A 285,134-nucleotide genomic window follows, 5' to 3' on the forward strand; every position below is an offset into this window, starting at 1 on the left:
TTGGGCTGCCCTGAGGCCCTCCCTCCACAGTGGCTCCCCTGGCCTTTAACCTCTAGGTGGGGAGGGCCATTCCCACTAGCTGGGGGTGGATCCTCCTTGCCAATAACCTTCAAGACCAGAAGGAGCTGCTTCTTAACAACCATCATGGGACACAGACTGTCTAGGTTCAAACCCAGCCTCCCCTCTAGCTGTGTGTCCTTGGGCAAGCTGCCTGACAACTCTGAGCCTCGGTTTCCTCCCCGAGGAGTAAGTGAACTCATTCAAGTAAAAAGTCAGGCATGAGGCAGGTACTACTACTATACCTTTACTAGCTAAGATTTGTGGATAGGGAAAGGAAGGGAGCTGGGGAGGAGGTGGGGGGGCGGTGCTCAGGGAGGACAGGAGCTCAGCCAGGGGGAAAGGGGTTCAGAGAGAAGGAGGAGCTGGCGGCCTTTTCAGGAGACCAGGGCTCCAGGGAGAGATAGGGGTGAGGGTCAGGGAAGTGGAACTCAGCCCTGCAGACTGCAGTTCACGGAGGGTGGCAGGCTCCTCAGGCCCTAGGGGATGCAAACCCCCTCCCATTCTTTTTTCCGGCAGGCTCCAGCCCCTGGCAGAGTCCTGCAGCCCTGCCTTTGCTCAATGACAGAATGACTGGGAGGCGATCAGACAGGCAGCTTCTGTGTCTCTTTAATATCCTCCAGGCCCATCCAACCACCCCACCCACCCACTCCCACTCCCACCGCCTTTAATGGGAGGGGGGGGGGGCGGGGGCACCCTCCCCCGGCCCAAGGACTAAGGCACCAGGTAGCTGCAGCAGGCCGGCCCAGACAGAGCCACACACACAGATGGAGGACACGCTGACTGCGGACACAGACAAGCAAGGCGGGAAGAGGGGCAGGGGCGGGGATCAGGCCGCCGCGGGGCTCCCACAGGCTCTGGGCCTGTCCTGAAGGCCGTGGAAGGCGCAGACAATCCCCGAAGGGGACCGGTCGAGAGGCCGAGGGGCGCCACGACGGGGCAGGATCCTCACTTGCTGCCTTTGCGGGACAGACACCGCGGGAGGCAAGAGAAAGTCTGTTTGACGCGCGCCAGCAGCGGCAGCGGCCGGTGGGCTTCCCGGGGCGACCGCGGCACCAGGCGCTGCAAGGTCCCCTCGGAGGCCGAGGAGTTGGGCGCGGGGGAAGAGGCCGCGCTCGCAGAACCCTGCCGGCAGCGCTTGCACAGCGGCAGCAGCGCGCGCACCTCCTCCTCGTCGCGGAAAGGGCTCTCCCCGAAGCGCTCCTCCAGCTGCCGGCGAAGCTGGGGTGGGGTGGAGTCGGGGTCGGTGCCGGGCCGCCGGCTCGGTCCCCTCCCCAATCCTCAGAGCTCCCGCTCTTCTTCGAGCTTCCCACACCTCGCTAAGCCCCTCCCCGTCCTGACCATCCTCTTAGCTTCCCCTCTGGGTCTCCATCCCAACTGAGCCGCCCTCCCTCTGAATCCCTCCCCTCTCCCTGAATCCCCTTCCCCTTTGACACTCCATCTTCCAGACCTACTAAAGTGACCCCCCCACCTGCACAGTGGGGACCACATTAACCCCTCCCCACACTGCCCAACAACTCTACTCATGCAGGCCCTCTTCCTTGCCTGCCTCTTTCCTAATGCAGCCTTGCAGACAAGTCTCTGGCCATCAGCCTGCCTTCCTGCACTGACTGCTTCTCTCTCTCATCTCTTGTTTGCGGGTGGGGGAGGGCGCAGCTCAGACCCCGACATCTCCATGTGCCATCTGCCCACTGGGCATAAGAGAAGGAACTGCTTTGGCCTCATCAAGGACCCAGGGGTGGAATAAGGACTGGACATTCCTCCCCAGAGGAGCCAAATGTTCAAATGCCTTCAGGTTCCAGGTAGGCAGAGCAGGCAATGCTGGAACCTAGCCAAATTGAAGGGTCCATAATCAGGCCCATGGATATTCAAATACTAAGTTAAAAAGGAAAAGAAAACACCTGGCTGTCCAACCTAGGGGCTAGGTTAGCTCAAGAGCCACGAGTTCAAGACCCCAGAAAAATCTTCTGCCAGGTCTGAAGCACAGGCTAAATTCTTTCCAATCAGTGCTCAGCTCAAGTTAGAAGAGTTTCCCACCCCTGCCCCTGCCCCTACCTTCCGGGAACTGCCCCAGCCAAACTCTTCAAGCTGCTGCCTAAAGCCTGGGTTGGGGTTGGCGATGGGCCGCGTGGCCTTGATGGCTTCAAGCACGTCCCGCCAGCTCAGTCCTGTCACAGTCATCACATATGCCGTCACGATGGTGGTGCTTCGGGAGATGCCTGCAAAGCTGGGACATCCCACCCCAAGGCTTCAGGTAAGGCCCAGTCTCCTCCGTGTCCCCCAGGCACCCCATCCCCACTTCAGCTCTCCCACCCTTGCCTCCTGAGCTCCAACCACAAGGAACTGGCCAGGACCTGTCTTCCCACATCCAGGCCTTTGTCTATGCTGTTCCCTCTGCCTGGCATTCACCCACATCAAAGGCCTGAGTGAAACATCACTTCACTCAATCATTCAGTACACGTTTCCTGATCATCTGTGATTTTTCAGGTACTGGGGATATAGTGGCGAATAAAACAGACATGGTCCCTGCCATCCTGGGGCTTACAATATGGTTGGGGGAGACAGACACTAACAAGGGAAACAATTTCAGGTGGCGATAACTGCTTTGAAGATGAGTCCAGTGGCTAGGAGATTGTATAAGAAGAGGTATTAATCTAGTGGAAGGGATGCAGAGGATTAGGGAAGGGGTTCGCAAGGAAGTGACATCAAGCTGAATCCTGAAAGACGGGTAAGGATTGTCGAGAATGTTCTGGGCAGTGTACAAAGACCATGTGGGTGGGATCCTGTTGGACTTGAAGAATGGGGAGATGGCCAGTGCAGCTGGAGCAAGGAAAGAAGGGAGAGAGGGGGAGAGACAGGCTGGAGGAGCTGTCCCTATGGCTGGGGCTCAGGCAGAGCTACCCTGAGCCAGGCGTAGTGAGAAGTTATGGAATGAATGAAATCAACAGGGTCAGGGGCCCCTGGGAAAACTCAGGGGTCCCATCTCCCAGCCTGGGGCTCCTCACTGCCCTGTACTACTGCCTCAAAGGCTAGAGGGGAGGAGAAGGAGCCGGAACTACTGGAGGATGCTGGGCTACCTGCCTGACCTCACCTATTCCTCCCAATAGCTTGCCAGGTCAACATTCTTTTTTCCCATTTTACGGATGAGAAAATTGAGTCTCAGGGAGAAATAGCTATCTGGCCACGGCCATACAGCTAGTAAGAGACAGAGCCTTGATCTGAGTCCTCCATCAGCCTGTCAGACGAATGGTGGACTGTCAGGCATTGTGACAGGCTGGAGAAGATCCATCGCAGGCTCTGCATTCCCCACAGGATGAGGGCATGTTCAGGATGGAGGACGGCCACTCACTTCCCCTCCCCCCACTCCCCTCTTAACTCACCAGTGCACAAGGCAGTTTCCCCCATTGAGGCGGCAACAGTGGATGAAGTTGATACATTCTTTGAAGTGCTTTTTGCTAGAGAAGAAAGCAATAAGGTACAGAGCACTGGGGGGGGGACAGGTCTCCTAGGAGTTGTCCCCCTCCCCATTTCTGGGATGGCAAGAGACAAAGAGCCCTGGATCCTCAGGTCAGCCAGCACGTGCAGTGACTAGGGGCCGATACTGTAGTACTGGTGGAGGTGTGTGTGAAGCAATAATGGTGGCGTTTCAGGAGGTGAGAGAGGCCAATCAATGATGGCAAATCCCACCACAGAGGCAGGAGCACCTCTCGAATGGGTCCTGTGGATCCTATTTTCATGGAGGGTTTATCTTGACCTTTCAAGGAAATGGGTGCGAGGAGTCCCACCCCTCTGGGGTCTGCAAACAGAGCACCTGGGGACAATAATGGTCAACAACAGGGTTGGGAGCAAGAGTCCCAAGGGGCAGGAGTGTCTGTCTGGGTCCCTCCCAGGCTGGGGTGTACTACTGCTAATAACATAAACAAAAATCCTGCTTTCTGAGCCCTCATTACACGCCAGGCCCTGTCCTAGATCCTCAACCTGTGCTATCTGATCTTTGACAGCCTCCTTGGTGCTGATGGCCCCAACCCCTCACACACCCATTTTCTCTCTCAGAGAGGGGAAGTGATTTGTCCAAGGTCAAACAGCAAGTAAATGGCAGAGCCTGGCCTGAACCCAGATGCCTTAACTCCAAGGCCAGGAACAGGCTAAGCCTGACCCTTTCAAATCCACTGGGGCGTCTGAGCCTGAGGGACAGGGTGTTTTCTCCATTTCATAGCCAAAGAGACTGAGCTCTGGGAGGTTAAGTCTTGGCCAGGGGCATGGGCAAGGGTGTGGCTGAGACAGAGTCCAGGTGGTCTGGGAGAACACCTGTGCTGGGGTCTCCAGGACAGCTTCGTGGCCTGAGTCCTCTCTGTCCTCCCTCAGACCACCTCCCACCCTCCCTCCTCCCACCACATGAAGCAGCTGTCTGTCCATCTGTCAGCCCGTCCAGAGGAACTTACATGGGTACCTCAGGGGCGTCGGCCACTGAGATGCGAAGGTAGGTTATGTCCTGCAAGTACAAAACACACATGGGCAGCCTGCACCCCAACCCCAGCCTGGGCCTCCCAAGTACCTCGAGACCCTAGGCTGGTTCCTGCCCCTCTCTGGGCCACTGTTATCGTCTCTGTCCAAAGAGGGTAGACACCTTCTCTGAGGACCTCCCAGGTCTGACCATCTGTGGTTCCAGAACCTCCTGAGAAGATGGTATCCTAACCCCATAGCTGACTTGGGCACAAAGACTTGCCAAAAAGGGTTCAGGGACCTTTTATTTAATAGCTGGGAAAGGGCCACTTAACTTGACTCCCCTCCATAAAAGGATTACAAAATTACACAGTAAGAAGGGCAAAGCAGATTTTATTCTCTTGAAAAGAAACAAGAACTATGAAGATTAGTTTTAGTTCATGAATTGTGGTTATAAAACTCTGTGCTAATTATTAAAATAATCAAGGAATGAATTGTCAGGAATTTCTCCAACAAACTTGCTACCACATCCTTCACTCCATGCCTAACCTTCACACAAGATCTTAAAGATGAGTCCTGCCCACATTCCAAGAATCACTTTTCTCAGGGACCTCTCTTAGTCCTTTGATATTCAAATGGCTCTTTTCAAGGGCCTGCCCCACCTCCAGCCAGTGACTAAGGGACCCCCTGGCCAGGTCCTCATCTGTTAGTGGCTTTGTGTGAGATTCCAGCCCTTCTCTATAACTCACTCTCCCCAAGGTCACATGAGCCTGCATCTTTTGCAAGGTTCGCAATTTCGCTTTGCAACACATTTGGCCTTGGATTTGCAGGGCATTATCAAACCCTGACTGGTAAATTCACTGATGGATGGGGAGGGAGAAGAGGGCAGGGCTGCCGGAGCAGGGACTCATTTTGCCAGTAGTCATTTCATTAGTAAATATAGTCATGCCTAGACAACCTTCCCCAGGCACTCTAGTGACTACATACTCCAAATACTCCGAAACAAGCCTGCCCTATAAAGCAAAATCAGACTCCATTGACCCGGAAATTTCTTTTAGTGTCTCTGTGACACTGAGAACCACAGATTATTGGAGGTAGCTCTTAGAGACTATCAAATCTGACACAAGGGGAAACTAAGGTCCAGAGAGGGCGAGGACCCTGCCCAAGGTCACACAGCAAAGCTGTGACAGAACCCAGTCTGGATCTCAGATCTCCAGAGTCCCTTCCCACCCACAATTCTCTCCGTTCGATGGGTGAGCCAGACTCTAACAGATAAAGAGGAAGGGGCTCTGTGTATTGGTTGAGAATATTATTAACTTTGTTATTATGTCAGCTATAATTTGTTGAGCGCCTATTTTGTGGCTCTCAACAACCCAGTGAGGTAGGTACTGTTATAAAATTCCCCTTTTACGGATCAGGCAACTGAGGTCTAGAGAAGTGAAGTCCTATGCCCAAGGTTACAGACAGAATGTGGTGAAGATGTGAACTCAGAGCTCCTGACTCCAGCACATGTGGTCTGGATTTCCTACTTCCCTACTCTAGGTCATAACACCCTCACCCCGTCTTTTCCAGGATTCGATAATACCAGCTCCAACCCTCCCAGTGGGGGCCGTGCTGTACAGTGTATAAAGCATCTTTACCATCTCACAGTCCCCTGGGGGCAGATAGGGCTGAGGGATCAGAGGCCCAGACAGGTGAAATCATAGCCCCAGGTCATAAGAGAGACACAGAGCCCAGAAGCATCTATGTGGAGTCATCTATTCAGTTGGACAACGGGAAGCCCCTGTGGGAGACTTTTTAAGGTTTAGTGTGAGGCCTCTGGAGTCAGATGGCCTGTGTTCAAATTCCAGCTCCTTAGCTTCCTGGATGTGTGACCTTAGGCAGGTTACTTTACCTCTCTGGTCCTCAGTTGCCAAAGAGGGAGCAAATAGGGATGCTAATGTAAAACAAGCCAGTTTTTAACCAAATGAGTTAGCACGGGTCAGGAAGGCCTAAGTGCCAGTATAGGATCTGGCACATTGTAGGTACTTGATAAATGGGTGCTGTCGGGGTCTGAAACCCCCCTTCCCACCTATGTGCAGCTCTGGGATGGGGGTAAGGCGTACCTGCAGCAGAGGCTGGGGTGACTCGTGGATGGAGATGATGTGTGTGATCTTATTCCGGCCTAGCTGATCCGTGTCTTTGGCATCTGAAAGAAACAAGGATGTTTGAGCCAATCTGGCAGGTGTGACCTATATATTCCGATGGCCAAGTGAGGCGGGAGCTCACTGCCCCACTCTCCTCCTCAGCCCGCCCTCTCCACCTTGGCCCACCCTCTGCCGGCTCCCTGCTCCTTCGCCACCTCTTGCTCCCAGCATGACAGGTCCTGCCACAACCGTAAGCTTCAGTCTCTCCACTGGGGCACCCACAGGTAAGAGCCCAGCACCTCCCCAGCCTTGCCCCTGCTGTTCTTTCCATTGCAAACACCCTTCTGTGGCATATCCTTCACCAGGCAATTCTACTTCTAGGAATCTTGACTACAGAAGGGTTAACTCACACGGAAAGCTGTGTGTAGAAGATGACTGTCAACACATCAGAAACAGTTAAAAATGGGAACTGGGCTTCCCTGGTGGTGCAGTGGTTAAGAATCCACCTGCTAATGCAGGGGACATGGGTTCGAGCCCTCGTCCGGGAAGATCCCACATGCCATGGAGCAACTAAGCCTATGTGCCACAACTACTGAGGCTGCGCTCTAGAGCCTGCGAACCACAATTACTGAGCTCGTGTGCTACAACTACTGAAGCCCACGCGCCTAGAGCCCGTGCTCCACAACAAGAGAAGCCACGGCCATGAGAAGCCTGTGCACCGCAATGAAGAGTGGCTCCCGCTCGCTGCAACTAGAGAAAAGCCTGCGCGCAGCAACGAAGACCCAATGCAGCCAAAAAAAAAAAAAAAAAAAAAGGGAAAAACCCACAAGGGGACTGGATAAATAATGGTATATTCATACTTGAATACTGTGCAGCCACTAACAAGATCTCTGTGTGCTGATGTGCAAGGAAGCCCACAATATATTATTAAATGGGAAACACAGGTTACAGAACAGCATGCAGAATAGGCCTCCATTTTTGTTTTAAATATTATATCTATATGTACAAAGATACATGAAAACAACCCAGGGATATACCTCCCACAGCTATCAGTAGCCATCTCTAGGGGCTGGATTTCCAGTGCATGCAGACCTTTTATAATCGAAGTAAATAACACTTGATCTCCACATGCCCACTTCCTCATTCACCACATTTACTGAGTGTTTACTATGTGCAGACTTCGCTGGGCATGGCATTGTGGGGTCAAGTTCATGGCTCCTGTCCTCATGGGCCTACACACTTAAAGGGGATTCAGACCTTACTTACCAAATATTCAGAAGTCGGTGTGGTGTGAGCTGCTGAGGGAGCTCCCGGGGAGGAAGGGACCAGGGTTTAGGAAAGTGGGGCCCCTAAGCGCAGAGTGGGACAGGAGTGGTTGGGGAAAGCTCTGCCCCAGGGCAGATGCCCCTCCCTCCCTAAAGCTTTCTCTGACTCCACAGATGGAAGTGACTTTTCCTGCCTTGGGTCTCCCAAGCTCCGGACCAGCCTGTCTCTTAGCCCAGGCCTGGGTCAGGCAGAGTGCTGTGGCCTTGGGACAGAGCGGGCAGTGCTCACCAGTGAAGTTTCTGACGTAGAGTCCAGTCTCTAGAGACCTCTCCTCTGAGGAGGAGGTTATGCCAGGAAGCGTTCCCAGCTTCCCAGCTAGAAGCAACACCTCCAAACAAACCTCAGCCCAGAACCTCAGGGCTGGCAAAATCCTTAGAGGCGGGGGTGGGCCTTGTGCTGTGGGAGAGGCTGAGGCTCAGAGCAGGTGCAGCCTTGCCCAGTGTCCAGTGTTCTGAGCCCTCTGTACTGGGGACACTCCTCCACCCACGTCCCCCTTAGTCTTCATGAGTTCTTTCCGCCTCCCAGCCTGGCATCGCTTCCCTGCCCCCGGCCCCATTCCTGAGCGTGTCCAGGGTGCGTGGGCCAGAGCATGAATGGTGGACACAGGCCTAGGACGGGGAGTGTGCCGTGGCCTTGGGACAGAGTGGGCAGTGCTCACCAATGAAGTTTCCGAGGTAGAGTCCAGGAAGTACCTACAGGAGAGACAGGCCGGGGTCAGCTGGTTAGGGGTGTGTGCAGCCCCTCTCAGTCCCATGAAGGGTGTCTGGCCCTCAGGACTCAGGGAGCAATCACCCCCGTCTTGTGGGCCTGGGTGCTCTATGAGTGAGGTCTGGGGAGGGCAGCAGGGGGGCATCAAGGGAGGCCAGCTTGGGTAGGGGGAGAGGAAAGAGGAGGGAGGGGCACAAAGACCTAGGGAAAGAGGGTGGGAGGAGCAAAGGGGAGGGGGGCAAAGGGAGAGGTGGACTTGCTAAGGTGGGTGGTGGGGGATCCTGAGAAGGAGGAGGTGGGAAGGCAGAGACAGAAGGGGGTCGTGCAGAGGCCTTGGGGTGGGGGATGGGGAAGGATAGAGAAACAGCGTTAGAGAGAGTCCAGGGAGACAGAGACACATGGAGACAGAGAAAGGGACTCAGGAAGAGATAGAGCCTGGGGGTGACAGAGAGCCACAGAAAGACACAGCAAGAAATACAGAGTCACAGAAACAGGCAGAGACAGAGACACAGAGAGGCAGAGTCAGAGAGAGATACCGCCCCAGAGAGACAGAGACGTAAGATCTCAGAGTCCCAGGGAGACAGAGAAATAGACACACAGACCGCCAGAGCCAGAAGGTCAGAGGCGGGCGCCCGGCAGGCGCTGGGGGCGGCCAGGTGCGGGCTGCGCCATCCCGGCCCCCTACCTTGGTCATGCCATTCCCCATGATCCCGGGGGCGGGGATCCGGGCGCACCCCCAGCTCGCCACCCGCTGAGCGCAAGGGTCACAGCTGCCCTGACTGCCCGGGCCCGGCGCCTGCAGCCTGGCGGGGATCGGGGGCCCTGGCGTCCGCAGCCTGGCGGGGATCGGGGGGCCTGGCGTCCGCAGCTCGGCCCAGCCCTGCCCAGCTGCCGCCGCCGCCGCTGCCGCCGCCGCCGCCCGCCGACCCCCGGCCAGGGAGGGAAATGCTGGAGCCGCCGCTGCCGCCGCCGCCGCCGCCGCCACCGCCGCTGCAGGCTCCTCCTACCCCCTTGGTCATGTGGGCCGCCCCCCCAACCCGTGGGTCGCGGCGGGGGGTTGGACAAAGCCCCAGTGTGCCGGGCCCGGGGCCCGCGGGACAACGGCAGCTTGTTGGGGCCGCGTGGGGCCTCCACCTCCGGAGGTGGGGGCGGGGCGCTCCCCCCACCCTGGCACCGTCAGGCGCGGGAGGGGCGGGGGCGGAGAGAGCCCCCAGCCGCGGGCTCAGAGACTCGGATCCCAGTTCCAGCTCTGCCCGGCGCTCCCTGCGGACCCTGGGGCGAAACGCCTAGCTCCTTCGGCCTCGGTTTTCTAGCAGAAACGTGATGGGGGCTGGACTTTGATCTTCAGATTCTGTTTGAGACGCGAAAAGTGGGTAATTCCTTCCGTTTGTACATCTCCCTGCCCCGCCCCCCATGCAGGCATCTTACCAGCCAACCATCCTCCTCCCCCACTCTTGCAGCCAGTCTGTCCTCCCAACCTCCACTCCATCCATTCACTGTTCCGTCTGTCTGTTCATTCATCCAGCCATCCTCCCATCTCTTCCTCCCATATACTTTGGCCTCTGAGGATAGTGCCATCTGGGTCAGCTCTGCTGGGACCAGGCATAACTCTGCTTAGGGGCCCCAATAAATCAGAGGTACATGTGAGGAGAGGGAGATGAGTGAGGGTTACGGTTACCTGGGTCCCTTGGAGTTAAGGAGACTACGACAGGATGCAGTTAGAGACAAGAGTCTCAGAAGGTGAGTCTGGAGACCAAGGTTCCAGGCCCTATTCATTCACCTCTGACCTGCTCAGTGACCCTGGGCAAATCCCCTTGGGCTCCCAGCTACCCAAACTGTATGTCTCAGTGTGCTGCTACTAGGACCAAAGCTGGAGAATGTGAAATAACTGAGAGCACACACCTCTTGTGGGACTGAAATAGAAGCAGCTGAACCAGCTTTACTCCTCTAGCCGTCACCTGCCCCCCTCCATCTGTAGTGGTGACTGTGGGAGGAATGTGGGTACAGAGAAGGACAGGGTCAGAGGAACCTGTTTGAAATGCAGTGGCTGCAGGAAAATAAAACTGTTTCTTCGGTATTTCTTTCTTCCTCAAATTCACAGTGTACATGGGGCTGCCTGTCTCAGCTCTGTGTCCAAGGTTCTCATAAAAACCAAATTATTCAACAAATACTTACTGAGTACCCACTATATGGTAGGCATTAGGGGTGTCCCTAACAGATAAGGTGGCAGTGGTTCCTACCTTTGTTGGCTAACGGTCTAGACCAGCATTGCCCAATAGGAATACAATGTGAGCCACATGGGTAATCATAAATTCTCTAGTAGCCACATTAAAAAAGTAGAAAGAAGCAGGTTGTTACTAATGGTTTTATTTGAGCCAGTATAGCCAAAATATTATCATTTCAATGTGCAGTCAATATTTAAACATTATTAATGACATATTTTACATTCTTTTAATTGTATTAAGTCTTTAAAATCCAGTGTGTATTTTACACTTAGAGCACATCTCAATTCAGATTAACCACATGTCAAATGCTTAATCGCCATATGTGGCTGGTAGCTCCATACTGGACATCAGGGCTAGGAGGGAAGGCAAACAAAATAAGCAAACAGACAAAGCACTTACAAACAGTCACAATTTTCTATGGAGGAAACAAACTGGGGGACAGGAAGAACTTCTGTAAATAGGTGACATTTGGATAAGACCTGACGTGTAAGAAGGACACAGCTGTTTAAAGAGTGGAGAGATTTCCAGCAGAAGGAACAGCACAAGCAAAGGCCCTGTGGTGGGAAAGGTTGGTCTTTGGGAAGAGCCAGTAGGACTGGAGGGGAGGAGGCCAAGGGGAGGTGGTAAGATTGAGGCTAAAGATGAGAAGAGGCCAAGCATGAAGGACCATGTATGGCCATGATTGGGGGTTTAGAGTTTCCTTCTCAGTATGATGGAAAGCCAGTAGGAAAATTTAAACAGAATGGCCATGTCATCTGATTTACATGGATCACATTGGCCCCTAACTGGAGTATAGATTAGAGAGGCAAAGGAGGGAGGCTTTGAGGAGAGATGGTGAGAGATGGCAAGAGATGAGGTGCCCTGGGACAAAGAGGGAGTGGAGAGGCTGGAAAGAAGGGGAGAGATGCAGCATGTATTAATATTTTGGCAGCATAACCGACTTGTAGATAGATTATATGTGGGGAAAAGGAAGGAATTCTAGGATGACTCCCAGTTTTCCTGCCTTGAAAATCGCTATCTGTGCCTCAGAAGTAAAAGCAGGGTTATTAATCCGTTCAACAAATAATTATTGGGGCCCAGGTTATACATGAATTATTGCACCAAAGATGTACTGTCTGACTTGAGTTTTCCAGAAGGCCCCACCCTATGGATGGCATAAAGAAATGCCGAAAAGGCGGCCTGAAGACCAGCTCCTCATCATGACCCTGGCCTTAGCAGCTCCGTGAACCTGGGCAGGTGACCGAATGCCCCGGGTCTGTTTCCTCATCCATCTGGGGACAATTACCACATAGCCCTTTGTACCTCTACTGATTGTTGGGGGAATAATCAAAGCACAGGTAGGAAAGAACTCTTATCAGGTTAAAAACCCTGGAAAAAAATGTAGTTATTAGATTTAACACATTTAATATCTATATACTGTTCAGCCTTTGAAAGTGTTAGTTGTTACAAAGCCCAATTTGCCTTAAATGAGTCACGGGAAGTGACAGTTTTTTAAAACCAGTAATATGAAGATGCTAAAATGCAGTTCTCACCTTGTGTTTCCTTGCTTAAAACCATTCAGTGGTTCACCATGGTAGGCAAATTAATGGTCTCCCCAAAGATGTCCATTCTCTAATTCCTGGAAATTGGGAACGTGTTATTTTACATGGCAAGAGGAAATTAAGGCCGCAGATGGAATTGAAGTTGCTAATCAGCTGACCGTGAGTTGGGGAGATTATCCTGGATTGTTTGGGAAGGTCCAGTGTAATCACAAGAATCCTTATAAGTGAAAGAGGAAGGCAGGAGTATAAGAGTCAGAGGGGATGTGATGACAGCAGCAGAGGTCACAGTGCTTTGATTTCTGGCTTCGAAGATGGAAGGAGGCCATGAGCCAAGGAAGGCAAAACAAAGAAACAGACTATCTCCTAGAGCTTCCAGAAGGAACTCAGCCCTGCCAACACTTTCATTTTAGCTTAGTGAGACCTGATTCAGACTCCTGACATCAGGAACTATATGCTAATACATTTGTACTGTTTTAAGTCATTCAGTTTACGGTAATTACAGCAGCAATAGGAACCTAATACACTCACCAGTGCCCTTGGGGAAAAGTCCAACCTGCTAAGTACGGCACCCAAAGCCTTCTGGGATTGGGCTTCTGCCACTGTGACTCTGAGCAAATTTCTTAACTTCTATGGGCCTCAGTTTTACCATCTGTAAAATGGGAGAGAAAAACCCTCTAGGTCTGTAGTGAGATTAAATGCAAGGACATATTTAAAGTACCTACTAGAGAGACTGCACACAGCTCATCATCATCATCATCATCATCATTATTGTTGTTGTCATTATTATTATCATGGAGCAATTGACAGGGAGTTAGGAGGCCTGGGTTCTACTCCCCTCACTAGGACTCTGTTTCTGCATCTGTAAAAAAGGAAACAAACAAAAACATACAGGTTTGGCCGTCTCATCTTTTCTCTCTTCACTCTTTCCTGGTCACTGATCTGAATTCACTTCCTCAAACATGCTTCACTCTGTCTTCCAATTTTGTACATGCTGTTCCCTCTGCCTGGAATGCCCTTCCCATCCCCTTTACCAGATGAACTCCCATTTCCTCCTGGAAGTCTCTGCTGACCCCAATTAGAGTTGGTTAGACATCACTGTTATGCATTCCCAAAGCATCCTAAACTTCCTCTATCATAGTACTAATTTTCTTTTATTACTATGGCTTGTTTTTCATTTAGAAAAAAGAGGAAAACAAATCCAGATAAGAATATTTTGACCTATTTGCTTCAACTGGGTTGTTTAAGAAAAACCATTTCAAATAAACTTGACATAGTTGAAGTTTCCTCTCCTCTCTCCTCCTCCTTAAGTCTCTCCCCACAGGCAACGCTATCATGAATTGGGTGTGCATCTTTCCAGTCTGTGTTTTTAAACTTGTAATACCCATATGCCCATAAGTATATAGAATATACTTTTGTATGTGTGTTTATAATTAACACAAATGTAACCTTTAAAAATATTTATCATTCTACAACTCTCTTTTATTGATCAAACTATAGGTTTGGGGGATACTTCCATGTTGATATAGAGCTGGATCATTCATTTTAGTCACTGTATAGTATTTTGTTATTAGGGTATATCCCCTTTTATTCATCCATCACCCTACTAATGGACATTTAAATCATTTCTAATATTTTCCACTAATATAAAGAATGCTTTATATTATATGCAAAGAACATCCTTATACATATGAACTATGCACAAGTGTTCGAATTTCTTTAGGGAAGGTTGTCACCTTGCACATTAGCTGCAAAACAAAAGGTATTCCATGGGCTGTGCAGCTGTATTCAGAGAGCCTATGGGCTATATATCCAGTAGTTGAATCGATGAGTTGTAAGGTATGTGCCTTTTCAACTTTATGAGATATTGCCAAATTGCCTTCCAAAGTGTGAATGTAATCATATAAAGATTCCTGTTTCCCAACATGCTCACAGACACTTGGCATGCATATGTGTTTTAATTTTTGTCTAGTTGATATATTTAAAATCATCTCATAATTATTTTGATTTATGTATCTCAATTGCCTATTGGCAATTCAGATTTTTTCCGCTGAAAGTTCCCTATTTATATATTTTGTTCACTTTTCTTTTGCAGGTTGTGGGGGAGAGTCTTTCTTAATGGTTTTCAGGAGTTCTTTGAATACTTGCCCTTTGTTATATAGGTTGCAGATTTTTACTCCTAGTCTATAGCTTGTCTTTTAATCCAATTTACAATGTCTTCTGTTACATGGCAGTTTAAATTTTGAGAGAGTCACAGATCAATTTTTCCCTTATGAGTTGTGCTTTATTAAGAAACCCTTCTTCACCATGAAGTCATAAAATTATATATATATGTATGTATGTATATACAGTTGACCCTTGAACAACATGATTTTGAACTAAGCAGGTCCATATACATGCAGATTTTTGTCAATAAATATGTACTACAGTACTATACAATCAGAGGTTGGTTGAATCCAAGGATGCAGAACTGTCTATAGGGAAGGCCAGCTGTAAAGCTATAGGTGGTTTTTCAACTGCTTGGGGTTGGCACCCCTAACTTCCGCATTGTTCAAGGGTCAGCTGTAGTCTGAAATATTTGTTTGCCATATTTATTCTTTAATCCACTTGAATTAGGTATCTATTTTTTACTCCTATGGAATGCCAGTTTCTCAGTGCCATTTACTGAGTTCTCCATCCTTTCCCTTCTGATTTATGATGCCACCTCTATGGTACATCAAGTTCACACACACACACACACACCTATGTCTGTTTCTAGGATCTCCATTGTATTCCATTAATATTTGCCTCTCCCTGCACCATAATGTGACTTGATAGGCAGAGAAATATCTCCCTTCCCCAACAAATACACTTTGTTGTTTTGGTTTGATAAGGGCTCTCAAAAATCCTGATTGGATTTGGGAAAATACATGTCTTTATGATATTGAGTCTTCCCATCCACGTACATGGTATATCCCTCCACTTATTCAGGCCTTCTTTAATGTCCTTCAATAATGTTTTGTAATTTTCTCTATGAGAATATTAATTCTACAATCCTTGTTGGTTTTGTTCACTGCTGTATCCTCAGAGTCAAGAATGGGGCAAGACATAGGGTAGATGCTTAATAAAAATTTGTTGTTTAATGAATGTCTTGCATATATTTTGTTAGATACATTCCTACATAACTTATGTTTTGTTGGTATAAAACAACAACAACAACAAAATTTTTTAAATAGTTTCTAGTCAGCTATATAGATATAGGTATATAGATTCCAGGGCAGTGGGGAAGTGAGGCAGGGAAGGACAGGGAGCCAATACAGGGTGCAATGACGAATAAATTGCCACTTGAGGTTATATGCAGGGGAGAGACAAGATCAGATTTGTGTTTTAAAGAGCTCTTTGCCTGCAGTGCAGAGAATGAATTGGAATGGATAGGGCAAAGTGGGCACTAGTAGACAGGAGGCTATTGCAGGCGTTGAGGCAAGTCCTGGCATAGTTGGTGCCTAAGAATTAGGGTGACTGGGAGAGATCAGAAGTGACCGATTAGCCAGGTGGCCAACTGACCAGGTAACTCAGTGAGGGACCGAGTAAGGAAACTTAGAACCATCGCATTGACCAAAAACTGACAACTTTTCAGACGCAGCGCTATTAGGTCAACCGAAGTGCAGCCGGAGGAGCCGCTAGGCAGTGAGTGCCCGCGGCTGGCAGCCGGTCTCTGGCCCGGTGTGCCCCAAGGGTCGCGGAGGCGTGGGGCTGGGAGAGAAAGTAGAGGGGAGTAGAAGGGTCCGGGCCGCAATGGCAAGCAAGGGCTTCAATCAGCTCGAGACTGCGAGCTGCGCCGAACGGCGTGTCCTTGCCTCATCCAATCAGAGCGGCAGATCCTTCCCTCCGTCGCCTTGGCAACGGGACGCAAAAGCTCGAGCGGGACGCGGTGACGGTTTGGGTCGGGCCCTGGGGAATCGTATCATGATGTCGCGACAGAAGGTAGGGGTGCCCCTCGATCCAGATGTTCCATCGTCCCAGAGAGGGAGGGAAATCGCGGAGGGATTCAGAAGTTGTGGGGTCCTCGTGGAGGGATTCCGGTTAGAATGGGAAGAAAATGATGAGTTCAGAGAAAAAACTACAAGTCCCGGCATGCCGCGCAACGCCGGAGTTCCTGCGCGAGTCCAAGAAACCCAGTTTGCTGGCGGAAAATTTATGAAACTCTAGGATTCTAAACTGTACTCAGCGATTTCTGTGACCCCGGCGAAACTCAGAACTTCGGATTTGCTGACCTGGAAAAGCTCTTAGAGATCTATTCACCCCGCGCCCTCTTGAGACTCGCTCATCCATTTATAATCCATCCATCCCTCCATCCATCCACCCCCAAAACGCTAATGTGTTTTTTTCCCAGGCGACCCCAGTGCTGGCCAATGGGAGCACAGAGGTGAATCCGACAAGCCCCTGCCCTCTAGGAGTGCATAGGCCAACTCCCCCATTTCAGAAGTGGGAAAGATTAGACCCAGACAGAGGAATCAATTACTCTAGAATCCAGCTCTCCCACCCCAACCCGCTTCTTATCCCGTGTTGCACCTCTGATGAATGGTACCTAAAGAAATAAATTTCTTTATTTCCCTCCCAGAGCATTAAAATGAGTGATTACATTGGGCCCACCTGTATACTCCAGGATAATCTCTTTGTTTTAAAGTCAGTTGATTCCAAACCTTAATTCCATCTACAACCTTAATTTCCCTTTGCCATGTAATGTAACATGTTCACAGGTTCTAGGGATTAGGACATAGACACATTTTTTAAAAAAATTTTTTTAATTTAATTAATTAATTTATTTATTCTTGGCTGCGCTGGATCTTCGTTGCTGCGGGCGGGTTTTTGCAAGCGGGGGCTACTCTTCTTTGCAGTGTGCGGGCTTCTCATTGCTGTGGCTTCTCTTGTTGCGGAGCATGGGCTCTAGGCGTGTCGGCTTCTGTAGTAGTGGCGCACGGGCTTAGCTGCTCCCCGGCATGTGGGATCTTCCCGGACCAGGGCTCGAACCCGTGTCCCCTGCATTGGCAGGCGGATTCTTAACCACTGCGCCACCAGGGAAGCCCGAGGACATGGACACATTTTGAGGGAGCATTATTTTGTTTACCACAATATACTATTATCAAATAATTGGAAAATTAAAATTTAAAAATTTACAATAGCATCACAAAATCAAACACCTATGAATATATCTAATAAAAAACGTTCAAGACTTCTATACTGAAAACTAGAAGACATTGTGGAAAGAAATTGAAGACTTAAATTAATAGAGATAGACCATATTCATGGAATGATGAACTCAATAGTTTATGGTGTCACTTCTTCCCAAAATGATCTGTACATTCAATACAATCCCAATAAAAAACCCAACATACTTTTTTTGATAGAATAGCAAACTGACATTTTTTAAAAAATTAATTAATTAATTTTTGGCTGCGTTGGCTCTTCATTGCTGCACGGGGGCTTTCTCTAGTTTGTGGCGAGCAGGGGCTACTCTTCATTGTGGTGTGCGGGCTTCTCATTGTGGTGGCTTCTTTTGTTGCAGAGCATGGGCTCTAGGCGCACGGGCTTCAGTAGTTGTGGCACTTGGGTTCAGTTGCTCTGCAGCATGTGGGATCTTCCCGGACCAGGGCTTGAACCCATGTCCCCTGCATTGGCAGGCGGATTCTTAACCACTGTGCCACCAGGAAAGTCTGATCCTAACATTTATGCTGAAGTCCAAAGAACCTCAAATTGCGAAGACAATCTTGAAAAAAAAAGTTTGACTTACGCTACCTGATTTCAAAGATTTACTAGAAAGCTATGTAATTAAGACTGTGGTAGTGACATAAGGGTAGACAAATAAGTCAATAGAACAAAATAAACTCTAGAGATAGACCTACATATACATAGTCAGTTGAATTTTGACAGAAGAGGCAAGGCAATTCAGTGAGGAAAGGGAAGGTTTTTCAAGCAAAGACTCTGGAGCAACTGAATAAACATACATAAACATATGAGAATAGAAAAGATATTATGAAAAAAGATTAGGACACTTGACTAGTTCTGGAGGAATTAGAGGGGCTCTATCCCCTTCCACTGGCTTTTTGAGGGGTAGGATTGTGTGGTAGGCAGAATTCTAAGGTGGCCCCCAAGATTCCCATCCTCAGTGTACACATCTTGTATAATGCCCTCCCTTGAGTGTCCATAGAACCTGTGAATTTGATGGGATAGTTATTACCATGATTACAATACATTATATAAGACTCCGCCATAGCTGAGTTGGAGTGGAGGGAGGGTTGGAAATCAGAAGGACATGCTCCTGTTGGCCTGGAAGAAAAACAACATCTATGTTGTGAACTGCCTATGGGGGCCACTTCAAAAGGAACTGCAAGTGGCCTCTAGGAGCTGAGAGCAGTCCCAGCCAATGACTAGCAAGTAAACAGGGACCTCAGTCCTACAACCCCAAGTAACAATTCTGCCAAAAATCTGGATGATCTTGGAAGAGAACCCCAAGGGCCAGAGGAGAAACACAACTCCAGCCATCACCTTGATTGTAGCCTTGCAAGACCTGAGCATAGGATCCAGCTAAGATGTGCCCAGATTCCTGGTCCAAGGAAACTGTGAGATATAGGTTTGCACTGTTTTAAGCCACTAAGTTTGTGGTAATTTGTTATGCAGCAGTAGAAAACTAATACAGATGGCACATCTGTCCAAGGTGCAAAGGTCATCCTGCATAGGACCAATTTCTAGTTCTTTTTTCATATCTGCCTTAGGGATCAGTCTTATCAGGACTGAGGACGAAACTGTTTTGGATATAGTTGGAGGAGAATAATACCTACCACCCTTTGAGGATTTGGAAGGTCCATTTTGGGTAGAAGGAATTAACATGGCTCTGAGTCTTTGATCCAGCTCCTCCTGGATCATGGGTCTAATCAAACATTCAAGGTTAGAGTAGGTCCACATCCTTCTCTCAGAGCCTGCTGAGTTCAGCCCTCAAACTGGGGGTCATGGTTGGACTTTTAGAGCATTGAAAACCGGGCGTTCACTATACTGGTCATGCCTGTGGAGTAAGCCTACAGTGAGGTGGACCCTTGGATTCTTGGGGGTTCATTCCAAGGACCAAGTTACTAGGCACATGTTGACTAATAAGACCTTGGCCAGGCTGAACCTTCATGTCATAGCATCTGGGCAGTGTTGAGTCTGATAGTTTGAGCATTTTAATATCTACAGTAAGTTGATTTGGGAAGCAGGGTAGATATGTATAAAATTACATCACTTTCCTTTTCTCATTGCAGAATCAAAATTACAAGGGCCATGGATTGCCAAAGGGAAAAGAGCGGTGAGTGGTCCTACCCAATCCAGTAAACCCAGAACTAACTGCCTGCTTGCTTGCTGCCTTCCTTCCTTCCCTTTGTCCATCCCTCCCTCCCCACTTCTTTTTTTTTTTAATTTTTTAAAAAAATTTATTTATTTATTTATTTATTTATTTTTGGCTGTGTTGGGTCTTCGTTTCTGTGCGAGGGCTTTCTCTAGTCGCGGCGAGTGGGGGCCACTCTTCATCGCGGTGCGCGGGCCTCTCACTGCTGAGGCCTCTCTTGTTGCGGAGCACAGGCTCCAGACGCGCAGGCTCAGTAGTTGTGGCTCACGGGCCCAGTTGCTCTGCGGCACGTGGGATCCTCCCAGACCAGGGCTCGAACCTGTGTCCCCTGCATTGGCAGGCAGATTCTCAACCACTGTGCCACCAGGGAAGCCCCCTCCCCACTTCTTTACTTCAATAATGATAATGATAATAAATAATAAGTGAGCACTTACCATGTGCCAGGCCCTGGGCTTGTTATTTTACTTGTATATCTCATTGAATCCTTACCACAATTCTTTGAAATAGGTACTACTCTTATGTCCACTTTACAGATGGGGAAACTGAAGCTCAGGGAGGCTAAGTTACTTGCTCAAGACTATAGCATCTGTTAGTGGCAGAGCTTGTTGGACTCCATGGCCCATGTTGTATCTAACTGTGTTTCCTTGCCTGCTTCAACAACCATGTGAAGTTGACTTGACAATGCAAATGTCAACTGCACTCTGAACTTCTGCATCGCTCTGCATCAATAACCGGGTTATAGAACTCAGTACCTCTTTGGATTTCTTAAAAAGAATCCACTTGCACAAAGCAGGAGTGAGCAATGCAGACTTTACTGAAGATTTTTGTGGGAATTAGAGGAGGTAGTTTACATTGCACACACCATGGCAAATATTTTAGAATTTTCTATTCCCTATTTCATTATATATTTCTGTTCTTTCTAATGCCCTTCCTGGCTACACCACCACTGGGGCGGGCATGCATGGCCTCTGACCTTTCTCTCATGCAGCACCCATCTTCTTTGCCTTCTTTATCTCTGTACTGACTCCTTTCCACCAGTTTCAAACCTTTCACTCTTGCATGCACAGTGTTCCACTGTGTTCCAGATCCTGGCCCTAAACTTACACACCCACTCCCACCTCAACAAAACAAAGAGCACTTCAGTTAACAGGACCCATCCATCTGTTTTATCAGGGCAGATATTGATTAGAAATGCATTTAGCTACAAGTAACAGGAAACCCAACTAATAGTACCTTTAAAAAATTGTATTTCTTTTCCTCATGTAACAAAGAGTCTGGAGGGCTGGTGCAGTGGTTCAACAATGTCAGAGCTAGTGTCTCTGTGATTGTCTTCACATTTTCCTGATGGACACCAAGTGGCTGCTACAGCTTCAGCCTTCATGTCATGATCAAGATGGGAAGAAGGGGGGAGGGCAGACTCAAGCCATTTCTCTCTTTCTCAAATCAAAAGAATAAACACTTCCCAGGAACCTACCCTCCTTAGCAGTTTTATGCTTTTATATTATTGACCCAAATTGTGTCACATGGACACCCCTAGCTGCCCGAGTGGGCAGCTATAAAAGTTACATAAGTGGCATATACTGTTATATTCTGCACCCTGCTTTTGTCTCACAAAATTATACTTTCAGTATTTATCCATGTTGGTGCATGTAGCTCTGGATACATTTTAACTACTGTATGAGTGCCATTATATATCACAAGTTATTTATCTATCTGCCTTCTGAAAGGCACTTAGGTTGTGTCTTATATTGGTTTCCTCCAGAAGCAGACCCTGAGATAAGGATGTGAGAGCAGATCATTTATCTGGAAGGTGATTCCAGTAAGCATCGGCAGGGAAGTGGGGAAGTGAGACAGCTAAGGGAAAGAAACCAATAAAAAGTGCATTATTGACAGGTTATTGCTGTGGGCAAGTGGGGCTCCATCCCACCGGGGATTCCTATGAGACAGTGTAGAACACACCGTATACTTACCCCAACTGAGTGATGAAAGAGCTGGAGGATTTATCCATAAACTTCAGTCATCATTGGTTTTATGCTGTTGGGGGGAGGGCAGTTAACTCCCTGGTACTTCAGATCTACTCCAAGCACTGGCTGAGCAGACCAAGGGCTAGAAGAAGACTTCAGGTAAAGAACTGCAGGTGCTGGCAGAGGAAAGCCCTGTGATTTGCATGCACAGGAATGGCAAATGCCCAAGGGATAAGGATGGACCACCAACAGTGTGTGCTGCAGATTACTTCCATAAAAATATTAACAGTTACAGATGAACATCCTTGTATGTATATTGCCGAGTACATATGTAGGGTATCTACCTAGGGTGTAGATCTAGGATAGAATTGCTGGGTGTGGAGTATATGCACATTCAACTTACTAAATACTGCCATGTGGTTCTTCAAAGTGCCTCCTACTGGCAGAGGAGGAGTTTCCATTTTAGCACATTGTTGCTAAAACTTGGACTTTTAGATTTTTGCTAGTCTAATGTGTATGAAATAGTAATTGATGGTTTTAATATGCCAAATTTCTCTCCAAAAGTTTATCCAATTTACACTCCCATCAGCATCATTATCATTTCTCCACATTCTCTCAAACACTTGGTATTTGCCTGATTTTAAATATTTTCTCCAATCTGATGGATTTGAACTTGTATTTCTTTATTGTTTTGGATTAGCTTTAAATATTTCACTACTTTAGAGCAGTAGTTTTCAAAATTTGACCTCAGGATCCCTTTACAACTGAAAAATCATTGTGGACTCTAATAACTTTTGTTTATGTGGCTTATACTTATCAATATTTACCACATTAGAAATTTTAAATGATAAATTAAAAAAATACTTATTTATTAATTCATTTAAAAAGCAATCACATACTCATTACATGGAAGCATAAATAACATATTTTTATGAACTATAACTATTTTCTCTCTCCCCCAAATTTACTGAGATGAGTGGTGGTGGTTTTACATTTTTTGTGACGCTCTTCAATGTCTGGCTGAATAGAAGACATTCAGCTTCTCAAATTTTCTGTATTCAATCTGTTGTGATACGTTGTTTGCCTGAAGAGTAGGAAGAAAATCTAGCCTCACAAAGATATGTTATTGAAAGGGGAGGACTTTGTGTACCCCTGAGAGTTGGGGACCTTGAGGAGTACTTGGACCACACATCAAGAACCACTGCTCTGGGACTTCCCTGGTGGTGCAGTGGTTAAAAATCTGCCTGCCAATGCAGGGGACACGGTTTCCATCCCTGGTCCGAGAAGATCCCACATGCTGCGGAGCAACTAAGCCCGAGTGCCACAACTACTGAGCCTGCGCTCTAGACGCCGTGAGCCACAACTACTGAGCCCACGTGCCACAACTACTGAAGCCCATGCCTAGAGCCGGTGCTCCACAACAAGAGAAGCCTGTGCATGCCAATGAAGAGTAGCCCCGGCTTGCCACAACTAGAGAAAGCAACGAAGACCCAACGCAGCCAAAAAATAAATAAATAAACTCATTTAAAAAAAAAAGAAGAACCACTGCTCTAGGGAATTACAATATGCATCCGTAACTTATCACTATCTACCTTGACTCAATATTATACCACTTCGTGTACAATGTAAGAACCCTAGAACAGCATGCTCTGTTTATGCTCCCCTCCCATCTTTTGTGCTGCTATTTTTGTCATATATTTTATTTGTAAATATGTATAAACCCTACAATACGTTCTTTATTTTTTTTACAATGTAGTTATTTATTTATTTATTTATTTATTTATTTATTTATTTATTTATGGCTGTGTTGGGTCTTCGTTTCTGTGTGAGGGCTTTCTCCAGTTGCGGCAAGTGGGGGCCACTCTTCATAGCAGTGCGCGGGCCTCTCACTATCGCGGCCTCTCTTGTTGCGGAGCACAGGCTCCAGACGCGCAGGCTCAGTATTTGTGGCTCACGGACCTAGTTGCTCCGCGGCATGTGGGATCTTCCCAGACCAGGGCTCAAACCTGTGTCCCCTGCATTGGCAGGCAGATTCTCAACCACTGCGCCACCAGGGAAGCCCAGTTTTTTGGTTTTTTTTTACTTTTTGGCCACACCAGGTGGCACATGGGATCTTAGTTCCCTGACCAGTGATCGAACCCTCACCCCCTGCAGTGGAAGCGTGGAGTCTTAACCACTGGATCGCCAGGGAAGTCCCAGCCCTACAATACATTCTCATTATATTCACTTTACATGGTTAACTGTTTGTTTTTTTTTAATTAAGATATGGAAGAAAGTATTTCAAATTTACTCCACTCTTTACCCCTTCTTATAGGTCTGAATCTCCATCTGGTATAAGTTTCCTTCTACTTGAAGAACTTTCTTTTAAAATTCTTAAGAGATGATGTTCCTTTGTCTTTAGGCTTGCATTGTCTCTGATGAGAAGTCAGCTGTCCTTTACACTGTCTCCCCACCACTGCCCCGGCAGTTACACACACACATACATGCACACACCTGTATGTGTCTTTTTCCCTTGTCTGTTTTTAACACTTCTCTGGTTTTCAGCAATTTGACTATAGTTTGTTTGCCTTTGTGTGTGTGTGTGTGTGTGTGTGTGTGTGTGTTTTGTATTTATTCTGCTTGGAGTTAATTGAGCTTCTTGGATCTGTGACTTGATAATTTAGTCAAATTTGGAAATTTTTCAGCCATTATTTTTGCAAAAAATATTTTCTGTCCTATTTGCTCCCATCTCCTTCTGGGGTTCCAATTACATGTATGTTAGGTTGCTTGTTATTATCCCATAAGGCAATGAGATTCTGTTCTTCTAAATTTTTTCTTTCTCTAATTCAGATTGAATAATTTCTATTGACCTGTCTTCAAATTTATTATCTTAAAATTTTTTTCCAGCTTTATTGAGACATAATTGGCATAAAACATTGTGTGATTTAAGGTGAACAATGTGACGATCTGATACACATATATATACTGTAAAATGTTTACCACAGTAAGGTTAGTTAACATATCCTTCACCTCACATAACTACCATTTTGTTGTTGTTGTTGCGGTGAGAACACTTAAGATCTGCTCTGAACAACTTTCAAGTCTATCATACAGTATAGTCACCCTGCTGTACATTAGATCCTCAAAACTCATTCCTCTTATAACTGGAAATTTGTACCCTCTGACTAACATTACTATCCTTTTTTCTACAGTGTCCAATCCCCTGTTGAGCTCATCGTATGAATTTTTAATTTCAGATACTATAATTTTCAGTTCTTTATTTTTCCATCTTGGTTCTTTTTTAGACTTTCAATGTCTTTTCTGCAATAACTCATTATACTGATTAAATGTAATTAAATATATTTAATATATATTTAATATAATTAAATATATTTACTCATTATATCCACCTTTTCATATAAATTCTTTAACACATTTATAATATCTGTTTAAAGTCTTTAATAATTCCAATAATTGGGTCATTTATGAGTTTATCTCAGTTGGTTGTTTTTCCTCTTGATCATGCATTACATTTTTCTGCTTTATTATTGCATGTCTTATATTTTTTATATCCCATTCTGGTCATTGTGTATAAAAAACAGTGAAGACCAAAAAATTACACACACCCACACCCACACCCACATATGTGTGTGTGTGTGTGTGTGTGTGTGTGTGTGTGTATACAGGCATACATCATTTTATTGTGTTTTGCTTTATTGCAGTTTACAGATATTATGTTTTTTCCAAATTGAAGGTTTGTGGCAACCCTGCATCAACCAAGTCTATTGGTGCCATTTTTCCAACAGGATTTGCTCCCTTCGTGTCTGTGTCATGCTTTGGTAATTCGCACAATATTTCAAACTGTTTCATGATTATTATATTTGTTATGATGATCTGTGATCAGCAATCTTTGATGTTACTACTACAACTCACTGAAGGCTCAGATGATGGTTACCTTTTTTTAGCAATGAAGTATTTTTTAATTAAGATATGTACATTTTTAAAAAGACACAATGCTACTGCACACTTAATAGACTACAGTATAGTGTAAACATAACTTTTATATGCACTGGGAACATGGGTTGGACCAAAGCTTTATTTACACTGAGTTCACCCAAGCCTAGCCTCCTGTACTGCCATTTTGAGTTTGTTAGTATTTGACCTGGGAGGAGATTGGACTGCAGTTCAGTTTTTTGGTTTGTTTGTTTGATTTTTGTTGTTGTTGTTGTTGTTGTTGTTTTTTAAGATAAGTGTTTTATTTATTTATTTATTTTTATAGATTTATTTATTTATTTTTGGCTGTGTTGGGTCTTCGTTTCTGTGCGAGGGCTTTCTCTAGTTGCGGCGAGCGGGGGCCACTCTTCATCGCGGTGCGCGGGCCTCTTACTGTCGCGGCCTCTCTTGTTGCGGAGCACAGGTTCCAGACGCGCAGGCTCAGTAGTTGTGGCTCACGGGCTTAGTTGCTCCGTGGCATGTGGGATCTTCCCAGACCAGGGCTCGAACCCGTGTCCCCTGCATTGGCAGGCAGATTCTTAACCACTGCGCCACCAGGGAAGCCCTGTTGTTCATTTTTGAATTCAACTCTGGCAGGGCTGCCGGAATGCAAACACCATGTAAACATGGAGTTTGGGTTTTCTCTCAGCTGTACTGTTTTCTCTACTGTTCCTTTCTTAAGCAAATTTGCCAGAATCTGGTTTTGTTTGGTTTGGTTTTGGAATGGGCCCTTCCAGATTTTGATTTGTTTTGCCATCCTACATATTGTATAAGCTCAGCTGATTTCTCCTGGTGCCCCAAACTCTTTCTTCCACGGCCGGCTTGTTCCTCCACTTGCCCACCCCAGGCCAGGCAGCCAGCCCAGATCTGGAAACGGCTGCATCTCTCTGCTCCCCACCATGAAGGCCTTGTTTCTCTCTGGAATCAGTTCATCAAGTTTTCTTTTGTCTGTTGCTCTCCACTAGCCCCATGGACAAGTATATTTATTTTGTACATTTTTTTCTCATTGTTACTATAGGATTGAAAGTCTTTTACATTCTTTTACATCATAACCAAAAGCGGAAGTCCTCTCCTTGGTATTTTAATTTGCATTTCTTAATTATTGGTAAGGTTGAGTATCTTTTAACATGATTGTTGGTCATTTAAATTTCCTGTACTATTAATTGCCTGTTCATAGCTTCTAGACATTTTTCTATTGAGTTTGTCTTTTTCTTAATGATTTGTAGTAGTTCTTTATGTACTTGGTCCAAATCGCTTATGGATTATAAGCACCGCAAATATTTTTTCTTAATCTATATGTAGTCCTTTAACTTTATTTGTGGTATATTTTGTTATAGAGTTCTGTTATAAATACAGAAAGTTGAGTATATCATAATTTTACAGCTCAATGAATTTTCATAAACTTAATATACCCACATCAGGAAACAGAACATCACCCGCGTGCCCTCTTCTAATCATTCCTCGATAAAGGTAGCCATTATCCAGACATCTAAAGATGTGTTGGGAATTCCCTGGCAGTCCAGTTAGGACTCTGCACTTTCACTGCCAAGGGCCTGGTTCAATCCCTGGTCAGGGAAATAAGATCCTGCAAGTTGTGCAGCCAAAAAAAAAAAAAACTGTTAATTTTAAAAATTGAATATTTTAATTGTGGATTCATATGCAGTTGTAAGAAATAATACAGAGAGATCTTATGTGCCCTTTACCCAGTTCCCCCCAGTGGTAACAGAGTAAAACTATAGCATAGCATCCAACTAGGATATTGACATTGATACAGTCAAGATATGGAATATTTCCATCACCACAAGGATCCCTCATAGTGCCTTTTATAACCACACCCACTTCCCCTCCCTCCCCCTCTTCCTCCCCATCCCAACGTACCCTATCTTTAATCCCCAGCAACTGTTGTTCTATTCTCTTTTCAATAATTTTGTCCTTTCAAAGAGTTTTTATAATGGAATCACACATTATATAATAACATTTTGGGACTGGCCTTTTTCACTCAGCAACTTCGTTAGAGCTATATTCAGGTTGTTGAGTGTATAAACAGTTCATTCCTTTTTATTGCTGACTAGTATTCCAGGGAATGGATATACCACCATGTGTTTAACCATTTACCTATTGAAGGACATCTGGGTTTTCTTCCAGTCTGGGGCTATTATGAATAAAGCTGTTATGAACATTCAAGTACAGGTTTGTGTGTTAGTTTTCATTTCACTGGGGTAAATGCCCAGGAGTACAATTGCTGGGTTATATGGTAGTTGCATGCTTAGTTTTTTAAGAAACTGCCAAATTATTTTCCAAGGTGGATGTACCATTTTATATTCCCATCAGCAATGTATGAGTGATTCAGTTTCTCTGTGTCCTTTCCAGCAGTTGGTGTTGTCAGAGTTTTTTATTTTAGCCATTCTGATACTTGTGTATTGCTATATCATTGTGGTTTTAATTTGTACTTCCCTAATGATAAACGATGTTGAACATCTTTCTGTGTGCTCATTTGTCATCTGTATATCCTCTTTGGTGAAATATCTGTTCATGTCCTTTGCCCATTTTCTAATTGGATTTTCTTTTTAATGTTGAGTTTTGAGAATTCTTTATGTATTCTAGATAGTAGTCCTTTGTCAAATATGTGGTTGCAAATATCTTCTCCTAGGCTGTACCTTGCCTTTTCATTGACTTAACAGAGTCTTTTAAAGAGCAGAAATTGTTAATTTTGAAGGTGTCCAATTTATCAGTTTTCCCTTTTATGGACCATGCTCGTAGTGTCAAATCTAAAAGTTCTTTGCCTAGCTCTTAGATCCCAAATATTTTCCTCTATGTTTTATAATTTTACATTTTACACTTAAGTTTGTGATCCATTTTGAGTTAAAATATAAAGTACTTTATACTTTATATAAAGTATGAGGTTTAAGCCTAGGTTCATTTTTTGCATGTGCATATCCAATTCTCCAGCACCATTTATTGAAAAGGCTATTCTTCCTCCATTGAATTGCTTTTGTTCATTTGTCAAAATTCAGTTGGGCAGGGACTTCTCTGGTGGTCCAGCAGTTAAGACTCCACGCTCCCAATGCAGGGGGCCCAGGTTTGATCCCTGGTCAGGGAACTAGATCCCGCATGCTGCAACCAAGGGCCCGCACACAGCCAAATAAATAATTTTTAAAAATTCAGTTGGGCATATTTGTGCGGGTCCATCTCTTGGCTGTTTGTTCTGTTCTCTTGGTCTTTGTATCTCTTTCTCTGTGAATACCACACAGTCTTGATTATTGTAGCTACATAATGTTTTGAAATTGGTTAGACTGATTTATCCCACTTTATTCTTCTTTTCAAAATTGTTTTAGATATTCTAGTTCTAATACTTTTGCCTTTCCACATACATTTTAGAATTATCTATATCTACAAAAAAATCTTACTGGGATTTTGATCCCAGGAATCGCATTAGATCTGCACACCAACCTGGGAAGAATTGACATCTCTACTCTGCTGAGTTTTCCAATCCATGAACACGGTAGGGTTCTCAATTTATCTAGATCTTCTCTGAATTTTTGCATCAGCATTTTGTAGTTTTTAGTACATAAGTCCTGCACATGTTTTGTTAGATTTGCACCTAAATATTCCTCTTTTTAAAAGTAATAGTTGTAAATTGTATTTTTAATTTCAGAGTTCATGTGTTCATTGATAGTATACAGAAATATAACTGATTTGTATGTTCATCTTATATCCTGTGATCTCACTGTACTCACCTATTAGTTCATGAATTGTTTTTTAGATTCCGTGAGAATTTTTACACAGTCATCTGTAAGAAGGGACAGTTTTCTTTCTTCCTTTCTGATCTATGTGCCTTTTATTGCCTTATTGCCCTGGTTAGAACTTCTAGTGCTATGTTGAATAAGAGTTGTAAGAGTGGACATCCTTGCTTTCTTCCAGTGTTCTTCACATATTCTTCAAATGTGTTCTTAATTACTCATTGAAACATTTTTATGATGGCTGCTTTAAAATATTTGTCAGATAATTCTAACACATCTGCCATTTTGGAATTGGTATCTACTGATTTTTCTTAATCACATTGAGATTTTCCTGATTCTTGGTATGACAAGTGATTTTCAGTTGAAACCTGAATATTTGGGGTATTATGCCATAGAACTCTGGATCTTGTTTAAACCTCTTTTAGGTGACATTTTCTGACACCACTCTGGCCAGGGAAGGGGCATAGTACCACCTCATTTTTACCATATAGGGTAGAAGTCCAGGTTCCCCACTTGGCCTCCATTGACACTTGAGGATAGAAGGGGTTCCTTCTTACTGCTGGCTGGAATGGGAGTTCTGGTTCCACTAGGCCTCTGCTGATACCACCCTGGCTGGGAGGGTTAGGAGTTCCTTGCTACTGCTCCCTACCTGACCCACATGAACACCACAGGAAGTGCAGCCTCATTACCACTGGGTGGTATTGAAAGTCCTGACTCTCCACTAGGCCTCCGTTGACATCAGCCCAAGGGAGAGGGGTGCCTCCTTATTGCCAGGTGGGGGTGGAAGCCCAGGCACATGATCTCCACTGACACAGCAGGGGTGGGCACCTCACTACCACCTGCTAGGGATGAAAGTCCCGGCTACGTCTTTGACCTTCTCTGACACCAGCCTAGCCAAGGGTCTTGGGGGATATTGGGTGCCTTGTTACAACCTGGTGGGAAGTCTAGATTCCCCACTCAGCCTTTGCTAGCATCAGTGAGGGTGGGCCACAGATTTGTTTCTGCCGGGGTTGGCCAGAGTAGAGAAGTTATTGTCTTAAGTCTTCCTTTCCTGGTTTTGTCAGCTGGAGAGAGCAGGCTTTTGTTGGAGGTTTTTTTTTGTCTGTGCCCATTGGTGTTTCAGACTTGCTAGCTTCTTCGTCTCCACATCTGGGATCTATGAGGCAAAAAGATAACCCAGGGAATTCACCACATGCTGTTCCATGGGTCCTGAGGTCCTTAGCCGATCTGCCTTCTTCTGTCCACCTTTCAGGGTCTTCTTATACTTGTTTTATATCTAATGTCCTGGGGTTTTAGTCATCCTGGTAGGAGGAAGAGGGAAAATATATCCATTCCATCTTCTCAGATGAGTGACAGAAAGGGGGATTTGCAAAAACATATCATTTAGTATAAGGATTAGCCATGGCATATGTAAAGCAACCAGACCATAAAAGGCACTGAAGAAAATGATTGCTATTATTTTTCAATGATTCAAAGATTCTATCATTCTCAATTTGATATTTTATTTCATGCTATGATGCTAAATTCTAAAATTCAGTAATTCTATGTTTTGGCATTTCCATGTATGGAAGTTGACCTTTCTTCCTTTCCCTTTTTTCCTATCCCTGGACTGTCCTAGGGAAATAGTTGATTCTGAGCAAGTGTTCCATTGCCATGTCTTGCAGAGAGCAGAGAGCATCAATCCGGTTCAAGACCACTCTTATGAATACTCTCATGGATGTCCTTCACCACAGGCCAGGATGGGTGGAAGTAAAGGAGTAAGAAACCCTCAACCCCAGCCTTGTCTCTCCTTCCCTTTGTCTCACAGGTCCTTGTCTCCCTTCGTTTTTGTCCCAGTTCCCTTGGGTGGCCACTGGGACTTGTCCCAGTTTGGCTGTGACAGGGGCCAACATTTATTTAGCATTCACAATGTGTTAGGTGCATTACTGATGCCATCTCTGTCTTATTTAAGCCTTATAACCACCCAGAAAGATGTGATTATGTTCAGAAATATTAAGCCAATTGTTTAAGGTCACACAGCACGTAAGTGTCAGAGTGGGATTCAAACCCAGTTCAGTTTGACTATTCCACAGCCAGTGTTCTATAGCTCTCTATGCAACCATCACAGACCCGTGGGGTGAATCCTCCAGTGATGGCAGGTCCTGGCCACTTACTAGTTCTGTGACCTTGAACAAGTTTTTTGACCCCTAAGCCTACGTTTCTTCTTCTATGCTGGGCCCTGGGGATACTGAGATGAAAAAGCAAACAATCCCTGGCACGTAGTAGGTGTTAATATTAGTGAAGGTTAAGGTTTGGATGCATGTAACAGAGACAAAAAATAAAAGAGGCTTTGACAGACTAGAAGTTTATTTACCCCTCCCATTGAAGTCCAGATGTAGGAGGTTCAGAGATAATATGGAAATGTGGGACCCATCTGCTTCCGTCTTTCCAGTCTGCTATCCTTTGAGTGAGGCCCTCGTCCTCATGGTCTGAGGTGGAGTTCCTGAACATTCCAAGCAGCAGGAGGTAGGAAGGAGACAAGAAAAGGCATGTCCTACCCTTGAAGGACACAACCCAGAAGTCCCTCACATTTCACTGGCCAGAACTTAGCCATGTGGACACACCTAGCTGCAAGGGAATCTGAAAAATGTAGACTACATTTTCCAGGTAAATGTTGGAAATTCTATGACTGTAGAAAAAGGAGAGAATAGATATGAGGGGTGAGGGCAACCAGCTACCCTGCCAGGGTCCTCAATAAATATTTGTTGCATAACAACAACTAAGCCTCCTAGACACTCTTCCGCACTTTACACACATGACCTCTTTGAATCATCCCAGCAAACCTTCCGGTAGGTGCTATTATCATCCCCATTTTCCTGATGAGAAAACTGGACAAAAAGAGGAAAAATATACCATGTTGGAAAATGAAAAATATATTCATCTTGTCAGGGCTTGAGCTAGGGTTTGCACCTAGTCTGGCTGTCTGCAGAGTCCCAGGCCCATCCTCCCTGTTCTAGCAGCCTCTCAGTAATTGAAGGAACAAATGAGTGAAAAGGTGAATCCATGGTTCCTACTGCCTGGTGCTGGAGTCTAGCAGAGGAGACAGACCCTTACTAAATCATCCCACAAAAAAATTAGGAATTGGCTGACGGTGGCAAGCTTGGTATGGGTAATCCAAGATGGCAGAGTCCTCTCTCTGGCACTTTGGGGAGTATTACAGTGATGGTGCTGATGGTGATGGTGGTGATGATGGCAGCTACTGTGGATTTTCCTTCTTGGTTCTCTCATGTATCACACTAATATCAGAATGAGTTTTCCGGGCTTCCCTGGTGGCGCAGTGGTTGAGAATCTGCCTGCCAATGCAGGGGACACGGGTTTGAGCCCTGGTCTGGGAAGATCCCACATGCCGCAGAGCAACTAGGCCCGTGAGCCACAACTACTGAGCCTGCATGTCTGGAGCCTGTGCTCTGCAACAAGAGAGGCCACGATAGTGAGAGGCCCATGCACTGTGATGAAGAGTGGCCCCCGCTTGCCACAACTAGAGAAAGCCCTCGCACAGAAACGAAGACCCAACACCGCCAAAAATAAATAAATAAATTAATTAAATTAATTAATTAATTAAAAAAAAAAAAAAAGAATGAGTTTTCCTTCCCTGGATCCAGAAGAACTGGATGTAGTGGAGGATGAGGCGGGGGAGGTGACCGGCAGGTGTATGGGAAAAGGCACTGTCCTGACCTGCCATGTGACCTGAGGCTGCCCCCAGTTTCTCCTCAGCCTTGCTCCATGGTCAAGTGGAAGAAGGTCTGAGGGTTTGTCTGGTGCTGATGGTGTGGGAGTCCATGAAGCAGGTTGTTTCCTGGCTGATCCCAAATTGCCTCGAGAGTCCTCAAGTCAGGAAAGGCTAGAGGCCAGGGCCTTTACACCAGACATAGCTCTGTGAATGTGAGGCCTTGTCCTTAGGACCTAAGCTGGGGTCTGGTATTTCCAGACAGAACGAGGTCCCAATTCAGACCATCAGCCTGTTAGGTCAGAGTTTGGAACAGATGTGGCCAGAGCTGTCCCCTCCCTTGCTTCCCACAAAGAAAGCTGTTCTTGATGCCTGGAACTGCAGCAACCATCTTGTGACCTTGAGGTGATGAGCATGAAGACAACATGTTAAGGATGGCAGAATGAGAACGTAGAAAGAACCTGGATTTATTGTTGGCCTTGTTGAGCAGTTTAATGTCTTCCTGGGTGGTTTAAGAGCAACTTGACTGGGCTTCCTTGGTGGTGCAGTGGTTAAGAATCCGCCTGGCAATGCAGGGGACACGGGTTCGAGCCCTAGTCCGGGAAGATCCCACATGCCACGGAGCAACTAAGCCCGTGCACCACAACTACTGAGCCTGTGCTCTAGAGCCCGCGAGCCACAACTACTGGGCCCATGTGCCACAACGACTGAAGCCTGCGTGCCTAGAGCCCATGTTCCACAACAAGAGAAGCCACCGCAATAAGAAGCCCGTGCACCGCAACGGAAAGTAACCCCCACTCGTCGCAACTAGAGAAAGCTCGCGCCCAGCAACGAAGACCCAACACAGCCAAAAATAAATAAATAAAATAAATAAATTTATAAAAAAAAAAAAAAGAGCAACATGACTGTGATAATCATGAAGATGGTGTACAAAATGAACAAACTTGTGGAATTAAAAAAGAATCCAAAATCCACATCATGGTCTACAAGGCCCTGTTTGTTGGGCCCTACTCCAGTTTCAGTGTCATCCCTTACGTTTCTCTCTCCACCCTGGCTTTTTTTTCATATCCTTGAATGAGCCCTTTCCAACCTCAGGGCCTCAGTTCCTGCCCTTCCCTCTCCCGGAACCCTCTCCCCACTGCCCTTGATCTGGCTGTCCCTCCTTACCATTCAGATCTAAGCTGAAAGGTCAGCTCCACAGGGTAGCCTCCACATAAACAGGTCCCTCAGCTGCCCTGCCTCATGGCCTCCATCTGGGTTATTCCAACTGGGTTATAACATTTCACAATTCCTCATTAGAGAGTTGTGTATTTGTTTCCTTGTTTATTTTTTATCTTCCCCACAGGACTGTATGTACCACCTGGCCAGGTGTTTTTGTTCCCCCTATATCCTTGCATCCAACATTGTCTCTGACACCAAGACAGCCTCAACACCTATGTGTTGTATGAATGAATGAATAATTCATTATTCATTCATTCATCCATTATTCATTCAACTAAAACAAAAGGTGGGTTAAAAAAAAAAAGCAAGTTGTGAAAGGAAATAGACAAGAGCAGCTCTAACCACGGAGCTTGGAATCTGGAGCCCGATGGCCTGAGTTTCAGTCCTGCTCTGCCACTTACTAGCTTCTGAACTTAGGTGAGTTCCTTAACCTCTCTCTGCCTCACTTCACTCATCTTTAAAATGGGCATAATAAAAGAACCTAACACTTAACAGTTACTATGAGGATTAGTGAGTTAATATTTGTAAAGTACTTAGAACAGTGTCTGGCACATGGGAAGCGGAAGTAAGTATTAGCCATTAGAAAGTTTTAAGAACATGCCAAACAATGCCATGTGCCACATATGGATACACACATATATACACAGTAAAACTATAAAGACACTCATAGAAATGATTCCAAATTCAGGCTAATGGCTTCCTTTTGGACAGGAGAGTAGGAGATAGAATCAGTCAGGAATATACACGGGGCTTCAGTTATATCTGTAATTTTTTACTAAAAAATTGGACGTAATCATGGTGGTACATTTCATTTCCTGTCAAGTCTTTTTCAAGCACCTCCTCTGTGTACTCCAGCTCTGGTATCTGGATTTGGTAGATCAGTCTGGTTTCCTGTCCCCCTCTCTGGCATGGTGGTGAAGAACAGGGTCAGAATTTGGAGTCAGGCAGGCTTGGGTGTGAATCCTGAGGCTGCCGTGTCCTCGCTGAGCAAGGCTATCCCTGTCTTAGGGATCCAGGCATGATTGTAGTCACTTTTGGGGCTGCTCTGAGGGTTCAGTGAGAGGAGAGCTTTCTGAACTGGGAAGAGCTTATAAATGTTGCCTGTTTCCACTGCTTGGTAATATGGGCTCAGGGGTGGCTACTTGGATGCTTCCAGAGCCCAGGCAGGTAACATGACCAGGTAAGGTTGGCCCGTTGTCATGGGCCATAGGGCATGGTGGAGACTGTGATCTGGAGAGGGTGTGCCCTGTCTAAGGCGGTGGGTGCCGGGGGGCATCTGGGCTCAATGTGGCCAGATCTGCTGATTGTTCGAAGGAAGCCAGTAGCCTGGATTTTTGCAGGGACGTTTCTGTAGTTTTCACTCTGGCCTCACAAAGTACATGGTGGGCAGTGGCAGCCCGAGGCCACCTCCTTGAGGCTTACCTGATGGACACACCGCTGCTTACCCCTCAGCTGCACCTCCCTGGGCCCCAGATCCCCAGCAGTGCTGAGGTCCTCAGGTCCTGACTTTTGTCCCACCCCTACCCCCAGTGAAGGGGAGTGGGATTTCTACTGGTGTGATGTCAGCTGGCTCCGGGAGAATTTCGACCACACCTACATGGATGAGCACGTGCGGATCAGTCACTTCCGAAACCACTACGAGGTGAGCTGGGTGGGCCCAGGGGACTGGGTGTGGCAATGAGCAGGAGCTGGCTTTGGGGGTACAAGGACCAGAATGGAAAAGCACAAGGGAATTTGGGGTACATGCCAGGTGAGAGATATGTGCCCTAGATTCATGATGAGCTAAATAGTGTAAGGGAATAGGGATCTCAGACCTGAGGAACAGGCCACCTTGGGGAGGGGACTGAGGTCATGGGCTGTCTGGCTTCAGGTGCAAAGGCTGAAAAAGCAGGATGCTTGGGGGATTATGTGATTTCAGGGTGAGGCAAGTTGAGCTGTTTGGAGTCTGGAGATGGGAGGGAGGACTAGGAGGGACCATACCACAAAGATGGGACTAGAGGGGCCAGTGGTGGGAGATTTAAGAAGGTTAGTGCAGCTAAGCAGTTAGAAAAAGAACTTTGGCATCAGACAGGCCCAGGTCAAACCCTGGCTGTGCTGCTTGTTAGCTGGATAGCTCTGGGCAACTGACAGCCTTTCTGAGCCTCAGTTTCCTCACCTGTAAAGTGGGGATAATTATAGAATAGCAGGCTCTCAGTCAAAGTTACTCTTATTGTTACTCTTTTTTTTTAATCTTTTTTTTTTAAAGATTTATTTTTACTTATTTATTTTGGCTGGGCCGGGTCTTAGTTGAGGCACGTGGGATCTTCGTTGTGGCATGTGGGATCTTTTAGTTGCAGCATGCGGGCTTCTTAGTTGCGGCATGCAGCATCTAGTTCCCTGACCAGGGACTGAACCCAGGCACCCTGCATTGGGAGTGCAGAGTCCTACCCACTGGACCACCAGGGGAGTCCCTCTTATTGTTACTTTTACCGTACAGAGAATGGGGGCTGTGGGGGGCAGTTGGTGCGGTGGTTGGAGCAGGGCAGTTGGTGGGATGGTTGGTGCAGGGCAGTGGGCATGAGCGCCAATGGCCTGCCTGTCCATTGTGCTGCTCAGCTGACCCGCAAGAACTACATGGTGAAGAACCTGAAGCGCTTCCGGAAACAGCTGGAGCGCGAGGCGGGAAAGCTGGAGGCAGCCAAGTGCGACTTCTTCCCCAAAACCTTTGAGATGCCCTGCGAGTACCATCTGTTTGTGGAGGAGTTTCGCAAAAACCCAGGAATCACCTGGATCATGAAGCCTGTGAGTGCCCAGTGCTGGGGACTGGGGAGAGGGGTGTCCCAGGCACCAGAGCAGGGATCCTCCATTGACACAGGAGTCTGCCAATGGAGAAGGACAGGACTCTGCCTGGGAATTCAGCCTTAGATGCACCATCTGCCTTTCCCTAAAGCAGGGGTCCCCAACTCCCGGTCCGGGACCTGTTAGGAAGCAGGCACACAGCAGGAGATGAGTGGCGGGCGAGGGAGCGAAGCTTCATCTGCGAATCCGCATCACTCTCCATCGCTCCCCATCGCTCCCCATCGCTCCCCATCACTCCCCATCACTCGCATTACTGCCTGAACCACACCACCCTCACCCCTGTCCATGGGAAAAATTGTCTTCCACAAAACCGGTTCCTGGGGCCAGAAAGGTTGGGAACCACTGCCCTAAAGGACTGACTACATCTCCTCCTCTCTGCAGTGTGTGGACCCAGCACCTATGACTGCTGGTACACAGTAGATGCTCAATAAATGTTCACTAGATAAACAAGTGATCCTCAGGACACCAAGGCAGGGAATCCAGAGTCTCTCTTCCTGATATGAATGAAAACAATGGCCAGGCTGTGAGAAGTGCTTTACTTGCATTGCCCCACTTCTTGTAATGGTCCTTGGGAGGAGGTATTACCAGCCCCATTTTAAAGACGAGGAGCCTGAGACCTATTTATTCAAGCATCCCACAAATGCTTATTGAGCACTTGCCATGTGCCAGGCACAGAACTGGATGGTAGGGATACAGCTCTCAGCAAGTCAGACATGGGTCTCTGCCCTCCTTGGGGGCAGACGATATGCAGAGGACACATGTGTGATCACAGCTGTGCTAAGTGTTAATAAGGAGAATGATGCCAGCAGAGGAAACAGCAGGGGGATTTCCCCCAGCCCTTTGGCTTCTCTGAAGAAGTGAGAGACTGGGCTCTGAGGCCAAACCCCTTGGTTCAAATACTAGCTGTACTACCTACTGTGTGACCTCAGGCAGATTACTTAACTTCTCTGTGTCCCGGTTTCCCCACCTGCAAAGTGAGAATAACTATAGCACCTATCACATAATGTTGTGTGACTAAATGAGTTAACACAGGTACAGCACATATTAGGTCCTCAATGAATGATAGTTGTTGTTGTTATAAGAATTAGTATTGAAAAACAAACAAACAAAAGAAAACAAATAAATTTTTAAAAAAGAATTAGTATTGAGCTCCAACCTGAAGGATGCAGAGGAGTCAGCCTGGAGAAGGGCAGAGGTAGGGAAGAGCATTCCAGGAAGAGGGAACTGCATGCCCAAAGGCCTTGCATCTGGAGGAAGCCCTAGATCAAGAAACTGAATGGTGGGCAAGGGAGCCAGAGCACGTGCCGGCCCCTCAGCCCTTCCTCGTGCCAGGACTGGCTCTCACCACAATGCCACCACAGCCTTGAATGGCATCATCAAAGCCCCCCTAGTATTTTCTGGGATTGGAAATGTGCTTGGCCCCAGGAAGCGAGTTGGGGGTAAGGTAGGAGGGGGCAGCCCTCCTTGTCGAGCTGGAGATGGGCTAGTGTTGGCTGATGCAGATTTAGCCAATAGCACAGGTGAGTGGAGGGGGAAACTGGCAAAAAACACCAAATGCTCCCAAAGCGGACAGAGCCAGGATTTACCAAGGCCTCCTGAAGTCTCGCTGGAAGGCTCGGCCCCCTTCCCAGGAAGGCGGGAAGGCCAGTGAGGAGGGCGCAGAAGGGTGTTAGGCAGATGAACACTGCAACCCACCGGGCGGATCCCAGTTCCCACCATTATCTCCTCAGACAAATGGTAATTTGTGCTAATTGGGAACAAGCAATTGCATATTAAGTTGATTCCTTTCCCAGCCCCCGCCTTTGTTAGCAGCAGAGACAGCTGTAATTAAGAGGAGGAATCTTGGCTCCGTGTGTGTGTGTGTGTGTGTGTGTGTGTGTGTGTGTCCTCTCTCCTGAATCGCTGCGGCGCCCTGTCTGGCGTGTGGGGCGTGGAGAGTGGGTGCTTCTAGTTAGAAGCCTGGTTCTGATTCTGATCTGCCACTTATGAGCTGTGTGATCCTGAGCAGGTTACTAAACCCCTCTCAGTCCATTTCCTCGTCTGTAAAACGGCCTTAATGGGTATACCTGCCTTACAGGGTTGTGAGAGGGTTCAGTGAAGTTACACGGGTTGTATACATGAATTATACAAGATGTATAAAGAGCTTGGCACTTAGGTGCCCAATAATTAACCATTTTTGTTGTTATCTCCGAGAGTCCAGACAATACTGCCTCTTCCCCCTGCCCCTGGGGAGCACTGGGTCAGTGCGTCCCAAATTTTAACGTGCTCACGAATCATCAGGGATCTGGTTAAAATGCAGAGCCCCTTTCAGCAGGTCTGGGCGGGGCCTGAGAGTCTGCATTGCTAACCACCTCCCGGTGATGCCACTGGGGCTGGTCCACAGACGACACTTTGAGTAGTGAGACTATAGAGGAGCAGTTCTCAAACTTGAGAATTTTCTGGAAAGCTTATTAAAGCACGCACCCCCAGAGTGTTGGATTCAGTAGGCCTGGTGCGGGGCCTGAGAATATACATTTCTAACAAATTCCCAGGTGCAGCAGTCAGGGCTTTCCATGGAAATGGAACCATTAGTGTGTGTATAAGGAATTGGCTGTGTGATATTGCGGGGGCTGGTAAGTCTGAAATCTGTGAGGGCAGAAAACTCGGGCAGGATTTCTCTGTTACAGTCTTGAGGCAGAATTGCTTTCTTTTTTCAGAACCCTCAAGTTTTGCTCTTAAGCCCTCACCTGATTGGATGAAGCTCACCCACATCATCCAGACTGATATCTTTTACTTAAAGTCTACTGATTGTAGATGTTAATCACATCTATAAAATACCTTAACAGCAACATCTAGACGAGCATTTGACCAAACAACTGGGCACCATTGCCCAGCCAGGTTGACACACGCAATTAACCATCATACCAGGTTATGAGAATGCTACTGGTCTGGGTACCACACTCTGAGAACCACTGGGCTAGATCATTAGCTGTGGGATCCTGTTGCTTGGATTCCTTTGGTGTGGGGAAACGTTAAAAAAGAAAAAATGTTCACATAGTTCCCATAGCTGCAGTGGCGGGCCAGCTGGGGCAGCCACCGGCCTGCCTTTTCCCTCAGATGTCTCCTCTGCCCTGTTCCCCAGGGCCTGCGAGCCTTCCTCTTCCTCTTCAGTGACGGCAGAGCAGTCCTGGAAACAGGGGTTTGAGGTGAACTCAGAAGGGAGCAGGCAGCATCACCCCCTTCACGCCACCCCCTCAGTCTAGTGTAGAGCCCATCTCAATCCAAACTTTCCTTTTCCATCTAAGTGTTCTCCCCTCCCACCAGCCCAGGCCCTCTGGATTGGCAGGGAAACGGACAGGACCCAGATTGTAGGGACCACACTTGCTCCTCTAGCCTCCCTTGTGCGGCTAGGAGGCAGGTGCCGGGCTCTCAGGACCCGGTCTGTCAGTCTCTCTGTGTGTCCGCAGAACTGGTCTAACACTTCACTCGGGGCTGTGAGCATCCTGGGCAACCACTGCGCTGTTCTGGGCTTTGGGGGGCCTCTGTCCAAACTGCAGGATGGTAAGAGCCGAGTTTTAACATTCTCTTACACGGGTTTACCCCAACCAGAGCTTCTCACACTTTTTCACTGAAATCTCCTAAGAGTTGGGATGTTTTGGATGCAGATAACAGAAAACCCAATTCACAGTAGCTTAAACAAGAAGGCAGGGGTTCTGTACTGTTCCCTTTGGCATCTGGTGTAATGTGTGGACCCCATCACAGGATAGTGTTTTTAAAAGCGTAACATAAAGTATGTTTGATTATAAAAGAAAGCAACTATATTGAAAAACAGTTACAAGCTGTGTTTGTCTGGGTCCTCTGAGAAACAGATGCCAAGACAAGATTTAACAGGCCAGAGTTTGGCCTGTGAGACAAGGGGGAGGGAGCCTGGGGCGGCTGAGGGAGCTGTCACCCCACCAAGGCCAACCCCAGTGGGGGAGAGAGGGAAGGAAGGGTGGGCAAAGTCTCCTAACTGCCCTGCGGCCTGACGGAAGTTCAACAAGGCCTACGGAGGCCTCAAGCCCAAGTCGCTGTCATGAGTCCCCTGTCTCCCAGGAGTGGGCCAGCCTTCGGGTCCTTGCATCCCCATCAATGGCCTGGCAAGCAGGGCTGGATTTCTGCTGCAGCAGCTGGCGCTCTGTCAGCTACTCTCCTGCAGTCAGAGGCCTGCGGGTACTTCTCACGGGCCCATCACAAATATTAACACATTCTTTATGCTGTAGGAATATATGTTCTTTTCATTAACAATTAAAGAGAGTCTAACAGCAGGCCCAACCGTTACCGTAATTTCAAGGTCATAATGAGTATAACCAGTATTTGAAGATAGATATTGACAACAGTTGTAACGTGATATGAAAATAACTGGGTTTTTTTTTTTGAGAGCAAAGTCACAGGCCTGGCTAATACTACTAGGATTTCTTGCCTGCTTTCATAATGGAAGGAAATGTGAAAATCTGGTCAGGGGTTAATGAAAATAAAGATGAAAATTTTTTTCTCATTCAAGCTTACAGACCCCAGGGAATTTCCTTTAATGATGAAAGGTCGACTCCAGGGATGGTTCAGTGGGCAGTTCAACACTGTCACCAATTCCCAGCTCAGTGGGCTGACTGCTCCTCTCAGTCACAACAAGGCTGCTGCAGCTCTAACTCACCTCCTCACATCTCCACCTGCCACAGGAATAAGGGAATACCCTGGTCTTGTGGCCCTTTTGAGGAAGGCACAAATTCCCAGAAGTCCCTGCAACAGACTTCCCCTGGCATCCTGCTGGCTCATGCCTGAACCGATCATATGGCAGGGACATGGGACCACTGTAAGGGCTCAGACGTCCCCAGAGGAGATCCAAATAGGGTTCTGTTGGCAGGGAAAAAAGAGAATCGTTGCTGGGGAGACCACCAGCCGCATCTGCAACACCCACTGAATGCCCCGTGATGAATGGGCCCCAGGGGCAAGGCAGGGGGAGGCAGGCAGTGAAGGGCTATGAGTGGCCACAGGTGGTACAAAATCAAAGTACGGTTCATTTTAATAATCCACTAATATTGTTTTCCAATCAATAACATATCTTTTAATAAAAATATTTTCCTCCCGAATCATCAAGTAAGATTGATGCTCCCAGATGTAGCACCGTGTTTATCACATGATTCTGTTTACTCCCTCACACTTTGCAGGAGCTGAATGAGCCCCAGGCTTGTGAAAGACAGATTTACCCAGGCTGGATTTGTCACCTACTGGCTGGGTAAATTTGAGCAGAGTGCTTGGCCTCTCTCTTCCTTGGTTTCCTTGGCTGCAAAATGGGGATAATATTAATGCCTACATACAAGTGTTTTAAAAAGCTTTAATGAGGATCGGAAGTTGGGTTTCGGCTGCGGTGGCGAAGGCAGCTACCAGTGTAACCCAGGGCTGAGAATTTTCTACAGTGACTATGACTTGTATAATAATAATAAAAACAGTTTTCAAGTACTGTACAGACACATAAGGTCACAAGCCCTCTTAAAGAGTAGTCACATGGCTAGCTGTAATCTGTACGTCAAGATTGAGCTCAAAGTTGCTTAAGAGTACCTCCCATCAGGAAACTTGCACAAGCCTCTTAGATAGCCTCATCCATCAAAGGGCAGACAGCAGAAGCAAGAAGAACTACAATCCTGCAGCCTGTGGAACAAAAACCACATTTACAGAAAGATAGACAAGATGAAAAGGCAGAGGGCTAAGTACCAGATGAAGGAACAAGGTAAAACCCCAGAAAAACAACTCAATGAAGTGGAGATAGGCAACCTTCCAGAAAAAGAATTCAGAATAATGATAGTGAAGATGATCCAGGACCTCAGAAAAAGAATAGAGGCAAAGATCAAGAAGATGCAAGAAATGTTTAACAAAGCTCTAGAAGAATTAAAGAACAAACAAACAGAGATGAACAATACAATAACTGAAATGAAAAATACACTAGAAAGAATCAATAGCAGAATAACTGAGGCAGAAGAACAGATAAGTGACCCAGAAGACAGAATGGTGGAATTCACTGCTGTGGAACAGAATAAAGAAAAAAGAATGAAAAGAAATGAAGACAGCCTAAGAGACCTCTGGGACAACATTAAACGCAACAACATTCACATCATAGGGGTCCCAGAAGGAGAAGAGAGAGAGAAAGGACCAGAGAAAATATTTGAAGAGATTATAGTCGAAAACTTCCCTAACATGGAAAAGGAAATAGCCACCCAAGTTCAGGAAGCGCAGAGAGTCCCATACAGGATAAACCCAAGGAGAAGCATGCCAAGACACATAGTAATCAAACTGGCAAAAATTAAAGACAAAGAAAAATTATTGAAAGCAGCGAGGGAAAAATGACAAATAACATACAAGGGAACCCCCATAAGGTTAACAGCTGATTTCTCAGCAGAAACTCTATAAGCTAGAAGGGAGTGGCATGATATACTTAAAGTAATGAAAGGGAAGAACCTACAACCAAGATTACTCTACCTGGCAAGGATCTCATTCAGATTTGATGGAGAAATCAAAAGCTTTAAGAGAAGCAAAAGCTAAGAGAATTCAGCACCACCAAACCAGCTCTACAACAAATGCTAAAGGAACTTCTCTAAGTGGGAAACACAAGAGAAGAAAAGGACCTACAAAAAGAAAAACCCAATTAAGAAACAATTAAGAAAATGGTGATAGGAACATACATATTGATAATTACCTTAAACGTGAATGGATTAAATGCTCCAACCAAAAGACACAGGCTTGCTGAATGGATACAAAAACAACACTCACATATATGCTGTCTCCAAGAGACCCACTTCAGACCTAGGGACACGTACAGACTGAAAGTGAGGGAATGGAAAAAGATATTCCATTCAAATGGAAATCAAAAGAAAGCTGGAGTAGCAGTACTCATATCAGATAAAATAGATTTTAAAATAAAGAATGTTACAAGAGACAAGGAAGGACACTACATAACGATCAAGGGATCAATCCAAGAAGAAGATATAAAAATTATAAATATATATGCACCCAACATAGGAGCACCTCAACACATAAGGCAACTGCTAACAGCTCTAAAAGAGGAAATCGACAGTAACACAAAAATAGTGGGGGACTTTAACACCTCACTTACACCAATGGACAGATCATCCAAACAGAAAATTAATAAGGAAACACAAGCTTTAAATGACACAATAGACCAGATAGATTTAATTGATATTTATAGGACATTCCATCCAAAAACAGCAGATTACACTTTCTTCTCAAGTGTGCACAGAACATTCTCCAGGATAGATCACATCTTGGGTCACAAATCAAGCCTCAGTAAATATAAGAAAATTGAAATCATATCAAGCATCTTTTCTGACCACAACGCTATGAGATTAGAAATCAATTACAGGGAAAAAGACGTAAAAAACACAAATACATGGAGGCCAAACAATACGTTACTAAATAACCAAGAGATCACTGAAGAAATCAAAGAGGAAATCAAAAAGTACCTAGAGACAAATGACAATGAAAACACGACAATCCAAAACCTATGGGATGCAGCAAAAGCAGTTCTAAGAGGGAAGTTTATAGCTCTACAAGCCTACCTAAAGAAACAAGAAAAATCTCAAATAAACAATCTAACCTTACACCTAAAGGAACTAGAGAAAGAAGAACAAACAAAACCCAAAGTTAGCAGAAGGAAAGAAATCATACAGATCAGAGCAGAAATAAATGAAATAGAAACAAAGAAAACAATAGCAAAGGTCAATAAAACTAAAAGCTGGTTCTTTGAGAAAATAAACAAAATTGATAAACCATTAGCCAGACTCATCAAGAAAAAGAGAGAGAGGACTCAAATCAATAAAATTAGAAATGAAAAAGGAGAAGTTACAACAGACACCACAGAAATACAAAGCATCCTAAGAGACTACTACAAGCAACTCTATGCCAATAAAATGGACAACCTGGAAGAAATGGACAAATTCTTAGAAAGGTATAACCTTCCAAGACTGAACCAGGAAGAAACAGAGAATATGAACAGACCGATCACAAGTAATGAAATTGAAACTGTGATTAAAAATCTTCCAACAAACAAAAGTCCAGGACCAGGTGGCTTCACAGGTGAATTCTATCAAACATTTAGAGAAGAGCTAACACCCATCCTTCTCAAACTCTTCCAAAAAATTGCAGAGGAAGGAACACTCCCAAACTCATTTTATGAGGCCACCATCACCCTGATACCAAAACCAGACAAAGATACTACAAAAAAAGAAAATTACAGACCAATATCACTGATGAATATAGATGCAAAAATCCTCAACAAAATACTAGCAAACAGAATCTAATAACACATTAAAAGGATCATACACCATGATCAAGTGGGATTTATCCCAGGGATGCAAGGATTCTTCAATATACACAAATCAATCAATGTGAAACATCATATTAACAAACTGAAGAAGAAAAACCATATGATCATATGAATAGATGCAGAAAAAGCTTTTGACAAAATTCAACACCCATTTATGATAAAAACTCTCCAGAAAGTGGGCATAGAGGGAAACTACCTCAACATAATAAAGGCCATATACGACAAACCCACAGCAAACATCATTCTCAATGGTGAAAAACTGAAAGCATTTCCTCTAAGATCAGGAACAAGACAAGGATGTCCACTCTCACCACTATTATTCAACATAGTTTTGGAAGTCTTAGCCATGGCAATCAGAGAAGAAAAAGAAATAAAAGGAATACAAATAGGAAAAGAAGAAGTAAAACTGTCACTGTTTGCAGATGATACTATACATAGAGAATCCTAAAGATGCCACCAGAAAACTACTACAGATAATCAATGAATTTGGTAAAGTTGCAGGATACAAAATTAATGCACAGAAATCTCTTGCATTCCTATACACTAATGATGAAAAATCTGAAAGAGAAATTAAGGAAATACTCCCATTTACCATTGCAACAAAAAGAATAAAATACCTAGGAATAAACCTACCTAGGGAGACAAAAAAACTATATGCAGAAAACTATAAGACACTGATGAAAGAAATTAAAGATGATACCAACAGATGGAGAGATATACCATGTTCTTGGATTGGAAGAATCAACCTTGTGAAAATGACTATACTACCCAAAGCAATCTACAGATTCAATGCAATCCCTAACAAATTACCAATGGCATTTTTTACGGAGCTAGAACAAATCATCTTAAAATTTGTATGGAGACACAAAAGACTCCCAGTAGCCAACGCAGTCTTGAGGGAAAAAAACAGAGGTGGAGGAATCAGACTCCCTGACTTCAGACTACACTACAAAGCTACGTAATCAAGACAATATGGTACTGGCACCAAAACAGAAATATAGATCAATGGAACAGGATAGAAAGCCCAGAGATAAACCCATGCACCTATGGTCAACTAACCTATGACAAAGGCAAAGATATACAATGGAGAAAAGACAGTCTCTTCAATAAGTGGTGCTAGGAAAACTGGACAGCTACATGTAAAAGAATGAAATTAGAACACTCCCTAACACCGTACACAAAAATAAACTCATGGGGCTTCCCTGGTGGCGCAGTGGTTGAGAATCTGCCTGCTAATGCAGGGGACACGGGTTCGAGCCCTGGTCTGGGAAGATCCCACATGCCACGGAGCAGCTGGGCCCGTGAGCCACAATTGCTGAGCCTGCGCGTCTGGAGCCTGTGCCCCGCGACGGGAGGGGCCGCGATAGAGAAAGGCCCGCGCACCGCGATGAAGGGCGGTCCCCGCACCGCGATGAAGAGTGGCCCCCGCTTGCCGCAACTGGAGAAAGCCCTCGCACGAACCGAAGACCCAACACAGCCAAAAATAAATAAATAAATAAATAAATAAATAAGAAAATCAAAAAAAAAAAAAAAAATAAACTCATAATGGATTAAGGACCTAAATGTAAGACCGGACACTATAAAACTCTTAGAGGAAAACATATGAAGAACACTCTTTGACATAAATCACAGCAAGATCTTTTTTGATCCACCTCCTAGAGTAATGGAAATAAAAACAGAAATAAACAAATGGGACCTAATGAAACTTAAAAGCTTTTGCAAAGCAAAGGAAACTACAAACAAGATGAAAAGACAACCCTCAGAATGGGAGAAAATATTTGCAAACGAATCAATGGACAAAGGATTAATCTCCAAAATATATAAACAGCTCATGCACCTCAATATTAAAAAAACAAACAACCCAATCCAAAAATGGGCAGAAGACCTAAATAGACATTTCTCCAAAGAAGACATACAGATGGCCAAGAAATACATGAAAAGCTGCTCAACATCACTAATTATTAGAGAAATGCAAATCAAAACTACAATGATGTATCACCTCACACCAGTTAGAATGGGCATCATCAGAAAATCTACAAACAACAAATGCTGGAGAAGGTGTGGAGAAAAGGGAACCCTCTTGCACTGCTGGTGGGAATGTAAACTGATACAGCCACTATGGAGAACAGTAGGGAGGGTCCTTAAAAAACTAAAAATAGAACTACCATATGACCCAGCAATCCCACTACTGGGCATATACCCAGAGAAAACCATAATTCAAAAAGACACAGGCACCCCAATGTTCATTGCAGCACTATTTACAATAGCCAGGTCATGGAAGCAACCTAAATGCCCATTGACAGACGTATGGATAAAGAAGTTGTGGTACATATATACAATGGAATATTGCTCAGCCATAAGAAGGAATGAAACTGGGTCATTTGTAGAGACGTGGATGAATCTAGAGACTATCATACAGAGTGAAGTAAGTCAGAAAGAGAAAAACAAATATCGTATATTAATGCATATATGTGGAACCTAGAAAAATAGTACAGATGAACCAGTTTGCAGGGCAGAAATTGAGACACAGAAGTAGAGAACAAACGTATGGACACCAAGGGGGGAAAGCAGTGTGGGGTGGGGGTGGTGGTGTGATGAATTGGGAGATTGGGATTGACATGTATACACTGATATGTATAAGATTTATGACTAATAAGAACCTGCTGTATAAAAAAATAAATAAAATAAAATTCAAAAATTCAAAAAAAAAAACCAAAGTTGCCTAACTTGTTACACTTTATATCCAACCTCAGTGTCTACCTTTGCGAAATTTTGGCACTAATGGTACATGGAACCTAACTGAGATGCTGTGATTTAAATAAGAGAGGATTTTTAATTCAAATTAAGTACATATAGGATTCCAGCTTTAGTGGGCGTTATTGTCTCCCCAGTATCCATTCCACTACGGCTCCCCCATTCTATAGGGTAGATTCTAATTGGACTGAGTTTTTCCAGGTGATCCCATCTGTATCGCCCATGTTTTCCTGTCTCCTGAGTAAAATTCTCTCACTTCCCTTTTATGAATTTTGTCAAGTGGCCCCTTAGTTATCTATAAATGCGTAATTCTAATTACACATAATTCCAGTGTTTCCATTTGGTGTTTGGAGGCTATCTTTAAGGAGTCTGAGATTTTCTGTCCCTTTTCCTGTTGACAAAGGGAGAAAAGCAAAACAATTTCTACATTAGTATCATATGCAGTAGTTTTCTTGTAGTTATCCCTCCACATAATTATAGCCAACACTCAACTGTCCCTTAAGAAAAGCCATGATATGACTTTCTAAACAGAATTTAGAAACGAATTAATTACAATACAAAAGACTTCTTTACCAAAAATACATTCAAGGGCTCCTTTTAAAAAGCAAACTTCTGATGCACATAATTAAAGAATCATAGACCTTGATGGGTCTTTTATGATCATCTTTACAAATAAATTGAGATGAAGTTTTTTTTTTTTTTAAAGATTGATTGATGGCTATGTTGGGTCTTCGTTTCTGTGCTAGGGCTTTCTCTAGTTGTGGCAAGCGGGGGCCACTCTTCATGGCGGTGCGCGGGTCTCTCACTATCGTGGCCTCTCCTGTTGCGGAGCACAGGCTCCAGATGTCAGGCAGACTCTCAACCACTGTGCCACCAGGGAAGCCCCTGAGATGAAGTATTCTTTTCAAGGGAATGATCACTTTGTTATTTTCACCCAGTGTTTTCACCCAATGGGATCTATTGTAGCCATGATAAAGAACGAGGGCATTCTATACGAGCTGAAATGGAGAGGTGCTCAGAATAGAATGTGAAGTTGAAAAAGGTGCAAGCTGATCAATCTTAGCGTCTCTAGATGTGGAGCAACCAGACAATTGTGATGGAATAGCACCAGCTGTGTAGTCTTGCCAAAAAGTGGAACTTGAATCTAACCAAACCTCTAGAGCTAAGTTTCATTTATAGGAAATACAAAGAAAAGAGGAATACTTTAAATGATGCCACAAGGAAACAGACAAACCCAGAACATGGAACAGTGCACAGGACAATTGGTGTGTACAACTAGTCAATGGCAGGGGGAAAGGAGGGAAGACTGTCCTCAATTAAAAGAGACTTAGGTGTCATAACAACCAAATGCAATGTAGGGAGCTGTTTAGGTCTGGACTTAAACCTATTATAAAAGGACATTTTTGAGATAATCAGGGGAATTTGATTATGGACTGAAGAATCAGGCGCTAAAACATCATTATTAATTATGTCTTGTATGATAATGGTATTATGGTTATATAGCAGAGTGTCAATTTTTTGAAAACAAGATGCACACTGAAGTCTGTAAGGGTGAAATAACATGACATCTGGGATTTGTTTTAAAATGAAAGTTTGATAATTTTGAATTTGTGTATTGGGAGTATGTACTATTCTCTGCTTTTGATATGTCAGAAAATTTTAATATAAAATAGTAAATAGAAAATGCAAGGTGGGCTTCCCTGGTGGCGCAGTGGTTGAGAATCCACCTGCCAATGCAGGGGACACGGATTCGAGCCCTGGTCTGGGAAGATCCCACATGCCGCGGAGTAACTAGGCCCGTGAGCCACAACTACTGAGCCTGCGTGTCTGGAGCCTGTGCTCCGCAACAAGAGAGGCCGCGATAGTGAGAGGCCCGCGCACCGCGATGAAGAGTGGCCCCCGCTCACCGCAACTGGAGAAAGCCCTCGCACAGAAATGAAGACCCAACACAGCCATAAATAAATAAATAAATAAATAAATATTTAAAATAAAATAAAATAAAAATAATTATAAAAAAAAGAAAATGCAAGGTGAAAAAAAAAAGCTTTAATGAGGAAATGTGTGTAAAATCCTTGTGTCTGGTTCATAGTTGAGAAGTATTAGCTGCTAATATTACCATTGTTTAGGAACTATTCCCCTAAAGTTCTGTTTCTGTTGCTGCGTCCCAAAACTCCGTGGCTTGAAACAACAATCATCTCTTATTTAACTCATGAGCCTCCAGCTTGGGCAGCACTTGACAGGGAAGGCCCATGGCTACTCCAGCGTCTACCTGGGCGGCGGATTTACTGAGGGCTGGAGGATTTGCTGCCAAGCTGGCTCACTCGCTCCGCTAGCAAGTTGGTGCTGGCTGCTGGCTGGGAGTTCAGCCAGGGTTGGGGGCTGGAAGACTCAGTTGCCCCCACTGTGGGCTTCTCCACGTGACCTGAGCTTCCTCACAGCATGGTGGCTGGGTTCCAAGGGTAACCATCTCCAAAGAGAAAGCTGTGTGGAAGCTGTGTTGCCTTTTATGACCCAGCACTGGAATTCCCACAGCATCACTTCTGCTGTACACAATTAGTTGAGACAGTCCTGAAGGCTCACGCAGATTCAAGGGGAACGGACATTGACTTTCCTCTTGTTGGAAGGTGGTGGGTGGCAAGGTTGTGGAAGACATATTGGACTGGGAATATCGTTGTGATTGCTTTTGGAAACGACAGTCTGGCGGGGCTAGATATTAGGTGATTTCCAGTCTCAACAACCCTGATCTATCACCACGCAGGAAGTTTATTTTCCACTCTTTAGGATTATTCCCTTAGGAGGACATCTCCTGGAACAGGCATGTCAGTGACTAACAAGGCTTTAAACAATAAAGGCTTTTCATTATCTTATATAACAAGAAAGCCGGAGGTAGGCAGTTCCAGGTTTAGGGATGTACTCAATGGTGCCATTAAAAGCCCAGGCTTCTTCTCTTTGTCCACTCTGCCTCCTCAGTGTGTTGGGTTTCTGTCATCAAACTTGTCACCTTATGGATGTGAGATGGCTGTTGTAGTTGCAGGTATCACCTCCTCAGATGTAGCATTCAAACAAGGGGCAGGCACTTTCTCTCTCTCTCTCCCCCACCCCCAGTCTCTCCCCAACCCTAATTTTTTAATTAATTTATTTATTTATTTATTTATTTATTTTTGGCTGTGTTGGGTCGTCGTTTCTGTGCGAGGGCTTTCTCTAGTTGCGGCGAGCTGGGGCCACTCTTCATCGCGGTGCGCGGGCCTCTCACTGTCACGACCTCTCCCGTTGCAGAGCACAGGCTCCAGATGCGCAGGCTCAGTAGTTGTGGCTCATGGGCCCAGTTGCTCCGCGGCATGTGGGATCTTCCCAGACCAGGGCTCGAACCCGTGTCCCCTGCATTGGCAGGCAGATTCTCAACCACTGCGCCACCAGGGAAGCCTCCTAATATTTTTAACAAGGATGAAATTCTTTCCTCAAAGCCCCAAGCAGATATCTCCTTAGGTCTCTTTGGCCAAAATGGGTCCCATGGTTTCCATTAGCTGCAAGGGAGGCTGGGAAAACAAGTATCTGGTCTTTCTAGCCTCTATCCTGAGAGGCGGGCTTTGTCAGCCAGGAAGAAGAGGAAGTGGAGTGACTTTAGGGAAGTCAATCAACAGGGGTGGGGGTGGCGGTTCCTAGATCAAAAGGTATGAACTTCTAAAAAAAAATTTTTAATTGAAGTTTAATAAAACAGAAAGTGCCCAAATTTTAAGGATATAGCTTGATGAATTTTCACAAGGTGAACACTAGTATCCATATTATACACAGAGCATTGCCAGCCCCTCAGCAGCTCCCCTAGACCCCTTTCCACTCACCACCCCCAGTCACCGACAGCATAGGTTCCTTTTGTCTGTTTTTGGATTTTATATAATTGGAATCATGCAATACAGCTACATTGTGTCTGGTTTCTCTCCTTCAACATTATGTCCATGCAATTCATCCATACTGATGTGGGTAACTGTAAATTGTTAAGCATTGTTGTATACTATTCCATTGAGAGAATATTTATTCATTTGAGAGTTTCAAGGTTGCAGTTATTATGAATTGTGCTGCTTGGACATTCCCGTGCATGTCCATGGATGCCCACGTGCACACGTTTCTGTCACGGAGTTACCTAGGAGAGGAATCGCTGGGTCACAGAGGTGACTGCCTTCAGTTTTAGTGGATGCTGCCCAGCAGTTTCCCAACAATGCAGTGTGTGAGCATTCCAGTTTCTCCACATCCTCACCAACACTTGGTAGTGTCTGCCTTTACTTTTAGCCATTCCTGGGGAGTGTGTAGTGCTATCATATTGGGGTTTTCATTTGCGTTTCCCTGAAGACTATGGGTTAGTGCCTTTTCATTGCTTACTCTGGGTCATCTCTTGCGAAGTGCCCGGTCAAGTCTTTGCACAGCTGTGAACTGTTGGAAGCTCTGGATGCACACTGAGTAATTGTTTTCCAAAAGAGCTGTGCACGTGTGGCTGTCCCTGCACCACTGCCAGTGCTCCAGTCTTTTGGGCACCCCATCTTCTGGGCACACACAACCCTGAGCCAGGGTGCACAGCATGGCAGGCAGAACAGGGCTGGGTTTTTAGCTCCCACTGCCCCCACCGCTGGGAGCCCTTCTTGCAACAACCCGCAGCCATGCCTGATGGCCCTGCCCGCCTCACATTGTACCAAGAGCCTCGCTTTGACCAGCTGGGCCATGCTCAGAGGAGATGAGAACGAAATGAGAGTTTGCTCAGGCTGGGTGCATTTATGCTGGAGAAAAAATGACTCCGGGGCACTTGCTCAGTGGCTGCAAATAACCAAAGGGCTGTTCTGGGGCCCAGGAACCAGATTTGCTGCAGGAGGCCTAGAGGCCAGAATCAGGCAGGCGAATTTTAACTCAACACAGGTTAGGCTGTGAAAGTTCCATGAGGTCTGGGCTACTGCTATAGCATAAAGCCAAGCACACAGTAGGCACCTAATATGTACCTTCTGGATGAAATGACTGCTTAATAGAGCTATCCTGCCACGGAATGGGCTGTCAGGGGGTGGGGGAAGGTAGTGAGCTTCCTGGCACTGTGAATGTGCAAGGTCAGGCAGGTGACCGTTGTGGAGAGATGTCACAGAGGGAACAATGCCTTTGGTGCCTGCTGCCCTGCATGGTATGAAAGATTCTCCAACCCCTAGACTCTGTGAAGCTTTGAATTATCCATGCTGGGATTCAGTAAAGGCAGGCTGATTGCAGTATTAGCTGAAGCAAAATCTAATTAGGAAGGCAAATTGATTTCCAAAAAAAGAAGTGGATGATGTGTTCCCAGGACTGTTAGAAATGGCTTTTTAATTGTCTGCTCCTTTGTATTATTCATGCAATTGTGTGCCTTTGTGAGCTCAGTCGGTCTCTCACTTTCCTTCCCACTTCCCTCTCTCCCTCCCACCATGCTTAGCACCTTCTCTGTCCCAACCCCTTCAAGGCTGGGCTGGATCATTCCTCAGGGACAGCTGGGGGGCCCTCGGGGGGAGATGGAAACAGAAAAATGCTGGGGAGGGGCCCCAGGCCCCCCAGGCCCCCAGGTCCAGGGGCCAACAGGGAACCACACAGAGCTGAGAGTCAACCTTTCTGCCCTCACCCCCACCCCAGGTAGCCCGGTCGCAGGGGAAGGGCATCTTCCTCTTCCGGAGGCTGAAGGACATCATGGACTGGAAGAAGGTGAGCTTGCCCCTCCCCCTTCCTCCCCAAACCCTCCTTTGCCCTTGCATGGATGAGAGGGGCCCCTCCTCCTTGCCCTCAAAGCTTGGAGGGCTGGCAAAGAAGCTCTGCCCACAGGCCTGACTATGGGTGCAGGGTCTCTGGAGCCAAATTGCCTGGGTTCAAATCCTGACCTTGCCACTTAATAGCTGTGTGACCTTGGGCAAGTCATTTCACCTCTCTGTGCCCCAGTGAATCAAGGAGTTAATATGTCTAAGAGAACGGTGCATTCTTTTCCTGGGCCTCCTGCTCACATGGCTGCGGAGAGTTTGGCTAACTCTTCCTCCAGGTCCTGGACTGAGCCTGAGGCAGGTCCCTCCCTCCCCCAACCCCGTCCTTGTCACAGCAGAAATCCTGGTCCCAATCCTGCCTCAGCAGCTGTGTGGTCCTGGGGAAATTGCTGAACCCCTTAGAGATGATAATGTGCAGGGTGGGTGTGAGGAGCAGGATGACAGAACTCCTACACAACCGGCACCTACCGCGTCAGCAGGCTCACAGCAGGTGCTCAGTAAATGAATTTTTCCTCCTCACCGTGTGTCCTGATTCCTCCCATGAAACTGTTAGGGCACCGCTGGGAAGAAGCTCACCAGCTTGGAGGCTCAGCCGGCTCAGAGCGCTGTCAACCCCTCTGGCAGCCACATGAGTATAGGTGGGGGTAGCCCTGGGTCCCAGAAAGAGAAGACCTGGCTGCCTCGATACTGAAGCAGCTTGGGGGTAGTGGTGATGGTAGGTGTAGAAAATTCTGGCCCTTGGGCCCAGAAGCCCTGAGTTCCAGCGCTCACTGCCACTGGCTGTTGTGTGACCTTACCAGGTATGTGACATTTGCCTTTGGGCCTCGGTTTTCTCACAAGGTTACTGTGAAGGGGACAGTGGGTGGGAAAGGGCTTTGCAGATGGTGAGGTGAAAGGAGCATGCTATCCTCCTGAGCTGGGCTGGCCTGCAAAGAATTAGCAGGTAGAGAAGGGAGAGGAATGTCCTTGGAGGCCTGGGTGGTGCTCCAGGCAGCACTGACCAATGGAACTTCCTACAGTGGTGGGAATGGTGCACACCTGTGCTCTCCGATGCCCTGACCGCTAGCGACATGTTGATATACTGAACACTGGAAATGAGGCTAGTGAGACTGAAGGACTGGATTTTTAATTTATTTCCTCTTTTATTGCGGTAAAATATACATAACATTTACCAGTTTAACTCTATTTGTGTACAATTCAATGGCATTAAGTACATTCATAGTTTTGTGCAACAATCACCACCATCCATTTCTAGAACATTTTCATCTTCTCCAGCTGAAACTTGTAGCCATTAAACACTCCAATCCCCTCCTGTCCCCCTGCCCCCGGCCCCTGGCAACCACCCTTCTACTTTCTGTCTCTATGAATTCCACTACTCTAGATACCTTGTATAAGTGGAATCATACAATATTTGTCCTTTTATGTCTGGCTTATTTCACTTAGCATGAAGCCTTTAAGGTTCATCCATATTGTAGCATGTAATATCATTTCCTTTTAATCAATTTAAATATAAATATACATAGCCACATGTGGCCAGTAGCTGCCCTATTGGGAAGCACAGATCTAGAGGTTAAATACCCAGGCTCTGGGCCCAGCCTGTGTGGGTCCACTTCCCAGCTGTACCACCAGTTGGCTGTGTTACCATGGGCAAGTCACTCCCCCTCTCTGTGCTTCAGTTTCTCATCTGTAAAATGGGAATAACATTAGTACCTTCCCGACAGGGTTGATTTAAGGATCAGATCATATACCCCCAAGTAGAGTGCCTATCACAATGCCTCGTGTACAGGAAATGCTAAAAAAATGTTAATAACAATTATTATTACAACTAGGACACAAGAAGTTCTGATGACCAGAAAGATGATATTCCCGTGGAGAGCTATGTAGCTCAGCGTTACATTGAAAATCCCTACCTGATAGGAGGTAAGATGGCTGTCTCTGCTTCTGCCCTTCCATGGAACGGTCGGTCAGTCAGTCAACAAGCCTTGATTAGCAGCCCAACATGGGCTCAGCCTGACACCAGGCATGATGGGATGCAAAGACAGAATCCCATCCTGCATGCTCCCACCTCCCAGCCGTTGCCCCTAAGGTTCCCCCTGCCTGGCATGCCCTTCCCTCTCCCTTCCTGGTTCACTAAAATCCTCTTCATTCTTCAAGCACCAGCTCCTTCACGCGTTTATCCAACAAATATTTACAAAGTGCCTAGTCAGTGCCAACCATTGTCCAGGGTGCTGGCCGCCCACCCTGCTCTCTTGGAGCTTACACTCCGATGAGCAGACAGCAATAAACCAGGAACAAAGAAGTGAGATAGTTCCACACAGCGGTGAGTGTTATGAAGTAAATCAAGTGCAGAGTGAGGGAGGGCCTCTCTGCAGAAGTGACGGGAGCTGAAACCTGAATGACAACTAGGGGTCCCCTGTGGGTAGATCTGGAGGGAGGGGGAGCTGTAAGGGCCAAGGGCCTGAGGCGGAACCAGGCTAGCGCATGAAACCTTCTCGGATTTCCCCAGGCCGTCTCCACCTCTGCTTTTCCCACACGGGGGCCGAGAAGTACAGACACGTCAGGCAGTATGTGAGGAGGGGCGTCTTGGGAGGGTCTGGTCTGAGAGGAGCCAGTGCTCCAAAGGGGTCAGCATCACTTGCCTCCTCTCACTTCCTCAGGCAATGTCCTTCCCCAGGGGGCAGTCTGTGGTGTCTCCTCCACCCCTCCCTTTCCCAGTGACCCCATCCTCTCCTGTGGCTTTAACCACCACCCAGATCCAGTGACTCCCAGCTTTCTGACTCCAGCCGAGACCTTGCCCTGCACCCCAGGCCCTGATGTCCCACAGCCTGTATCATCCCCTCGCAGGCATCTCTCAGCAACTCGAATCCAACAGGACTAAAATCCAGCCCTTGTCCTCCCCCCACCATCTGGCTCACCCACCAGCCTCCCCCCAGGGACACAGCCCTCGCACCCCAAGCCAGAAGGCGGAGACCGCTCTGGGAGCATCCCTCTCTTCCCTCCCACATCGGTTCTTCATCAAGCTCACATGCAGCTTTTGAACCTGGCTGGCCACCTGCAGTTCCTGCAGGTGGCCAGCCCCTGCAGAACCTGCAGTTCCGGCCACTGTCCTCTCCCTCCAGGACAACATGCCAGCCTCCGCACTGATGCCCACTGCTCTGGCCCCCTTCGCTCCACTCCAAACACAGTTGCCAGAGGGATCGGACACCCTTCAGTAGCTTCCCATGGTTGGTAGAACAAAATCCCAAAACTGCACATGACCTGGCCTCTGCTGACCTCACTGACATCTCCTTTCACTCTGCCCTTGGACCAAGCTCTGTGTCGCCTCTGGGCCTCTGCTCAGGCAACTCCTCCTGCTCGAAGGCCCCACCCCATCTGGGCTAGGCAGGCACCCGGTACCTCCTGTGGTTCATTGGGATTCACATCTGCTTGTCAACTGTTGTATCCCCCAAACCTAGCATGGTACACAATCAATATTTGTTACACTGATTAATTCTTTCCTTGCCTGGCAGGCCGCAAGTTTGACCTGCGTGTCTACGTGCTGGTGATGTCGGTGAGTGACCAGTACAGGTATCTTCCTCCAGTGGTGGGGAAGGGGCAGTTGGACTGGGGGACAGGGGCAGAAGCCATTCTGGGGGCACCCGTGTGAGCTGTCTGGTTTAACCTGCCTGGGAGAGCCCAGGGGGTGGGTAAACAGATCCAAGGTTTGCCATCTCAGAGACCCCAGCATCTGGATTGTCCCTCTGCCTTCCTTCTTTATTCATTCAGTCATCCATGGTAACCACAGCTAGCATTTATTGAGCACCAGGCCCAGTATTTAGCAGGTTTTATCTCATTCAGTCCTCCTAATAACCAGGGAGGTAGGATCTTTTATTAGCCTCATTTTACAGATGAGGAAACAGATCAGAGGGGCTGAGTGACTTGCTTGAAGTCACACAGCTGGTGAGTGGCAGAGCTGGGATTTGGATCCAGGCATCTTACTCTCTTAACAAAGGAGGTGCTATACTCCCTCCACCCATGCATTCGACGAACACCTAAACCTTCATGGTGCAATATTCTATGCTGGGAACAGGATATAAGGGTGTCCAAGACAGGCTCGGCCCCTGTCCTCCTGGAGCTTATAGTCTGGTGGGGAATAGGGACACACCGTGAGCTGGTGGGTGTCACATGTGGTGGTGGAGCAGAGAAGACACCCATTAATTTTGTTCCCTTCTGCATCTCCCTACCCCTACTTCTACCTCCAGGCAAGGAGGGGGATCGAGTCAAAGGAGGCTGATGTTTGAGCAAATTCATGAAGGATGATGTGGGAAAGAAGGCAGGGCATGCCAGGCGGAGGAAACAGCAGGTGCAAAAGCTAGGAGTTGTGAAAGTGCTGGTATTGATTCCCCTTCCCTTTTCTCTCTCTCCATTTCCACCTCCCCCACAGTACATGCCGCTGCGAGCCTGGCTGTACCGGGATGGCTTCGCCCGATTCTCCAACACCCGCTTCACACTGAACAGCATTGATGACCAGTGTATCCTGGCATCCCACCCCCCACCCCTAAGCGTTCCCCACATACCCTGCTCTGCCTGGTCCTGAGATAACTCATTCATTCCACAGATGTTTGCTGAGTGCCAGGCTCTGGTCTGGGCACAGGAGATACAGCAGTGAACAAGACAGCCCTGGTCACTTCCCTCCCGGAGCTTACAATCTTGTGGAGATGGGGGAATCCTCCAGTGATCTGAGGAGAGCAGCCCTGCTCTGCTCAGAGCAACTCACCCCAAGCTTCTCTGCTTGATGATCATTTCACATTGATTCATGTTCATAGGATAGGAGCGTTTGAGTCCCTTTGGAGAATGTTTGCGTCCTTTTACGTGCCTAGTCATGGGCTCACTCATTCACTTGAATACAATGTCCTTTTCACCCATCAAATAGACAGATATGAAAAATTTGATAACACGCTATATTGACGAGGCTAGGGGAGTACATACATTGCTGGTGGAATGTGAACTGGTACAACCGCTTAGGAGGCAATCTGGCAAATTATCAGAAGACAAATGCACGGACCCTCTGACCCAGCAATTCCCTTCTGGAGTTTATCCTGCAGGTACACTCACAATATAGTAAAAGAGGGGGTTAAATGTTATTCACTGCACAGCCTTGTTGTGAGATTTAAAAAAGAAAATAACTAAATGAACGACTCATTTATACAGTGGAGAACTATACAGCTGTTAAAAAGGAACAGGGGAAGGTGCTTTATGTACTGATGTGAAATAATCTCCAAGATGTATTGTTAACTGGAAAAAAAACAAGTATAGAACTTTGTGGAAAGTATGCTCCCATTCATGTTAAAAAGTATATCTCTGTATATGTTTTTATCTGTGCATAGATATCTCTGGAAGGATGTAGAAGAAACTGGAAACAGAATTTGCCTTTGGGAGGAGAAATGGGTAGGTGGGGACTGGGGTGGGAAGGAGATACTCCTTATATACATTTTTATACCTTTTGACTTTTGAACTATGTGAATGTATTATCTGGTTCAAATATAAACATCAAAGATTGTTTTTAAGATTTTTAGACATGAGCATCAGAGGAAAAGGGGTAGACGATCAGAAATATTTAGGAGATAAATCAGCAGGACTAGATTACCTGCATATGGGAGAGGTGGAAATGGCAAGTGATGTTGCCAAGCTTCTGGCTTGGGCAATCCAGCTGATGCTTTTAGTCAATTCACATCACCGTGCCTTAATTTCATCATTCAATTAAGTGTCTGTCCAAGGTAATACATTCCCTACATGATAGAAGGGCTTAGGTCCTCCTGAGAATTTTCTACAATTTGTTTCTTTCTATTTAGCCAACTTCAGCATTTCCAGTATGTTTGTTCTATTTTGTGATTCTAACAAGCCTTTATCATATGCAACTCATCAAATTTATTTTAGTTTCATTTTTTGCCACCTCATTTCTTATTAAAGTTAAATGATACATGTAAAGCACTTAGACAATGCCTAACCCAGAGTGACTACTCAGTACAGGTTAGTGGTCTTCCGGCCCCCATTTAAAAGTGTTTGCTTATCTCCAGGCATCATGGGGCCTTATTAAACTGAGGCCTCTCCCAGGGCCTTATTAAACTGAGGCCTCTCCCAGGGCTAGTTTCTGTTTAATGAGGCTTTGCTGTTTTCACAGTGAGTGAATACACGTAATTTTCCATCCCTTCTTTTAATTGTTCTTAATTTTTAAATACCGAAATATTTAAATTCTATGAAAACTGCAGGAAAAGCTGTAACAGAAATCTATGCATCTACCATCCAGATTTAGCAGATATTAGTATTTTGCCATATTTGCTTTAGATACACAGCAACTTTTAAAATAATAAAGCAACTTTGGATCACAAAATAATAATATATAATATTATTAACCTGACTTTAAATAAATATATATAATATATATAGTTTACACACAATTATTCAAATACATATATGCATATACACACATCCAAAATATAAAAATATTCACCTCAACACCGTAGTAGTAAACAAGCAGAAACAGCTTAACCCACCCTAGAGGGATGGTGAAATGAATGATAAAGCATTTCCAGGATCCTGTGTAGCTGTTGAATACAATGAGGTGATTGAAATGTCATGGAAAAGTACCTACAGGAATCCCCTAGCGGTCCAGTGGTTAGGATTCTGCGCTTTCACTGCTGAGGGCCCGGGTCCCATCCCTGCTTGGGAACACTAAGATCCCACAGGTTGCAAAGTGCTGCCAAGAAAAACAAACAAAAAAACCCCGGTATCTACGATAGACCATGAGGTGGAAACAACATGTGCGGTGTAGAACTGGGATGTGTTTACAATTCCATTTTTGCTTTTAGGGAAGTACGTTTCTGTTTAGAAGAAAGTATGAAAGGATAGTCATGAATCTATTAACTTTGAAAAATTCAGAGGATTAGAATCAGGTCAGGAAACATCTACTTTCAACTTTACACATTTCTCTATATTATGAACTGTTCTTTATAACCGCTATGAATTACTTTAATAGTAAAGATAATAAAACATTTAAAGGATATAGCCTTCATAATAAAAGTATAGCTCTTTAAAGACAAATCAGAAAATACAGAAATGTACAAAAAGGGGGGAGGGAGGAAAAGAAACCTTTTCTAGTCACACTTTCTAGAAATAACTACTTACCTTTTTTTTTTTTTAATAGACTTTTACTTTTTTTTTAAGTGTTTATTTATTTATTTATGGCTGTGTTGGGTCTTTGTTTCTGTGCGAGGGCTTTCTCTAGTTGTGGCAAGCAGGGACCACTCTTCATCGCGTTGCGCGGGCCTCTCACTATCGCGGCCTCTCTTGTTGCGGAGCACAGGCTCCAGACGTGCAGGCTCAGTAATTGTGGCTCACGGGCCCAGCTGCTCCGCGGCACGTGGGATCTTCCCAGACCAGGGCTCGAACCCGTGTCCCCTGCATTGGCAGGCAGACTCTCAACCACTGCGCCACCAGGGAAGCCCCTACTTACCTTTTTGATGTCTTTCCTCCCAGGTTTTTTGTTGTTGTTTGGCCTTTTATATATGAGTGATCCCACTGTATAAGTATAACCTTTTTTTCACTGAACATTATTTAAGTATTTTCCTTATAGACATTTTTTATTAGTTACAAAGTATTCCACTGAATAGATTTACTGGGTTACTAATCCTACTTTCAGGCATTTGGGAAGTAGTCAATTTCTTCCTATTATGACAAACAATGCTGCAAAGAAACATATTTTTTTCATAAATCTTTTACTATATTAAAATTTTTTCCTTTGTATGATGCCACAGAGGTATAAATACTGGGTCAAGGGCATCGGCCAGATTGTTTTCCAGAAGATTTCCTCATATTTTTACCCTCCCACTGACAGGACCCATTTCATCCCAGCTCCCCTGTACTGGGGACGATCAATTAAAAAACACATTTCCAGGGCTTCCCTGGGACGCAGTGGTTAAGAATCTGCCTGCCAGTGCAGTTGACACGGGTTCAAGCCCTGGTCCTGGAAGATCCCACATGCTGCAGAGCAACTAAGCCCGTGCGCTGCAACTACTGAAGCCCGCGTGCCTAGAGCCTGTGCTCCACAACAAGAGAAGCCACCACAATAAGCCCGCGCACCGCAATGAAGAGTAGCCCCCACTCGCCGCAACTAGAGAAAGCCCGCATGCAGCAACGAAGACGTCACACAGCCAAAAATAAATAAAATAAATAAATTTATTAAAAAAAAACACATTTCCAAAACAATTGGCATATCTAGGTGAAGCATATATGGGAATTCATTGTACTATTTATTCTTGCAAGTATTCTGTGGGTTTTAAATTTTTTCCCAATAAAAAGGGTAAAAAAAATGTAACTGACTTGATGGGGAAGCAAATTTTTTGCCTTAGAATTTGCATCTCTTCCAATTTTCATTTTCCCCCCATTTACATCCCTTTAAAATTGTGTATCTTTTATTACTAGAAACTTTGGGCACTTTCCCAGATGGTCTTTTACCAGTTATATTTTCTCTTTTATGTTTTCATATCCTTTATCTATTTATCTATTAGGGTCATACAATTTTATTGTTAACAATTTATGCGTGATTTTCACGTGACAAAACATTAGCCTGTCATAATTGTTACAAATCTTTTCTCTAGTCATGTCTTCCTTTCATTTTTGCCTTGACATCTGATTAATTTCCTTTTCACATAGTTGACTATATCCACTGATTTCCTCTGTGATTTCTATTGTCATTTCTAAGATAAGAAAATCATTTTCCCCCTGAAGATTTCACAGCTAATCAGTTCCACTTCTCTATGAATTGGACCGTTTGTTTGCTTACTCTTTGACCCTTAGCTTGTTGGTCCATTGGAACCTGGTTTCAGGTCCATCTGTGGAGAGGGGAGGCTCTGAGGTCAGCTGACCAGTCACCCACTCTCCTCTTTTAGCCTCTGCTTCTCCCTGGAGACTAGGGAAGTCCCTGACTTCTCCTCCCCGCAGGCAGGAGCAGTGTGAGGAGAATGTGAGTGCTTCCTCCATCACAAGGAAGCGATTTCCCCTCTTAAAGCCAGTAACTCACTGCCTGAACACCCTCTTTTTCCTTTTTTTTTTTTTTTAATGTTACAAAGTCACAGCACTCCCTGCCATATCTTTTCTTTTTTTAATTAATTAATTAATTTATTTATTTTTAGCTGTGTTGGGTCTTCGTTTCTGTGCGAGGGCTTCCTCTAGTTGCGGTGAGCGGGGGCCACTCTTCATTGCAGTGCGCGGGCCTCTCACTATCGCGGCCTCTCTTGTTGCGGAGCACAGGCTCCAGACGCGCAGGCTCAGTAGTTGTGGCTCACTGGCCCAGTTGCTCCGCGGCATGTGGGTTCTTCCCAGACCAGGGCTCGAACCCGTGTCCCCTGCATTGGCAGGCAGACTCTCAACCACTGCGCCACCAGGGAAGCCCTCCATTTTTAAAATAACAATTGTATTGTGATACATTCACATACTACGCAGTTCACCCAGTTAAATCATACAACTCAATGGTTCTTTTTTTTTTTTTAATAAATTTATTTATTTATTTATTTATGGTTGTGTCGGGTCTTCGTTGCTGCACACAGGGTTTCTCTAGTTGTGGCGAGTGGGGTCGTTGCGGTGTGCAGACTTCTCATTTTGGTGGCTTCTCTTGTTTCAGAGCATGGGCTCTAGGCACGTGGGCTTCAGTAGTTGTGGCACATGGGCATACTTGCCCTGCGACATGTGGGATCCTCTGGACCAGGGCTCAAACCCGCGTCCCCTGCATTGGCAGGCAGATTCTTAACCACTGCGCCACCAGGGAAGTCCCAACTCAATGGTTCTTATCTTCTTCACACAACCATCACCACATTCAGTTTTAGAACATTTTCACCATCCCCCAAAAGAAACTCCATATTCATTAGCTGTCATTTCCCATTTCCCTCCAACCCCACTTCCCAGCCCTATGCAACCACTTTTTACTCTATATGTTTGCTTATTCCGGACATTTCATATAGATGGATTCATATAATATGTGGTCTTTTGTATCTCCTTTTATTAAGCATAATGTTTTCAAAGTTCATCAATGTCATAACCTGTATCAGTACTTCATTCCTTTTTATTGCTAAGCAATGTTCCATTGTATAGATATAGCACATTTTATTTATCCATTCATTGGTTGATGGACATTTGGGTTGTTTCTACTTTTGAGCTATTATTAATAATGCTGCTATGGACATCTACGTACAAGTTTTTGTGTGGACATATGTTTTTATTTCTCTTGGGTATATACTAGGAGTGCAGTTGCTGGTCACATGGTAATTTTATATTTAACCTTTTGAAGAACCACTAAACTATTTTCCAAAGCACTGCACCATCTTACATTCCCACCAGCATGGTAGGAGAGTTCCAGTTGCTCCACATCCTTGCCAACATTTGTTATTATCTGTCCTTTTTTATTATAGCCACCCTAGTGGATGTGAAGTAGTTTTGATTTGCATTTCCTTGATGACTAATGATGTTAAGCATCTTTTTGTGTGCTTCTTGGCCATTTGTAAATCTTTGGAGAAATTTCTACTCAAAGTCTTTGCCCATTTTCTCATTGGGTTGTCTTTTTTATTGTTGAGCTGTAAGTTTCTAAATGTATTTTTAATACTGCTCACTTATCAGATACATGATTTACAAATATTTTCTTCCATTCTGTGGGTTGTCCGTTTTATTTTTTAATATATATTGTTCCATTGTTTGTTTTCTCTTTTTTTAATATTTATTTATTTATTTATTTTTGGCTGCGTCAGGTCTTAGTTGCAGGCACATGGAATCTTTTTGTTGCAGCGCAGGCTCTTCGTTGCAGTGCGCAGGCTTCTCTCTAGTTGTGGTGTGCAGGCTTAGTTGCCCAACCAGGGATCGAACCTGCATCCCCTGCATTGGAAGGCAGATTCTTAACCACTGGACCTCCAGGGAAGTCCCTGGTTGTCCTTTTTTTAAGGACTATTTTTTAGAGCAGTTTTAGGTTCATAGCAAAATTGAGAGGAGGGTACAGAGATTTCCCATATACCCCCTGCCCCACACGTGCATAACCTCCCCCATTATCAACACCACTCACCAGAGTGGTACATTTGCTACAACTGATGAACCTATGTTGACACATCATAATCACCCAAAGTCCATAGTTTACATTAAGGTTGTACATTCTATGGGTTTGGACAAATGTATAATGATATGTATCCATCATATTGTATCACACAGAGTAATTTCACTGCCCTAAAAATCCTCTGTGCACTGCCTTTTCATTTTCTTCATAATGTCCTTTGAAACACAAAAGTTTCTAATTTTGATGAAGTCCAATTTATCTACTTTTTCTATTGCCACCTGTGCCTTTTTTTTTTAATCTCAATGTAATTTTTTTTTACATCTTTATTGGAGTATAATTGCTTTACAATGCTGTGTTAGTTTCTGCTGTACAACAAAGTGAATCAGCTATATGTATACATATATCCCCATATCCCCTCCCTCTGGAGCCTCCCTCCCACCCTCCCTACCCCACCCCTCTAGCTTGTCACAAAGCTTTGAGCTGATCTCCCTGTGCTATGCAGCAGCTTCCCACTAGCCATCCATTTTGCACTTAGTAGTGTATATTTGTCAATGTTACTGTCTCACTTCATCCCAGCTTCCCCTTCTCCCCCTGTGTCCTCAAGTCCATTCTCTACATCTGCATCTTTATTCCTGCACTGCCACTAGGTTCATCAGTACCGTTTTTTTAGATTCCATATATGTGCGTTAGCATACGGTATTTTTTTTTCTCTTTCTGACTTACTTCACTCTGTATGACAGACTCTAGGTCCATCCACCTCATTACAAATAACTCAGTTTCGTTCCTTTTTATGGCTGAGTAATATTCCCTTGTATATATATGCCACATCTTCTTTAACCATTCATCTGTCAATGGACACTTAGGTTGCTTCCATGTCCCAGCTATTGTATAAATAGTGCTGCAATGAATATTGTGGTACATGTGCCTTTTTGACTTATGGTTTTCTCAGGGTATATGCCCACTAGTAGGATTGCTGGGTCATATAGTAGTTCTATTTTTAGTTTTTTAAGGAACCTGCATACTGTTCTCCATAGTGGCTGTATCAGTTTACATTCCCATCAACAGTGCCAGAGGGTTCCCTTTTCTCCACACCCTCTCCAGCATTTATTGTTTGTAGATTTTTTGATGATGGCCTTTCTGACCGGTGTGAGGTGATACCTCATCATGGTTTTGATTTGCATTTCTCTAATGATTAGTGATGTTGAGCATGTTTTCATGTGTTTGTTGACCATCTGTATATCTTCTTTGGAGAAATGTCTATTTAGGTCTTCTGCCCATTTTTGATTGGGTTGTTTGTTTTTTTGATATTGAGCTGCTTGTATATTTTGAAGATTAATCCTTTGTCAGTTGCTTCGTTTGCAAATATTTTCTCCCATTCTGAGGGTTGTCTTTTTGTCTTGTTTATGGTTTCCTTTGCTGTGCAAAAGCTTTTAAGTGTCATTAGGTCCCATTTGTTTATTTTTGTTTTTATTTCCATTACTCTAGGAGGTGGGTTAAAAAGGATTTTGCTGTGATTTATGTCGTAGAGTGTTCTGCCTATGTTTTCCTCTAAGAGTTTTATAGTGTCTGGCCTTACATTTAGGTCTTAAATCCATTTTGAGTTTATTTTTTTGTATGGTGCTAGGAAGTGTTCTAATTTCATTCTTTTACATGTAGCTGTCCAGTTTTCCCAGCACCACTTACTGAAGAGGCTGTCTTTTCTCCATTGTATATTCTTGTCTCCTTTGTCAAAGATAAGGTGACCGTAGGTGCATGGGTTTATCTCTGGGCTTTCTATCCTGTTCCATTGATCTATATTTCTGTTTTTGTGCCAGTACCATACTGTCTTGATTACTGTAGCTTTGTAGTATAGTCTGAAGTCAGGGAGTCTGATTCCTCCAGCTCTGTTTTTCTTTCTCAAGATTGCTTTGGCTATTCATGGTCTTTTGTGTTTCCATACAAATTGTAAAATTTCTTGTTCTAGTTCTGTGAAAAATGCCATTGGTAATTTGATAGGGATTGCATTGAATCTGTAGATTGCTTTGGGTCGTGTAGTCATTTTCACAATGTTGATTCTCCCAATCCAAGAACATGGTATATCTCTCTATCTGTTTGTATTGTCTTTCATTTCTTTCATCAGTGTCTTATAGTTTTCTGCATTCAGGTCTTTTGCCTCCTTAGGTAGGTTTATTCCTAGGTATTTTATTCTTTTTGTTGCAATGATAAATGGGAGTATTTCCTTAATTTCTCTTTCTGATTTTTCGTTTTTAGTGTATAGGAATGCAAGAGATTTCTGTGCATTAATTTTGTATCCTGCTACTTTACCAAATTCATTGATTATCTGTAGTAGTTTTCTGGCGGCATCTTTAGGATTTTCTATGTATAGTATCATGTCATCTGCAAACAGTGAGTTTTACTTCTTCTTTTCCAATTTGGATTCCTTTTATCTCTTTTTCTTCTCTGATTGCTGTGGCTAAAACTTCCAAAATGATGTTGAATAATAGTGGTGAGAGTGGACAACCTTGTCTTGTTCCTGATCTTAGAGGAAATGCTTTCAGTTTTTCACCATTGAGAATGATGGCTGTGGGTTTGTCATATATGGCTTTTATTATGTTGAGGTAGGTTCCCTGTATGCCCACTTACTGGAGAATTTTTTAATCATAAATCAGTGTTGAATTTTGTCAAAAGCTTTTTCTGCATGTATTTCACCTGTGTTTTTGTTGTCACAGCTAAGAAGCTCTGCCTAACCCAAGGTTGCAATGACTTATTCCTAAATGTTATTCTAAGAGCTTTATAGTTTTTGCTCTTATATTTAGGTCTGTGGTCCATTTGGAGTTAATTTTTGTCTATGGTATGAGGAAGGGGTCTAACTTTATTCTTTCACATGTGGATATTCAGGCATCCCGACCCCATTTGTTGGAAAGACTTTGCTTCCCCCCACTTAATTGCCTTGGCACCCTTTTCGAAAATCAATTGACCAAAAATGTAAGGGCTCTCTTCCTTTTAGTGGTTTGTTATGTGCTTATTCTTTTGAAATTAAGGCAGAAAATCTCTCAGACAAATGTGGGGAAAAAAAATCTTTGAAAAGCCCTAAAGAAGACATTCTAGGGAAAATGGTGCTACAGAGAATAACCACCTTCTCTGGAGAGGCTGAAGCCCTGTCCAATATGCCACAGACATGGAGAAACATACATGTTAGGGGAATTAGACTTGGGTCAGTGACCTAGAGCCTCTACCTCCACATCTGTGAAATGTCCCAATGTTACCAACCAGGGTTCTTGCCCTCCTCAATCAATAGAAATTGATCAGAGGCCAGAGAAGAAATTCAGCCAAGACTTTATTGGGGCCCGTGCTGCAGCAGTGGGGAGCAAGAACAAGTAACAAGTTCCCTTACTGGCTTGCTCACCAAGGTGGGGGGAGCTGGTTCCTTATATGGGATGAAGGTAGGGGTGTGTCCCGGGGTCAGGCCAGAAGGGTTGCTTAGGTGGTTTGCCCACCCCTTTGGTGGTGGTGGTGTGTAGGGGGCATGTGCAATACCCTGCTTTTGCTCCCGACCCTCTGCTTTTGCTCCTGGCTCTTCAGAAGTGGCAGTTGGGCTTTTTGGTCTCTTTGTATCTTGTTGTCCATAACTTGCGCCAATTGCGCATGCATGCAGTTACTTTTAGTCCCTTGTAGTTTCTTTGTATCCAGGTGCAAGCACTGCAGCAAAAGGTCTCAGCCTGTCTCACCAACAAGTCCAAGTGAAAGTTATGTCTTGTCACTACACAAGGTTTTGGGGATCCATCCTACTTAGCTATGTAGAGGAGGATGTTGAGAAGGGGGTATTCTGAGTGGCTGCCAACCTCTCTGAGCCTCGAAGTTCTCTTCTGTGAGATGGGAATGATTTGGGGAATACATGAGCTGAAGTGCGTGGACATGCTCTGTAAGCTGCAAAGTGCTGCCGATGTTACTGGTGGTGACGATGGTAATGATACCGAAAGGCAGACTCTCAGGGCTGGGACTTCAAAGGAGGCCAACTTGACTCCATCCCAGTGCTGGGTCACTTCTCTGATATTCCTACAAAGTGGCCACCCAGCCTGAACCCCTTTAGTGACAGAGAGCTCGGAATGTCCTGAGATGGCTGTTCTGTGCTTGGTCTTTCTACATGTTAGAAGGTGTTCTCTCCTCTTGAGTGGAACAATCCTAATCTAATATCAGCCACGCCAGGCACTGTAAGAGGTGCTTCTACACAGCATCTTATGTGATTTTTCAGATAACCCTGTGAGGTCAATATACTACTACGCGCCCCCATTTAATAGGTGGGGAAACAGGCTCAGAGAGGTTCAGTGACTTGCTCAGGGGCCCACAGCCAGTAAAGATAGATGCAGGCATAATTTGAACCCGAGTCCATCTGACTGCAAAGCACGTGACCTCTGGGCTGTTTGGTAGCCTTCCCCCATCAATTCCCAAGCAAGGGTCTCAGTTTGGTCCCTGGGGGCTACATGGCACAGGGCTCAGCACCTTCTTGTCCGCACTGGCCCTTGACCACTAATCTCTGCCAGATGTTCACCTCACCAATGTCGCCGTGCAAAAGACGTCTCCCGACTACCACCCAAAGAAGGTGAGGAACCTGGGCTTCTGCCCTCCAGGTATGGCCTCTGGGACTGGGCTGGGGTGAGGAGGAAGGATGCCAAGGAGCCCAAGAGAGTTCTCCAGCGAGGTCAGGTCACCCTTCCCGTTTGCAGGGCCCAGGGCAAGAGTACAAATGGAGGCCCACACATCATGTGTCTAAATATTTAAGAGTTACAAATCAAATGAACACACCCTTTAACAAAATGTGTTGTATCCTCCTACCTTGACAGATATACTCCTATCATCTATCTATCTACCTATCATCTATCATCTATCTATCTAATAACCTGCAAGGCCAGGTTCATATTTAGAACACTCAGACTTCTCAGAGTTAAAAGCCAGAACAGAAGAACACAGGAAGAGCTGGTCCCCAGCTCCCCATCACCCCAAGGGGGCTTCCTGCAAACACACACACACCCAAAACAGCAAGCTGTTGGTGACTCCCTGGGCCTTGGGGTGCACACATGGTCAGGGCAGTCTGTCTGCATGAGGGCAGGCCCAGGGAGGAAGCTGGCGCAGGGCATTTGGTCAGGGACTTCTGGGGTGGTGGATAGCAGGCTGTGCTCTAGAAAGAGAGGCACAGGCTCTTGGGCGTGTAGCATCTTCGCCCCTCAAGGAGGGACACACTTGGGGTTCTCCTAATCACAGGATTCAGGGCTGGGCCCCTCTCGTCCAAGTCTAGGGGCTGTGCTGATGGTAAATGATGGTCTGGACGGGCCAGGTCCGGGTTGACTGAGGTTCCCTCTCCCAACCCGGCGGCGGGGTCCCAGGGCTGCAAGTGGATGCTGCAGCGCTTCCGGCAGTATCTGGCGTCCAAGCACGGGCCCGAGGCAGTGGAGACGCTCTTCAGTGACATGGACAACATCTTCATCAGAAGCCTGCAGAGCGTGCAGAAGGTGATCATCAGCGACAAGCACTGCTTCGAGCTGTATGGCTATGACATCCTCATAGACCAGGACCTCAAGCCGTAAGTGGATGGGCTCGCGGCCCGGAGAGCCTGGAGGGATGTTTTACACACTCTGCAACCAGACTGCCCGGGTTTGAGCTCAGCTCTGCCACTTCCTAGTGGGGCACACTTTCTTTTTCTGTGCCTCAGCTTGCCTGTCTATAAAATGGTCACTGTGGGACTTCCCTGGCAGTCGAGCGGTTAAGACTCTGCGCTTCCACTGCAGGGGGCACGGGTTCGATCTCTGGTCGGGGAGCTAAGATCCTGCATGCCGTGTGGTGTGGCCAAAAAAAATAAAAAAATAAAATTAAAATGGTCACTGTGCCTATAAGATTGTTATGAGGAAGAAGTCAGGTGCTGAGCCCCATGCCTGGCACTGAGGCCTTTCCTGAGCATCTGCTGAGTCAGCGATCCTCCCCTCCTATCAGGCAAGAAGCTTCCCCTCTGTTAGTCCTGGTGCTTTGAGGATGCAAAGTGCCATGAAGGGAATACTGTTACCATGTCGATCCCTGCCAAGAATTTTGTGCCCTCCCAGTGCCCACGAGGAGGTTGAGCTGATGAGAAGAACAAACCTGAACTATCAGGGAACACAGTGATGGCCCTCATGTGATACAACAGGGCACAGGAGCCCAGTGGGGTTGTTGAGGCAGCTTGAGGTCATGCAGTAAGTCAAGGGCCGAGCCAGGCCCAGGGTCCATGTTCCTGGACCCAACCCCCTGCCCACGGTCACTGTATAGCTGTTGAGGGGCTTTCTGAGCCAGGAGTAGGAGCCCTAGAGCAAGACCTAAGTCGGGCCCAAGTTCAAGAGAAACAGGAGCCGGGCACCAGCGGGTCTCTCTCCCTTGCCCCCGGGGATGCAAGATGTGCTATGGGCATTAAAGTGGACACCGAAAGGGGAAACAAGCTTGGCAGGAGGCAGAAGATAGTGGAAAGGGGGCCCTAGTCTCTCACTGACCTGCTGGGTGAGCCCTCCCCTCTCTGTGCCCCAGATTCCTGTCTCTAAAATGACAGTGTTGCACAAAACAAGCGGTTGCGGGCTGGCGGCCCTTGGGCTGCTTTTGGCTTGCAGACACTTTGAGTTTGGCCTTCAGAATGTTTTTTCATTTGGTTGATTTTCATTGACAGTCTCCAATAACTGGAAGATGTTTACACAAAACTTTGGATTTTTTGGCTTTTCTGGAAGAGTCAGAGGATCTTGCAATTCTGCGTTCGTATTCTCACAGGGCGACGCTCTCCTAGAGCCTCCATAGCCACCCCTTTAGATGTGGAATGCTCTTTCCGGCTCACCACAGTCCCTACCCCTCCCTGCTACTCCCCACCCCCTGACATGTCAGGCTGGTTACCATTTATGGGCAAAGTTTCACTAGGAAAGGAGTTTTTCTTGTACTCACAGCTCTTTTGAAAGAAGGAAAAGCGATAATAAGCATGAAGGCAGCAAAATCATTCTTACCCCCACAAACTTGCTTCATATAAGTCACCACCTGGACCCTGTGGGGATTGCCCAAGTTTGTGACAGTTGTTTTCATGTTTTATGCTTCCCTGGTGGCGCAGTGGTTAAGAATCCGCCTGCCAATGCAGGGGACACGGGTTCGAGCCCTGGTCCGGGAAGATCCCACATGCCGCGGAGCAGCTAAGCCCATGCGCCACAACTACTGAGCCTGCGCTCTAGAGCCCACGGGCCACAACTACCGAGCCTGCGTGCCACAACTACTGAAGCCTGTGCGCCTAGAGCCCATGCTCTGCAACAAGAGAAGCCACCACAATGAGAAGCCCGCGCACCGCAACAAAGAGTAGCTCCCGCTCGCTGCAACTAGAGAAAGCCTGCACGCAGCAACGAAGACCCAACGCAGCCAAAAATAAATTAATTAATTAATTAAATAAATTTAAAAAAAAAGTTTTAGCCCCTGAAACCTTTCTTCAAATGGAAATGTGGAGAGAGCAACCCTGGTTGAATTGAGGATGAGACCCAGGCACCCCATCTAGCCTCTCAGTGAGATTCCAGGGGCCTCAGGGACCAGGTAAACTTAAGATTCTCTACTCCCCTCCCTCCCCAGGTGGCTCCTGGAGGTCAATGCATCCCCATCACTGACAGCCAGCAGCCAGGAGGACTATGAGCTCAAGACCAGCCTCCTGGAAGACACCCTGCACGTCGTGGACATGGAGGCCAGGTGAGGGAGAGCAACCTTGCTCACGCATCCTGTACCTGACAATCAGGGTTCCCACCGAGGAGGATAGAGAACTCAGAACCTTGGGACTTGAGAGGCCCACAGAGATGGCTGTGTCACCCCCGCCCCACCATTCTACAGATGGAGAAACTGCAGTGTCCACACACAGTCAGATCCTGGCCCATGGACTCAGCCCTGTCCCAGCAGAGCAGGCCAACTACAGCTTTCTGAGATTTGGTCCAGCAAGATTTCCTCAATATTTCCTGACTGTGGGACCCTGAACCACTCACTTCACCGCTCTGAGCCTCAGTTTTCTCATCTGTAAAATGGGAGATTTCATATCTATCTACCTCTCAGGTTAGATTAATTTACCAAGATAATTTATTATAACGTGTCTAACTCACAGAAAGTGCTCAGTAAGAGGCTATTTATTGATATAACGATGTGTATATAATAGAAAGATCCAGAGTTTGACTTCAGGAATGGCTCAGGCAGTGTTGGCTGGTTTGTCTGTTCTCACTCCCTCTGTCTCATCTCTTTCATCCGTATTAGCTTTTCCCCAATTATTCCAGCAAAAGTTTGAGGGCTGACTTTCATTGCCCATTGGTGGGGATTGAGTTGCATGCCGATCCCGGAACCAATCACTGTGACTCTGATTGACCTGGCCTAGGTGTTGTGCCCACCTCCCAGGGGGTGGGGTTAACCCCACCTGAGCCATGAGAGTGAGAGAGGGAGGCATGGTTTTCAAAAGAAAAACCCACAGGCTAAAAAAAGGTGAAATGTATGCTGAGCAGGCAGAACCTCAGGTGTCCACTATATCCCCCATCACTTATTCATTCAACAAACATTTGAGCCCCTACTATGTGCTAGGCCTTGTGCCAAACACTGGGGACACAATAAAGGACACGACAGGCCTAGTCCCTGCCTTCATGGAGTCTGTGGTCTGGGAAAAACAGCAGACTTTAAACCAGAAATCACGAATAGGTGCATGTTACTGGGGGCAAGTGTGGAAGCCTGGGGACAAATGGGGGATGACCCCTCTGAGGCCTGTGTGGGTGCCTGGGAAACGGCCAGTGAATGGATGGACAAAAGAAGGTACTCTGACAGGGTGGGCACCAGTCGGGTGCAGGGAACGGTCAGGGACCTGGCTTGAGTCTTAGGGCCCTACCAGGTGCACCTTCATTAACCCTTTTTGTCTCCTGCCTGTCCAGACTCACGGGAAGGGAGAAGCGAGTGGGAGGCTTCGACCTCATGTGGAACGATGGCCCTGTCAGCAGAGAAGATGGGGCTCATGACCTGTCAGGGATGGGGAACTTTGTGACCAACACGCACCTTGGTATGTGGGGCCAGGTGGGGAGTGGGCACCAGGGGTGAGTCATGGGAGGTGCCAAGTAGTCTAAGAGACAGCTTGCCACAGTGGTTAGACTGTTTTAATTTGATCTACAATTTACAGCTGTGTGACCTTGGGCAAGGGACTTAACCTCTCTGTTCCTCATCTGTAAAACAGAGATTAAATAGTTTCTGTCTTAATATATGCCTAGAATACTGTGGGGCACGTAGTGAGAGATATTATTAATCTGCCACGAGGTGGATTTCAAAAGGCTTAAGTGGCACCCAAACAAAAAGCACGATATGTTGTTAAGAGAAATTAAGGACTTCAGGGCTTGACTTTAAATTTGGTTTTTCAAAAGTGAAAAATTTCCCTGACTATAAAAATTATTCACACTCATTGTAGAATATTTGAAAATTAAAGAAGAAAATGAAAAAAAAAAACATCCAAACGTAACCATCTTTAACAATCTGGTGTATTTCCATCCAGTTTTTCAAAAATGCATATATTCATACTTTTTCTTTTACAAAATTGGCATTGGGCTGGGGCTTTGAGTCTAACTTTCCCACGTAGCGTTTTTCATCTCATTCAATAATAAGAGCCTCTCTTTTGGAAACGTTCTATGGCCAGGTCCAGACTAACTATTTTACATACGTTATCTCATTTAATTTTTAGGCAGCTTTTATTATTTTACAGATGAGGAAATGGCCTCCAGATGTTACATCATTTGCTGATGGTCTTGGTTATAAGTGGTGAGCGGGGACTTGAACCCCAGTCTGTCTGACTCCAAAACACGAATGCTTGGCTGCTAGTTCTTGTCCCGTAGCACAATTAAAACCAAAATTACCATAGGCTGTAAAACATCCCCAAATTTATGAAATCAATTTCATATAATAGAGCATTTGGCATGATTCCAGTTTTTCACTTTTATAAATAACCTTGTGAGAACATCCTCTCACATAAAGCTCAGCTGAAACTCTGGCTGTTTCATTAGGACAGATTGCTAGGAATAGAATTACTGGGTCAAAAGGATGGACTTATTACAGTCAAATTGCTTTCTTGGAAATATTACACAAATTTGCCAGTTCTGAATTTAAAACAACAACAAAAAACCTTTGCCAACTTCATAGGTAAAAATATTGACTTGTTTTCTGTGCATTCCATTGATTATGGGTGGGGTTTCAGATTTAAAATTTGCATTTCTTCTTTTGTAAGCTGTCCATACTCTATTTTTCAATGGGCTTACATTTTTCTAAATTTGCAAAGGCCTTGGATATTAATATATTGAGGATATTATCCCTCTGTCAAACTTACTGTAAACATTTTCCTGAGTTTGTCATTTTGCTTTTTAAATTTTGTTTGTGGCATTTTTTTTTTCTCTTTTTTGATGAAAAGAAATTTTAAGCATCTTTTAGAGTTTGGTATGATTTAGGATTGGGTTTGGCTGCAAACACTAACAAGCCAACTAATAGTTATACAGATAGGAACCGATTTATCTTGAGCCACAGGAAGTCATGGGGTAGGCTGTACACAACAGCTGCACAAGGACCCAGCTCTTTCCTCTTTCTGCTTTGCCACTCTCAGCATGTTGCCTTGATGCTCATGCTTGTTGCCTCATGGCTACAAAACGGCTGCTCCAACTCCAGACACCGTGTCCTTGTCTCAGGCAGGAAGAGACAGGAAGGCCCAAGGGCCAAAGCCTTTCTTTCAAGCTTTGACTCTTTATTCCAAAAGGGAAGCCCTCCCAGCAACCTCTGCTGACTTCTCACCCACTAGAACTGGGTCACATGGCACCTCAGCCGCAAGGAAGCCTGGGAAGTCAAGTAGTTTGCCTGAGGAAAGCAAAGGAGAGAAGGTTTGTGAATGGTTTTCCCACAGCAGACCCCTAGTGCCTGCCCATGGTGTTGTTAGAGGATGACTATACAATGCTTTCAAGTTGTGCAGACAATCACCTGGGAATCTTGTTAAAATGCAGTTACAATTCAGTAGGTCTGGAACAGCGGGCTAAGAGTCTGCATACCTAACAAGCTACTGTTGTGTAACAAACCCTCCTAAAACCTCGCAGCTTAAAACAACTATCTTATTTGCTTATGATTCTTCAGGTGTCGCCCAGGGTCTCTCACAGGGCTGCAGGCACCTAGCAGATTTGCTGAGATGTGATGGTCTAGGATAGCCTCATTCACATGTGTGGTGGTTGAGACTGACTGTCAACAGCCTCTCTTTCCAGGTGGCCACTCATCCTCCAGCAGCCCTGCCCCAGGTTCTTCACATGGTAGTCTCAGGGTTCCAAAAGGGCGAGAGAAGACGTAGTGAAGTCTTTTGAGGCCTAGGCTCAGAAATCCCACAATGTCATTCTGCCACAATCCATTAGCCAAAGCCAGTCCAGCCCAGTTTCAGGGGACAATGAGATAGACTCCACTTCTTGATGGGAGGAGCGGCACAGGCACTTTGCAGAGAGGTGCATATAGGACTGGGATGATCATTGCAGCCGCCTTTGCTAACAATCCACCTCAAATATCAATGCTGCTGGTTCCTGGACCCTGTTTGAGTAGCAAAGATTCAGAACAGTGGTTCTCCACCTTGGCTGAACATCGGAATCATGCGGGAGAATTAAAAAATACTGATGCCTGTTGGAGATAAATACCTTTGGACGTCAGTATTTTTCAAAGCTCCCAGATAAGTCTAAAGCACAGCTTAGGTTGAGAGCCAGTGCTTCAGAAGTCTCCATTTGAGTGTCTGGGTGGGTGGTTTTGAATACAGGAGGAGCTGGCTGGGGGTGGAAGAGTACTGATGAAATGAGTTAGGGATGTGTTGAGATCTGGTGAAAAGATAAACAGGTAACTCAGAGATGAGTCTAGAACTCCAAGAAGAGATTTGCACTGGACACAAAGGTTTGAGAATTATGAATGAGCCAATTATAGTTAAAGCTAAGGTTCCATGGAATTCACTTTGGAAAACCCTGGGGATGCATTTAGTGGACTCTCGGCTCAGTGAAGCCTTGATGGCTGGTGAGTGCCTAGGAGGCAGGGATGGGGCTCTGGAGTGCTGAGAAGATGGCAGACACGTCCAGGTCAGTAGTTATGCCCATGAGGATTGTCAGTCAGCCACCATTCGTGAGTGCCATCAGTGTGCCCGGCACAAGATCAAATGACCACGGAGTTGCCTCAAGGATCAGCTCTGAGCGCAAAAGGAAGGGAACACTGTGAACGTGCTCAGAGAGGGGAGGTCATGTCAGCCTCTCAGCATGGACTGCCTGGGACATTTTCATGAGTAGGGGCCACTTGCGGGGAAGAGCCATCTCTTAGATGAAAGTGCCTGACACATGGGGTTGGGTAAGGGAAGAAAGCTAACATTTAACCAATTAGGTACCAGGCACTGTGCCAGCTTTAAGTGCATTTTCAGAGCAAAGCCAGAAGGTAAGGCCATGTGGGGTAGTGGTTAAGAGCTGGGCCTCTGGAGCTTGATAGCCTGGGTTCAGCCCTCAGTCCTGCTTATTGTGTGATTTGGAGTAAACTACTTAACCTCTCCGAGCCTCCGTTTTCTCTTGTACACGTTATTCCCGTGAAAGCTCAACAAGTCAGTCCACATTCTGGACCTGAAGCAGTCCCTGGTCTGAGGTAAGCCCTCAGTGAATATTACCTTCTTTTGATGATCCTTACATTCACCCCATAAAGCAGGTATCCTGGTTTACAGATGAGAAAACAGATGCTCAAAGAGGTAAATGACCTGCCTAAGGACCATGACAGTCAGGAGGGGAGCCAGGATGCAAACCGTAGGCCATCCGTGGTTGCAGGGCTCCTGCTGTCCCCTCTTCCCGCAGGTAGTGGGAGCACAGGCCCCTCCACTCCCCCTAAATCCCCCTCTACTTGGGACAGCCCATCCCAGGCAACACTTCACTTCCCTTCCAGGCTGCGTCAATGATCGGAAAAAACAGCTGAGGCAGCTGTTCCGCTCCCTTCAAGGCCAGAAGAAAACTCCCAACTAATCCCCAGCGCAGAGGAGAGCGACCCGGGCAGGTGCCACACCAGTCCTCTCCCTGCTCCCAGTTTCCAGCACAGCAGCACCTCAGAGCACTCACCCCCCCTCCCTCCCCCTCCCTCCGGCCTGGCAGCTGCTTTGCTAGCCTGGCACCCCCACCCCACCCTGGGCATCTCTGCACCAGGAGAGAGCCAATGCCCAGGACTGGATAGACTTTAACCTTGACGGATCGGCTGGCTTGGCGGTCAGGCCCGAAGAGGACAAATGCAGCAAGTTCTGCTCCGCCAGAGATCACATCTAATAAAGGATCACAGTCCTCATTCGGGCTCCAGGCTTGGCTCAGGGGATGCTGTCAGCTGCAACCAAATCTTCCTGGCTTTGACCCTTTCATGTCTCTCAGTGGATCAGTGTTGAAAAGATCCTCCAGGAGCAAGGGTTCAGGGTTTATGGAACTTAAGCTGTGTTTGCAAAGCAAGCAGTTACTAGACTGTATTTACTGGGGGTCTGGGGAAGGACTGAGCCTTATATACATCTTGCCCTCCTTACAATACCCTGACTGCATGTCAGGGAACCCATGGACAAGGTAAGGATCAGGAAGGCAGATCCTACTTAGAGACAGTCTCTGCAAAGGTGCACTTATCGAAGTCAGATGGGTGACCTAGATGCCTCTCTGAGCCTTCCTGTTTGAGGTTGGGAGCTGAGCTTTTTAGACCAGAAAGCCTTGGGCTGGCAGGCAGAGATGGCTTGCCGAGTTGGGCACAAGTAAGAATGTCTGCATTTTCCACATTCCTACGCCTCCTCTAGGTTGAAGAGAAGTTGCAACAAGAGTGGGCTGGTGGCTAATTGCTCCAGGGCAACCTACCAAGGGACCCTAGTCAGCTCCCTCTATCAACCACTCTCCCCCCTTCAGGATAGTTCTTTTGGCTTCAAGAATCTGACTGTGGAGGGAAAGAAAGGGAAGGGGAGGGGTGAGGAGGGGAGGGGAGGGCTTTTGAAAGGAAAATACTGGGAACATCTAAGTGAATCAGCCAGCCTTGGGAAGGCCTGAAGCCAGGCCATTCTGGGCCTCCTGCCTCCAGAGTGTGGGGACTTCCCTCATCCCTGTGACTGGGGCAAGCCCAGACAACCCTAGGCATGGATTCCACGTCTTTCCAGGAGAAAGAATCTGATTGACTTTTCTTTGGCCTAGCATCCACCCTCAGCCAGACAGGCAGTGGCACTGTTCAGACAGACCAACCGTGAGCCAGGCAGTCATACCAGACAGTACGAACCAAAGTCATACAGACAGTATCAACCAAAGGGAACATGTCCTTCCCTTGCACCCTGTGCCCTACCATGCAGTTTCTATTCCAAAGGAACCACATAATTGTTTGCACACAAATTATGAGCTTATTAGACACCTGTCCTTGCTTCTCACTTTAATGTATCTTGGAGCTTGTTTCAAATCAGTGCTCAGAGCTTCTTCATTCTTGATTACAGCTGTATAGTATTCCACTATTTGGAGTTATCAATTTCTTTAATCTACTGTGGACATTTAGTTTCCAATTCCACCTCCCTACTTCTTAGGGCCATTATGGGGAAAACCCAGCAATTTCTACTAAGAAAACTCGAGAGGATGCAAAATCATAGGTCTGGGCCAAATTTGACTTATGTAAAGTGTTTTGTTGGCCAACACCCAAGTTGTAAAAAATTTTCTGAATTAGCAGTATTTAAAAAACAGAGGATTCAACCTAAAAATCTAAATTTCTAGATTATCTTGAAGAAAACACAGGATCTGGCCATGCCAGCTTGATTCCCCATTATAACTTGGTTGGAACCAAATGGAGTGCACTCTCCATCCTGCCATCTTCTGTTGTTACTGCCTATCTAATCCTGACATCATTTCAAGGAGGAACCACTGCCCCTTCATAGATGGTATCCTAAAGGAGTGGCATGCCCTCAATTAAGGACTGAATGAGGTGAAGACCAGAAGCTGCTATTCATTCATGTAGGTAACATTTATTGAGCCCTCGAGGCACACGAAAGACATCCCTCACGGCACGTCACATCAGGATCGCAGACCCTGAAGGCAGCCGGGAACTCCGAGCAGCACTGGCCCCGGTCCTGCTTTCAGAGCCGGTGGAGGCGCATCCTGCACCAGGGCAGCACCGTAAGACGCAGCCCCTCACCCACCTCTGGTGCAGGACTCTGCGCGGCCTTCCTGACTACAGAGCAGCTGCAGCAGGTTGATACGCAGCACCTACTCTGGGCTCCGTCCTGGGGGCAAGCAGGAAGATGGGCCCAAATGGAGGCAGTGCAGGGGGACTGTGTGTCTGCCTGTGGCAGACCACGAAGCACCAAGATTCTGTCCTTCATTCAGGACAGGAGCGTCCTCTGAGCCTCCTGCTTTATTCCAATTCCGTTACACACACTGCTTGAAAATGTGTCTCTCTCTTTCTGAGAGGAATGCTGGAATGAAGCTCCCACTCTTCCCCCTGCCCGGGGCCCATTTCAATAGCAGGCCATTGTTGAGAAGTGCCTGTTGCAGTCATTCTCACACCCCCACAAGCGCTGCCCCCTCTCACCTCCTGGTGGCTGCCAGGGCCTGTCAATGGGCCTTGTGTCCACCCAGCCCCAGTGGTCAGGCCCGGCAGATACTGGCAGGCTGAGGGTTCCCTCCTGCCGTCACACAATAGCCAAGTGCTACAGACAAAGAAGCTTCGTACAAGGGCTATGGCCAGATTCCTCACAACTGTCCCCTTGCAGAGTAGATCCTGTCCTTGCAGGTGTCAAGGCTGGAGAGTTCTAGGTCCTCCACGATCCCAGGGGGGATGCTGGTCTTAGGTCCCCCACTTTGGTTCTTAAATTTCATCCTTTCAAGATGACCTTGAGAGCTTTAAGCTCATCCTCGTTGAGGGGGTTCAGGTTAAAACCCTTCAGCTCTGGTTTGCCTAGGGAGAGAAGACAATTCATTAGCGAGTCGGGGCTCCTGCTGTCCAACCGACTGGCCCTGGAGTCAGGCCTGGGAAAGGGGCTTACACTGCATTCATGCTGCCAAACACTTGGCCTTGAGGTCTGACAGAAATGGACCTCAAATTCTGCAATGCACTGAACAATGCGCATCGACACCTGCTCCTGAGTCACCAGGAACCTGCAGAGTCATGACTGCTGTCTAGAAACCTCCAGATTTGCACCAGACTGTGACCAATCTGGAGTGGTTTGGTTTACCTAGAAATTCAGCTCTAACCTGGACCACCTGACTGAGGCCTTCTGACCCTTAGCCAGAGCTATCCCAGTCCCGACACCATGCCCTGGCATAAATGTGAGATATCCCAGGCCATTCCTGGTGCCTGAAAAGAACTTGTGACAGGAATAAGATCCCACAAACTTCCCGTCCATTCCATCTCTGAGCGGCTCGAGACAACCCTGCCCACTGCCCACAGCTTCAGTGCCACTCACCAGCTGCCCGGGTCACTGCCCACCTGGAGGGGCTTCCCACCCCTGCCTTCAAAGTCCGTGTTGATGGTTGTCTCCCCTCCTGGTTTCCAGCCCCACCCCCCACCCCCAGGCCAATACCTTGGGCCTCAAAGAGGTGATTGACCTTCACTTTAAGTTGTTTCCGGAGCCTCTCTATTTCTTTATCCAGATGTTCCTGATCTGAAAAAATGAGATGGGCAAACAAGATGAGGTTATACTATAGACAGATCTAAGGATGCCAGCCTCTCCCCAGCCCCCTTAAGAGCAAGGGGTCTTAGCATGTGGGAAGGAAAAGGGGACTTCGGAGACCAGCTGAGGAAGAAACTAAAGGCTAGAGAAGGGACATGACCCGCCCCGACCCCTGAGTGAGCCGAAAACAGGGCTGAGCACACCAGTCCCCCGACTCACAGTTCACCGAACTGTTTTCATTATGCAAGTACCCTGGCCAGTGGATGGGGAAGGCAACGCCAGGATTTTAGGTCACCCTCCCACAGTGAAATTATGGAAAATTCAAATGTAAGGACAAAAAGAAGAACCTAGACCCAGCCTACCCTAAGATGGATGGAAAACAGGTGGCTGAGGAATTTCACAAACCCACATTCATCAAGGTGAGGGGTTTTCACAAAGGCAGGATTGTGGTGACTGATACGCGAACAGTCAACGTTCGGCCTAATGCTCACGCTTAGCCTAATTCAGGGCTGTGAAGAGAAGGCTGTCTTACAAGACGGACTGCACCCAAAGGCAGATGCACGGTAAGTAGTGCAACTGCCTGCTGCCACCCAACCAACTCCACCAGCTCTGTTTTCATCCACTCGTGAGTGACATTCCTATCTTCCTCACAGGCTTTCACTCTTTCTGATGGGTAAAAGCCCTAACCAGCCGAGCCTTCTGGCCTAGGCAGTGGTTCCGGTTCTCACTGTAAATGAGGAACCACAGTCTCACACAAGCTTGTTTAGCCTGTGTCCATCCCTGAGAACCAGAGGTGATGATGTCACAGACCTTCTCTATGTCGGTGACAAGACCACACCTGTGGGCTAAGAGAGCTGAGGATCCTGAAACCAGGCAGGCGATGCCCCTGGAAGCTTAGTCTGAGCGGCCTCCAGCCTCCACCCAAGTGAAATGACGACTCTTAATTTTATAACCATGATATTAGTGTATGTTTTTCAACAAGACAGCTGCAAGCTTCTCCTCCAAGCTGACCTAGTTTCCTTTGCTAGAATTTCGGTTTCAACAGGGATAGAGATACCCTGTTTTCAGGGACAGAGGCAACCTTGTTGGTCCTCCTGGCCCACGTGTTTTCAGGGGTATGGAAGAGAAAACATGCATAACTTGCCCTTTTCCCAGCCAAGGACCCATTTGTAGCCTGACCTTTTGCCTTTATGATGCTCCTCCAAAGAGCCTCCAGGAACATAGTTGTGAGATTTGAGTAACATATGTTGTGCATACAGGCTGTGGCAGACCCTAGAGGTTCACTCTTCCCAAACGTCCATTTTCAACCCACCTGCTGTTGCAGGGGGTGTGAAAAATAAGAGCTCCTCTGCCAGGCTCCCTGGCAGCTATGTGTGGGCATGTGCCTTAAATCTAGCAAATGAGGTATCAGCAGAAGTCCCTGAGGCGGACGGTCTTATTTTCAAAATAGAAGGCAAGGCCATATATGGAGAAAACCCTCTGCCTTTTCTCCAGCCTGGCACTCAAACATGAGGCCTTCAACGATGACAAAATAACCATGAGAATATGTTAAGGTGACACTGCTGAACAGCTGTGCCAGTCCTGTACTGCCCATCTCTGGACAACTTTTACATGAGAAAAACAGAACTCTATTTCCTTAACCCTCAATTTGCTGGATTTCTGTTATTTGCAGTCCAACTCATTCCTCACTGATAAACAAGCACTGCGCTAGGCACGCGTCCTGTTTTATCTCAACTTCACAACAACTGTGCTACGTAGAAGTGTCCCCCTTTTAGAGATGAGGAAATAACTCAGTGGCAGAGCAGGGATTAACATGCACACAGCCGCCTCTCATCAAGCTGCTGCCCAAAGAAAGCCTGACTCTCGGTTCTGGGTTAAGACCAAGGCTGGGGGGTGCGAGGGCACCTGTTCCTGACCCCTGCCCAGGAGGCTTTACCTTTCTCAATCATTTCCTTCGTCTCACGGTGAGGCATCCTGATAAACATGTTCCCAAAGCAAACCATCACGTCTTCTGAAATGGCAAACAGTCATTCCTTCAACAAATATTTTTATGCCAGGCATTGTTTTAGATGCTGAGAACACAGCAGAACAGGACAAAGTTCCTGCCCTCACAGCTTATGTTATAGTGGAGGAGAGGGAATAAACAAAAAAGTAAAGATAATAAACAAAGATATGATTTGTCAGACCCTGAAGAATATCGTAGAGAAAACTAAAGCAGGGTAAGAGAGATGGAGAATGCCAAAGTAGGGGAGGAGTTTGTCATTTATACCAGGCAGTCTGGTATGGCCTCACTGATTATGTGCCATTTGGGCAGAGACCCCAAGAAAGTGAGGGTGTAAGCCCTGCAGACACCTGGGGAAAGAGCAAGCCAGGCAGAGGAACCAAGAACAGCAAAGATCAGTAATGTGCCGGGGCGTTAGGAACAGCAAGGACACCAGCGAGGGTGGAGCCGATGAGTAAGGGGGAGAGCAGAGGAGATGATGTGGGAGAGTTCAAGGAAGTCTGGATTCCATGGGGTCTTGCAGGACTCCAGGTTTTACTCTGGTGAGATGAGAAGAAACTGGAAGGTTTTAGGCTTCCCAGTGCACTTTAAACCCTTGGCCCCCAAGGCCCTTCATTATGGCCTGGCCTCTGCCCACCTCTTCAGCCTCATCACACACCCCTCCCCTGCTCCTTACTCTGTCACAACCACTTGGCCTCATCTAAAGAGCCACTATCCCCTTCTCCAAAACCTACCCCATGTCCAATTCCTTCTTCAGCTTTCTCACAATTTTCAAATTGTGAATTTTCAATTCACAATTTTCAAGTGCTGGGGGTTTTTATACCCCCCAGCATTTTCCCAGTGCCATCACTAATAAGCTGGCAGCTAACAACCTGTTACTGAGGAAGTATCATAGAGAAAACTAAAGCAGAGTAGCTGCTGAAACCCTGAGCCACAGTCTATGTCAGACCTGCAATACCGTCTCCCCCATCTCCACGGGCTGTGCTACATGCCTGTGGCCTCCTGCCCAGTCTCTATCAGGGACAAGTCAAAGGCCTTAGAAGGAAAACGGAACAGGCCTCCTGGGCTGCAGTGAGGAGGTCTAGGCTTACCAGAGAGGCTGAGATCCTTCTGCAGGGCCCTCAGGCCCTCCCGGTTCCGATTCCTTTTGGTATCCAGGTCCACAATCTGAAAAACACAGGGGAAGGAAGGAACTCAGCTACTTCTTACCCCAGCCTGTACTCCCAACAGACCAGGGCTATTAAAACCTAACAGAGACAAGGCATCATTCCTAGGTTAATTCCAATGTCCTGCCTAAAATGGACTGATGTGTGAAGGTATTTCTTCCCCCACTCAGCTTCCAGCTCCTTAAAAACAATGCTTTGTCCAGGTGTCTTCCCCCCAGAGTAGGTGCTGGGGAAATGTTTAATGACTAAATAGGTAATTTTTTTTTTTATTATCCACTGAAGCACCAGTTCTCAAGCTTTAGGGCATTTCAGAATCACTAGGAGAGTGCAAACCACTCCCTGGACAAGCTCCTCCAGTTGATTCTGACCTAGTATCATGAAAAACCCAACAATATTAGATCAGAACAGCAGAGGTGTTGGCACTGAGATGGTGGTAACAGCCCAACAGCTACAAAGGGAGTAAGCAGGCAGTACAGCATACTGCCTGACAGCACTGGCTCTGAAGACGAATACCCAGGTTTGAATCCTGCTGTCCACTATGAGCTATGTGATTTCACCTCTCTGAAAAACGGAGACAGGAATAGGACCCACTACATAGGTTACTGTTTTTAAAAATTTTTTGTTATTTATTTATTTGGAGTATAATTGCTTTATAATGCTGTGTTAGTTTCTGCTGTACGATGAAGTGAATCAGCTATTATGTATACATATATCCCCTCCCTCTTGGACCTCCCTCCCCAGTCCCTGATCCCACCCATCTAGGTCATCACAGAGCACCGAGCTGACCTCCCTGTGCTATACAGCAGGTTCCCACTAGCTATTTATTTTACACATGGTAGTGTATTTATGTCAAACCTAATCTCCCAATTCATCCCACCCTCCCCTTCACCCCCGTGTCCACACATCCATTCTCTACATCTGTGTCTCTATTCCTGCCCTGCAAATAGGTTCATCTGTACCATTTTTCTAGATTCCCCATATATGTGTTAATATACGGTATTTGTTTTTCTCTTTCTGACTTACTTCACCCAGTATGACAGACTCTAGGTCCATCCACATCTCTACAAATGACCCAATTTCATTCCTTTTTATGGCTGAGTAATATTCTATTGTATACATGGATATATATATGGATATATCTCACATCTTCTTTATCCAGTCATCTGTCGATAGACATATTTAGGTTGTTTCCATGTCCTGGCTATTGTAAATAGTGCTGCAATGAACACTGGGGTACATGTGACTTTCTGAATTATGGTTTTCTCAGGGTATATGCCCAGTAGCAGGACTGCTGGGTCATATGGTAGTTCTATTCTTAGTTTTTTTAAGGAACCTCCATACTGTTCTCCACAGTGGCTGTATCAGTTTACATTCCCACCAACAGTGCAAGAGGGTTCCCTTTTCTCCACACCCTCTCCAGCATTTATTTTTTGTGGATTTTTTGATGACTGCCATTCCAACTGGTGTGAGGTGATACCTCATTGTAGTTTTGATTTGCATTTCCCTAATAATTAGCGATGTTGAGCATCTTTTCCCACCTTGAACTCCCTTAAAACCCTTGGCATTTCCATTAGAACCAGACCCAAACTCCCTGTGCAGGTCTACATGGCCCTCCATGGCCAGGGCCCCACGCTCCTACCAAGTCCCCACTCCTGTGCAATCACTAGACCACTCAGGGCTCTTTCCTGTTCCTCTTCTCCACTCAGGGCCTGGACTGGGGCGGTGCAGCCCAGGTCGGTGAGGTGGCCCAAGAACTGCATTTTGAAAAAGGGGTTCAGGTCAACCAAACGCCCAAAGGGGTAATGGGTCGGATCCAGAAGGCAGGGCAAGAGGCAGAGAAAAGTTGGCGAGAGAGGAAAGGCCTGGCACAGACAACGTTCACTTAATATATGCTAAATAAAAGAGTGAAGCAAGGTGCCGTGCCACGCATTTAGCCCACGTGATCTCACAACCGCCCGGTCTGTCGTCACAGCCCTTGGCCCACAAGCCTAGGTCAACTCACGGCGAGCCCGAGCTGGAGTCAGTTCCGGACCACGCGCGTTACCCTAAGGCGCTCGCCGTCAGGCCAAACCCGGGCCCCAGCCCCGCGGACGGGCCTCCTACCTGCCGTTTGTCCGCCAGCACCTCCTCGGCGAGCTCCTCCACCTCCACGAGGTACCGAAGCACCCGCTCCGCCTCGGGCGACAGCATGGTGTTCACCTGCTCCGACTCGGCTCGGCCGCAATCCGTATGCCCCTCCGCTCTACCTCCGCTCCAGCTCGGTCCGCGCACGCGCCGATCTGACAGGGCTTCCGGCGCGCCTGCGCAATTGAAAGAAGAACGGTGGCGCGCAGGCTCCAATGCACGCGCGGCGGCCGGACGCGAGAGGCGGGGCCTAGCTTTGGGGGCGGGGCTGAAGCGCCCCCTGCAGGCCCAAACCTTTCAACCTCTTCCTTTCATACAGTTCTTGAGCCCCTCCTGTGTGCCAGGCAGTTTTAGGGGCTGAGGGTGCAGCAGTGAACAAAACAAAGTCCCTGCCCTCGTGCAACTTCATCTAGCGGGAAACATCGACAATTAATGACAAAACAAATAATTATATACTATGGCAGGCAGTGATAGTGCTTTGGAGAAATCAAATCATTCTTCCCCTCCCTGCCTGAGGAACACCAAGGAGGCCCATGTGGCAGTGTGACTTATATTAACCTCTGACACCTTCAGGTTCCAGTTTATAAAATGAGAGTGAATAAAAATCCCCCTCATTGTCTTTCCTCAGAGTTGGAAGGAGGCAGGAATCTTTTTAAATTCAGTTTGACCCCCACGTTCGTTGAGCCCCTGTGTTAGGCCCAATGTCCGGAATAGATGACCTAGACCCAAGGAAGGGGCTGGAAAACTATGGGCAGTGAGCGATGAAGTGCCAGCTCAGAAGAAAGTTGTGTAAGTGCTGGAAAGTGAATTGGTGTGGGCTGTAGGATCTGGGAAGACCTCCAAGACGAGGCAGGCAGGTGGAAACTGGCGGCCCTTCAGAACCAGAGGGTTCCCTAGAGATCTTCAAGCCCAATACCTCATTGTACAGCTGCAAAAACCAAGGCTGAGAGAGTGGCGAGGACTTTAAAAAGTCAAGAGCAGACCCAGTACTAGAGCTCTGACCTCTTGTTTCCCTGAGTCCAGCTTTTATTTCTCTCCTTTTGGCCACTGTAACCAAGCCCTTTCACACCCCTTGCCTTACTTGAATTTCACAGCAACCTTTGTGTGGATGGGTTATTACACACTTCACAGTTGCAGACTGAGGCCAGGAAAAGGGCAATGCCCTGTCACACAGCAAGCCAGACCGCAGCTGTCTCTGGACCCTGAAAAAAGGCCCTCCCCTAAATCGTGGCCCCAGAAGTCGCAGTAGCAGGCCGTCTTTGCCTGGCCATTGGCTTCCTTCGACTGCCAGAGGGAGAGCTAGTTTTCCCTGCAGCCACCTGTCATGGGGAAAGAAGGAGATTCATTAAGGATTCCTCATTGAGGGTGAATTTGTCGCCAAACCCAGGATGTTTTGTGTAAACACCTTCTGGTTCAGAAACGCAGACGCAGGCCCTGTGAAGGAAGGGGGAACATTTGCCAAAGGAGAAACAGGCCTCACCAGGCATCTGTGGGGCCTGGACCCCAGGACTGGGTCTCCTCCATCTTGGGGCTCAAAGAGGGCTGGACCAGGCTGACCCCTGACCCCTGATCCCTGACAGATGGGCCCGGGTGGGGAAGGGTTGAGGAAGTCTCCCAAATTGGCAGCTTCTTGGCTGTGACTGGCCCTCAGAGGGCACCCCTGGCCACTTGCAATGTTGGGGAGGGAGGTCATATCTAAGACTTTGGGACAGTCAGACCTGGAAAGGCTCCTGTTTCAGAATCACTTATGTTTCAGAACCATCTATTTCACAAATATTTATTGACTGCCCTGGCCCTGTTATAGGGATTTCACCGTGAGCAAAACCAGACATGGTCCTTGCCCTCAGAAACTTTCAGTCTGGTGGGAGAGACAGACAATAAACACGTGAACAAGCAACTATATCATATGTCAGGTGGTGGGTGATAAGTGCTATGGAGCACATTGCAGGGCAAGGTGGAGAGGGAATGAACCAGGGGCGATTTGAGATAAGGTGGTCAGGGAGGGCTTCTCTGAAGAGGTGGCATTTGTGCAGAGATGTGGAGGAGGTGAGCGGATGAGCCACGTGGGCATCTGGGGGATGAGCATTCCAGGCCAAGGGAACAGCAAATACAAAGGCCCTGAGATGAGCCTTCGTTTGGCAAGTTGGAAGGACAGCAAAGCCAGTGTAGGTGGAACAGAATGTGGGGGGAAGGTGGGGGGCAGGCAGAGTAGGAAGTGATGTCAGAAAGGGGAAGGAGGCATGGAGCCTGTGGGCCTATAGATGGGGCTATAGGTGCCCCGCCCACATGACCAGTCCCTCCCTGTGGGTGGCCTGCAAGTACTGCAGCACAGGCCTGTGGCTTCCTGTTTCTCCCTGCTCACAGATGCAGGTTGAGTGGGGAATGCAGGTGAGTTAACATCCACAGGAGTGGCCCTCAGCAAAGAAGAGGAAGGAGCTAGTGGCTGCCTGCCCCAGCTTCTTTGCCTCTCTGTGGGAGACCCACAAGGAGGCTGTTAAAATCATCCAGGCAGGAGAGGATAGTTGCTGGACAGAGGGTAGCAATGGAGACAGTGAACACTGGTGGGATTCTCCGGGCCTTTGCACACACTCTTCCATCAGCCTGGATTCGTTTTCTCCCAAACTTTGTACCTGTATAACTACTACATGTCCCCCACTTATCAGCTTGGTGTCACCTCCTCCCAAAGGTCAAGAGTCCTCTCGGGGCCCCCACAGCTTCCTGGGTTACCACCACCTCTGCACTTACCACACCATCTTTTTCTCTAATCATCTCCCTCTCCAGTTGAGAGTTTCTCAGGGCAGGGACCTTGTCTGTCATGTTTGCTGCTGTGTCTCCAGGACCTAGGATGGTGCCTGGCATACAGTCGGTGCTCAGCCACGGGCTCAACATGAAGCAGAACTTTCTAAAACCCAAAGTATCCAAAAGTGAACAGATCTAACCCAAGGGTAACTAGCTCCCCATCCCATAAGGTGTATAAGGCTGGACTGCCACGTTATCGGGACATTGCAGAGCATGAAACCCTCTGCAACTCAGGTGGAGGTGGACCCTAGGTCTTTCCTAACCAGAAAATTCTACCTAGTCACACTGGGGTATGCCCCATCTTTAGCCACCCACCGCCCCAGGCCAAAAGGGCTGTAACTACTGGGGTTTTGGTGTTTGGGGACTGGAGGCAATAAGAACGATGCTGCACCCCTTCCCCTTGGACCTCCTTTGACTGTTTCTGTGCACCACCCCCCCCCCCCACCCCCGCCTTGGGTAAGTGTTCAGTGACCAGCACCCACTTCTCTCCTTCGGGATGACTGCTTTCAGGCTGCTGGAGCCTTCTGGGGGGACCCACCCTTCCTCCAAGCTGTAGCTCATCATTTCAGGGTTATGAAAGCCCACCGTCTTTGCGTGGGATGCTGGCAGGGGTGTGGGTGGATAACTCTGAGGTATAACTTATGCTCCAGAGTTCCCACATGGAGTCAGGCTGAAGCAGCCACCCACACGACATCCGCAAGCGCTACTTGGATTCCTCTCCTTCCCTGTCCTGCCTCCCCCACTCCCTTATGGTCAGAACCCTCCAACGCTCCCATCTCACTCAGTAAAAGCCAAACTCCTCACCGAGGCCCACAAGGCCCTACATGACCTGCCCTACCTCTCTGAGCATCTCCCACCTCTCTCCCCAGCACCTTGCTGCTCCTCAAACCAGCCAGGTGCAGTTCCACCTCAGGGCCTTTGCACTGGCTGCTCGCTCCACCTGTACTTTCCCTTGGTGTCCTCTTGTCTCCCTCCCTCAGCTCCTAAAAGTCTTTGCTTAAATTTCACCTTCTCAGTGAGGCCGACCCTGACCATTCTATTTAAAAATAAAACCCCCACCCCCCCCCCCAGTACTCCTGATCAACTTCCTCTGCTCTACTTTTTTTTTTATAGCTTTTGTCACTTTCCAGCATGCTATTTAATCTATTTAACCTAATAAATCTAATATTTATTGTTAATCTCCCTCCGTTAGAAAGGAAGTTCCATGAGGGCAGGAATCTTTGTCTCATTTGTTTCTGATGTATCTTCAATACCTAGAACAGTACCTGGCCCACAGTAGGTGCTCAATAAACATTTTTGAATGAATGAATGAGGAAAGGAGCTAGAATTCTAACCAAGGCAGATCTCTCTGAGGCCAGGCTCTTAACCCCTATGCTGGAGGTGGAGGTGGGAGTGGCAGGTCATGCCAGGCCTTGTTGTTAAGGTAAGGGGATTGGATTTTGTTCCCAGATCAATACGAAGCTACTGGAGGGTCTTGAGCAAGCATGGGACGTGATTGGGTTTTACCTTGTGAAACCTCTCTGGCTGTGGGGATAGGATGGGCTAAAAAGGGCAAGTATGGTGCGGTCCTGTCTGTGTGTGTGTGTGTGTGTGTGTGTGTTGGGGGTGGGAGGGTGATGATGGGGGATTGGAGAGGTGACAGGGCTGTGACTGCACTGGGGTTGGGAGTAGCAGGAAGCTGGCTCAATATCCCAATTTTCCAGGCAGCCTGGGTGGCTGGCCCACGGGCTCTGGCCTGCGAGTGGTCCAGGCCAGGCCTCCCAGCTGTTGACAACGTGCCCTTGTCCCACAGATGGGCTGTTTGCTCTCCTGGGTGGTCCCCAGCTCCTCCCTCTGCTTCCTTTGTGCCTTGTGGGCTTGGCAGGTGGAGGGGAGCCTTCCACTCCCTCTCCTCCCCTGACCCAGAGAATAATCGCTTATATTCATGTGATTCTCCTCGTGCCCTCACTTCATCCTCCCACGTCCCCAGAGAAGGAAGAAATCTGATTCCCATTGGGCAGATGAGGACACTGAGGCCCAAAAAGGGCATGGGATCCTCCCAAGGTCATGCAGCCAGATGGGGATGCCAGGTGGGGACTTGTGTCCTAACTCCCTGCACCTCGATTTCATCAGGCAACAGATGGTCCCAAGGCTTGACTTGAAAAATCTTAAAAGTGACCTCAAAGATAATACAAGCCCAGAACATTCCCGGCCTCCCTGAGCTGGTCTTTACTACTACCTTTAATACTAAATCCATTCATGTAAAATTCCATGAATAGATTCTTCTTATTGAAAATGAAAACATTACAGAGAAGACTAACGTTCCGTCTTGACACCCCTCCCCCATCTCAGTTCTCTCCACAGGCCCAGTTTGGGTGTGTGATGCTGTTCATTTAAAGATGTAGTTAGGAACCCAGAGAACATATGTAAGACTATTATGTGCGTGGCAGGGTAGGAAGGTGGGATGGAAGGCATTGCACGCAAATGATCACTCTGCAGCCTGTTTGCTCTTGGACATCTTTGATGGGTATATTTAGATCTCTCTCCTATTCCCTGACTGCTGCAGAGTATTTTACAGTCTATAAGCACCAGAGTTCATTTGTTTATCTAGTTTCCTAAATTAAGTTTTACATTTATTTTTCATGCACTAAAGTACAGGCGGTTGAATTAATCCCACCTCAGCTCTTAGCACGTGATCATGAGTTAGTCTTCAAAGACCCTCTCTTGTTTATATTATTTTCTCCTTTTCCCCCCACCCTCACTCAATGCTGAGCTCACTGAAACCCTCTCTAGTGTGTTTGATATATGCCCTTAAATGTTTGTGATTTCTTGAAAAATGCATAGTAGTTGTGTTATGTGTTTATGTATTTTAAAAATTCTTATGAAGGGATAACATACACAGGAGTGCACAAATCTTAAGTATACTATAGTTTATGAACGTTCAAAAACTGAACACACCCACGTACCCAGCACTCAGATCAAGCAACAGAATGTCAGCAGCTCCCCTCCCCAGAAGATCCCCTCCAAGCCCTCCCATCCCCCACCCCAAGGTAACCACCGCTCTGACTTCTAACACCGTACATCGGTTTTGCTTGTTTTTGAACTTTATGCAAATGGAATCACACAGAGTGTGCTCTTTTATGTCTGATTTCTTTCGCTCAACATCTTGCTCACGGATTTATCTCTATCGTTGGGTGTGGCTGTAGATCACTTAACTCTCGATGCTGAAGCGTACTCCATCAGAGGACTACACAGCAGTTAAGCCATTCTGCTGCTGGTGGAGCTGTGGTGGTTTCCAGCTTGGGGCTGTTACAAAGAGCGCGGATATGAACAGTCGTGTGTATGTCTTTGGGTACACACACATAGGTATCATTTCTGTGGCGTGAATACCTAGGAGTGGGATTGCTGAGTATGATTAGTTTTAGTAGATAGTAGATACGGATAATCCACATAATATTATTGTGCTGCAAATTGTGTTAATTTCCCACTTTTTTTTCTCATCTCGATGTTCCTCGGATCTATCCTCTGTGTACCTCTAGTTCCTTGCTCCTGGAAGCTCCAGAGAACCCGTAACTGCTTCCACCACGTTTCATACGTCCTCCTCCTTGGTTGTGGGTGCTTGAGCTCCCTTCTTCTCTGCATGGACACACACACAGTGCCACAACGAACACCCTAGTGTGCTGTTGCCTTGCTGAAGGGCATGCACACGCTTTTTTTCCCTGAACAACGCCTCATTGACCTCCAGAGTGGCTGTACACATCCACGCCCCTACCAGTGATGCACAGCCTCTCGAACATTAGGTATTATCCACCTTTCTGCGGCTTGCCGGTGTGGCGGTTGTGAGTAATCATGTTTACTGACCCATTTTTTGGGGATGGACACTTGTTTTCCATCTTTGGGGATTATAAGAAGAGCTGCAATGATCCTTCAGGGACACATCTCCTGATACTTGTCTGTGAGCTCTTCTCCACCTCCTCTTCCTCTACTCTCCTTGAACCCTGGTTCCCAAACACTCCCTGACTTGCCCACCTCTCTGCCTTTGCTTGGGCTGTGCCCTCTGCCTGGAGTACCCTTTGCTTTCCTTCTCCACTTGTTGAGGCTTCCTCTTCTCTTAAGGCCCCTCCTCCTAGAAGACCCCATCCCATTCCCGACCTGATCCCCCAGGAGGGTGGCTCTCCCTCAGGTCTTCCAGAAGGACTGTCATCCTCCTTTCCTTCTGGCATCGATCACGTTCTTGTTTTGGACTAAACCTATTTTTGCCATGGTTTTGGCTTTCTCACTGACATGGGAGCCCACTGAGGCTAGGGGCTCTGTGGGCTTCCCCTCGAGTACCCAGGACCCTCAGATGATGTCCCCGGAGAGGTCTGCTGAATGAATGAGTGAGACCGTGACATAATCATGCCTTGGAGGGAATTAAGAGTCCAATCTCTCTCTCTCTTCTTCTTTACCAACCAAAACATTGCGGAAGTTGCTCTTTCCACTGGAAACAGAGTGGAACATGGAGTCCAGACTTCCACGGTCTTGGGTGGGGATGCGTGGCTCAACCTTTCTGTAAAATGGGTGTTGGCACTCACTTATTCACTCAAGGCCATGGTTATTGAGTGCCCACACTGTGCCAGGCTCTGCAGATTCAATGGTAAACAGGACAGGCCTAGTCCTGAGCCTCACGGGCTTTTGGTCACAGGGATAAGATTGACATTCATGCAGGCACCATTCCTATTGTGATAAGGCTCAAATGTGAAAAGCTCAGAGTCCAATGAGATTGTATAGAGGGGTGTCCCAGTATAAATCAGGGAATAGAGGTAGAGGAAGCTTTCTTAAGAAAGTGACATTTGACCTGAGACCTACGGATGAGTAGAAATAAACTAAGCAAATGGAGAGGATATGGGTGGGTGTGGGGTAAAGAAATTGTTTCAGGCAGGGGAAACAGCAAGTGCAAAGGCACTGTGGCAGGAGGGAACCTGGAGGAGGCAGTGTGGCTGGATCCCAAGGAGAAGGGGAGAAAGAGGTAGGGGATGAGCTGAATGGACAGGCAGGAGCTAGGTCATAATGCAGGGCCTAGTGGGCAAAGTGAAGTTGGAAAGTGGACTCATTCACTTACTAAATAATTATTGGACACCTTCCATTAGCCAGGGCTGTGCTATAGCACCAAAAAAGACAGACAAGGTCCTTGTTCCCACAGAGCTCGCAGTCTGGGGGCAGATGATAGCATCACGCAGAGGAGGAATGCGAACCTTCATAGAGGCCCTACTATGTGCCAAGAACTATGCTGAGGACTTCCCATGCGCTATCTCATTTGATCCTTACCACCACTCTATGAAGTAGGGTACTCATTTTATTGACGAGGAAACAGGCTTAGCAAGGTTGAACAATTTATTCATCTATTATACAAGGAGTCTTGAGGACTTATTGCAGTCCATTTAAAAAGGCCTATTGGGGCTTCCCTGGTGGCGCAGTGGTTGAGAATCCTGCCTGCCAATGCAGGGGACACGGGTTCGAGCCCTGGTCTGGGAAGATCCCACATGCCGCAGAGCAACTGGGCCCGTGAGCCACAATTAGTGAGCCTGCGCATCTGGAGCTTGTGCTCCGCAACAAGAGAGGCCGCGATAGTGAGAGGCCCGCGCACCGCGATGAAGAGTGGCCCCCGCTTGCCACAACTAGAGAAAGCCCTCGCACAGAAATGAAGACCCAACACAGCCATAAATAAATAAATAAATAAATAAATAAATAAATAAAAACACACATTTAAAAAATAACAAAATAAAAAAATAAAAAGGCCTATTATGAGCACTTTTACTCAATGCTGATATGTGTGGGATAAATTGGTATAGTCCCTATAGGGGGCATCTATCAAAATTATAAACACACGTACCATTGAATCAGCAAGTCCATTTATTATACAGGTATCCAAAATGGTGTGTCCACAAAGTCATTCACTGAAGTATTGCTACAGGCTGGTGACAACCTAATTGCCCGCCACCTAGGGGATTGGTGAAGTAGATTATGGTTCGTCGATGCAATGGAACACTGGGATGCCACAAAAAAGAACAGGAGTGCTCTCTATGCACTGATATAAACCAACCTCCAAAAATGCTGTTATGCAAGAAAAAGCAACACAGAACTGTGTATAATTAAGCTATGATTTGTTTCAGAATGGTGAAGGACAGTATAAAGGTAAGCAGTGGGGGGCAGGGGAGAAATAAAGAAGGAAAGGAAGGAAGGGAGGCAGGGAGGCAGGGAGGGAGGAAGGGAGGAAGAAAGGGGAAACTTGTGTACCTAAGGGAAGGAGGAACTTGGAGAACAAGATAGGAAAGACATATGTGTTGCCTTTGTACCTTTGAATTTTGAATCATGTGAATGTATTAACTATTCAATAAATAAGCACAATTACGTTAGTTTAAAGGACTTTCAGATTCCATGGAGGAGAAAGTGACGTTGGAATAGAGAAGACATCCCAGGATTGTTGAATTGAAGGTGTCTTTGTGATTCCCTTGTTTTACAAATGAGGAAACTGAGGCCCAGAGAGGCGACGTGACTTGCTTAAGGTCACCTAAGCAGGTAATGGCAGAATCAGGACTGGCTGTCACCTGAATTGTAGACTGTGCCCTTTCACGTCACAGCTGGTTCAGGATCACTAAGCATCTATGTGCCAAAATCTGCTAAGTGCTGAGGACACAGTGGTGAACAATGTAGGCAAGACTGCTGCCTCCACAAATACATATTATAACATCATGTAGTGATAAATGCTGTGGATGAAAAATAAGGCAGGTGAGGGGACAGAGCGTAGGGGGGAAATGATGAGAAAAACCCCTCTGAAGAGGCAACATTTTAGAGAAGAGAGAGATGGAGGCTTGTGAACACCTGGGGGAGCAGAAGGAACAAAAGCTGGGTGAGAGGGAGAAGGTTGGCATGTTAAAGGAATAGTAAAGAGTGTGGCTGGAACAGAATGCGCGAGGGAAAGACGCAAGGATGAGAGGTTGGAGAGGAGAGCAGGAGAGAGCTTGTAGGCAGGGCTGAGGAGTCAGGCTCAAAGTGAGTAGGAAGTAGTCAGAAGGTTCTGAGCAGAATGGGATCTGATCAGATTTCTCTTTTAAAAAAGTCCCTCTGGCTAAAGGTGGAGATTGAACAATAGGAGGGGGAAGAAAGGCTGCAGGGCGCCCAGTGAAGAGGCTGGTGCAGTCCAGTTGTCCAGAAGAGTAACGACAAAGCTATGGTCTGACAGGGTGAGAGAGTGGCATGGACATATATACACTACCAAATGTAAAATAGATAGCTAGTGGGAAGCAGCCGCATAGCACAGGGAGATCAGCTCGGTGCTTTGTGACCACCTAGAGGGGTGGGATAGGGAGGGCAGGAGGGAGGGAGATGCAAGAGGGAAGAGATATGGGAACATATGTATATGTATAACTGATTCACTTTGTTATAAAGCAGAAACGAACACACCATTGTAAAGCAATTATACTCCAATAAAGATGTTTAAAAAAAAAAAAAAAGCTATGGTCTGGGGCGGGGTGTTGGGGAGCAGAGGTCAGTCTTCCCAGCTGCACAACAAGGGGGTTGGATGAGATGGTCCCTTAGGGCCTTTCCAGCTCTGGCATTTTGTAATTTGGTTGGATTACCTCAGCACACACCAACTAGGTGCAGCCAAGCCCCTGTTTTTCTTTTCTCACAATCTCTTGGATGCCAAGTCTGGACAGAGCCCAGTGATCTGAGGCTCAGAGTGGAGACTCCTGCCCACCCCCACTTCTGTCCCCACTTCCCAGGGACAGATGGGTGGGCAGCAGGAGACAGCTGTGGCTTGATGCCTGCAGGGCCCCGGGGGAAGGATTTATCTGAGCGTTCACAACCTCTCTCTGCCTTGCAGGTCTTGAGTTAAAAGCCCCAAATATCACAGCCCCAAGGGGCAAGGGTTGGAGGGTGCCAGGAAGGGGGCAGGACAAGACACTTTTCTGCTTCTGTCTGCAGCTGCTCACAGTGGGGCAGAGACCTGGGGTGCTGAGAACTCCAGCCTGGAAGCAGAAGGCCGTTAGAGCCGAGGCTGAAAACTGGTGGCCCTCAGGCCACATCTGACCCACTGACCTATTTATTTGGCCTGAAAAGTGTTTGAGAGAAAATGGAGCCAAGGTTTAACAATCAAGAGATTTTACAATAAAATCTGGATTTCTGGCTTCTCTTGAGTAATTGGAAAATCTGACCATACTGACTGCCTATTCCCATATGACAACACTCAGCAGTAGCTGAGTAGCACCTGTCCCCGTTATTATTTCAATTTATTAATAGGTAAATACATTCACATGATTCAAAAAATTATAAACAGGCATATAATAAAGTCTCCCTCCCAACCTGTTTCCTTTCTGCCCAGTGCTCTCCAGTAATCTCATTTCCTTATGTAGACTTCCAAAGTTTCTTTATGCATATGCAAACAAAAACAAATATAGATTATTAGTCCCACTTTTCACCTGTTCTGTCCCTTGCTTTTCCATATGGCTGCCTCTCTGTATTAGGAGACAGAGGGCTTCATCACCTCCTTTACTGCCACATGCCATTCCGTTGTCAGGAAGTCCATGATTTATTTAGCCAGTCCCCTACTGATGGGCATGTGGGTCGTTCCCAATTTTTCTTGTTATAAACAATGCTGTGTCAATTATCTTGTGCACAGTTTGCACAGGACTAAAGGAATAGTATTAGAAACTGGTCCAAGCAGAGGGTGTGGTAGGCACGGATTAAGGTCTTGGCTAATTGAGGAAATGTGATGAAGGCTGTTCCCAAGAGTGAATCCCAACAAAGCCCAGAGGCCATGTCCTTGGGCACTAAGGAAAAGCTCCCAGATTTGCTTCTGCCACTTGCTAGATATACTTCTCTCTGGACCTCAGTGTCCCTGTTTGTAAAATGAAAGAAGATCTCAGGGAACTAGATGAGATCTCAAAGGACCTAGCCACTTCTGACCAGCTGTGGTCCACCTTCTGCCTCCACAACAGCCAGACCCAGCCTCATCTTAGCCCTTCAATGAGCCTGGCTCAGTCCCACTGCAGAGGCTTTGCCCAAGTTATTCTGCCCCCGGCCCCAGTGGAACACCACCCCTGTACTTCCTCATTGGTCTTAGTCTGAATCCCTGATCTCTGATCTCAAGCCACTCAGAACACACTGGTCCAAACTTGCTCAGGGCAGAGTCCCCTCTACAGCACCACCGACAAGTGGGTCCCTCCCACCTGACCCACTCAGGCACCCCATCAGTTCCTTCCTCAGTGTCACTCCGCCAGTTGCCTGAACTAGAGTTCTCGAATGCCAACTCTGCTACTTCCTAACTAATGGTCTCGGGTAAATGACAGCACCTCCCTGAGTCCCAGTTTCCTCACCCCCCCAAAAAAAGGCTAGTTTGAGGATAACATGTGGTAATATCAGTAAATTTCTTAGCACAGCTCCTGACACACAGAAGGGCTTCATAGTTACACAAGTCGCTGCCCTTTTCCGAATAAGTGACTTTGTTTATAAAATGAGGAGAATAGCAGAACCTATTTCATAGGGCTGATCACTTATTCTTTCATTCGTTCATTCATCCATTCATTCATTCAGTGATTTTTACAGAATATCTATTGAGTGCCAGGCACAGCACTGGGCACTCGGCGATTTGTCAGTGAAGAAAATGGATGAATTGTCCCAACTCTCATGGAACTCCCAGACAATTCCAAACAGGCAAACATAAAAAGATAAATTGCCAGTGTATTGATGTTAAGAAGGAAAAGACTGAAGTGTCATGGAAGCTCCTAATAGGGGAGGGTCACGGAGATTTCTCTGAGGGATAGGGAGCAGGGCACAGCTGGGTAGGAGATCCAAGAGGGCTTCCTGAGGGAGGCATCACCTCAGCTAATGATTAGCATTAATTTTCGCCACAGCCCTAGGAGGAAGACACTGGTTATCCCCAAGCCTGCCATTTTACTTTCTTTTCTGAAGCTAAGAGAAATTGAGTGACTTGCTCAAGGTCATAGAGCCAAGAATGAGTGAGTAGGTTTTGAACCCAGGTTTCCTGGCTCTAGAGTCTCATACATAAAAGTCTGTCTTCTACTGCCTGTTTGAACAGGCTGATCCTGGGATGTGGAGAGGCATGGGAGGTAGAGGGGCTGCATCCATTGGGTGGGGCCCGAAGGTGAGAACCTAACTCTGTCAGGCCCTATCTGTACACATGCAGAACTGGCCCAGGGCCATAAGGGGATCTGGGGTCAGATCTTCCCCCTGCTCAGGGCTCCATGCACTACATGAGTCTCCCTGCCTAGGGCTGTAGAGGAGAAAGAAAGGAAGAGACACTTCTCCTGCTTAATCACATTGGGATTCAGACTCCCCTCCAGCCCAACCCACAAAAACTCCCACCAGTCTACACATGCCTGTGGATAAAGACTGTCAGCTTTGTATCTGGCTTGGAAAACTCCCTTAATCCCTAACTCTTCTTCCTCCATTTTCAGCCTTGGACAACAGCTGGCACTCCAACTCCTGAGCATTGCTGGGACCAAAACAGTCCCTGGACATGAAAGGGATGTTGGGCTGAAGGACTGCAAATGGCTGATCCTTCCTGACCCAGGGCAGCTGTCTCCCTTCATCTTCCTTTCCTTGCCACTCCGAAGCAGGGTGGTCCTCAAACCTCCCTTCCTCCCCTCTTCTCTCCTCCCTTTCTCACCTAATTCCCATCCTCCCTTTGGAAGGTAGAAAAGCTTATTCTGGAACCAGATGATGGGTTTGAATTTGACGCTAGCACTTACTGTGTGATTCCAAACAAATAAATAAACTTCTCTGTGACTCAGTTTCTTCATCTGTAAAATGGGAGGGAAACATAAACTACCTCACAAATTGTAAGGATAAAGAGTTAGTAAATATATAGTGCTTAGAATGATTCTGAGCAAAGAGAAACTGCTACATGTGTGCTTGTATCATAAATGCCCTGGTACATCCAATCTGAGCAAAGCAGGGTGAAGTGGGGTGGTGAACTAGGGATATCCAGGACATATGAGGGAACTTACCCCTCTCATCGATTACTGTTATCACTCTCTCTCTCTCTGGTCTCTCCATCCCCACACTGCTTCCCTGTAAGCACTTCTCTCCTCTGGCTGCAGGTCTTTTTTCCAAATCCTGATTTGATCACATTACTTCCCTGTTCAAATTCTGCAGTGGTTCCCCATTGCTTCTGGCTCTTTAGGATCGCATCCCTTGGAACTCTCCAGCCCCAAATTTCCTAGCTTTCCACCTCCTTGGATCTGTGATCCAGACTTCCTTGAAAACATGCCCTCCGGTCTCAGGCCTCCAGGCCTTTGCACTTGCTCTTTCCTCCACTTGGTGTTTCCTCTCATCCTTTTCCCTCTGATGTTGCCCCCTTCCCAGCCTCTGTTCGACTAGGGCTGTGGCCAGATGAAGGCAGTCCCTGAGGGAGGGAAAGGGGAGAGTGGGAAGAGACAGCAACTCTCAGAGCTGCACTTTACTCAGCTTAAATAAGAAAAAGACAATAAGAAAAGAGACCTCTCAAAATCAAAGAAAGGGATGGAACAATACGTGAACACTTTGGAAACTAGGAAGTGGGGTGTTAGCATGGGGGGGTGCCTGCCTAAGAAGCCCCTTACTTTCAAGTCCCTGGTCCCCTACTCTCCTCAGACCCAGACCACTGAAGGTAAACAGAGGAGATAAATGGAAGAGGAGAGGATGGAGAGAGGGATGGTGAAGAAAAGAGGAAAGAAGGAAGTGGAGTGAGGTGGGGGGCTTAGAGGCAGAAAGCATGTGGCTGGAGCCCCACGCCTCTGAGGAAGGAAGGGGAGGGTGACCTGGGATGCTCTCCCCTCCCCTCCCCCTCTCCATTCCCTGGAGGGCTGCCCCCATCCGGCCACAGCCCAGGCGGGGTGGGGGAAGGGCGGGGGCGGGGGCGGCGCCGAGGGGAATGAATAATTGAAGTGTAGGGGAGGAGAAAGAAGAAGAGGAAGAAGAGGAGGAGGCGGGAGCCGCCCGCACAGGGTCCTTCCCACTCCGCACCCCACCCCCCTCCGCCGCCCGGAAGTCGCTCCCCGCCTCCTGCTCCGCCAACATGGCCGCGAAGTCGGATGGAGCGGTGGCCGCGGCCGGCCCGGGGCCGGAGGGGGCGGCCGGAGGAGCTCGGGGCGGTGCGGGTGGGCGCGGGGAGGCGGCGGCGGCAGCCGGGGACCCCGGGGTAACCGGGGCGGGAGGCCCGGGGCCGCGCTACGAGCTGCGGGACTGCTGCTGGGTGCTGTGCGCGCTGCTCGTGTTCTTCTCCGACGGCGCCACGGACCTGTGGCTGGCGGCCTCCTACTACCTGCAGGGTCAGCGCACCTACTTCGGCCTCACGTTGCTGTTTGTGATCCTGCCCTCGCTTGTCGTACAACTGCTCAGCTTCCGCTGGTTCGTCTACGACTACACGGAGACCGCCGGGGCCCCGGGACCCGCAGTCAGCACCAAGGGCAGCGGCGCCGGCGGGCCGGTCATCAGCACCAAGGACAGCGCCGTCGCCTTCCGTACCAAAGAAGGCAGCCCTGATCTGGGCCCCCGACCTGAGCCCTCCTCGGCCAGCGCCTACCGCCGCCGCTGCCGCCGCTGCCGCCGCCTCTGCGTCTGGCTACTGCAGACCCTCGTCCACGTCCTGCAGCTCGGCCAGGTCTGGAGGTAGGAGAAGCTCAGGTGGAGAGAACTGAGTTGGAGGAGGGGGAGGTGGTAAGGGGCTGCCTGCCGCCCCAGCCTTTCTCTGACCCTCCACGCCCGCTCCTGTCCTGACCTCCGCCCCGCCCCACCCTATTGCAGCTCTGATTCCTCCTCTGCCAGCTCCTCCCTGACCTCTGCCCTCTAACTCTGACCAACCTCAGTACCATCCTCTATGATCGGGCTATTGAGGGAAGAGGGAATGGGGCAAGAAGAAAGAGAAAGAGATCCTCAGGGGTGTGTGAATGAGGAGGGCCCAGGGCCGATGGAGATGAATGTGAAGGTTGGAACAGGGCCCCAGGGCTCCATCCAGCCCTTTCCCACTCCCCTCTTCCTGAGTGCTGAGCCTGAGCCTGGGCTTAGGAAAGATCTCAGAAGTCCCTCTCTGCTCTCAAAGATTCTTAGTTCGGAACTGCAGTCCATTCCCAACCTCCCAGGAGAAACAGAATTCGAGGCAGCTAAATGAATATCCCACCCAAACTTTTTGGACTTTTGGGAAAGGTTGTGGTGGACCCAGCTGAGAAGATGTCTAGCTCCTTCTGCCTCCTAGGACTTCCCCAGTGTCTCTGCAGCACCCACCGCCCCCCGCCCCCCCGAAAACAGAGCCATGGGGATATGGGATCTTGAATCTGAGATTAGATAGCCACTATCTGTCCTTTCATCTCAGGACAGTAAGACAAAACCGAAGCTTTGTACAAGCAGCCCAATTCTAGGCTTCTTCCTCTGCCAGGACTGAGGGTGGCTGCTGAGCTGAGCTGAGTTAACTGGAGACAGGGGGAATTCTGGACCTAGGGTTCCCCTTGAGTCTGTATTGCTCTAGTAGCTTAGGCTCTACTGTGCACTGACAGAATGAACTTGTCTGCTATTTGATCTTACACAAACCCCTCCTCCCTCCAAGCCTCAGTTTCCTCACCTGTGAAGAGAGTGCGATTCCCTACTCTTCTCATCTCATTGATCTACATTACATTTTCTTACCTATTGGGATGGTCAGGTGAGAGAAGGTCTTGGTAAAGGCCCTGCAGACTGTAACATATTTTAGGAATGCAATAGATTATCATGATTATCACACCTGTGGGGAAAACATGGAAAAAGTCAAAGTCACTGTGGAGTAAAGGGTGATTATTGCTGTTGTTATATTTATTCTGCTACTTGTTAACTTATTGTGCTTAACTCAGAAGATGCAGTTCTGAGCTGAGGGTTGGAAAGAGGACTCCCAGGGTTTGTCCCAGCTGCTCACTTGCTGTGTCACCCTTGTTGTGTTGCCAAATCTCTCTCTGACTTGGTTTCCCCATCTATGCCTTGCCTAGATGATGTATATATTCCATTTAGCTTGCCCTGGGGGGAAAGGTGGGAGGAGCTCTATCCACACTAGGTGGTGTTATTATTATTAGCTTGACACAAAAAATATTCATGTCTACATCCAGGAACTAATCTGCATTTATCATTCTGTGCCCGAGTGGACAGATGGTGAAAGATATTTTTAGATTCTGAAATGGTAACTTCCTATTCTTGGTAACCAAAGCTTCATCCCCCTTTCCCTTCAGCCTAAAATGGGCCAGCTGCCCCTTGACTCACTGGCTACCTCATAACCCCTTTCTCCCATTTTCAGAATCTACTTACAAGAAATGCATACTTCTTTCTTGAACATAAACTGAATTTCCCTCAAACAGAGCAAAAAATGACCATGGGGTGGAGGTGGGGGTCTCAGGGGAGTGGCTGCAGATGGCTGAGGGTCCATTGAACTCCATCGTTTCTTAGATAAAAGGGCTAGCAATTTCTACTCTACCCTATTCGTAAAATGAGGGGCTTGGGATGAGATGATTTTGCAGGGATGACAAATTAATGGCTCTTAGGTTGAACCTGGCCTACAGAAGTGTTTTGTCTGGCTTGCATAGTATTTCAAAAATCCAAAATCCTAGCTTCTCTTGAAAAAAAAATGCATCTAGCAATATCAGGCCTGGAACAATTTAGACAGGGTATATGTGCTTCAGTTTGTCCGGTTCCATTCTCTTTGATCACATCTGGACTCTTTCACTTAGGCATTAGGGGCATGAGAGCCCTAATTTACAGTTCTGTAACAATTGTTTCATTAAGCATTCACTTTGTGCCAGACTACTGATTGCCTTTTTACCTGCTTCATCTCCTGTATCCCTCCTAATAATCCTGCAATGTGGTTGTATTATCATTCCTGCTTAACAGATGAGGGAATGGAGGCTCAGAAAAGGGACATCCTTGCCCAAGGTCACATGGCTAGGGAGTAAAAGCCCTGGGACTCAAGACTCTCTGCCTTCAAAGCCCAAGTTCAATTTATCTCCCCTGCAATTCTGCCACTAAAGTGTCCTCCAAGCTCAAAGAATTATGAGTCTGAGATACCAAGATTCCAGGATGATAGAAAGTCAGGGCTTCTGCTGGACTGAGATAAGAGTGGGAAAGGAGGGGGAGGGAGTTGAACTATGTGGATAAGGATGGGGAGACCGTGTATATTGTCAGGAAAGTGCTGGATTGGGGGTAGGGTGGGATCAGGAGACTTCATCCAGGTTTGTAACTAGCTGGCTAGGTGACTTTGGGCAAGACTTTTCCCACCTCTGGGCCTCACTTTCCCTGTATGTAAAATGAGAATAATAGATTTGATGACCTTAAGAGCTTTCGCTTTTCTGGAATTCTGACTCTGGGTCTATATCAGAGCTAAACCTCTGGGCCCCTGTCCCAAAAGCTTTGGATTCAAAAATGGCTGAGAGTCTGGCTAAATGGAGAGAAATCCAGACAAGAAGCCACCAGAGTTGGTATTCCTAGAAACTAAGCAATGTGGTAAGCAAACATGAGGTTCCCACAAAGAACAGGTTCACTGTTCAGCGGGACTTGGTGCAGATGTTCTGAGGGGTGGAACCCAGGGTAATGAGGAAGGAGATGTGTGTGTGAGACCTGCATGATCAAAGCTGAGGGACTGGCCATTCATTCACCTGCTGATCCCACGCCCCCAGATCTGAATAAATTAATTTGAATCATAAAGATATCTTTCAACCCCTTATGCTTGCACAATGCTGAATCAAAAGCTTGAATACTTTGAGGAGCTAGTAACACAGACTGTGTCAGTACATGGGTGTCAGACAAGGGGACAGTATGGGGCAAGCAGTGTCCTAGAGAAGCTGAAGCTTCCACCCAGCTCCAGCTGATGGTGCCACAAGAAATCATGGACCAGGTGTTGTCAAGTCTTGATTTCTCACGAGAAATGGGAAATTGGGATTTTTTTTTTGTGAATTCTGCCAGTATTCAACTACTAATTAAGGTTCTTAAAAATAGTGTCAACCACAGGAAACATATGTGGGCCTATCCTCTTTGTAACCTCTGGCCAGCTCCTTACAATTGATTGAGGCCCTTTCTTCTTCTGTTCCCAAACAACCCTGCAAGACGCATGTTATTATTTTAATCACAAAATGGGGCTCTGAGGAGGGAGAGCAAGGGAAGGAATTCACAGACATTATGCACCCTCCATGTCTCAGCAGGCCCCATGTGAGGTGCTCTAGGCATGTGATCTTGTTCTGCCCCAAAACCTTCCCTCTGGTGACAGTTGATATACCCATTTATCAGACAAGAAAGTGAGGCTTGGAAAAGTCAATGAACTTGCCGAAGGTCACCCACTGAGCAAGTGGGGGAGAGGTGAGGTGTCAACCCACCTTTGTCTAATTCCCAAGCCCAGGCTCTATCCCTGACACCACCACACTGGCTGCATTAGAGGATCCCAGAGCAATGGCCCAGTACAGAGACAGATTGATCCCTGAGAGAACACACAGATCCTCTGGTCAGACATGAAGCTGGCTGGGGGCTGGACACCAACCTGCGTTTTCATGCCCTTCTGCCCAGCTCCCACCCCCAACGCTCTGAGCTGTTAAGCCACTCAGCACGTTAAGCCAATTAAAGTCCTAACCCTGTCCCCTTTGACCCTGTGGGCAGGAGAGCAGTAAGCCATGAATCCTGCTTTCCCTAATCTTAAAGTCACTGGGCCCCAGCTTTGCCCAGATAAGCGTGGTTTGTTAAGCCAATTAGTGGAAGACAATCTGGCATGGGATTCCTCCCAGGCTGTCAGGATCTGGGGACCCCAAAGTGGGAGGGAGGGGAAGGAAAGAGGCAAACTGGACTTTGAAGGCCCTCCCTCTACCACACTCTCTATGTCTAGGCCCCAGCACTGCTCCCTCTGCCTCCTCACAAGCCCTGCACTCCAGAGAAGTTCAGAAATGAATTAGTGACCTACCTGGTATGAAAGTCAGGCTCTGGGGCTCCTCTCTGGGAAGCTCTATTCTTTGCGTGATGGTTAAGAGCATGAACTCTGGATTCAAATGTCCTCAGTTCTAATCCTGACCATACCACTTTATATGTGCGATACTGACAGGTCACATAATCTCTCTGTGCCTGGGTCTCATCCTTTATAAACTAGAGACCACATGGTATCACCTCTTGGGTTGTTTTGAGGTTTCAAGAGATAATATACCAAGGGTTTAGCAAAGGGCTGGCTACCAAGGGTTTAGCAAAGGGCTGGCCATCGTTAAGTACTCAGAACCCCTGGCAATGGTTAGGACCATCAGCCCGGGCTTTGTTCCCTGTAGAAAGAGGTTTGTTCACTGAGCGGGTGGCCTGTGAGTGGGCAGGAGGGCAAGAGGGCCTTGAAGGACCCTGAAGCCATAGGGACACGGCAGCTGTGCATTTAATCTGTAGTCATTCATTCCACAAATATACGGAGCACCTGCTGTCTACCAGGCACTGCGCTAAGTGCTGGAAATACAGTGGTGAACAAGACAAAGTCCCGGCCCGCTTGGAGCTCAAGAGTCTAGTGGGGGAAACCAATAAACAAACAAAATAAAATATAATATATATTACCTAATATAAAATATAAATATAATATATAATATAAATATAATACATAATATAAAATATAATGGGTCAGATAGTGGTAAGAACTATGGAAAAAGTGAAACGGAGGAGGGTGTGGCCCTTCAAGATAAGGTGGTCAGGGCAGCCTCTGTGAGGGGTGGGCACGTGGGCAGAGGGCTGAACAGGGTGAGGGCAAGCTGTGTGGATGTCTTGGGAAGGGTGTTCCAGGCACAGGGAAGGAGCAGAGCAAGGAGAAGGCCCTGTGGCAGAGCAGAGAGCTGGGGGGAGATTGTAGGAGACGATGGTGGACAGAGTGGCTGGGGGTGGATGACGCAGGGCCCCACAGGCCGGGGGGCAGGATTGGGACTTTCACTCTGCATGAAGTGGGGAGCCCAAGAGGATTTGAGCAGAGTAGGAACAGGGTCTAGACTTATGCTTTACAATGCGCACTCTGGCTGCTGGATGGAAAATGGACTGGAGGGAAGCCAGGGTAAGCCTGGAGACCCACAAAGAGACCCACCCTCTATGATCCAGGTGAGAGAAGATGGGGGCTGGACCAGGGCAGTAGCAGAGGGGGCGGGGGTCTGTTTCAGGCATAGCAGGCAGGATATCTTTCCTTCTTTGGTCAGTTTCCTCAGTGGGGCAAGACAGTTAATGGTTAAGAACTCATACTCTGGAATCAGCCTTATCCTGTGCCTGCCACTTTCTGTGATTTGGGGCAAATGGCATAACTTGTCTGTGCCTTAATTTTCTCATCTGCAAATTGGACATTCTTACTGATAGTATGTGTCACATGTGGCTTGGAGGAGTAGTAAATTAAAGAATGTATGTGCAGTGTTTAACACAGTGCCTGGAACACAGGAAGTGCTCAATTCTCAGGAGCCATTACTAGTTGTACAGTAATAATACAAGTATATAAGTAATACAAAAAACAGGTCAGGAGTTGGATTCCATAGTGGTTTTCAAACTGTGTTTCACCTCTTACCATCATTTCAACCTGAGTATCTCAAGTTTCTCTTTCTTGATATGATGGTCACGTGTCTAAGATTTTGTTTCGACAGTCCTACAGCTGAAACATGTTTACAACCCCCTGAACTCGGTGACTATCCACAAGGTCCCTCCCTGCTCTGACCTTGCAGGGTTGTTCCAGTCTAGCCTCACCACCCACCTCCTGGGAGACCCCTCTCTAGGTCTCTCTCCACCCGGCCGCCCTCCTCTCCCTGCCCAGCTGGCAGCAACAGGCCATTAGAGCAGCTCCTAACAGACACAGCGGCGGCAGTTGGGCCCAGCGTCCCCTGTTTGATCTATAAAGACCACACAGGAGAAGCCCTGGGGGAGGAGGGAGGGCTGCCAGGAAATGGCTTTGAACCCCCGGCAGCTGGGACGAAGGTCCCCAGGGAGAGGAAGGAAGATGAGTTGGGATCTTCTCTGGCCTCTCCATTCACCACTCTGCCTTTGTTAGGGCCTCGGAATTCCTCCTCTGGGAAATCCTATCAGCCTCCGGTCTCCCCCCAACCCACTCCTCCCCATCCTGTCTCCACCTGCGGCCAGAATGGTAGTTCTAAAGCTCAGAGCTGACCCTGCCACTCTGTAGCCAGAGGGCCAGCCCTGGCTCCCCTCTGCCCCTTGAGCGAGTCTTAATGCTATAGCCTGGTGTCAAGCCCCGCACCTCCCACCCTTTCATCTCCTCACTGCTCTTCCCTCCCCCCCAAATAAGTCACATGCTCTTTTTCTTCATGCGTCTAAGCAGCTGCCTGCAGTCCTTCCTTCAGCAACACCCCGCCCCATCCTCCTCCCAGTGAAACTCTGTACATCCCACAAGACCAAGCTCAAATGCCACCCCTTCTGAGACGCTTGCCCTGAACAAACTCAACATGTGCCACCCTCTGCCCCTCAGACCCCACCTCCCATTTCCTCAATCAGGCTAATTGTTGTCATTTTTCATCTAAAATGAAAACTGCTTGGTTGTTTTGTCTGTTTAAAAAGGAGCTGTATGCTCTTGTTGAAACCTCAGGCAGTGCAGGAAAGGTGCAAAGAAGACTCCCCTCCACTTATTATCTCTGGGGGCGCAGAGGTGGGGTTAAGGGAGATTTTCCCTTACTAATTAGATATTTCTTGTATCACTTGATGATTTTACTCTGATTTTTAATTAACCAAGAAATACATTTTACCTGCATACATTTTAAAAACATGTATACCTGCTTTTAAAGAGTCAGATACTACTGAAAATTATAGTCACCATTTATAGAGACATAGATTAGGTCATTCCTCTTCAGTCCTGTCAGGTAAGGAGTGTAATAATGAATAATAAGGACTGTGGAGCCCAAACTCTGACTCTGCCACTTAGGAGCTATGTGACCTTGGGCAAGTCACTTAACCTCTCTGGGCCTCAGTTTCCTCATCTGTGAAATGGGATAACACCCCTATACAAATGGCCATTATGAAGGCTTATTGAATTAATATATGGAACATGCTTTACACAGTATTCAACACATCATAAGTCCTCAAGTAGTGTTAGCTAGCATTATTGGCCCATGTTTCAGATGTGGAAATTGACACACAGAGAGGTAACAGCCTCCTAATACATAAGTAGCAAAGCCAGTGTTTGAAGCCATGCGGTCAGGCTCCCAAGCCCACATGTATAACTACCAAGAGATACTACCTTTTGCTAGTTAAGTGTATTCTTACAAAACAAACAATCATGTATTGCTTTGGGAAGAGGGAAAAAGTCAGAAAAGTATTTTTTTAATTTTATTTTAATATAAAGTACCCACTGTTGACATTCTGGGTTCTTCCTCTCCGACTTTCCCCCCATGCACAATTACTCATTCCTCCTCAGCCCCACAGTCCTGATCAGATTCTGTTGTGATCCTTGCCCACCTGGCTGGTTTTCCTACCAGATTAAAAGCTCCTGGGGAGTTGAGGCCTTGTTCGTTCTTCTTTCTGTCCCCCACCATGACTGGCTCCGAGCTGACACTCTGTTGCTATTGGTGGCCTTGTATCCAGCGAGCTTTGGTGAGGTCCATAGTAGGGTCTTAGAACACGAATTCTGTTGAAGCAGGGTTTGCATCTGTGGCTGATGTGGGGGGCGCTAAGGCAGTGTGGGAGCCCCTTGCTGTGTGGACACAGTGCTGAGGTCTGCTTAGGCCTTCATCCGCAGCCTTCCAAACCGTCAATGAACAAATGCAGGCTAAGGGCAATACGTATGTATTTGTACAAGATGTGGTAGAAGCAACCCCGGGGCTGAGTTCCCAGGAGGATGCACGTGTGTCTGACAGGAGATGAAGTTCCTCGTATGCAGTAAGTGCTCAATAAACGTTCACGTGAACTGAATAGAATCTTTAAAATCAGAATCTTTTTCCCCCCACTGTTAGTAACGTAACTTTATTTAAATGTTTTATTTTATATTGGAGTATAGTTGATTAACAATGTTGTGTTAGTTTCAGGTGTACAGCAAAGTGATTCAGTTATACATATACATGTATCTATTCTTTTTCAAATTCTTTTCCCATTTAGGTTATTACAGAATATTGAGCAGAGTTCCCGGTGCTATACAGTAGGTCCTTGTTGGTTATCTATTTTAAATCTAGCAGTGTGTACCTGTCAAACCCAAACTCCCAATCTATCCCTGCTCCCACCCTTCCCCCCTGGTAACCTTAAGTCGGTTCTCTAAGTCTGTGAGTCTGTTTCTGAAATCAGAATCTTGAGCAAGACATTTCTCTGCCTGGGATTCGGTTATCCCATCTGTAAAGTCCAGCTGGGGGCTTGGGAATCCTGGATGAGTTTTCCTAGGACTTGGACAAGACAGCAGAGTAGCTGAGAGCTTGGGGCACTGGTACAGCCCATGGCGCCATGGCTTCCTCACTGTGTGAACTTGGGCAAGTTGCTCCACCAGCTGGAGCTCCAGTCGCATTGTGAAATGGGGTGATAGTATTCACTCCTTAAGGTTCTTGTAAAGATGTCTTGAGATAATGTAAATGAATAGGGTCTTCACATAGTATATGCTCAGAAAATATTTACTACCAATTATTATTGGCCCAAGTAGTAGCCCATCCTACTTGCTTCATAACAAGATAGGGGGTGGGAGAAGGGCATCAAGGGTCCTAACGCTCACTACCCCTCACCCACAGATCCCCCCTTCAAGGAAGGAGACTTATTCTGTGACTCCAGAGACAGTGTGAGGATAGGTGACAACCCAAGGTTAAAGGGAGGCAGAAGCTGTTTGATAAGAAGAAAGATCTCCCTGGGTTGCCCCAAGGGTGTGAACTCCACATCACCAGACATGCATGCAGACAAACATGACTGACTTTGGCAGGGAAGCTGTAGCAGGGCCTCCTGCCTTCAGTTTGGAGGATAAGCCAGTCATCTCTAAAGCCCCTCACAGTTTTAAGAGCCTGTGGATCTAACTTGGGTGCTTTGTGATGCTTATCTGCTGGACCACAGGTTGCAAATCAGTGGCCCAAGGGCAAATCCAGCCTGAGGATGTGTTTGTCCCACACAGTATTTTTTTTCCCCTACTATTTAATGAAACTTTTTATTATGGAAAATTTTTAAATATATAAAAGCAGAGGAAACAGGATAATGATTCCTCTGTGTACCACCATCCTGCTCCAAGAATGATCATCTGCTGGCCAACCTTGTTTTATTTAGGCCAGCACCATCCGAAAGAACTTTCTGCAGTGATGGAAATGCTATATATGTATGTAGGAAATGCACTGTCCAATACAGTAGCTACTAGCCACACATGACTATTGAGCATTTGAAACGTATAACTGAGGAACTGAATTTTAAATTTTGTTTAATTTTAACTAATTTAAATTTAAAGAACCATACCATATGTGGCTAGTGTAGGACACGTAGGTGTTGGAGAGTATAGGTCTGGACCCCACCCCATTTCTTGCCCTTCCATGTTATTTTGAAGCAAGTCTCAGATGTCATATCATTGCATCCATAAATATTTCAGTACATCTCTAAAAAGATAGACTTTTAAAAAATATAACTGAAGTATGTAATACTGTTATCAAACCTAAAAAAGGAATAATAATTTCTTTTAAATTCATATGGTATCTTTAAAATTAGTTGCCAACATTTCCAAATTGAAGTTTTTGGGTTTTATTGTTTTGTTTTGTTTTGTTTTTTGCATAAATATCCTAATTTCCAGCTCTTCTTGAAAAATTGAAATTCCAGCCATACTGGGCTCACATTCTCCCATGGCAGCAATCAGCTGGAGCTGAGGGACAGCTACCTTTCTAGACACCTCTCTTTCATTCCCCAGAGCCCCTCATAATATCAGCTCGGCCCCTCTACCATCTAGGATCTCATAGATCAGAGACAAATAGAAGTGGTGCTTTCTCCCTGCCTTGATCTTCAAGTACCTTCAGATGCCACCAGGAGACCAGGATCTAACTCCTTCTCCCTCACAGGCTCATGCCATCCCAATGTCACACAGGGATATCAGGAAAAGAGGAAAGCAGGGATCAAAGAGCCTTGGGCTAGAGTATGGAGTCCTGGCTTTGAGTCTCTGCTCTGCACCCATTTCACAGATGCGGAAAGTGAAGCCCAGAGAGGGAAGGAGATCTGGCTGCACTCATACAGTGAAGAACATAAGAGGCAGGAACCTGGTCCCAAATGCTTTGCTGGAGAGGAGCTGCCTGCTTCCCTGTTGGGCAAAGAGAGGAGCACTGTCTGGGAGCTGACTGCAGTGGGCGGGTTGGGAGAGGGTCTCAGCTTTACAGGCAGAGCCTAAAATTAGTGGCAGGGAGATGTTTGGCCTTAGCCCAGCAAAAAAAAAAGTGCTGTGACTCTGTAGGGGGCTGCTGAGGAGGAAGGAGACAGCCCAGCTCCCAGCACCATATGAAATGGGAGCCAAACGTGTAAAATCACATCCTTTACTGACATTTATGACTCATTAGGCTGCCAATTCCAGGAAGGTCCCATTTTGCATCCTTGCAGGAGTGCTCAGCATTGAGGAGTGGACAGATGGGGAGGGGGCCTCAAGGCCATTCCCCCCAGGAGCTTCCTTGGCCACATTTCAGGTGAGGAAGCGGTATAATTGGAGGCCCAGTGTTTTGCAGGGAACTCACAGACTGCATCTAGGTCCTCAGCTTGATCCATGCCTGTGGTGAAATGAAGGAGTCCACCATTCCTAATCTGAGATGCAATTCCGATGCTTCAGGCTACTGACCTTGGGCAAGTCACTTCTCCAAATGCCTGCTAAATGTCTCTGGGGTCCATCCCTTCTGTCTGGGCCATCCTCACCTCTCACCTGGTAACTGGTCTCCCAACCTCCACCCTTGCCTCCCTCCAATCTGTTCCTTACAGCCAGGGTACTCCCTCTAAAATGCAGAAGTGCTATCCAACACAATCTTCACTCTTCAGATAAAGACCAAATGCTTCACCATGGTCCCCCTCATCCCTTGCTTTCTCACCTCCTTTTCTGGAGCTATAGCCATTCTGACCACTTACTGTTTCCACCTAACTCAGGACCTGTGCCCATGTTGTTCCTCTGCCAGAAACTCCCTTCCCTCCCTTCACCTGGTTAACTCCTGTGCCTGCTTCAGATCATGCCTCAGTAGCCACCTCCTTCAGAAAGCCTTCCCTGACTGCCACGCCCTTCCCAAGCTGGGGCGCTTCCCCCATAGCATTGCCTTCCTCAGCGCTGGAGCACAGAAACCAGTTGGAACATGTCTGCAACCCACAGAATGTCTGTCGTTTCAAGTCTACAGGACGATTTCATCGATGTCCAGGTTCCCCGCTAGACAGTGCCAGATGGACTGGGTCTGTCTTGCTCACCATCGTGTCCACCAGCATTTAAGCACAGCTCCTGGCACACAGTAGGTACTCAAAAATGCTGGGTGAATAAACGTCAAGTGAACCTCCTCTTTTCTGAGACTCAGTTTCCTCATCTGGAAAATGGGGGTCATGCCCACGAAACCTCACAGGGCTGCAGTGAGGATTTTAGCAAAGTACCCACAGAAGGTCTTTGATGAGTGGCAGTTATTTTCTGGAGGAAGGCGAAGACCCCAAATAAGGCCCTGCCCTGTGAACTTGTCCAGAAGGGACTTCTCTGACCCTCTGTCTCCTGAGGATGGTTTCAATGAGCACCAGGGAAAGTCAGGCGAGGAGTAGGTCTCAGCCTCGCCAGAAACTAAACTGGAAACTACAAGACCTCCTCTCCCTGCTGGAGCCTCTGAGTCTGTCAGCTTCTTAAAACCTCGTATTGGTTGAATACCCTGCACTGGGCTGGGCATTTTATACAAATCACCACTTTCTGATTTTATAGCTACCCCATAAGGTGGGCATTGAGCTGAAGGGTTCAGAGAGGGAAGCAACTTGCCTAAAACTATACAGACAGTAAATGATGGCATCAGGATCTGAACGTGGGTCTCCCTGACTCTCAAGGCTGATTCTTTCCCTCTGTACTTGACAGCCTTCACTTGGGGGCTTATAAAATACATTCACACTCCATTCATTCACTCATTCAAGAAACAAATAGATATTGAACATTAACTATGTGCCAGGCACTAGGGGCATAGCAGAGAAGAGGACAAACATGGTCCCCACACTCATGGAGAGACAGACAAGAAATATGCAAGCAAGTAAATTAGATCATCTCTGGTTGTGATATGTGTTATTAAGAAAATAGGGTAACTTGACAGAAAGTGGCAAGAGGGGTGGGTAGAATTGCTTTGGAAGGCAGGGGGGGATCTGGGAAGGCCTCTCTGAGGAGGTGACACTGACCTGAGATGGAAAGAATAAGAATTTGCCAGGTGTTGGTAAAGCCCTTTCCAGGCAGAGGCCCTGAGGCTGGAAAGAGCTTGGGGTGTTCAGGAAGAAGCAAGACCAGTGTAGCTGGAGATGTGGGAGAGGGGGAAGGCGGAGGGAGATGAAGTCCTAGAGGTAGACAGAGGCTGGATCGCACCGGGCCCCACAGGTCATGGTGAGGATTTTATTCTAAGGACAGTAGAGAGTGACATAACCTGACCTAGGATTTTACAGGACCCCTCAGGCTGCTGTGTGAAGAATACGGTCTACAAGGGCAAGGATGGAGGGAAGGAGATCAAGGTAGATGGAGGCTGCCGCTGCTTGGGGTTGGGTGGCTTGGACCAGAGTGATGACAGCGGGGTGGAGAGAAGTACTTGGGCTCAGGACACAGCTGCTGGGCCTTAATGTTATCAGAATTGGATGGGTGGGGAGATGCTCCTGATGAAAACTCCTTGGGGTAGGCAAGAATCAGGTTCCTTGGACCTATTTTGTAGGAGAACTAAAGCCCACAGAGGGATTGGACTTTCCCAGAAAGTCCAGTGAAGGCCTTGAGCCTGGGTTTCCTGACGCTCCAACTACTATTGTCACCCCTTCCCCAGTTTTCTCTAAACCCACATAATTCCAAGCAAAGCTTTTAGGTCCAGCCCTGTCCGACATGGGTCCTCCCGGACAGCCCTCTGAATACCTTCCAGGGAACTGAAGCACCTTCTCTGATGCAGGGGCCCATGGAGAGCCAAGTCTGAGTCCTAGGTCTGGCACTAACTTGCTGTGTGACTTTATACAAGTCCCAGTCCCCTTCTGGGTCTCAGTTTCTTCATCTGTAAAATAAGGATAATAATAGTACCCACCTCAAAGATTTGCTGTGAGGAATGGACAATATGTATAAAAAGGCTTAGCACAGCCTATCATACAGTGGGCGCTCAATAAGCGTGAGCTATTATCATTATTTTTGCCTGCACACTATCCCCCTACAGACTTACGGAGCAGCTGTGGGCCCAGTTGGTATAGTGTTCTGCCCCTTTCCATCAGCCCAGCCTGGTCACCCTCCAGAGCCTGCAAGCCTGGCCCACAATGGAGACAAGAGAGCTGGCCATGGTGCTGTTTCTGGATGGGGTGGGAGCGGGGGAGCCGCTGGAAGCTGCTGTGTTTTTGGCCCAGAGCTGTGAGGGGGAGTGCAGAGGGACGAGAACACACACTCGGAAACGCTGAGATCGACAGATGGAGGAGCCGAGGATGTGAGAGACGCAGACAGACAGAGAGAGCCCCAGAGTCGGGAGACGGGGAGCAGGCAGGGGAGGGCGGCCGGAAAACTGGCAGTCACGCGAGCCACGAGCTGAGCAACAGACCAGCAGATGGACCAAGCCACCGAGAGACTGAAAGACGGACAGACCAACAGGCAGTATCCAAGAGACAGCCAGAAAGACAGACAGAAAAGCAGACCTGGTATCCGAGGGGACAGACAGGCTATCCTGACATCCAAGGGACAGACAGACTGACGTTCCTGGCCTCTAAGAGCAGACAGACAGGCTGACTTGGGACCCCAGGGTCAAGCTGACTAACAGATGGACATAGTATCTGAGAGATGATGTGACCTATAGTCCAAGGACAGACAGGAGGACTGACCCAGGGTCCCAGGGTGACCCTGACTGACAAATAGATTGACTGACTGACAGTAACGGAGGAACAGATAAATAAATAGGCTGACCCTGCATTCAAGGGACAGACACAACAACAAGCTGATCTGAGCCAGAGACAGAGAGAGACAATGACCGAGGATGTGAGGACACACAAAAGACGGGTCCAGGCTGACCTTCTGCACGGAGACTGAGGCCAAGGCCAGCAGCCCTGACTGGTACCAGAGACTCAGGGCAACCCAGGAACAGAGAACAGGAGAGAGACAGGGTGACCCAGAAACTTTCTGGCTTCTTAGGGATGTGGGATCCCCTCATCCTTCTCTCTTCTGCCTGTTAGAAAGGAGCCCTCAATGCTGGGAAGTCCCTGGGCCTGGGGAGAAGGGAATGAGCTCTGTTCATCTCCTGCCCAGCTGCCTGCTCGCAGGGCTGGGGGGTCCAGAGGAGACAGCCTTTCGGATCTTTGAATGGAGGGATTTCACACCCTCACTGCTGGCTTCTCTCTTCTCTAGGCTTGGTCATTTTGCTCCCCACCCCATCCTCAACGATACACACTTACCGCTTCAATTTCCAGTTTCCTCTCAGACAGGCTTCTTCTCCAAGCCAAAGATTGGGAGTCAGCAAGTTAGATCCAAAACAGACTTCTGAGCACCTCTGTTTCCTCACCGGTAAAATGGGGGTGGTAGAGCTGTCTGTTAGGTTCTGGCTCACGCTGGCCTCAGGCAGTTTAAGGCTGGGGCGTGTCAGAGCTGGGGAGGCCCAACCAGGCTGTGGAGCATCAGGGAAGGCTTCCTGGAGGAGGAAGGACAGATGTTCTGGTTCTATGCAAACTCAGGCAGAGAAGCCCCAGGGCCTCCAAGGTCAGGAGGGAGACACCTGCAAACACTCATGCACATGTATTCATTCAACAAATATTTATCGAGTGCCTACTACACGTACTGATGCTGGGGACACAGTGGTGACCAAGATAGATGAGATCCTGACCCTCAGCAAACCACAGTGGTAAAACAGAAAATAGATGTGTAAATTAATAAATAAAATTGTTTCATAGTGTATGTTAAGAAGAAACTAAGACAGAGTGATATGAGAGATGAGAGTGATTTAGCGAGACTGGAGGGGCTGACATGGGATGGGTGGCCTGGGGGGCCTCTCTGAGAAGGTGACGTGGGAGCTGAGGAATCAGCCACGGGAGGATCTGGGGAAGGGGGTGTTTCGGGCAGAGCAAGTAGCAAGTGCAAAGGTCCAGAGTCAGGAACACGTTTGGCTGGCTTCCAGGAACCTCCAGGACACGAATGAAGCAGTGGTTTGAGACGAGTTGAGAGAAACAGAAAGGGCCAGATGGTTTAGGGCCTGCAAGTCAAGGGGAGATGCTTGGATTTTATTCCAAGTGGGATGGGAGGCCCTTGGAAGATTTTGAGATGGGGACTAGCATGATCTGACATGATTAGTTTTTAAAGTATCCCACTGGTTGCCATGTGGAGAATGGACTATGGTGGTGGGGCACAGGGGTGGATGCAGGACTGAGAAAGCAGAAGATGACGATGGCCTGGAACAGGGTGGTGTCAGTGAATGGACAGACTGGGGATGTGTTTTGGAGGAGAGCAGAGGCACTGCCCCTGAAGTTGGATTCCTTTCCCTGAGATGAGGTGTTCTCTGTAGGTGGCATCGGTCCCATTTGTGGTGAAAATCAACTTCTTCCAACTTCCTTTCAAGTAGAGTGGGATCAGATGGGCTTCCTGGAGGAGGTTTGAAGGGCACCTGCTAGTACATCAACTTTCAATTAAAAGAGAGAGGCTGCTTGATGATCAGAAGGAGCCAGAGGCCTCCACCTAGCATATGCTCACCCTCACTATGTGCACATCCCTCTACAATTTACAAATGCCCACAACAAGGGGGAAAATGAGGCTCAGAGAGGCAGAGAGATTACCCAAGGCCACACAGCATCCAGGGCACGGGCAAACCCACAAGCCCAGCATATTGCCATCTTGTCTCCTGATCCTCACCCCAGTGTCTGTGATGTAGGCAGGAGGGCAAGTGCTGGGCCCCTTTCTAGAAAAGGTAAAACTGAGGCCCAGGGAAATTAGGTTGTATGTCCTGGGCAGAGCTGTTTTAAGACTTTTGTGGGCCCCACATCTATCAAGCATATTAAAATGCAGCCATATCAAACATCGAATGTAAATTATATATACCCAGATAAAAGCCAAATTGCAGTCGACTGGCTGATATCATGCTTTGTTTTGCAGACATTTAATTAAACATTTATTAATTTTGATTCTGCAGTTTTTCCCTGTGTTTTAGAGCCAATTTTTTTCCCAGGCTTCAAATGTTTTGCTAGGCCCATGAAAACCTCGCAGGTCCTTGGCAACGAGCATTTACCACCGGCTGGAAAGGACAGCCACGATTTTTGGTCCTGTTGCCAAAAGGGGCAAGGGGCAGAATGAGGCTGAAGCGAGGCCCTTTCCCCCTCAGACTGCAGCATGGTCTTTCCACGCTCCCTGCTGACCCCATGTTCTTGGGTCTCAGAAGCCTTCTTTCTTCCCCTCCCCCTTCCTTGCTCTGGCCCAACAGCGGCCCTCGGCTGGGTAAGCCCTTTGTCTGCTGTTAGCTGGGGTGTGGGGTGTTGGGAGCTGGCACAGGAGGGGACAGGAGTGGGTGGGGAGTTGGGCAAGCAGCCTGTCAGGTGGTGATGGATGCTGGCCGGGCTGGGGCCTTTCTCATGCTGACCCAGGCCGGGAAACAGATGGTCTTCCAGCCTGAGGGAAACTTCCAGGGTGTTGCCCTCCCCCAGCTCCCCAGGCCCCTTCACGCTGGACCAGCTGGTCTCTCCTTCCTGTTCAAAGCCGGAGCCACAGGACTGGGAAAGGGAATGGGAAGGGGGAGATGGAGGCTGGGACAGGTGGTGTGCGTTTTGGGCCCTGAGAAGCTCTGGGGGCCATCCTGGTCTCTCCCCGAGTCGCCCCCACTTCTGGCATCTCCAGCTCTGCGCTCGGCTCCTCCTCTGTGCCCTGCCTTAACTCAGCCCTGTCATTTCAGGCCTGAACTAAACTGGGGACTCACCTGGCCTTCCTCCAAGCCAGCCAACAGAGTGAGCTTTCTAAGCCACCGAGCTGATCATATCACCCCTGATTCTAGGATAGGATTCAGATTTAGAATAAAATATGAACTGTTTAGTCCAAAATTTGATGCCCTTCACAATTCTAGTCTTCTAATGCTCCTCCCTAGGACAACCCTCCCCACCAGGCCTGGCAAAACACTGGCCGTTCCCCTAAAAAGCCATGTTCTCTCATGCCTCTACACCTTTGCCTTAGTTGGGCTTCCACCTAAAACGCCTCTCCGCTTCCCGTGTGCCTTCAAATGCCTACCCATACTTTAAAACGGGGATCAAATGTTTCTTCCTCCAGGGAGTCTTCCCTGGAAGATTCCAGGAAGTCTTCCCCAGCTAAAGTTACCCATCTCTTCTCTGGGTTCCACAGCATCTTAGAGCATCTATTTCAGCTCTTAGCTTGTCTGTCCTCCCGTGGGACTGTGAGGTACTTAAGGTCACAGGGCCTGGAACATAGCAAGTGGTCAAGATATGCTTGCTACGTGAATGAATGATTCTAGCTGCAGAGATCCTTATTTGGGGGGTAGGCAGGGGCCTAGAGAATAGAAGTCACAGGGAGACAAATTTCTGCTCATCAGGAGAAACACAGTTCGGCCCTGGAGCTGCTCGGAAGCCAAAGGCTCTGCCTCAAGAGGTAGCGTCTCCCTGTTCTGAGAAGTGTGTGAGCAGAGGGGTAAATGCACAGGGCTGGGAACTGCTGAAGGGATTCCAGCACTGGACGGGAGAGTTAGACTGAAGGGCCTTTGCATCTTGAGTCAGCTTCTGAGGGAACAGCCCTCTTCCCCATCCTGGGTGCCAATCCCATACTGTTTCACACTGAGGGTGTGTCTATACCAACGATTGGTCCTCAGAAGACCCAGAGATGGGAAGGAGAGGCCTAAATGGGATGTTTCTGGCCATGTTTTGGGGGGAAAGTTTGGGTCCCAGAACATTAGCTCTGAAAGGATCTCCAAAGTCTCCAAGCCCATCCCTCTTGTTGGCAGATAGAGAAGCTGAGGCCCAGAGAGGGCCACACCATTGCTAAGACCAGGATGCTCATTTGGGAAAACTCTGGGAATTAGCTGAGCACAAATTCCAGGGAGCACTGTGGTTCCTCCCTTGGGCTGGTCACACACAGCTGAATACAGAACATCCTGGAAATGCCAGCACTTCACATCTGGGAATAGACCCCCAGATCCCTGGTTCCCTGATTTTGGATTCAGGCAATAGGGTCATTGAATCTGGTGGGATTTTCTCCCCTGGTTTTGGGGGATATGACTCCTAGAGGAGCCCTCTCTGGTTTTTTTTGTTTTTTTTAATGATTTTTTTTTTTTTTTTTTTAGATTTATTTATTTCTATTTATGGCTGTGTTGGGTCTTCGTTTCTGTGCGAGGGCTTTCTCTAGTGACGGCAAGCGGGGGCCACTCTTCATCGCGGTGCGCGGGCCTCTCACTGTCGCGGCCTCTCTTGTTGCGGAGCACAGGCTCCAGACGCGCAGGCTCAGTAATTGTGGCTCACGGGCCCAGCTGCTCCGCAGCATGTGGGATCTTCCCAGACCAGGGCTCGAACCCATGTCCCCTGCATTGGCAGGCAGACTCTCAACCACTGCGCCACCAGGGAAGCCCCCCTCTCTGGTTTTATGAAAAGGGTTTCCCTGTCCTGTGTATCAGAGAATTTGGGGGTTGGGGAGCAGGGTCTGTACCTGCAACAGCCAGGAGTGGAGCTGCTGGGCAAGGAGCCAGGGCAGAGATCTGTGTGGACAGGTCCTTTGTCACCCTAATGGGCACTGCACTTTATAGTTGCAAAGTACCTTATCCATTTAATCCTCACAACCACTTTAGATGGGATCAACTAGGGCTCAGAGAGGGTCTTGTTCAAAATCACACAGCAAATTAGAAGCAAAGTCAGGAATTGAACTCAGGACTTCCAGATCCCTTCCATACCTCCTATGGGGCTACCAGAGTTCCATTCAGTTAAACAAACTTGGAATCATGCACTCAGTCATGCAGCCAATAGGACTGGCACCTACCGTGTGCTAAGAACTGAGGGTATAGCAGTCAGTTATGACCTAGTCATACTCATGGAGTTCACAGACTGGGGGAGATGGATGCATAACCAGACAGTTACAACCCACTGTGACGAGTGCTGGATTGGAGGGAAGCCGGGGAGAGGCCCCTACCTCAGGTGGCGGGCGATCAGTAGAGGTTACCTGGAAGAAGTCATATCTAAAAGCTGAGCCTTGGATGAAAAGCAAGAGTTATCCAGGTTTGGGGCTGGGGTGGGGTTGGCGGACAGGGCAAGGTGTTCCAGGCAGAGGGAACAGAAAGTGCAAAAGCTTAGCAGTGAGGGCGAGCAAATCTGTGACATGTGCAAAGCAGCTGGAGCTGTGAAGTTTGTTGGGAGAAGTGGCACCAGAGGAAGCAGCCAAGTTGCAAATGCCAGGGGATCTCTGAGCATCTTCCCTACGGGGAGAACTGGGCACTCAGACATGGGGTTGGGGAAAAGGCCAGGAAGCTGGCAACAGAACTGGGGGCTGGCACCAGGACTCTCCCTGAAGGAACCTGTGTATGGGCAAGTCTTTATGGCTTACAGTGAGAGGCAGTATTGCCTATTGGTTAGAGTGTGGGTCTGAGACCAGCCCACCTGGGTTTGAATCCTGGTTCCACTGCTTCCTAGCTGTGTGGCCTTGGACAAATGATATACCTCTCTGAGTCTCAGTTTTCTCATCTATAAAATGGGGATAATAATAGGGTTATTGCAAGCTCCAGGTAAGGTGTCCAGAATCCTGCAAAGAAAGCAGGCCCTAACTTGCCATAGCAGTAATGATCCTTATAATGCTGTATTAAAGGCTTACTTTGTGCCAGTGCTTTAAGCTAGTGAGCCCAGTGGGAGCAGCCCAACAACAGCCCCGTGAGGTGATCCTTTCAATGAGGCCGTTTCACAGCTGAGGAAACAAGCGCAGTAAGTGACTTGCCCAGGGCAACACCGCGCCCTGGCCCTTTGCACTTGCTGGGTGGCGAGGGTCTGGTTGGGAGGGGGCGAGGGGGATGAGCGCGCGCAACAGCCTGGGCACCGCGTCCTCCCGCAGGTACCTGCGCACCGTGTACCTAGGGCTGCAGAGCCGCTGGCGCGGGGAGCGGCTGCGGCGCCACTTCTACTGGCGGATGCTGTTCGAGAGCGCCGACGTGAGCATGCTGCGCCTGCTGGAGACCTTCCTGCGCAGCGCGCCGCAGCTTGTGCTGCAGCTCAGCCTCCTGGTGCACCGTGGCGGCGCCCCCGACCTGCTGCCCGGTGAGCCCCGCCCCTCCGCCTGCCCGCCCCCCACGCCCCCCAACCTCCGCCCCATGCTTAAGGCCCCCTGGGGAGGCCCTGTCCACTCCCCGCACCTCGGCGCACTCACTGTCGGGGTTTTGGAGGCCCCGCCCCTTCTACTCTCACCATTCTCCAGGCCTCTGGAGACCCCCAGGTCCCCTCCAATGGCCCCCTTACCCTCAGTGTTAGGAGACACCCCACCCCCTTGCTCTTCTCAGGCTCCCTGCGCACTACCCCCTCCCGCCCTCCTCCCCCCCCCCCCCGCCCCCACCATTGCCGGGGCAGACCAGACCTCACTTCTGCCAAGTCCAAAAAGGCCCTTGACCCCATCACCACACCTCAGACCCTCAGGGAAGTCCCCTGCCCCTGCTTTCCCCAGACTGTCCCAATCCCAGCCTGCATCTCCTGGCGACCCCTCTGCCTCACAGACCCTCTGAATCACCACCAGTTTCCAGAGAGCCTTTCCATCCACCCCTCACTGCTCTTCAGCCCCTTGGGAACTCCTCCCAGGCTTTGTCCTGGTCCCCATGAACTCACCCCGCCCACCCTCCTTGCCCCTTCTCTAACCCTAACAGACCAGGCCAACCCCGTCAGTGTCAGAGAAAAACCACATTCCCAGTCTCCATGGAGCTCCCCACGCTCCTCCCACCGCGACACTGCCCGACACACCCTCAGTGTTTCAGAAGACTCTATCACCATCTCTCAGGTTCCCTGGGCATCCCTCGCCCAGGGTCCTGGGCCCCAGTCGAAACTTCCCACCTGGGATTTTCTTCCCATGTCCTCAGCTGTGCTCAGCTTGGATATTCCTTTCCATGCCCCAGCCTCATCCTGGTGGCCTGTAGCTTCTAACAGTCCCTTCTGGCTCCTCCATTCCCTAATCATGACCCCCTCTTCACCTCCTTTTTCACTCCCAGAGTCCTGGACCCTATTTTCCCACCCTCCCACCAAGACGCCTGAACCCTAACAGCCCCATACTAGAGACCTCAACCTGACCCTTATGGAGACCAAAATCACCCACTTCCCCTCTCCCTTTATGCTCCCACCCCTGCAGAAGTACCCAGCCCTGTCCACTCTCACCCCTGCCTCAATGTTCTTGAAGACCACCCACCCAGACCCTCTCCACACCCCTCTTGATTTATAGACCCTTCCCTCACACCTCCTCAGAACCCAGATCCTGACCCAGACCCCTCCCCCTTTCCTCAGACCCCAACCCAGACCCATCCCTAACCCAGCCCACCCTGCCCCCACCCTGTCTCCGCAGCCCTCTCCACCTCCGCCTCACTCGTGTCCCTGGCCTGGACCCTGGCCTCCTACCAGAAGGTGCTGCGGGACTCACGGGACGACAAGAGGCCGCTGTCCTACAAGGGCGCCGTGGCCCAGGTGCTGTGGCACCTGTTTGCCATCGCGGCCCGCAGTCTGGCCTTCGCGCTCTTCGCCAGCGTTTACAAGCTCTACTTTGGCATTTTCATTGTGGCCCACTGGTGCGTCATGACCTTCTGGGTCATCCAGGGTGAGACGGACTTCTGCATGTCCAAGTGGGAGGAAATCATCTACAACATGGTGGTGGGCATCATCTACATCTTCTGCTGGTTCAACGTCAAGGAGGGCCGCAGCCGCCGCCGCATGACCCTCTACTACTGCATCGTCCTGCTCGAGAACGCCGTGCTCACCGGCTTCTGGTACTCCAGCCGCAACTTCTCCACTGACTTCCACTCGCTTATTCTGGTCTGCGTCGTGGCCTCCAGCTTCGCACTGGGCATATTCTTCATGTGTGTCTACTACTGCCTCCTGCACCCTAACGGGCCCCTGCTGGGTCCCCAGATGCCTGGCTGCATCTGCCCTGAGGCCCGAGGGACCTGTGGCCCACCAGCCGATGCTGTCACAAGTCCCCCGAGGTCCCTGCCCAGGACTACAGGCGCTGAGCGGGATGGAGCCCCCATGGGAGGCGAGCGTGTGGGGACCCCCACACCACCTGTCTTCCAGGTGCGACCTGGCTTGCCTCTCACGCCTGTGGCCCGCACCTTGCGGACAGAGGGGCCTGTCATTCGGATTGACTTGCCTCGTAAGAAGTACCCTGCCTGGGACGCTCATTTTATCGACCGCCGGCTCCGGAAGACCATTCTGGCGCTGGAATACTCCTCGCCTACGACACCCCGCTTGCAGTACCGGAGCATCGGGATCCCCCAGGAGCTGCTGGAGTATGAGACCACGGTGTAGGTCACAGTCTCCCTGTAAAAAGGGAGGAACTTTGGCTGATCCCACATCGAGCACAGTGTTGAGCCCAGAATTTCAGGGCCACCAGGCTGAGGGGGAGTAGATCTGTTGGTTCAAGGGTAGAGTGGCGCCCACCATTGGGTTATTTCACGGGAGGGGACAGCCTTGTGGAGGCCCCAGGCCTTGGCCCTGTTTTCAGCCCTGTGGCCCATTTCCTAAACTCCCCTGAACCAGGGCCCAGGGAACCAACTGGTGCTACGCTCCTCGTGAGCTGCCCCACTTTCATGGAGGCCTCCATATCACGGCTGGTGCTGAGGACCCCACACCCTCTCCCCTGCCTGGAGTTGCCCACCTGTCAACTCTGGTGGGCCCGCCAGAGAAGGGGGTCCATGACCTAGGCCCTGTGCTCCTCAGGGGGCGTGGGGGTGGGCTGCCTCTGAGAAGGATGGAGGAGGCCACGGAAGATGTGGGGTGAGGCGGGAGCATCTGGTTAACGAGGTTGGTACAGCTCCTGTGGGTCGAGGTCTGGAGCCTGGGCAAGAGGGGAATTAAAGGAGGGAGTTGGGGTGGGGTGGGAAGTTGGGGTGGGGGGCTGACGGTGCTGGGGGTGGACAGGAGGGAGGACCCTGAGACATCGGAGAGGTACAGGCTGGCAGAAGCATGGAGGGGTGGCAGATTTGGGGGAGGGCAACCTCGATCCGGAGCATAGAGAATGTTCCTCAGGAGACACCCTTTGTTGTGGGCTCTTTTATGGAGGAGGCTCCAGACACCTCAGGTGAAATGTTTCAAGGAGCCATTCTTTGTTCTAGGTGAGCATCTAGAACATTTCTTCTGGATGAAGGTCTTGACCACAATAGATGAACTGCCTAGGAAGATACTCTGTCTGGGTTTGATTGTAGTTGAGGTTCTGGCACGTTTAGCAGGGAGACTGTTGTAGAGAGACATTCTTTGTTCTGGCTTGAGTTCCAGGACACATAGCTGATAGAACGTCCTCGGGAGTCACTCTGAGCTGGATTCTGTTATAATGAGGTGCAGACACTGGCACCCTGCTGCTCTGCTGCGGGGGATTCTAGCTCCTGCCATGGCGGTGGGGGAGAGGGCACCAGAACCCTGTGTGAGTGGAATATTCTAGGAAAGGGTACTCCAGTCCTAGACTTCTAGGGTTTATAAAAGTTCTGTGCCCCTGTCCACCTTAGTCCACAGCCACCTTCCCGAGGAGAAACTGTCCTCAGAACCCCTGAGACATTTCAACTGCCAACTGGTTTCCAGCTGGAGAAAATTAGCTCTGGGGACATGACATGAATCTTGGCTCTTATGCCACCTTGCAGATGCAGCTCCCTGGGGCTGCAGCTGTAAAACTGACTTGTTTTGCCTCAGATCTGACAACCCTCCAGGACCCGTGGTTCATTCCCATGGTCCAAACATCCCAGGGCATCCTTGGGAACATTCACCCAGCGCCCTTTCTCTCCACCTGGGAAAACGAGTCCTGGATAGCATGGGGGGTATGGGAGCTGAGAAGTAGGCAGTTCTGTGGGGTGAGGGGACAGAGCCTCTAGGCGAAGCTTGGAACCCCTCCCCACAAATTCCCCCCCGCCCCCCGCATGCCTACTAAGGTGCGTTCACTGCAAGGGCTCAGCAGGCGATATTAAGGACAGATGCAGACCTGGGCTGGGGTGAAGTGGACATGAGAATTAGAGGGGCAAACTATGCAAATTAGAGGGGCACTTAGCCCTTTCTGGTTCAGCCTCCCTTGGGTTACAGATAGGAACTGAGGCCCAGAGTGGCAGCTAGTCTCACAAGGTCCTAGATTCCTGGCTGTTCCATCAGAACGTGAAAGGTGATAGTGGCTTTGCTAAGGATGCTGGGAGAGGGCCACACTCACGGTGCAGGGTGGCTCCAAAGGCAGAGGAGGCAGGACTGCACATACACACACACACACAAAAGCACACATCACCCCTGTGACACAAGTCACCTCACCCCCCAGCACCACAGGTGACTGCACAGACACCCGCCCAGGCCGAGATGGTGTGTGCATGCCTCCTGTCAACACACAGAGAGTGTTTTTCCTTCTTTCTTTCTTCTACTTCCCTGATCCCTGAGATGCCTCAGGAACGAGGCCTGAAGGTGGTGGGGGGTAGGAGAAGCCCAAGGCTGACCCAGACTCCCTCTGGTGTGTTCCCCCATCCTCTTTATCCTCCGTCCATCTGTTTCCAGAGACCAAATTCCATGGCCCTTTGTGAGATGGAAGCATTGAGGATGTGGACCCAGATCCAACTGACCGTTTCTCCTGGGTTGACTGCCAGGAGTTTTCACCCTGGATTGTTTCACTTAAACTCTCCCCTGCCTACAACAGAGGTGTTATCAATCCGTCTTACAGAGGAGGAAACAGGCTCAGAGAGGGGACATAAGGGTCAGCCTTGGTGAGTTATTTTATTCCCCAGCGCCCTAGAATGGTCCATCTGGCTGCCCCATTCCCCAGCATCCTTGAAAGAAAAGTTAAAAATATCCTCCCTGGGAGTTGGGAGTCCTGATAGCTCCAGGAGCTGCCCAGAGAACCAGAGAGTAGGGGCGAGCAGGCAGTGCTGAGGCGTGGCTTGAGGCTCATTTTTGGACTTTACTCCACCTCCACCCCACATCTTCTCAATCCCACAAAACCTTCCCTAAAGGCCTCTGCCTGCAAGGACACCTGAACACCAGAAACGGTCATAGTCAAAGGGCCCGAGGAGAGGGCTACAGGCACCTTCTGCATCTCACCCTCTGGAAGGAGCTCAGCCCCTTAAGGACTGCCCCCTCCCTCCACACCTAGGAGCTCAGGACCCCATCCCTCCCAGGCCTGAGGTCCCTCTCTCTGCTGGCCTGTCCCTTACTTCATCTTGTCCCTGCTGGTCCCCTTGTTTCACTGGGATGGAGGAGTCAGAGTAGGGAAGGGGCACCATCCCATTCGAGCGGTTTTAGTTTCCTTTCTGTGACACAATCTACCTCAGCCAGTCTCTCTTCCCTGCCAGAACTGGACACCCTGGGTCCCTGCCTCCTGCTCCCCATTCCCTGTCTTCCACCCTAGCCTGGCTGCTCAGCCCTTCCCAGAATCCCTACAGCGTCCTTGCGGTGAGAGAAGGTTCACAGCCCAGAGGGGCCCTTAGTGCCTCTTAAGCCACCTACCCTCCACATCCACTATAAAGAAGAAATGGAGGCACAGAGAAGACCAGGGACTTGCCCAAGATCATACAGGAAGTCATGGCAGAGTTAGGCTTTTCCTGGGGATGAGAGGTAGTTGGGTCCATCTTAATTTTGCCAGGGAGAGAAGAGAACAGGATGCTCTAGGTACCAAATATGTCAGGCCCTGCCATGCTGTCAGTATCTCAACCCCTAGGAGACCGTGTCCCCATTCCCAGGGCAGACGTCTGTCTCCCGGTTTTTTTGGAACTGATGCCCCAGGCTGCCGCCTGTGCTCCCCAAACCTCTCCAGGCAGCACACACCCCTCATCACACCCCCACGCACTGATGTTCCACGTGCCTTGTAACTATCACCTGGTTGGACAGCACAGACCTCCACCCCTCCCCAGCAGGGGGCTCCCCGACAAGGAAGCCTTCCTTGGTCCTCTCCTTTCATCTGCCTTATCCTCGTATCTCCCCCAAATCTGCCTTACCCCAAGCCAGTTCCCTGCTACACCTGTGTCCTGCAGAGGTGTGTCACCCATGAGAGTTGAAGAAAGCGGAGGGCAGGGAGGGCAAGGCCTGGTCCAGGTCTCAGGGTCAGGGCCAACAGGGCTAGGAGTATCCAGGGAGGGAAGGTCTTGCCTGGCAGCCCCAGTGCCCTCCTAAGGGCTAAAGTCCCACAGGTCCCTTGGAGATCAGCTGGCCTGGGAATTCATTGAAACCTCAGGCAGTGGGGAGAAGGTTTCTGAGTGCATGGGTTGCAAATTCAAATGCCTTCAGTTAATGAAAATAAGAGAGATAGAGGTGCTAGACAATAAAGAGTGGTGGGGACTCTGACAAACCGGAGAGTACGTGCCCTGCCTATAGCCACTAAAGTTCAAATTTTTGAAAAATCCAGTGTGGGCCAAACTAAACACTCATATTTGACCATGGGCCACCAGTTTGAAACCTCAGTTCAAAATGTTAATAAGGTTCTGGGAAGCCTTGAAGAGTCTGGAAACTCCTTTGAGACTTTTCTAGTCCAACCCTAAACCCCTATGGCCTGGCCACCTGAGAACTGGCCCCACGCCCTCTCGACTGAAAAGGCCAGGGAGGTCTGGGCATCCACGAGGTCCCTGGCTTGGGAACCATCATCTGATAAGGGCTGCAGGCCCCTACAGTGACTGACAGGGGGCAGTGTAAGGACTGGGGTCTTCTCCAGTTTGGGGGCCCCCAGGTAGGAGGAACCTGCACTGGGTAGGGGGAGAGTTCAGGTACAGGCAGAGGACTGAAAGCCAGGACCCAACTGCCCCATCCTGTGCTGGGCCATGCCACCCTTTGGCACTCTGAGGATGGCTCCCTCCCAGATATGGCCCACAGGGGGAGAAGCTATCAATTTCTGTACTTCCGTTCTTTGTAATGTCTCAGTGAAAGAGATGGAGTGAGTGCCAAGCCACGTGGGCAGCAGTGGGGATAGGGTCTGCGGTCCCCCTTCCCAACCAGAGGGGCTTCTGAGACCCTGGGGCTGGGGGAAAAAGACTCTAAAGTGCCCTTCTGGTTGGGGAGGGGCTAGGACATTCCCGGGTTCTTGGTTGCTGCAGGTAGAGGCCAGGGGAGGAACAGCAGGAAATTGTGGAAGTGGGAGAGGAAGGCCTGATCTAGGGATGGCCTGGTTCCTGGAAGCAGAAAACTCCCCGGTATGTGTGTGTGGGTGGGGTGTGGACCTGCTGTGCCCGGCTTCCTCTACCCTTCCCTTCTCCCAGCAAGAAAGGGGCTGCCTTCTCCCTAGCAATCCTGGTCTTTATTCTATGCACAATCGTCGTTAAGGGCACCCCCAGGCCAGGCTGAAGGGGGGTGGGCCCTGGGGCACCTGCAGTAATCCCAGAGTGGAGGGTAGCTTGAGGCTAAGGGGGTGAGAAAGGCACTAGGTAGGAAAAGGATATTCTTCCATCTCCCTCTCACCCAAATCCCAGACTCCAAACCAGGCCTGTCTCCATTTGGTTGGCTAAACAACCACACTTGGAGGGACCCCATCTGAACAGCCCCCCAAACCCACTGTCTTTTGTGAACCAGTCATAAACTAGCTGGAAGGGACCTGAATGGTTCCCAGATCCCCCCTTATTATTTTCACCCCTGAAAATCCTATAGTTTGGGAGATTCTTCTCCCAAACTAGCCTCACTTCTTGAAGGATAATTAATTTTCCCACATTAAATTAACTCAAACTGAGCTTCTGATTGCAGATAAATGCTTCCAAGGCCTTGAGTTAGCTTCTAGGGCTTAAAGGTGGGGGGAATATCTGTATTCTGTTGGCATTTAATACATAATTCTCAAGAGCACTTGTGGGCCCCATTCTTGCCTCTGGGACCCCAAGTTAGGAATCAGTGGTTTAATCATCCAGCGTCTGTTGAATCATCCTTCCCCTTCTGAAGGGGAAGGCCCAGAAGAGGTGGCCAGCGGAAGGTCACACAGTGAGTTGGGAGGGTGGGATCAGAGCCCAGGTTCTTCGGGGTCCCACCAGAACACCCCCAGCCCTGATGCCCCCTCTTCCACTTTTTCTCCAACTCCAGGAACCACTAGCCATGCCCGAGGGGCTAATTTCCCTCCCTCAGCACAATTCCGGGTGATTCTCCTGTCCAGATTCTTCCCTCCTTAGTCGGCCCCCACCCCTGCCCAGTAGTGTTTCCAATCCCGATCCCACCTCCTGGTATTTACTGCATCTGTGCCATCCTCAGTCCCGACCCCACTCACCCCTCTGCCCTTCCCCCAGGAGGGGGTGGGGACCCCAAGCTGGGACTTCTGTACTGAGACTCTTTTGTACACCACAAACTTTTTGTATATTTTTAATTTTGCTGCAACATGAGATATTAAAAGTCATTTCAGTACGTGCTGTTTGCGTCTTATTGTTTTGGCTATTCTGCGCCAGAGAAAGAAGATGAGGAAGGAGGGTGCGGGGAGAAAGGATACCCTCTGCCACAGCCCCTGCGGCTCCTGTGGCTCAATTAAGAGACAAAGGCATTTGGCTGCAAGAGGACCGCAGCGCACAAAGCTCCCTGTTGATTGGACAGGGCCTCAATCACTCAATCAGAATGGTGGGTGGGGACAAAAATTTAGGGATTTTCTCCAAACTCCTCGTTTTACAGGTAAGGGAAAAAAGGGACTGGGGACAGACTTGCTAGAGGTCACAGAATCAGTCCGTGGCAAAGTCAGGACCTAGACCGAAGTTCCTAATGCCGCTAAAACAAATGTTTATTGAGTACCTACTACGTGCCAGGCACTCTTCTAAGACACAGTGAATAAGAAAGATATAAAACAGTCATGATCGCTGCCCTCCTGGAGCTTACATTCTAGAGGGCATTGCCCCTAAGAGATCTCCCTACCTCCAGGGTTTCCACCCTCTAAACCAGTGGTTCTCAAACTTCAAAATGCATCAGAATTACCTGAGGTAGAGGGGGGTTATTTAAAATGCAGATTTCTATCCCCATAACTGGAGGTGGGGGATAGAGCATGCCTGGGAATATGAATTTTAAAGGCTCTCCAGAGGATCTAGTACCAGGGGGTCTAAGAACCTCACTTTGAGGACCATTGCTTTAATGTTTCCTCCCCCAAATGTGACCATGACATTTCCTGGCTTTACAATCTCCCATGGCTCCCCAGGGCCTTCAGAATAAAGATTGTCAACTTTGAAAAAACGCACAAGGTAAAAGCTGTGAGTCAGGAGTCTTACCGAGGGGCTTCCCTTCCCTGGTGGCGCAGTGGTTGGGAATCTGCCTGCCAATGCAGGGGACATGGGTTCAAGCCCTGGTCCGGGAGGATCCCACATGCCGCGGAGCAATTAGGCCCGTGCACCACAACTGCTGAGCCTGCGTTCTGGAGCCCGCGAGCCACGACTGCTGGGGCCCGCATGCCTGGAGCCCGTGCTCCGCAACAAGAGAGGCCACCGCAGTGAGAGGACTGCGCACCGCAGAGAAGAGTAGCCCCTGCTTGCCGCAGCTGGAGGGACCCCTCACGCAGCAACAAAGACCCGACGCAGCCTAAAATAAATAAATAAACTTTAAAACAAAAAAAGAAAAAGAGTCTTATTGAGGACTATAGCCTGGGAGACTGCCTCTTAGCTAGCTCTGAGAAACTGTCCCGAAGAGGTAAGGGGGGACATCAGTATATATGTGATTTTGGTGAAGGGAGTTACGTGCAACCAAGCACACATCTCGGTAGAATGTTGCTGCTAGTCTCAAGGAACAGATATCTTAGTTAATGGTTTTAGTGCTTTTCGAAGTATGGGAAGATGCAAGAATCCAGGTGCATAAAAATTTTCTCCTGAAAATGTGTAACTATCTGAAGGTCTGTTCTGCCAGTTTTCCCAGAGCACAGAGTGCCTCATTCCTGATCTCCTTTCAGGGTGTGTTAAAGGTCAGTGACTGCAGTGCCTAATGACTCAATTCTTGTAGAGCCAGATGGCTGGTGACATTCTTTAGTAGGCAAGATGCTGACTTTTCACAACCTGGACCCAAAATACCTCTTAATCCTCACCTCCAACATCACCCCACCTAGACCTCATAGCTTCTCTAAACCACCATCTTCCTGTTTCTGTGAGGTTCTCCTGGTTGCCACCCAATGCCCTTTCTCACCATTCTCTCATGCAGGTAGAGCCCCATTTCCTAGGAGCCCCCAGCCCAAGTGCTCAGGGAATGTAGCCCCTACCTGGCCTTAGGAGGCAAGACAGTAGTTCTCAAAGTGTGGTCCCCAGAGCAGCATCACCAGGAAATTTGTTAGAAATGCTGATGCTCAGAGCCCACCCCAGACCTACTGAATCAGCCACTGTGTGGGTGGGGAGCACCATGTTTTTATAAGCCTTCCCGGGGATTCTGAGGCACACCCAAGTTTGAGAACCATTGGTCCAAGTTAATTCCCCTGACTGAGGATTGGAGGGGGCAGGGCCATGTGACCCAATTCTGTGAGGCAGAGACTGCTATATGTCCCCCAGTATCCGTGCCCCCCCTTTTTCTATAAAGGAATTATTAGCTGGGCACATGGCCACTCAGAATAGAAGACTGTATTTCCCAGCTTCCTTTGCAATTAGGCGTTTCCATGGAAACGAGTTCCGGTCAATGGGATATGAGCAGTAGAACTTTGTGCTGCTTCCAGGTCATCCCTTTAGAGGGAGGAGCTGTGCTCTCCTCTGGCTCAGTTTACCCTTCCTACTGGCTTGACTGCAGCTGTGTGGAGAGCCAACTTGAAGTTGAAAGCAAAACCCTAGCCTGGTGGAGCAGCGAGACAGGAAGCCCCTAGGTCCTGGACACATGCAGCTGCTATACCTGCCCTGGACTGCTTATGTGGTGGAAGAGATCAACTTCTATCACGTTTAAGCCACTGTTATTTGGGTCTTTGTTAAAGCTGAAATATATCCTGGCTAATACATCTGACCCCTAGATTCCTAAGGGAAGTCTTTTGAAGAATCTCTGGGAAAGGTTTTCCTTCTCGATAAAAAGACACACAAGAAGGGGAAACCCTTGGCCTCATCAAGGGTTGATAGCATCACAACCAGAATAATGATGAGTAGTATCATGTCTGTATTGGTCCTACAACTGCTACAGCCCTCTTGCCAGCTGTGTTAGTTTGCTAGGGCTCCCATAACAAAATACCACAGACTGGGTGACTTAACGGAAATTTATTTTTTCACAGTTCTGGAGGCTAGAAGTCCAAGATCAAGGTGTCAGCAGGACGGGTTTCTTCTGAGGCTCTCTCCTTGGCTTGCCGATGGCAGCATTCTCACTGTGTCCTTAGGTGATCTTTCCTCTGTGTGTGCGCGCCCCTGGTGTCTGTGTGTTCAAATTTCGTCTTATAAGGACACCAATCAAATTAGATTAGAACCCACACTATGGCCTCATTTTAACTTAATCACCTCTTTAAAGGTCTTCTCCCCCCAAACAGCCACATTCTGAGGTACTGGGTGTGCGGGCTTCAATAAATAAATTTTTTGGTGGGGGGGACACAATTCAGTCTATAACACCAGCAAAGCAGAAGATGTAAGGAACTTGATGCCATTTTTGAGCTGCTCAATTAACCAGCCCTAAAATCACTTACCATTGGGCTTTGTCTTGGGAGATAATAAATTTCCCTTATGTCTAAGCCACTTTTGATCGGATAGTCTATTCTTGGTAGCCAAAAGTGTCGCATCTCAGGCACTGAGTGTTCACGCTGTTCCCTCTGCCTGGAGCGACCTTCCTGTCCATACGCCCTTCAAAGTCTGGCTTGAATGCCACAGGCTTGGTGAATGGCTCCTGATTCTACCTTCCCCAAACAAGTCGCTTGCCTTGTATCAGAGTTCTTTGCCTGTGTGTCTTTCTCTCTCACCAGTTTAGGGGTCAGCATACGCACTGTACACCAGCTGCCACATTCCCCACACACCCACCATCCCATGGCAATCCCTTTTTCATTGGGAGTAGATCTGGTTTTTCTAATCAGCACTCCAGGGCAGCCCCTGCCAAACAATTGGAGGTGGCTCAAAAGAGGTGAATCCTATTCGCCACAACTGTTAAGTCTTGAGGGCATGGACTTTGTTTTATTCACCTCTTTTTTGATTCACAAGCAACTTTATTAATAAGTGTTACCACTGTATGCTTCTGATCCCATTTAATCCCTGCAGCAGACTTCTGAGGCAAGCACCATCATTATCCTGCTTTTGAAACACGAGACTCTGGGACTCCGAGAGAAACTACTGGTTCAAGGTCATACACATTTGAACCTAGGTCCACCTGTCTCCGCCCATTTCCACTGACATGTACTAAGCACTTGATCTGTTCATGGCCCTGGGGTGGGCACTGCAGGGAACACAGAGATAGTTTGCTCTTTTTAGTGGCATTCAGAACACTTCTTGTCCTGTTTGAGATTCCCAGCAGTTGAGTGATGTTTGGAGTTATTCCAGGAATAACAGACATCCCCATTTTACAGATAGGGAAACTGAGGCTCAGAGAGAAGAAAAGGCTTGCAAAAGTCAGTCATGGGGGACTTCCCCTGGAGGTCCAGCAGTTAAGACTTCACCTTCCAATGCAGTGGGTGCAGGTTCAATCCTTGGTCACGGAGCTAAAATCCCACATGCCTCGCGGCCAAAAAAATCAAAAAAACATAAAACAGAAGCGATATTGTAACAAATTCAATAAAGACTTTTAAAATGGTCCACATCAGGAAAATCTTTAAAAAAAAAAAAAAAAAAAAGTCAGTCTTGGAGGTGCCAAAGCAAGAGACAGCCTTTCATTCCCTGCTGCCACTCTGAGGGTGGGAATTCAGGACCTGCTCAGGGGTTAACTGGGAGTTTGATGTCTGGGGCAGTCAGGGATTGGGTAGCACAACCTGGCCTCTTCCTGTTGGCCCGGGGAACGAAGGGAGATCTCACTTCCTGCTGTTGGGAGGTGACTGGCAGGATGTAGGGGAGCAGGAGGGGGCGGCTGTATGAGCTAGCACTAAGCAGCCTGGGCCATTTCCCCACCCCCGAAAAAGGGAGGGAGGGGAAGAGGGAAGGCTGGTGTCTGGGAGTCTCCGTCTGCTCTCACACCCAGAGGCAGTGGGGAGCTCTGACCCTCGCTCCCACTGGCACTAACCTGGCACACCCAGGCTTTTAGGAAAAACTCAGAACAATCCTATGCATTGGCCCCTGCACTTCATAATTTCCAACTGCCTTCTTATCCACGGCCTGATGTCTTTCCTGCCATGTCTCTGACTGCAGGACAGGGTTTAGGGGATTATTGTTCCCGTTGGAAAGATGAGGAAGCTGAGGCCCAGGGAGCTTACAGTAAGCAACCTCCCTGGATCATACAGCAAATCAGTTCCAGGACTTAGGTCTCCAGAACCCAGGGGTCATGGCAAGGTAAGGAGGGGTCAGTCAGAACCCTTCCAACTGTCCTGGGTGGGCCACACAGAGGGCATAGGCCCTAGAGGAAAGGAACCAGGCTTCAGATCAGAGCCAGACCCAGCAGAAATCCCAGGTCCTCCTCTCATTCACTGTGTCCCCTCCTTGGGTCAGCCTCTGCAATTGAGCCTGTTTTAAAAATCTGTATAACAGGTATAATAATGGTACCCCAATATTGTGAAGAATAAGTGAGATGAAATATGTAAAGTGCTCAGTCCAGAACCACAGAGGGAACCTTGCCTCTCTAATATTATTCTCTCAAGAGACAGTAAAACAGCCCAGGACACACAGACACACAGGTAAATAGTTAATATTTATTGAGTACCTCACATGTGCCAAGAGCCTTTCTAAGTGCATTTAATTCTTACAAGGTCACAGGCTGGTATTATGCCCATTTTACAGATGGGGAAATGGAGGCACAAGAGGTTACAGACCCAAGGTAATAACCCTAGTAAGTGACAAAGCCAGGATTCAAACTCAAACAGCCTGTCTCTGAAGCCCATGCATACCACCTCCCTTAATAGTAATGATTAATTTTTAAAGTCATTACTTGCTCAGACACAATATTCCATAGTTTATAAAGCATTTTCCCACCCACTTCCATTTAGTTCTCACCACACCAGCCCAGAGAAGAAGGCAATGTTTACTCCTAATTTATAAAAGGGAGGCAGAAACTGAGGCTGTGAAAGGGGGAACTAACCTGTCTTGCCAAGGTCACACAGCAAGGTCGGTGGCAGAAGAGGGGGTGGAATTTGGGACTTTCCGACTCCAAATTCAGGGGACCATTTCCAGCCTTATTCAACTCCCAAGCCCCCTAAATAGCAAGCCTGCTGACTGGAGGCCTTGGGGGCTTTCTCCCCAGGCCAGTTGCTCTGGCAGGGCTTCCACTGTTCAGCTGGAGGGTCCCAAGGCTGTGTTCTCCACCCACCCCACACCCCACCGCTCACTATCAGATGGGAGGGGCAGGAACTCTGGGACTGGTGGAGTTTCCGACGAGGCAGGAAAAAGAACAAAGGAACTGCGTGGGGGGAGAAGGTGGAGGGGGGTGGCCAGGAGGGTGGCAGGAGTGGAGGGGACACTTCACCATGGAATATGAAGTCAAGAAAGGGAAAAAGGTAGGTGGGAGGTTGGAAGGGGTGCGGGGTAGAGAAATGTCCCCGGAGTTGGAGAAGTGGGAAGCCTGGGGGGAGGAGGGGGGTGATAGGCAGTGAGTGGCGTCAGGAGAGCCTTTCTTCTTATTGGGAAAGACCTTCCTCCCCACACTTGGGCAGCCAGACATTTGGGCTCAAAATTCCCTAACCCATCTCCCTGCTCTCAGTGGCTTCTGCCATCCCAGGAATGCGCAGATGGACAGGCACCTTCCAGGAAAATCCAGCCAGTCAGATTAGTTTGGGAGATACTCTCAACCTGCTTCCCTGGTGTTCCTGGGAGTTCCCTCCTGCAGCTTCTCAGACCGAGGGACAGATAGACAGCCACCCAACAAACCCATTCCCCTGCTCCCTGCCTCCCCCCAGGCAGAAGGACCTCAGCCAGGGCAATTCTGTGCTATGAGGCTGCCTATCCAGGCTCGAGACACCTACGGGTTCCCCCCCGCTGGGTTCCAACTGAGCCTGCCCCCTCCCTATTTTTATACAGGGACCAGTTCTGCTCCAAAGGCCTCAGCCTGGGGGTCACTCCCCCCAGCCCTAGACCTTTACTCCTTCCTGACTCTCAGATATTTTCTAGTCTAGTTCTCTGGGCATCTCACCTGTTTGTCTTTGTGGTCCAGGGAGCCTCTGGGATTCCAACTCCTGCTCCCACCCCCACTGAGCCCTCTTCCCCCAGGAAACCTAGATCCAGCTGTTTGAAAAGACTCCCACATGAACTGTGAGGGCTCCGAAGGGAGACAAGACATAGGTGCTTGTTCTCTCTTGGTTCATTCCTTCTATAGACATTTATTTATTCAGCACCTATTATGTGCCAGGCACTGTGCCTGGTGCTGGTGATAATGCACTTGGTGAGCAAAGTCAGACAAGGTCCCTGCTCCCTCCCTGAAGCTCACATTCTAGTGAGCGAGACAACTATTAATTTTTTTCAAAAAACAATTAATGTAAAACTGCACAAAAGTCTCCATACGCAGTGCTGGGACCCAGCCCTAGACTGGTCAGTTTGAGCTGAGATCTGATGGGTGAAAGGAAAGAGGACAGGGAAGAGTGTTTTAGGCAGAGGAACAGCATGTGCAAAGCCCCATGGTAGGAAGGAATGTAGCAAGTAGGAAGAACTGAAAGATGGCCCTATAGCTGGAGGGCAGGAGTTAGGGGCAGTGTGGGGTGAGATGAGGCTGGAGAAGTGGGCAGGGGTGGGCCATTGAGGGCCACAGACAAAACATTTACCTCCCCACTCCACTCACACATATACACATACTCCCATATACAGGATAAAGTCCTGGCTCCACAGCCGGCATTCGAGCCCTCTAAGACTTGTTCATCTCGTCATTCAGCCACAGCTACAACACACCTTCTCCAGGCTCGTGCTCACCCTTGCAGCCCCCAGCGTTTTGCACATGCTGTGCCCTCTGCTTGGAAGGCCCGTTCCCACATCGCTTGTTGTCATTTCTCAGAGCTTCCACGTACTTCATCCAGGCTCCATGATACTGATTTTAAAACTTGAGCTGGGCCTGCAGCAGAATCACCTGGAGCGCTTGTTAATACACAGATCATTGGGTCTCATCCCACGTTCTGATCCAATAGGTTTGGGATGGAGCGCAAGAATGTAGATTTCTCTTAAGTTCACAGGCGATGTTGCTGCTACTGCTGGTGGAGACCCAGGAACCACACACTGAGAACCACCGCTCTAGAGCAGTGCTCACACTTCCCTGGGAGTTTAAATTCTGTTGGGCTGGGCTGGGGCCCTGAAATTTGCTCCTTTAACCTTGATCCAGGCCATTTTTATGCAGGTGCCCACTGGATTAAACTTCAAGGTACCTGTTAACCATTTCTAATACTTAGGAAAGCACAGAAAATAGCTTAAATACCTATGCACCCACCACTCAGCCACATTGAATGTTAATATTTTTCTGTACTTGCCCCAGCCTGGGTGGGGGTTCCTTAAACCTCAGCCTGGGCCTGCACAGGGCTTCTACCCTCACCTGCGTGTTTAGAATGGAAGGTTTGGAGCCAGACTGCCCAAGGTGAACTAGTGGTTCTACCACTACTAGCTGGTGACCTTATTAGCTAGCTCCCTCTCTGAGGCTGTTTCTCCATCTATAAAACGGAATCATAGAGCTACCCCCTCTGCAGAGTTTTTGTAAGAATTAAATTAGGTAATGTAAGTAAAAGGCTGCACATATAAGTGCTGAATAAGATCAAGTCAGTTGCTGTTATTACTGTTCTTCCCCCCACGCCCCTGCCTCTCCCAGGGCTTCGTGTCCCCCATCCGGAGGCTGGTGTTCCCGAAGGCTGGGCGCCGGGCAGCCTTTCGAAGCAGTGTGAGCCGCCGGCCCCTGCATTCGATGCCCCTTTATCCCCCCGACTACCTCATCGACCCCCAGATTCTGCTGTGTGACTATCTGGAGAAAGAGGTCAAGGTACGTGCGGGATGAGGAGGAGGGGTGGGAAGAATCTTGAGGTAAGGGGTTGCGGGGAAAGTTTTCCTCAGCCCTCTTAGGTTACCTGGCTGGATCTGAAAATTAAACTGAACAAAGATTAACAGGAGAAAAGCACACACATTTTATTAAGTTTTCACATGTACATGAGAGCCTTCAGAAGAGAATGGAAGACCCTGAGAAGTGACCAGAGCAGGAAGCTTTTATACTTTTTGACAAAGAAACAATAAATCTGTGAAGAATGGACAAGGCAGAGGGGTTTGGAGGGGGGTGGTAAATGGTGAAAGAGGAACAAGGTTTGTTTATACAGACTTCTCGGCCCTTAATTCCCTGTCCCTGGTGATAAGGATGTCTCCCTTCCTACTGGTACCTTGAAAGGAGGGTACCCTTCACCAGGGAGATTTATCGCCTGCTTTCACGGAAGATGGGTGAGGTGGGGGAAGCTAGAGTGACCTTCCTGCTTCTGCCGTTTTCTCAAACTCCTTCAGCTTAAGATATTCAATGTGCCAAGATGCCATATTTTAGGGAGGCATGTTCTGGACCCCATCAGGAAAGACCTTACCTCTCCCCCACACCAACCCCTGGCCAGCCCCGTCTCACACAGGGGAGGCTCAGGGGAAAGAGGCCTGGGTTCAAGGCAGCCTTGCCCCTGAATTATGCTGGGGACCCTCAGCAAGTGACCTCCACCTGTTCAGCCTCAGTGTTGCCATCTCAACATGGGGCTCAAAGCCTACCCCAAGGGGAGAGCAGATGGGAAGGTGCCCTGTGCACCAAAAAGCCAGACCGTCCTGTGAGATTTTACTGCAGTGACGTTGCTGCTACTTGGACAGTGTCCAGCTTAAAGGAAGCCAGTTCTGCAGGCCACATGGACTTAGGCCAACTCAAGGGCTTTACTTCTATTTCATGAACACCATGAAGGAGCAGTGGAGAATCCTCACTACCCAATAAAGACTGATATGGGGGTAGGAGTGTCAGATTTAGCAAAACCAGGCACCCAGTTGAGTTTGAATTTTGGTGGGGAGAGCGATAAATTAGGAGTTTGGGATTAACAGATACACACTACTATATATAAAGTAGATAAACAACAAGGACCTATTGTATAACACAGGGAACTATATTCAATATCTTATAATAACCTATAATGGAAAAGAATCTGAAAAAGAATATGTATTTGAATCACTTTGCTATATACCTGAAACTAACACTGTAAATCAATTATATTTCAATAAAAACATTTTTTTAAATTTGAATTTCAGATAGGCGATGAGTACTTTTTTAGTATTGATATTAGTTGTTTATGTGAAAACCAAGTTTAACTGGCATCTTGTATTTTACCTGGCAACCCTATATGAAGAGAAAAGCTAACAAACAAATCCATGTAAAAAATTGGGAACTGAAATTTCATAGAGAATAAAAAGAAAAGAAATGGTATGATTGGTAGAATCACCTAGAAGAATAAAACTAAAAATATTTTTAAAAGTTAATTCTTATATTAAATAACATTTAAGTGTGATAACATTAAGCTATAACTAAGAATGAATGCAGAATTTACTATTACTATTAATTTAATTTGGGGCATCATTTTTCTGACAAAATTATATACTAATTGGATACAACATTCTTCCCTTTCCATTTGACTTCTGCAACAAGATCATAAAGAGGGCCAGTGACCTGCACAGTCAGTTGACACTGGTGCTTGGGGTGCACAGAGCCACACAGGCCAAGCAGGAAATTCAAGCTATTCTAATGACTTTTGTTTCTGCCATAGCTAAATAACTCTATGGTCATAAAATAAGCTTATTTTAGCAAAAATAAGCTAGCAGTGAGAGTATGGACTCTGGTGTGGAGTCCAGTTCTGCCCTTTTTAGCTCTATAATATTGGGCAGTTTACTTGGCTTTGCTGTGCCTTAGTTTTCTCATCCTTAAGCGAGGATGAATGAGTGCATAAAACTCTCAGGACTATGCCTGGCTCCTACGATGGCTTTAATAACAGTTATTATCAGGCTATTATTATTAATTCAGATATTTTTATCTCAGTCTACCCGCACAGTGTTAGTGAGGTCAGGGTCCTCCAAGGCTTCAGGGAGACCGCTCTCTGCTCTTTTCCCACCACCCCCGCCCCCGCCCCATTTCCATCCAGTTCCTGGGCCACCTCACCTGGGTCACCTCCTCACTGAACCCCTCCAGCCGGGACGAGCTCCTGCAGCTGCTGGACACGGCCAGGGTGAGGCTCCGGGAGAGGGGAGGGCAGGGTCTGGTCCTCTACCTCTCCCACCCGAGGCCCCCGGGACTCAGGAGATCCGACCCACCCCGCAGCAGCTGAAGGAGCTGCCGCTGAAGACCACGGCGGAGCAGGACAGCATCCTGAGCCTGTCGGCCCGCTGCCTGCTGCTCACCTGGCGCGACAACGAGGAGCTCATCTTGCGTATCCCCACGCACGAGATCGCCGCTGCCTCCTACCTGCAGGACGACGCGCTGCACCTGCTGGTGCTTAAGACCGGTACGGCAGGCGGGGCCTGGCAGGGGCGGGGCGGGGGAGGTGAAGGAGTAGAGAAAGGGCCCAACACCTAGTCTTGGGCATGGGCGTGACCTGGGGCAGGGGCGGGGCCTGAGGCTGGATAACGGGGTGATGGAAAGACCTGACCAAACTACCCTGAGACTAGGGATAGGACATGGCTGTTTGCAAGAAGAGGGAGCCCAAGGTTGAGGCTTGAAGGGGGGCGGCCTGACCCACCATCTTCGAAACGGTAGAGAAGCCAGAATCCTGAGGCCTGAAGTTAAAGGGCGTGATGAAGGGTAGCAAGGCTCCGAGGCTAGGAGGGAACCTAGCAGAGGCGGAGTCTCATCTAGGGGAGGGGCCATACACTGGGGAGGCGGAGCTCGCGGCTGGGGTATCTTGGTGGGAGATGCCAGACCCTGCCAGACTAGGGGCGGGGCCTGAGGCCAGGGGAGGGGTTGAAGGGAAGCCGGAAGCCAAGGAGGTGTTCCTGAAACCCGGGACAGGGTCCGAGTTAAGGGTAAAGAAGGAGGGGACAGCCTGACCACTACTCTCAGACCAGAAGGCAGGGTCTGTGAGGCAAGGGGCGTCGGGATCGGGTGGGGCTGGTGGGAACTGCCAAACCCAGGGGTGGAGCCTGAGGGTGGGGGCGGGACCCAAAAGTAAGGACCAGTAGTGGGGCGGGGTCCGGCCTCCTGACTTTGAAGCCAGGGGTGGGGCCTGAGGACAGGGGCGGGGCCAGACACGGCTGGACCCCCTTCTCCCCCCAACCACCCCCGCAGCGGCGGGGTCAGGACACCCAGCTGGCCTCGGGAGGGGGCTCTCAGCCCGGATCTCCTGCTTCTGACGGCCACCCGGCCTTTCCTAGGTCTGGGCGTGGACCCGGTGCCAGCCGGAGTAGACGCCAGCCCCGGCGGCGCGGGGCGCGACCCGGGCCCGCCCGGGGCGGCGCCCGAGAAGCGGCGGGTGGGCGCCACGGAGCGGCGCCACACCATCTGCAGCCTTGACTGGCGGATGGCGTGGGGCGGGAGCGCGGGCGCCGAGGCCCGGGCGGGGGGCGGCGGCGGCGGCAGCCTGGAGCGCCAGCGCGCCGGGGCGCGGGCGTCGGGCAGCTGGGAGCGGCGGCAGACGTTCAGCGGCAGCTGGGAGCGGCGGCACGGCGGCGGCGGCGGCGGCGGCGCCGCGGGCAAGCCGGGCGGCAGCTGGGAGCGGAGGCAGGCGGGAGGCGGCGGCAGCTGGGAGCGGCGCCACCCGGGCCCCAACCCACTCGACCCACAGGACCCCAGCCCCGACGCCTACTGCAACCTGGTCATCCTGGCTGTGGCCAACAGGGTGAGCCCGAGGGCATCCCGCGGCCCTGCGCCCTGCCTCCCCGGCGCGTCTTCACCGCCCCACCCCCCAGGTTCCTGGAGTCTACCCCAGCCCCTTTTCTTTTCCCTCCTTTGGCCCTACTGCCCAGAACTTCAGATAATACCTGTGTGCCCATGACGCCAAAAGGCTTTTACTCCAGCCCCAGGACACCTCCCCCTTGCTGTCCCAATGGGGTGAAAGCTCAAAATGGCCCAAACAGACTTGATCTAACCCCTCATCCAGCCCTGCTCCTTCTCCAAAGTCATCAGTGTCCGCACTACCACAGTAACAATCATGAGGGCAGTAATCACCAGCACGAATTCAGTGCCGACCTGTGCCAGACAGGAAACCAGCATTAAGTCCTTTCATTCTCACAGTAACCCCTAGAGGCAAATATTACCACCATTCCCATTCTATAGAGAAGGAAACAGACCCAGAGGCTAAGCAACTTGTGCAAGATCACACAGGAAGCAGGTGGTGATTTCAGCATTGGGACCCAGAAGTTCAGAGCCTGTACTCTTGGTAACAGTGGCCATCACCCAAGGCAGAAGACTTCCGGCCATTCTTGCCCACCCACCCACCCACCCCCATCCTCCACATTCACCCTTGCTTTTATTCATTTGACCATGTTCATTGAGCGCCAGCTTGTGCTAGGCATTGGGCTAGGTGCCATGGATACAGAGATGAACAAAGACATATTTAGTGCCCTCCCTTAGGGAGCTCACCATCTAGCAGACACCTCCAAACCCTGAGCCTTGTAAGCTGTTTCTCTGGCCCAGGGCCCTGAACTCCTTCTATATATAAACCCCACATGGTGAACAAAACAGACACGGTGCCTCTCTAGAGAGAGAGGTGGATGGTAACCAGTGAACTCAGGCTCTGGTGCTGACTTGAAACATTTTCTCACTTGGTGTCCAGCTCTGCACATTCTCCTGGTTTTCCTACCTCCCTGGCTGCTCCTTCTCAAGAGCTGGTGCCTCCTCTTCTCACCAGTCTCTTGAGGTTGGACTGTCCCAGGCTTAGTCCTTGATCCTCTTTCTCCTTTATCTACACTCATTTCTAGGTGGCCTTCTTTAGTGAGAGAACTCCCCCAAATGTTACCTCCCACCGAATCTCCACGTCTGTGTCTCCACTCAGCCTCTCCGTTCAAAGGTCTAACGACCAGAGCTGAGCGCCCAGTCTTCTCCCCAGGCCTGCTCTTCCCTTGTTCTCCCTGTCTTGATTAATGGCAGCTCTGTCCTTCCATTGCTCAGACCAAAACCCTGCAGCACTCCTTGGCTCATCTCTCTCACACGACCCATGGCCACTCTGTTGGCCCTATTTCTAAAGTATAACCAAAGTGCATCTACTTCTCCCCACACTCCATTGTCCCCCCACTCCCAGGTCCATGCTCCATCTTCCCCCATCTGGGTCATTCACTCACCCCTCACTGGTTTGGCCATTGCCCAGAATCTGTTCCCCCACACAGTCAGAACAGTCCTGTTAACACAAAAGTCACATCGTGTCACTGCTCAAAACCTTTCAGTGGCTCCCCAGTTCACTCAGAGTAAAATCTAATGTCCTTACAACTGTTTATAAGGCCATCTACCTTATAATGGTGGCCTAGCCACCATCCTCATTTCCTCTCTAGCCTCATCTCAAGACATCTGTGCATTCTGGATGGTTCACTGTGGTATCCCTGGCCCCTAGGACAGTGCCTGGCACATGATAGGTGCTCAATAAATATACTGAATAGATGGATTAATGGGTACTATGTTACTATGCCTTGTGATGGGGACCAAGAAGAAAAGCAGGTTGCAATGTTAATGAGGGAGGAGATCCATTTTCCAGAGGGAAAGTGAGTTTGTGCCTTTTAAACTGAAATGTGTAAGAGAGAAGGAAGCAGCAGGGCAAAGAGTCAAGAAAGCAAATTCCAGGCAGAGGGAACAGTGTACCCTGTTTATCCCACTGGGCTGTGAGGGCTTTAGGCCTCATCTAATTCACCTCTGAGACTCCATAGCCTGGCCCAGTGCCTGCCACACAGTGGGACTAAATAATAATTTGTGGCATAAGTAAATAAATAAGGGTTGTTTTCTAGGAGTAACTGAGCCTCTGGCCTCCAATCTGAGGCATCATGGTCCCAAGGAGGGTACAGGAGTTAGAGTCAAAAAACCTGGGTGCCAATATTAACCAAAGCCATGAGCCTGCTGTGTGAGCCTGGGCAAGTCACTTACACTCTAAGCCTCCATGTCTTTCATTATAAAATAAGGATGCCCTCTTCCCTGTACATTTGGTAGAGCTATTATAAGGGTCAATCCTGGTTTAATGATCATTTCACTCCCTCATCCCAAAATGCCTGTCCTGGGTTACATTTTAATTTACTCCCTGGACTGGCTTTTTTAGAAGCACAATATAAGAAGTGGCTTCATGAAGTTGGTCTCTTCATTAGTTGTTGTCTTTCCATGTCTCTTGCTTAAAGATTTAAAGAGGTAAATCAAAGAGGCAAATTCCTCTTCAAATTTGCTATCTCAAAAAAGTTGCACCCAAGAACTTAAATGCCTTCCTTCTATCAGGGACTGAAGTTTATGTGTTCATCCTGCTTCCATTTTTGCCCTGGGTGCCAGGAAGCTCATATCTAAATATGGCATAGTAACTATGTTGAGCAGTAGTAACTCTGTTGAGCCTAACATTTTCATACACTTAATTCTTCCTTTCCTCTTACTAGGCATTAGGAGACCTGGGTTCCCTGGCTAATCACTTTAGGTCTCTGGGCTTCAGCTTCCTACGTGTAAATTAAACTAAATTAGGGCTTATTTTAGATAAGCTTCAGGAGGCCCCATAATCCTCCCAGAAATTTGGGGTGCATGTGTGCATTTTTCAGGGCAGAAGAGTTACATCTGTCACTGGATTCTGTAAAGGCCAGTGAGTGGCTATTTCTATAAAGGCCACCCAGAGCGTGGCCATATAATTTTGATGACAAATGTCCTCAAAGTCGATTTAAAGGCTCCCATAGTTGTGCGTGTGCCCCTGTGCGCCTCCTCACACTGCATTTTTAGGAAGCAGGGGCATCCTGGTCCCTGGAGAAGGCCTGAGCTCTGTCCTCTCTGGGCCAGGATGCTGCAGAGGAGTCCTGCGCCCTCATCTGTCAGGTCTTCCAGATCATCTACGGGGACCAAAGCATCGAGTGCGTGGACCGGGCCGGCTACCACTACACGTCCACGCCCGAACGGCCGTGGCTCTGCAGCCGCAGTGAGTACTCCAACTCCTGGCGGCCCCTCCTGTGAAACATCCTGGAAGGCCAGAGGAGGGGAGGATGTCCCAGGACTGGGGCCAATGAAAGCCCTTAGGGGTCCTGACCTCTACAGCAATTACAGCATACCCCCGATATGTCGCTAAAATAAAATGTCAAATTTCATAATGACCTCAAACGTAGTTTCAGAACGAGACCCTCAGAGCTGAACTCTCTCTCCCTTTTGTTTTTTTGGTGTCCCTGCTTTGCCAAAACCTAAGCACATGCATTGTCAGCTTACTGAGCCATCTAATCCCACTAGGACTCTCGGTCAAAACCAAGATTTCCAGACTGGTCCTTGAATTTCATCAAGGGCTGGAATGAGAATGAGACCAATAGAGGTATTTGCTGATCACCAACTATGTGCCAAGCACAGGGCCGATGTACCAAATCTTATTTAATCCTCATAACAACCTTGTCCTGTTTGCCACTGTATCCCTTGTGCCTAACACAGGACCAGGGACAGATGCTCAAGGTGTATTTTCTGAATGGATGAAAGAACGCTCTGAGGCCTTATGAATACAATTTTTACAGATGAGGACATTAAGGCTCAGAGTAGTCAATAAATATCTCAGCGTCACACAGCTGGTAAATGGCAGAGTCAGGATTCAAACCCAGATGCATCTGATTCTAAAGCTTCCATCTGCAACAGCCTCACTCCCCATGCTGCCTTCAGGGCCATTAAGTGAACTTCCTCAGTCACAGGCCCCTGAGCGTGGTCCCTGTTTGCATAGCTCAGGCAACGGGGAGCCGGCTCTTTCCTTCTGGAGGCACTCGCATCTGTGGGAACTGTGGTTATGGAGAATTTGGGAAAGTTCATTGACTCTCCCAGGGATGATGGACAAATAAATGAGATAACTCAACAGATATTTCAACAAATTCATTCATTCAACAAATATTTCTTGAACACCTGTGTGTCGGTTCCTGCTAATCACCAGGATGTACTGGCGAGTAAAGCCAGATGCGGCCCTCCCTCTGAGGCGTGCAGTGCTGAAGTAGGCCGACAGTAATTAAATAGTTACACAAATAAAATGTAACCACACACTGTGTTATGAGAATGTATAATGAGGAACCAGCGGGGCCTGGAAAGTCAGGGGAGTGTCCTGAGGAAGTGACGCTAAGTGAGCCACGATGGGCAGGGGGAGGCCAGCAGCTGGATTCACTGAGATGACAGGGACAGGTACAGAGCAAGTTCTCTGTACCTGGTGTTCCTTTCTCCTCATGATTTTGAGCTCCTTCCCCTCAAAGGTCTTTTTTCTCTCTCTCAAACATATACAGTTTACAAAGCGCTACCTCACCTGTTCCCTGGCTTGCTCTCCCCAAGGCCCCCCTGAGGTAGGCAGAAAGGTGGCATTGTCCCAACCTTGGGGAAGTTGAGTGCCAGGAGAGGAGAGGTGCGTTGCCCAAGGTTGGCTGTGTGTTGCCGGTGGGGGCAGGAATCATGGTCAGAAACTTACAGTGGCTGCCCATTTCACTCAGAGTGAAAGCTAACACCCGTACAGTTACTAACAAGGCCATTTGCGCTCCAGCCGGCCATCCTTACTCCAGGGTGGGGCTGAGCTTGGGGCCCCAGGGAGCCAGAGATGTTGGTCCCTGCTTTGCCGCCTCTGACCGCCCTCTGTCTGCTGCCCCCAGGTGAGAGCTGCCGCACGGATGGGACTTACGCCTATGACGCCGACTTCAGCTGCTGCAGCTCCTTGTGGGTACCGTCCTTCTCAGGGACCCCACTCTGGTCCCCTCTGTCCCTGCACAAACAGGGTTGCTCATCTAGGCATCCTTGAGCCCCTATGGGCAAGAGAGGGTGGGAGAAAGTGACTCCATCTTGATTTGTGCTGAGATGCTAGGCCCTGAGGGTGCGGGTAACCTGAACTTCCCAGGCTCTGGTCAGCTTATAGGATCTGAACCCCTGAGAGACAGACAGGGCAGCCAGAACTCAGAACTAGGTCCACATGGGCCTGCGGCTCTTTCCCAGTCATCCAGACACAGTGGCCTGCAGAGGCCAAAATCACAGCTAATGCCAAAAAATCGTTTTGGCTCTATGGAATAGAGAATCCTAAAAAAGAGTAGCTTTAAAAAGGATAAAGCTTTTTCCCCCTGTCTCTTACATAAAATAGACAAGGAGTTTATGGCCTTATGGTCATTAAGGGCTCGGGCTTATATTTTCCTCCCTCTCTAACACTTGCTTGCATCCTCAAGGTCACCTCATGGGCCCAGATAGTGGCTATAGCGCCAGCCATCACAGTAGCATACCAGGAATCTCTTTAAAGAAAGAGCTTTGCTAGAATTCCTACCTGACGGCTTCTGCTTACATCTCATTGGCCAGAACTTGGTCTCATGGCCATAACTAGCTATAAGCAAGTCTGGAAAATGTAGGTTTTAAAAAAAAAAAATCTCATTTGGGAACATTGTCCAGGGTTCTATTTAGGGTGACCGACCACCCCAGTTTGCCCAGGATTTAGGGGTTCCCCGAAACATGGAAGTTTCAGTACTGTAACCAGGAAAGTCCCAGGAAAACTGGGACAAATTGGTCACCTTAGTTCTGTTACTAAGGCCTTTGGCTTGACAAGGGACAGTCTCTGCCAATGATATAGGCCTTACTTCCCCCCGCCCCCCTTTTCAGCAGCAATATACTTGCTTAATACTGTGCACTCTTAGGCCAGTCCTTAAACAACCCGCTATCTGCTAGAGAGATGACAGTCATGACAATGACTAACTTTTGAACTTGCTGTCTGCCAAGTGCTATTCTATAATGCACTTCATTTTTAAAATCAACATAGCAACATTACAGTAGCTACTGTTTATTTACTGCCTAGTCCATGACTCTAAGTACTTTACAAATATTAACTCCTCTGTTTCTTACGACACCAATTTTTTTTTTAATTTTTTATTTATTTATTTATTTTATTTTTGGCTGTGTTGGGTCTTTGTTTCTGTGAGAGGGCTTTCTCCAGTTGCGGTGAGCGGGGGCCACTCTTCATCGCGGTGTGCGGGCCTCTCACTATCGTGGCCTCTCTTGTTGCAGAGCACAGGCTCCAGATGCGCAGGCTCAGTAGTTGTGGCTCACGGGCCTAGTTGCTCTGTGGCATGTGGGATCTTCCCAGACCAGGGCTCGAACCCGTGTCCACTGCATTGGCCGGCAGATTCTCAACCACTGCGCCACCAGGGAAGCCCGACACCAATTTTTATCATCCCATTTTACAGATAGAGAAACTGAAGAATAGAGAAGTTAAGTAACTTGACCCAAGGTAAAGCAGCTAGTAAGTTGTAGGCCTGGGATTTGAACCCAGACAGGCTGGCTCCAGAATCCACACTAAGCTTACACTGCTTCTCTGGAGGTAATAATTGAAGATGGTTCTGGAACAATGTAGAGGCCAGGAGGCAGGAGCCCAAGGTTGACTTTTATTTAAGCAGTATTTATTGAGTACCTACCATGTGCCAGGCACTGTGCTCTGTGCTAGGGATACAGTGGGGAGCAAGACAAGGACAAGGCCTGTGCTTGGCACATAGTAGGTACTCAACAAACAGAGAAAACCAGGTCCCTGCTCTTGCATGGTTTACAAGGTAGCACAGCAGACAATGAAATCATTGTTTAGTAATAATAAGCATCAACAGTGATAAACACTCAAGAGAAGCTCAGAGTGCTGAGAGTGCGGCTGTGGAAACCCACCTCATCTGGGGAGTCAGGAGGGCCTCTCCGAGGTGATGACACCTGAGCTGAGACCTGACAGATAAAAGCGGGAAGAGCGCTCCAGGTACAGGGAACAGCAAGTGCAAGGATGCTGGAGTGGGATCCACTTGGCATGTTTGAGGAGCAGCCAGGAGGCCACTATGGCTGCAGCAGAGGGTGTGAAGGACAGAGTGGTTAGAGAGGAGGTCTGGTGGGGGCATCGGAAAGGCCTTCATGTCATGGGTAGACTTACAGACTTTGTGACCACATTTGACAGAGGGTCTAACCCATTCTAGAGGGATCAGGGAAAACTTTCCTGAGGAGGTGACATTTAAGATCCAATGGTGAGGAAGAGTTAGCTGAGCAAAAGACAGGGAAAGAGAGGCATTCCAGGCAGAGGGAACAGCATGTGCAAAGGCCCAGAGGCGAGGAGGTACTTGGAGTATTAGAAGAAAAGACAGAAGGCAGGGTGACCTGAGCACAAACAGCAAGGGGGAGATGAGGCTTGAGAGGTGGTGCGTGGCCAGATCATATGGGGCCTCGAAGGCCAAAATGGGATATAGGATGAAGCCCCAGGCCCAGAGCACTGGTGGCTGCGCCCTCCCACCTTCAGCCTACCAGGTGGAGAGGAGCTGGAGGGAGGCGAGTGAGGGCCCCTTCCCCCCCTGTCTCTGCAGCAATGGCTCTCAGGACACATTTGAAGCCTGTTACAGCGGCACGTCCACACCCTCTTTCCACGGCTCCCACTGCAGCGGCAGCGACCACAGCAGCCTGGGCCTCGAGCAGTTGCAGGATTACATGGTCACGGTGAGCTGGGGCAGGCAGTGCGAACAGCATAAGCAAAGGCCTGGAGAACACATGGGGTATTTCAGGCATCATGAATAATCCTGGACATAACTGAAGCATAAGACCTCAGAGGTCAGGGCAGGGCATGAGGTTAGGAGAGCAAACGGAGTCAGCTGTGAAAGGCCTTAAGTAATGTCAACTAGCATTGAGTGTTGACTTTATACCAGGCACTGTTCTGAGCACCTTTAATACATCATTTCTTTTCATCCTTTCAACAACCCAAGAAGGAAATGCCTTCATTATCCTCACTCCTCACGTTGCAGATGAAGAAAGCGAGGGTTAAGGAGGTTGTCACCTACCCACGATCACAGAGCTGGTCAGTGAAGGGGCCAGGATTTGAAATCGGGCAGCTTGAGTCCACATCCCATTCTTAGATGCAGCCCAAGGGGTCTGGATGTCCCCCAGTAGGCCGGGTTTTCACAGGAGGGCTGGGCTGGATACACCCTTAGCGAGGGCTCTGGGTCTTTCAGGCAGGGGTTGGGTGGGGGTTGCTCTTGGGATTAATCTCGAATGGTGTCCCTGACAGTTGCGGAGTAAGCTGGGGCCCCCTGAGATCCAGCAGTTTGCGCTGCTGCTGCGGGACTACCGGCTGGGGCTGCCCATCCAGGACTATTGCGCAGGCCTGCTGAAGCTCTACGGAGACCGGCGCAAGTTCCTCCTGCTTGGTGAGCCCCCTGCCCAGGCTGGGAGTGTTTACTCTTTAGCCTTCGGCTTCCCATAAAGCCGACATCGTGAGATCCATGAGGCACACAAAGAAACCAAAGTGCAGAGAGGGGAAGAGACTTGCCTGCTGTCAGAGCCGGGAGAGAGAGCACAGGTGTAACCATTTCACCTTCACAGCAAAGCTGGGAGAGGATATGATTCTTCCCATTTTGCTCCATGAGGAATCTGAGGCTCAGAGAGGCTAAGGAACTCTTCCAAGGTCACAGAGCTAGTAAGGAGGGCTAGTGATAACAGCAACAGGAACGATAATCTTACTAAGCTAACATGTATTGGGCAGTTACTGTGTGTAGTGCCAAGGATCATCTCATTGAACGCCCTCAGTTCTGGGAAGTTGAAACTATGATTTGCCCTCATTTTGCAGATGAGAAAACTGAGGCTTAGAGAAGCAAAGTACATAAATAAGTCACAAAGCTAGTAAGTAGTGACAGAAGTAAAATGGAAGTCAAATGGGGCACTCAGTGTGTGTTAAGTACTTTATTTAATCCTCACAGACCTACCGAGAGAACAGGTGTAATTATCTCCATTTTACAGGCGAGGAAAGTAAGGCTCAGAGTAATTATTGGAGGAGTGTTACACAACTAACAAATGGGAATGTAATAATAATAATAATAACAATAATAAGCTAACATGTAGTGAGCATTTACTGCGTGCGGAGCATTATGCCATTATTCTCTGGCTCAGAGAGTCAAAGAATTGTGCAAGGTCACACAGCCAGCGAGCGGCAGGGTGGGGATTTGAACTCTGCTCCCCAGAGAAGGTGATTTCTCCTGTGATTCTTCTGTGGGAGGGGAAGGGTTGACCCCGAGGAATCACCCTGCCCCTCGGCCTGCAGGGATGCGGCCCTTCATTCCGGACCAGGACATCGGCTACTTCGAGGGCTTCCTGGAGGGCGTGGGCATCCGCGAGGGCGGCATCCTCACCGACAGCTTCGGCCGCATCAAGCGCAGCATGAGCTCCACGTCGGCGTCGGCCGTGCGCAGCTACGACGGCGCGGCCCAGCGGCCCGAGGCGCAGGCCTTCCACCGGCTGCTGGCCGACATCACGCACGACATCGAGGCGCTGGCCCCAGACGACGACGACGAAAGCACGGACGAGGAGGCCCGGGGCTCCCCGAGCGGGGCCGATGCGGCCGAGGACAACTACCTGTAGCCTGTGCCACCGCCCATGCGGAGGGCGGGGAAGGGGGTGGCCCCAAAACCCCTCCCCTGAGTCTCACTCGCCGTTGCCTGTGGGACCCCATCCGCAGACCTCCTACTCAAACCCCAAACCGGGGCTCCACCCTCCCGGGGTCTCTGTCCCTACTCCCGGGGCTCCGGTCCCTGCAGTACCGAGAATGTCCTGCAGGGGGCGGGATCCTAACCGGGACTTGGCAGCCCCTAGGCCGGCTGGGGTGGACTGCGAACTTCTTTGTCCCACTAGCCTCTGGACTCTCCCTCCTCCTCGAGACTCCGCAGCTTTCTGGAGGCCAAGGGAGGGATGAAGAGTGGGCTCCACCTGCTGGCCGGTTGAGAAAATAATTCTCAGAGCCCAAAGACCTCTGTTCCTCTTATTTTACAGTTTGAGAAACAGGTTCAAGAGAAGGGACTTGAGGGAGTCTCCTGATTCCCCTTAGATATTACCTCAAACTGACCATACTAAATGGTGTAGAGGGTCTTTTTAAAGCTCTAAAGGGCAGGGTCTCCCCTTCGCAGGTGGAATTAGATCGTTAGTGTGGAATAGAGGTTTCTTTCTACTGAGAGTCAACCCAGAGGTGGACGATTTGGGTCCCAGTCCTGGCCCTAAGGCTCTGAACAGGTTGCTTGTTCAGATCTTGCATTTGGAGCCAGACAGGCTAGGCCTCCTGTCTGGTAGCAGTTCTAGATTCTCTGTGTCTCCATTTCCTCTTCTGACCATGAAGTCGGCCCCACCCACCTCACAGGGGGGTCATAGGGATTACTGAAGGTCAGGACCTTAGTGCTGGGTCTAGCACATGATAAGCACTCAATAAATGCTGTTCCCTTCCACATCGAACACTTTCTGACTCAGTTTACCTGTCTTTACCTGTGTGCAACGGGACAGGAACTGAGGTGGAGGTGAGAAGGCCCTCAGGGAGCTCACAGTTTGGGAGGAGGAAATAGGAATTGCCCCTCACAGCTCTATTACAGCCTGGCTCAGTGCTCGAGGCCCAAATGAAAAGTACCCAAGATTCCGCAGACAAGCCATCGCATCTGGGGCAGTCAAAGAAGTCTGAAGACAGGGTTGGAGGGGAAGAGAAGTCAGCATAAGGACAGGACTCAGCACAGCCTCAGTAAAGGCTCAGAGGCTGAAAGAAAGAAGCCCTGAGAAGAGGCAAGAGAATTGCATAGAAGAGCTAAAATTTGTAGAACTTTACATGGCCTTCCATGGCCAGACACAGGGCACTTACCGTGAGGTAGGTACTATTATCACCATTGTTAAAATAATATCATTATTATTATTAGGGCTTCAGATCCAGAGAGTTCCATGAGTTATACTCAGTTCGTGGCAAATGACCATCCCATCATAACTGATCCATGAAAGGCCCTTCTGATGTCTAACTTTGTTTTATATTCCCCAAACTCCATCCACACATCCCCACAATCCTTCCCCTCCCTACAATAGGCACCCACCCCTATGTGTTGATATATATCCCTGGACATAAAATGTACAATGTCTTCTGTGTGTGTGTTTATATTACATAAATGGTATTGTATAAGGATCTCATTCTGTTGTTTCCTTTTTCACTCCATAATATGTTTTTAAGATCTACTCATGTTGGGACTTCCCTGGTGGTGCAGCGGTTAAGAATCTGCCTGCCAACGCAGGGGACACGGGTTTGAGCCTTGGTCCGGGAAGATCCCACATGCCATGGAGCAACTAAGCCCGTGCGCCACAACTACTGAGCCTGCGCTCTAGAGCCCGCGAGCCACAGCTACTGAAGCCCGCATGCCTAAAGCCTGTGCTCTGCAACAAGAGAAGCCACCGCAATGAGAGGCCCGAGCACCACAACGAAGAGTAGCCCCCGCTTGCCGCAACTAGAGAAAGCCCTCGCGCAGCAATGAAGACCCAACGCAGCCAAAAATAAATAAATTTATTTAAAAAAAAAAGATCTACTCATGTTGCTGTGTAAAAACCTAAATTATTACATCCAACCACCACAAAATATTCCAAGCTGAGCATCCACTGTTTTATTTATTCATTCCCCCAGTGATGGACACTCAGGTTGCTTCCAGTTCCCTCTTACCATAAACCACACTGTGATGAACATCTTTGTGCATGACCCTTATGGAGCTGTGTGAAAATTTCTTTGAGCTCTATACCCAAGAGTAGAATTACTAGATCATAGAGCATCTCTGTTTTAATTTTCACTAAAATCTGCTAGGATGGCTCCACTAGTAGCGTGTGAGGGATGTTGTCTCCCCACATTTTCAACAACTTTTACATTATCTGACTTTGTAACTTTTGCCTAGTTTGGGTGTAAGATGGCATCTCGTTGTTTTAACTTGCGTTTCTCTGTCAATCCTGAGATTCAGAACCTCCTATACTTGTCAGGGATTTAGGCTTCCCCTTCAATGAATTGTCTGTCCATATCTTTTCTCCATTATCTCCTGGATTTCCTGTTTTTTCTTGTTGATTTGTAGGAGTAGCTTATAAATTTTAGATATTAATCTCTTGTTGGATATTGTTGTTACAAGTATCTTCCCCTAGTGCATTGCCCATCTGTTATTTATGGCAGTGGTTCTCCAACTTCAGCATTTATCAGAATCTCCTGATCCCCACCCTAGAGTTTCTGACTCAACAGAACAGAGATGGGACCTAAGAGCTTGCGTTTTTGGTTTTGTTTGTTTGTTTTTAGCACTTGTGTGTTTTTTTTTTAAATTAATTAATTAATTAATTTATTTATTTTTGGCTGCATTGGGTCCTTGTTGCTGAACACAGGCTTTCTCTAGTTGGGGCGAGGAGGGGCTACTCTTCGTTGTGGTGCGCGGGCTTCTCATTGGGGTGGCTTGTCTTTGTTGCAGAGCATGGGCTCTAGGCGTGCGGGCTTCAGTAGTTGTGGCACGCGGGCTCTAGAGTGCAGGCTCACTAGTTGTGGTGCACAGGCTTATTTGCTCTGTGTCATGTGTGGGATCTTCCTGGACCAAGGCTCGAACCCATGTCCCCTGTATTGGCAGGCGGATTCTTAACCACTGCGCCACCAGGGAAGTCGCAGCACTTGTGTTTTTAACAAGTACTCTGGTGATGCTCATGGTTCAGGGACCACACTTTGAGAACCGTTGGTCTGTGGTGCCTTCCTTTGAACAAATTTTCCATTGGACAAATCCTTAATTTTGATGTTTTCAAATTTATTTATCCTCATTTTATGGATGAAGGAACTGGAGCTCAAGGAGGTGAAGTGAATGACCCAAGGTCACACAGTGAGCTGGGAATTGGACCCATATCTGGCTAACCCCAGAACCCAGGCTCCTACCTGCTCTGCTCTCCTCTCCTCTCTACCAGTCTTTGGGATATAATGACTGCAGGCTGAGGCATTTGGACCCAAGGCCTTGGGGTGCCCTAGTAAGTTCCTGAGTGAGGCAGCCATGAGGGAGAAGTCTGTAGATAAGGGGCAGAGGCCAAAGAAATGGGGTCCCTCTCAAAGGGCTGAGGGCTTTGCAAGAGGATCAAGCTTGGAAATTGCCCACAGTCCTAGCCTGAGCACGATGAGAGGGCTGCTGAGAGGCACTGGGACAGCTCTTACCCCACAGCTCCAAGGATGGAGCAATTTCCCGCACACCCCGAGGAAGTCCCCACACCCCCCGGAACTACCTTCTTACCAAAGCCATGCAACCCCTTGGTTTCTGAGGTCCAAAGGGCCCTGGCTGGGGTGACCCGGGCTCTAAGCATGGGGACTTCGGCCACACTTCCTCCTACAGCACTCAGAAACCCTGCCAGGATCACTTCCCATCATGGTTCAGTTCACTGCAAGACGGGAAATGCCCCTGGCGGTGGATACTTGATTCCCAAAGACCAGTAGGGGTGGCATAATGATGGAACTCCCCCACCAGCTGGATCGCCTGGGGACAGTCTCGACCCGTAGACAAGTGGTGGGTAGTGAAAATGTCTCCAGCTGCCCCTTACACTGAAGCCCCTCCCATTTGGGGGCCCTGGAGACTCCTAGCAATCCTTCACAACCGCGTGTTGGGGAGGAGTCCTGGGGCCACTGCCATTCAGTCACTGTCATTTAGAGATCACCCACTGTGTGCCAGGGGTTGTGCTAGACACTAGAAGGAGATACAGAATAATCCCTGCCCACTGAGGGGGTTCCTAGCCTGATGGTCCCCAAATTATCACAGCACAAAATTCTCAACTGTAAAATCAAAGAGTGTGAAACCGGCTCTTTCTGAGGAAGCTGGAAAAAGCTTCTCGGAGGAGGTGACATATGAGCGAGACCTTGAAGGACGAGCAAGATTTTTGGCAGGTTGACAATAGCAGGGAGAGCGCTTTGGGGGGCCCAGCGTGAGCACAGGCAGGGGAGCCAGAAGGAGCACGGCACAGTCCGAGACACTTAAGCACTCTGGCTCCAGGGTCAGACTGAGTGGTTTTCAGTTCCAACTCTGTCATCTGCTCATTGGGTGACCTTGGGGTAAGCCCCTAAATGTCTCTCTGGGTCTTCGTTTCCTCATCTATCACATGAGATAATAATAGCATTGCCCTCATAGGTCTCATAGATTGTTGTGAGGCTTAAACAAGATAATCCATGTAAAAGTACATCTAGGAAGTGCTCAGTCAATGTGACCATTATTTTTTCTGGAGGAACATGGGATGTGTGAGGTGAGGGGCAGGACTCATAGGAGAGGAAACCAGAGAAGTGGGCAGACTGAGAAGGCCCTGAAGGGGCAGGCTGGGAAGTATAGGCAGTGGGGAGCGAGCTAATGGGCTTGCATTTTCTTGAAGTGAATCTAGCTGCTTGGAGGGGAGTCAAGAGAAGCCTGGGCACTGGGGGACTCGGGGGGTGCGGGGACAAGGACCAGAGGAGAGATGCTAAGACCTGACTCAGATGCGGTAAGAGGAAGGAAGAGGAGAGGGCAGTTTCAAAGAGGGGGGGAGGGGAAGAGGGCTCCCTTCTGGCTCAGAAACAGCAACCTCTCACATCCTTTGATTAGATTCATTCATTCATTCTTCACTTCACAGCTATTTATTTAGCGCTTGAACGCTGGCCTCATGGAGCTTACATTCTAAGGAGTTTATATTACTATTAAATAATGTTACATGGGAATTCCCTGGTGGTCCATTGGTTAGGACTCTGCACTTTCACTGCCAAGAGCCTGGGTTCGATCCCTGATCGGGGAACTAAGATCCCACAAGCCACGAGGCCAAAAAAAATTTTTTAATTAAATAAATAAATAAATAAATAAACAAATAATGTTCCAGATGCAGTAACCACCCACTCAAGGCCCAAATGATCAGAAATTGACAGCCCTATTTGTGTGTCTTCCCCTTTCTGACTTGTCTATCCGCAGACATTCCAGATGAAGGGCAAAAGGCCTTAGAGCCAGGCCAGCCTGTCTTGCCCACTTCCTGCCCTGGGGAGCTTGCTGTCTTCTGAGACAGCCCTTTCCATCTAGTGTGAGAGCTAACAACTGCCTCCTTGCCCACCCCTCCTCCCCCAACCCCAGCGCCAGATCCTAGCATCACCTTCTAGAACTCTACATGGCACGGCTGCCCCCTTAGCCCTTAGGCAGCCCTGCAGTGATGCACAGAAAATGATGTGACCTGTGGAAACTTCTCATCTCTGTCTAAAAGCAACTTTTTCCAAAAAATTATTTTTGAAGCTTATCATGCAGACAGTGCCTTTGATGTGTAAAGAGAACGTTCAAATAAATAATAAGGACCCACAGCCCAGCAGAAAAATAGGCAAATTATTTATTCAGTTCACAGAAAAGAAAATACAATTGGTTCTGAAACATGTGACAAGGTGTTCAGCCTCACTCTAATAAGAAAAATGGGGCTTCCCTGGTGGCGCAGTGGTTGAGAATCTGCCTGCCAATGCAGGGGACACGGGTTCGAGCCCTGGTCTGGGAAGATCCCACATGCCGCGGAGCGACTAAGCCCGTGAGCCACAATTGCTGAGCCTGCGCATCTGGAGCCTGTGCTCCGCAACGGGAGAGGCCACGATAGTGAGAGGCCTGCGCACCGCGATGAAGAGTGGCCCCCACTTGCCGCAACTAGAGAAAGCCCTCACACAGAAACGAAGACCCAACACAGCCAAAAATAAATAAATAAATAAATAAATAAATAAAATTAAAAAAACAAAAAAGAAAAATGCAAATTAAAACTACATTGAGAAACCATTTTTCAATTACTAGATTGGCAAAGTTCGGAAAGTTTGATAACTTACCGTGTGTGTAGTGTGAAGAAACAGGCACTCACATGTTTTAAGTGGGAGGGCAAGTTGGCATAAAGCCTACTTAGCGGGGGACTTCCCTGGTGGTGCAGTGGTTAAGACTCCACGCTCCCAATGCAGGGGGCCTGGCTTCGACCCCTGGTCAGGGATCTAGATCCCACATGCATGCTGCAACTAAGAGTTCACATGCCGCAACTAAGGAGCTGGCAAGCCGCAACTAAGACCTGGGGCAACCAAATTTTTTTAAAAAAACCTATTTAGCAATATCTACCAATGTTTTAAATGCACACACCCTTTGATGCAACAATTTCAATTCCAGGAATTTCTCCTGCATTCATAGGCACAAAATGGAAACGATGGCTATGCAAGGAAAATCGTTGCAGCTTTGCTTCTAAGAACAAGAGGTTAGAAATAAACCAAATGTTGGAACTTCCCCAGTGGTTCAATGGTTAAGACTCTGCGCTCCCAATGCAGGGGACACAGTTTCCATCCCTGGTCGGGGAACTAAGATCCCTGCATCCTGCATGCTGCGTGTCATGGCCAAAAGAAAGAAAGAAAGAAAGAAAAAAAGAAAGAAAGAAAGAGAGAGAGAAACCAGACGTTCGGTGATAAAAAGGACTGGTTAAATAAACCGGGACTCAGGCAGACAATAGAATACCATGCAGCCATTAGTAAGAATGAAGTAGCTCTCTGTGTACTGATATGGAATTGTTTCCAAGATAGAGTAAGTGGGAAAAAGAAAAACAAGGTGCAGAATAATGAACTATGGATGGTGCTTTTTGTTTAAAGAGGGCAGTAAATGTCTTTGTGTCTATGCATGGAACACATAGTTCTGGAAGCATATACAAAACGGGTTATAGTTGTTGCCTCTGAGCTAGAGGAATGTACAGCTGTAAAATATGGAGGAAAGGAAACTCTCTTTTCATGATGTTATCTCAAATGTTGTGTCATGAACATGAATTACAGAAAAGCAATTTTAAAAACCACTATTGTGAGATTTATCATACTCTACTACACTGTCATCTGTTTCCATGTCTGTCTGACCTCCCCATCTCCACCCCCAACACACACACACACACAAAGAGATCTTGATCTTGTGAGGGGAAGGGGGAGAACTGGTTGTGACTCATCCTTACATTCCCTACAGGAGCCCAACACAGCATCCAGCACAAAGCAAGTGCTCAGAAAATCTGAATCCATATTCATAATGGCTTTCTTCTCCAAGAAGTCCTTAAGTAGTCTCACCTCCTGGCATTCTTGCTCTTGTGTGGACCACTCCCACACTGACTAGAGATGACCTGTGTACCCAGTGTGATGTGTCACCTTGCTCTCCCAGATCACTCGCTCTGGGGGAAGCCAGCCACATAAGCACACTCAGGCAGGCTTATGGAGAGGTTCATGTAATGAGGACCTGGGCCTCCTGCCAACAGTCATATGAGTGAGTCATCCTGGAAATGGATCCTCAGCTCCAGTCTATCCTTCAGAAGACTGCAGATCAGGCTGACCTTGCCTGCTTCATGAGAGACCCCAAGCCAGAACCACTAAGCTAAGCTGCTCCCAGATTCCTGACCCACAGAAACTGGGTGAGATAATAACTGCTTATAATGCTTTAAACTGCTAAATTTAGGGATAATTTGTTACACAGCAATGAATAACTAATACAATCAGTAAGTCTTTATTAAGCATTTACTGTGTATCAGTTCTGTGGGAAATGCAAGCGAAAAAGACATCGTCCTGCCCTCAGGGGAGCAGACCATGTGCACATTCATCCTTCAACAAACATTTATTGAGCATTTACTATATACCTGGCCCTGTGTGGAATGCTGACTCATAGAATGTTGGCAATTAAAATATATTGTAGGACAAAGGGGAACTTTCAGGATTGATGGCAATCTATTTTAACAGGGTTGAAGTTACATGGATGTATATCCATTTGCAAAAATTCAGCAAATGAACACTTAATCTTATTCACTTTGTTGTATGTAAATTTTACATTAAATTTTGTAAGCAAACATTGAACTAATATGTATGCCAAAGTAATTTACTTTTTTTTAAAAATTTATTTACTTATTTATTTTTGGCTTCATTGGGTCTTTGTTGCTGCGCATGGGCTTTCTCTAGTTGTGGCGAGCGGGGGCTACTCTTCGTTGCGGTGTGCAGGCTTCTCATTGTGGTGGCCTCTCCCACTGTGGAGCACAGGCTCTAGGCGCGCGGGCCTCAGTAGTTGTGGCACACGGGCTCAGTAGTTGTGGCTCGCGGGCTCAGTAGTTGTGGCTCGCGGGCTCTAGAGCACAAGCTTAGTAGCTGTGGCGCAGGGGCTTGGTTGCTCCGTGGCATGTGGGATCTTCCCGGATCAGGGCTCGAACCCGTGTCTCCTGCACTGCCAGGCGGATTCTTAACCACTGCGCCACCAGGGAAGCCCTACTTTTTTTTTTTAATTTATTTTTATTTTTTTATTTTTGGCTGTGTTGGATCTTCGTTGCTGCGTGCAGGCTTTCTCTAGATATGTCGAGCGGGAGCTACTCTTTGTCCCAGTGCATGGGCTTCTCATTGTGGTGGCTTCTCTTGTTGCGGAGCTCGGGCTCTAGGCCCCCGGGCTTCAGTAGTTGTGGCACGTGGGCTCAGTCGTTGTGGCTCACGGGCTCTAGAGCGCAAGCTCAGTAATTACGGCGCATGGGCTTAGTTGCTCCACGGCATGTGGGATCTTCCTGGACCAGGGCTCGAACCCGTGTTCCCTGCGTTGGCAGGCGGATTCTTAACCACTGTGCCACCAGGGAAGCCCCCAAAGTAATTTACTTTGAAATACATTTCAAAGATGAATTGATGTACAGCTAGATGGCCAGACATGTGATGAAGCAAGTAGAATGTTAATGGTAGAATGAAGGTGGTGAGTATAGGGGTTTTGTTGTAAAAGTCTTTCAGTTTTGCTGTATGTTTGGGAAATTTCATAATAAAACGTTTGGGGAAAAAGACCCTCCATAACCATATATTCCAATCTTCTCATTTATTATTATCATTTTAATTACACAAATAAAAACAAATACTCTCTAGTTTAAAAAAAATAGAAGAAAGTTCATCTCTTTCTCCCTGATCCCAATGTTCCTTTCTTCTTTCAGTGACAATCTCTGTTCTTATCGGCCGTGTAGTTTTCAGACCTTTCTCTACACATTTACATATGTATATAGGTAAATACAAAACCATGGTTGGTTTGTTGGGGTTTTTGTTTGTTTGTTTTTTAATGAATGTACTCTATACTATTCTGAAAGCGTATCTTGGGGCTCTCTCCATATTAATTCATACACATCGCCTCAGTTTTAAATTGCTGGATAGGACGTGCCCTCTCTCATTCAAGATGTGAGTCTCAGAGAGGCGGTTCTGTACAGGAAGAGACTGTGTGTTAGGAATGCTGGGATGCGAACTCGCTCTCCCAGCTCCAGGCCTGGGCCCACCCTGCAGGACCTCGGCCAACGAGGACAGGGGGCGGGGCTAGGCCAGACCTTTTTATTCTGCTGAAAGCGTGTGGGCGGGGAGGCCCTTCTGTGCCCCGCCCCTCCCCCCGCCCTTCCGAAGGACCCGCCTGGGCTCGCAAGCACCCGGACCCAGGAGGAAGTCCGCGTAGCGCTTCCTCTTTTCTTGGCCTCCGGAGACACTGGGGGAAGGGAGGGGGGTTGTGAAACCGAACAGTCCCGTACCCCCCGCCCCAGGGGGACCCATCAGCTGGAGGTGGCCACGCAGCTGGGGGCAGAAAAACAACTTCATTGACACCCCCCACCATCCCCATCCCGGTTCAGCCCTGCCACACCCCTGAGCAAGAGGTCGGCTGCCTCTAGGATGGTACCTGGGGTAGGTAAGCTTCCAACCCAGCATAACCCAGTCTCCCTGGTCACCCTCATGAGAAAGCCCCAGCTCCTTATCCGCTGCTGCTGCTGCCATCTCCAGCCTCATGGTCTGCCTTCTCTTGCCTCGGGCTTCAGGGACCAACAAAACAGAAGGTCTGTGGTTCCTCAAACAGGCCAGGCTTTCCTCCCTCAAGTCTTTGTCAGGCTGTACCTTCTGTCCGGAAAATCCTTTGCCATGACCTTCCACTATCATCCTTTAAGCCTCAATGGATCACCTCCTTCAAGAAGTCCTCCTTGATGCACCCCAGGCTGGGCCAATGTCCCTCCTACTTGGTTCTACAATATCATGTGCCTCTCTACCACAGAATTTTCCACTTCTGTATCTAAGTTATTGGTCTAAGTTTTTGTTTCCCTAATTGAATTGGACGTTGCTTGAGGGCCAAGACTATCTTGTCCATTTTTGTCCTCCCAGCTCCTGGCAGCATTCTGAGAGATTAAAGTCCCTGGGCCCCAGCCTCGCTCACATTCAGTGGTGAATTAACATGGAGAGAGCCCCAAGACATGCTTGTACAATAGTACAGAGAGTACATTCATTTTTAAAAAATAGCATGGTTTTGTATTTACCTGTATATGTATGTAAATGTGTAGAGAAAAGTCTGGAAACTACACACAGTAAACCCTTAATAAATACTTATAGAATTAATCAAATGAAGGGTTTGGATCCCGGCACTGTTATTCACTAGACCTTCATTCATTCGGTTCCTTCCTTCATTCAGTTTCTTTCATTCATTCAGTGTCCTTCATTCATTCAGTTTCTCCATCTGTAAAAACATGCACATGAATAGTATCTGCGTGGAACTTGCAAAAAAAAAAAAAATAGAAGAGATAGACAACAAACAGGTTAACATATAAGTATGTATTAAAGTGCCTGGTGGTGACAAGTTCTCCGGAGAAAAATAAGCCAGGGCAGGGGTGGAGGTGGGCATGGGGGGCTAGAGATGATGGAAGATGGAGGAGTTTTTTAAGAGTGGTCAAGAACCTGCTGGGGGCTGTTATGAGGTTCTCAAGGGCTAGTCTTCTCAGGTTTTTGTTTGCTTCTCTTGGAAAATGAGAGCAGCAATGACCTCCTGCCTGAGAGGGTGTACACTGGCTACTTTGCAAATAAAAGGGGAAATATCTGGGCCTTGAAATAATCATTTGTGGCTCTCTTCCCCATCCCCCATCCTGTTTTGAATGTAGAACAATCAGCAGTTCCCAAAGAATTTGAAATAAAATGCAAATGCTCCTGGAAATAGGAAAATATACTTTCGAAGGAGCTAACCTCTGACCCCCTGTAAAGTGAAGCCTGCATTGTTCCCTAGCTCCTGCCCTCCCTCCGGGACTGAGCCCTGCATCATGTCCTCCCATCAGCATCTCTCTCTCTCTACTCCTTAATCTCCCGGGCACACTTACTAGGTTTGTGTAGTCCGTACAAGCACAGCCTTTGGAGGCACACTGGAGGCTCACAGACCTGGATTCGAATTTGTTGCTGGCTGTGTGATCTTGGGCAAGTGTCTTTACCTCTCTGAGCCCTCCACTTATAATCATCCCCATTTCAAAGAGATTAAATGAGATGATATAAGTGAGGGCACAGTAATGAGCTTGATATGCAATGATTCAATGACCTGGTGAGGTAAGCACTCTTACCATTCTACTTTGCAGATGAGGAAGCAGGGGCAGAGAGGAGTTGAATAACTTGCCCAAAGTCACAGATAGTGAGAGGCAGTCAGTCCAGTCTCAATGCCTTTGCTTCCATCATTCCTACACCCCTGGCCCCAATGTCAAGTGCACACCCAGAACCTTTTTGGACTCTTCATCCTCTAAAAATCCTACCCAGCCCCAATTCTATCTTGTCCATGAAGTCTCTGATTTTTTTAAATGACTTTATTTTTAAATAGTTAATATATTCAGGTCATTCAAAATTCAAGAGTACAAAGGGTATACTAGGACCAATAAGTCTCCCTCCCTCCTCTGTCACCCAGCTACACAATTCCCTTCTCTGGAAGAAACCACTGGGGCTGTTTCCTATGTGTGCCCTTCCTGACTCTGCCCAGGCATGTGCTGGTAAATTCCTGTATCCTTGTTCTCCTGTTCTACACAAATAGTAAAATACAATAGAAACTGTTGTGCACCTTGCTCCCCCCTCCCCTTACCCACATGTTCCCTATTAGTACATAATGACTTTCTTCATTTAAAAAAATTTTTTATTGAATTATAATTCACTTATTCATCCATTTAAATGTACACTCTAGTAACTTTTAGTATGTTCACAGAGTTGTGCAGCCATTACTACAATCAATTTTAGGGCATTTTCATTACCCACCCCCCCCCCACAAAAACCCCGTACCCACTAGCAGTCACTCCTTATTTCTCCCCAACCCCCAGCCCTAGACAACCACTAATCTACTTTCTGTTTCTGTAGATTTGCCTATTCTGGACATTTCATGTAAATGGAATTATACAATATGTGATCTTTTGTGACCAGCTTCTTTCATTTAACAAGTTTTCAAAGTTCACCCATGTTGTACCATGTATCAGTACTTCATACTGTTTTATTGCCAAATAATATTCCATTGAATGGATATAGCACATTTTATTTATCCATTGATGGACATCAGAGTTGTTCCACTTGTTGGCTATTATGAATAATGTTGCTATGAAAATTTCACATACAAATGTTTGTGTAGACATATTTTCAATTCTCTTGGGCAGACACCTAGGAGTGGGATTGCTGGGTCATATGGTAACTCCATGTTTAACGTTTTGAGGAACTGCCACACCGTCTTCCAAAGGGGCTGCACCATTTTACATTCCCACCACAATATATGAAGGTTCTAATTTCTTCAGAGTCTCATCAACACTTGCTATTATCTGTCTTTTTTGTTATTAGCCATACTAATGGATGTGAAGCGGCATCTCATTCGGCTTAATTTGTATTTCCCTAATGACTAATGATAGTAAACATCTTTTTATGTGCTTATTAGCTATTTGTATAGCTTCTTCGGAGAAATATCTATTCAGATCTTTTGCCCACTTTTCAATTATATTGTCTTTATTATTGAGTTGTAAGTGTTATTTAAATATGTAGGATACAATGGAATATTACTCAGACATAAAAAGAAACGAAATTGCGTTATTTGTAGTGAGGTGGATGGACCTAGAGTCTGTAATACAGAGTGAAGTAAGTCAGAAAGAGAAAAACAAATACCGTATGCTAACACATATATATGGAATCTAAAAAAAAAAAAAAAAAATGGTCATGAAGAACCTAGGGGCAAGATGGGAAGAAAGACGCAGACCTACTAGAGAATGGACTTGAGGATATGGGGAGGGGGAGGGGTGAGATGTGACAGGATGAGAGAGTGGCATGGACATATATACACTACCAAAAGTAAAATAGATAGCTAGTGGGAAGCAGCCGCATAGCACAGGTAGATCAGCACGGTGCTTTGTGACTGCCTGGGGGGGTGGGATGGGGAGGGTGGGAGGGAGGGAGATGCGGGAGGGAGGAGATATGGGAACGTGTGTATATCTGTAGCTGATTCACTTTGTTATAAAGCAGAAACTAACACACCATTGTGAAGCAATTATACTTGAATAAAGATGTTTAAAACATAAATAAATAAATAAATATGTAGGATACCAGTACCTTATCAGATGTATGATTTGCAAATATTTTCTCCCACTCTGTGGGTTGTGTTTTCTTTTTCTTTTTCTTTTTTTTTTTTTTTAGGCCACGCCATGCGGCATGTGGATTCTTAGTTCCCTGACCAGGGATCTAACACAGGCCCCCTGCATTGGGAGTGCGGAGTCTTAACCACTGGACCGCCAGGGAAGTCCCTCATTTTCTTGATTGTATCATTTGTCGCACAAGTTTTTATTTATTTTTTTTTAATAAATTTATTTATTTATTATTTTTTTTTGGCTGTGTTGGGTCTTCGTTTCTGTGCGAGGGCTTCCTCTAGTTGCGGCAAGTGGGGGCCACTCTTCATCGCGGGGCGCGGGCCTTTCACTATCGCGGCCTCTCTTGTTGCGGAGCACAGGCTCCAGACGCGCAGGCTCAGTAGTTGTGGCTCACGGGCGCAGTTGCTCCGCGGCATGTGGGATCTTCCCAGACCAGGGCTCGAACCCGTGTCCCCTGCGTTGGCAGGCAGATTCTCAACCACTGCACCACCAGGGAAGCCCCAAGTTTTTAGTTTTGATGAAGTCCAGTTTCTCTGTTTTTTCTTTTGTCACTTATGTCACATCTAAGATGGCTTTGCCTAACCCAAGGTCATATAGATTTACTTCTAAGAGTTTTATGTTTTGGGCTCATATATTTAGGTCTACGATCCATTTCGAGCTAATTTTTGTGGATGGTATGAGGTAGGGTTCAACTTCATTATTTTGCATGGGGACATCCAGTTCCAACACCAACTGTTGAAAAGACTATTCTTTCCCCCCATTGAATTGTCTTGGCACCCTTGTTGAAAATCAATTGGCCGTGAATGTGAGGGTTTACTTCTGGACTCTCAATTCTCTTCCACTGATTACTATCTTGATTACTGTAGTAAGTTTTCAAACTGGAAAGAGTGAGTCCTCCAATGTTTACTTTTTCAAGTTTGTTTTGGCTGTTCTGAGTTCCTTGCATTCCCATACGAATTTCAGGATGAACTTGTCTATTTTTATTTTTTATTTAAAAAAAAGACATCTGGGGTTTTGATAGGGATTTGGTTGATCACTTTGGGGAGTATCATCATCTTAACAATATTAAGTCTTCCAGTCCACAGAGGGATGTCTTTTCCATCCCCTGAGATGACTTTACTTAGGTCTTCTTAAGTTTCTTTCAAGAATGTTTCTTCAGGAACTTCCCTGGTGGTCCAGTGATTAAGACTCCATGCTCCCAATGCAGGGGACCTAGGTTCAATCCCTGGTCAGGGAACTAAATCCCGCATGCCACAACTGAAAAAAGATCCCGTGTGCTGTAGCTAAGACCAGGCATAGCCAAATAAATAAATAAATATTTTAAAAAATGTTTCTTAGCTTTCCAAGTATCTTGCATTTCTTTTGTTAAATTGATTCCCAGTATTTTATTCTTTTCATTGACATTGTAAGTGAAATTGTTTTCTTAGCTTTATTTTCAGATTGTTCTTTGCTAGTGCATAGAAATATGATTAGTTTTTAAACATCATTATTCTTTTGACAACTGCTTGGTACTCCACTACTGTATTATCATTTTTTTCCAGTCCCCAAATGATGGGCATCTAGGTTATTTCCAGTTCTTCCCTAGTAAAAGTGGTGCTGCAATGACTCACCTTGTGCATACCCGTAAAGTTTCAAGCATTCTGATCCTTTCTCTGAGCTCCTACAATTGTCATTTGCCACCACCCCGGCGCATGCCACCATCATCTTGCCTTTGGAGGACTGCCTCAGCCTGCTCACTGGGTTCCCTGCTTCCCCTGGCCCGTCTAATCCATTCTCCACCCAGCAGCCAGAGAGATCCCATTAAAAAACAAGCCAGGGGCTTCCCTGGTGGCGCAGTGGTTGAGAATCTGCCTGCCAATGCAGGGGACACGGGTTCGAGCCCTGGTCTGGGAAGATCCCACATGCCGCGGAGCAAATGGGCCCGTGAGCCACAATTACTGAGCCTGCGCGTCTGGAGCCTGTGCTCCGCAACAAGAGGCCGCGATAGTGAGAGGCCCGCGCACTGCGATGAAGAGTGGCCCCCGCTTGCCACAACTAGAGAAAGTCCTCGCACAGAAACGAAGATCCAACACAGCCATAAATAAATAAAATTAAAAAAAACCAAAACAAACAAAAAAAACAAGCCAGTTGTGGCTTACTCCTCTGCTCAGAACCATCCAATGGCTCCCATCTCGTTTCAATTAAAGTTTAATATCAGTACCAGGAGGTTCATGGCCTCACAGTCTGACCCCACAACTTCTCCAACATCATCTCCATCATTCTCTCCTGTGCCCACTCTGTTCCATGTACACTGGCCTCCTTGTGTTCCTTAAACACATCAAGTGCTGTTGCACCTCAGGACCTTAGCCATTACTATTCCTTCTGCTTGGAACACACTTCCCCCAGACCATCCCATGACTCACTCCCCCAATTCAGCAGGTCTCTGCTCACATGCTCCCTCTTCAGAGAGGCCTTCCCTGCCTCTCTGTCTCAAGTCACACCATCACCCCTCCCCCACCGCTGCTACCTCTCCCTTTGCTTTGCTTTATTTTCCTTTTAATCCTTATCACCCTCAGACATAAGATGTTAGTTGACTCTCACAATGACTCACCGAGGTAAGTATTATTATTATTCCCACTTGACAGATAAGGAAACTGAGGCTCAGAGAGGTGACTTGATATGTGCAAGATCACTCAGTTGATAAATGGCAGTGCCAGGGTTTGAACTCTAGTCTGACTCCAAAGATGCAGTATTTAGCACCACTGCTTGTGGCCAGCTATACTCCCCATGACAATGAATGAATGAATGCATGAGTAGACAAAATGTTTGCCACCCCAAATACTAGTAAGCCAGTGCTTTAGGATAAAATTTGTAATTGTATCAATGTTCTTTGATGCTAATATGAGTTAGATGGGAAATATTTTTTTAATTACAAAGAACGACAATACAAAATTGACAGGATGTGACAAAACTGGAAACCATACATCACTGGTAGGAATGCAAAATGGTATAATTACTCTGAAAACCAATTTATCATTGTATTATAAAGTTAAACATACACTTACTATATGACCCAGCAATTCTAGTCCAAAGTATTTAACCAATAGAAATGAAAACATGTCCACACAAAGACTTGTACATGAATGTTCATAACAGCTTTATTCTTGTAACAAAAGGAACCCAAATATCCACCAACAAGTAAATGGATAAACAAATAGTGATACATCGGTACTATGGAATACTTCTCAGCAGTGAAAAGGAACAAAATACTAGAATATGAAACAACATGGAAACTCTTAAAAGCAATATGTGAGTAAAAAGACAGATGAAAAAGAAACATACTGTATGATTGCATTTATGTAAAATCCCAGAAAAGACAAAGTTAATCTATAATGACAAAAATCCAACCAGTTGTTACCTTAGGAAATGAGTGGGAGAAGTTGAGTGCAACAGGGTAAAAGGGAACTTTTTGGAGGGATAGAAATGTTCTATATCTTGATTAGTGTGGTGGTTACACAGATGTATACAGCTGTCAAAATTCATCAAGCTGAGTATTTTAAATGGTGCATTTTATTTATAAGATTATGCCACAATAAAGTTGATAGGGGCTTTGGGAACACATACAAGAATTTTTATTGCAGCATTACTTTAATAGCAAAAAAATTGGGGAAATTGGCTGTTAGCAGGAGAATGTCACAGCTATCAGTGGTCCTTTGCCATCAGAATGGCAAACTTGTGGTAGAAGATGCAGCTGATGCTGACAATGACCCTCTAATGTCCCTGGAACCTGCATCTCTCTTCCTAGAGGCTCTCTCTGGTGACTGGAGCATGCATGGGGCAGACCAGAAATGCTGGAGGATTAATATCCCCCTGGGAGCAGCCCTCATCCAATGTCTGGCAGGCGTTGGTGTATAAATACCCCAGCTCCCTCAAGCCTCAGGTGGGATAACTCTGAAGTGGGTTCGCTTCCCAGCAGGATTGAGCTCCAGGAGCCCACAGTTGGAGCTTGCTTGATAATGCTCTCTTAATTGGCTTTCTTCCCTTGCCTGCCTCATTCACCCACTCCCTTACCAGTGTTTTCTGCATCTTCCAAATAACTGACTTTCACTTGAATCCATGTCTAGGGTCTGCTTCTGGGGAACTCAAATTAAGACCAGCAGATGATACCAAGGGACAAGATACGGGGAAATGGCAGGAGAGGAATCCAGGCAGCAGCCATTCTGCAAGAATCTGTCATTCTTGGCAAAGCAAGTCTTTATAAAATTCTCACATGGGTTCATAAGGGGACACATATCAGGATGTCCACAGTGGCATTGTTTATGGTAGTGTGAAGTTGTGTGCAATCTGGGTGTCCATGACTAGGGGAATGGATAAATAGACTATGGAGGATGTAGACAATGACCTTCAGCAACATGGCTAGATATTAATAGTATCTAGTGATGGAGTGGGAAAAAAAGGACAAAATTGAATAAGTACCATCCAAGTAACTTAAACACACAATTAAAACATTATCTAGGGGCTTCCCTGGTGGCACAGTGGTTAAGAATCCACCTGCCAATGCAGGGGACACTGGTTCGATCCCTGGTCTGGGAAGACCCCACATGCCACGGAGCAACTAAGCCCGGGCGCCACAGCTACTGAGCCTGCGCTCTCCAGCCAGTGAGCCACAACTACTGAAGCCTGCGCGCCTAGAGCCCGGGCACCGCAACAAGAGAAGCCACTGAAATGAGAAGCCCGCGCACCCAGTGAAAAGTAGCCCCCTCTCGCTTCAACTAGAGAAAGCCCATACGCAGCAAAGAAGACCCAACACAGCCAAAAATAAAATAAATCTATATATATATATATATATATATATATATATATATATATATATATATATAAACCATTATCCACTTTTTTTTTTTTTTGGCTGCGTTGGGTCTTCGTTGCTACGCGCCGGCTTTCTCTAGTTGCGGTGAGCAGGGGCTACTCTTGTTTGCGGTGCGCGGGCTTCTCACTGTGGTGCACGGGCTTTAGTAGTTGTGGTGCCGGGGCTTATCCGCGGCATGTTGGACCCTCCCGGACCAGGGATTGAACCTGTGTCCCCTGCATTGGCAGGCGGATTCTTAATCACTTAAGCACCACCAGGGAAGTCCCCCGTTTTCTACATTTTAAAAGTGCATACATGTATTTAAGTACATAAACAAAACACATAAGAGCAGAGTCATTATCTTTCTCATCCATGGTCTGTCCCCCTCCTCTGCCCCACCCCCCCCAGGACGTTTGGTCATGCCTGGAAACATTTTGGCTGTCACAACTGGGGAAGGGGGTTGCTACTGGCATCTAGTGGATGAAATCCAGGAATGCTGTTCAGCATTCTACTATGCACAAAACAGACCCCACAACAAAGAATTTCAGGACCTAAATGTCAATAGTGCTGAGGCCAAGAAGCCAGCCCTGTGTAGCCCAGCGCCCAGCACAATCCTGCTGAACGAATGAATGGAGAGATGATGGTGGCCTGAACTGGCTGGTAGCAGTGGGACTACAGAGACACAGTAGGATTCCCGTACATTTTGGAGGTGTGTTCAGCAGAATTTAGGGTGACAGTCCCTCTCTTTCCAGGAGGAGATGTGCACTGCCCTTGCCTGGCCCTGGGCACATCTCACTCATCTGTGGCCTCCAGCCCCACTTGCCGCGCCCTCAATTTTCGAACTCCTCTGAGCTGCCAGGAAACCTGCAAGGAGTAAGCCAGGCTGGTTCCTGCAGGCAAGGAACTTTGCTTGGCGTTTGAATCGCCAGGGGCCTGCGGAGCGGAAACCGCAGACCACAGAAGGGCCGGGAAGGCTTGGGACGCGGTGTGGGGAGGGGCCCGGGCTTGGAGGTGGCGATTGGAAGGGTGGGGAATGCTTGGGGGAGGAGGAGTGGATTTAGAATCGTGTGAGAATGACGAGGGTGGGGTTAGGATCCTCCCGAACAGGTTTAGAATCCTTTGATAGGTGCCATCAGAAACCTGGAAGGCAGGGATGGAATATTTGATGGGCCGGATTAGAATCCTGGGGGGCGGATTAAAACCCTATGGGAACAGGTTGGGATCTCTCAGGAGAGAGATTAGAATCCCTAGGATTAGGGTCATAAATCCTGGGGGCTGGGTTAGAATCTTTTCAAGAAAAGGGTTAGGATCCTTCGGTTGGCGGGATTAAAATCCAGGGGGCAGAATTAGAAATCTCCGGTAGGCGAGGTTAAAATTCCTTCAGATGTGACATTCAAAATCCTTTGGGGCAGAATTAAGATCTCAGGAGGAGGAGATGAGGTGTGGGGTTCTCGGAAGGGTGGGGTTTAGAATCCTTTAGGGCAGGATTAGGGCGATGGGAGGCAGCGTTAGAATACATTGGGGGAGGTGTTAGGTTATTTGGGGGTTAGGACCTTTGAAGGACTGGTTAAAATTCTTGGGGGCGGGGTTATTATCCCTCAGGGACAAGGTTAGGATTCTTGGGGGCAGAGTTAGAAACCTTGGATGGGCGGTGTTTAAAAAAATCCTTAGGCGGCGGGATTAGGATTTTAGGAGGTGGGGACAGAGATTAGAGTCCCTGGGGTGGGGTCAGAATCTTCGGGGGCGGGTTTAAAACACTTGGGGGCGGGGTTAGCATCACTCCGGGCGCGGCTAAGGAGCCCAGATGGCCTGTGGGCGACACCGCGTCCCTGGTTCCAGCCCGGGCGCACCGCCGAGGACTCGAAGCAAGTGGGAGGGGACGCGGACAGTCCAGCACGAGAGGGGCCTCATAAGACGCGCGGCCCCGAAGGCCCTCGGAGCGCAGCCCCAGCCTCTTCTCGAAAGTCAGTCCATTTTCCCTAGGGCACGAGCGCCCGGGACGCCGGGGGCTGCCGAGCTGGGGGGGCGCTCAAGCTGCGAGGATCCGGGCTGCCCACGGGACGAGGAGGGGGCGCCCAGGTGAGTGCAGCGCACACGGGATCGGGGGCAGCGGCCCGTGACCCTCGGCCTGAGGGTCTTCGGGCTGTGGAGGGAACCCGGGGTGGTGAGCCGCGTAAGTTGGGTTGCCGGGGAGAGGGACCGTCGTGGGAGCGGCGGACAGGAGGTGGGATGCGGGGGCCGACCCGCGGGGGAGGGTGCCCAGATGAACAGCGGAATTGCCTGGCGGCGAGCCTGGGAAAGCTGTAGGGTGACTTTGTGCCTGAGCCGCCACTTCTCTAGGTAGTCCAGGTTCCCCTTTTGCAAAAGGAAAAAAAAAAAAGGGCTTCACGGAGCCCGGGAGGGGAAGGCCCTTACGGTTCCTGGTGGGGGTGGGTGACCGTCACGGTCACGGCGGGTTGGCAGCCATAGTGGGGAAGGGGACAGCTGGCCGTAGGCGTGACGGTGCAAGTCACACCCAGGCAGGGCTGCAGCTGGGTCCGCTCGCTGAGCTCCCTCCTCCTCCCAGCTGGGCCCTGATCCCCAGGCGGTCTAGGTCAAACCCCAGAACCTCCTGGACAGACCACAGGATGCGTGGCCCCTCACTTTCCTCCTTGTGAGACCTTGGACAAGTCACTCTCCCTCCCTAAATTCCAATTTCCTTATCTGTCAAAGAGGGCTATTAAGTCTTTCTTCCAAGGCTGCAGTGAGCTAGAGTATGTTAGAGGTCATGTAAGTGACAGTTTAGTGTAGTGGTTAGGTAAAGGGTTTCTGGGAGCAACCTGTCTGTTGGACCTTGGGCAACGGATTTAGCCTTTCTGTGCCTCCATTTCCACAACTGTAGGATGGGGATAATTCAAATATGGCTCCTTCATAGGGTTGTTTTGAAGATTAGATTGAGTTACTGAAGGAACGCTCTTAGAGCACTGTCTGACAGGTCTAATTGCTTAATACGGGTTAACTATTGTCATAGCTATTACAGTCTAGCCCGGTGGTTCTCATATTTTAGCAGAACACCAGAATCACCTGGAAGGCTTGTTAAAACACAGACTTCTGGGTCTTGACCCCAGAGTTCCTGACTCCGTAAGTCTGGCACAGGACCCCAAGAATTTGCACTCCCAGGTGATGCTGGTGCTGCTTGTTCAGGGGACACACTTTGAGGACCACTTTGGCCATCACAGAGAAAGCGCTCAAGAGACACTGGTTCTCTTCACTGCTTTCTTTTCACTATCTTTTTTTTGGGGGGGGGGGCTGAGGTTAAAATACAGAAAAGTGAAGAGAATAATATACTAAATATCCCAGGAACCCACCACCCAGAATTAACAAATGTTCACATTTTGTCATGTTTGCTTCAGTTTTTAAAAAAATAAAATTACTAAAAGTAACAGTTAAAATGGAAGCCTCCCCCCCTTGGATCCCTCTCAGTTCTGTTTCTCTTCCTCCCCAGAGGCAATCTCGGTCATGAATTACAGTGCTTCCTGTCTGTGCCTTTCAAAAATTTATTACATATATATGGGTACATAAACAATACATAAAATTGTTTTTCGTGTTTTAAGGATCTACATAAATGCTATCTAACTGTGCAATTCTCCTGCAATTTCATTTTCCCCTGCCTTCTTATCATTAAGTTGTCAGGGTCTAGCCAGGATAAGAAACAGAGCTCTAGTTTATTCCTTTTAAGTGGAGGATCCCAGCAGGGGACCATCCTGCCTTACTTCTCATTCCCCTGGTGATGAACATACAGGTTATTCCAGGGGTTCATGACAACACACAATACTGCTGGGGCCAGCCTGGATATGTGGTCTTGGGTGCATGTACAGGTGTTTCTAGGGGAAAACACCAAGAGGCTGGATGGCTCTCCCGAGGGGCAGCTTTTGCGTATGAGGAGGACTGAGGCGTGAAAGGGTCACCCAGGGAGTCTGGGGCAGTGAAGAGAGAAGAAAGAATCTGGCTCTGCTGACCTTCCAGCTCTTTCTAGACCCAGGGCCACTGTCGCCTGTTCCCTGCTGCAGGAGGGCAAAGATCTTCATTCATCTCGTTCACTGTGACTGACACTTAGTAGATGCTGAAGCAGTGGAAGCATGAGTCTTTTGCTGTTGTTTGTTTTTTGTTTTTTTGACCACACTTCGCAGCTTGTGGGATCTCAGTTCTCCAACCAGGGATTGAACCCCGGCCACGGCAGTGAAAGCGCTGAGTCCTAACCACTGGACCATCAGGGAATTCCTGGAAGCATGAATCTTTAAAAAAAATTTTGGATAACAAACATTTTAGCTTATTTTTATAGTCTTTTTTGTGCACATTTTATTTAACATAATTAGTAAAATGCTGCATATACAATTTTTATCCCACTTGTTTACTTAGTATTACATTGGAAGCATTTTTCCATGTCATTAAAACATCCTCGAATTTTGAATGGCTGAATAATATTCCACTGTTTGGATGCACCATAATTTGTTTAACCATCCTAGCAAAGCACTTTTATGTAGTTTGTAATTTTTAAAACTATTTTTAGATGAACTTCACATAACATTATAAAATTAACCATTTTAAGGTGAACAATGCAGTGGCATTTAGCATATTCACAGTGTTGTGCAATCAGCACCTCTGTGTAGTTCCAAAACATTTTCGTCATCCTAGAAGGAAACGCAGTACGCATTAAGCAGTTACTCTGTTCCTCCCTCCTCTCAGCCCTTGGCAACCACCAACCTGCTTTTTTGTATCGCTGGATTAATTTATTCTGGATATTTCTTGTAAATGGAATCACACAAAGCCACACCTTTTGTGACTGGCTTCTTGTTTTCAAGGTTCATCCAGTTAAATACTGACACATTTAATTCCTTTTATGGCTGAATAGTATTTCATTGTATGTATACGTTACAATTTGTTTATCCATTCATCTGTAGATGGAAATTCAGGTTGTTTCCACGTTTTGACTATTGTGAATGGTGCTGCTATGAGCATGCATGTACATATATTTGAGCACCTGTTTTCAATTCCCTTGGGTATGTACTTAGGAGTTGAATTTCTGGGTCATATGGTAATTCCATGTTTAACTTCTGAGGAATCACCAAACTGTATTCCACTACTTTACATTCCCATCAGCAATGTGCAAGAGTTCCAATTTCCCCACATTGTGGCCAACACTTGCTATTTTCCTTTTTAAAAAATTATTATTAGAGCCATCCTAATGGGCGTGGGAAGCATGAATCTTAATCTCACCCCAACCAGGATGCTCTGTGGGGCCCCTTACCCCAGAGGGTGAGGAGAAAGTTGTCTGCATTCAGAGGACTGGTCAGGGCTTGGACTTTAAACTCTTTTAGAAGTTAAGTCCCATGAGGGCACAGACATGTCTGTCTCCTAAACTACTGTATCTCTAACACCTGGCACCTGGCACATAGTAGGGCCTCTGAAAAATACGGAATTGAGGGACGTTGAACAGCCCCTCCCTCCCTTGCCTGGGAGGTATTTCAGCAAGTAGGTGTATTTCAATTGACCCCACAAAGTGATTCTTTTTAAATTAGTTGCTAACATTTAAAGTCAAGAGAGCTCACAGAAATCTGGATTTCTGTCTTCTCTTGAAAAACTGGAAGAGCTGACAGTCCTGGGTCTAGAACCTTGGTCTCCTGTACTCCCCTGCTATTGACTCCTGGCAGCGTTGGTGATGCTGAATGGGGCGGCCCTGTAGACTGCCCCTTTGCAGCACCCTTGCCCGGACCACCTTCCTCATGTGGATGGCCCTGTGGGCCCCTATAGCCATTTGAGTTTTCAAGCCCAGCCCTCCAATCATGACAAGGTCTCCCTTTATATAGAAAAGAAATGTCAGGCCCAGAGAGGGTAAGTAACTTTCCCAAAGTTACACAGAAAGTTAGTAGTACAGTCTCTCTTAGCCTCTGTCTTTCTAAGCAAACCCTCACAGCACTTTGATCCCCATCCCATTTCTCCAGTTTCCTCCACCCCAGGACTGGGAGTTTTAGTGTACTTTCAGAGGCATGGGTAATGATACAGAAGAAACCCTTGCTTGAATGTAAAATGTGCCCTGTTCTTGGCAGTGGCTGTGGCCACACATGCTGCACCCTCTGGATGGCACTGCACTGGGGCTTGCATTCCTAATCCTGCCCTATGACACCTGCCCGAGCTCCCACCATCACCATGAAATCCTTTGATCCAGGAGACTTAGGTGCAACCAAGAGAATAGGAGATCCTCCTTCAACTCTGCCAGAGAAATGAAGCCCAGTAGACAGAGCACAGGAGACCTGAGTTTGAGTGCTGACATTGCCTCGTACAAGTTGTGATGCATCAGGCAATTCCTTCACTCTCTGAGTCTCAATGTCCTCATCTAAAAAATGGGAATAAGAAGAATACTGCCTCATGATTCATGCAGAACAGTATTCCTTTGATGTTAACACGCAAAAAAAATGATACTCCATATTTTCTATGGGTATATATGTCTCAGATCGAGTTGCCCCAGAAGCAGACCATAGAAAAGATTTCAAATGCATTTACTATTTAGTTTATTTGGGAGCAGATCCCAGAAAACCCTGGTAGGAGAGCGGGGAAGCAAAACAGAGGAGAGAAGGCAGCCAAGCAAGGTGTGTTATCAAGCCAGTCCCACTGTGGGCACCTGGAGCTCATTTCCACTGGGAGCACTGGGAGCTGATGACCGCGCTTGAGAGGCAAAGGAACTGGGGTATTTATCCGCCTGCTCCTGTCAGCCACTGGTCGAGGGCTGCTCCCAAGGGATAGTGATTCTCTAGCCCTTCCACTTGCCAAGCTCAAGGGCAGAGCAGGCACCAAGGGCCACAGAGAAATCTCTTAGGCAAAGAGATGCAGGTGCTAGCAGCTGGACGTCCAGCGAGTGTTCGGAAATGGTGAAGGGCTGAGCTATGGGGCAGAGCACCGACAGCATCTTCTTTGATATAGTACATGTATGCAAACGCACGTGCAGAGGCTACCTGGAGGGGGGAGGGGTGGCCGTGGAGAGCCTGTAAAGGGTACCTTACAAGCCTTACTCCAAGGGTGCCTTAGATTTAGCTGTATTGTTTTCAATTTTTCTTTTTTTAAATTTTTTGGCCACCCCGGGAAGGCATGCAGGATCTCAGTTCCCCGACCAAGGATCAAACCCGGGTCCCCTGCCGTGGAAGTGTGAAGTCTTAACCACTGGACCACCAGGGAAGTCCTTGTTTTCATTTTTAACAAGGACGGTGTATTGTTTTACTAGGTGATGAAAGGTAATTTTAAAAACAAAAACACATACCCACCAAAACAGAAAAGAATAGGCTCTGTCAACTATAAAAAAATAAGTGTAAAAGGGTCAGAGGATGTGCTTTTTTAGCTTTGAAGTTTCCATTTGCTGAGGACAGATTTGGGGGCAGCTGACCTCGGAGCATGTTGGGAGGTTGAAGTAAAAAGTTGCCCCTGGGGTGAACTGGCCACCATGTCCTTTCTGAAGGGGGCCACCTCCACTCAGCTTCAATGGAGGAAAGACTTTGTTCCTCTCCAGGCAGAGATAAACAAACATGGAGAGTCCTTCTCAGTTTAAACACACATTTGTAACTATTGTTTAAATGGGGAAATCTAGGGCACCCTGGCAGCTAAAGGGCGCTTTGTTCAATTAGTCAAGAATTTATTGAGCACCTACTGTGTCCTAGTTTTGCACACTAGTGTATAGCCATGTACCAAACAATCATTACCCTCATGTGTCTTACTTTCTATGGGAGGACAGATGATACATCCACAGGTAACAATAGGTGTGTTAGTTCAGGTCCTTTGAGAAGCAGACTCTCAGAGAGATTAAATGTGCAAGAAATTGATTAGAGGGAATGCCTGTGGGAGAAGCTAGGAGAGGCTAGGAGAGCCATCAGATAGCAGGCACGTCTGACTCCAAATGAAGGAAGGAGGGAGGAAGGAAGAGAAGCAAGGAAGGGAAGGTGGAAGTGTCTTAGACTGCAGGGAAGTTCTAAGGAAGGTTGGCAAGGCTGTCAAAGAGCCCTTAGCCAAAGTCTCCCGTCAGAGGTCCCCCTGGCACGGGCCTGCCTCAGTATCCCCGCCACACTCAGTCCCTGGCTGGGAGCAGCCCATGGCAACAGGGATGGTCTTCAAAGCACAGCAGCTGGGGCCATTTGTCAATTCTGCTCTCGGTAGTTGGAGATCTGAGAGGCCCCTCCTCTTGGCTGCTACGTTAGGTGGTGGTTAAAGCCATGAAGAATAGAGCTGGGAAGGGGCCAGAAAGTGATGGGAGTTGGGGGCGGAGTTCCTATCTTAGCCAGGGTTATGAGGGAAGACCCCTCTGAGAAAGTGAGATCTGCAAAGAGATCTGCATGAAGAGATAGAGGCTTTCTGGGTGACGAACATTCCGGAAAGCAGCATGTGCAATGGTCCTGAGGTGGACACATGGTTGGTGAGTTGAAGAGTAGCAAGAGGCTAGTGTGGCTGAAATGGAAAAATCAAGGGAGGGCTGGAGGAGACAGGACTGTGAGGTTGAGGGGACCCAAGGTCATGGAGCCTTGCCAGCCATGGAGGGGAGTTGGGCTTTTACTCCAAGTGAGATGGCAGCCCCAGGAGGTTCTAAGCAGAGGAGCGACATGACTTGACTTATATTTTTTAAAGGCTCACTTATCTGTAAGAAGCAGAATGGGGATTCAAACCCAGCTCTTTCTGGCTTCAAATCCCATCCTATGTTTTACAAACTTCCCTGCCCCCTGCCTACCTTAAAGATAGTATTATTCTAAGGAGACTCGCAAGTGCCCTTGAGTTCTGGAGTTGACCAGGTGACCCAGAGGTAACATTGAACATGCTAAAAACTTAACTACATGTTTGGAACAAGTGGTTGGAACACATGCATCTCAGAGCCAACCCTCTGGCCAAGTGAGGCAAATGACCAAAGGCCTGAGTTCCTCTTCAGTGTGTTGCTCTGTCACTTGCTTTTGTGTAAACCAGGGCATGACACCCGCCCTCTCTGGGGCTGCTGCTCCCATCTGTAAAACAAAGGTCTCTCCAGTCCCTTCCTGTTTGCAAAGTCAAAGTTTTGAGCTCTTGATCAGAAAGAAGCTGAGGGTCAGAAAAGGGAAGAGATGGGGAGACAGGGGCGACCCCTAAATGTCCATTATGGATAACAGTCACTTGGAGGTTTGGCTGGTTCATTCAGAAGACAGTCAGGGAACTCGAGAAGAGGGAGCTGGAGGGCTCTGCACTCCTGAAAACTCTTCAGGGACTTGGCCCCTCATAGTGGAAGGCTTTCTCCCCCACCCCCATGGCTGAGCTATTCCGAGAAGGGAAGTTTCCTCTAACTGGACAGTCTTGAGCCCTGGGCCTCTGGCGGTCTGCCTTCCTAAGCTTCCTGTTTGTGTTACTCCTCCCCCCTCCCCTTTCCCCACTGCAGCTTCTGAGGCTGACCCAGTGGAGGATGAGAGGCAGGAGAGCTGAGTTCTTGCTCTACTTGCCACTGACCACCTGGGGATGCTGTCTGCTGTGGGCCTCCGTTTCCCCATCTGACAGATGGGTTCATAATTCTGGTCCTGCTGACTTCAGCCAAGTATGGTCAGGCCTAGAGAGGGTTGAACACAATATATTCATTCCACAAATATATATGAAGGGCCTAATACACACCAGGCCCTTTCTAGGCATGGCTTCAGTGCCATCAGCTTCATGGGGTCCATACTTCACACACCCTCACCTACTCTAATGGGTCTAGTACTCTCTTTACTTTCTTCTATCAAAACTTCCTATTAAGGCAGTCTTTCCTGTAAGCCATTAACACTTGAGTATGAATTGCAATCCCTTGTAAGAATTTCCTTTGCACTGGGCAGGACCCTTTGAGGTTTAAGGGAGCAGAAATTCAACTCAAACAGAAGAAGGAGGTTATTGGAAAGTCCACGAGCACATCAACTTCAGGCAGGGCTGGAGAATCTGTATTTCTTCATTTCTTGGCTCTGCTTTGCAACTGCAAGCTTCTTTTCCAGCCAAACGGATGATTCTCACAGGCCAGGATTGAGTCACATGCCCATCTCTGCTTCTATTACTGCAAGTCTGATTGGCCAGACTTGGTCACAGACCCACCCCTACAGCCAGAGGTTGAAGTCGGCTTTACCGCAATCCATGGGTTGAGAATGGGGGAGGGGTGGTTCCCAAAGAAAACTGGGGAGCTGTTGTCAGAAGAAGGAGGAGGAGATGCTACACAGGAAAGAACTATAGCTGTTCCCTTCAGAGAACTTATCACCCAACATCTCACTTCATATTTGGGGAAACTGAGGCCCAGAGAGAGGCTGGGACTTGCCTGAGGTCACACAGTGAGTCTGTGGCAGAGGTGGGACCAAACTCCAGGGCTCCTCACCCCCAGCCCTCACAAGCCTCTGCTTGAGCCTAAAAGCTTCTAGAAAACCATTTCCCGCCTGCTCCACAGGCTGCACAGGCAGGACCTGGGCTTGGCTCTGAGAGTTCAGGAGGAGTCTCTGAGGCCTCCATAGCCAGCATGGTGACCACGGGAAGCAGCCAGGCCAAGCAAGCTGAACTTTCTCATTTCCCTTCCATGCAGCACCTGCAGAAGCTGAGGGGACGGGAGCCGGTTTCAGGTCCCAGGAGATCAGCAGTGACCTGAGGAAGTGTCTTAGCCAGGGATCGGCTGTTCTAAGTTAGTCTGGGGCCAGGCAGGCCACTTCTGCTCTCAGAGCCTGGTTTCGAATCAGATTAGACAAGAAACATGTGTTTTCAGAAATTTTAAAAAGCCTTTCACATCTCTGTCCCACAAGCTTGAGAAGCAAGTGCCTTCTATTATACAGGGAAGGTAATGAGGCTCAGAGAGGGGAAGTGACTTACTCAAGGTTACACAGCCAGTCAGTGGCAGAACTGGGATCCAAACCCAAGTATTCAGACCCCAGGTTTGGCCTTCATTCCACTACACATTGGTTGGTCTCAAATTTTAGTGTGATAAGAATCTCCTAAAGAATTGTTAGAAATGCAGATTACAGGCCTACATCGCCAGAAACTCTAGTTCATTCAATCCAGACTGTGGCCCAGGAATATGCAAGAATCAGTGAGGACTCTTTGGGTACAAGTGGCAGAAATCCAACTGAAACTGGCTTAGGCAAAATTGAGAACTTACTTGCTCATGAATTAGAAAAATTCTGAGGTTGAAAAGGTTTAGGCATAGCTGGATCCAGGTGTTCAAACATGTCTTCAGGAATCACATTGTCTCCATTGCTCAGCTCTGCTGTCCTTTGTGATGGCTTCACTCAAAGGCAGTCCCTCCCTTCATGATGTCAGGATGGCTCCCAAGAGCTCCAGTTTTCTACATCCATATCTACATCTATACCCACATCTATACCTGCATCCACATCCACATCTACATCTACATCTATAGCTACATCCACATCTATACCTACATCTACATCTACATCCACATCTACACCTATATCTACACCCACATCCACATCCACATCTACACCCACATCCACATCCACATCTACACCACATCCACATCCACATCTACACCTACATCCACATCCACATCTATACCTACATCTACATCTACATCCACACCTATATCTACACCCACATCCACATCCACAGCTACATCCACATCTACACCTACATCCACATTCACATCTACACCTGCATCCACATCCATATCTACACCTACATCCACATCCACATCTACACCTACATCCACATCCACATCTACACCTGCATCCACATCCATATCTACACCTACATCCACATCCACATCTACACCCACATCTACACCTACATCCACATCCACATCTATAGCTACATCCACATCTACACCTACATCCACATCCACAGCTACATCCACATCTACACCTACATCCACATCCACATTTATAGCTACATCCACATCTATAACTACATCTACATCCACATCCACATCTACATCCACATCTCCATCTACATCTATACCTACATCTACATCTATACCTACATCCACATCCACTTCCACATCTACATCTACATCTACATCCACATCTATACCTACATCTACATTCACATCCACATCAACGCTTATGGAAAGAGAGTGCCTTTTCCCTAATTTTTCCAAGAAAACCCCAGGGCAGACTCTGCCTCGGCTAGGATCACATACATACCTATAACTGAACCAAGCACCATTGGTTGTCGGGGGACATGGAATTCTCTAATGGGCTGGACCTGTACCAAGTTGTCAACCCCTGAAGGCAAGGGTGGGGTTAGCCCCCTGAAACCCCACTGTGTGGGAGAAGCTGGGTGCCCAAGGAATATCCAGGCACTGTTATCAGAAGAGGGATGGATGCTGAGGAAGCAAGAGCAAAAAATGTTCACTATACCCGGTTCTCAATTAGAATGATCACGTGAATCACCTGAGCCTTGTTAAAACGCACATTCTGATTTGGGAGGTGGGGCCCGAGATTGCATTTCTAACACCTCCGGTACGATGATGCTGCTGGTCTTCATGCTGGCCACACTCTGAGTAGCCAGGCACTCTGTTCCATTTCTAACTCACTTCAAGCAGCTGTGCAGTCCCCACTCTGCAGAGAAGCCCTGGGATATATAAACCTCTTCCCTCGCCCTCTCCCTACCTCCATCCCATGGTTTCCAAACTCACCCAAACATCAGCGTCATCTATTGGGGAACTACTTGTCAACATATAGCAGACTTTGCTGCCAAATCACTGTTCACTGTGTTCTTCAGTGACCTTTATAGGATGATCCGCATAATAAATTCTCTTTTGAATTTAGTGCTCAAAAAACATTTGTTTCTCTCAGTAAATTGCCATGCTTCCTGGGATTTTATGTTAACAATGTACAAATTCCCATTTTTATCTTGGCTGCTAGGAAACTCAGAGATAAATCTAGTACCCAATGGCAGTAGCAGTAGCACCCTAGGCTTCTGGTTCAATAATCTTTCCTTTCTAAATGGTGTAGCATAACCCTTTTTGAGTCTTGAAGTGCTCTGTATATGGTTTAATATTATAAGCTCCCTCAAATCCTTTTTGAAAGTCAGTGCTTCTTTGGAACATTCTTGAGTTTCCCCAAATCTTTATTGAAATCCTTCCCATTCTTCAAAACCCAACTCATTATCCTGCTGCTCAATTATTATAAACAGGTTGTTTTTCCTATGAACAAACTAACATACACATGTTAGTGGCAGAACCCGGATATATATTCATTTTACAAAATGGCTTGATATTATATATGTTTTGCAGTTTGCTTTCCTCACTCAATAAGTATTTTAGCAGTCTTTGCATGGTTCTGACTGTCCTTGCCAATCCCTAACAGCTTCTTGGGAATGTAGTTCTGTATGTCCAACCTTCCCATCCCAACTGGAGCAGGAACCAGGTCCTGATGCTTTTACTTTGGCCTGACTACATAAAGCGTGGGCTCTGGGCATGCATTTACTCACTAACCGTGCATTATGCTCCTACCGTGTGCCAGGGAGGCACTGAGCTAAGCGCTGAGGGACACAGACATGAACAAGACCAGCTTCTGCTGTGCTGCAGAGATGGAACATTCTGTATCTGCACTGCTGAGTACAGTAGCTTGAGCCACAGACAGCTCTTGAGCACGTGAAACATGGCGAGTCCTAGCTGAGATGTGCTGTACGTGTAAAACACACCCTGGGATGTGAAGACTCAGCATGAAAAAGAAAATATATGTATAAAGTATCTCAATGATAATTTTATATTGATTACATGTTAATAATTTTGACATATTGGGAAAAATAAATACATCTTAAAATTAATTCCCTTGTTTCTTTTTACCTTGAAAAAATATGGCTGTAGAAAATTTTTAATTATATACGTGGCCATGTTACATTGCTAGGTCTAGTGGTCATGAAAATAAGCATTTCTGAGGCCGCTCCAGACCAGGCAGTAGAATGGTTCTCTTGGCTCAGGGGGAAATCACATTTTATGCAAATTTGACTCCTGCCAGTATATCACTTTAAAAAAAAAAAAAAGGGGCTTCCCTGGTGGCGCAGTGGTTGAGAATCTGCCTGCTAATGCAGGGGACACGGGTTCGGGCCCTGGTCTGGGAAGATCCCACGTGCCGCGGAGCGGCTGGGCCCGTGAGCCACAATTGCTGAGCCTGCGCGTCTGGAGCCTGTGCCCCGCGACGGGAGGGGCCGCGATGGAGAGCGGTCCCCGCACCGCGATGAAGAGCGGTCCCCGCACCGCGATGAAGAGTGGCCCCCGCTTGCCGCAGCTGGAGAAAGCCCTCGCACGAACCGAAGACCCAACACAGCCAAAAATAAATAAATAAATAAATTAAAAAAAAAAAAAAAAAAAAAAAAACTTTATTGTGCAAAAATTGAACTAATGGGAATTCCCTATTTTAAAAAGTTAACTTCTAGAGTGTTGTGGTATCTCTAAACTTGTAGGCCAAAAGACTTGCAAACAGTGCTTGCTTTACGCTCCAGGGCAGTGCCACATCTGCTGGTGAACGGAAATGGTCATGGTTAACATTTCTGTTGCGCTTATTGTGCGGCAGACACCTTTACTTCTCAACTCATCTGTGATTGCAGCCACCCCGGGAGGTAGAACCCCACCATCCATGGATCATGCATGTTCATGCCTTGGGAGACCCATCCCTCAAGACCCTGTGGCCATGCTGAATATGTAAATTGATGATGTAAGGCATACCAAATAGGTGCTCAGAGAGGTGGAGGGAGCTGCTCTACCTCACACAGCCATGCTCTTCCCAGAACACCCTTAAGTTAATCAAAATATACGAAATGTAATATGATTGTATGTCATACAAAACCACACAATACGCTGTTTTATTTCCCACAACTGTAAGTCATATTTATCGCAAGTCAGAGAGGTATTGGTTTTTGTTTTCAATGCATACAAGTACATTATAAAGCACTGATTAATTGCAATAATTTTTCAAAATAATGATCTAGCACTCCAGGAGTCTGGATTAGTTCCTTACTTTATTCACAAAAGGCGAATGAAGCAAAAACCGCTTAAGTCTTGATGTGGTAAACTGTTCCCAGTTCCCACCAGGCCAGACAAAAAACATCCTTGTAAATAAAAAGAATCTTTAAATAAAAAATAACTCTCGTAAACCTAGGAATTTGGGGTTATTTCTTAAGCCACAAACACATGTTTATTTTAACAAGATAAGTATAACTGAGTTCTAACTGCTTCAGAAGAAAATTGTGATTGTGTAGAGATGAGGAAAACAATTACTTCCTTATGCAGCTGCTCACAGCCTATCTTCTCAGCAAATACATGTGCACATTTTGAGAAAAGAAAGAAAAAGTTTCTGCCACTTTAACAATTAAGTTTTGACTCTGATCAGGTAAAAGTGTTTTCTTTAAGTGTCTTTAAATTTGATTAATCCACCAGCAAAGTCTGTCAGCTCTACCTCCAAAATGTCCCCCGAATCTGTCCACTTCTTACCCCCTCAATAGCCACCACCCCGGGCCAGGCCACCATCCTCTCAAGCCTGGACCCCTGCAGTGGACGGGGCTCCCTGCCCTGCTCACTGAAGTCCATACTCCACCGAGCACACTGAACCCCATCATCCTTCTGCTTGAAACTTTCCATGGTTTCCCATCATCCTTAGAGTCAAATCCAAACTCCTCACAAGCTGGGGCACCCTCGTCACATGCTATCCTCTCCCTCCTGCCTGTGATCTCCAGTCACACTGGCCTCCTTTCAGTGCCTCCTTTCAGTGCCTCTTGATTCTCTTCAAGCACATTCCTTTGCACTTGCTGTTCTCTCTGCCTGGAACACTGTTCCCTAAGAGTGTTACATAACTGGCTCCTTTGTGTCAGTCAGGCCCCAGGTCCAATATCACCTCCTGAGAGAGGCCTTCCCCAACCGCCCTGTGTAAAGAGGCCCCGCATAGTTGTTCCCGATCACATCCTCTTTTATCGTCCTCACACTTTTCGCTAACTGAATTTATCTTGTTATTTATTTGTTACCTGTTTATCGTCTGTGTCTCCCATCCATCTCCAGAGTGAGCTCCGTAAGGGCATGAACTTGCTTGTCTTAATCATGGTTTAGAAGAGTGCTCAGTAAATGTTTGCTGAGTAAATGAATGGTTGAATGACCAAATAAATCCATGAGAGAAAGAAGGGAAGGAAGTAAAAAAGAAAAAGAGGTGGGTGGGGGGAGGGAGGGAAGAAGGAAGGAAGCTGTTAGAAGGCAATTATAAAATGATATGAGGAATATGGTGACCTTGATTGTTTGAGCCACATTATGTGACCTGATCTTTATCATTTAATATAAAATGTTCACATTATATAATGAGAGTATAGTTTTACTTTACCATTTGCTCTGAGCCTGACTCTGTGTTGAGTATTTCCCCACCCACGTGCTTTCTCATCCTCCCAACACCCAGCGAGTAGGTTGCATTATTATCCCCATTTCGCTGATGAGGAACTGAGACTGGGGAGCAGGGGGAGTGGTAAGTGAGCTGCTAGTCGGGGAGGGAGGGGCCAAGCGTCAGCTCAGGCTTTCTGACCCCAGAGCTGGCAGCTCCCACCCCCACCACTCTGCTCCGAGGCTCCATCTGTTGAATTTCAATGATCATCACGATTTATTCTCTGAATAAACTCCCCATCGCAGGGGTCCTTGGTAGCATGACTACGACAGCTTGTCAGCTCTGCGTGGGTGCTGGCCAGACGGGGTGTGGGGAAGCCCAGAGATGACAAGGGCAGAGTGAGCTCCACGTGGCCAGGGTGGGGTGAGGGGGGCAGAGAGGGGGAGGGGAGACAGGGAAGGTGACGGGGTGCCAGCCTGGGAACAGAGTGTCTAGAGCCCAGCATCAAAGACTCCCCCGTGTGGGGCTCAGAGCAAGCGGGGCTCATCTCCCTTCTCTCTACCACAGGATGGGGTGTGTGAAGTCCAAGTTCCTCCGGGATGGAGGCAAGGTCTCAAAAACGGAGCCCAACACCAGCCCACACAACCCTTTGTATGTGCCGGATCCCACGTCCTCGGGCAAGCGGGTGAGTGGGGGAAGAAAGGGGAGACCGGTGGCAGGCCGGGGGCTGCCCCAAACTACCCTCACCGCTTCCTGTTTTCCCAAGGGTGAGCAGGGTGAGTCTGGGGTGAAATGGAGCTGACCGGTCGCTGGCAGCTCCCTGACTCCCCAGGGTACACCTGCACCAAGCACCCAGGGCAGGGATGTCACTGCTCCTTGTCCCACTGCCCAGGCCTTGGCCCATCAGCCTGGGTGACCAGGTCCCAGGGGGCATGGCCGGCCTCACACCTAGGAAGTACCATAAGCAGTACTGAGAGTAATGAGTGAGCAGGTTAGTGACAACAGCAGTTGAAGTAATGACAGGAATGATGACAGTATCAGCGTCATGGCAATAACTGTAATAACAATGGTAGCAATAACAGTAACAACAATACTAGTGGGAATATAACAGCAATAGCAGTAGGAACAAAAGCAGAAAGAGTAAATGAGAGAAGTGGTAATACTAGCAGAGGTTATTTGCTTACTTCTCTTACACTTCTACAGAGCTGACGATGAACCAAGCCCTACCTTAAGTGCATTGCTGTTATTAACACCTTTAATCCTCACAATAGTGCTCTTATAGGTCATAATTTGTATTATACCCATTTTACAGATGAGACACAGAGAGGTTAAATAACTTGCTGAAGACCACCTGGTTATAAGGATTCAAACTTGGGCAGTGCAGGTTCCAATGTCCCAGGGGTAGGTGCAAGAGTAACAGAGCCAAATGCTAGTGTCAGGAACAGTAGTCATGGTGGCAATAGTGGGGGTCGTGGGAGCAGTAGTTGCCACAGAAGTAGCCCCACTAGTAATGGTAGTTGTGATAGTCAGAAGAGCCGTAGCAGTAGTAATAGTGGTGATGACAATAATCGTACTAGTAAAGGGACAACAGTACTAAGAGCAGCAATAACAGTTATAATAATCATTACTGTTCTTTGAAAACCTACTATGTTCCAGGCACTGGAGTGAGGTATTTCTGTTCATTAATCCTCACCAAACACTGAGGCTGGAGTTACGCTACTTTACAGCCAGGCTGACTGAGGCTCAAAGAGGTTAAATGGCTCCCTGGGCTCATACCGCTGGGAAGCAGCAGAGCTGGGTCTCCCTAAACTCAAGGCTGGGTTCTCTCTCCTCTGGGATCCTTTCGTCCATCCCCTTACCTGAGGCTGTCCAGGAAGCACAGCCTCTGCTCGCTGCCTGCAGAGGCAGGGCTGCACTCCCTCCTGGCACCCCTTAGAAGGTTCTTCCTTGTATTGAAGGGAGGCATATTACCCCATAACCCTTACTCCTGGATCACATACCTGCCCCTTAGTCCTGCCCCAAACACATGGAAATGGGAGAAGAGTGGAATACTCACCTCCCTCCTTCTGACACTTGACATCTATTAATACAGCCTAAGGTTACACGAGATCCTGAGCTGACATCCTAAACCCTAAGTCACTCCCAGGTCTGCTTCTCACCTGGCCTGCATGGCCCTGGGCCCTTTTTGTGGCCAGGGCTCCAGGTTCTCAGGTTCTCTGAGGCCTTCTGGCTTGTCAGAAGTGGGAAGCAGAGGATTTTCTCCCACCAGTTTTTGGCTGTTCTCTCTGAGCATCAGGTTTAAGGGACACTATTATCAACCATTCATTGTTCCCCTCATGCAGAGCACTGGTTCAGCAGTCAGTTAGTAACTGAGAAAGGGTTCCCAGGTCAAATCAGTTTGCAAAACACTGAGCCAAACACTCCTTCCCTGTAGGACTCAGAGCCTTTATAAATCTTTGTAATGGGCTTTGTGAATCTCCCCAAAAAAGAATATACTTCTTAGTGTTTCCCAAACCTATTTCTTTAAATTAATGTTTACTTATGTGTGTAACACACAAATTCATTCTCCTTGAAAATAAAAATCACAGATTTCAGTGAAAGCTACAGTCTCTGCTGACCAATGCCCCCCTCCCTAGAAATACCACACCCTACCTCAGAGGTATCAGCTGTTGTCAGTTTGGCGTGGAACCTTGCAAAACTTTTTCCATGAATTTACACTCACATGTGTACAGTATGTGTCCACAGAAAGTGTTTAGGATGTTTGAGTATGTGTTTTATACCAATGTATCATGTTTACCATTCTGAAGAACTAGCTTTGTTTACTCAACAATATATCTTTGAGGTCTCGTTGTGTCAGGAATGAAGCGGCCTCCGTCTTATAAGGGCTGCTTAGAGCACCACAGTGTAGGCACCAATTCCCCTTTTTACAGACACTTAGGTTGTTTCACATACATAGTGGAGCCTTTATTCATGGGCCATGTTGGTAGACCTAGGGTTTCTTCAAACATAGCTTGGAAAACACTGATCTGGACCAAGCCCCCCACTGTATGTCGAGGGGAAGACACAAGTACGTCCCGCAGTACGTCCAAGGCTGAAGGCAGAGCCTACAACCCAAGAGACCTGCATCCTTGTGCTGGCTGTGCTCCTAATGTGCTGTGTTACCTTGGGCACTTCCCAGCCCTCTCTGGGCCTCCTCCCATGACTCACGGGGCTGGGATATCCTTTTTGACACAGACCTTCCATGGCTACACACACACTATTGGATTCATCCCCTTCTCCCATTTCTTCCCCACAGTGGCCTGACAGTAGCAACGGCAACCCACCAGGGTCCACAGAAGGTAAGTAGCTGGCAAGCACGTGTAGTGGAGTCGTGTTATGTAGCGGATTAGGTTAGGTTCTCAGTCAGAGCTTGAGGCAAAAATCCCAAACAGTCAAAACCACTCTTGAAAATCCCATAAATTTCCCCCGAAGTACTTAGTACAGGCTATTGTTTTTCTATAATGTTGTTTCATAACATGAACAAAACTCCGTTAGCTATAAAATCAAGAATCGCACCCGGCATGGCAAGATGCTTACTTATATCACGAGACAGACACATCAAGGGGTCCAGGGCTGGGTGCCAGGTGTTGGGGTGGGAAACACCCAGGACTGTGGGTGTGCTCAGATAAAGCCTCACCATCCCACATGTCTCTCTTCCCAGCAGGTTCTGAGGAGATCACTGTGGTTGCCTTGTACGATTACGAGGCCATTCACCATGAAGACCTCAGTTTCCAGACGGGGGACCAGATGGTGGTCCTGGAAGAGTGAGTCCCCATTCCACTCCCCTCTAAGACATACCTATCTCCAATACTCAGTTATGCTCTCTTGTGCTTCAGTAAAGGACCTGATAAACTATATTACACTAGGGTGTAAATGACTGATGAGAACCTGATCATAATAAAGGAAGAAGAGTTTGCTGTTAACCTGGCTTACAGCCACAGTAAAGGGGCTTGCATACTTGCTAATGGCATATCCAGGCAAGGATGGACCGTAGAAAGTGCTTTCTCAGGGAAGCCTTCCTTGGGCTCCTCTGATTAAGCTTCAGCCTTACCTATGGACCAGACCCCGCTGAGGTGACTTTGCATTCAGAAATCCATGGATCTCTGAGCTTGCTACCTCCAATCTCCTACCATCTTCACCATCGGTGGATGTAGTGTCTAGTATGTCCTGGGGCCCAAGGATGGGAGTGGTTATGCTTGGTCAGACTCCTGAGCCCACTCCTTCTGGCTCTCAGCCCCAACGAGCCACTGTGAGTCTGCCATGGGCATAGGGCCCCACCTTACATATGGCTAATAAGGCCAAGGCCACAAGTCCAGGGAATAAGAGTGAGGCCAAAGACCTAGGACTCTGAATGCAGGGACAGGGCTTGATTCCAGCCCTGGGAGGACCCTCAGAGGCACAGTGGGGATTGTTGTAAAGGTATTTACCTTAATCACGGGGTGAAGGCTGGGGGCTGGGACAGTAGTGGCCCTGCCCCTCACCCTACCAGCTTCCTGGGGTTGGGGGTATTCCAGGCCAAGGCTGGGGGGCCTAAGAGGCCCAGGAGTGGTCCTCCTGCCCTCCGACCCCTTTGCTTCCTCCTGTCCCTCAGATCTGGGGAGTGGTGGAGAGCACGATCCCTGGCTACCCGGAAAGAGGGCTACATCCCAAGCAACTACGTTGCCCGAGTCAACTCTCTGGAGACAGAGGAGTGAGTATTCTATTTCCCTGCCCTCCAGAAGGAAGCATGAACAGAGCCAGCCTTGCTCCGGCCCCAGGGCCTTTGCACTCACTGTCTCCCCTGCCTGGCACACTCTTCCTAGGGCTCTTTGCCTGGCTGGCTCCTTCTCATCTTTCCAGTCTCAGAGAGGCCTTCCCAGTCTCAAGCAGGTCCCCTCTGAGACTCTTTCTCATGGAAACCTGTTTTACTCCCTTCTAGACACTTCTTACTAGCAAAAATGATCTTGTTTCCTTGGTTGTTCACGGGTTCACTGTCTGCCTCCCGCACTAGAACGAGAGTACGTGAGGGCAGGGACCTTTTCTGTCTGCTGCCGCATCCTCGGCACAGGCTGGCATGCGGTAGGTGCTCAGTGAATATTTGTTGGATGAAGTATACGGCTGGGCCGAGCAGCATCCTCTGAGAGGCAAGCCAGCCCATACCCGGCCGGTCACCCCTCACGTGACTCATCAGCACACATGTGCCTGTGCCTCACCGAGCCCTGTGCCAGGCGGGGGCTGCAGAGTCCATGAGACATCCCCCACTCTCAAGGAGATCCCCGTAACCCATCATTCTTGACTGCAGGCTCTTTGTGTCCTACTTGACTCTGAAAACATAGACAGTTAGACTTCATCCATCCATCCATCCACCCAGTCATCCCACAGACACTTGTTGAGCACCTACTGTACCCCCAGCCCTATTCCAGGGATACTGGGTGACTCAGGCAGGCTTCCTCCCTGGAGATGTTCACAGTGTGGGTGGTGAGATTGACAAGTAAAAAGATGGCTACACTATAGGGTGGCGATAGATCCAATTCAGAATCAGCCAGTCAAAAAGTTGAAACCTGACAGTCCCCATGGTTTTATCTCCTTTGCCTCCTCCCTCTGGCTAGATGGTATTGAGGGTTTGGGATACTTGTCTGTTAAAAATTAAAATGTTTGGGCTTTCCCCATCTTAAAGTCACCCCTTTCTTAGTGCTCATGAAACCTCTTTGCTCTTTGAAATCTCCCCTCTGTGGCTGTAAGGAAGCCCCCACTCCCACTGCTGACCTTCTGTCCTGGAACTCCCCCAGCACACCCCCTACATGCTGCAGGGGGTCTTGGCTGCTTCTCTCTCCTTCTCGGCTTTCTGCTGGGGCGTCCATGCGCTCTCCCCACTCGGGGCTCTGAGCACTTACAGAACCCCTGCGCCACGCCTCACCTCGCAGCAGCTTTGGAAGAGGCATGGATGGTATTACTCCTTAAAGGCAACATAATTGCTAAGCGGAAAAGGCTGGGTGCAGAGGACATCTCTGGTGGGTTATCATTTAGGTGATAACCTAAATGGCTGGTTCTTGAACTTGAGTGCATCAGCAGCACCTAGACGGCTGGTGAAAACACTGGTTTCTGGCCCCCACTCCCCGATTATCTGATTCATAATTTGCATTTCTAACAAGTTCTCAGGTGAGACGGATGCTGTTGGTCCAGGGACCCACCTTGAGAACCACTTACCTAAATACCTATGTGAGTCTTACACTCCTGGGTTCTTGTGTCTGCATCAAGAAACTGCTCACAGAGGCTGCCTCTGGGGAGGGCAGCTGGGGCACTGGAATCAGCATGGGATGAGATCTTATTTCCTCATCTGCCTTGAAATAGGCAATATTTTCAAATGTTTCAAAATGCAAATGGTGCAGAAGGACATAGAATAAAGAGTGAAAAGTGTTCCTCCCACCCTATCCCCACCCAGCTACTTCCCTTCCAGAAGCAACCAGTTTCTTGTATGTCCTCCCAAATGCTTTATACTTGATTAAGAAAATACATATCTCTCCCTCCATTTTACACAAGTGGTAGATGGAACACACACTGTTCTGCTCCTTTTGTTCAGCTCTTCCGTGCAGCACCTACAGTATTCCTCCTTTTCACAGCTGCAGCGTCTGGCGCGTAGATGCCCCACTATCCCCTGCCAGTGGTCACTTAAGCTGCTTCCAGTCTTGTGCTGCAGTGAATCTCCTTGTGTATATGTCACTTCTCCCTGTGCAAGATCGGTGGGATAACTTCCTAGGGATGGAATTGCCAGGGAGATAGCTCTTACTCTGTACCCTTTAACATTGCTTGAACATTTTACCATGGCATTAATTACTTTACCAAATGAGAGCAAAGAAGGCAAGTGGGAGGTGTAGAATGGTGACTAAGACCTTGGGCTCTGGAGTTAGACTGCCTGGCTTTGAATCCTGCCCCCACCACTTCCTAGCTATATGACGCCAGGCAAGTTACTTGCTTTCTCTGTTCCTCAGTTTCCTCATCTATAAAGTGGGGATAATAAAGGCAATGATTCCACAGCATTGTTGGGTGGATAACAAGAACTTGAAGAATGTCACCTGTATGTCTCCCCAGTTGATAGCAGAGGAAACAGAAGTCCAGAGAGGGAAAGCGACGTGCTCAAAGTCACACAGCAGATTTGTGGCAGGGTCAAGGCCAGCTGACCTCTGGTCTGGGGTTTTTCCATCACAGCACATGAACTACTCCTCAGGGAATGGATTTGGTTGCTGCTGCTTGAATTTTTCCACCCAAGATCCCAAACATCCTGGGAGTATGAAGAAAAGGTCCAAGGATATGGTCCCAAGTATAAAATCATTTGAAATCTCACATTTTAGCTTAGAAATGCATGCCGACTTTATATTCACTCTGTATCCACAGAGGAGGGTGAACTGTGGCAGTAACAAAGCTCAGCCCTCACTCACATGGGCCTCCAAGACCCTGAAAAGATGGTTAAATGTTCTTGTGAAATTTGCAAAAGTAAGATTTTTGACCACGGTTGGTTAAGACTGCTGTATTTTTCCACCCAATCTTTCTGTGCATAAGCTTATCCCTCACATTGGGTGGTGCTGGAATGACCACAAGCATTTTGTATTTGTAACGCTGTGTTATTTTTCTTGAAGAAAGCTCCCCAAATTGCATAAGTTTCTGCCTCAGCAAACTGGATTCACCAGTTTGGTAAAATGTCTGTTTTCATGTTAAAATGTTAAAAGAATGGTTGTTTTCCCCAAAAGAATCTGAGTAAAATTGATCCCGCAGGGAGCCAGGCCCTCAGAATCCTGGTGCCGGGCAAGAGCGCTGAGAGCCGGCCAGGATTGTCTGCCACGGGTTCACACGCTGCAACCCCCCTCCCCTCCAGGTGGTTCTTCAAGGGCATCAGCCGGAAGGATGCAGAGCGCCAACTCCTGGCCCCTGGCAATGTGCTGGGCTCCTTCATGATTCGGGACAGCGAGACCACCAAAGGTGATGCAGGCCCTCCCAGCCCTGTGTCCCTGCCCACCTCCCCTACCCCACGGGGAATGCCCTGGGGGATGGGGGCCTGAACAACTCACCCAGCCCACTGTGGCTTCCAAGCTTCCTCCTGCCCTTTGCGCAAGCCTAGTTTGGGCCTTCTCAGCCCCCAGAGCTGGCGGCTTAGGCCGATGGAAGTAGGAGGCAGTGACCGCCCCTAAAAACAACATCCTGCTTGTATTCTTTTAAATATTCATCAAAATATATCTTGTCCCTAAACCTGATTCCTCCCTCTCTCCATAAGAAAATGGGTGGGATCAGGCTACAGGAGGAGCCCCCAAGCCAGGCTTCGCTGGGACCCTGCTTAAAATAGCTCCTTTGAGATATTTGGAAGTTTTGATGTTGGTGGCCTGCTTCCTGAAATTTATGTGCTGTGAGGGTGGCTTTGTGCCGGGTCATTGCACAGGAGGCAAGAGCAGTGCCCCAAAACAGTGCGTAACTCAAACTGGCATCAACTGAGGCCAGTTTTCCCAAAGGAATGAATGTAAGTAGGAGTCTTGTGATTTTGGATTTCACACACAGAGTGCACCTTTACTATGGTGTTTAGACTCAAGACTGCTTGGTTCAAAGAAATCAGTAAATTGCATAAAGTGTAACCTCACAGTACCCTGGGCAAACAGTTTTGGGGCCATCAATCGAAGGCATCTGTGTGACCTTCTATTCACTCCCTAGGTATCTGAACTGGGGAAGCCTGAATGTGGCTAGAACACCACTCAAAATCAGTGTTTTGGGTCAGTGAATATTTAGGCTTTATTTCCTCCCACCCAACAAGCCCCCTTTCAGCCCCCAGAGGAAAAGAAACGGACAAAAAGGTAAAGCCGTACACAGCCCTCGGCTTCTCTTCTCCCTCTGGGCCATCTTGCACACAGGGGCAGACCTACGGGGCAGGAAGGTGAGCTTGGGCCACCGTCACAGCCCTCAGAGGTGGGGGCATAGGCGGGTTCGCCGAGTTAATAAAACTTGCAGCACAAGTGCCCCAAATCCTATCCTGCTGCTTCTTGGATTCTGCTCCTCCCCATTCAGCATCAGCGAAACCAGCCTCACCTTGACTGGGAAGAGTGGCTAAGAGTGGGGTCCCAGAGCCTGCTGCCTGGGTTTGACTCCCAGCTCTGCTACTTACAAGCTGTGTGACTGTGGGTGAGTTACTTCACCTCCCTGGACCTCAGTCTCCTCATCTATAAAATTGTGGTGATATAAAACCTCTACCTTGTGGGGTTATTCATTCACTATAATGAATAATATAATTTATCATAATACATGTAACTATAATTCATTATAATGAATATTATTCCTATTCATTCATTTTTTCTTTCATTCATTTTTTTATTCAGACAAGGTTCTTAGTGGCTAGCATGTATGGTCAAATGTTATTCATGCAACAGTTTAAACCTCCCCCAAATCCTATGACATGGTGCTACTGTGGTAGAGAAAACTGAGAGACAGAGAGGCTAATAACTTGCCCAAAGACACTCAGCCCACAAATGGCAGAACCGTGGCCATGGACTGAAAGACGTGTGTGTTTCTGGTCTATGTGATGCCATGTGTATTAGGTTCCTATTGCTGTTGTAACAAATTACCACAAGCTTAGTGGCTTAAAGCAAGATAAATTTATGATGTTACAGTTCTGGGGGTCAGAAGTCTGAAATCAGTCTCACTGGGCTCAAGTGTAAGTGTCCGCAGGACTGGTCCCTTCTGGAGGCTTCACAAAAGAATCTGTTTCTTTGCCTTTTTCAGCTTCTAGAGGTCACCAGCATTCCTTGGCTCATAGCCTCTTTCTCACATCTCTCCAACCTCAACTTTCCATCTTCATATATGCTACTTTGACCTTCTTACTTCCTCTTATAAGGACCCTTGTGATTACACTGGGCCTACCTGGATAATCCAGGATGACTTCCCCATCTCCAGATCCTTAACTCAATCACATCTGCAAAACCCCTTTTACCATGTAAGGTAATATATGCACAGGTGTCAGGGATTAGGACACGGACATCTTGGGGGCTGTTACTCAGCCTGCCACAGCATTTAATGTTTACACTTACATTTCAATGTTTATACTGTAATAATTGAACTGGATATTTTTACGTTTGTTTTATCTTTTTGCTTGTTTGTTTCTAAATAGCATTTCTACCAAACTGGTGTGGTACCTTGGCTTTTGTGATTGATAGATAGATAGATAGATAGATAGATGATAGGAAGAAAAAGAGATAATGAAGATGATGATGGCCAACACTTAATGAGTGTTTACATCTTGAGTACAAGCATTACTTCTTTTTTTTTTTTTTTTTTTTTTTTTTTAAGGATTTTCTTTTTAATTAATTAATTTATTTATTTTTGTCTGTATTGGGTCTTCGGTTCGTGCGAGGGCTTTCTCCAGTTGCGGCAAGCGGGGGCCACTCTTCATCGCGGTGCGGGGACCGCTCTTCATCGCGGTGCGCGGGCCTTTCTCCATCGCGGCCCCTCCCGTTGCGGGGCACAGGCTCCAGACGCGCAGGCTCAGCAATTGTGGCTCACGGGCCCAGCTGCTCCGTGGCATGTGGGATCTTCCCAGACCAGGGCTCGAACCCGTGTCCCCTGCATTAGCAGGCAGATTCTCAACCACTGCGCCACCAGGGAAGCCCCTTTTTTTTTTTAAATTAATTTATTTTTGGCTGCATTAGGTTTTTTTTTTTAACATCTTTATTGGAGTAAAATTGCTTTACAATGGTGTGTTAGTTTCTGCTTTATAACAAAGTGAATCAGTTATACATGTACATATGTTCCCATATCTCTTCCCTCTTGCATCTCCCTCCCTCCCGCCCTCCCTATCCCACACCTCTAGGTGGTCACAAAGCACAGAGCTGATGTCTCTGTGCTATGCAGTTGCTTCCCACTAGTTATCTATTTTACATTTGGTAGTGTATATATGTCCATGCCACTCTCTCTCTTTGTCACATCTTACCCTTCCCCCTCCCCATATCCTCAAGTCCATTCTCTAGTAGGTCTGTGTCTTTTTTCCCATCTTGCCACTAGGTTCTTCATGACCTTTTTTTTTTCCTTAGATTCCATATATATGTGTTAGCATACTGTATTTGTTTTTCTCTTTCTGACTTACTTCACTCTGTATGACAGACTCTAGTTCCATCCATCTCACTACAAATAACTCCATTTCGTTTCTTTTTATGGCTGAGTAATATTCCATTGTATATATGCGCCACATCTTCTAAGCATTACTTCTTTTAACCATCAGGCAATGGAATGGGGTGAGGAGGTATGACCAATCCCATTTTACAGATGAGGAAACTGAGGCACAGAGAAGTGACATGGTCACTTGTCCAAGGTCTCACAGCTGGACATGGAGCAGCCTGACAAGCACCCAGGAAGCCTGACTCCGCAGCCCACTCCTACCCTGTACTCCACTGAGCAGGTGCCAGGACGGTGCCAGGAGTGGCCTTACAGAGTGTCAGGTTGCTGACACAAGGTGGCAGGCCTCTGAGAGTCCACTCCTGAGGGGTTTCTCTCTGGCCCATGCAGGGAGCTACTCTTTGTCCGTGCGAGACTACGACCCCCAGCACAGGGACACAGTGAAACATTATAAGATCCGGACCCTGGACAATGGGGGCTTCTACATCTCCCCCCGGAGCACCTTCAGCAGCCTGCAGGAGCTGGTGGCCCACTACAAGAGTGAGTCCTGGGAGTTCCCTGGCGATCCAGTGGTTAAGACTCTGCGCTTTTAATGCAGGGGGTGCAGGTTCGATCCCTGATCAGGAAACTTAAGATCCCACATGCCGTGGGATGCAGCCAAACAACAAAAAAAGAGTAAGTCCTACTGGGGCTGCCTCCCAACCGGGGGCCCAAGTGGGTGGGCCTGTCTCCCAGGAATCCTAGTCAAGTGTGCACTGCAACCTCTGAGGCCTGCTGAGGTTTCCTCCCCAGACGAACAGTTGCTTTGGATTCTCCTGACAGCCTTTTGAGCAGGAGGGCAGAGGTGGCATCTCATCATGCTCTGTTCTCTTGGGGATGTCCCTGATGGGGGCGACCCTTCGGAACATGGGCCAGATGCAGTGGACCAGGTGGGGCAGCCCCCGAGAGGAAGCCTGTGGCTGGCCTGGAGCTGGCTGCCCTCAGCTGATCAGGGGTTCTGTTCCAGAGGGGAGCGACGGACTCTGCCAGAAGCTGACAGTGCCCTGCATGTCCTCCAAGCCCCAGAAGCCTTGGGAGAAAGATGCCTGGGAGATCCCCCGGGAGTCCCTCAAGCTGGAGAAGAAACTTGGAGCTGGGCAGTTTGGGGAAGTCTGGATGGGTAAGGACCCAGGGCCGGAGTGGGGAGGGTAAGGAGGGAAGAGGGAGGTCCTTGCTTTCAGGAACAGCCTGAGGCAAAGTGGGAATGCCACCCAGGGCAGAGGGGAGATTTGAATAATAACCATAAAGGAACAATTCTTCAGTTCCTCTCTGATAGCAAACCAAATTGTCCGGCCATGCAAACACTGATTTGCCTTTGAGCCCAGGCCTGTTGGGGTCAAACACTTTCTTCTGGGAAGCAGGAGCCCTAGATGAGGGATCTGCTCCCTCATAGGGAGCTGGGACAGTCTACTAGTTGGGTGTTGAGATAACCTGAACATCTCTTAGGATGATGAAAATTAAGAATGGGAAAGAATATAGGACTTCCCTGGTGGTCCAGTGGTTAAGACTCTGTGCTTCCAATGCAGGGGGCACGGGTTTCGATCCCCGGTTGGGGAACTAAGATCCCACATGCCATGCAGCGTGGCAAAAAAAAAAGAATGAGAAAGTATAACTTGGAGATTTCCAGGTGAGTTCAGTGTTGGCAGCTGATGAACAAGCTGTTCTGAGCACCTGCCGCGTGCCCAGTGCCATGCTAGGGCATTGTGGGGCACCAAAAAGTCATATTCCACCCCTGCTGTCCTGCCTCTAATAACCTAAGAATAGCAAAGCCTGCTTTGCAGAACTGTGGGTGAGACACGATGCCTGGCCCAGTGCCTGGTGCCCCCACTGTGTTTATACTCCACCACGTTCCAAATGGGAGGGAAGACAACTTACAGAGATGCAAACAATTCAGCCAGAAAAAAATAAGTTTAAAATCCACGTATTTTAGCTATATTTATTGAGAGCCTGCTATGTGCCAGGCACTGAATAAGAGAATGTGGCAGAGAAAGTATGGAGAGGAAGGTAAGACAGATTGGGCTGATGAAGTTGGAAAACAAAAAATATTATATGAGGCCTTAGACTCTTACTACAGGAAGACCTCAACTCTGGATTAGAGCTTCCTGGCAGCCAAGGCAAACATGGAAACACAAGCAAAAATGAGATTTACAAGATCAACAAGATGAAGCAGGGAAGGGGTAGGGTGAGGTGAGGGAACAGCATGTGCAAAGTCCCTGTGGTGGGAGGGGGAGTTGGCCGCTTGAGGGACTGAATGATACGCAGGCTGATTGGTGCACAAAAGGCAAGGGGGTTGTTGGTGGATGATGAGGCAAGGTGGGCAAGGCCAGATCATGCAGGGCCTTGTGGACCATGATGAAACTGGCATTTATTTTGAGAGCAGTGTTAAGTTAAATAAACCATTTTAAGCAAAGATAATATGTGTATGGATGTCTGACAAAACAAAGGTAGGTGTGTGAGTGAGTGACATAATCTGAGTGATGTTTTAAGGTTATTCTTTAATCCCTGAAAGAGCCTTTGCAGATGAGGAAACCACAGTTCAGAGAGGTTAAGTGACTTGCCCAAGGGCACACAGCTAGGAAGTGGTAAACCGGCCCTCCAACCCACATCTGTCTGAGGCCAAAGCCCATGTCTCCCCTTCTCTCTCTAAGGGCTGAGATGGGCAGGGAAGGTGTCCTGGAGGAGGCAGGTCTGCACCCGGGTCTTCCAGAACTGTGGGGAAAGAGCAGTGGGTCCTGACCACCTTTCCTGCTCCCTGTTCCACTCCAGCCACCTACAACAAGCACACCAAAGTGGCCGTGAAGACGATGAAGCCCGGGAGCATGTCTGTGGAGGCGTTCCTGGCAGAAGCCAACGTGATGAAAACTCTGCAGCATGACAAGCTGGTGAAGCTGCATGCCGTGGTCACGGAGGAGCCCATCTACATCATCACAGAGTTCATGGCCAAAGGTGCCACATGCTGGGAGCTGGGGATGCAGGCTGTGGCTCCTCCTGGTCAATTGCAGAGTCAAAGGTGACTCTGTCAAGGTTCTTGCCTTCAAGATTTCCCCAGTCTGGCCAGGAGCTCTTCTGACACGAACTCACTGATCATCTTCATATCCACCCACCCCACCCTCCTGTTTAAGGGGGTGAAATCATGTTAGGGGGATGCCAGGAGAAGGGGAGCACATGGGCCCCTGGGCGAGCGGGTAGGGCCAGAATCCCTCTGGGTGATAGGAGAAGAGGCTTCTAGGGGTTCACTGTGAGCCCTAGAGCCTGGCGTGACTCCCTAAACCACCGCCCCCCCCACCATCAGCCACCTTCCCTAGCTGGACCAATGCTCCAGAAAAGAGAGTCAAAGCATTAAGACCTTTGTCAACCTTAAGAGTTGACAAAGCATCCGTTCCAGGCTGCCCCAACCCTGCCTACACACAATCCAGGACGTCTCAGGGATTGTTTTTTTTTAGGCCACCATTTCCCAATCATTTTCAATCCCTGCCCATTTTTCTGTATACAGAAACATCTCACATGACCTCCATTTAGAATGATTCAAAATCTCAAAGCTTTTATCATTTTCTAAACACACAATTATGCCAGCCTTATAAAACCATGCCGCCGGTCATCCAGGCTCAGAAAGCTGTCTCAGTCAAGGAACCAGTCTGGCAATCACAAAGTCGTTTTCCAAACGCCCAAATTCTGTTTCTCAAACACTAGGAGCAGTAAATACTTTTATTTAAATCCATCACTATGAACGATCTTAACCACACACTAAAGTCCTGAGAGTAGTAAATGCTGCTTCCCCCTCCCCGACACAGGCAGCCTGCTGGACTTCCTGAAAAGTGAAGAAGGCAGCAAGCAGCCATTGCCAAAACTCATCGACTTCTCAGCCCAGGTGAGAGTCTAATGGGGAAGTTGGGGGAGGGGAACAGGAAGTCAATTATCTCTTCAACAAATGTTTATTGATCACATACTATAGTAATAACAATAATAATAGCTAACATTTATTGAGTGCTCAGGATTAAAGTATGCTTTTTATATGTGCCTTCTATGTACTAACTCATGTAGTCCTCACATCAACCTGCTAGGGTAAGATTTTTGTTATCTATTCCTTTGTAATCAACCACTCCAAAACTTAGTAGCTTGAAACAACAATGTATTATTTCCCATGATTCTGTGAGGTTGACTGGGGTTGGCTGGGTGGTTTTTCTGCTCCGCGTGGTGAAACTGAGGTTCCTCTTGTGGATGCATTCTGCTGAGAGCTTGCCTGGGGCTAGAATGTCCGAGATGGTGGCTCATCCTCCAAGTCTCTCTCCAGTGGCCCCACGTCACTCAATAAGCCAACCAGAGCTCCTTTACATCCTGGCGGCGAGGTTCCAAGAGGGAATCTTCTAAGGGACCAAGCCGTAAATGAGCAAGCTCCGCTTGCATCGTGCTTACTAATGTCCCCTTGGCCAAAGCAAGTCACATGCCCAGCCCTCGGTCAGTGTGGGAGGGACTGCACAAGAGCATGAGTCCCAGGAGGCATGGTTCACTGGAAGCCACTGATGTAATAGTCCGGCCACAGATACGTAATTGTCACTCCATTTTACAGAACAGGAAATTGAGGCATAGAGATGCAGTGAAGTACAGATGAGGAAACTAAGGCCCAGTGAGGTGAAGCAGCTTGCCTAAATTACTATGTTACTTTTAGGGGATACAGCAGTGAACAAAATGGAAAGTATTGCTGTCCTCCCAGGGTTTACACTTACTAAACAACTGAATCTCTTAGAGAGCCAGGACCCAAGTGGTCCTGGCTCAGTGCCAAAAGAATGCAGCATCCAGCAAAATTAATAATGTCCATAAATCACAGAAACACTTCTTAAAACCCCATTTTCTTTCTCATCTTCCCTTCACTTTCTACAGCTCTTCTCACCCCCAGCCTGAGTGCTTTTTACTCCTAGCCTCTCATTCTCTCCTATCTGTGGGAAAACAGGGGAGGAAAAGTCTGCTATGGGAGTACACGGCTGGAGCACTTAGTCCAGTCCAGGAGCAATCTGAGAAGGCTTCCCAGAGGAAGCGGTCTCTAGGCTGAGCCCTGAAGGATGAGTAGAAGTTAGGCAGATGAAGAGGAGAGGGAAGGGTATTCTAGGCAGAAGAAGCAGCCTGTGCCAAAGCCCAAAGGGCAAAACAAGAGCTCAGCCTGGTCAGTTGGAGCCTGGGCCTGGCAAAAATGAAGGGGCTGTGGCTTGCAGCCTGGAAGGTGTTAAGGGAGAGGGGCACCTGGGCCTAGGGCTGGGCCTTCTGGAGATGCCTAAGGCAGAGCTCATTTGAGTATGCAAATCCTGGGGGGGGGTGGGCAGAGGTGTAATAAAAGACTTTACCTTTCAGAGCCTGGAATGCCAGAGGACTATGGAAATCAAGACCTGGCATTTTCCCTTCAGTGGGCGCTGCCCCGGGGAAACAATAGTCTGGCCTGTTGCTAAATTATAACCATCAAACTGGCAGAAACTGCTGGGTAGAGGTTCACGGACTGGGGCAAGAACCACTCTCCTCATGGCACAGACAGGAAAACAGAAGCCACAGGAGGGAAAGAGGTTCCAGGCCCTTGTGCATCAAGGAGCAGAGGTACACTCAGAGCCCAGGGACAGGAAGGCGTCAACCTGGTGGCCTGATCTTCACTTCCAGACTAGAGAGGCCGGTGGGCGCAGTCAGTGGAGGCTGCCCAGCCCTGTCGCCAACTGGCTGTGGAGCCTCGGATCCGCCCTGGGTCTTGGTCCCTCTATTTGTCAAATGAGGGAATTGGACCATCTCTGTGGTTTTCAAGTTTGAAAGCTTTTTCTTTTTTTTTTTTTAAGCCATAACTCAGTTGGTCAAATGAATCTTATAGAGCAGCTGAATACTTTAAAATAGATCAAAACAGAGCTGCTCTGATTGAAGCAGGTGGCCTTTATTTTGTCCCTCCAACTCCAACATGACCTTGAGGTATCAATTGGATTCAGTTTGAAGAGCCCTGAGCTGGGATATCCCTACAGGCCCTTCCAGCTGGTTCTGTGATTCCCTGATACTCTGAGAAGCAAACCCAGTAACAATGCCTGACATCATGGCAGCCCACTTGGTGGGCATGAAATCTCACCACCTCATCAACCCCCAATTCGTAGACCAACCCTGAACCCAGTCAACCTATCCACTATTTGTTCAGTTGACAAACCCTTGAGAAGAACCACTATATACACATGGGCTTAGGAATCACGTAGAGTTTTGCTATTGACCCCAGCTCTGCCTGTGTAGCTTTGAGCAAATTGCTTAACCTTTCTGAGGGCCACTTTCCTCAACAGGGACCATTATAGCCACTGTTGAAGTGAATAATTATATGCCAGACTCTGTTCTAAGCCCTGATGTAGACTTAGAGTATTAATCCTCACATGACCCCTTGGAAGAAGGTTCTATTGTCCCCATTTTACAGAGAAGAAAAGTGAGGCACAGAGGGTTAAAGTAGTTTGCTTGGAGATCACAGAGATGTGGGGCTCAAATTGAGCTGGTCCAACCCCAGAGTCACCTAGGCATTCTCATCTGCTGTCTCCTGAGTGGAGTTAGTCCCACCTGCCCCACTGAGCTCATGTGCTCATGTGCAAATCCATAACATGAGAGTCTGTCCCTAGGTACTGAAAAATGGTAACGACCAGCATTAGTGCCTGCTCTGTGCCAAACATTCAAGTAGAGTAATGGACACAGACCCTGAGCACGGCTGTCAGATTTCCAGTCCTGGTCTCCACTTGGGCCAGTTAATTATTTCTCTGGGATTCAGTTTTCTCACCTGTGAAACAGTGCTGATATCAATAGTACCTCCCCCAAAGCAGAGAGTAAATGCTATTTAAGTTTGTTAAGTATTATCTTATGATTAGTGAATAAGCTACAACGTCCACCGTTAATGTTACAGCTGTTGTTAACTGTTCGGTCGAGGAACTCCTTATAAATTTTCCACACCCCCAGGTCAAGACTCTGCCTTACCACAAACAAAATCAGAAAGTCTAGTTAAAAATTAAAAAAAAAAAAAAAGTCTCACGTCTTTGTTGGAAAGCCTGGAGCCTCAGACCTCAGTTCCAATGGCCACAGGTGCTCCCTGCTGGCCACTTTCCACAAGTGCACCATCCACTTGCCTCAGACTTTGAACAGGCTTGTGTCTCGGTTTGGTCTGGCCCGAAGTCCCACCTCCCCAAATAATCTCACCAGATTGCACCCAGCTGCAGTTCTCCAGAGCACTGGAGTCCTGGGTAACTAGAGGCAGCTTGGGGTACGGGAAGTGGAAATCCACAGACAGGTTTGAGTCAGAATCTCCCTGGTGGTGTGATCTAGAAAATGTGTCCCTCCTCTGTACAACAGAAATGGTGAAAACGCCTGCCTCAAGGACATTGAAGTCCAGTTTATGAACTATAAATGCTATTTTCTGAGTTTCTGAGGGTTAGTCATAAGCCTGTTTCTGAGGGTTAATGCACAAACCCTTGTAAGTGGATAACGTTTCTAAGGAAAAATCCCACATCTTTCTGTCAGGCTTCCAAGGTCCCACTGTGAATAAGAATCCTCCACACAAGATTGGGATTGACATATATACATTAATATGTATAAAATGGATAACTAATAAGAACCTGCTGTATAAAAAATTAAATAAAATAAAATTCAAAAATTCAAAAAAAAAACAAAAAGAATCCTCCACACAGTCCATTATGCACTCAGCAGCCATGATGACATTAAAATATATATCAGACAATGTCACTCTCCTGCTCTAAGACTTCTCTCTTCCCTTTATGCTTAGAATACAACCCAACTGCCTCTCCTAACCTACAAGGTTCTTCCCAATCAGCAGCCTCCCTAACAACCTCAACTTCCCCCACTTTCCCTCTGGCAACTTCTGATCAGCCACCTGTTCTATGAATACCCAAGCTCACTCCTACTTCTGGACCTTTGTGCCTGATGTTCTCTCTGCCAGGAATGCTCTTATTTGACACACTTTTATCATCACTCAGATCTTTCCTAAAATTTCACCTCATCAAAGCAGCCTTCCCTGACCATCCAATCCAAAACAGCCCTCTACACTTCGTGTCCTATTACCTGCTTTATCCTTTCTTTATGGTACTTATTACCACCCGCAGGGACTTTCCTGGCTCCCCACCTGTTCAAGCAATATGTCTGGCACCCATGAGACACTCAGTAGATATTTGTTGAATGAATAAAGGAATTTTCCCTACCCAGGCTTGGGGGTGAAGGAGGCATAAGAGGTACAGCAGAATGTTATGTGAGCCTAGGTTGTTCCCAGAAGTGGGGTTGGGGATGAAAGCCCGTCGAAGTATCCTGGTTTGTGTGTGTGTAGGTCCTTGGAGAAATAACACTTTTTCCTCAAAGTGTTCTTGGGAAGTCTTGGAACTCTAGAGAAGCCCCAAACTGGCCCAGGCCCTGAGGATCCCGGGTAGACAGAGAAATGCCAACCTGAGCCCAGGACCCTCCCACAAAAAAAGGGGGGGAGCTGGCGCACATATTTTCCAGCTTTCTCACACTTGGACATTTCTCTTCTGCTTTTGGATGAGACCCACCTTGGGCTGGGCCAGATCTGAGGGTAAGGGTGTCTCTGTTTTGGGTGGAGATTGCAGAAGGCATGGCCTTCATCGAGCAGAGGAACTACATCCACCGAGACCTCCGAGCCGCCAACATCTTGGTGTCTGTGTCCCTGGTGTGCAAGATTGCTGACTTCGGCCTGGCGCGGATCATAGAGGACAACGAGTACACAGCTCGGGAAGGTAGGGGATGCTGCCGAGGGCCCCGTGGAGCCCACTTGGGGGGGTCGTGACTGTTGACAGTTAACACCTGTGAAAGTGATTGGTAAAAATGCAAAGGTCTGTCCCAGTATCAGCTGTGAGTCATGAAGCTGGACGGACTCCTTCTCGACATAGTGTCTTGGTCTGCAGAGTCTCCCCCAGTGACAGTGATCGGTTGTAGATTGGGTTAGTCAAGTCATGTTGAAATTAAGGGTAAGAGCAACGTTATGTGTAGTTGACAAAAACTGGGAAGAATCTAAATGTCCACAAATAGTAGAATGATATTTAAATTGTGGTATGTTCACAGAATATAATATTATGTAACGATGAGAACTTACGAACCAGTGACACACGCAAAAAAAAGGATGACTCTCACGGCATAATATCGAAATAAAAGAAATCAGACAAAAAAGTAGATGCTGGATAGTTCCATTTATATAAAATTCAGAAACAGGCAAACACACATGTGAAGGTTGACAGCAGCATTATTCTTAAAAACCCAAAAGTGGAAGCAACCCAAATGTCCATCAACTGATACACAAAATGGGATATAGACATACAATGGAATATCATTTGGCCATAATAAAAGGGATGAAGTACTAATACACCCTAAACATGGATAAACTTTGAAAACATCGTGTTAAGCGAAAGAAGCCAGACACGAAGACTACGTATTATATGATTCCATTTATATGAAATGCCCAGAACAAGCAAATCTACAGACAGAAAGTAGATTAACTCCAGCCTAGGGCTGGGGTGGGGACCTGGCAAGAAATGGATAGTGACTGCTATGGTTTTGGGGTGTATGATGAAAATATTTTAAAACTCACAACTTTGTGAATATACTAAGAACCATTGTACTGTATACTTTAAGTGGGTGAATTATATGGTCTGTGAATGTATCTCAAACAAAAAAAACAGGCAAAGCTCATTTATGGTGCTAGAGATCAGAATAATAGCTACCTGGATTGGGGGGGTATTGACAGAGAGGGGGCTGGAGGGAACACTTCTGAGAAAGTGTCCTATATATTGATCTGAGTGGTGATTACAAAGGGATATACATATATAAAATGCATCAAGTTGTGTATGAAAGATTTGTACATTTTATTTCATGTTTATTATGACACAATAAAAAAATGTAAACTTAGGGCAACCACTAAAAGAATAGAGTCTTCTAAACCAAGAGAGGATAAGCAGGAATAAAAAAACTCTCTCAATCCCAAGGAAGGAAGGGATGGGGGAAAAAAAGAAAAAACATAGAGCATTTTCAGAACTTGACTATGTACTAAATCATAAAACAGGTCTCAACAAACTCCAAAGAACATGTATCCTTTACACCACATTCCCCAACCACAGTGGAATTATGATAGAAATCACTCACCAAAGGTTAACTAAACCCATTCCAGACCAGAGGCAAGGAGGGGAGGACTAGAAGGGGAGACACCCAGTGACGGGGGAAACCTCAGAGGCCAAGAGCCGAAATCTTCCCTTCCCCCATTGCGGGGGGTTAGGGGGCGGAGGCATCAGATGTGACCTGGTCTCAAAGTCCCTTGAAGTTCTGCTGTCCCCAAGGATCCTGTGACCTCTAGGACTCCACTCTTCAGGAGTTGTAGTTCACCAGGACATCAGCTGAATCAATGAGGTGGCCCCAGAGAGTGAGTTCCCAGACACACCCCAGGCGCCTCGGCCCACTCCTCCCCACTTTAGCCATCTGTCCTCAGGATGGATGTTTCTTGCTTCCATGGAGGCCAGATTGAGGGAAGTCACAGTTCTGCAGGGGGCAGATGTTGGCAGCTGTACCACTGTCCTGTTCCCTTGCCCAGCAGAGACCCAGCCCTGACTGCTCTCCAGACTCACCCTCACTCTGCTCCGTCCAAACCCCAGGGGCCAAGTTCCCCATCAAGTGGACAGCTCCTGAAGCCATCAACTTTGGCTCCTTCACCATCAAGTCAGACGTCTGGTCCTTTGGTGTCCTGCTGATGGAGATCGTCACCTACGGCCGGATCCCTTACCCAGGTAGGAGAGGGAACATCAGCTTGGGGCTGCTTCCAGGGCCCAGCCTGGCTCCCTTCTCTTGTCAATGCGGCCGTTCAGACCGAGTTTTTGTTTGTTTGTTTGTTATCTATTGTTATCAATTTTTTTTTTTTTTTTGGCTGCGTCGGGTCTTCTTTGAGGCACACGGGATCATTCGTTGCAGCGTGCGGGCTCTTCGTTGTGGTGCGCGGGCTTCTCTCTAATTGTGGCTTGCGGGTTTTCCCTCTCTAGTTGTGGCACGCGGGTTCCAGAGCGCGTGGGGTGTGTAGTTTGCGGCACGGGGGCTCTCTAGTTGAGGCACACGAGCTCAGTAGTTGTGGCACACAGGCTTAGTTGCCCCACAGCGTGTGGGATCTTAGTTCCCTGACCAGGTATCAAACCCACGTCCCCTGCATTGTAAGGTGGATTCTTTACCACTGGACCACCAGGGAAGTCCCGATTTTTATCAATATTTTTATTGAAGTATAGTTGATTTACAATGTGTTAATTTCTGCTGTACAGCAAAGTGATTCAGTTATACACATTCTTTTTTTTAATATTCTTTTCCATTATGTTTTATCATAGGATATTGAATATAGTTCTCTGTGCTGTACAGTAGGACCTTGTTGTTTATCCTTTCTATATATAAAAGCGTCCATCTGCTAACCCGAACCTCCCACTCCATCCCTCCCCCAACCCCTTCCCCCTCGGCAACCACCAGTCTGTTCTCTATGTCAGACTGAGTTCTTGGCCCTCACCCCCAACTTCCCCTCGCCTGCCCCATCTCAGTTAAAGCCTCCATTATCCATCCAGTTTCTTAAGCCTGAAATCTGGGAGCCTGCTTGGCCCTTCCTGTTCTCGCATCCGTTTCCACATCCAAGAAGTCACAGGGTTCTGGCCATTTGACTCCAAAACATCCCAAGTCGGCCCACTTCTAACTCCACAGTCTCCACCAACACCCGGCCAACATCCTCCCTCACCTCGCTGGTGCAGTTGCCCCCTAATCAGTCTCCCATCTCTCTAACAGGCCTTTCTCCACCTGAGACCACAGGGATTTTTCTAAAACTGTGAACCAGATCTTTTCCTTTCTCCACCTCTAACTTTTTAATGGCCTCCCAGCATAATTAGGACAAAATCCCAACTCCTAATTGTGGCCTGCAGGTCCTTCATGATCCAGCCCCTGCCTACTTGTCCCGCTTCGTTTCATGCTGTACACCACCGCCCAGCCATCTAAAGCAGCAACCTTTTTGGCACCAGGGACTGGTTTCGCGGAAGACAGTTCTTCCACGGATGGAGGTGGGAGGGTGTCGCAGGTGGTAATGCGAGGGATGGGGGGGGGACGGTTCAGACGGTAATGCGAGGGATGGGGAGCGATGGCGGGCAGCAGTTGAAGCTTTGCTTGCTCACCCGCCGCTCACCTCCTGCTGTGTGGCCCAGTTCCTGTACTGGTCCACGCCCCGGTGGTTGGGGACCTCTGATCTAAAGTACCATACATGTCCCTGTGATTCTCATTCACAATACCCTATACTGTTTCATTCACAGCATTCATCACCATTGATAACTATATATTCATTTGATATTTTCTCCATCAGACTCTGAGCTCTGTGAGGCCAGAAATCGTTTCTGTATTCCTCACTGGTGCATCTGCACTGCCTACGTTTGTGCTTGGCTCATAGTGGGTGTCTAGTAACTATTCGTCAAATGGATGAATTTATCCCCATGCCTATGGGCAGCACCCTACACTGAGCAGATCATAGGGTATACAAAGATATACCCGACATGTAGATTGCCTGAGACTCAGTAAATAAAGTTGTTCTCTGTTCCTTTTCAGTTGGGATGTATCCTAGGGTATCTGTAGCCAGAACACTGGGGAGAGGAGGCAAGGTGGATATAAAGAGTCCCTGACTTTTTAAGTAAATAGTCCTGTGTTTTAATCCTGTCCCCATCAACTATTACACTTTGGGAAATCCACTTGACTTCTACCCTAGTTCTTCATCTGTAAAAATTATAGGTAATGATGTCAACTACCTTGCAGAAGTGGTTTTGAAGATTAGAAATAAAAGGTGTAGGGCTTCCCTGGTGGCGCAGTGGTTGAGAATCTGCCTGCTAATGCAGGGGACACGGGTTCGAGCCCTGGTCTGGGAAGATCCCACATGCCGCGGAGCAACTAAGCCCGTGAGCCACAACGACTGAGCCTGCGCGTCTGGAGCCTGTGCTCCGCAAAAACAGAGGCCGCGATAGTGAGAGGCCCGTGCACCGTGATGAAGAGTGGCCCCCACTTGCCACAACTAGAGAAAGCCCTTGCACAGAAACGAAGATCCAACACAGCCAAAAAATAAAAATTAATTAATTAATTAATTAATTTAAAAAATATATTAAAAAAAAAAAAAGAAAAGGTGTAGACACTTGGTTCACTCATCAGTATTTATCAAATTCCTACTGTGTGTTAGGCATGAAGGATACAGTAAGAGACAAGGTCCCTGCTCAGCAGGAGCTCACGTTCTAGCCTGGAGGAACACACACTAAACAGACACACACTCTCAGTGGAGATCACTGCGGAGAAGAAAATGAAGCAGGGGCGTGGGAGAGGGAGTGTCAGGGGCCTCCTGTGGACAGGAAGCCCTGTCAGAGCAGGTCATATTTGAGCGGAAAGCCAGCTGAGTGAAGATCTGGGGAAAGGATTCCAGGTAGAAGGCACTGCCAGCTCTCAGGGCCTGCGGTGTGCCTGAAGAATAGCAAGGAAGCCAGGTAGCTGGAGACAAGGAATGAGAGCAGATGGTACATGAGGGGCTTGGCAGGGGCCCAGTCAGGCAGGATCCATAGTCATGGTGAATCCTATAGGTGTTAGTCCAAGTGTACAGAAGCTATTGGAGGATTCTAGGCAGGGAAGTGGCATCATCTGATTTCCACATTTAAGTGATGCTTTGGTTTAGCGTGGAGAGTGGATCAGGGCTGGGGAGATGGTGGGAGCTCCATCTCTCCTCCAGCAATGGCACAGGCAGTGGTCACAGTCGTAACAGATATAAGTTGATGAGTTGGTGCTGTGTTTTTTAAGAAGAAAGGATGGGACTTACTGATGTGGAAGGTGAGGGAGAGAGAAGAATCAAGGATGAGTCTCCTTGTTTTGGTTGAGCAACTGGGTGCATGATGGTCTGGGAATAGAAATTCAAGAATTCTGTTTCAGCCCTGTTAAATTTGAGGTGACTTGTAGACATCCAAGTAAAGATGTTCAAGGAAGCACTTGGATCTATGAATATGTTTGGTGTTCAAGACTGGTAATATAAAATTGGGGATCATAGATGTTTAAATGGTTGTTCTTGAGGATAACTAACATAAACTTTAATTGAACAAAGAAATGTTCCCACTCATAGGGTGACACTGAGTCTAGCTACCTGACTGTTTTATCTTGAGGGTACACCAATAAAAACCAGGCAATGGGTTATGGAATGCTGTATCCATTAGGATGCATTAGGCTGCAAGTAACAAATTATCAGACTAAGAGTGGTGGAAACAATAAGTAAGTTATTATTCCCCAGAGTAAGGAGTCTGGCACTGGTGACTGGTCAGTTCAGCTGCTCAAAGGCTCTTAGGACTCTGGGTTGGTTCCTCTGTGATTGTCTTCCCCATGTGGTCAGATGGCTGCTGCAGCTCCGAAGATCACATTGTGTCAGTGTCCAAAGGAAGGAGGAAGGGTGTGTCCTCCAAAGCCTCTTTTCTCATAAGGGAGAAAAACCTTGCCTGAAAGTTTCCTGGGAGTCTCCCCATCAGCTCCATTGGCCAAAACTGGGCACCAGGCCCCTGCCCTCGCTGCAGGGGTGGCTGGGGAAGGGATACCTGGCTTTCACAGTGGGAGGAGCTCAGCTCCCATGGGGAGGTGGGGAGTGATGGTTGTTGGGGAGGCAACGGTGTCTGCCACCCCAACCCCAATCCCTCCCTTTTCAATTCCATGGCTCCTTCTCAGGGATGTCAAACCCCGAGGTGATCCGGGCACTGGAGCGGGGGTACCGGATGCCTCGACCAGAGCACTGCCCCGAGGAGCTCTACAACATCATGACTCGCTGCTGGAAGAACCGCCCCGAGGAGCGGCCCACCTTCGAATATATCCAGAGTGTGCTGGATGACTTCTACACGGCCACCGAGAGCCAGTACCAACAGCAGCCATGAGGGGGGGCGGCCAGGCGGGGCCAGGCACTGAGGCCACGCCTGCGCGGTGGCTCCAGGGCCATCTGCCCAGCACCCGCTCACCCTTCCCACTCCCAGACACCCAGCCTCTCTCCAGCCACCATTCCTCATCTGTCAAGTGGGTGGGTTGGACTGGACAATCTCTTTTTGACTCTAGCAACCCACAATCTGCCAATCTCAGGACACCCCCGGTTGATATTTCTATTGCCTGGGACAGCTGGATTCCAGTTACAGCTGTGGTTTGGATGGAGAACTTTAAAAATAATGAAATCAATATTTAAATAAAAGATCTGAATGCTAAAGGTTTTACTAACAGGTTGACTTGTCCTGCCAATTTCTGAATATTTGCCTTTTGCTCGATGTCAAGTCAAAGGGGGAAGGACTGGCAAAGAGAAGTGGGGTTCAGTGCTCACAGTTTTCTAACTGCCCCCAAATACTTGCTGGCTGTATTAGTTTCCTATGGCTTCTGTAACAAATTAGCACAAACTTGATGGCTTAAAACAAAACAAATTTATTGTCTTACAGTTCCATAGGTCAGAGTCTGAGATGGGTTGGCAGGGCTCTGGGGGACAATTGTGTACTTGCCTTTTCCAGCTTCTAGAAGCTGTCCACATTCCTGGTTCCCTTCTGTGCATCACTCCAAATTCTGCTTCCGTCATCACATCTCCTTCTCTGACTCTGAGGCTCCTGCCTCCCTCTGTTACTTGTAAGAACCCCTGTAATTACATTGGACCCACCTGGATAATCCAGACCAATTTTCCCATCTTCAGTTCCTTAATCACATTTGTAAAGTCCCGTTTGCCACATAAGGTAACATCTTCACAAGTTCCAGGAATTAGGATGTGGATATCTTTTTTTTTTTTTTTAAGGGGGAGCGTTATTCACCTATCACAGTGGATGAGTTTTTGTCTCCCAGAAGCTGCGTCGACCAGGATGACAGGAATGATTTTTCATGATCTGGGACACTGACTCCCCTGCCAAGCCACTTTGCTATGCCAGTTGGTTGGTCTGGATCTCCCCCAGGGTTGGGGGCTGCCTGTAGCCCCTGCATTTCCCATGGCCAAGCAGCCATCATGGTTGTTAAGATGGTATCCACCATTGCAGGAGCCCTAGCAGCTGGAGCTATGGCTGCTGAGAGGTATCTGGTACCCTGCGTTGGAAGCTCTCAGTGGAGGGTGGGGTGTGGGGGCAGATGTGGGAAGGAGGCAGAGAAGACGAGGCAGTGGGGCCTTCCTGCACGTTGTCTCAGTTGAAAGTCACTGGTGGTTAGCTTTGTTGTAGGGGGAGCGATGAGAAGAGGTGGACAGTGGGGTGGGGAGCAAATAACACCTTTCTGTATTATTGTATCTCCTGAAGGATCTATATCCTTCTGTGAAGCACCCGCCAGAGTCCCATGGAACGCTATACTGACTTGATTCTGTAGCCCTGAGTAGCACAGTCTAACCTTAGGCACTGGGTATAAGAACAGTGGAAAATAAAGCTAGCAGTGTTTCAACTTACTTAGTTTATAACTGAATTTCTCTCTTGCTTTCTTGTTTGGGAATGTGTCTTTGGCTATCTGAAAGCAGAGCCCAGGGTCCTGTGATAGGAATTTGCATATATGATTTGTGGCATATTAGATTGCTGTTCAGTAATCCATAGGAGGAGTGTACTTCCCTGCCCCATTGATGTTGAGCTTGGCCATGGACTTGCTTTCACCAATGGGATGTTAGCAGATATGATGTAAGCAAAGACTAGAAATGTGCTTGTGTGGCTGGGCTTGCCCTCCAGTCTTTTGACCTGAAAAGAACAAGGTCCAAGGAAGATAAGTGACATGTGGAACAGATCTGGACCCAAACTGCAGCTTGGATTTAAACCCAGCTGAGCACAGCCTTGATCAACTGAAATCCAGCCAACCCGTGGACATGTGAGAGAGAAGTAAATGCTTATTATTATAAGCCCTTGAGTTCTGGGGTTGTTTTGTTATGTAGCATTATTATAGAAATAGATGACTGAGAAATGATCTCAAAAGGTGGAACCTATATGGACAAGATCAAGGGGTCAATTCCTGCCCTCCTGCTCTCAGTTTACGCTGCCCTCTGAACCCCATTAGCCTACACCCTGATTTATCCCTTTGGTCACAGGAAAGACTGATGAATACTGGGGACAGGTACAACATCAAAAGTATGATTTGTGAAAGAAAAACTTGATAAATTGGACTTTATTAAAATTAAAACTCTGCTCTAAGACATTTAAGAAAATGAAAAAACAAGCTCCAATCTGGGAGAAAATATTTGCAGAACATGTATCTGACAAAGGACTGATATCCAAAATGCACAAAGAAGTCTTAAAACTCAACAGTAAGAAAACAATTCACTTTTAAAAATGGGCAAAACACATGGACACCTCAAAAAGAAGATATGAGGATGGAAAATAAGTATATGGAAAGATGCTCAACATCATATGTCATTAGAAAAATGCAAATTAAAATAACAATGCAATACCACCGCACTCCTATCAGAATGGTTAAAATTCAGAACACTGATACAACCAAATGCTGACAAGGATGTGGAGCAACAGGGACTCTCACTCATTGCTGGTGGGAATGCAAAATAGTGCAGGCACTTTAGATGATATTGGCTGTTTCTTACGAAACAAGCGTACTCTTATCATACAATCCAGCAATTGCACTCCTTGGTATTTAACCTGAATGAGTTGAAAACTTATGTCCACACAAAAATCTGCACAGATGTTTGTAGCAGCTTTATTTATAATTGTCAAAACTTGGAAGAAACCAATATATCCTTCAATAGGTGAGTGATAAACAAACTGATACATCCATATAATGGAATATTGTTCAGTGATAAAAAGAAATGAGCTATCAAGACATGAAAGAACCTTAAATGCATAATGCTAAATGAAAGAAGCCAATCTAAAAAGGCTACATACTGTATGATTCCAACTATATGACACTGTAGAAAAGGTAAAACTGTAGAGACAGTGAAAAGCTCAGTGGTTGCCAGGGGTTTGTTGGGGAGGGAGGGAGGGGTGAAGAGGTGGAGCATAGGGGATTTTTAGGGCAGTGAATCTATTCCATATGATTCTCTTAATGGTGGATACATATCACTATAAATATGTCAAAACTCATAGAATGTACAACTCAAAGAGTGAACCCTAATTGAAAATATGGACTTTGGTTAATAATAGTGTATCACTATTGGCTCATCAATGGTAACATATGTACCACACTGAGGCAAGATATTAATAATAGGGGAAACTGGGGGCTGGATGAGGGAGTATATGGGAACTCTGTACTTCATACTCATTTTTCTGTAAACATGAAACTGCTTTAAAAAATGAAGTCTATTAAATAAATATGGGGATAGATTTGTGCCACCCATTTTATGGGAAAACGGCATGCACTCCTCCCCGGAAGATGGCAAAGAAGGCATGGGTAAAGTGCCCATTCTAAGATGTTAATGACTTGCTTCAATCTTTTCTCTAGTTATAGCTTTGAGTTTAAATATAGGGAAAGTACTTGTTTCATTCTCTTCCCTGTGACTTGTAAAACTGCCTCCTTATTACCCCCCTGGGCCCTCAATTTTGTCACGTGTCTGTCCTTGTCACAATATGTTCTGACAGAAGGCTATAACAGTTTGCATTCTGTTTGCATCCCTTCCCTTTGGGGGGTTGGCAGTGACTGCTGGTTGTCCCCATATCTATGTTCCCCCTTCTTCTAGAAGTAGAATTCTGAGAAATAGAATTTTTATTAGGGACACAATAACTCCCTGGAATGAAGACAACATTTCCCACTCTTGCAGCAAAGTGTGGCCATGTGATTAAGTTCTGATCAATGGGTTGTAAGTGGAAGTGTAGTGTAGCATCTTCCAAATTCCTTTCTTAAAAGACAACTGATGTGGTCTCTTCGCCTCTTATTTTTCATCTCTTCCTCTATCTTTCTGCCTAGAATGTGCATGTGAAGGCTAGAGCAATAGCTGGCAGCTTGGACCCTGAGGAAAATAAATTAATTCTAGGGATGACAAAGCTGGATGAAGCTTGATTCCCTGAAGATATTTGAGGCACAGCTGCCATATCAGCTAGGACAGTCCTCCCCAGACTTTTTACTTTACAGGGTGTGACATGCACTGTTGGTATCCCTTAAAGTGGACTGGAATTTTAGCTGTCATCTGCATCACTGTGCCTGAGAGCTCTTTTTCTAAAACAGCAAAAAGCTTCAGCTACCAGTGTTCCCAGAAGGCCAAAAGTTCTAAGGAATTAACACCCTGTGGGATCAGTCCTCAACTAATGACTTTTGGGAGGTGGTGTATAAATACCCCAGCTCCCTTGCCCCTTTGGTAGGATAACTCTGAGGTGTGTGTTTTGCATTGTTTCCCAGAGTTTCCCCACAGAATTAAGCTTCAGTTAACCACGATGGTAACTTGCTTGACAACATATGCTCTCCAAGTATAGTTCCAACATGAATGTGGGTTGATAGTTTCATGTATATTCACGAATCAGATGAAAATGAAATAATGAAGGCATACATCAGAACTTCACTTGTTAGTCAATGATATGAGCAACTTCTTTGCTGAATAAAGTAAGAGTTTCAAATACTATCACATTTTTGTGCTAATCACAATGTAACAGCTACAGACATGATATTCTTAAAGTTTAGTCTGCATAACTGACACTTTCTCCATCACTTTAAGTCTAGGCTGGGGTTTGGCAAACTACATTTTATTGGAACACAGCCATGCTCATTATTTACTGTTTGTAGCAGCTTTTGTACTACAAGGCGGAGTTGAGTAGTTGTGACACAATCACATGGTCTGCAAAGTCTAAAATATCTACCATCTGGCCCTTTACAGAAAATTTTTGCTAACAAAGCAAAAATTCAAGTCCTGATTTGTAGCATTTGCTGATTTTTGTGGTGTAAATATCTCCACCATGGCCAATTTTAAGCTACCATCCAGAACTGCATTGTGGCTTTCATGGGGCTTAGGCAATTTTGCCTTTGTAGGACCCTTCCTTCATAAAATATACATTTTATAAATATCAATATAAATATTTTTATTTATAAATATAAATTGTATTAAATATAAATTGCAGTCAACAGCTGCATTGATATAAAAATGAATACACTGGGAATTCCCTGGCAGTCCAGTGATTAGGACTTGGAGCTCTCACTGCTGGCGCCTGGGTTCAATCCCTGGTCGGGGAACTAAGATCCCATAAACTGCGCAGCGTGGCCAATAAATAAATAAATAAATACATAAATAAGTAAATAAGCTCTGTTTTTTTTAAAAAACATGAGTATGCTAATACTACATATGAAAACTTTTACTTCAACACCAAAGTTCATTTTTGCCTTCTGATTTTAAACGGAATTAATTTCTTCTAAACATTTCGTGGACCCTAAAAGTATGTTGGGCCTTGGGCACTGTACCTACTGTGTTAATGGATAAACTGGCTCTGCTACTAACCCAAAGTCACTGAATACAGAGCTGGGAAGAGATGTGTAGCAGCACATGAAATAACAGTATTTCTGTCATACACATAAAATAGATGTAAATAAAATCAAGAGCTTAGCAAATAGTAAAATCTAGTAAAATTATTACGAAATGAGTTTTGAATATTTCATACTTTTGTTTTTAATACCATTTATTTAATTTTAAATTTATATAATTTAATTTTCAGTAATGCCCATATTCAACAACTGGCTCACAAAATTTCTGAGAATTTAACTATCAGTTCTTGCAAACAGTAGAAGCTGGCTTTTGCACACCATTGCCTTCTGGCATCCCTTTACCTCCCAGATAAAGCACTTTTGCTTGAATCCTTGTCTCAGAGTCAGCTTCTGGAGAAAACTAAACTAAGACAGAGAAAAGTAAGTGTTCATCTTGTTAAGCCACTGTTATTTTGGGGGACGGGGTCTTCCTTGCAGCCGGATCTATTCCCAACTGAGAGTGAGGCCTGAGATTAATTCATAATGCAAGCATTCAGCAAATATTTTTTTGAGCACATACTTAATAGGGACACAGTTGGGAACACCATAGACCCAGTGTAGGCTTTCATGGAAGAAGGACAATAAGAAATAACCAAAGTATCTCTTTCTCTGTGTGTGTGTGTGTGTGTGTGTGTGTGTTCCCCAACTGTGTTGGGGGCAGGCAACATCTCTCTGAGGTGACAGTTGAGCTGAGACCTAATCATGAGAAGGAGCTAATCACACAAAATGTTGAGAGAAGAATATTCCAGAGAGAAGGAATTGCAAGTACAAAGGCCCTGAGGTAGAGATGAGTTCGGCAAGTTCCAAGTAGGTCTGTGTGGCTGGAGCCTGGTGAGTAAAGGGGACAGTGTAGGAGTCAAGGCCAGATCATGCAGGCCTTGCAGGCCATGGTGAGGACTTGGGATTTTATGTTACCGCAGTGGGAATCATTCAAGAGTTTTAAACAGGAAAGAAACTGTTGATTCTTGTCTTTTAAAAGATGACTTTGACGGTTAAATAGATATTAGAGGTGACAAGAGTGGGTGTAGAAAAACCAGGTAGAAGGCCACCCCAGATGCCCAGGTGAGAGAGGGGAGGGTGGCCTAGGCAAGGATTGTGCCACGGATTGTGAGAAAATGACCCCCAATGAATCATGCCTCCTTGAACTCGTGCCTGTGCGTGGTCCCCTCCCACTTTGACTCTGGACTGATCTTGTAACTTGTTTTGACCAACAGATTGTGACAGAGCTGATGCTATGGGATTTCTGAAGCTTAGGCCTTAGGAAGTGGCTAGCAGCTTTTGCTCTCACCCTCAGGGACCCCTGAGACCACACTGTGAAGAAGCCTAGGCTGCCCTCGTTGAGGATGAAAGACCATGTGGAGAGAGAGGCCCTTCTGATAGTCAGCACCAACCTCCCAGACATATGAGGCCACCTTGAACCCTCCAGCCCCAGTTGAGCTGTCAGATGAGAGCATATGAAAGATCCCAGTTGAAACCATCAGAATTTCCCAGATGGCCAACTTACACAATCAAGAGAAATAATAAATCATTGTTGTTTTGAGCCACTAAGTTTTAGGGTAGTGCGTTATGTAGCAATAGATAACTGACACCAGTGTGAGAAGGACATAGATTAGTACATCCTACCCTTCTCCTTGGAGATATCTAAGGATCGGATTTGCTTCCTCTAAGCCCAGCCCCACCCTCCAATTTTCCTTGGAGAAGCACTTTTGCAGGTGTCTGGAACTACATGCCTCGATGTTCCTATAAGACCCCTCTAGTTTGGGTTTGTTTTTTTCTGTCTGTCTGGATGTACAACGGAGGCATGGACTCGACTCAATGGATTTGAGTCAAGCCTTATCCCCCTTCTGATTTGTTGGTTTACGTTGTCCAAGTTTCTCAACATATCTTTATCTTAATGTTTCCACCATTCCAGAGATAAAAAGCCCAGCCCTACTGACCTCAAAGTAATAATAGCAAACACGTATATAGCACTTACCATGTGACAGGCACTATTCTAATCTTTTGACATATATTAACTTATTCAGCCCACATAACCATCCTATGAGGTAAGGTCTTTTATGATCCATGCTCTACAGATGAGGAAGTTGAGGTTTAGAGAGGTTAAAAAACTTGCCCATCTTCACACCCATTAGCATGGTTATTATTAAATATAACAAAAACAACAGAAAATAACAAGTGTTGGTGAGGATGTGGAGAAATTAGAACCCTTGTGCATAACTGATGGCAATGTAAAATGATACAGCCACTGTGGAAAATAGTATGCCAGTTCCTCAAAAAGTTAAACATAGAATTACCATATGATTCAGCAATTCCACTTCTGTGTGTACACCCAAAAGAAGTGAAAGCAGGGATTTGAACAGATATTTCATAGCAGCATTATTTACAATAGCCAAAAGGTAGAAACCACCCAAATGTCTTAAGGAATAAAATTCTGATACATGCTACAACATGAACGAAACTTGAAAACATTATGCTAAATGAAATAAGCCAGACAGTAAAGGACAAATATTGCATAATTCCATTTATATGAGGTATCTAGAATAGGCAAATTCATAGAGACAGAAAGTAGAATAGTGGTTACCAGGGGCTGAGGGGAAGGTATAATGCAGAGTTAGAGTTTAATGGGTACAGAGTTTCAGTTTGGGATGATGAAAAGTTTCCGGAGATGGAGGGTAGTAATGACTGCACAAGATTGTGAATGTACTTGATACCACTGAACTGTACACTTAAAAGTGATTAAAATGGTAAATTTTATGTGATGTATATTTTACCACAATTAAAAAAAATTACGGGAAAAACGAAATTTGCCCATACCACGGAGCTGGGGGGTGACAGAGATGGGATCTAAACCCAAGCAGTCTTACTCCAAGATTCTGATGTATGTATGTTACTAAAGGAGACTGGGTCATGAAAGCCCTATGGGAAAAACAGAAAGTATGAGGGGAAAAATGGAAATACTGAGGGATATGGAACTTTGTTCCTTATCAGTCATCCTTCTTCAGGCATCCAGAAATGGTGGGAAACACCCAGGATTCAAGCTCCAGGAGAACTGATTGCAAGTTTGGAACCTATGGCTTACTAGCTATGAAACTCCAGGCAAATTTCCCCCCCTAGTCTCTCAAATTTCTTCCCCCTTGGGGATTTATCTGTTGTGCTCCTCTTCAGGATACCTGTGTGGGTCACAAGAGTTAATAAGTGTGTGTTTCGATTATATATTGCTGCACGAGAAACTAATCCAAAATCTAAAACAACCGGGCTCAGCTGGGCAGTTTTTTTCTTCCATATAGTGTCAGATAAGGTTATGCATGTGGCTGCATTCAGTTGGCAGTTCAGCTAGGGTTAGAATGTCCATGATGACTCCATTTGTATGCCTAGTGCTCAACTAGAATTTCCAGAGTAACTTGAGGAGATGGCTGGGCCTCTCTCCCTCTCCATGTGGCTCTCCAGCTGGGTAGCCAGACATCTTTAGACCCAAGATGATGGAAGCAGAAGCTGCCAAGTCTCTTAAGGCTTAGACCCAGAACTGGCAGAGTCATCTCTACCACATTCTATTGGCTAAAGCAAATGATGTGGCCAGCCAGATTCAAAAGGAGGAGAACAAGAGTCTACCTCTTGGTGGGAGAAACAGCATGCTCATGAAAAGATGGGAAGACTTGTTGGCAGCCTTCTTTGTCTTGCAATCCACCATAGTGGTGCTTGTAGGTGGGCAACAGAGTTCAACTGCCCCCTGCCAAGAAGTAGGATTAGATAAGAGAGTCTTATGAATAGTTTTAGCATAATGTTAAATGCTGCAGCATACAACAAATGTTCAGTAAGTGATTATTATTATTAACCATTATTATTCTTTTGTCTTTTTAAAATTAATTAATTAATTTATTTTTGGCTGTGTTGGGTCTTTGCTGCTGAGCATGGGCTTTCTCTAGTTGCGGCGAGCGGGGGCTGCTCTTCGTTGTGGTGCGCAGGCTTCTCATGTTGCAGAGCACGGGCTCTAGGCGCGCGGGCTTCAGTAGTTGCCACACGCGGCATGTGGGATCTTCCCAGACCAGGGCTCGAACCCGTGTTCCCTGCATTGGCAGGTGGATTCTTAACCACTGCGCCACCAGGGAATTCCCACCATTATTATTCTTTTACAACTTTTCCTGACAGTTGCAGATAGCACTGGTACTGTATCCACCTTACAGTGATACATGGACCAAAAGAACTTTCAGGTCTCTCCCAATTTTAACACCACAACTTTTTGAGTCTCCTTTTCCAGCTACTGGAAACTGAGGCTTAGGAAGGTAGAGTGACTTGCCTCGAGTCACACACTTAGGTAACTAGCACATGGTTAAGTCCACATTCAAAGATGTTTCCCTCCACTAAAGATGCTGCTTTTACTTCATTCATTTAATAAGTAGTGTATTGTGTTGGGCACCTAACATAGGCCAGAAGGAGTATACATAAGAGTATAATGACAATTATTTATTGAATAATAGTAACATTATGTCATTGGATCCTCATCATAAACCTACGATGAAGGTATTATAATCATCCCCTCCGCATTTCACAGATGAGAATGAGGCAGAGCGAGGTTAAATAAAAGACAGGATCCTACCCACATAGGAATTATATTTTATTGGAGAGGATATAGGATAGTCAAGCAAGTAATTAAATATATAATTACAAATTATTCTGCTAATAGAGCCCTGGTACCCATCCCACTCACCCATATCAGGGGCCTCAGGTAACCCTGGCAACGGGTCTTCCTGCCAATAGTAAAAATGGAGTCCACAGAACAAGTGCGTTTACTCACACCTCTATTACCCACAATGCAGTGTCAAGAGTGGGAGGAGCAGGCTCTGCCAGGAGCTAACATGGCTCCCGTAGTTACACCATTCTCTCTTTTCACCTAATCAGCGACCTGACTCCCCACACCAAGCTACCGATCAGCAGCTAACTCTTCTTTGCCCCTCCACTCACCGCCACGAAAGGAGCGACTGAAGGCAGGCAGCACCTTGCGGAGTTAAACTCCGTAACCAGGGAAACCCTACTTCCGCTGACGTCATTACGGCGACACGTGGATCCAAGATGGCGGCTGTGATGGTGAGTGAAGGACGCTCCGGGAGCCGGAGACGGAGCGGGGCCCTCCGGGGGATCCCAGGACTTTCCGGCGTCCCATGCCTGGCCCGAGCCACCTCAGGGACCCCTAGTGCAGGCCTGAGGGACATCACTGACAGGGCTCGACTCCCCCAAACTCCCCCTCCCCGGCCTTTGCCCCGCACTCAGTCTTGTCAAGGCCCAAAGTTTTGGGGGAGGCACTGGGTCGGAGGAAAGGTCTCAGCCACCGCCTCCGTCAGTTCCTATTCTGGCTTTGGTCTCTGCATCCTGTGACTCCCATTTCCCAGTTTTCACTTTCCAGCCCTGATCTCTCTGAAGAGCCCCCAGTTATTGCCACCTTCGCTCCTCCCTCTCACGTCCAGACCCTGCTCTCTCCGCCTCCCCACTGTCTTGACCAGTCCGCGGATGCGTTCTCATCTCTGACCAACCTCCCAGCCCAAATCCTGTGTCACATCTTTTCCAGAGCCCTGTCTTCACCTCTACCCTCAGCTGTTCCCACCGCGCACTTGTCTTGACTGCCGATACCCGGAAGCATGCCTTTGCCCCCCCACCCCCGCGCCATCCTCCATCCCCAGATTCTTCCCTAATCATTTCTCTTGTCTTCTCTCAACTCTCTGCCTCTCTCATAGGGAGCTTTTATCCCACTGGTTTTCAAACTTAACTGTGCATAAGACTCGGGGTGTGTGCGGGGAGGCTTGTTAAAAATGCAGTTTCCAAAGATTCTAATTCCTTAGGGCTAGATGATGCCCAGGAATCTGCACTTTTATTAGCACTCTAGTGATTATGATCGAGGTGGTCTGTAACTACGTTTTGAAAAACACTGTACCAGCCCCGCCTGGCCCCCTCCCCTTCCCATGCCCCTACAGGGCCACACAGCTCTTTAGGATGAAGCCTGTGTGTGAATAAGGGTATGTGGATAAGCTGTGCCTGGAAAGTGGGTCAGAACTTGCTAGCTTCTGGTACAGAACGCTGGAAGTAGATCTATGAAGGGCTGGCCCTTTCTTCTTCCAGAAGCTCAGCTCACATTCTACTTGTCAAGAGACCAGAACCAAAATTGAAGTCACTTAGTCCAGAGTGATTGTCTAGGTGTTCCTGTATGTTGCTTCCTCAGCAGATAATTGCATCCTGGGAGTGCACGCAAAGGACGTTTGACTTTAGTAAAGGAAAATTGTTGTTTAAATTCTTTGGTGTTGATTTTCTCCAAACAAGGGTAGGTTATTGGCTGATAACAAATTTCCCTCCTTCTGTTAACCAACTGATAAATTATCCTTTTTGTTTAATAAAGGGATTCCTTGTTTAGAACCTCAGAGGTCAGGTAAAAGTCTTCACAGTCTTGCCTGATTTTTGTGGTCTGAGACCACAGAAAAAAATCCCAAAAGTGGTATGTTGAAACCCATTCTTTTTCTGGACCACATTCAGAACAAGGATGGCGTAAGAACTTAACAGAAAAGTCACACCCTCTTTTGCCATAGGGAAAAGTTCAATAAAGTGGCATTTATAGCATTGTACTGGGAACTTCCTGCCCTGTCCTGAGGTTTTTAAGAGGTAATAAGTTAACATATTTCTGGTACACATTTATTTAATCAACAAATATGAGGGCCTGCTCTGTGCCAAGACCTAGGGATGTTCTGGTGAATTAGAGGGTCAAGGTCCCTACCCTCGTGGAGCCTTTCTACTCTGAGGAGACAGGCAGTGAGTAAGTAAACAAATACATGAACAAGGTAATGTCAGTTAGTAGTAAGTGCTATGAAGACGGCAAGGTGAAGTGGTAGTGATTGGGGTTGACAGGGTGATGCACCTGCTTTGCATTAAGTGGTCAGAGAAGTCTTCTCAGAGAAAGTGACATGAGTTGAGACCTGATTGACAAGAAGGAACTAGCAATGCAAAGAGTGTTCCAGGTAAAGGAGATGGCAAGCGTAAAGGGCCAAGGTGGGAAAGAGTATGTTTGAGGAACACAGAAGGCTGGAGGGACTGAAATGTGGTGAGGAGTCAGGGTGTGGTGCAGAGAATGATACAAGATGAAATGGGAGAGAGGCAGGAAGAGCTGTGTTTCTAGAAGCATGCCTATTATTGTGGTGGGTTGTAGTCTACAGTTTGTAGTCTGTGGACTGCGTTTTGAAAGACTGTTCTGTTAGGTGCTTCCCCTTCCCATCCTCTCCAGAACGTTACATTAAGGGAGCGGGCTTGTTCTCAGTCTGCAGAGAAACAATGGAAAGGAGTTTGGATTTTATTCTAAGCACAGTGGAAAGCGCAGTGATTTCGTGTGTGTTGTGTCACCTGGGAGTGTCATCCTGTGCTTTCATGGTGAATACTGTAACTGGTTTCAAGAAACTGAGGATGTAATGTATACAGTGACCCACAGAGGCCATTTTAAAGAGTGCACATGAGAAACTTCACGTTTGATGCAATAGTGAAAAGGCATGGAAGCAAGTTTATTACAGGGAGATATGTGTGACAGGCAGAGTGGGCAGATGGACTTGAGCTTGGTCCGTGTTAAGCACTTTATTACACGGAAGTCAGAACAGTCCCCACACCCTCGTACACATAGGTTGTTGCACAGCTGTCGGGAATGGAAGTGTGTGGATCTGCTTTGGAGTACATGGGTTTTGAGGCAAGTCATACAGCGAAAGAGGAAGTGAGCTAATAGATTCAGTGACCGTGGGAACATGCTGGGTTTTGGTTTATTCTTTTGTTTTGAAAGTTAGGGTTGTGGACGCAAGTTTCAAGTGGTATTTCTGTGTTTTTCCCCCTTCCCCTCCTTAGTGATTGGTTCTTCTTCCCCGGGGGTTGGCTGCCACCTCCCAGGTCTGTGTTAGCACAATGGGTGTTTCCTGAACTTCCTGCAGCATAGGAGTAGATGGCTGGTGTAAACTGAAGTTCTCTCTAGTTTTCCTGCCTTCCTCCTGCCCTGGATTTAGATGACTCTATAAAGTTACAGGATACTGAGTTGATCTAGCTGGGTCTGAGGTGAGAAGCAGGCTCATATCTCACTCCTTATGGAACTCTTGAGCATATGGAATATGCTTTGGGGAATATTATTTTCATGGAACTTGGGAAATGTCCATTGAGTGCATTTCTAGGCATCTCAGGAGTCTAGAAACCTCCATTTGGAGAATAAAACTCTGTGTATTTCTCTCACATAATCATTGTTTATACTGTTTTGGGTTTTATCTTTCTCCCTTTTTATTGGATTATAATTCATATACCATGAAATTCACCCTTTTAAAGTTTATAGTTCAGTGGTTTTTAGTATATTGACAAAGTTGTGCAACCTTCACTGCTATCTCCTTCCAGAACATTTTCATCACCCCATAAAGGAACCCATTAGCAGCCACTTCCCACTCCCCCCTTCCCCCCAGTCCCTGGCAACCACTAATATACTTTCTGTCTGTAGAGATTTTTCTTTTCTGGACATTTCATATAAATGGAATCAAACAATATGTGGTGTTTTGTATCTGACTTTTTTTTTTTTTAACATGGCATAATGTTTTCAAATGTCATCCATGTTGTAGCATGTATCAATATTTCATTCCTTTTTATGGTCAAGTAATATTCCATTGTATGGATAGACCTCGTTTTGTTTATCCTTTCATCTGTTGATGGACTTTGGGATCGTTTCCACTTTTTGGCTGTTACGAATAACGCTGGTATGAACATTTTGTGTACAAGTTTTTGCGTGAACATAGGTTCTCAGTTTTCTTGGGTATATATCTAGGAGTGGAATTGCCGGGTCAGTTCTCACTGTTTGAGGTTACTTGGGTTTGATCCAGTCCAGAGGCAGAGGAATGGCCTGAATGACCTCAGGGTTCCTTTGAGCAGATGGAAGCAGTGCTAGCCAGTTCCCCCCCGCCCCCCGTTCCGCCCCGCACCGACCCCCCAACCCAGTCAGAAGCACAGGAACCGTTTTTAGTGATGGAATCTGGATGATAGAGGCCTGGAACAAGAGGCAGGAGGCCCGGACTCTGCTAGCAGTCCTGTGTGTGGCAAGTTGCTGTCTCCCCTGGGCCTCACATGTGGGTGGGCATCAGCCCATTGAGGAAGGAGCACTGGAGCAGGAGTCAGCAGCTGGAGCTTAGTCCCAGCACTGCCACTGATCGACCGTGTAGCCTGGGGCAGATTATTTTGGCTTTATTGGTTTGTTTCAACACATGTCATATGTGAAATTTAGAGTTAGACTTGAGGATTTCTAAATTCTTGGTTGAAAATTTTGTGGTTTACAGTACTTGTATTTCAGGTGATTTTTGCTGATATGCCTATAAAATCAGATTGATTTTTTTTTTCATGACCATAATCCCTGCAGTCTTCCCAAGCGGCTGTCTGTTGGTTGTGTTGTCTGATCTCTCGAGTTGCTCCACCTGGCACATGTTCTGCAGGAGTCACTACGTCCTTGGAGCTGAGGCGCCGACACCAGGCCTTGGTACAAATGGGTTTCTCTGAGGAATCCCTTTAAAGGAGTGCCCTTAATCCCCTCAGGAAGTCCAGAGAAGCCAGAGATGGCATTAAGTTGCCTCTTGGTTTCTCTTTTACAACTTGGACAAAAGTTCCCCTTTGATCTCAGCATTAAAGAAGCAGGTCACAGAATGTTGGAGAAGGTTGAGTTTTGATCTCTGGGCACTGGCAGGAAGGTGGGAAGGACCCAGGATGAACAGGGCCATCTGGCCGTAGACGAATGTTAGGAGCCACCTACCACCCCAAACCTGCTTTGATCCCTGAACCATTTGCTGACACTGGTATTTCCCAAGTGGGGCACGGCTGGGGACACCCGCGACTTCTTGGTTCCGTCTCATTCCTCTTCATTGCTTCCTTCTCTGCCCCCTACCATGATTTCTCACCTATGCCCGAGCATTAAACTGACAGACCTCCCAGGGTTTGAAGCCTGAAGGTTTTGTATTCAGAGGGTATGCTAAATGCTACTAGCAGTTCTTAAAAAACAAAATCAAATCACAAATTGGAGCTGAATTCATAAGCCAGTTTAGAAGGGAGTCTGGGTGCCCTGGCAAGTCACTTAACGTCTTTGGGCCTCAGTTTCTAATGAAGTAGATCAGATGCTATAAATTGACAGTTTATGGACCGCATCTTCACGTGGATTTGACTGGGGTGGTGGGGGTGGAGGACGGAGATTGGCAGGCACAGGACTTCAAATTTTTTCTAATTAGTTGCCAATATTTAATAGGGAGATTTCACATTACAAAAACTCTCAATTTTCATTTTTTCTTGAAAATTTGGGCCGAAGTTCCCCGTCAGGAGCATTCCCCATGCAGGACCCGGTTTGTCATTTTCTCTTCCACTCCCTCGTGTCCTGTTCCTCCGCAACTTCCCCGTTTAGGTAACTTGCCTGGTCCTTCTAGGCGGTTGAACTTGCAACCCCTGAATGAGGTGGTCTCTATAAAATTTTTCCTATTTTGACATTCTGATTCAAAAGCAATATTAAAAGGTTGTGGTAGTCCCCTATGTTACCTAACTTTGAGGGGGAAATTTCTGCTCACAAGATACATTTCAGTTGATAAACCATAGGCTCATCCATTATTCCGTCTAATCCTTACAAAAGCCCATTTTACAAATGAAGAAACTAAGGCTTGGTCTAAGGACCTGGGCTAGAATCTGACACTCTGATTGGTTTTATGACTTTGGGCAAACTATTTGCTTCTTTAAACCTGTTACTTTAAAAACATTTTTTTTAATTGTGGTAAAATAGACATAACATAAAATTTATCATTTTAGCTATTTTAAGTGTACAGTGGCATTAAGTACATTCACATTATTGTGCAACTATCACCACCATCCATCTTCAAAACTTTTTCATCTGAATCGGTTTCCTTATTTTTAAAATGAGGATGATACTCTCCTCAAAGGATTGTTGTGATGATTAAATGAAATATGAGATGAACATGCATAGTGCAAAGAGAGCTCTCTGTAACTTTCCTACTCCAAGGTTTGAAGTCTTTAGGAGATAAACCATCTAAGCCTATTGCTTGCGCTAACTGAGAGTCCTTTTACAGATACCCAGGGGGAGAGAGAAGGTCAGTGCATTTTTTATGTTTTATTTCTGCACTTGCTAGCCTCAAGGTTTGGGTCTGGTTGTCTTTTGCTTGGTGAGGGTAGTTACTAGTTTCACCTGGACTTCCACAGCCTGCTGTGGATTGTTCCCTACCCCCAAAGAACAGTTTTGAGTCTTTTTGTGTGTCTCTGCTCAACAGCTATTCTGTGTCTTTGGGCTCTGAAATAAAGGCTACATTTCAGTCTCCTGTGGCTAATTTGGTTCTGGTTTGGTTTTTTTGCTTGTGTGATTGTTTTGGTTCATTTGTTTGTTTGTTTTTCTTCCTGAGGTCTTTAGCTCCATGGTGGCTGCTTGGTAAGTGGTCTTTGGCTGTCATTAGCTGTCCTTCATGTGTGGTTGCATTCTTACGGAGCTTTAACTGATTAGGTAACTGATTTCAGTTAACTGTTGGCAAACTGTGCCCCAAAGCCTTTTTCTTTTTCTTTTTCTTTGTTCTTCGAAGCCCTGGGGAGCAGTTACTGAGTGATGTTAAAATGGTGACTGTGTCTTTGAAAAGGAAAAAGAAGAATCTAGCTTACTCTTAAGGGAAGGTGCTGCTTTTGCAGCAGGAAAGGCATGGAATAGAAACCAGGAAGGCTGTTCAGATTGGCCAGACTATCGCTAGGTGATGCTGTTTATGGGAAAGACGACTGTAAGGCAGAGGGCTCCAGAAAACAAAAGGTTAACTTCTGCCCACAGAGAAATATGAGTGAATGAAATAATTTTCAGTTCTCAGGGGAAACTTCCTATTTTCTTTGGAAGAAGTTAATTGTTCATACCTTTCAAACTGGGTGGTGCAAATTTGGGCGGGGGGTGAGGGGTAATTTTTGGTCTTAGTAGTCCTTCATTGGGCTGTTGTTTAGGAGAATATTTTCTGCGTGCCCAGCCCCCAAGAATAAAGTAGATAGGGAGGGCAAGACCTTGATTCTTAGGCCTCTCGAGCTTTATAACTTTTCAGGTCACCCATATCTTTGCCAGTGATAGGGTGTTATATTACAGCACAGGGGCTTCTAGATTGCCATCACCTTGTTCCTTGACATGCTGCCTTTGCAGTCTTGTGACTTGGAAACCAAGTAAAGCAAAACAATGTTGAATGGACTGGTTCACCTCTCCTAGGACTCTGCTCCTTTCATGGCTCTGAACGTGCAGCAGATGTTTCCTAAACACTTAATTGGCTTTTCAAACTGAACCTCATGTGAGAGTTTCTGTGGTGATCAATTAAAAATTAAAAGAAGATATAAAGGAATTTCCCAAGAAGCAGGTACTTTGCTTCTTCCTAATTTCCTTACAGAAGTGAAATATGGGTCAAACATCCTCTATGAGGCTGTCAGGGCTACAGAGGTAATTAAGTCAGATAATCACAAAAGTTGGAATGGGATCCAGTACAGGGGTCTTTATCAAGGGCCCGTGAACTTCTAGGTCCTTTGATCCTCTTGGAATCATACGTCAGATTCTGCATTTTGGAGTTTTTTTCTGGGAGCAGCGTCTATAGCTTTTTTAAGATTCTTAGGGGGATTTGCAACACTTCACCAAGATTAAGAATTACTGATCTGGTCTGGTTACCCACACACCTGGCTCCAGAATCTCCTCTGCATCATTCTTACCTTGTAGCTCCCATTTTCTGCACATCTTCGGGGGAACTTGCCCAAGTATTTTCAGAGGCAGCCTTCCCCTTCTTAAAGTGTCAATGTATTTATTTTGAATATAGGTAATCCATATACGTGGGAAAAAGTATGAAAGCTATAAATGAAAAGAAAGTCACTCAGCTACCCCACCATCTATTCATCAGTCTTTGATTTTTAAAAAAATGTTTCTCCAGAACACCTTTATGCACATAAAACATCTATTTTTAAAAGCCTTTTGTTATAAAAATTTTCCAACATACACAAAAGTAGAAGAAATAGTATAAAGAACCTCTATAACCCATTACCCAACTTCAACAATTACTATTATATTGCCAAACTTGTTTTGTCTATACCTCCCCCTAGCTGATTTTTTTTTCCTTCAGGTTTATGAAGGTATCATTTAACACCATAAAATTACCCATTTTAAGTGTACAGTTCAATAATTTTTCATATAGACTTATACAACCATCTTCATAATGACACAAAGTTTTAGACATTTCTGTCACCCCAACAAATTCCCTTACAGTCAAGGGATTGACACTTGCAGCCAATAATCCCTGTTCCTACAGCCAGCCAACCACTGATCTGCTTTCTGTCTCTATAGATTTGCGTTTTCTGTCTCTATAGATTTGCCTTTTCTGGGAATTCATGTAAGTGAAATCATGTAGTACATAGACTTTCACATCTGGCTTCTACCTAGCATAATGTTTTTGAGGTTCATCCATGTTGTAACATGAATTGGTAGTTTTTATTGCTGAATAGTATTCCATTGTACAGCTATACTACATTTTGTTTATCCATTCACCAATTGATGGGTGTTTGGGTTGTTTCCAATTTTGGACTATTGTGATCAAAGCTGTTAGGAATGTTCATGTGCAAGTCATTGTATGGACGTATATTTCCTTTTCTTTTGGGTAAATGCCTAGGATTGGAATTACTGGATAGTATGGTAAGTTTATGTTTAACTATTTAAAGATACTGCCAAACTTTATATATTCTGGATGCAAGTCCCCTATCAGATATGTGATTTACAAAGGTTTTTCCCCTAGTCTGTGGCCTGTTTTTCATTTTCTTAATGATATCTTTTGAAGTATAAAAGTCTTAGATTTAGATGAAATTCAATTTATCAATTTTTTAAAATATAGATTGTGCTTTTGGTGTTGTATCTAAGACACCTTTGCCTAACCCAGGGGCACAGAGATTTTCTCCTAGAAGTTTTATCATTTTAGCTTTTCTATTTAGGTCTATGATCTATTTTTAGTTAATTTTTGTATATGATGTGAGGTTCCTTTTGCACTGTCCAGGTACCATTTGTTGAAAGGACTATCCTTTCCCTATTGAATTGCTTTGGCAACTTTGTTGAGAGTCAATTTACTGTAAATGCAAAGATTTATCTCTAGACTTTTAATTTTGTTCCATTGGGGTTTTTGTTTTGTTTTGTTTTGTTTTTTATTTATTTAATTTATTTATTTTATTTTTGGCTGTGTTGGGTCTTCGTCACTGTGCACAGGCTTTCTCTAGTTGCGGGGAGCAGGGGCTACTCATTGTTGCGGTGCACAGGCTTCTCATTGCAGTAGCTTCTCTTGTTGTGGAGCACAGGCTCTAGGCACGTGGGCTTCAGTAGTTGTGGCTCGCGGGCTCTAGAGCACAGGCTCAGTAGTTGTGGCGCACGGGCTTAGTTACTTCGCGCCATGTGGGATCTTCCTGGACCAGGGCTCAAACCAGTGTCCCCTGCATTGGCAGGCGGATTCTTAACCACTGCACCACCAGGGAAGTCCATGTTCCATTGGGTTTTATGCTTATCCTTACCACACTGTCTTGATTACTGTAGCTTTATAATTGCTTAGAAATTGTTAGTATAAATCCTCTAGTTTTGTTCTTTTTTGAAGTTGTTTTGGATATTCTGGGTCCTTTGTGCTTCCAGGTAAATTTTAGGGTCAACTTGTCAGTTTCAACAAAAAAGCCTGCTGGGATTTTGATAGGGATTGCACTGAATCTATAGATTAGTCCGGGGAGAATTGCCATCCTAACAATATTGTCTTCCAATCCAGTATGGAATGTCTCTCCAATTGTTTAGATCTTCTTTTGTTTTTCTTAGCAATGTTGTGTAATTTTCAGTGTACAAGTCCTTTTTGAAAACTTATTTCTAAATATTTTATTCTTTTTGAAGCTACTGTATGTAGATGGAGCTATTTTCTTTCTTTTTTTTTCTTTTTTTTTGGCCGCACCGTGCAGCATGCGGAATCTTAGTTCCCTGACCAGGGATCAAACCTGGTCCAGTAGTTAAGACTGCCAGGGAAATCCCTGGAATAGTTTCTTAATTTTATTTTTGGATTGTTCGTTGTTAATGTCTAAAAATACAATTAATTTTTATGTATTGATCTTGTAGTCTGTGACCTGGCTCAACTTGTTTATTAGTTGTAGTTGTTGTTTTGTGGATTTCTTAGGATTTTCTAGATACAAGATATGTGATCTGCAAATAAAAGCACTTTTACTTTTTCCTTTTAATCTGGATGACTTTAATTATTAGCTTTAGTGCACATTATTTGCATTTATAGAACAATGTTGAATAGAAATGGCAAAAGTGGACATCCTTGCCTTGTTCCCCTTCTTAGGGGGAAGCATTCAGTCTTTCATCATCAAGTATGATGTTGGCCGTGGGTTTTTCAAAGCTACCATTTATCTGATTGAGGAAGTTCTTTTTTATTCCTCGTTTGTTGAGAGTTTTTATCACGAATGTGTGTTGGATTTTGTCAAGTGCATTTTCTGCATCAGTTGTGATTATTGTATAGTTTTTGTCCTTTATTCTATTTATATGGTGTATTACATTATTTGATTTTCAGATATTAAGCCAACCTTGCATTCCTGGGCTAAACCCCACTTGGCCATGATGTGTAAACCTTTTTATATGTTGCTGGATTCAATTTACTAATATTTTGTGAAGGATTTTTCTGTCTGTGTTCCTGAGGAATATTTGTAGTTTCCTTTTCTTGTGATGTCTTTGGCTTTGGTACATTCTTTTAAAAAATTTATTTAGACAAATGAGATTATGCTATACATACACTGCTGTGCATCTTACTTTTTTTTTCTACTTAATATCTTATGTTGGCAGTCTTTCAATAATAATTCTACCTTCCATTTAAGTATATATTGTGCTAAATTGCCCTCCCCAAATTTACCTATATCTAGTGTATTCAGATTTTTTTTAAACTTTGTGACTCTGAAAGGTAAAAAAGATGTCATTATTTTCATTTACAGTTTTTAGATTATGAATGATGTTGAGCATCTTTTTGTGTCTGACCATTTGAACCTTTTTCTTTTTAACTGCCCATTCTTATCCTTGTGGGTTATTTGTCCTTTATTGGTTTGTAAGAGCTCTTGGTGTAGTGAAGAAATTAGTCCTTTGTCAGGTGTGTGGGAAATATTTTTATTCAAATTGTCTTTTTCTTTTTCTATGGGGATTTTTTTTTCATTTTCTTCCTTCTTCCTTTATATTCTTTTTCTTAATAGCTTCTGGATTTTGTTTTCTTCTTAGAAAACTTTCCATGTCAAGATTGTTTAAAAGTATAGCTATATTTTCTTCTAATACTGCTCTTATTTCAGTTTGTACGTTGAAGTCTTTTCTGTCTTCTCCAATACCAGTTTGGATAGCTCTGTATTTTAATATTTAGTAGAACTAGTATGCCTTCATTATTTTTCTTTTCAAAATAATCCTGAAGTAAAGGATAAGTGTGAAACTGACTAGAGTGATTTGTTTATTGGTAGAAAAACATTGAATTGGGGGAGGGACAAGGAAGACAAAGTATTGGAGAGGAAAAGAATTAGAGAGGGAGGGTAAAGGGAGACGAAAAGCAATTAATCTGTGCCATCAAGTTCTTTGGATACCTCAAATCATGACCTAAAATTATCTCTGAGTATGGCTCCCACAGTGGGGACAAACTTCTGATCACTCAGCTCTGCCAGGTTTGGGACAGCTGGACTTCCTTTACTCTGCAGATAATTTGCTGTGTGAACACGTCACTTCCCCTCTCTGGCCTCCTGGATTACTTGACCCTGAGGTTCTTCAAAAGATGTCTTTTTTTTTTTTTTTTTTTTTAATTATTTATTTATTTATTTATTTATTTATGGCTGTGTTGGGTCTTCGTTTCTGTGCGAAGGCTTTCTCCAGTTGTGGCAAGTGGGGGCCACTCTTCATCGCGGTGCGCAGGCCTCTCACTATCGCGGTCTCTCTTGTTGTGGAGCACAGGCTCCAGACGCGCAGGCTCAGTAGTTGTGGCTCACGGGCCTAGCTGCTCCGCGGCATGTGGGATCTTCCCAGACCAGGGCTCGAACCCGTGTCCTCTGCATTGGCAGGCAGATTCTCAACCACTGCGCCACCAGGGAAGCCCTGTCTTTTTTTTAAATAAATTTATTTATTTATTTATTTATTTTTGGCTGCGTTCGGTCTTCGTTGCTGCACGGGCTTTCTCTAGTTGTGGTGAGCGGGGGCTACTCTTCGTGGCGGTGCATGGGCTTCTCATCGCGGTGGCTTCTCTGGTTGCAGAGCACGGGCTCTAGGCACACGGGCTTCAGTAGTTGTGGCACGTGGGCTCAGTCATTGTGGCTCGTGGGCTCTAGAGCACAGGCTCAGTAGCTGTGGCGCACGGGCTTAGTTGCTCTGTGGCATGTGGGGTCCTCCTGGACTAGGGCTTGAACCCATGTCCCCTCCATTGGCAGGCAGATTTTTAACCGCTGCGCCACCAGGGAAGTCCCAAAAGATGTCTTTATGGAACCCAACTCTGGGTGGAACTTTGCCTTGTTTTGTTCAACCTTTAGGTTGCTTGGGTTGATGGAATGTCCCATATTTTCAAGGGAATCATGAATTTCTTGAGTTTCACGGGAGGTAATAAGGCTTCTGGTTCACTCTCCTCACTAGGGTAGGGATATCCCCTTTCACCTCCTTCCTTGGTCACCTCCTTCTCTCTGATTTGCTCATGGTTATGGCCATTTCCTTAGCTAGATAACTCTCTTGTTGGAAGTTTCCTTAGATTGAGCATACATCTCCCTCCTTGCAGTGTACTCATTGGTCCTGCCTTCCAGTGCAACCCAGAGCAAAGCCACTCTGCCTTATCAAGCACACACTATGTGTACTTTACTTAATCCTTACCACCATCATCACTCAACGGCCCTGCCATGAGTTTAGTATTATTTTACTATTTTCTCATTACAAATAAGAAACCGGAGACTCAAAGAGTTTAAAAAACTTGCCCAAAGTCACACAGCTAGGAAGTGGTGGGTCAGGACTTTGAATTCATATCTGTATGGCCCCCCAAAACCTGTGCTTTTTCCACTACACCAGTGGTTCTCAAAGTGTGATCCCAAGACAAGGCCAGCAGTACCAGCATCTCCTGTGAACTTGTTAGAAGTGCAGATTCTCAGGCCCTGTTCCAGAGCTACTGAAAGAGACATTCTGGGGGGTTAGACCAGGAATCTGTTTTAATAATCCCTCCTGGTGATTTCCTTGCCTGTTCAAGTTTCAGAGCCACTGCCTCCCATTCTGCTTCCCCACCTGGCTGCTGCTTCTGTTCATAGCTGACCAAGAATTTATAGGTGACTTCTCTAGGGCTGGATATTACTATGTCTCTGGAGCAGAAATGTGCTTCACACACACACCTTTCCCCCGAACACATACGCACACGTCCTCGGTAACCAGAGTCATTTTTAAAACTGCAGATATGATGTATCTCTTTCCTACTTAAAGTTCTTTAGTGTCTCCCCAATGCACTAAGGAGAAAGCCCAAACTCCTCAGTGTGTTTTTTGTGTGATGTATCCCTTACCCATTTTCCAGTCTCCTGTCTACACAGACCTATTCATGCTTGCTACTCACATGAACTAGAAATGTTGTCATCACCTGGGAGCTTGTTAGAAATACAGAATCTCAGGCCCCACCCCAGACCTGCTGAATCAGACTCTGCATTTTAATAAGCCCTCCAGGTGATCTGTATGCACATTAAAGTTTGAGAAGCACCAGCCTACACCTCACCTGCCATAAACTCCTTATGGTTGCCCCCAGGCCCTTGTGCCTGTGTTTTGCTCTTTCTGGAACACTTCTCTCTTCCCTCTCCTTTCCCTTCAGGCCCTGGAGTAGGCTTGAGTTCTTAGATCTGCACCCCATCCCTCTAAGACTGGGCTTGTTGCTGCTCCTTTGTACTTCTTAGCCTCTTAACTGATAGGTTAAGAGACTAGGCCCTCCCTAGCATCTGGGACCTAGTGTTGCCATTGGCTGATGACTTGTCTCTGTCCGCCAACTGGCTGAAAGCTCCTCGTGGGTGTGCATTCTGTGAGACTGGCACAGTGCCTGACATATAGTAGGTGTTCAATGTAGTGAGCTGATTTCTGTCCTGGTTAGAGCATGGGCCTTGGAGTCAGACTGCTTGGGTATAAATTCTGACTCAGCTAGTGTTATACCGCCTCTCTGAGCCTCAATTTCCTCATCTCTGAAATGAGAATAGTAAGAGTCTCTATCTCATAGGATTGTTGTCAAGATTAATTGGGTTATTGCATGAAAAGAACCTGGAAGTGTGCCTGGCACATAATCAGTATCCAGTAAATGTTAGCTGCCATTGTTATCGATATCACCATTACATGCTTATCATCTTTTAATGCAACTCACCTGCCTGAAAAGAGCATACCTGTTCCTGTACATTCTGATCTTGGGCAAGTTATATCATCTCAGGGTCTCAGGTTAATTGGCAATCATCTGGGAAATGGTGATAGAAATCCCCAGGTAGTTGTAGTTGCCTGAATCGTGTTTGTAAAGTGCTTAGCACAAAGCAGGACTTGGTAAATGGAAGGAAGGGACTGTTTGTGCCACAGTGCCTTGTACTTACTTTTAGGTGCTCAGTGACTCTGTGGCTTCTTGTTACTTTTTAATGTTGTTTTTCTGCCAGGGTGAGTATTTTCTTTGTTGTTATGTCTTTTTGTTTGTTTGTTTTTTGTGACTACTTGCTCCATTGGTTTGAGACTTTGGAACAAAAGGGTATTGAAGTCTTTCAGGATTTGCTTTTCATTCCTCTGCAACCTGAGCTCTCATGGAGCCCTTGAGTTCCCCAGGGCAGTGTCTCTCTGCTAAGATTGGAGGATTCTGTTTCAAAAGAACTGGAGTAACTTCTTAGATTTAATTGTCTTGATAACCATAAAAGATTGTAATCCTCTGCCCTGGCTTCACATCACATATCAGATAAGGCAAAAAAGTCTGGACTCTGGCTTCCTAGGAAGGGAAATTTAGAACACATATATATTTTTAAAAATTTTATTGAAGTATAGTTGATTTACAATGTGTTAATTTCTGCTGTACAGCAAAGTGATTCAGTTATACATATATATATATTCTTTTTCATATTCTTTTCCATTATGGTTTAACACAGGATATTGAATATAGTTTCCTGTGCTATACAATAGGACCTTGTTGTTTATTCATCATATATATAATGCTTTGCACCTGCTAATCCCAACTTCCCAATCCTTCCCTCCCCCACCCTGCCTCCCCCTTGGCAACCACAAGTCTGTTCTCTATATCTGTGTGGAGTCTGCTTCTGTTTTGTAGATAGGTTCATTTGTGTCGTATTTTAGATTCCACATATAAGTGATATCATACAGTATATGTCTTTCTCTTTTTGACTTACTTCGCTTAGTATGATAATCTCTAGATCCATCCATGTTGCTGCAAATGGCATTATTTCATTCTTTATTTTGGCTGGGTAATATTCCATTGTATATATATGTGTGTGTGTGTGTGTGTGTGTGTATACACAGACACACACACGTATGTATTTACCACATCTTCTTTATCCATTCATCAGTCAATGGACATTTAGGTTGCTTCCATGTCTTGGCTATTGTAAATAGTGCTGCTGTGAACATAGGGGTGCATGGATCTTTTCAAATTATAGTTTCGTCTGGATATATGCCCAGGAGTGGGATTGATGGATCATATGGCAGCTCTACTTTTAGTTTTGTGAGGAACCTCCATACTGTTTTCCATAGTGGCTGCACCAGTTTTCATTCCCACCAGCAGTGTAGGAGGTAGAACACATATATTTTTGATAAGCAAGAAATACTGATGTTAACTGTGGGCTTTTCATTCGTGGCCTTTATTGCATTGAGATAAGTTCCTTTCATACTTATTTTTTTTGAGAATTTAAATCACGAATGGATTTTTTTTTTTTTTGCCTGCATTGGGCCTTCGTTGTGCGCAGGCTTTCTCTAGTTGGCGAGCGGGGGATACTCTTCATTGCAGTGTGCGGGCTTCTCATAGCAGCTGCTTCTCTTGTTGTGGAGCATGGGCTCTAGGCGTGCGGGCTTCAGTAGTCGTGGAGCGCGGGCTCAGTAGTTGTGGCTCGCAGGCTGTAGAGCGCAGGCTCAGGAGTTGTGGCACATGGGCTTAGTTGCTCCGTGGCACGTGGGATCTTCCTGGACCAGGGCTCAAACCCGTGTTCCCTGCATTGGCAGGTGGATTCTTAATCACTGCTCCACGAGGGAAGTCCATGAATGGATGTTGAACTTTGTTAAATGCTTTTTCTGTGTCTATTGAAAAGATTATGTGATTTTTTTCTTTCGTTTTGTTAATGTAGTTTATCACATTGATTGATTTGCATTTGTTGAACCATCCTTGTATCACAGGGATAAATCCCACTTGATCTTGGTGTATGCTCCTTTTAGCAAGATGTTAAATTCAATTTGCTGGTATTTTATTGACAATTTTTGCATCTGTGTTCATCAAGGATATTAGCCTATAGTTTTCTTTTCTTGTGGTATCTTTGTCTGATTTTGGTATCAGGGTGATGCTGGCCTCATAAAATGAGTTTGGAAGTGTTCCCTCTTGTATTTTTGAAAGAGTTTAAGTATTGGTATTAACTCTTCTTTGAATGTTTGTTAGAATTTACCTTTAAAGCTATCTAGTCCTGGACTTTTCTTTGTTGGGAGGTTTTTGATTACTGATTCAGTCTCCTTTTTATTCAATTTGTTGACCTATAATTGTTCACAATAGACCCTTATGATCCTTTTTGTTTCTTAGGCATCTGTTGTAATGTCTACTCTTTTTTTTTTTTTTAATTTTTATTTATTTATTTATTTATTTTTGGCTGTATTGGGTCTTCGTTTCTTTATGAGGGCTTTCTCTAGTTGTGGCAAGCGGGGGCCACTCTTCATCGCGGTGCACGGGCCTCTCACTATCGTGGCCTCTCTTGTTGCGGAGCACAGGCTCCAGATGCGCAGGCTCAGTAATTGTGGCTCATGGGCCCAGTTGCTCCGCGGCATGTGGGATCTTCCCAGACCAGGGCTCGAACCCGTGTCCCCTGCATTGGCAGGCAGATTCTCAGCCACTGCGCCACCAGGGAAGCCCAATAATGTCTACTCTTTTATTTCTGATTTTATTTATTTGAGTCTTTTTCTCCTTAGGGTTGCTAAGGGCTTGTCAGTATTTTCAAAAAACCAACACAGTTCTGGGTTTTTTTTCCTATTTTTTAACATTCTCTTTTCAATTTATTTCTGCTCTAATCTTATTATTTCCTTACTTCTGCTAACTTGGGCTTAGTTTGTTCTTTTTCTGGTCCCTTGAGATGTAAGGTTGGGTTGTTAGTTTGAGGTTTTTTTTTTTTAATGTAGGCATTTATCACTATAAACTTCCTTCTTAGTACTGCTTTTGTTGCATTTCGTAAATTTTGGCATTTTGTATTTTTATTTTCTTTTGTTTAATGTACCTTTAAAATTCTTGTTCAACTTCCTCTTTGATCTAAGAGGATGTTGTTTAGTTTTCACCTGTTTGCAGATTTTCCCATTTTCTACTGTCATTGAGTTCTAGTTTCATTCCTTTGTGGTCAGAAAAGATACATGGAATGATTTCACTCTTTTCAAATTTGTTAAGACTTGTTTTGTGACCTAACATGTGGTCTGTCCTGGGGAATGTTTCATGTGCACCTGAGTAGATGTGTATTCTTCTGCTGTTGGGTGGAAGGTTCTATATATGTCTGTTAGGTCCATTTGGTCTGTAGTGTTGTTCAAGTCAGCTGTTTAACAGTTTTCTATCTGGATGTTCTATCCAGTATTGTAATTGGGATATTAAAGTCCCCTACTATTATTGCATTGCTGTCAATTTCTCCCTTCAGATCTGTCAATATTTGCTTTATGTATTTAGGTGCTCTGATGTTGGGTGCATATATATTTATAATTATTTTATCTTCCTATTGAATTAACCCTTTTGTCATCATATAATGACCTTCTTTGTCTCTAGGCACAGCTTTTGACTGAAAGTCTATTTTGTCTGATATAAGTATAGCTACTCCTGCTTTCTTCTGGTTATTGTTTACATGGAACATCTTTTTCTGTCCTTTCACTTTCATTGTGTGTGTCTTTAGATGTGTCTCTTGCAGGCGGCATATCACTGGATCTTGTTTTTTTATCCATTCAGCCACTCTGTGTCTTTTGATTGGGAATTTAATCCATTTACTCCCCAGGTTATTCTAATGTGCATCAGGGTTGAGAACCAGTATCCTAGATGTACAGATAGGGTACAGAGGTAATAGATGTCTCAGGAATTCTCACAGTAGGTCCTTGGACAGCTGGAAAGGTGGGAGGTGTCAAGAACTCCTTAAATTTGAGGATTTGAAAAAAATCAGTTATCAAGGGGATATAGCAAAGATTAAGAACCGTAGTATTCAACCTGTATGTGAATGGATGATTTTATATTTTTATAGATCAGAGGTTAGTTGATGCTTATTGTTAGCCTGTTTGATAAGGATTTGTTGAGTACTCACATCAACAAAGCCAGACAAGTGATTAGTGCAGGTGGAGAGATGGCAGATACTTAAACCATAATACAACATGAAAAGTGCTATAGTAGGGCCTTAAACAAGTACAGATTTAAATACTTGTCAAATAACTTAAGCAGCAGTCTTTGAACATGTATAGATGTGAAAGTTCATTTGGGTGTTGGGTAGTTTCCAATTTCTTGCCTCTAGTGTCATCATAGAGATATTTGCCAAGTGCCTTGAAAAATAAGGAGGAAAGAGGATAATTCCTCCTGTGGGGATCTGAGGGGTTCTTGAAGGAAGCAACATTTCAACTGGACCTCCAAGTGTAGGTAGGACTTGAATTAGTTAAGGGCAAGTGTCTGAAACAGCCTGAGCAAAGGCCTTGAAGGCAGCCTCACCTGGGCAAGTCTGCTTGCCAAGGGCAGAGACAAACTTGGGGTCTTCCTGAAGGCTTAGAAAGAAAAGGTGGGAGGTGCTGATGGAAAGGCATCTTGGGGCCAGCAGGTAGAGTTCATTCCATACCAAGCTAGAATTGCTCTAACCTAGGCGTTCAAAACAGTGATGTTTTCTTTTGCCTAATTTATTTTATTATTTTTCTTAAGTGGTATAAATAGGTATAATCCCCAAAGAAAAACTAGAAAATACAGATATGCAAAAAAGGAAAACATCACTTCATTTTCTCAAACATAACTTTAAAAAAGAGGGGCATATCTTGCTGAGCAGGGTTCTATCCCCTGCTTTTTCTACATAAATCTAAAGCTTGAATATTCCTACTCAAGAAGTATATCATCATGTTTAATGACTACATAAAAGGATAAGTGGTTACACCATAATTTAACCTATTCCACTAATATTGGACATTTTACTATTGTAAGTTGTGAACTATTTCACTATTTTAAATAACCCTGTGGTGAACATCCTTTTATGTACATTTTGGCATATTTGTCATATTTTTCTTAACATGTCTAGAAGTAGAATTGCAGGGTCAAAGAGTATGCACTTCTGGGGGACTTTTTTGAGGGGAGGATTTTGATAGCGTCAAATTGCCCCCCAGAAATGTTTCAGTTTATAATCCCTCCAGCCATATGAAAATATCGAAACAGTGACATTTTAATATCTAAAACTAACAGTATCATCTTGGTATAGTCATTAATTCTAAACTGAACTTCTGAATTGCTTTTGGTTGCCAACTTATATTATTCAAAGATACTAGCATATTGTGGAAATAATTCTTTGCCATTTTTCATCTGTTGATCCTTCCTCTAAGATAAATTGATTTGTGATTTGTTGATAGTATCTATGTGTGAGGATTGTCTGTTTTCTGCATCATTTTTCAAAAATTTAGAGTTGGGTTATTATTTTTAAATGACTTTTGGCTGACATTTGATGTCAGTAATAGAGGGTTTGTCTTCCTTGCATTTAGTTAACTGGAATTCAGGTTCAAAGAGGAATTTGAGGAAAACAAAGGACAGGATTTATTTCTCTCACACAAAGCACTCAATCTAAGGACTGCCCAGTGAGGCCTAGCAAAGAGGGAGGGCTAGAATCTTCTGATGACTGGTCAAGTGGAGGAAATCCTCCACTTGATGGAGAGGAAATCAGAAGCTGTAACCAGCCCACAGTCAGTAGGCTTTCTCTCACAGAAAGAAAGAATAAAAATCTGTTTGTTGTTGCTGTATCAAGGCAAACCCATGCTACTAAAGGCTTCCCTTTATACGTGCATGGAATATCTCCAGAGGGATTTTCAAGGAACTGGTGCTAGCAGTTGTCTGTGGGGAGCTGAAGAGGGAGGAAGATTTATTTTTCATGGTTATACCCATTTGTACTGTGAATTACTGGATTGGCCAAAAAGTTTGTTCGGGTTTTTCCATAATCTTCGCGAATATTTACTGTATATGTTTTGCTTTTTCAAAACTTTTTTAACCTAGTTATTTTTTTAAAAGCCTCTCTTACCCATGGTTATGTAATATGTTAACATTAGAGGAAAGTGGGTGAAGAGTATATGGGAACTCTCATAGTATATTCTGTAAACCTAAATTTATTTAAAAATAAAAAGTTAAAAAAAAATGATAGAAGCGGGGAACATACTGACTTCCTATATAGAATCCTACCCCATGAGACATTTTTCACCTTTTTGTCTTGTCATTTCTTTTAAAGATCTTGCTTTCACCCCTAATTCTGCTGACCTTGTGATTACCAGATTCAATACAACTGTCTTAGCCATTTCTCACTGTTTTTGTTGGGGTCAGACTATTATTTCATATTTCATAATGCACATCAGCTGACAGATACTTATAAACATCACAGCAGATCAGAGGAAAGCACTCTATGAATATATTGCTTTTAAGAGTTTGACCAGGCTCTGTATCTAAACTAGTGCACAAGCTCAGAACCTTAAACTTTGAAAGCCAGTTTTCCTCAACTTGTGCTCCTGGTAAAAATACAGATGAGTCTACATTTTTGGCAAGCCCCCTGAGTGATTCTGATTCCCTATAACACTGAGTTCCAGAAAGAATCGTCTGAGAGAGAGTGTGTGTGTGTGTGTGTGTGTGTGTGTGTGGTGGTGATGGTGACTTGAAGGATGCGGGGACAAGGTGATCAGGAGGCTGTGGCCACTGTCCGATGGGAGGAAATGAGGGTCTGAAATGCCACAGCGGTAAAAGGGGTGGAGAGAGAAGGCAGATGCAGCCGCGCAATTGAGTTGGTGATCCAGGTGTGTGGACGACAAAGTTCCTTGTTCAAGCCAGGCAGAGGGAAAGAAGCTCTTCTAGTACCTTGAGGGGGCGAAGCATATTAATGAAGGGAAAGAGATGCTTTGATGGGGTACTTCTTGAGGTGGGTAATTGATCTTTCTTGCCTTTGATTACCAGGTGCCAGGCACTGGGGACACAGTCCCTGCTCCCACAGAGATTACATTCGAGTGAAGGGAGACAGATAATACACAAGTAAACAGATACATATGTCCATGTCAATTAGCTAAGTCCACGAAGAGAAGTGGAGTAAGGGATTGGAGAATGGGTAATAGGAGCCCTGAGGAGGCCATTTCAGACGGGCTAGTCAGTGGAGGCTTCTCTGAGGAAGTGACATTTGAGAGAGACCTGAATGAAATAAGGGATGAGACATGAGCCAGGCAGGCACCTGTGGGAAGGGCATTCTGATGGAGGGAGCAGTGAAGGTGATGGCCCTGAGGGGGTGGAGAAGGACTTGCTGTCAGGAGACAACAAGAAGGCTGGTGTAAACGGAGCTGAGGAGGCAGAGGATGGGAGGCGGTGGGGTCAGGACAATTTTGGAGACGGTTTGTAGGAAAATGTATTGGTAACATAGGAGCTTTCTGACAAAGCAAGCCTGTTGCTATGTAGAGAAATGGGAATTCATGGGACACTGTGGAGCTTTGTTTCCTGCTGGCCCAACAAGGCAGTGATACATGTGACATGATGAAAGGAACATTGCTCGAAGAGTGGGGAGCCGTGGTTCCTGTATTAGTCTGCCCTTTTGCCCTGCTGTTAATTACTGCACTCAATTTGTGGCTCGTTTCTGGAAGTGCAGGATCAGTGCCTCATGCACCCTTGGAGGCGTTTAGAGGGTAGCCCTTGGGGGGCCTCAGGCTTCTCAGCGTGGGGATGAGACTGCGTCAGTTAAAGCAGATGTGACAGTGCCCCAGAGGGTTGTTCACCTCTTTCCCCCATTCCGACTGCCACCTCTCTTCTTCCAAGCAGGATTGGTTGCCGTGGTCCCTGCTGCTTCTCTCTCTCACGTGTGATACAGGGGCCTTCTATGTTCCTGGGGTCGCACCAATCAACTTCCACCAGAACGACCCTGTAGAAATCAAGGTAAGTGCGTTCCTGGTCTGTAGGAGCCTCTGTGCTGGGCAACCTGGCCAGAGGACTGTGGTGAGCTGGTCACGTCCCTCCTGTGGTTGCAGAGAACCCAGGCCAGTGCTGCTTAGCCTGGGAGGAAGAGGATTCACTGCGCACGGCTGGGGCGGAAGTGGTGTCCCTCGGGCCCCGCAGTGCCGGGATCTCCGCCTCTCCTCTCTCTCTGCCTCTGGCTGTCTCTGCATCTCTGCCTGTATGAGTGCATTCTCTCTCTCTCTGTCCCTCTCTCTCTTTCTCTTTGGCTCTGGCTGTTTCTGGTTCTTCTTGTGTCTTTGTTTCTCTCTCACTTTCACTCGCTTCTGTGTCCATCTCTTTCTGTGTCTCCATCTCTCTCAACCTGCCTCCTTCTCTGTGACATCTCTGCCTCTCTCCATCCTCCTTTCTGTTACCGGCTTTCTCTGCATAACTCATATCATCTGTGTATACGCAGCCTATTATGGCCTTTTTTAAAAATTTTAGCTTCTGCCAGGATTCTCCAGTTCAGTATTTCCAAACGGTGCACTGCATATCTGAGTGGTGGTATATGAGATGATTTTAAGTGGCTGACACGTATGTTTTATTTTAATAGCTGTTTTCTTTTAATTATACTAGAAAATATAGCCATTACTTCAACTCATGATTTCATGGCTGTCGTTGGTTTTCCATTTTTAATAGTGTTAAAATGTTTGCTTCTTAAATAAAGGTATTTACCTGAAAATGAATCATATCCAAGAAAATAGCAGAATAAGTGGTAAGTAGATAGGGCAAGTTGGTACATGAGTGATTAGGATTTGAAAGCGTTGCCCTAAATCAGAGTCCAGAAGAACATCCAACTGGGCCACCTCACCTTTTCAGCCTAGATGCCCACCTGTGGGTCAGTCACCTGTGACAGGGTTATGGAAGAGTCCTTTAAAATATGGTTGATTGGGGCAGTGGGCAGACTGGCACGTTGGTTAATGACTCGGACTCTTGCTGGCATTCTCAGAGCCCTAAACACGGCTGAGGGTTGGTGGTGGATCTTCTTGGATCTCATTTCCCAGGAAACAAACTCTAAGGTGGAGGTTTGGTGCAAGAGATTTATTGACTAGGCGCTCAGGGTCGGCACTTGGGAGGGAGTAAGGGAAGCAGGACTGGGCAGAGGGAGATATTAAGCTGTGATACAACAGAGTCCTGTGGAAGGCTCTGGAACTGGAGTGGCCAGCTGCAGAGTTCTCCCACATTGAGGCGAGAGGACTGGCCACCAGACAAGGGGTGTGACCTTGTACCAGAGCTCCCAGCTATAGGGACTCCTCTCTACCATCACCCGAATATAACCACCCTTAATACTTTGGGTTATTTTTCTTAGTCTTTTTTTCTGTGCAGTGTTTACAGTGTAGGGTACTCGGCATTCTCACACTTCCATAAACCCCCAGCTTCTTGACTACCACATTGGTCCCCCATAGGCAAAATAACGTACAGTTGAAGTTTTTAAGTAGTCCTTCAAATCCTTAGTGATTCTGTACAAAGGACTAGCAAAACTTATAAAGTAATGAAAATAAATTCTGCTCCTAAAATGTACATTTCTTGTTGATGGGAATCACATCTTTACTGGTCTGTGCAAAAGCAAAGCAGTGAGATTGTGTGGAAATAAAGTTTTTATCCTGTCCTAAGCATCACAGTGTTCAAAAGGGGGTACAGAAGCCCAGAAAGTCACAAAGGACCATCCACCTGACATGCTGTCATGTACATGTGCCTTTGTTTGCCACCACATTTTGGGCATTTGCAAAATTGTCAGTTGCTACATGTCATGCTTATTTGGGGCATTAGATGCAAGCAACTTTTCATTATCCAGGGGGAGTTAACCAGTTTAGAGGTTAAAAATATAATACATTTGTGGAAAAACGAAAACTACCACTAATCAAGTTCTACAAGGGCTGGGATATTATCTTTCTCGGTTACTGCTGCGTCACCAGCTCCTAGTACATAGCCTGGTAGGGTGGATACATACATACGATCAATGACTATTAGAAAGTGTCTGCATTTAGAACTGTGTAGTAGTAACAAGCAAATGCGCCATTCCATGTGTTGCATTACTGTGAGCATCCCTCTTCCTTGGAAGTCAGACTTGTAATTTTCGGGAACAATAATTAAAGTCACCTTTATTGAGGATTATTTACATGCCAGGCATTATGCATGGCTTAGCTCAAGATGCCCCCCAAGAGCCCTGTGAGGCAGATACTGTATGTTTTAGGGATTTACTGAACATTTTACAGTTATGGAAACTGAGGCCCGAGGAAGTGAACCAACTTGCCCAAGGTCACATTGTGAGGGAGACATAGGGTTAGTTCAGAGCCCGGCTCTTAACCGCCGCAGTACCCTTCCTCCCAGTGCCTCTGCCAGAAGCCCCCTCCAGAGCAAAGTTTGTGGCATGGGGAGGACAGGGTAGCTCTGGCTTCAGTCCTGCCAAGCGGGGGCATGTGAGAGCGTACACCTTGGGTGGGAAGGGAGAGGGCAGGAGGGGACATAAAGGTGAGACTCAGTTTCTTTGTAATGTGGATTCTTTTTTGATTGTCCAGAAGGAGAGAAAGCTAAGAAACACAAAATAACAGGCTGTTATAACAGACAATAACTTTTTGGTCATTTTGCCTCAAGCAGTTCATGAAATGCTTAATAGAGGTCCCCCGTCCTTCAATCCAACATCTAAAAGCTCTGAAACTTAGAGTTTTTCTAAACTCATTGTAGGCGAGACCTAACCTGAACTGTTTATTAACTTTATTTTTCCCACTTAGTATGAATATTTTTGCATTTCCTTGTCATTGAATGTGGGGTACTGCTCCAGACTCAGCTGGGGGGTGTTATAAAACCCATGGTTTTATAATATACCACATTGCTCTTTTAAAATTAGAAAAATTCCTAATTCCAAAGCAAGAGTTTTAAGTAAGAATTGTGGACCTGGATTCTAAAAATTATTTATACTTTCAGATGGTGTATGAGGAATGGTTAATAGTTTTTAAATAGCAAAGATAATTTTAGTTGCATTTAAGTTAAAATTTGGGACTTCCCTGGTCGTCCAGTGGTTAAGACTTCGCCTTCCAATGCAGGGGGTGCGGGTTTGATCCCTGGTCGGGGAGCTCAGATCCCACATGCCTCGCCGCCAAAAAACCAAAACATAAGACAGAAGCAATATTGTAACAAATTCAATAAAGACTTCAAAAATGGTCTACATCAAAAAAATCTTTAAAAATAAAAAAAAGGTCCACATCAAAAAAAACACTTTAAAATAATTTATTAATTAATTAAATTTTATTTTTTTGCAACATTTTGATTGGCTCTATTTTATCCATGTTTTGGGGAGTTGTCTGTGGCTGTCACTGTTTCCAGAGCTGCATTCTGTGTGCTTGCATCACTTCCTAAATGTTCTTCTTCATGGTCTTCTTAAACTTCGTCTTTGATGGTTGCATAATATTTAATTGAACGAATATATTGTGGTTTATTGACCAATTTCCCATTATGGGGCTTTTAGCTGTTTTTCCATTTTTTTCTCTCTTTTTTCATTGTGCAAACATTTATTGAGCACCTACTGTGTACCTAGATCTGTAGGCACGGTGGTTACATAGGTAAGCGAGATACATATGGTCCTTGCCCTCATGGAGCTTAATCTTAAATTCTAGTAGGGGAGCCTGATTTCTCTGGAAAACAATAACAAAAACATAAAATAATTACATTTTATCAGACGTGCTACAAAGATAACTGGAAGTGTTGAAATACAGAAGATGAGGGAATTCCTTTGATAAGATGATTAGGAAAGGACTCGAAGGTGAGGGGATTTAAGGTGAGACCAAATGTGAGAAGGAGGCAGCGAGTCGGGCAGAGAGGAGCAGGTTGAAAGCCTGAAGCAGGAGAGGGCTGGCCGGGCTCAGGGAACTAGAGGCAAAAGACCACTGTGGTTAGGAATGAGGAGGGAGCTCTTTGTTCCTGAAGTTTCTTCCCTTATTTGGAGTTATTTCCTTAGGAAAGATGCCCAGAAGTGAAATTACAGGGTCAGAGGATATCAGCATGTGAAGGACTCTGAGTATATATTGGATTTGGTTGTGATTTTAAACAAAATCTATAATGTAATCTAAAACTAGTGAACTGTGAAATAATTGTATAGTATACCAGAGTTGTGTCTGCTGTGGTTAGTTTGCTTATTAGGTAATAATGCCGAGTATACTAAAGATGAGTGGGTACCAGGGAGGATTACTGGAACAGTCATCTTCATTTCTGGGTTGAGGAATAATGGCCTCTCTTCTCCCACTAGGCTGTGAAGCTCACCAGCTCTCGCACCCAGCTGCCTTATGAATACTACTCACTGCCCTTCTGCCAGCCCAGCAAAATAACCTACAAGGCAGAGAATCTGGGTAAGTTCTTCTCTCACACTGCTGTCACGCTATCCCAAAGAGGAACCCAGATCTTTTCATAATGTTAATAGCAGTTAACCCTTATATAGCACCTACCGTGTGCTGCACACCATTCTACATAGTTTATATACAGATTAGCTTATTTAATCCTCATAACATCCTGAAGGAGGTAGTTGTGGTGTTTATTCCCATTTTACAGGGTAAGTGACTTGCCTCTGGTTATACTGTTAATTAATGGCTAAACTGGGCTTGGAATCCATGTAGTCAGGCTTCAGAGCTGGAGCCCTTAGCTACTGCTCCGACTGGCTCTCCTTGATTTCTAGATATCCCCTTCTGTTTCTTGCGGCTTCTGTAACCTGCTCTGCTTTTAATTAAAAGAATGAGTGATTATCTCTGGCCCTAATGGAAGCAGGGACATCACCATAGTTCTTGCTAAGCTGTGCAGGCCTTGCCTCAAATAATGTGTGAAGCACCCAGTGCAGTGTCTGGCATATGTGTTCATAAATAGTAGCCATTTTATTTTAATTCAGATAATTCTTTGCTGGAATTTCAGGCTTAAAGGAAAAGACATTTGGTGGCCTCTATTGAGGACATGGTTATTAGTACATACTCTGCCATCTCAGTGTTAAGTCCTGGAGATAAAAACTTGGAAGGATACCCTCCCTGACTTCAAGGAACTTAAGAGACTTTCCTATTCTCTTATAGCTTAGGGAGGGGAAAGGAGAGAACTGGCTCTTGAGCAGTCCCCTGAAAGGGCTGCCTTCTCCATCGGGGCTACCCATGGCTCAGATGTTTCCAGAACCCCTAGCCAACAGGTGTACCTACTGCCAGGTATTGGATGTCCCAGACCAGCTGGGGCAGGCCTCAACCAAAAGCAGGCAGCACCGCCAGTCCCGAAGTCTCGCCTTGTGCAGTTGGACGGAGGTCGGTCTCGGGGCCTGGGCTGCTCCTGCTGCCTGCCGCTTACCCTTCTTTTCTCTCCACACCATGCCGTGCCCCGGCCACCTTGCCGCTGCTGGGAAGCCTGACCTGCTGTGTCCTCCAGACCCCTCACAGCAGCTCCTCCCTTCCCCTGTGAGCTGGTGTGGCTTCATCTACAGCCCAAGGCTGAGCAGTTGGGCACACCTCAGTGTGATGCTGCGTGACCTTAACCTCCGTGAAGCTGGGGAATGTTCCTGCCTCATAGAAATGGAAACTTCCATGTACAAGAGTTATCCTGCCACAGTGTATCTCATTCCAGCTTTGTGTGGTGCCTCCCTCTGTGGCCTAGGGGCTCTTTGAGCAGCGGGATCATGTCTTACATGTCTCTCTCTGCCACTTCTGACCCAGTGTCTGACACATAGTTGTCATTCAGTAGAAGTTATTGTCCTCCCTGAGTGGAGCAGAAACAGCCTTGATTGAGTGCCTGTTGGGTCGCAAGCCTTGTACTCTACGTCCTCATCATCATCACTGTTAATACTTAAAGGGCTCTAACAATGAGCCGGGCATTGTTCTAAGCACGTCTGTGCTTACCTTAGTTAATTCTCACAACAGCCCTCTGAGGTAGCTACTCTTACTATCCCCTTATCACAGATAAGGGAAGTGAGGCACAGGAGGTGAAGTCACTTGCTACAGGTCACTCACCGAGTTGGTGGCAGAGCCCAGGAGCTCTGGCTTCAGGGTCCATAGCCTTCAGCAGTACACTCTGCGCACTGTCTTACTTGGTTCCGACTGTAGCTCAGCAAAGCCAGGTATGAGGGCCCCCATGCCATAGTAGAGGGCACAGCAGCTTCAGAGGTTTGAAAAACTTGCTTGTGGTCACATGGTCAATGGGTAGAGAAATTGAGAGCTTAACCCAGGTTTTTTAACTCTAAAAACAGAATTCTTTCTATTGTCCAGACTGCCTTTTCCAGAAAGGTTCATTTGGGCTGTCCAAGGGCTGTGCTCCTGATTATCATGTTGGTGGAGATTCATATCGTGGCGGGGGGGGGGGGGTGGGGGCATGTCTGCGGCAGATGTACTGGAATATAACATCAGACTCGCTTAGAGGGTCCACTCAGCTTGTTGCTCGTTTAGTGTGGCTGGCTGTCTGCTCCCAGCTTTAAAAATTAGAATGAATACTTCCGTATTAGAAGTGAGCTGTTCCAGGCCAGTATGTCCTCTTTCTTAGTTTAAATGTATCAATAATTTCTAAATATCAAGAAATGATACCCACCTTACTTGATCTTCAGCCCTGTTCCTCTCTCTGTATGTTCTTCCTTTCCTCAAGTGAGTTCCTTATTGACCTTACTGAAAAGAAGTGAGTGGTAGGGCATGGTGTAGAGGAAAGAGCCCAGGGGCTTAGCACTACCACAGTCACTGTCATAGGCTAGTCACTATCTGGGTCTGGTTCTCAGCATTGTCATCTGTAAAATGGCAGAGGATGACCCAGATCATTTCAGCAGTGGACCATGCAGATATCTTATTGGTGTTCTTGCCCTCCCACTGGCCAGTCCATCCCTGGGTTTTGCATACTCACCTGCGTAACTAGCCTTCTAAAGGAGGGGGAAAGCGGGGGAGAGGTGTAGAGACCTTCATCCAGGCCCCTTTTTACCCTCCCCGCTCTCCTGAGTGGCCTCATCCACACTTGTCAGAGTGCTACTTTGCACAGCTTAGTGGTTCTCCCCACTGTGGTAAAGCCTGTGGCCCTGCCACTTACCATCTGTATCCCAACAACTCACAGCTTCTATCTATAGATAGCCCTGACCTTTCCTCTGACCCTCATATTTGGATATCTGACTGCCTGCTTGACATAGCCACTTGACATATCCAAACTGAAAAAATGCCTTCAGTCTAAATTTGCTGTTTTTCCCATTTTCCCCCCAACTGGAACTTGGTTGTAGAAGCCTCATAGTCTTCCTGATATGCACCACTCCTCACTCATCCTTTGTGTCAGCCAGCACCAACACCCCTAGATTTCACCTCCTCAGTAGCTCCTGAATCTGTGTACTTGTTTCCACCCTCAGTATACCCTCTAATCCAGCCACCATCACCACCCACTTGCATAGCTGACTGCCATCGCCCCCAGCCAGTTCCGTGCATCTTCGATACTTTCTTCACAAAACAGCCAGAGTGATCTGTAACTAGAACTAGATAATGTCTTCTGCTGCCCCTGTTAGAAACCCTTTATTGGTTTTTGTGGCTCTCTCGATAGAGATCAAACTTGCCGTTGGCCCACAGGCCCCCTGAGGTCCAGCTCCGGCCCGTCTCTCCAGCGCGCCTCAAGTCACCCTTGCTGTGTGCACTACAGCCGCACAGGCCTCTTACGTTTACTGCATCGTCCCCCTGCCTTCCCCCCCGCCCCCCAACCAGGCAGGGAGCCTTTGTGCGTGCTGTTCCCTTCTGTCTAGAATAGTCTTCCCCTATCTCTTTGCCTAGTTAAGGCTCTCTTCCTTTAGAGCTCACTTCAAGCATTACTTCCTCAGAGAAGCTGTCCTAGACCTACTCCCCCACATCTAGAACAAGTTCCTCATATTGTACTGTATCTTCTCATTATCCTGATTAATCAATCTGTCTTTCCACTAGACCATAAGCTCCATATGTCTGTTCAACATTTTTTCTCCAGAGCCCAGCATATAACCAATATCCAGTGGATGTTTGGGAAGGAATGAATGAATGAACGAATGAATGACTAGGCCAAGAGTCCCACATCAAGTGGGTCCACACTGGTAGGCAGCTGTTAGACCAGGCGTGTGTGGGCATTAGTGCCGCCTGTGGGCTTTGGTAGGTCTCCTTCGGCTTGCGCCAGTTCCACCTCATCCCAGTAGAAGTGTTAGAATGGCTCAGAATGAAATCACCGTTGGGTTTAGTTGACAGGCCCTAACTGCTCGGTGCCTGCTCTTGGGACGTCTGGCAGCAGGTTTCTCTGAGGCAGTAGGCATGCAAGGGGTGTGCCAGTTCGTTAAGTTAAAAAGATGTTTTGGCTGAAAAATCTCAGTTGCTGCATTTTACCCTACCTCCCTTCCTCCCTGAACCAGGATCTGAAGATGGAGAAATAAATAGGAAACATTATCTGCCCTTAAAGAGCTCATAATGAGGTATGAGGACAAAAACTTAACCCATCAACATATTGTACAAAGTCACATCACTGACATATGAAAAGGTGCAGAAGTGATGCTGGTGATAAAGATAGTATTTGTTGTCTTCCCACTCTGTGCCTGGTACTTTATTTCTCACTGTAACCCTGTGAGATGGGTACTATTATCCCCATTTTACAGATGAGGAAATTGAGGCTCATTGAGGTTAAGGTACTTACCAAGACTGCTAAGCTAGTCAGTGGCAGAGCCAGGGTTCAGTAGCCCTCTCTTCACCACTGTACGATGCTGCCTCTGTGCAGAGGGCAATCCGAGGAGGGAGTGACGAACTCAGTCCTGAGGAGGTCAGGAAGGGCTTCCCGGAGAGTGGAATAGAAGCTGAGCTTGAAGGGTGAGGACGAGTTTCCCAGGAACGTGGGGCAGGGAATGGCACTCCAGGCAAAGGAAACGACATGAGGCCCAGAGGCACAGAATGACGTGGCATGTTTGACGTGCTCTGAAGAGTCTGGTGGTGCTAGAGCACAAAGGGAGAGGAGGGACAACAAGGGGGCGTCAGGTGGGCAAGCCTGGCCTGAACAGGCAGGGTAATGCATTGAGTGCCAGGCTGCAGGACGGCTGAAGGCCCTGCAGGTGGGCCCTGTGTCTCCGTGGCTCTGCTGACCTCAGCAACCTCAGGGCTGAAGCTCTGAGCTCCATCTGTCTCTCTTATGGCAGGAGAGGTGCTGAGAGGGGACCGGATTGTCAACACCCCTTTCCAGGTTCTCATGAACAGCGAAAAGAAGTGTGAGGTTCTGTGCAGCCAGTCCAACAAGCCGGTGATCCTGACCGTGGAACAGAGCCGGCTCGTGGCCGAGCGGATCTCCGAGGACTACTATGTCCACCTGTGAGTTGTCCTCTGCTCCCTGCCAGCGTCGAGTTCCCACAGGGGAGGGCGCCGAGGGAGAGGCGGTCTGAGGGACTGAGCGGGGCCTTGGGTTTCCAGCATTGCAGACAACCTGCCTGTGGCCACCCGGCTGGAACTCTACTCCAACCGTGACAGCGATGACAAGAAGAAAGAGAAAGACGTGCAGTTTGAACACGGCTACCGGCTCGGCTTCACGGATGTCAACAAGGTAGAGTGTCTTGATGTGCTCAGAGGGCTGGGGGAGCCACTCCCCAAAGTCACGAGCACTTGGGGCCACAGGGGAGGGGGAAACATGTAGCTCTAGGCTTAGAAAAGATGGGGATGGCCAAGACAAGTTCCTCCTGGTGCCCCCGGCCATGGCCTGTCAGAAGTCTGAGTGCTGTGGGCAGGGCTCTGGCGGATACTACACAGGAGGTGGAAGGCACAGTGCCTGAAGACTCAGATTCCACATGATTATATGGATTATAAGATTAACCACCCCCCCCCAAAAAAAAAGAAGTCTGGAATTTCATCAGTATGTAAGAGAGAGAGCCCAGGAGTGGTCAAGAGCATGCGGGTTCCCTGGGTTTTGAATCCTGCCTTCACCACTTACTAGTTGGTGAGTGACCTTAAGCCTACCTCTTTCACCTCTCTAAGCCTTGGGTTCCTTATCTGTAAAATGTATGTTATAGCCATACCTGCCTTTTGGGGTTGTCATGCAGAGTAAATCAGATAATCTGTGTAAGCACTTCATAGCACAGCCACTGAGAAATATGCTAATGGCATTGATTGTAACAGTGATCCTCTTATATTTCATTTTCTAAACTGAACACATATTACTTAGGGAATAAAGAACAAAAGCATTTCTTTTGAGGCACAATCCCTGTCCTCCAAGGGCTTCTTTCATAACTGGGAAGAGAACTGACAGTGTCAGATCCTGGATCTTAAGTCCCAATCCTGACTGGGCCAGTGCTTTGATGGTCAATGCCAGAGGAGTTCAGAGGGAGCTAATGTGCGTTCAGGTTGTCACGGAGGAGGTGGGCCTTGAAAAATAGGTAGGCTTGAGGTGAGTGAAGTTGGGATGGCATTCTAGTTAAGTGAATCCTGTGAACGGAGTTCAGGGTGGGGACTGTTCATGGGGCAGGGAGGGACCCAGGGAGACCAGGCAAACTAACATGTCTGAGAGGGTATGTTAGGTTGACAGAAGGCCTTGAACACCAGCCTAAGGGGTCTGAACTTGTACCTAGTAAGCCCCACAGAGCCCTGGAGGGTTAATGAGTAACAGGTTGCTATAAGAGCAGTGTTTTTGGAACATTGGTACAGTTGGGTCTGCTAGGTGAGGGAAGGGACCTAATACCTGGTTGGTCACCCTGTGTGATTTTTCTGGTGGTTTCTTGGCTCCTAGCTATTTTGTTCTCTTTGTTGCTCTGTTTTAGATCTACCTGCACAATCACCTCTCGTTTATCCTTTACTACCACCGGGAGGACCTGGAAGAGGACCAGGAGCACACATACCGCGTCGTCCGCTTCGAGGTGATTCCCCAGAGCATCAGGCTGGAGGGTGAGTGGGGAGGTGTGACCAGAGGGGCAGGGCTGGACGGGCCTGGGCTTCCACACCCAGGGTCTTTGCACCCTTGATTCCTGAAATGGCTGATAGGCCCCAGTGTGGCATATGGACCCAGCGAAGGTAGGGTCACTACATTCCCATTAGAGAAGGTGAGGGGCAATGGGAGAGCTGACATGTTGTCTCCTGGCCTGGCACAGCACCTTACCAGTTTACCACCTCCCAGCCACCCCGGGAGGTATGTGCTGATTATGATAGGAACCAGAGGCTCAGAGAGGTCAGTGACTTGGCCAAGACCAAACAGCAGTTTGGAGCTTTGCTGGGCCTATCATAAGAACCAGCCAGCTCAAGAGCAAAGGGTTGAAGAACAAGGGGCAGGGGTACCGACAGAGCTGTTGGGCAGCAGGTTTCTGTGTTTCTGCTCCTCTGTGTGGGTGATTGGCGTAGACTAAACTTGGCCCCAGGTCAACAGTTGTGCAAGAATTTGAGAGCCCAGGCCCAGCCCTGTGGGCCTGACAGGATCTGGTCGGCCTCACCTTGCCTGGCAGCCCTAGCTCACCACAGGGTGCACTTCCATTTAGCATGCCTGGCCTTTTGTCCACAGTGGTGGTGAGTTTCTGGAGTTTTTTTAAGCTGTGGAACCTCGTAGTCAAACAAAGTCGTATGCGGAAGTCTTATGTAAAACATAGACCCTGCACTTTCGGGGCATCATACTGCCTCTCCTCCCGTCTGTGTCATGGTTACAGCTTGACATTTACTGTGTGAGTGTTTGACAGCAGCTGCTCCCCCACTGGCTCTTCGAAGTTAGAGACCCTGTCTCCTTTTCTCACCACTTTCTCTCAAGCACAGTACCTGGCACATAGTAGGTGCTTATTTATTGTATGTTTGTTGGCTGAATGAATGGACAGATAGCAGGATGAACAAACGTGTAAATGAAGGAAGGAAGCATCTGAGTGATTGAATTACTAAAGTGCCAGGACTCTGGGGACTAAATGAGTGAGTGAACGTATGAGAGAGTGAGTCAGTGTTATTTTTGCCTGTTGAATGGGACGGATTGAATGAGCAAGTGAATGTTTGAATTGAGTGAAGGAAGAATTCGTTTGACTAAATAGGGACTCAGACCCCTCCCCACACACACCTCTCTGCAGCCCCTGAAGCCCTTTGGAAAGTCGGGGCTCTGGGAAGCACAGTTTTTTGTTTCTTTTTTGTTTTTGATTTTTCATCTTTATTGGAGTATAATTGCTTTACAATGCTGTGTTAGTTTCTGCTGTACAACAAAGTGAATCAGCTCTCTGTATACCTATATCCCCTCCCTCTTGGGGCTCCCTCCCACCCAAGGGAGCACAGTTTTAAAGCTCTAGTTGCCATCTGTTCTCTCAGCCACTGCTCCGCAGCACGCTGCCTCTGAGGGCACCCGCACAACAGTCCCTGGGTAGTGGCACCAGCCCTTGCAGGAACAGACTGAGTCTCTATCTCTCACAGACCTCAAAACAGATGAGAAGAGCTCATGTACCCTGCCTGAGGGTACCAACTCCTCGCCCCAAGAAATTGACCCCACCAAGGAGAATCAGCTGTACTTCACCTACTCTGTGCACTGGGAGGTGAGAAGGGGCTGGAGCCCACAGCAGGGGAGGAGGGCTCTGGTCCCGGCAGGAGTTGTCAAGGTGGAGGCCTGACTCTCAAGTGCTTCCTCCCCACCGCCAGGAGAGTGACATCAAATGGGCCTCTCGCTGGGACACCTACCTGACCATGAGTGATGTACAGATCCACTGGTTTTCTATCATTAACTCTGTCGTGGTGGTCTTCTTCCTGTCAGGTGAGAGAGCTGTGGGTTGGAGGGTGGAGAGGACAAGGGGGTGAGGGATGAGGGGCTGCGGTGTCACGGCACTCCCAGGGGACTTCTAGGGTGTTCTTGGAGCCAAGCATAGGTCAAAAGCAGACATTAGGGCTCTGTGCAAGGCATCAGTACACAGAGGTAAACAAGATTCACCCTCTACTCTGGAGAGCTCCCTAGGGGAAAACTGCGCCGCCTCTTCATGCACACCTTCATTGACTCATTCAACAGTGTTTTGTCGTTGCTCGTCCTGTTCGGGCCCCATGCCGCATGCTGGATGTGGTGTTGAGCAAGCCCAACCCAGTCTCTGCCCTCACGGTCTGTATTCTGGGGGCAGGAGAGAGACAGGAGAGCGCAGAAGTAGTGGGGTTCCAGATAGTGCTAAGTGCTGTGAAGCATGTGCATGGCTGTTGAGGAAAGGGTGAAGGCTGCTTTAGAGAAGACCTCTCTGAACGAGGAGCCACCATTCAGAGACCTAGGGAAAGACGGTTCCAGCAAGGGTCACGGCCCTGCAGTGCGCCAGGCTTGGTGAGAAGCCAGAAGGCAAGAGGGCAGTGAGCAGGGTGAGGGTGGTTGTCAGAGGCAGAATGAAACTGATCGTTTCAGTATCAGGAGAAGTAAAGATAATGCTGTCTTTATTAAACATTTACACAGGGGCCAGCTGCTGTGCTAATAAACACTTTACACGCATCCCCATCCTCGCAGCCCCGTAAGCTAAGCCAAAAAGCATTAAGTTAGCTCAAGGTCCTACAGCCCATTGTCTTAACCACTACACTGTGCTGCCTAGATAGGTAAACAGGGTGCTGTGCAAGTACAAATGGGGGTGCCTCTGAATTGTTTGGGGTGTTGAGAGGAGAAGATGTCTTGAAGCGTGAGTAGGAGTTAGGACAGAGTGGGGCATTCGGGTAAAGGGAACAGCCTGGGTTACAGGCACGCAGGTGAGAGAGAGATGGGGCTGTGACCTGATAACTAAAAGCAACAAATAAGCAGAGGCAAGTGAGAGGCGAGCCTGAGAGAAGGTGAGGCTGGAGAGGCTGGAAGGACCAAGCCCTGGAGGAGCTGGGATGCTGTTCTTCCTGGAATACAAGCGGTGTCCTGTGACTGCCTCCGCCCATCCCAGCAGCTCATTCTTCCCCCTCCTTGGGGGGTGACCCTCTGTTTCCCTTGCCCTGTAGCTGGGGTGGAGCTATGCCCAGGAGAGGACCTGGGGCGACTGCATAGCCAGTTCCCACTAGAGGAAGCCACGCGTGCCCAGAGGGCAAGCAGCACGGAAGACTCCTTTGGCCGTGCTGACGACTCCTCTTCTTCCCCGCCCCTGTTTGTTTCAGGCATCCTGAGTATGATTATCATTCGGACCCTCCGGAAGGACATCGCCAACTATAATAAGGAGGATGACATTGTACGAGGTCTTGGCTGGGGAGGGATGGACTTGCAGAGGGAAGGCAGTCTAGCAGTGGGGCTCTGGACCTACCAGACCAGGACGCGCACATGCGCGTGCACGCGCACATGCCTCTCTGTGTGTGTGTTATCATTCATAGCATAAACCAAGTATTGAAAAGGAAAACAAAATGTTTAATGACCCAAAGTGATGGGGCTAAGGCTTTCTAATTTCTAAGCGTAAAAACAATGGAAGAAATCACAGAAAGAAAACTGGATTAATTTGACCTTAATCCTGCATGTTAAGATATATAAACAACAGAAAAGTGAAATGGCAAAATAATATATGCAACAAATTTTTTAAAAGATGATAGTTAAAAGAACTGGTATAAAATCTCTAAAAAAAAAAAACCACTAAAATCTCTAATGTGATAATGAACAAAAAATTTACAGACAAGGAACCATACATGGCCAGTAAACATGTGAGAAACTGTTCTTACCTCAGGGATAAGCCCCCAACGTGCAGTGTCAGTTATGAGAAGACAGTTTTGGACCTTCAAATTAGCACAGATTCGTATATATAGTACTAATTGTCGGCAAGGTTAATGTGAGATAAGCACCTTTTCATGCCACCCGTGCAAGTGTAAACTGGTAGATTTCTGAAAAGTTATTAATTGGCAGTACATATCATGAACTGCCAAATAGTTAACTTGTTTGTTTGTTTTGTTTTTAACTTTTGGCTGCACTTTTTTTTTTTTTTTTTTTAATTTTAGTTTTGGCTGTGTTGGGTCTTCGTTTCTGTGCGAGGGCTTTCTCTAGTTGCAGCAAGCGGGGGCCACTCTTCATCGCGGTGCGCGGGCCTGTCACTGTCGCGGCCTCTCCCGTTGCGGAGCACAGGCTCCAGACGCGCAGGCTCAGTAGTTGTGGCGCACGGGCTTAGTTGCTCCGCGGCATGTGGGATCTTCCCAGACCAGGGCTCGAACCCGTGTCCCCTGCATTGGCAGGCAGATTCTCAACCACTGCGCCACCAGGGAAGCCCTTGGCTGCACTTTTAACTTTTGGTGCGGCCTGTGGGATCTTAGTTCCTCTACCAGGTATCGAACCCGCACCCCCTGCAGTGGGAGCGCAGAGTCTTAACCACTGGACCACCGGGGAAGTCCTAGTTAACTTGTTTTGATCCACTGTCTTCTAGAATTTTCCTAAGGAAAGCATTAAAACCACAAAAATTTGGTCTAGAAATATTTATTGCAGCCTTTTTTATAATTTAAATAAACTGGAAATTGCCTGATATTCCATAATAATGGATTGGTTATATTATGGTACAGCCATACAATGAAAAATTGTACAGACATTAAAATAGTAATTGTAGAGAGTGTTTATTGACATAAGGAAATGCTCATGATCATACATCAGCTTAAAATAACAAAGTATTGTTACACAGTAAATACAATATTTTATTGTTAAAAATTTTATATGCACATGTACATACATAAAGGACTAAAGGAAATATGTCAAAACAGTGGTATTATTAAGTATATAAATCATTTTCTCTATCTTTCTGGTTTATTTTTTAATCTATGAATTTTTTTTTTTTTTTAATAAATTTATTTATTTATTTATTTTTGGCTGCGTTGGGTCTTCGCTTCTGTGCGAGGGCCTTCTCCAGTCCTGGAGAGCGGGGGCCACTCTTCATCGCGGTGCGCGGGCCTCCCACCGTCACGGCCTCTCCTGTTGCGGAGCACAGGCTCCAGACGTGCAGGCTCAGCAGTTGTGGATCACGGGCCTAGCTGCTCCGCGGCATGTGGGATCCTCCCGGACCAGGGCCCGAACCCATGTCCCCTGCATTGGCAGGCAGACTCTCAACCACTGCGCCACCAGGGAAGCCCAATCTATGAATGTTTTTGAGTTTTATATTTTTTGTTCAGTCTTTCTGGAGTTTTAAAAAATTGTCTATAATACTCATTTACTACTTTTTGTTCATTTGAATATCAAGCCATATATCAAAAATTTTTTTTTATTTTTCTTATTACACAAGTAAGAGCACATACAGACACACCTCAGAGATATTGCGGGCTCAGTTCCAGACCATCACAATAAAGTGATTATCACAGTAAAGGGAGTCGAACAAATTTTTTGGTTTCCCAGTGCATATAAAAGTTATGTTTATACTATACTGCAGTCTATTAAATGTGCAGTAACAGTATGTCTAAAAAAATACCTTAATTTAAAAATACTTTAGTGCTAAAAATGCTAACCATCATCTGAGCCTTCAGCAAGTCCTAATCTTTTTTGCTGGTGGAGGGTCTCACCTCAGTGTTGATGCTGCTGACTGATCAGGGTGTTGGCTGCTGTAGGTTGGGGTGGCTGTGGCGATTTCTTAAAATAAGACAGCAGTGAAATTTGCCAAGTCAATTGACTCTTCCTTTCATGGACAGTTTCTCTCTAAACATGCAATGCTGTTTGATAGCATTTTACCCACAGCAGAATTTCTTTCAAAATTGGAGTCAGTCCTCTCAAACCCTGCCTCTGCTTTATCAACCAAGTTTATGTAATATTCTAAATTCTATGTTGTCATTTCAACAGTCTTCACAGTATCTTCACCAGGAGTAGATTCCATCTCAAGAATCCACTTTCTTTGCTTATCCGTAAGAAATAACTCCTTATCCGTTGAAGTTTTATCTTGAGATGGCAGCAATTCAGTCCCATCTTTAGGCTCCACTTCTAATTCTAGTTCTCTTGCTGTTTCCACTGCATCTGCAATTACTTCTTACTCTGAAGTCTTGAACCCCACAATTCCATCCATGAGGGTTGGAATCAGCTTCTTCAAAACTCCTATTAATGTTGATATTTTGACCTCTTCCTATGAATTACAAATGTTCTTAATGGCATCTAGAATGGTGAATCCTTTCCAGAAGGTTTTCAGTTTACTTTGCCCAGATCCATCAGAGGAATCACACTCTATGGCAGCTATAGCTTTATGAAATGTATTTCTTAAATAATAAGACTGCAAAGTCAAAATGACTCCTTGATCCATGGGCTGCAGGATGGATTTGTGTTAGCAAGCATGAAAATAACAGTAATCTCATTGTACATCTCCAGCAGAACTCTTGGATGACCAGGCGCATTGTCAATGAGCAGTGATATTTTGAAAGGAATCTTTCTGAGCAGTAGGTCTCAACAGTGGATTTAAAGTATTCAGTAAACCATGTTGTAAACAGATGTGCTATCATCCAGGCTTGTTGTCCCATTTCTAGAGCACAGGCAGAGTAGATTTAGCATAATTCTTTAGGGCCCCAGGATTTTCGGAATGGTAAATGAGCATCGGCTTCAACTTAAAGTCACCAGCTGCATTAGCCTCTAATGAGAGTCAGCCTGTCCTTTGAAGCTTTCAAGCCAGGCATTGACTTCTCCTTTCTAGCTATGGAAGTCCTAGATGGCATCTTCTTCCAATCGAAGGCTGTTTCGTCTACATGGAATATCTGATGTTTAGTGTAGCCACCTTCTACATCAGCACTTGCTGCTTTACCTTGCTCTTTTATGTTATAGAGACGGGCTTCTCTCCTTAAACCTCATGAACCAACCTCTCCTAGCTTCAGACTTTTCTTCTGCCGTTTCCTCACCTCTCTCAGCCTTCATAGAATTGAAGAGGGTTAGGCCTTGCTCTGGATGAGGCTTTGGCTTAAGGGAATGTTGTGGCTGGTTTGATCTTCTCTCCAGACCACTCAGGCTTTCTCCATAACAGCAATAAGGCTGTTTTGCTTTCTTATCATTCCTGTATTCACTGGAGTAACACTTTTAATTTCTTTCAAGAACTTCTCTTTTGCATTCACAACTTGGCTAATTATTTGGTGCAAGAGGTCTAGTTTTCAGGAATCTCAGCCTTTGACACATGTTCCTTGCTAAGCTTAATCATTTCTAGCTTTTGATTTAACGTGAGAGACAGGCAACTCTTCCTTTCACTTACACACTTAGAGGCCACTGTAGGGTTATTAATTGGCCTAATTTCAATATTGTTATGTCTCAGGGAATAGGGAGGCTGGAGGAGAGGGAGAGAGATGGGGGAACAACTGGTTGGTGGAGCAATCAGAACACGTTTACTGATTAAGTTTGCCATCTTATATGGGCACAGGTCACGGCACCCCAAAACAATTGCACTAGTAACGTCAAAGATCACTGATAACAGATCACTATAACAGATATAATAATAATGAAAAATTCTGAAATGTTGTGAGAATTACTAAAATGTGACTCAGAGACACAAAGTGAGGAAATGCTATTGGAAAAATGGTGCCAATAGACTTGCTTGATGCAGGTTGCCACAGACCTTCAATTTGTAAAAAATACAATATCTGCAAAGTGCTGTAAAATGAAGCACAATAAAATAAGGTGTGCCTATTTTACTTTTATAATCAGTTAAAAAAATAATAAGTTGCTTCTAAAGACACCACTCAAAAACTATCACAGTTAACATTTTAGTGTGCTGGTTTACGTTATTTTTTCATGCATTTGGTTTGTGGAATGTGGGGAGGAGATTTTCCTTGTATATAGCTGTAAGCCAACGTTTGTGCCCTCCTTTTTCCGTGTGACAGTTCTCTGGGAAATACATTCTCATGTCACTTATACTCCTGTGTCAGAGTGGAGCTGGTTGACACCTGAGGGACCCTCAGCCCTGGTCAGGGATGTGGGTCCTTGGGGGTGGTCCCTGCAGGAGCTGCCTTCTCCGGAGCCCAAGAAGAGCCTCGCTTTCTGGCCCTTTGCTGCAGGAAGACACAATGGAAGAGTCCGGGTGGAAGCTGGTGCACGGCGACGTCTTCAGGCCCCCCCAGTACCCCATGATCCTCAGCTCCCTGCTGGGCTCAGGCATTCAGCTCTTCTGTATGATCCTCATCGTCATCTGTGAGTAAGCCCGGCAGGGGTGGAGGTGGGGTGGGGGTTTGGGGAGGGGGAGCTGTGGTCACCAGAGCAGCACAGGCCTGAGTCTGAGAAAAGGGTGGGCTTCCCTTCCTGGGGCAGGGGGGCATGTCAACATCTCTGGGCCAGACAGAGCCATCCATCCCAGCAAGAAGGCTGGTCCTCTCAGCCACAGGCCCTGGTGATGTGCTCCTCCTCAGATCTTTCCAGCACCATCGATAGCCCCCGACATCCACACCACCAATGAAGCCACATATCAGCACTCTGAGGTTGGCCTCCTTTTGCAGTCAGGCATTAAGTGACTTACCCATTTCAGCACCAGGATTAGGACTGGAATCAGGTCTTTTTTCTCAGAAAACACCCCCCAAAATGAATATATAGTAGTTACAGGCAGTTCTGAAGTCAATCTGCCTAAATTTTTTTTTTTTTTTACCATTTTAACTTCTTTTTTTTTTTTTTGCTGACATATTACACTGTATTAGTTTAAGGTATGTAAAATAATGATTTGATATTATATGTATATATTGCAAAATGATTACCATAGTGAGTTTAGTTAATATCCATCACCTTGCATAGTTACAAATTTTTTTTTCTTGTGATGAGAACTTTCAAAATCTAATCTCTTAACAACTAATCTGCCTAAATTTCTATCTCAGCCTCATGCCTCCAAGGTTTGTGACCTTGGGCAAGTCATTTAACTTCTGTGAGCTTCTCATTTAACCTCATGAGCCGCAGTTTCCTCATCTGAGGAATGTGGGAACTAACCTCCACCTCAGAGGGTTGATGAGGTAGATTCAGTGAGCTGGCATTCGTAATGCTCTCAGCTCAGTGCCTGGTTGGTTGCAAGTGCTCTGTGGGCTGGCCATTACCATTAAGATGCATGGGGCTTCCCTGGTGGTACAGTGGTTAAGAATACGCCTGCCAACGCAGGGGACACGGGTTCAAGCCCTGGTCCAGGAAATTCCCACATGCCGCGGAGCAACTAAGCCCCTATGCCACAACTACTGAGCCTACGCTTTAGAGCCCTCGAGCCACAACTACGGAAGCCCGTGTGCCTAGAGCCCGTGCTGCGCAACAAGAGAAGCCACCGCAATGAGAAGCCCGAGCACTGCAATGAAGAGTAGCCCCCACTCACCGCAACTAGAGAAAGCCTGCACGCAGCAACAAAAACCCAATGCAGCCATAAATAAATAAAAATAAAATAAATTAAAAAAAAAAAAGAAAAAGATGCAGCCAGCCGTGGCCCAGCAACTGCTGCACCCCTCTGAACCCCAGCTAAGACCCAGTCTTCTCCAGTAGAGTAGGGAGAGGGAGTAGGGAGCCTCATCTAGCCTCACCTGCCCTGGGGCCCTGTGAGCCAGCCCGCAACTGGGCCTTGGGGCCTAGAGACCCTGACTTTCCCTCTCTTGCCCCTCCCTCCTCAGTTGTGGCCATGCTTGGGATGCTGTCACCCTCCAGCCGGGGAGCTCTCATGACCACGGCCTGCTTCCTCTTCATGTTCATGGGGTACGTGTGCATGAGTGGGGTCCCAGGGCTGGCGCAGACCGCCTGCACTGCAGCTAACAGGTCCCCTTGGTGTGGATCCCTTCCGTTTCCCCACAGGGTGTTCGGTGGATTTTCCGCCGGCCGTCTGTACCGCACTCTAAAAGGCCATCGGTGGAAGAAAGGAGCCTTCTGTGTAAGTGTCCTAAACCTCCTCCCCGTGTTCTTGGGGAGCCAGGAAGCTTCCTCCTGGGCTCCTCAGGAGCAGCGTAGGCAGGCCCTGGTGGGGGGTTAGGGCCAGGTGCTGAGCAGCAGCCCGATGGGGTGGGAGGAGCACACCCGAGGGCCAGGAGTGCTGGGCTCTCACTCACGGGTGCTTCCCTCTGAGGCCTTAGTAGCCGCATCCATGAAAAGAGGGAATTGAACTTAGGTGATTTTTAGCCTACATTGTCCCATGGCTCAAGCACAAGAAGAAATAGGGGATTCAGAATAACAGGATTTACACACCATCCCAGGTGTCAAAGTTTAAGGTCAAAACCTGATCAGCAGGGCAGCTGTGAGAACACTTACCTGCCGGGGCGGGAGAAGCCAGGCCCCACGTCACCGTCAGCCTGTTTTCCAGACTCCGGTGCCTCTGCTCCTCTTCAGTAAGGTCCGCTTCTGATGTTCACTGTCCTGCTGGCGGTGAGGAGAGTTCTTGGCAGCAGAAAAGACCACAGAAACCGGAGGACGCCTGGGAGTTGACCCTGCCTCCCAGGGAGCCCTTAGCCCCTTCTCCCAGAGCAAGTGAGCCCTTAGAGGACCAGGCAAACCCCTGGTGCCAAATTCAGAGAAGCCTCTAGACCCAAGCCTTCTGAAACCATTCTCACAGCTATCAAAAGCACAGGGGAACTCAGGCTATCCCAGCTCTGGCAAATACCCCTGGCAATTAATAAGCCCTCAGTATAGAAGAGCTGTGACAGCGGTTGTTCTGGAAAGATCAAAAAGAGCTTCCTAAATTCTTGATGCATCAGGTGTTTTCCTCAGGCTACTGTGTGCCGAGAACCAGGGATCTTCAGAGCTGTAAAACCCAGCCCTCTCCTCCCCTGGTGAGACTTCCCTGATGAGGTCTCCCACCAGATACCCTCCAAGTCTCCCTGTACTGGTCCCCGGCAAACCGTCTCTCTGCCCCAAACCTGCTCCCTGCATCCAGTGGTACCATCATCCTGCCGGTCCCCCAGGCAGTCACCTGGGTGGCTCCCTTTCTTCCTCCGACTCACTAGCACCCCTGCCTCCTCTCATACGTCAAGTGTGGACGGTTCTCCTGCCAGATAGTCCACGAATTCCTTCCCATCTCCATCCCCAGGACTCCTGTCCAGGTTCAGGCATCTGTGCCTCCTGCCTGGGCCCTTGGCCGTCCTAGGCCTCCTCAGTTTCCCTGCGAGATTCTGACCCTCCCCTGGTGTGGGGCTCTGCCTCGCTCCACAGGTGGGCCTCTGCTGCAGCCACGGCTGTGCAGGTGAACACCTGCTCTTCTCTCCTCCGGCCCTGCGTGGGCAGCTAAGCCTTAGCTCCGGGGTCACTCTTCCTCCCCCACCAATTCTAACTTCAGGGTCCTCCTGGGCGCCCCAGAGGGGCCTGGGCAGAGCCTTGTGCCTGTGAGTGCCACTTATGTTGTTCTCCATTTATGGGTCTGAACATTTTTCCTGTCCTTCCTGGTATCTAGCACAGTGCCCAGTCCATAAATTTCAGCCAGGAGGACAGATGAGGAATTCCCTGCTACACAGCAGAGTAAAGCAGGAACACACAGGAAGGGGGGAAATGATATTTGAGCTGGGCCTCGGAGAGGAGGGTTTCAGCTGGATGGAAGCAGCCAGCAAGGAGGCCTCAGGTTCTGGAACCTCCTGGATCCCAGTCCTGGCTCTGTTATCTCCTTGGTTGGTAACCTTGACCAGCCCTCTGAGCCTTGGTTTCCCCACCTCTCCACTGGGGGCTGGTTGCACCTGCGTCTCAGGTCGTCGTGTGGTTGGAAGGAGACTGTATACAGAAGGCCACTGGTCCAGCACTGGCATTCAGACGGCGGATACCTGAGATGCTGATGACTACCTCACAAAGGCCCGGGGCCAGGGGCGTGGAGGAGCAGTGGCCAGTTAGTGGGTGCGGGAGGCTACAGGCTAAAGGTAAATAAAACTGGCCGTGAGGCTGAGCACCAGATTGCAGGGAGCCTCAGGCATCATGGTCAGACCCTCTTGGATGCTCAGGCAGCCGCAGGAGTAAAGGAGGCTCCACTGTAGGTCTAGGGCTTTGGTTCCCAGTGCCTGAGCCCCAGCCCCAGAGGTCTTGACTGGATAGAATACACCGCAGGGCGTCAGGAGCAGGGCCTCTGGAGTCAGACTGCCTGGGTTTGAACCTCTGCTCCACCCTTAACTGACTGTGTGAAGTTGGGGTGTTGGGTATTTAACATTCCTGGGCCTCAGTGTCCTCTTCTTGAAAAGGGATAGTGACAGTCCTTCCCATCTAGGCCTGTAGTGAGGATGGGGTGAGATGATTGATGCACGTGGAGGCGAGCACCCACCGCCCCTAAGACTCAATTAAAGCTTACCCATCGCTCTGGACAGTTTGGGTTGAGGCCCAGACCTACATGTTGAGTAAAACTTGTGTTTGGTCATTCCTGTTCAACAAATGCTTATTGAACACTACAGTGCTCTGAGTGCTGGGAGCACGTCAGTGAGCAGATGTGATCCTCCCAAGAGCTTATGTCTGTGGGGGTAACAACAGCGCATGATTATGAACTCGGATGAGGGCAAGGACGGTGCGGTTCAGGGATCTAAAGGGACAGAGAGCAGGAGGCTTGCCTAGTCTGGGGGTCAAGGAGTGCTTTCTGGAAGGGTTTATCCTTGCGCTGAGTCCTACAGGACAGGGAGGGCTTGAGAACCTCTAGTCGGGGAGCCCTGATGGGGCAGGCGGGAACTCTCCCTAGATGCAGCTCCCCAGCCTGGTCTCTCTTGCTTCCAGACGGCGACATTGTACCCTGGCGTGGTTTTTGGCATCTGCTTCGTATTGAATTGCTTCATCTGGGGAAAGCACTCATCAGGGGCGGTAAGTGCCCTCCCCGGCAGGGGAGGGCCAGCTGTGCTCAGGCCCATTCCTGCAGGTCACTTCCTGCTGCTTCCTTCCCTTTTCTAAGTCCCCAGAGGGCTGTTCCCAGCCCTGGGGGCTGAGGGCCGACCAGGGTTTCTCCAGCCCTATGCATCCATCTGTCCTGCCCTTCCCGTGGGCTCTTTCAGACAGCTGACCAAAGCTCACTTCTCTAAAGGGAGATTTCCACACTCCAGGGGCCAACTGGGGAATTTCCCTTGTCTCAACCAAGGGAAAGCTGCTTGGTACGACTTGACGAGGTCAGTCTCCCAAAACAAGGCTCTCCTCCTAGTGTCCCTGCCCCGAGCTCAGCACCAGCCCCACTACGAGGATTGTGGACTCAGTTGGGGGTGGGGAGATGGTCTTGATGGATTAGCTGCGGGAGAGGTGGGGCAGGTGTTTGCCATCCCAGCCTCAGCGGAGAGAGCCGCCCCCCCTCCACTGGCAGGTGCCCACAGAAGGTCCTTGGGTGAGGCTTGCAGTCCGGGCTGCGGGAGGACTGGTCCTTCCCAGCGGTCCAGGGAGCTCCCCTCAGGAAAGACAGGGTCGTGCTCTTCCTCTCACTTCCTCTTTTTTATACCTGTCTCCCTTCTGTCTCTCAGCATTTTTCTCCCAGTTACCAGCTGTTCACTATAAACACTCATTGCAGAAATTTTAGAAAGGAAAGTACAGAAAAGTTAATGTAGATCTTTAGTATGTTTTGGCAGTCTTTTTTTTTTTTGGCTGGGCCGCACCACGCAGCTTGCAGGATCTTAGTTCCCCGACCAGGGATCAAACCCGTGCCCCCTGCAATGGAAGCGCAGAGTCCCAACCACTGGACTGCCAGGGAATTAAAAAGGTTAAAAAACCTCTTTTTAGATATATTTAAAATGGAATAATGTAATCTTAAAATTATAAAATAATAGCAAACATTTATATAGTGCTTACTTTGGAATAAGTATTGTTCTGAACACTTTACAAATATTAATTCATTTCTTCCATTTTGTGTGAGTTGTAAAAACCCAAGACTGTGCAGAGGGGAATTAAAAAAAAAAATGAAAAGTCAATTCCAAAGCCCCATACCCCATCTGAGGAAGTGCTGTTAACTTTTTGGTGTAGGCCTCTCCAGGCACGTATGCATATAAGTATTGGGGTGTTTTTATTAAAACGGAGTTCTCTACATACAGTTTTATATCCTGCTTTTTACACCTAGTGGTATATTGTGGTGTTTTCATTGAGCGAAATTGGGAACACACTATTTGCGCACTTCTGTTTTTTCCCCTTTGTTTTCACTTAACAGACCACACGTAATTTCCCTTCATTCCAGCCCTTCCTCTCCCCTTCATGCTGTCAGTCCCTCCTTCCTTGTTCTTTCCCCACGTCCTCCCTGGTGACAAGCTCCTGTAGGATGCCGTGGTTCCTTCACTTCATGGCTCAACTGGCCCTCCATCTGCCCTCTGCTTTTCCCAGGGCTGGGGTCAGCCCCAGGACAGTCTGGCCAGGAGCCCTGTGGGGGGCGTGTCTGCAGGAGCTTCCCCACCATGGTGGCCCTGCTGTGCCCTTCCTGCCTGGGACCCAGAAGGTCCATCTCCCCCTGCACGGCCCCAGCCTGGGCTTCAGGGCTTGTGGAGCCTCACAGTGCTGTGCCCACAGGTGCCCTTCCCCACCATGGTGGCCCTGCTATGCATGTGGTTCGGGATCTCCCTGCCCCTTGTCTACCTGGGTTACTACTTCGGCTTCCGCAAGCAGCCATATGACAACCCTGTGCGCACCAACCAGATTCCCCGGCAGATCCCTGAGCAGCGGTGGTACATGAACCGATTTGTGGGGTGAGTCTCCGGCAAGGGCCAGGCGGGGGCTTCTGGAGTAGGCAAGGCCAACGTTCCCCTGAGCCATCTCCTTGGAAAGACATGGACAGGGGTACCCTCCCCCTGTGGGGGCTATGACAGGTGCTCCTGCAGCCCCAGCTGGCTCTAGTAGACTTCCTGAAAGCTTAGCTTCACTCCAAGATAGAGAGGACCAAGTTGTAGCCAGACTCGGTGTTGGCCAGGGAAGGGGTGGAGTGGAAAGGTGCAGGGTGACAGGTAAAGACTACCTTGGACCTTGGGCAAGTCACGCCACCTCTCTGTACCTCAGTTTTCCCATCTACAAAATGGGGAGGATGATGCCCACCTCTTGAGAAGCTATAATGGTACAAAAGCATGCTGAAAGATTTAGACCCACCAAGCAGTGTATGCATTCTCATTCTTGCTGGCTCAGGAGGGAGCCTGAAGCTTCCAGTGGCCCAGGTCTCCCAGCAGTGTTAACCCTCCCATTCTCCGCAGCATTCTCATGGCTGGGATCCTGCCCTTCGGCGCCATGTTCATCGAGCTTTTCTTCATCTTCAGTGTGAGTACCGCTACTTGCTCCCCACCCCTCACCTTCACCCACACTAGCCTAGTCCCTACCCCTCCACTTAGGTGCTCTGCCTCTTACCGCCTATGAAATTTCAGACGGACCTTTTAGCCTCTCAGAGCCCCCATTCTTTGCCCTAAAATAGGGTGACAGTGCTGCCTCTCAGGACAGCTTGGAAGGTTATGTGAGGTGCGCCACATGTGCGGGGTCTGGTGTGGGAAGGGCTCGGTAAACAGAAGCTGCTCTGGCTGCTTTTGCAATATTGCAGTCGGTCACCACCATTATTAATATCATTGTTGCGTCTGCTTTGATTTCTGGGTCCCTACGTGTCTTTACCTAAGCTACTCGAAACTCCTAGGAAAGTGTGGGGGATGATGCCTAATTCTCAGGATCGTCATGAGGCTGGAACGTGATAATGTCTATAAAAGGCACAGTGCTTGGCATTCAGGAAATGCTTGTTAACTTGTAGCTGCTGTTGTAATGATGATTACTCCTCTCCCAGGCATGCCAAGATGAAAGTTGGCAGAACGGTTCTTCAGAGCCATCTAAGTCCAGCTGACCCAGCTCAGCGCCTAGCATGGAGAGAGGGTCTTGCACTAAGTCAGTGCTGGACGAGCATCCACTCCTCTGGAGTGGCCCAGCCCGTCCCTGCTGAGACCCCCTCGCCCACCCAGCCCTGCCTAGGACAGGTTGGCTGCCTGGGCAGGGAGGCTACATCTGTTCTGTTTGTGTGACACTGGGCCAATCACCAGCCTCTCTGAACCTTGACTTCTTTCACTGTAAAATGCCATGCTTTCATAGGCTGACATGTGGTGTTGTACGTAAAGCACGTAGCACTGTGCCTGGCACATGGTGAGCTGCCCCAGGTAGTGGTGGCTGCTGTGTAATTTTGACTGGAGTGGGATTCGTTATTTTCCGCAAGCTGCTGAGTTCAGGCGGGGGCCACCCACCTCGGGATCAGCCATGCCCCGGCCCCTCCCTAGGAACCCTTTGCTCCAGGGAGGAGAGACCAGTCAGCCACGAGCCAGGCCCACAGGCCCCAGTGATGTCATGATGGTGTCTCCATTCCTGCCAGTCCTGAGTAAGGGATGGAGTTCCCGAGCACAAGCAGGGAATGCCAGGGGAGTGGGGGCAGGCTAGCTGAAGGCCGGCTGTGGTGTATCCGCAGGCAATCTGGGAGAATCAGTTCTATTACCTTTTCGGCTTCCTGTTCCTCGTCTTCATCATCCTGGTGGTGTCCTGTTCACAAATCAGCATCGTCATGGTATACTTCCAGCTGTGTGCAGAGGTGAGGGGAATGGGGCCCGCAGTTTGGGGTGGGGGCAGCTGGGTCCAGTATTGAATTGGGTCAGTGAGGCTGTCTGGGTTTCTCATGTGGTCCTGCCTCTTCTGGCCATGAGGTCTTGGGCAAGTACATCACTTCCCCTTGCCGAGCCTCCGTTTGTTCAGCTGTAGACTAGAGTTAATGATCCCTACGTCACTGCATAGTCTTGCGGGGAAGTCACCACGACCTAATGACAGTAGACCCATCAGTACTGAGTCCGCTCCAGTAGTGGTTTCTTCAACAGCTGATGCAGTTTGGGTGACCTGCCCTCCATCTGGGGACTAGCTCTTGGCGGGCAAAACAAGGGCTCTGGGACAGACAGCCTGAGCTGAAACCCTGGCTCCTCTGTTAGTAGCTCTGGATCTTGGGCAGTTGTTTAACCTCCGTGTGCCTTCCGGGCCTAACTCAGAGGGCTGCTGCAGAGACTCAATGAGCTGATTCACACAGAGCACTTAGAACAGTATGTGGCACATGGCGAGCGTTTGCTCAAGAAATGCTAATGTTGTTAATAATGTTCTTTTGTTGTTGCTGATTTTTTTAAATTGAGATATAATTTATAAACAGTAAAGTTCACCCTTTTTAATCTACAGTTCTGTAAGTTTTTAGAAATGCATACAGTTGTGTAACCACCATCACAGTCAAGGTATAAAAGCTTCGCATCACCCCCAATATTACAGTCCTTACCCAGGGTCTTTAGTTCCTCAGGCAGCTCTGAAACTTGGGGAAGAGGTTCTGCCTGGAGACAGCGATGACCCTTCTCTGTTTCCTCCTCAGGATTACCGCTGGTGGTGGAGGAACTTCCTAGTCTCCGGGGGATCTGCATTCTATGTCCTGGTCTATGCCATCTTTTATTTTGTTAACAAGGTACCACCCTGCATGAGGGAGCGCCCTAGCCCTCTCGGGGCAGGATTGTCGGGGGGAGGGTGCTGGGGAAAAACCCCAAGTGTCTAAGTCTTACTTTTCTGCCAAGAATGAGGAGGACCAAAGTCATCCTAGAACTGTTCCTGCTCTTAGAACATAATCTTTTTAGGAAAGAGAGTATGTTTGGGTGACAAAAGCCTTCAGGATAAATGACAGTGAGAATGTTGTATGCAAAACCTGTGAGATACAACCAAAGCAGAACTTAAAGGGAGTATATCACCTTACAGTGCTTTTAAGAGGAAGTAAGAGAGACTAATACAGTGTTCACCACAAGAAGACAGAAGAAAAAAAAAAAAAAGAACAGTAACTTGAAAGAATGAAAGTAAATGAGAAGCGTTAATAAAGGTAAAAGCAGAAACTGCTGAAATAGCCTTTAGCACTCAGATGTAGGAACTCGGCTATACTCACAGAGCTCACTGTCCCCAAAGAGTGGCATAAGAGTAAGAATACAGACAGATCCCCACAGCAGGTTTATTAGATTTGTGTGTAACACATAAACCAGATGGGCCATGGACAGGAGTCTGGGGTCGCTCTGGTGGACCCCATGTTACCTCTGGAGCTTACGCTGAAGACAGTTTTACCCGCTGTACTTTGGGTATCCAGAACCCCAAACCGAGAAGTCCTCTGCTTAGAACCAGGGTGTATTCCCAAACTAGAGGCATAGGTCAGCTGGGCGAAGCTTGGAATTCCCTTTCCCGAAAATGTCAGGTTGGAAAGGACTGTCCAGATATTTGAGTGCGGTGCTCCACCCCTGCTTCCAGTTTGCTGGCTGCCCTCTTCTCCAGCGATCCCAACAAGTGATCATCTAGCTCAGGGGTCAGCCAACTGTAGCCCATGGGCCAGCAGGCCTGCTTCTGTAAACAAAGTTTTATTGGCACACAGCCATGCTTGTTCATTTACATATTGTCAAGGCTGTTTTTACACTACAATGGCAGAGTGAAGTAGTTTTGACAGAGGCCACATGGCCTAAACTATTTATAATCTGGTCCTTTAAGAAAAAGCTTGCTGACCCCTGCTCTAGCACATCCAGCAACAGAAGACACTCCCTCCTGATGCTTCCATTCTCTGGATAGCTCCTGTCATTATCAAGGCCTTCCTTAAGTCACACTGAAATCTGCCTCCCTGTAAATTCCATCTTCAGACCATAGTCTTGTTCCTGGAACGCTGCAGAACAAATCTAATTTTCCTTCTCTACAGCCCATATTAATCAGAACTATTTTGAATGGAAAGTGACCAAAACCAGTTCCAACTGGCTTAAGCAAAAAAGAGAATGTTTTGGCTGATGTAAGTTTAATAAGAAGTTGGAGTTCTAGCTTCAGGCTTCGTTAGATCCAGCAGCTCAAATGGTATCAGGGCTCTGTGTTTATTCCTCAGCTCTGTGTGTGTTTTCTTGGCTTCAATCTGCAGGCAGGATCTTTCCACAAAGTAGAAGAGTGACCAATAGCAGCCCTAGAGTCTCCTTTTCTCAGCTTTGCAGCTCTAGAACTAAAAGAACATCTTTCCTCTATCATTCTGTTATAAATCCCAGGGAAGACACTCATTGGCCCAGGCTACATGCCATCCCTCACTGTTCCTCATGTCCAATAGGATGGCATACTCTGATTGACTAGCTTAGGTTTTGTATTAGGACCGACAGCCCCAGTAGGACCACAAAGTAGGGAGTGGGTACCCGAGACACCAGGAAGAAGGAAGACAGGAGCCAGGGTTGGGCAAGCAAAACCTGCTACCATAGCCGCCTACACAAGGGTCACGTCTCAGCCTCCTGCCCTTCCTGCCTCTGGCCCAGGCTTTCTTCTCTGCTCTGAAAACCTCCTCCAGCCCCAGAGCCCTGTCTGTAAAATGGTGGCCTTGGCCTGTCTGAACTCTAAGGAACTTTCCAGCGCTGCCTTTTTGCCTCATCCGTTTCCTGGTTTTACCACTGGATTTACCACTGCCCTGTTTCCCCCCTCACCTTCACCCCATCTTCAGCCATAAGAAAGCTCATAAAAGGAGACATAGGCAGTTGAGCTGGAAAACATGGCCTTCACCCCTAGTTTGAGGATATTTGACTTCAGGGAGACAGTCTCAAATAGTGACCCTTATTATTTTCTTCTGGGCTCCTGGCATTTTGTGACCATGTGTCTGCCCATGAGCCCTAGAACAGGCCCCACTCAGGCCGCGGTGGGCTGGGCAGGTCTTGATACCAAGGTCCTAGATTAGTTCCACTTGGCCCAGCAAACTCACCACACCCCAGACTCCCTAGCATCCCTGCCCAGGCCTCAGAACTCTGCAAAGGAGTTCAAACGCTCCAAGATAAAAATCCCCGTGAGAGGGTAACGAAAGTGACAGAGCGCACTCAGGTGGAGAGGACTGTAGGCTGAGACAGGCTCATGGTGGCTCTCTGTTCCTAAAGCCAGGAGCCCTGGACGCCTCTCTCCTGCCCCCACTTCCTGTGCTCCAGCATCCAGGAGTCTCACTGTACTGTTCTGGGGACTGTGGAGAGTGAAGAAGTGACAGCTATGGCCATTGCTGCCTTTGTCATTCTGGCACTGGCCCCTGAGGTCAGCCCCATCTCCCAGTGAGCTCCCAGGCCCTTCCCCAGGAAGACTCCCACTCCCTCCTACCCCCACAAGAAATGGCCTGAGTCAGTGGATTTGGGCCTTAGGCTCTTAGCCCTCTAGCCCCAGGTTCAAATCCCAGCTCCTTCTGTTTCCCAGCTGTGTAACTCTGCCCCATGTGTAAAGTGAGTTAGTAACCTACCATAGTGGTTGTGAGCATCCAAGGCGGTGCACGGGCCCTGGTACTGATGAAGGTTCACCATGACTGTGAGACCCACCTGCCCCTCGCTGCCCACCTGGGGCAGGCCCCTTCCCCTTGCTAGGCTTCAGCTTCACCACGAGATCAGTGAGAAGGTAGGGGGACACCCAGTTGGCTACGGCAGGCTGGCACTAAGCGTGTCCCCTCTCTTCTCTCCCCTGCTTGTGCCCCAGCTGGACATCGTCGAGTTCATTCCCTCTCTCCTCTACTTTGGCTACACGGCCCTCATGGTCCTGTCCTTCTGGCTTCTCACGGGCACCATCGGCTTCTATGCAGCCTACATGTTTGTCCGCAAGATCTACGCTGCTGTGAAGATAGACTGATGGGGGTGGGCCGTGGCCTGGCCCACTCCATCCACGGACAGGAAGCCACCCCACGTGGGGAACTGCAGGCACGTAAAATAAAATAACTCCTGCTCGTTTGGAATGTAACTCCTGGCACAGTGTTCCTGGATCCTGGGGCTGCATAGGGGGCGGGAGGGCCTATAGGTAAATCTTGCATTTTTCTTCATCATCTTATTCCAGTTCTGTGGGGGATGAGTTTTTTGTGGGTTGTTTTTCTTCAGTGCTAAGAAAGATCCCTCCAGCAGGAACTCTCAGACCTGTTTATTCAGGTTTATTTTTGGTTTGGAGTTTTTTCCTTAGTTTTTTTAACAAATGGATCCAGGATGGATAAACCCATCAAGACACTGGGTTCTGGTCACTGTCTCCACCTCAGTTCCTCAGGGCTGTTGGCCACCCCACGACTGACCGGAAGAGGAAACGCTGGGCCTTCCAGGGCTTCAGTGAGATTTCTGAGCCTCTTGCTGCCCGTCCTCGCCACTGATGCCGCGACAAAGCACAGCTCAGCCTGGGCACGCATCCTCAGTGCCAACCAGCCTCTTCCAGCCCCTTTTCCTCCCTCTTCTCTCCTCCCCAGCCTCCTCCCAGGGCTGCTCGAGGCGGGGCTTCCCGCCAGGCCTCAGGTCATCTTGTCACTGGGAGCAAGCCCAGGTCTTGGTTGCTACAAGGAAATCCCCTGGAAGTACTGGGCACCAAATGCCCCAGGACAGCAGGAGTTGCCCCTGCTCAGAGCAGTGAGAGTTTGCTGGACCAGAGGAGAGACTTGAAATGAACTGTCTTTGTGCCAAGAAACCCTGGATCCAGGGCCAAGTGTTTCCAGAGCCAAACCAAGCATCCGTGTGTCTGTGTCTGGGCTGAGGGTCCTCACCCCGCAGGATGCTCCTCAGCCCCTTCCTTGTGGGGGTCGCTGCTCTTTGCAGAGTGTGCTAGGGGGGGCCCTCTCCTCCATTTCCAGGGCAGGACAAGGCCTGGAGACCGCAGATGCCCTCCTTTAGGTGGCTGGGAAGAGGCGCTCTCCCTGACATCCCCCAGCCTTAGTGCCCACGCACAGCTCTTCTAGCCAGACCCCTCCCCTCCACCTCCTGTCTGAGTTCTCGCCTCCTTTGAGGAACACCCAGAACACTGGTTGCGAGAAGGAAGATGGAAAGTCAGTTCTGTCATTCCTTCCCCAAGTCCCAGGAATAGGCAAGGAGCCTAAGTTAGAAAGCGGAGCTGACGTTCAGGCCTGGCTTCCCTGTCAGCGCCCACTCCTCCTAACCCCCCACCCCCGCCCCCGTGCGTGTCACAGACGTTTGCTCTTCAGCTGCAAGAGACCAAACCCACCCTGGGGTTGGGGTTTAAGTAGCAGCCACTCGCCCTTGCTGCAGCCCCTTGAGGAAGCCCACCACAAGACAAAGCTCAGGATGCTGGCTGAGCTAGGAACACACCACCCTCACCGCCGGCCCTCCCCCCGCACTCCCCCAGCAGCCCTCACCAGCTCCACCAGTCAAACCGGTGATCTTCTCAACCTTGCCTCACAGCGACTCCGCAGTGCCAAGCGGCGTCCACCAAGAATCAGGTTGGAGGAAAGGGAACCCAAGCAGTAGAGTATGATAATGGAGTCTTGTTCATTCGAATCTTGGATTTTTCCCGAAGAAATTCTCTTTTGGGGGGAGTGGGGAAACGGACTGCTCGTAAAGAGTTCAAACAGCATCGATTTTTCTGACTTTTTAAATCATCATCATCATTATTTTTAATTAAAAGATGCCTGTATGCCTTTTTTTGGTCCAGTTGTAAATAAATATGTCATTGTCCTGTTGTCATGTCTCTTGAATCTCTTCAAGGGTTACAGGTCTGAGGTGAGACAGATTCCCCGAGTGTGTTGAGCTGAGTGGTTTCCCTCAAAGCTCAGTCTCATGTCAGGCTTTCTAGGGCCCAGGCCACTGCTCTTCCCCTGCCTGGTGCTTGTTCACAGCCTCTGCCATCTGCTTAGCCCCTCGATACTGAATCACTAAGCATGCCCCTCTGGTCCCACAAGTAGGAGATGGTAATCATTTGTGAGCTTTGGTAGCAGTGAGACCTGGTTTTTAAATGATTCCCAGCTCCAATATTTTGCTGCTAACTCACTTCACCTCTCTGTCATGTAAGACACCTTCAGTTGCAGGCAGTGGAAATGGGTCACACAGCCTAAAGCCCCAAGGAGGATTGACTAGCTCATAAGTCAGCAAGGAAAGGAGTGATTGGCTTCAGGTCTGGATAGATCCAGGGGCACAAAGGATAGCCTTAAGATTCTCCCTGTCTCCACTGTGCTTTTCTCTGTACCATTTGTCCCATTGTCAACAGTCTTCTTTCCTATGGGGGAGGCAGGGAGAGCATGGCACAGATCACTCTAGGCTTAAATTAGCCAGTTTAGAAAGCCCAGAAGAAAAAGAAAGACATCTCCTTATGTCAGGATACTCAATATAGATAAATCCTAGGAAAGGTCTCTGATGGGCCCGGCTTGGGTTACTGTTCATACATCTTGGACCAATCACTACATCCTGGGGGATAGAGTCCTATTACAGGCTGCATACCCCAAGTGTACTGGATACTGTGAATTTCAGCCCACCAGAGTCACGTGGAATGGGTGATGAAAGAACAGTTAACCACTGTAGGGTATGCACAGCAAACAAAAGCAACATTTGCCTGTTAGACCCACCCACTCCAATGCCAAACCTCAGTGAGAAAGGTGCTGGTTGCCATTCATGGGATACTTCCTGTGTTCCAGACACTGCTACAAACACTTTCCATGTGTTAGCCCATTTAATCTTGAATATGATCCTCTGAGGCATGTTCTGTTATTAGCCCCCTTTTACAGAGGAGGTAACAGGCACCAGTAGTTCAGGTAGCCTGCTGGGGGGGGGGGGTCCCATGGCAAGTGAGTGCTGGAGTAGTACTCAACTGAAGCAGCCAGACTCCAAGACCTGTTCTTCCAACCACTACTATAGCTGCTTTTTTAAAAGAATGTGTATTTTAAAAAAGAGAATGTGTATTTATGTTTATATTTTTAATATAAATTATAATTGACAGAAACTATACAATTTGATATGTTCTGATGTACGTGTGTGTGTGTGTGTGTGTGTGTGTGTATACAATTTATTTATTTATTTTTTGGCTGTGCCGTGCAGCATGTGGGATCTTAGTTCCCCAACCAGAAGTCAAACCCGCAACCCCTGCAGTGGAAGCGTGGAGTCTTAACCACTGGACCACCAGGGAAGTCCCATGTTTTGACATATATATATATATATCATGAAACCATCACCACAATCAAGATAGTGAACATATTCATCGACCCAAGTTTCCTCATGTCCTTTGTAATCCTGGCCTCTAGCCTCTCACCATTCCTGTTTTCTGTCACTATAGATTAGTTTACTTTTCCTAGGGCTTTATATAAATGAAATCATATGTATGCTTTCTTTGTCTTTTTTCATTCAGCATAACTATTTTGAGATTAATCCACATTGTTATGTATATCAGTAGTTCATTCCTCTATATTTCAGAGTATATGAAATCCCATTGTATGGCTATACCATCATTTGTTTATCTACTTATATATTGACAGACATTTGTGTCTCAAGTTTTTGGCTATTACAAATAAAGTTGCTGTGAATAAGTGAAGCAGTGAAATGGCTGGATCATATGATGGTGGTAATGTTTAAACTGCCAAGCTCTTTTCCAAGGTGGTTGTATCTATAATTTCACATTCCCATCAGCAGTATATAAGAGTTCCAGTTGCTCCACGTTCTGACACTTCCTGTGGTTAATCTTTTTAATTTCAGCCGTTCTAACAGGTGCAAAATAATGTCTCACTGTGATTTCAATTTACATATCCCTAGTGACAACTTTTATTGAGCATCTTTTCATGTGCTTATCTGTCATCCATGTATCTTCTTTGATGAAATGTCTGTTCAAATCCTTTGCCCATTTTTTAATGAGTTGCTTGTTTTTTTAAATTAAGTTTTGAGAGTTCTTTATGTATTCTGCATACAAGTCCGTTATCAGATATATGCTTTGCAAAGATTTTCTCCCAGTTTGTGGCTAGTGTTTTCCTTCTCTTAATAGTGTCTTTTAAAGAGCAGAAATTTTTAATTTTGAAAGAGTCCAATTATCAATTCGTTCTTTCATGGATTTGGGTTAGGGTGTCATATCTAAGACATCTTTGCCTAACTCAAGGTTACAGTGATTTTTCTCCTATGTTTTCTTTTAGAAGTTTTGTAGTTTTAGGTTTTGTGTTTAGATCTGTGATCCATTTTGAGGCAATTTTAGTATAGGTGCAACATATGGATCCAAGTTTTTTGTTTTTTTTTTACCATTTCTTGAAAAGCTTATCTTTTCTCTTTGTGTCTTTGACAAAAATCAGTTGCCCACCTGTGTGTGGATTTATTTCTGGAATTTCCATTCTGTTCCATTGTTCTGTCCATCTTTATGCCAATGCCACACTTTTTATTACTGTAGCTTTATAATAATTCTTAGAATCAGGTGTTGTTAGCCCTCCAATTTTGTTCTTTTTCAGCATTTCTAGGCCCATTGATTTACATATGAATTTTAAAATCATCTTGTCAATTTCCACAAAAACACCTGCTGTAATTTCTTTTTTTTAAAAATTATTTATTTATTTAGGCTGCACTGGGTCTTAGTTGCAGCTCACAGGATCTTTGTTTAGTTGTGGCATGCGGACTCTTAGCTGCAGCATGCATGCGGGATCTAGTTCCCTGACCAGGGATCGAACCCAGGCCCCCTGTATTGGGAGCTCGGAGTCTTACCCACTGGACCACCAGGGAAGTCCACACTTGCTGTAATTTCAATTGAGATTCTGTTAAATCTATAGATCAATTTGGGAAGAATTGACATCTTAATGTTGAGTCTTCTGACCTGTGAACAACTTATATCTCTCCATTTAATTTCTCTCAACCATATTTTGCAGTCTTCAGTGTATAGGTCTTTCACAGCTTTTTGTCAGATTTATTCCTATTTCATACTTTTGATGCCATTAAAAATGGTATTTTTTAATTTCTAATTTTTTCATTGCTAGCAATAGAAATATAATTGAGTTTATTTATTTTGGCTGCACTGGGTCTTTGTTGCTGTGTGCGGGCTTTCTCTAGTTGTGGCAAGCAGGGACTACTCTTTGTTGTGGTGCGCGGGCTTCTCATGGTGTCTTCTCTTGTGGAGCACGGGCTCTAGGCGTATGGGCTCAGTAGTTGTGGCTCGCAGGCTCTAGAGCACAGGCTCAGTAGTTGTGGCGCATGGGCTTTGTTGCTCCGCGGCATGTGGGATCTTCCCGGACCAGGGCTCGAACCCGTGTCCCCTGCATTGGCAGGCGGATTCTTAACCACTGTGCCACCAGGGAAGCCCCACAACTGAGTTTTATATATTGATCTTATATCCTAAAACCTTGCTAAATTCACGTATTAGTTCTTGTAGCTGTTTTGGGGTTTTTTGTTTTGTTTTGTTTTGTTTGTCTTTTGTATATTCCTTCAGAATTCTACATAGATGATCATGTTGTCTTGCACTGGCTACAGCCTCAAATACAGTGCTGAATGGTGCGAGTGGACATCTCTCTTTAATTTGCTGTCTTCTAGTTTCTTAAGGTGGAAGCTGAGGTCATTTATTTGAGGTCTTTTCTTTTCTAAAATAGGTGTTCATAAATTTCTTCCTAAATACTGCTTTAGCAAGATCCCAGAAATACTGATATGTTGTGTGTTCATTGTCATTCAGTCCAAGATACTTTCTAATTTCCATTTGATTACTTGTTTGATTCATGTGTTATTTAGAAGTATGTTATTTAGTGTCCAAATATTGGGGGATTTTTTTTCAAGGATATTTCTGTTATTGATTTCTAATTTAATTCTGTTGTGGACAGAGACCATAATGGACAGAGACTTTGTATGACTTGAATTCTTTTGAATTTATTGAGACTTGTTTTATGGCCCAAAATATGGTCTGTCTTGGTAAATATTCCATGTACACTTGAAAAGAATGAGTATTCAGCTGTTTTTGAGTGTAGTGTTATATAAATGTCAATTAGGTCAAGTTGGTTGATAGTGTTGTTCAAGTCTATGATGTGCTTGCTTATTTTCTGCCTGCTTGTTTTACCAGTGATTGAGAGAGGAGTATTGAAATCTCTAACTGTAATTGTAGATTTGTATATTTCTCCTTGCAGTTCTGTTTTTGCTATATGTATTTTGAAACTCTGTTAGGTTCATATTGTTCTTTGGATGAATTCATCCCCAGAAATCTACTTTGGTAT

General features: G+C 47.2%; 7 protein-coding genes across 19 annotated transcripts; 5 read left to right on the plus strand and 2 right to left on the minus strand.

The window, feature by feature from the left end:
- Positions 1–335: 335 nt before the first annotated feature.
- Positions 336–9,786, minus strand: DUSP15 (dual specificity phosphatase 15). Of its 2 annotated transcripts, XM_007193305.2 has the most exons (7): positions 9,346–9,786; positions 8,611–8,644; positions 6,606–6,688; positions 4,500–4,549; positions 3,438–3,512; positions 2,113–2,284; positions 345–1,278 (listed from the first exon to the last, which is right to left on the minus strand). In XM_007193305.2, exons 1-7 carry the CDS (start codon positions 9,364–9,366, stop codon positions 1,006–1,008), a joined length of 708 nt encoding a protein of 235 aa, XP_007193367.1. In that variant the 5' UTR covers positions 9,367–9,786; the 3' UTR covers positions 345–1,005. The 2 variants fall into 2 exon arrangements, with proteins under 2 accessions (XP_057385346.1, XP_007193367.1); XM_057529363.1 differs by lacking the exons at positions 4,500–4,549; positions 8,611–8,644; positions 9,346–9,786 and having other exon boundaries at positions 336–1,278; positions 6,606–6,662.
- Positions 9,787–9,945: 159 nt separating this feature from the next.
- TTLL9 (tubulin tyrosine ligase like 9) lies at positions 9,946–78,226 on the plus strand. Of its 3 annotated transcripts, XM_057529361.1 has the most exons (15): positions 9,946–10,029; positions 19,698–19,741; positions 29,095–29,218; positions 31,121–31,213; positions 35,914–36,025; positions 36,979–37,164; positions 53,960–54,028; positions 55,908–55,998; positions 57,588–57,628; positions 58,502–58,589; positions 69,670–69,728; positions 70,510–70,706; positions 72,740–72,853; positions 74,062–74,186; positions 78,089–78,226. In XM_057529361.1, exons 4-15 carry the CDS (start codon positions 31,158–31,160, stop codon positions 78,163–78,165), a joined length of 1,215 nt encoding a protein of 404 aa, XP_057385344.1. In that variant the 5' UTR covers positions 9,946–10,029; positions 19,698–19,741; positions 29,095–29,218; positions 31,121–31,157; the 3' UTR covers positions 78,166–78,226. The 3 variants fall into 3 exon arrangements, with proteins under 3 accessions (XP_057385344.1, XP_028025129.2, XP_057385343.1); XM_028169328.2 differs by lacking the exon at positions 29,095–29,218 and having other exon boundaries at positions 9,994–10,029; XM_057529360.1 differs by lacking the exons at positions 9,946–10,029; positions 29,095–29,218 and adding an exon at positions 16,344–16,386.
- Positions 78,227–80,136: 1,910 nt separating this feature from the next.
- On the minus strand, positions 80,137–87,246 carry PDRG1 (p53 and DNA damage regulated 1). Its single transcript, XM_007193303.2, has 5 exons — positions 87,075–87,246; positions 84,897–84,972; positions 83,740–83,814; positions 81,714–81,794; positions 80,137–81,088 (listed from the first exon to the last, which is right to left on the minus strand). Exons 1-5 carry the CDS (start codon positions 87,159–87,161, stop codon positions 81,006–81,008), a joined length of 402 nt encoding a protein of 133 aa, XP_007193365.2. The 5' UTR covers positions 87,162–87,246; the 3' UTR covers positions 80,137–81,005.
- Positions 87,247–101,931: 14,685 nt separating this feature from the next.
- Positions 101,932–125,775, plus strand: XKR7 (XK related 7). The gene is made up of 3 exons (XM_057529907.1): positions 101,932–102,524; positions 122,989–123,191; positions 124,474–125,775. The coding sequence occupies exons 1-3, from the start codon at positions 101,932–101,934 to the stop codon at positions 125,427–125,429; spliced, it is 1,752 nt and encodes a 583-aa protein (XP_057385890.1). The 3' UTR covers positions 125,430–125,775.
- An 11,746-nt stretch (positions 125,776–137,521) lies between these two features.
- Positions 137,522–155,231, plus strand: CCM2L (CCM2 like scaffold protein). Of its 4 annotated transcripts, XR_009005496.1 has the most exons (11): positions 137,522–137,580; positions 139,863–140,030; positions 142,189–142,272; positions 142,365–142,548; positions 143,414–143,877; positions 146,988–147,123; positions 148,799–148,862; positions 151,508–151,637; positions 152,203–152,341; positions 153,232–154,809; positions 155,161–155,231. XR_009005496.1 is itself a non-coding variant. In XM_057529908.1 (10 exons), exons 1-10 carry the CDS (start codon positions 137,551–137,553, stop codon positions 153,546–153,548), a joined length of 1,716 nt encoding a protein of 571 aa, XP_057385891.1. In that variant the 5' UTR covers positions 137,522–137,550; the 3' UTR covers positions 153,549–155,151. The 4 variants fall into 4 exon arrangements, 3 of the variants coding, with proteins under 3 accessions (XP_057385891.1, XP_057385892.1, XP_057385893.1); XM_057529908.1 differs by lacking the exon at positions 155,161–155,231 and having other exon boundaries at positions 153,232–155,151; XM_057529909.1 differs by lacking the exons at positions 142,189–142,272; positions 155,161–155,231 and having other exon boundaries at positions 153,232–155,151.
- An 18,747-nt stretch (positions 155,232–173,978) lies between these two features.
- On the plus strand, positions 173,979–214,911 carry HCK (HCK proto-oncogene, Src family tyrosine kinase). 6 transcript variants are annotated; one of them, XM_007193301.2, is made up of 13 exons: positions 173,979–174,252; positions 189,036–189,153; positions 191,764–191,806; positions 192,169–192,271; positions 193,099–193,197; positions 196,357–196,460; positions 200,019–200,168; positions 200,635–200,787; positions 202,434–202,613; positions 203,459–203,535; positions 208,258–208,411; positions 210,314–210,445; positions 214,404–214,911. In XM_007193301.2, the coding sequence occupies exons 2-13, from the start codon at positions 189,037–189,039 to the stop codon at positions 214,604–214,606; spliced, it is 1,515 nt and encodes a 504-aa protein (XP_007193363.1). In that variant the 5' UTR covers positions 173,979–174,252; position 189,036; the 3' UTR covers positions 214,607–214,911. The 6 variants fall into 6 exon arrangements, with proteins under 6 accessions (XP_007193363.1, XP_007193364.1, XP_057386156.1 ...); XM_007193302.2 differs by having other exon boundaries at positions 192,172–192,271; XM_057530173.1 differs by lacking the exon at positions 196,357–196,460 and having other exon boundaries at positions 174,164–174,252.
- Positions 214,912–224,987: 10,076 nt separating this feature from the next.
- On the plus strand, positions 224,988–280,664 carry TM9SF4 (transmembrane 9 superfamily member 4). Of its 2 annotated transcripts, XM_007193300.2 has the most exons (18): positions 224,991–225,191; positions 247,376–247,489; positions 251,793–251,892; positions 256,659–256,827; positions 256,927–257,056; positions 258,264–258,387; positions 259,873–259,991; positions 260,095–260,206; positions 261,553–261,623; positions 266,365–266,497; positions 267,937–268,018; positions 268,115–268,190; positions 270,989–271,072; positions 272,744–272,919; positions 273,415–273,478; positions 274,653–274,772; positions 275,583–275,672; positions 278,699–280,664. In XM_007193300.2, the coding sequence occupies exons 1-18, from the start codon at positions 225,177–225,179 to the stop codon at positions 278,846–278,848; spliced, it is 1,929 nt and encodes a 642-aa protein (XP_007193362.1). In that variant the 5' UTR covers positions 224,991–225,176; the 3' UTR covers positions 278,849–280,664. The 2 variants fall into 2 exon arrangements, with proteins under 2 accessions (XP_028025101.1, XP_007193362.1); XM_028169300.2 differs by lacking the exon at positions 272,744–272,919 and having other exon boundaries at positions 224,988–225,191; positions 278,699–278,836.
- Positions 280,665–285,134: the final 4,470 nt, after the last annotated feature.

Source organism: Balaenoptera acutorostrata, chromosome 15 (genome assembly GCF_949987535.1).
Source record: "Balaenoptera acutorostrata chromosome 15, mBalAcu1.1, whole genome shotgun sequence".
NCBI lineage: Eukaryota > Metazoa > Chordata > Mammalia > Artiodactyla > Balaenopteridae > Balaenoptera > Balaenoptera acutorostrata.

Bases quoted from the DNA above. Each gene is read 5' to 3' on its own strand.
- DUSP15 (XM_007193305.2), bottom strand. From the start codon at position 9,366: ATGGGGAATGGCATGACCAAG. The intron at 4,550-6,605 runs GTACGCCTTACC...TTGTACTTGCAG, and splicing joins CACCCCAGCCTCTGCTGCAG to GACATAACCTACCTTCGCAT. The intron at 3,513-4,499 runs GTAAGTTCCTCT...TTTCTTCTCTAG, and splicing joins GACGCCCCTGAGGTACCCAT to CAAAAAGCACTTCAAAGAAT.
- TTLL9 (XM_057529360.1), top strand. The intron at 19,742-31,120 runs GTGAGTGGTCCT...CATGTCTTGCAG, and splicing joins TTGCCAAAGGGAAAAGAGCG to AGAGCAGAGAGCATCAATCC. The intron at 70,707-72,739 runs GTAAGTGGATGG...CTCCCTCCCCAG, and splicing joins ATAGACCAGGACCTCAAGCC to GTGGCTCCTGGAGGTCAATG.
- PDRG1 (XM_007193303.2), bottom strand. From the start codon at position 87,161: ATGCTGTCGCCCGAGGCGGAGCGGGTGCTTCGGTACCTCGTGGAGGTG. The intron at 83,815-84,896 runs GTAAGCCTAGAC...TTGCCATTTCAG, and splicing joins GAAGGATCTCAGCCTCTCTG to AAGACGTGATGGTTTGCTTT. The intron at 81,795-83,739 runs GTAAAGCCTCCT...TCATTTTTTCAG, and splicing joins GAAGGAAATGATTGAGAAAG to ATCAGGAACATCTGGATAAA.
- XKR7 (XM_057529907.1), top strand. From the start codon at position 101,932: ATGGCCGCGAAGTCGGATGGAGCGGTGGCCGCGGCCGGCCCGGGGCCG. The intron at 102,525-122,988 runs GTAGGAGAAGCT...GTCCTCCCGCAG, and splicing joins CAGCTCGGCCAGGTCTGGAG to GTACCTGCGCACCGTGTACC. The intron at 123,192-124,473 runs GTGAGCCCCGCC...CTGTCTCCGCAG, and splicing joins CGCCCCCGACCTGCTGCCCG to CCCTCTCCACCTCCGCCTCA.
- CCM2L (XM_057529908.1), top strand. From the start codon at position 137,551: ATGGAATATGAAGTCAAGAAAGGGAAAAAG. The intron at 151,638-152,202 runs GTGAGCTGGGGC...TGTCCCTGACAG, and splicing joins TGCAGGATTACATGGTCACG to TTGCGGAGTAAGCTGGGGCC. The intron at 152,342-153,231 runs GTGAGCCCCCTG...CTCGGCCTGCAG, and splicing joins GCGCAAGTTCCTCCTGCTTG to GGATGCGGCCCTTCATTCCG.
- HCK (XM_007193301.2), top strand. From the start codon at position 189,037: ATGGGGTGTGTGAAGTCCAAGTTCCTCCGGGATGGAGGCAAGGTCTCA. The intron at 202,614-203,458 runs GTGCCACATGCT...TCCCCGACACAG, and splicing joins CACAGAGTTCATGGCCAAAG to GCAGCCTGCTGGACTTCCTG. The intron at 210,446-214,403 runs GTAGGAGAGGGA...GCTCCTTCTCAG, and splicing joins CGGCCGGATCCCTTACCCAG to GGATGTCAAACCCCGAGGTG.
- TM9SF4 (XM_007193300.2), top strand. The intron at 260,207-261,552 runs GTGAGAGAGCTG...TGTTTGTTTCAG, and splicing joins GGTGGTCTTCTTCCTGTCAG to GCATCCTGAGTATGATTATC. The intron at 266,498-267,936 runs GTGAGTAAGCCC...CTCCCTCCTCAG, and splicing joins TATGATCCTCATCGTCATCT to TTGTGGCCATGCTTGGGATG.